Raw genomic sequence first — 239,430 nt, 5'->3', positions numbered from 1 at the left:
GCCACTTTGTGATTAAATATGTAGATTGTGATCTTTTATAAGTGTGCACTTCTTGGTCTGGACTCTGTGTGACAACTTGTTTGTTGGGGTTTTGAGGGTGAAGGCATGGTGGATGGTGGGTGTGATCCTAGGCGGAGAAGCAGCTTTCTTATCAAGATAAAACTGTTTACATAACGTTTTCTTCCTTCCGTTGACACTGTGGAGCAGCTCTCATCAGGGATTTATAGGTACTAAGGCAAACTTAGAATAACTGATTTGTTTTTATTGTAAACATTTATAAAATGTAGGCTATCAATAATGGCAGGTTGTAGACAAATTTGAGTATGAAAGATCCAAATCCCAGTTCAGTTTCTTTATGCTGTCTGAAAATCTGTGATTTGAAAGAATGATGAAATGATGATGCAGAAGGGAATAAAGAAAAAACACACATGGAATAGAATAGAATAGAATAGAAAGCTTTATTGTCATTGTATTAAATACAACGAGATTCACAGTTAACACTTCTGGTCAGTGCTTTAAAACAAATACTTGACAAGATGAGGCAGATAAAACATATAACAGGTAAAACACACACAGTTATAAAGTAAATAAAACAGGTAAAGTAGATGTAATAAATAAATATGAACAGAAGTGTTACACTAGAAGTATAAAATATAAAAATAGATGTAATGTAAACAGAGGTAATTGCACTTGTAAAATAGGTAGGGTAGATGTAATAAATAAAATGTAAACAATGTTGCACTTGAGGCGTATATTGCATCAAGGATATATTGCACAGATAGAGGTATTCACATTCAGTGTATTAATATTGCACAGATTTATTTTTTGTTCTGTGGAACATGGAAATGATACTGAGCTTTCTTTTATTCCAGTTGCCTCTGAAATGATGAAGTCATTTGAGTCTGAGCTCAGAGGCAGTTGCATCACATTGTTTTACAATTCACATTATGGGATTTTGGTATTTAAATGATCTGATAATATCTGTGATACATGATGAAAATTGTAGTATTAACTGAAACATTAAGCAGATTATTATCACAGTTTTTACTTACTTGAAAATGACTTTTAATCACATTTATCTTAATGAATATTTTTTTTAGCTTATGTCTTCCATTTAATAGAGTCAAAGCCAGACTGACAATAAATTCACCTGTTTAAAGAAGCTTTCTGCTCAGTTCATTTTCCTTCTGTAAAAAGTGTAGGTAGTCTTTTGAAATAGTACAAACAAAAAAAGAGTCATTTTTATTTTTACTTATTTTATTTATGTATTCATTCATTCATTCATTCATTTCAAAATTGATTTCGAACATGTAGAATACAAAAAAAGAAAAGAAAAATAAAGAAAAAGAATGATCATACCAACAAGTGGACAGTCAGAAGCAAGTAGTATTTACATACAATGAAAAGCATAAGAAAAGTAAATTGTCAACACTTGATGCCTTGATTTACATATTCGAAAAGGAGTGAGAAGAAGTATAAATTTATTTAATCCCACCCCTTCTCCATAAGTCAACTATTAAATATTAACCAGCTTCCTTATTGAGCCATACATATACTCTTATTAAATTTTCCTAAATTTGTCTAACTATAATTATTATTATTTATAATTATTCTAACTATAATTATTACCTTTAATCTGTGTCATACAGAAATATAAATTAATTATTGATATAATTATCCTTATCAAAATATAAATTTGTTATCAATCCAGAATACCAATTCATTACTTATAATATAACTTAATCACAATACCAATTCATTACTTACATATTTATCTTAACCATATTGACTATTTGTTATATTTTCTTATATGCGCAAATTATTATTTATAATATACAATTTATAATATACAATATTTATTTATTTTTTAAATGTATTTATTTATTTGCACATATATAAAACTGCACAAAATCCAGTCAATGAAAAAACAAACAAGAAATGTGTCAGGAGAGGTCAATAAGCCACAGGCTTATATGCAAAGGAAAAAAACTATAACAAAAAAGGAAGACAGATCTAAACTAACATAATTTTAAAAATACGACAAAAGTTAAACAACAACAAGAAGTACATAAAATGTGCAAAAAATAAATAAACAAAGAGTGGAAAACAATCCAATAAAAACAATGAAAAACATACAAAAAACAGTATAGAAGAAAAGAAAACTTATCAAAAGATAATTAGACATCATTGATTAAATGTGATGATAATTTCCTTTTAAGAATGTTCTGAGGATAACGAGCTCTTGATGATGTTTATTTTGGTGTTCCATATTTGTACACCATGATATCTGCTATATCACGATATCACATGCACATGCACTACAACCTGCAATATATTCATTCATTCATTCATTCATTCTTTGCCTTCCTGGCCCTTTTGCTGATGATCCTCCTGTCTTCGTGCCTCTTTAGTGGAAGACACATAAACTGACCTGCGATCAGCCAAATCCTCCTCAGCTCCTCCAGCTCTAGAGCGCATGCGCATTAAGAGCAGTATGCTGTCATGGCCTCGTTCATGGAGGTATTATTGTGCTGCTGGTATGTTGTTGTTGTTTTCAAGGCTTCTTCCTTCTCATATAACCCCTATTCTTGTAATGAAGCAACCCGTTCAGTCGTGACAGGTATTTCTTTGCTTTAACCCAGCTGAAACACGTGATGTGTCTCTGCTCTGACACTGTGTTGATGTGAGTTAGCCATGCTAATAACTTTAGCAGTGTGATGTTTAATAACTCACGTTAGTTACTAACAAGTCATGTTGAGTTGCATGCTACCTGCTACCTGCTGTTCCAGCTGTTGCTTTTGTAGAAGAATTGTAATTTGCATTTAGTTTAAAGTCGCCTTGTTTTCATCCCAGGTGTTTTCCTTCACAGGGAGAGAAGAATGAAAGCAGCTTTCAGCAGGACTCAGTTACTGATGATCAGCTGTTGACTTCAGGTAAACTAACGGAGCTAGCTCACACTGCACGATCACCTGTGTGTCTTTACTTGCTAACAATTACATATAAGGGCTTACTTAATCGAACATTTACACTAATTACAAGATAACAGAACTTAAATTCATGTCTTAATGTTACTAACTGTGTCTAAACAGCAGCCAGAAACCCAAACAATCAGCTAACTGTTTGGATGTTATTTAGCTTGTTGCTGTTTCTCTGTTTAAGATAAGATCAGATCAGATATTCCTTTATTAGTCCCGCAGTGGTGTTAATGTGCAGTGTACAGCAGCAAAGGGGATAGTGCAAAAAACAAGATGCATCAGCTAACACAGTAAAAAAGAGCTAAACAAAGTGTAACAAAATATGAATCATTTAAATAGAAGGACGTATAAAAATAGGAGCAGTATATACAGTATTGATAATAAACAGACTATTAACAAATTGCACAAGTGGAAAATGATATTGCACAGTGAGAATGAAATGAAATTTCACCTGAAAACATCAGGTTATTGTCAGTTTTTGGTGTGTATGTGATCTACTGGGAGCAGTGCTGGTGCTGGAGTCTGACAGCTGCAGGAAGGAAGGACCTGTGATAGCGCTCCTTCACACACTTTGGGTGGAGCAGCCTGTCGCTGAAGGAGCTCTCCAGTGCTGAGAGGGTGTCCTGCATGTCATTCTCCATCATGGATGACAGCTTAGCCAACAACTCTGTTGTTCCTCCAGGATGAACGACATGAACCTAAGTCCTGTGGGCATGGACCAGCTCAGTGTGCCCTCAGTGAGTGCCAGCCACCTGGGTCTGCCCACCTCCCCCACACACAACACCATTTCCACTGCAGGTATGGAAGACACTACACAGCCAGGCCTGTTAGCTCAAGCTGGGAAAACACACTAGACCTAATACACCATTATAAGACTAAGCATCACATATTCAGTGATTGATCTTTGCAGATTACTGTCATAGATGTCATGTTTAGGTTTGCCCGTTCCAGTTGTCAGAATGAAGCATGTTTGATATGCAGGGAGATAAACTGCTCAACAATATAAGATAGTAATTCTGCATTATATTTTAACATCTCTTGGATCGGATAAGGATCTGTGCAGTAGTCTCAGGCTCCAGCCCTTCTCTCTTTGCTGAATTGAATCTTGGTTTATTATCAGGCATGCCAGTGGCCATCCCCAGCCTGGGTCCTTCCCTGGGTTCCCTTCCCTCTGCCCTCTCGCTGATGCTCCCCATGGGTCCGCTGAGTGACAGAGGAGTGATGTGCGGCCTGCCAGAGAGGAACTACTCTCTGCCGCCGCCTCCATACCCCCACCTGGAGAGCAGCTACTTCCGACACATATTGCCAGGTGGAGTACTGTTTGTGTGAAATATATATCTCATCTATCTGTGTTGAAGTTCTCAAAGCAGTCGGACAGATTCTTGTGGTACGGATGCTTGTTTAATTAGGCTTTATGCCAGATCAGGGGTCAGCAACCTGCGGCTCTTTAGCCCCTCTCCAGTGGCTCCCTCGGGATTTGCAATTTAATTTGGAAATGAATAGCTGTTTTTTTGTTTACATTTTCATTTTTATTCATCATTGTTGTAGGTCTATGGTACGACGGTACGACAGTATTAGGGCCACATTGAGGAAAAAAAAAAATCTGAGATTACGAGAACAAAATCATAATGTTATAAAGTAGTAATTTTACTTATTTTCTTTTTTTCTCGTAAAGTTATGACTTTATTCTCGTAATTTTATGACTTTTTTTCTTGTAAAGATATGACTTTATTCTCGTTATATTACAACTTTTATTCTCGTAAATTTATGACTTTATTCTCGTAATATTACGACTTTTTTTCTTTTAGTTATGACTTTATTCTCGTAGTATTACAACTTTTTTCTCGTAAAGTTATGACTTTTTTCTCGTAATATTACAACTTTTTTCTCGTAAAGTTATGACTTTATCCTCGTTATATTACAAATTTTTTCTCGTAAAGTTATGACTTTATCCTCGTTATATTACAAATTTTTGTCTCGTTAAGTTATGACTTTATTCTCGTAATATTCCGACATTTTTTCTCTTTAAGTTATGATTTTATTCTCAAAATCTCAGATTTTTTCCCCTCAATGTGGCCCTAATACTCCGTAGTACATTTGTACTTTGGCCTTTATATACTATATACTTAGACTATAGGCTGTATTTCTTTCATCACAATTTCTAAATGTTTTGCAGCTCCAGACAGATTTTTTTTTGCCTACATTGGCTCTCTTGATAGTAAAGGTTGCTGACCGCTGTCCCAGATGCTCTAATTTGATTTGAGTTAATGGATCAATCATGCTACTCGGTACTTTCAGTTTCAGCTCTCATCAAGTTCCCTCTTTCTTCCCTGTTGTAGGTATCCTGTCCTATCTGGCAGACCGTCCACCACCTCAATACATTCATCCCAGCAGCCTTAACATGGATGGGACCCTGTCAGTGTCCAGCAACAACCCCTCAGGTCTGGATCCCTACAGTGGCCCCGGAGGCCCACTGGAGCAGGGCCTGGTGCCCATGGACTCCAGACAGGTCAGCGGCCAGGGAGACCTCCACCAGACCGGTGCTCATGAGCTGGACTCAGGATTGGCCATGGAGTCGCGTGTCAGCAGCCCCATGTCCCCTGACCGGATGGGAGAGGAGCTGGCCACCATGGACGGAGTCGTCGTGGTGTCTGACAGCCAGCAGCAGCTCGGAGGGGGACGGCAGCCTCAGCCACACGAGGGACTGAGTGGGGTGGACTCATCTGGCGGGGTGATGCCCCTCCACGGACCCCCTGTTCTCGAACTACCGGTGGTGATGGAGCCGGATCATATGGGGGGCCGGGTGGGGAACGCTGGGGGAGGGGGAGCCGGAGGACTTGGAGAGCAGCTCCACACAAACGGGGAGCTGAACTCGGGCGTCGTCAGCGTGGTGCTCACCGGCTCCATGGCGAGCCAGGGCCAGCTGGAGCCGGTGTCGCTCCACGGACACTCTGGGATGGGGCTGGAGGCGGTGAACGTGTCCCCCATCACCACGGAGGTGTCGCTGGGGCCAGAAAACAACCTGGTGCTGGTCAACTCCACCCTGCAGCTGGAGGATTCTACCTCCAACAAGGAGAACATGGTCACTGCCTTCACCATCTGTGAGTGTGTATTGGTGATAGTCTCTTTTGACATTAAAAAACTGGATACATCAATAGATTTGAAAATCATATTTTCTAGATGTGTATTGGAAATCACATCCAGCTCTAAAGCTTTGGAAAATACTATAATTCAGCAAAAGATATATCATTTAAATAACAACTTGTCGTTGTATAAGCGACTGTCACCTGTAGTAACCTTTGTGCTGTCATCATCTTCCAGGGTGCACACTGTGTGAGCGCTCGTATACCTCAGACTGCCCAGAGCACGGCCCAGTCACCTTCATCCCTGACGCGCCTATTCAAAGCCGGGCTCGCCTCTCGCTGCCGCGTCCACTGTGCCTGCGTATCTCCGTGGCCGACGAACCGCTCGGTAAGAGAATAAATCCACTCAACGTAATGCTAATGCCATTTTTTTGCATATGCTAGTTCATTCATTATTATTTATGGAGACTTTTTAAGGATCACACAATATTTTATGTACACAAACATGTTTATTGGGACACTTTCTGAGAGTCATAACAAAGTAAAAGCACTGTTAGATGTTATTAAGATGCCTTTATATAAAGAAAAGGTTTTAAAAAAGGTAATAAACATTTGGTAGACCATCAATTAGATTACTGTCAAAATGTGCTTACACCCCTCTTAGGAGTTTTTGCACGGGACGTCATTCCTCCAAGGACCTGCTTTGGACCAATGGTGGGCCAGCACTGTAGCAACGTGGACCTCTGTGATTGGCCAGAAAAGGAAACGCCACAAATATGGAAGGTCAGTGCAGTCAGTGGCTTCGGTTGGACCCGTGGGTTCTCACAGTCAGTTCAGAATCATTATAATAGGTAGATGAACCCATTCCTCTATTTCAGATGTACCACAACAATGTGCTGGAATTCTACATCGTGACGACGGACGAGAACGAGTGCAACTGGATGATGTTTGTCCGCAAAGCGAGGTACGACACAGAGCTGAGTAAGATTAAGAAGTGCACTTCAGATTTCTCCATTCAAATTGTCAGTGTTTGTGATCAGCAGTTATTTCAGTCTAGCCAATATGCTAATAAAGAATCCCTATTTGCTGTGTTTCTGTGTGTTTAGGACCCGTGAGGAACAGAACCTGGTGGCGTACCCCGCCAATGGTAAACTGTTCTTCTGTACAACCACAGAGCTCCACCCGGACCAGGAGCTGCTCTTCTATTACAGCAGAGACTACTGCAGGCTGATAGGTGAGATGACAGATGGTTAAACCTATAAAGTATTTTTTTTTATAATTTTAAAGGGTGGGTCCATTTTCTTTTTTCATTTTTTTTTTAGGTTTTTATATCATTCTGTAGCTTCTCAGTGTTGTTCCATATGTATTAAAATCCCAACATTCAAATTTTAGTTGAAGTCGGTATGTTTTAGCATCAAAATGCTATTTTTTGAAGCCCTTCCAAAACTTTTTCCCACATGACCTGACGTAGGTTTCTGCATTATGACACTGCTACATGTACAGTCTATACAGTACACGCAGTAACTTAGATGGCGGTCGGCAAGCTCACCAGCATGGAAGCTAAGCAACGTACTGCTGTGTGGACACCACCTTAGTTCGGACCCGAAATAACACAAACAAGCTAACCGATTGATGCAGCGGTAGACCAGCAACTCCTGAGTTCCCTCGACGTAAAATGACTGTTTTTGTGAATGGAGTCTGGTGGATTTGAAGACAGCGATATAATGGCTTCAGTTCCCTGTCGGAAAGGGCTGTCTGATTGTATGTTAAAACTGTGAAAGTATTCTAAATTATAGTGTACACTTAAACTGATATTGATTTTTTTTTTTTGTAATATGGCTAAAAGTTTTTTTTTTATTCATAACCTTATTGATTAGTTTTCTGTGGTAACCTACATCACTGCTTTTTGAAGCGGCTGAGTGGACGTTTCCATTTGAAAAAAGCGAAACAGAACGCCGATGGACCCGCCCTTTAAAGAAGCCACACAGATCCACTGGTTATCCATCGATTGACCGTTCCACCATCTCTTCTGTCTCCACAGGTGTTCCTCAGGTGCCCGAGGGCCAGATCTGCCAATGTGGCAAAGAGTGCTCCTCCTTCTCTGAGCTCAAGTCTCACCTTGGCAGCCATAACAGTAACCACAGCCATAACCAACCTCCACACAGCCACAGCCCATCGCAGCAGGACCACTCTCAGCAACAGCAGCAACAACCACAGCAGCAGCAGCAGCAGCAGCAGCAACAAGAGCAACAGCAACAGCAACAGCAACACACTCACCAGGAAGAGAAGCTGACCAATGGGACCTCGAGCTCCTCCTCTTCCCCGTGGCCCTGCCACGCCCACGCTGCAGGACAAACAAACAGTGATAACACCAACAGCAGCAGCAACAGGGGCAACAGTAACAGAAACTCTAATAACAATGTTACCTCCAGAGCAAAAGGTCAGGGTCACGTACGGGAGAAGAAATTCAAGTGCAGCATGTGTTCCCGGGCTTTTCTCACGTCCACAAAGCTCAACGTGCACTTCATGGGCCACGTGGGGATGAAACCTCACAAGTGTGAATACTGCAGTAAGGCCTTCAGCGATCCCAGCAACCTCAGGATGCACCTCAAGATCCACACAGGTGTGTACAGAGATAACTGAAGTGTGAAGGGGTTTGATTTTTAAACATCTGTCTTTTCAACAAGTCACATAAAAAGTCAGAATTAGAAAAACTCAACTATACATATATGAGGTTTTTTTTCCCTAGAAAGACGTGTTTGACAAATTGCAACCAAGCGAATGCACCTCAAAAGAAAATTACAAATTAAAAGCAGTATCACAGCACCCTTTAACACGGAGTATAGTGATGCACAGGTTATTAATAACTTACAGGAACATTGCATGAAATAGTCCACCTTCTTTTTCCACTCTCTCTGTCTCTTTCTCAAACACACACACACACACACCAGCCTTGGTGGCGGCATGTCATTTTAACACATTATATGCCACAATGTGCTGTCAAGAGGTCGTGGTCATTTCAAGTATGTCTGTGAGATGACGCACACACACCGCGAGCCATGGTGTTCGAGTCCACTTGTCTCAGACCTCAGTCCTGACATTTATTGTGCTGCTATAATGTATAGAGTTGGCGGTTTGTGGGTCAGGTCGGGTTCAGGTGGTTGATTAATGCATATTTTTGCAGGTCAGGTGGTGTGGAGTGGCTCTCATAACAGGTCGGGTGGGTGCGGGTTATAAAAAAAACAAAAACCTGACCCACGCATGACTAGTTGAGTAGTTCGATACCGCTCTCATATCTGTCCGTTAGATATGAAGCTACAGCTGGCAGGCAGATTTTGTTACCATCGGACACAGCCAGGCTAGCAGTTTTCCCCCGTTTCCAGTCTTTGTGCTAAGCTAAGCTAACCGGCTGCTGGCTGTAGCTTCATATTGAATAGACAGAAATGGGAGCGGTATCAATCTTCTCGTCTAACTCACGGCAAGAAAGTGAATACAAAATATATTCCAGAAAATGTCAAACTTTTGCTTTAAAATATTCTCAACCTCTGAAACTCTTTTTTTTTTTTCCCCCACCAACAGGTCAGAAGAACTACAGATGCACGGTTTGCGAGAAGTTGTTTACCCAGAAATCCCACGTGGCGTCGCACATGCTCATCCACACTGGTGCAGAGAAGCTCAAGTGTGACCTCTGTGACCGAGCATTCATCAGGAAACACGACCTGAAACAACACATGTTCTCTCACACACAGTATGTAACGTATTTATTGCATTCTAGATAAAGCTGTAGAATTAAACAGTTACTTTATGAGTCAGCAGACTAACGCTGAATCCACACCAGGCAGCGAAGTGCGGCTCGCTGTAATAAGTACATTTTTCTGCGGCCACGAGGCGTATTCATGTGTTTCAGGCTGGAAGAAATTATTTTGTAACATAGGTCAACATGTAAAAGGAGTCACAGGATCTGTTTACTGATTGGCTGTGGGTCCTCTCTGTCCGCACTCTGCCCTCTAAAAGCTCAACTTTTCTCGACTTTTGTTTGGCCACACTTCGCCATAGAATCAAACGGCTGCAGGTCGCTGAACTTGGAAGCAGCCGCCACAGCTTTTCATAGACGTTGCATGGCAGTTTGCATGGTGTGAATTTGGCGTAAAAGATTATGGTCTGTTTTGCAGTGATTGTAGTAATTTTTTTTTTTTTCTGTACTCCGGTCTCTTTTGCAAAAGATCTCAATGAGATTACCTGATGAATTAAAGATCATATAACGTGCGTATTGTCTTCTTTCCCTTTTCCACCACAGTGAGCGGCGGATCCAGTGCCCGAAGTGCAACAAACATTTCCTCAAGACCAACCACCTGAAGAAGCACATGAACTCTCACGAGGGCCGGAGAGACTTTGTCTGTGAGAAATGCCACAAAGCTTTCCTCACCAAATACCACCTCACCCGTCACCTCAAGATCTGCAAGGGGCCCAAGACGGAGAGAGCGTCGCGGAAGGAGCAGGAATTAGATGAGGAAGAAGATGAAGAGGATGAGGAAGAGGAGGAGGATGATAACGGTAGGGGAGGAGGAGGAGAGAGACTCGTTGACTCAGCCAGCACTGAAGACTGTGGTTTAGATGTTGGAGGATATAACTCTGAGAAGTCCCTGTCGCCCTCTCATTGACAACACTGTGCCTTTTAATATGTCTTGTTTATTTATATACTTTATTACAATAATAATTGTTACCTCTATTTTTTTTTTTTTTGCCAAATATCAGTTGCAACACCTTACATAATTAGTACATTTTAGTTGCCACATTTTACATAATCCGAATTGTACAATCATGTTTGGTCTCACACAAGCTTCTCAGTGCTGCTAAAATCATCTTTGTCATATTATAAGACAACTGATAAAGATCTGACTGTATTTCTACAAAGCTCTCTCTCTCTCTTTACATTTAACTCAGGCCTGTCTAATATTGGTTAATGGGATTCATATAAGCTGTCTTTCATTCAATGTTATTCATTATTCTGTTTCTTTTTTTGACTCGCACAATAACATGAGATGAAGAGCTGATATTGATTTGTAGTTGCGCAATAGTGTCGGTTAACATTTCTAATGCCATCTTCTTGCGTTTTCATTCTGATATGTCACTGCTAAATGGCCCGAGCCAGTCTTTATTTATTAAAAGCAGCATTTTGTATTCTTCTTTTTTATTTAAAAATCCTGTATGAATGGAGGAGAATCTGTTGAAAGCAGGAATCTGGGCATTAATGTGATATTCCTCATTGTGTGAGTAATGTTATAGTTCCATATTATGTGTTGCATAATGTTTTAATAAATAAACATTTACAGCTATTTCATGTTGTTGGACTGCAGGTCATTGCTTACCCACCTACATTCAACACATGATCATCCAGTCTCACTTGGATGTAATTTGTGACACAATCGGGATGGTGTGCTTCTTTTCCAATCCAATTTAAAGTGGCTTTACTGGCATGAAAGTTTCCAAAACAATGTTGCAAAAGCATCAAAATACAAAACACAAATACACAATAATATTAATATTAACACAAAATTACAATTGTTATATATTAATGATATTTATACAGTATTATAATTGCATAATATATATATATAAATATTATAATAATAATATTTAAAATTTCCTTTGTGCACAAATTAATCCCTAAAAGTATTTTCTCTCTCTAAATATATATATAACATTAAATAATTACACTAAATATTGTGTATTTGTCATGATAGTATTGCTTATGGCCAATCATTGCCACTACTATACTGCCCTCTCGTGGTGTCCACGCGTAACTACACTTCTGTGTGCGTTGAAAGTTTTATTTTGAAATAATTTACCGGAAATGTGAGTATGCTTTTGACTAATTTATCAGTTCCTCTCTGCCACCACTAGAGGGCAGCAAACACTCATATATATATACATTATTCATGTTAAACAACTGGTAAATAAAACAATGTTTAATTAATTAATGCACCTATAAGCTGATTTGCCAACCGCCAATCAACACCAAAGAAGAAGCAGCAGAAGAAGGATACCGGATGTACGTCATGTAGCTTCCGGTTAAAATACAAAAACATGCAGCGCCGCGGTTGTCATTCACTGTAGCGTGGTATGATGATGAATAATCTATATTTACTACATGTTGTAGTTGTGTTTTGGTTGTATCACTTTTGGTATAAAATTCTGTATTATTAGTTGTTGAAATTTACACTGAAACTATACTTTCTTTCACAAGTTCTGTGTGGTTTATATATGTGAGCAAGCTAACTTTAGCTAACCTGTTAGCTAGCAGGTCGGCTAACTGAGCTCCACTTCTGTAGCTGTAAGTCATGTAGCTACAGATGTCTGCCACATAGTGTTAGGAGAGTGATGTGTTCTGTACCACCTCCTACCTGTTAGCTGTTACTTTTAATCTCTTCTTGAATGTAGCTCACTGCATGCTCTCTCTGTGTCTCTCTCTGTGTCTCTGTGTTTGTCTCTGCTACTTGTCCTCAGCCTGAACAGAACAGAGACAGTCATGTTGACCCCAGGGAAGGACGGGATGCCCAGTATGATAGACAGGGCTCTGAGGATGAGGAGGGAGGAACAGGCTCGTCAGGTGGTCCTGGCCTGGGCTGTCCTCAACGTGTCTCTAGCTGGCATGATTTACACTGAAATGTAAGTTGTTCCCAGCTCAGTAATGTGCTGTCTTCATTCATTCCATTTCCCACTTGTGCAATTCTGTTTATTGTCAATACTGTATATACTACTCCTATTTTTATACATCCTTCTATTTAAATGGTTCATATTTTGTTACACTTTGTTTAGCTCTTTTTTTACTGTTAGCTGATGCATCTTGTTTTTTGCACTATCCCCTTTGCTGCTGTACACTGCAAATTTCACCACTGCGGGACTAATAACGGAATATCTTATCTGATCTTATCTTGCAAACATTAGCAATCATTTGTAATGTACTAATTTACTGTACCATCATCTCCCATCTCTGCTCTGTGTGTGTGTGTTTTTTACTGTTTTGTTAGGTCAGGGAAATTGCTGAGCCGATACTACAACATCACCTACTGGCCTATCTGGTACATTGGTGAGTTCCCTCTACTCTCATTTATTTAAAGATGTCTACTGGAGTTAAGAAATGCCTTCAATTAAGCGGTGTTATGAAGACCCTGTATGCTAAATGTGTCCTTCTCTTCTGTTGTCATTTACAGAACTGGTGCTGGCCTCTCTATTTAGCCTCAATGCCCTTTTTGACTTCTGGAAATATTTCAAATACACAATGGCTCCCTCCACCATTGCTGTATCCCCTGAGCAGCATCACCTCCTGGGTCTGAGAAACACGGGTGCGGCTATGTCTTTTTTACTTGCTGAATTAGTATTTTTCACTCTCCTTTTGTTTTATGTTGTATGTAAACACACTTAGGTCCTTTAGTTTTGAATATGGTACTTATTAAGTATGCTGGTTGTTGTCTGTCCCCTTGCAGGTATTCAGGCCTCTCCGCCCCAAAAGCCAGAAAAAAAGGAGACCCCAGTTCCAGCCCAGTCGTCTCCGCTGCAGGGCCAGAGCGTGCTGAGTTTCAGCCCCTCACGGCCGGCCACCACCAGCCCCAAGTTCTCCCCCAGCTGTGTACCCGGGTACAGCCCTCCTCTCGGCAGCCCATCCACTCCAAACAGTGCGGGGGGGCCCTTTTCCCCCTCAGTGGCCTTTGGAAAGGTACGTCCATCACATCATAGTTATCTGGCCTAGCCTGGAGATGTGTGCTGGGTCAATGTAATGGATGAATTACCTCAAACATGATTCTCCATCTTTACATAGAGAGCATTATGTTCTTCCTTTCTCAGGTGTTGAGCTACAGTCCCTCCCCTGGCTCCTCTCCCTACCCCAGCAGCATCGGACCAGCAGAAGGCTCCAGCTTGAGAGCTCGATACCGCACGTCCCCCTCCGTGTTCAACTCCCCTGGAAGCAAAGAGGACTACATGGAGGATCTGAAAAGCCTGGAGAGGTTCCTCCGCACAGAGGAGGAGAGGAGTCACCGCAGCCAGCTAGGTACAGTATGCCAGTGTTGGAGGAAATCCATTGCTAATATAAACTTTATTCACCCAGAGTCACTGGCATATCTCAGACAGGCAGATGTTTGTATTCACAAGCTTTTGCCAATCAATTCTTTTGATGATTTAGTAGTTGTTATCTCAATCTGAGTTAATGTGATCATAGAATGATATCATATTGAACTGGTACTCACTGTAGGGAGTCCAGAGTCTGTGTCTCCGAGCCACAGCCCAACGTTTTGGAACTACAACCGCTCAGTGGGAGATTACGCCCAGAGCCTGAGGAAGTTCCTGTACCAGCCCGCCTGCCGCTCTCAGGCGCCATCTGCCCACAAGGATGAGACGGACCTGGGCTCCAAACAGGCTGCAGAGGAGGTCTGTCTTTGTTTTTGTGCCATAATACAGAAACAAATTATATTGTTTTTCAAAATGAGACGTGTGAGTCTGTCGGTGTCGGAGTAGAATGTGATTATTGGCATGTTTCCCTTCCTGTAATGTAGGTGTGGGCCAGAATCACAACCAGTCGCCCGGTAGTGGACCGCATCGATAGCTGGACAGCCAAGCTTAGAAATGTGAGTGTTCAAACATAATTACAGAATTACATATTCAAAAAACTTTGTTATGAAAAAAATTAATGCATGATTTTTGTTCCACCTAAATTTGAATTTAGTAAGAAAATAAATCCATTTGTGTCTTTTGCAGTGGATCAGTGACACCATCTTGGTCTCCCTGGTCAAGGAGACAGACTCTATCAACAGTCAGCTCAGGAGGATGGGCTGCCCTGAGCTCCAGATAGGAGGTAAACTATAGCTATTTTCATTGTGTCGATTAATCTGATGATTATTTTCTCATTTAATCGATTAGTTGTTTGATCCATAAAATGTCAGAAAATGGTGAAAAATGTCGATCAGGTTTTCCCAAAGCCCAAGATGACGTCCTCAAATGTCTTGTTTTGTCCACAACTCAAACATTCAGTTTACTGTCACAGAGGAGTAAAGAAACCAGAAAATATTCACATTTAAGAAGCTGGAATCAGAGAATTTTGACTTATTTTTTCTCAAAAATTACTCAGACTGATTAATTGTTCATCAAAATAGTTTTTGATTAACTTAATAGTTGACAACTAATCGATTAATCGTTTCAGCTCTAAGATAAATCATCTGAGAACATGAGTCATTGGAAATGTGCTCTGTCCTCACACTGCTGATGGGTCAATGGAAAGTGCCAGTCACACAGGACTAAATGATATAAACTTTTGTCATAGAAATGTTATATTAATATGCCATTGGAGGAAAATGTTACATGTTAAAAATACATTTTTATAAATTTAGAAAAGCTGCTTATTGCTCAGCCATAGTGAGAACTGTACCTTTTAGAAACATATGGGTTTTATATGTTTTATTGCACAAAAAAATAATGAACTACAGCACTCGGCTATCTAAATGAACATGCAAAATATTTTCATGTTACAGCAGAGCTGATTTTTTGGGGGGGATTTTCTTGACCTTCTCAAAAATGTAAATGAATGAGCCGACAAGTACAATGCTCAGCAAGAAAGCGGTTTGTTTAGGGAAGTGTGTAACGCACATTTCCAATTCAATGCAAAAAAGCTCTTCTGAAATTTGGAAATGACTTTAGTCGTTACTGTGTTTGATGTATTGCTTTAGTGATTTTGGAGTTTCACTAGTTTTCACTCTTTCCTCCACCAGAGGCCAGCATAAGCAGCCTGAAACAGGCAGCAGTGATGAAAGCCTCGTCCATCCCCACTATGAACTCTATTGTTCAGTATCTGGACATCACTCCCAACCAGGAGTATCTAGTGGACCGCGTGAAGGGTAGGTTCAACAATGCTGTGTGCGTGTGTGTGTGCTCCTGACACTTGATGTACGCTCAATGTGATGGTGTGTGAGTGTAAGGGGGGAAAAATCTAATTTCATGGTGGTATAGTGGAAGACATTTTTTATTCATGTGTATTTTTCCTGTGCTTTGTGTATTGTGTTCTGTCAGAGCTGGCCCACAGCGGCTGCATGAGCTCATTTCGCTGGAATGGCGGTGGTGATCTGAAGAACAGGAAGTGGGACACAGACCTCCCCACGGACTGTGCTGTGAGTCTACACACATAAAAAAATTGTGAAATATGCACATCACAAGTGAAGCATGATGATGTTTGATGTCCTCTAATGCCTTGTTTTGTCCAAAGATATTCAGATATTTCTGGGGCTGAATAGTTAGACGTTTTGAAGCTTCATTCATAACATTGACACTCAAATTCTAAATCAACATTCGAATGCTGCGCAGCTTTCTTTTTTTTTGTTGTTGCAAGTATTCATTCCGTTTAAACCTGGTATTTGTGCACAGTTGCTGATAAAGATCAGGCTACACTAATATGATTAGTATCATACTATTTGTAGAATAAGATTCCAGTGGTGGCTGCGTGGGATTGTTTACGACTCATGTGATCCAAACATTTCCAAAAACTCCAGAGCGTGGTAAAGTTCAAAAGTCAACATTTATTGGAAAAAAAAAAATACATATAATCATTTCCAAAATTCACATGTTTTTATTTAACAAAATATTTGGCTTTAATCCATATTTGTTGGCGTTTAGCCTTTCAAAAACAACATTTTCACTGCGGACAAAAAATTATTTTCTCTACCGCTTGCTATGTGCACACAAAGGGAGGCACACTGACAAGTTATATTCATTAAAGAAAGTTTAATAAAAGACTAACTCATTCAATCAGATGAATCACTTTATTCAAATTGAGGATTTTTTGTTCAAGGATTATTATTTTTTTCAGGGTGATGACGTAATAACATGAAAATTAAAATTTCATAGTCGCAACAGAGTTACATTCTCGTCATCGAAAGGTTTTAATTTTTCTTGTATGGATAAGACAGGTCCTAATACAAATATCAGTAAGAGATCAGGCTCCTCAGGTTGGGACTAGTTAGTGCAACAACTTGTTTCACTTTTCAAATACATGCAAATGTGTCAGTTTACAGACAGCTTAATAATACAGTATATATGCAGTAGCAGTTTGGGTGTCTTTCCTCATCAGTGGTGGATCACCAGCCAAATACCTAAATACTTTGTGTGTCCCTCTAGATCCTCATGCATATGTTTTGTACGTACTTGGACTCCAGACTGCCCCCACATCCAAAGTACCCAGACGGGAAGACTTTCACTTCGCAGCACTTCAGCCACACCCCAGACAAACCTGGTAAGTACACACACACACACACACACACACACACACACACACACACACACACACACACACACACACACACACACACACACACACTGGCCAAATAGGAAGGAAGAATATTAAAATTCTTGAAACACAGCATCTACTTTCTATCTTTACTTCACGTCTTCATGCTGTTTCTGTTCTTGTGTCCCTCTGTCTGTTAACTCTCGTAGATGTTACCAAGGAGAGCCTCTTCTGCGTCCACCAAAGCAGCACCACTCCCCCTCACTACCAGCTCATCTACCAGGGACACATCTACAGTCTACCCAAGGTGACAGCAAAAACAACCAGTCTTCTCACTCTTTTTCTTTTTTTCAAAAATAATTTCTCTATTTTTATTTTTCAGGCTCTTACAAAACAGTTAGTGCTTTTATTTTGCCCTTCAAATCCCAAAAGAAGTCAGTTTTCTAAGTTGAAATATTTATAGATCTCCCTCAAACATAAGATCTAATCATCCTTAAGGTTTGAACTTGTCAAATGCTTATAAAATGCAGAATAATAAATACAAAGCACATAAAAATAACAATGTAGCACACATTTCCAACAACAGGAAATTATATTCTACATCAGTACATTTGTGAAATAAATCTGGTTTTCAGCGTTCTGTAAGCTTTTCAGTATTTGTGTTCTTACAGCATCTTGTGGTTGAGATCCACTGTTAGAATTTAATGATTTTTGGCCAAAGATAAAACTGAACACTGTTTTTCTGACCTTTACTGAAAGAATTTAAACTTGTTTTGTCCATTTTATTGTTCGCTTGTAAGCGGGTCCCACCTCATGTTTTGAATGTTCCTCTCGATCAAGAGTTCATTTTTAATTAGAGAATTTTACCTTTTGACAGCTGCATTGGACTTGGTCTTGTTATACACTGAGAAAGCATAGAGTGCTCTGTATCTAGGAGCCTTCATCACACCGGTAATCCCCACATATGTTACAAATATCCCTGAGAAACGCCAAGACACTCAGGGCACCAGAACAGACTTCTCATTCATAAACAAATCAGGATGTCTTCCTCTTCTGTAACGCTTTGACTGCAATAACACCAAACCATCTTGACCTCTATTACAGGGCAGGAACAACCTGTTCCACACAATCCTCATGTTCCTCTATGTCATCAAGACTAAGGAGTCAGGGATGCTGGGGTGAGTGCTTCTACCTCTGCTACTAAAATCCTGTTAAAGGCCGGCTGGATCGTATAGTACATGCCATTTCAAGAGTATAATGAAATATTGATTAATTTTCAACAGAAAGGTCATACACCAAAGCGCAGATTGCATTTTGATTTAAAATGATCGGTTTGACCTTGGCTTGTCTTCTGTAGGATTATTAAATTGCTTATCATATTTTCTTCAGGAGAGTAAATCTGGGCCTCTCCGGTGTGAACATCTTGTGGATATTTGAGAACTGATGCGTCATCATTTACCAAGCAACAAAAAGCTGCAAGTGGATTTTTTGCCCCCACAATGCTGTGCGGCTACACTGGTTGGAATACCAACTTAAGGACTGCTCTTTCAGGGGCACACCGGAAAAGCAGCACTTCACTTTGAAAGACAATAAATGCATATTTTTGGACATTTTCTCATTTTTTAGTGTACAAATTGGTAACATTCTGTATTGTCATTTTAAGGACACATTTCTGTTGCACCACAGCGTGCTTATTGATACACTGCAGAGCTGTATTTTTTAACATTGTTTGGGTTTCTGGTTTTGTATTTTGAGAATGTGCCAGCATGGCAGCCTTGTAAATAATATACCTCAGATTCATCTGGTGAAATGTAAAGGGCTCAGCATGAATGTAAATATAGTGTGTGTGGACTTGACTTTTGTTTTCTCAAAGCTTCAATAACCTGTTGCAACTAGTATGCTGTTTTCTTCCTGTAGTCGAATGATTATCTACCGTAGTAGGGATGATCCTGACATGCTTGAAGTCACTTGCAGAAATTGGACTTGTGAAAACGGAAGCAATACACAAAAAGTTCATGTATTGCTGTATTCTGTAGTAGCGAACTTTCCAATAGTACTAGGGTGCAATGCAACACACAACTATGTACAGTGTTAATTCTTTTGATATGCGATGGAGAACAAATGAAAAGCCTTTGAATCACCAAAGTCTTTTTTTCTGAATATAATGTCTTTTACAGAAGCCATTTGTTAAATGTCAAACCTTCTACATGTTTGCTTGTTTTCAATAATGCCATTTTGCATTTGTCTCAAGACTTGAAAATAAAATTGAGATATTGAAAAAAAACAGTTGAAGTGTGTCAGTTATTTTTTGACTATGAAAAGCATCCACTAGGTGGCAGTACAGTTCATTTTTTAAGATTTGACCTTACTCCTGGTCTCTTTTCTTATATGACATACTGCATGATATCCACAGTGCAGCACTGTAATGTGATGCAGTATCATGGGCAGCAACGTCCAGTGAATGACTTGAGGCTGGATAACAATGCTGACTGAGAATTTCAAGTATTATTAAAATCATTTTGTGTCAACATTGGTTGAGGACAAATTGTTTTTGTTGGGAAATTCCTTCATAATGTAATATTACATGTGATTAACTGCACCCCGGTGATGGTAAATCTCACACAGAAAAAATTGAAAATGACTGATTTAAAAAAAACATTTATAAATGTTATACTGTGAGCAGACAGCATTATCTGGCTTTGTTTTGTAGTTTAGTGTCGTCCTCTTTTATGACAAACTTAATTTCCCATAATGCAGTTCACAGTGTAGCTTTTTCTGGTGGGCAATGTAGTCACTTTATCCTTTAGGACTCATTTTCAGCTAAATAAAATGCACGTTTGTTTGTTTTTTTTAAACAATATTTTTATTGAATTTTACATATAGACATATATATATATACATACATACAGACAGACTAACAATATTAATAATTAAATTATACAATGAAATGTTTAGTCAGAATTTCAAAGAAAGAGAGACATGACATTTCATGTATTTCACTTATCTAACAAAGAAAAAAATAAAAGATAAGACACAATAAATAAATACCTCAAAGAAGAAGGACAAAAAAAAAAAAAACAACACACAACAATTTCATAAAATGCTTATGTTAATGGTTTTATTGTTTTTCCCCATGTTGACTAACGTTTTGTAAAATGTCAGATATGTGCCTATTATTGGCATTAGAGGTGGCCTATGGGGGGAAATTGAGATATAGTCACTTTATCGATTAGGACTCATTTTCAGCTAAATAAACTGGACATGTTTTTTGTTTTTTTTAAACAATATTTTTATTGAATTTTACATATAGACATATATACATATATACATATACAGACAGACTAACAATATTAATAATTAAATTATACACTGAAATGTTTAGTCAGAATTTCAAAGAAAGAGAGACATGACATTTCATGTATTTCACTTATCTAACAAAGAAAACAAAGAAAATAAAAGATGAGACTAAATAAATAAATAATTAAATAATAAATAAATATTTTATTAAATTATTTAATTTTATTAATAATTTTAATTTAATTTTATTAATTATTTTATTTTATTATTAAATATTTTATTAAGTTATTTTATTAAATTACTAAATAATAAATAAATAAATACAAAAGAAGAAGAACAAAAAAAAAACAATTTCAACAACAACACTCAGCATAAAATGCACATATTAATTGTTTTACTGTTTTTCCCCATGTTGACTAACGTTTTGTAAAATGTCAGATGTGCCTATCATTGGCATTAGAGGTGGCCTACGGGGGGAAATGAGATTACTTATATAAACTACAAGGACCATCATGCATTTGGGCACAGTCGCTCCTCCGCTCACATCCGCTTGACTTGCTATTTGTGTTGGAAAAAGGGACTTTGTGAAACTGCAGCGAGATGTCAGTCCAGGTTGTGGCAGCGAAAATGGCAGAGGTCGAACTCAAAGACGTCCCCACCGGCAAAGACTTACCGGCGGGTTCCCCGGTGACACCACCGACCTCGGAGGGCAAGAGCCTCCTCGCCCGGACCGACCCACACGAGGCCGGGTCCTCCTCCGCCGCCGCGTCCCCGACAGCGGAGCTGTCCTCCGGGGCTAAAGCCGGGCAGGACGGCAGCAGCCTGGGTCTGCTCACCCCCAACCCCGCCAAGATGCCGCAGGCGTCGGCTATGAAGCGGACGGACCCACAGCAGAATGGCGGAGAGGCTTTCGTCAACCGGGACGGGACCGTGGCCGAGGCTCCGCGGATGAAAAAGGCGAGTGAGAACAACGTTTTCTCTCCATAGCGACGGTGTTACCGGACCAACCGCTATGAGCAGCGAGCTGCTGGGAGAGCTGGCATTGTGTGTGACGATGCTAACAAGCTAGCTGCTTCATGTAATGATGGTCCTCGATGCTAATAACACTGTGGAGGGTGTAATAAGCGCTAAACACTGTTTTTAAAACAGGTTTACTCATTTAGTTTAGGCTGACATAGCTAGATCTTTAGGATATGAACTCAGTAGCTGGATAAAAGTACCACACTGCTCTCACAAGTTTTGAGATTGAGTGTTGATAGTTTACAAACATAGCTCACACTTTGGTTGCTTTGTGGATGTGGCTATAACCATAACCTTAACATAACCATAACCTCACATCTAATACAGAATATGATGCATAAGCTGTGTCACTTGACTGGAAGCTTAAGTTGCTGCTAGTTTGCTTTAATAATTACCATTTGTGCTTGGTCAACAAGAAAAATGACAATTTAGTAACTTCCACTGTAATGGGACCCTGTTGCAGCACTGTGTCAGCACATTATATATAGCTGTTTTCAGTAGTTATCTTATTTGGCAAACATTTTTGAAGTAGCTTAAATACAGTAAAGTAAAGGCTGGCATAGCTAGATCTTTAGGATATGAACTCAGTAGCTGGATAAAAGTACCCACACTGCTCTCACAAGTTTTGTGAGTATTGCTAGTTTAAAAACACACAGCTCACATTGTTGTTGCTTTGTGGATGTGGCTATACCCATAACCTCATTAAAATACAGAATATGACAGTGTCAGTCACTTGACTGGAAGTTTAAGTTGCTGTCTTTGCTAGTTTGCTTTAATAATTACCATTTGTGCTTGGTCAACAAGAAAAACTTCCACTCTAATGGGACCTTGTTGCAGCACTGTGTCAGCACATTATATATAGATATATGTATAGCTGTTTTCAGTAGTTATCTTATTTGGCAAACAATTTTGAAGTAACTTAGATACAGTAAAGTAGAATAAACTATATTGGTGCTGCTGTGTGTCTCAAGGTGACTTTAACTTGTTGCACCTGCTTGGTAACCATAACCTTACATGAAATACAGAATATAGCAAAAATAAGCAGTGTCAGTCTCTTGACTTGAAGCTTAAGTTGATGATATGATGTATATGTATAGCTGTTTTCAGTAGTTATCTTATTTGGCAAAGAATTTGAAGTAACTTAATGATTTAGAAGCAGTAAAGTAGAATAAGCTCTATTGGTGCTGGTGTGTGTCCCAAGGTGACAGACTGCTTTAACTTGTTGCATCTGCTAGGTAGCTCATGATCTTTGCTTCTTGCTTGACCTCAGGTTAGTATATTGAATTCACAGCTCACTGCTTAAAATAAATGCCATGGTAATCTTGCTGTTGTTGATGCAGTGCCACCCAAGGTGTGTGATCCAACTCAGACATAACAGTAGTCAGTAATCTCTGACCCCAGAGCACTTCAGTCACCTAGTTTTCTCGTGCCTGATTTAGCCTTTAGAGCACCTACACTTCAGTGAAGGGAGTTCCTGCCCTTGTGGCTTAATTCAGAGGTCAGACTGACTTAGCATGTCTTTTCCTTGGCGAGCAAGGATCCAAGAACTGCTTGGCTCTGGTTGTGACCCTAAATGCATCTTATCTTTTTTGTATCTCACAAAGTCTTGATTAGAACAGAAGTGGAGATATGAAGGGCAAAGTTCAAGGAATGAAGAATTTTGATAAGGAGTCATTTGAGGAAGCTTCCAGCTCTAACCCTTTGATCGGCGTTATTATTAATAGTTGATAGTAATTTATTGCCTGTGGTTTAATCACTTTATCAGTGATGGTCAGATTCATCAATTTATTTTAGATTAGATATGTGGTCTTAACAAAGAAAAGGTTTTGAAATGGGCTTTACTCCGTGTGTTGGCCAGTTTGTGCTCCCCTTGTGACATCAATGCAGAATACTTGTTTAGTGTGTTTTCACTATGAACCTCTTGACCAAAAGTTTTGGTGATTGTCAGGGTGAAGTCTATAGGGACAGAACAAGTCGATACACTTGTATCGAGTACACTTTCCACCCACACCCTCTACTACCCATTCACAATGATCCTACCCCGTTAGGCAACCCCTAAGGGAACCCCAGTAGAAGACCCATAGGAGGGGAGCCGGGTAGTACAGTGTGAGAATGGATTGCACATCGACAGCAGCTCAGAGCAGATTGCTTTATGTACCTCCGACTGTCACATCGAGCGGGCATATGGAAGTAAAGCAGCAGTCAGGAACACTGGGCCCACAGGCTGATCCACATTTGGAGGACAGAAAACCAGATGTACCGGACAGCAACAGCCACATCTGGATTATTGAGGAGACCCATTTCGCAGACAGGAACATGGTACAAAAAGTTAATTTCCAAAATGCTATTTTTTCATTTTATTTAGTAAAAAATATCGGTATGGATCAGTAGTTTGTCTTGAAATAAAGAAACTAGTTTCTGGGTAGTGTTATTGACAAAATGTACTTGTACTTATTACTTAAACATTCCTTAAAGTCGCATCAAAGTTGTTTTATATCTGTACTTTTTAAGGCTCTCTAAGGCTAAATGTACTTTAACAAATGCAAAGTATTTTATGTTGCAATAAAACTTGTTGTTATAGTAGGGCTGCAGCTAGCACTTACTTATATCAAGTATTCTACCGATTATTCTATCCATTAATTAAGTAATCAGATAAAAACACTTTGGCTTTATTAAGGAGCAAAAGTACCAGTAAGATGGAACAACTAATTGCTTTCCTTTTTAGAAAAATCTACATTTTTATTGCTTAAATTGAATAGAATATTATCTGTGAGGGCGTAGGGGGTTAAAGGAATCCTTGATGCAAAGAATATCCATCGATTATTTTTAGTATTCAAGCAACTTGAAGTTTAAGCTGGAGGCTCTATCGTTTTTATTTTGGGCAATGTAGTCACTCTGTTTATATTTAATAAGAACAGTGATCATTTTTATGTTAAATTAATAATGATAGTGACGTGTAGGATATTCTCTCTGTGTCCATTTTAATTTAAAGAGATCATGTTAATGTAAAGAGAAACTGTACAACAGGGATCATTTTAACCTGAATTTTTAGGGTCAAAGGTTGTTGTTGTGTATTTTTAATTCATGTAATGCAGAGATCAGTAAGCCTGAGTAATGCATAATAGATGCTCTAAATACATTGGGGCGGATATCCGTCCATTATATTAATTTAAAGACTCTGTTGTCACTGCATTTGTTTGATCAACCTCTTTAGTGTATATCCACTGGGACAGAAGGTTGCCTCGAACCTATTTATAGATCACAAGGCATAGTGGGTCTTATGGCACACTCGCTGCATTATATATATACGACCACAGCCTGGCCTTGCGCATCTGCTGAATTCTGCTTGTTCAGTGCAGTAAAGGGTAAGTGAAGCAGTGGAGCTGATGTAAGTATGCAGACAGCAGTGCTGACTGACGGACTGACTGGATGACTGGCTATCTTTTAATCCATGCCTTTATCATGTCACCACATAAGGGGATTAAAAGGCCAGCTCTATGCTGTAGGTGGGTCCAGATGTAAGCTTTTTGAATCCAGAGATGAATTTCATTGTAACACACATGGCTTGGCACGAACATGCCCAGCTTCTGGTAAGTCCATGGTGGTACCTCCAGATGGGAAGCGAAGTAAACTGGCAGGGAGCTCTGCAGACAGCAGGCCTAGTTGCTAGCATGGCTACAGTTTGTGGCTATTAGCTAAGGCTGCGGCAAGCCTTGTTTTAATCTCATATCAGGCCAATAGAGTCACCTGCCTGAATGGCCGTACTGAGGCCTTTTTTGAAGAAGAGGGTTTACCTCCTGGTGGGCATACTAACCAAACCCAATACTTTTTCACCTTCTAAGCCATCATAGTTCTGACTTAAACAATTCTCCCCTGACCTTTGACATTTGGCAAGGACTGAACTAAACTTCCTAACATGTTTTAGGAAAGCATGCACAGCGATATTTTTGAATGACCAGGGAACAGTGTGTTCATAAGGTCATCTCTCTCCGTAATGTTATGTCACCCACTAAGCTGGTGTTCCTGGTAATGCTCACTGATAAACAGGCTTGCAGTGACCTGTGGCTGTGCCACCCTCTCCAGTCTGATTCTGCATTTGCATCAATTCCACCTACTCTGGTTTAGTGGCCCATTGGAAGCCTTTTTGGGAACATAGTATGTATTGCATTTGGTGTTGCTCAAATGTAATCCCTAAGAATTTGTATTGATGCCATTTTCTTTAAACTTTTGTTGTCTGAGCCAGCTGGTCATGTTGTTTCACTACAGTGATTTCATTGTGGTGGGATAGGGCGGCAAGCAAGTATAACTTGTTGAACCCATTGTAGCTAAAGGTAAATGGTTAATGAAGAAATTAATAAACCTAATAGAAGGTCATAGGGTTTAGTTAGGACTTTAGTCAGTTTGTTCATTAGTTCCTTTCATATTCTCATGACTATACAAAGTTATCTAGTAAAAGATAAGACGTCACGGTACTGTGGATTGTCAGCATTTTCTTCTTCATCCAAGATCATTGAGCATCTTCAACTGCCTTTGACTAAAGAAGAACATGTCACTTTCTTTCCCCTGTGCGCTCTCATTTGTGAGTCACCTCTATGACTGAGCTGGTCTGTATGTGTCGGTGTCTTTTGTTGGAGTAAAAATGTAGTCATAGCCTAATCTCACTTTTGTCTTTATGTAGTGGTTTTGAGAATATCTACTTCTGAAAACAGTCCCCTCTTGGACTGTACACCAACTTCTGTAACTTTTGGCCTTTATAGTAATCAACAGTGTGATTGACTGTATTTTGTTTACATCAGAACAGAGACCAACAGAAAGGTGCAGACTTTTTAACATTGCAGCTAGGAAGATGGTCATGTTTGTGAGAGGTTGACTGTTATACTTGAAAAGATCTGTTTCCCCCGTCCACACATTACAACACAAGTGTAAAATTTATACATTTTAGCTTCAGAGGTGCAAAATGCCATTTTAATGTGGATGGAATGCCAATAGATAAAAACGGCATAAAACCCCCCCACATCTCGAGTCACAGTGAGTATACCAGCATTTGCCAGCTGCGCTGTCTCTGGCAGCGAGATAAAAACAGCCAAATGTGATTTCATTTGGAGTATACTGCTAGCCTTAGACACTTTACCACATTAGACAGTTAGAGAGTGTCTTTTAAGGCGAACAAACACACATGCACGCATCCTTTTGCTGCGTGTTGACACGGGGAATGTGGAGCCCTGGTGTGAAGTCTGAGAAATGCCCTGAGAGAGAGCGAAGGAGAGAAAGGGAGCATTGGATCCAAATCCAGCTGTCCCTCAGTCTTCCACCCCTATTTCCATGGATGTTAAGCTCAAAGGAAAAACGAACTACCCAGTTTCTGTGTGGCTGTTAGATTGTCCTAATCCAATCCCAAACTCTGACCCCATACTTGTGGAGATCACAGGGTTTTGCTGAAAGCATTGCAGTTGCCACATCCATATCCACTTCTGTTCTTGGAAAAACTGTCAGTAGGTTTCTCACTATCATGTCACCTTTCTAAACAATTTAATGTTGATGGAGGGGTTATTTAATGACTTCCAGCACACACTAGAGAGGAAATAGATGTAGAAATTGTTTAACACATTTGAGAGTGGTATGAGCATTGACCCACTTAAACTTCTCCTCCTCAAATATAATAGTTATAAATTGAATGTGCCCTTATCTTTCAAATGGATTTATATAAAACACTGGTTTTAATTTCAACTTAAATAACAGAATTTCTATCATATTTATATAAAACTACACGGCCAGCTGGAAGAGGGCCTATCTTCTTTAAGAGTATATTGTTTTGGTAACTGAGTGACAGGAGTTTGCCTTGCTATTTCTGTGCAGCCCTGTAATAGATTAAACACTGCTGTCTTGGTTATTGTGCTGACAGGAGCTTTCATTGGCTGTTGGAGGACAGCAAGTAAGTTTGACCACTGTCAAGAGGTCACTGCCGGGGTCGCCGGGGAAGCAGGGAGGATGAGGGACAGATCGTGACCCGGCGGATGTGAATAGCGCAACAGAGATGGGAGAGAGAGGATGTAGTGTAGAGTCTCAGCCAGGCCTGCATATTAAGCACTTCTTAATGATATTGCATGCTTGGTTTACAGCTGAGAAATGGGGGTGGGGATTGGATAGAGGTTTTTACATGTTTACTGGAGTGCATACCTTGAATGTTAATGATTTATCGATGATCAGTTAGTCTCTGGTAAGAAATGGATCAATCAAAGATACAAGTTGGCTTCAGTATTTACGTATCCTCCGGACATCAGCTCTAGAGTCATGAACAATCATGGATTATATTGTGGCTGATGATGGATTTAAGAAATTGCAGAAAATTTGCATCCCTATTACATACATTAAAGGCTGTAGCTACTGGATTATAGATGGGTAGGTGGCATAATGTGTAGGGAGAAATATGAATAAGTCAGGGTGTTTGTGTATTACATTAGCTATTAATGTATATGTATATTATTTAGTGCCATATTGTTCTTATTGTTAAATTCCTCATTCTATACAGTAGATGCTCTCAAGGAGTATAGTATTTTTTTTAATTTATCTATACAATGGATGTGTTCTTGTTCATTTTGCTGCTGTGACATTTTAATTTGTGTGGGATCAGTAATGTTAACCTAATTTTTTTTTTTTTAAATATATGGGCTTTAGCACCTGAACTCCCAAATGATTCACAATATCTCGCGGATAATCAGTGGGTGGGCAGTGTTGTTTTAACTATGTAGGAAAACAACTGTAAACTTAAAGGAATAGAGAGTTGTAAGTCTGGACTACTGTGAATCTCTACCAGGCAGCAGAACAAGAAATGTGTCTTAAAATAAATTCTTATAGGAAGTCAGTGGTGTCGTTGTGTAATTTGTTATGTCTTAGCTGCCTCTGCCACTCATGGAAGAGGGTGTATATTTGGCCAGCTTTGCCCTCAGTGCACTTAGCCATGGTTTGTCGTGGTTTTTAATGACCTATGAGTGAAATCCTGATTTATCTGATCTTTCTTTGGTACTCTCACTCTCCTCTTCCTCGAATTACCATGTCACAACACTTTTATTTTTGCATCTTCTCCTCTCTGTTTCTGCCGGACTTGTTTGCCCTGTGTTACTTTCACAATAATGTGTGTACCCTTCATAAAGTGGGTTGACAGTCTACTTGAAATAAACCAATACTCATCACTTACTCATCTGTCTGAGTTGCAAACTACACCCGCCCCAGGACGCCACTTCCTCCGTTGTTTTTATTGTTTGGTTTTTGAGCCCCTGTCTAGCTTTCTCTCTCTCATTGTGTTCATGCGCTGTGCGGCCTGTAAATCTCAGCACCACACAGCAAAGGCATGTGTGAGATCACACCTCCCTAACCATTTTCATCCACGCCACAGTGGCCGACTCAGGAAATGGACTGTTGGCACTTTACACCAGTTTGAGTTTCTCTCACCCCCAGGGTGCCACATAGTGATCTCTTCATCACTGTCCAGACGGGATGCTCTAGCAGTTACATTGCTGTAGGGCTGCATGATTGGATATGAGATCACAATTTTCTCTTGATGTCACAATTCTTGGGAACAAAATATTTTTTTAAATGGCAAATATTTCTTCCAGTCACATTTGTCAGCCTCCAAACACCTCAACACCTTTCTGACACAGTATCAACACACGGGTATACCTATATTAATGAAAACCTTGTTACCATGGCTCCACCACCCGATCACTACTGCGCAGACTCTTGCTCCAAATTATTTCATGTATCTGGGATATTTTGTCTTTACTTCTGTACAGTGGGAGGAAGTGGAGACGCGTTGTCCATTTTTCGATACAGTCAATGGCATGAACACACACGTATGGCTAATCTGTGTCGGGGTGCCAATGAGCGTGTTCAGCTGTGCCTTTGCGGAGATGTAAAGTCAAACCAATATCAAGCAAAACTATTCTATTAGCTTTAATTAATTCTATTAAAATAAACCCATGTTCAAATGTTAATGCATTTTTCCTAAATGTCAGAGAAATTTGTCTTTTGGCCAGTAGCTCTTGTGCTGATCAAATCACACCTTTTGTGACATTTCAAAACAATATTTAATTAGCGTTACCTTGACATTAAGATGGTGTACTCTACCTGCTTGCTCCTGTGTATTAATTCTGCCAGTTTCTGCCACTACACTGCATGCACCTATATTATGTCGGCTGTCTTACTTGACTTTCCAATGGCAGGAAGAACTGAGCACCCAGTGCTGTGCTTGACATGCCAAAATCAATTTCCACACTCACTATATTGTATATTAACACCTGTCCCAAGGCAGAGAATAGCGTAGCTTTGCTCTGGTTTTATGCTGGTGTTATTGGCAGTGCCGATATCTGTGCTTCCCTGTTCCTGAGTGTACCACCACCCACACATGTGCATCTGTGACTCCCCGGTTGACATTCATTTCCTGCCTCGTCATCGCAGCTTGCTATCACTTAGCGTGTACAGCTCATTGAGTTACACCATCAAAAAGCTTTTTACAAGGCTCAGGTTCTTACTGTAGGACAGAGAAGTAAACAGAACGATTGGGAAAGGAGGAGAGCGCTCACTTTTCCTGGAACCTGTGTGTCCACACGAAGCCAGCATGGTGTGAAATTTTAAACCCGTTGGTTTAGGTACTGTTGAATAAGTGAGAGAGCACCAACCCAGTCGGTGTGTGTGTGCTCACTAACCCACAGTGTTGAGTTTACATGAGGATCAGTAGACAGTTTTGGACATTAACACTGAACTGGCTATGCAGCATGACGAGGAATGCAGCTCCATATTCGAGCATTGCATGTGAACAAAGGGCCAACATTGTGTTCAAAAAGTGCTGCCTCACAAAAGGGCCCTCACAAAGCCTGAAATGAACCCCTACACACCCATCCGTCTGCCCTGCTTCCTATTAGTCAGGCCAAACCACCAACCCCTGGCATACAGAGAAGATAGCTGTTTAGGCCTGAAACAGCCTAGGGCTGGGAAATGGATATATACGATCAGCCTTATATGTATTTCTATCCAACAAACATGGGGCAACATTATCATTCATTTGGAGTTGTGTTTCTGGCCACTCAATGAATGTAAGTCCAATAGTCACTCTCCTTTCAGCTCTTCTTTGGTATCCACCAACTCATGAGGGAAATATTGGCTCTTTTTAGCAGTCTCAGGCCCAGACGCACCAAACCGACATCAGAGAACTAGCGCCAACAAAGGCCGCCCGTTGCGTTGTCTCACCTTGCCTGTGTCTTTGTCAAAAAGTTGCACTCGAACACACCTCAAAGACTACAGCCGACGGCCAACTACCATGTACGTCCTGCGCCTGCATAAGATGAAATAACTCTCCAAACCAGCAGGCGGCGGTAGTCAGTATTCGTCATTCAAAAAGGGAAGACCGAGGATGGCGGATATACAAGCCGTTGTTATGATACATAGATGAAACAAAACAGTTTCTCCTTCCGTGTCTCTCCTCCTCCTCCTCCTGCACTGAGTCGCTTAAGCTGAACCGCCAATCAGAATGATTTCTCATCAATGGGCTCTGCCACCGATTCAACATGCTGAATCTGCCAAAAAAACTCCAATGCGGGCAGACTAGAGCTAACGGTGCAGGACAAACTGCAAAAACTAGGGCGGCAGACCCTCAACAACGACCCGACATTGGCTGACGGCCGACCGTCAGCTTGGTGTGTCAGTGCCTTTAGATGCTCCACTATCTTCACTAGCTAACTTTGTCTGGTGTTTGGTGCTGGGCAAGTAGCATACAGAGGGTTTAGCAGACTTTTTTTGTTGACAACCTGCTGCTGCTGGAACTGATGCTGATGAGAGCAATTTATAGTGAATCAAAACGGTAAAGTTGCGGGCAGCAAAACAAAAAAAAGAGGCTAAAACGTCCCGTAGAGCTGAGGGGAGAGTTGGGTGATAATTATCACATCGCTTTCACATTACATAGTTATTTAATCTGTAGTTGAAATGAAAATATATATGAATAAGAGCAGCTTTAAACAACTTCCATTTCCTCACATTCCACAGTTTAGTTTTTTGCTAGCATCTAGAGCTTTTGTCAAGAGGATAACAAAAAATCCAAATCCAGACTAATAACTGATTAAGAATTGCTTCACACTCCTAATTAAACATAGATCATTGACCCCATAATGGGTTTATTCAAAAATAGACCAGCATCACCCCCGTCTGTTTGCCTTTGATGTAATTATACCTTCCCCAGAAGGAGAGAGGGCTATTTTTGGCAATTCAAGAGGAGGGGAGAAAAAACGCAAACATGAAGTTACAGAAAACGGACCATATCATTTTTTAGACTTTTACTGCTGTTAAATCTAAAGATATTTGGTTCTGCTTTCAAGCTTATGGGAGGTTTCATTTAGCTTAATGACTGACATTAACAATCCATTTGTTGTTCAATTCAGTGAAAGGGTTTTACTCCTCAGACCGGGACTGGTTAAAAAAATGTGACCAATATGATGAAAAGCCTGCACTGATGGAGATGGATGTTTGCATGGGTAAATAGATGAGTGGATGGATATGTATACATGCAGTAGATACGGCTTGCTGTTTAATTCACGTAAAAGCCTCGGCATTGTTGATCCACCACTAGATCATCATCTACTGTATGCTGTAATTAGTTTTCTCTCAGATTTGAGAGCCATCGGAAACAATAGCATTTTAAGTGATCTGATCGATAGTAATGCTGATCACTGTGCTGTTGGTGTCATTGGATGCGATCACTAAGCCTTGGGGCTCCAAACTGTACCCTAGTTTGGTCTACATAGGCAACAAGACCCTGTTACACAACTGAAGTGTGCTTTTCTGTGTATATGAGAGAGGGAGATATAGCCCAGATTAGACGAGGATAATAAAATAATTAGTTGCCTTTTTAGAGGAAAACCATATACCTGTAGCCAACCTAGTCACATAATATCTCAAATTGAACATTTTGAAAACAGAAACTTGAGGATGTCCTTGAATGACATGTGAAGCATGCAGTCTTGGCACTCTTCCTCCACTCAGTGGCAGATAAGAAGGGAAAGGCATGTGAAGGAGAAGTTACAGGAAGCCCAGAGTGTGTTGGCTGCTCTCCTCTCCCCCTCTCTGTTAAGAAGCAGGTATATAGGGTTTAATCTGTCACTAAGCCCCATCATTCATTGCCTGTTCTCCCCTAGTATCAGTGTCCCTGGCTTCAACAGAGACTATCAGACCATATCAGAGGACAAGGATTGTTCTAGTGGGCAGTGCTCAGTGTAGACGGTCCTGCATACTTTCCATAGTTTATAGCAGCACTGCGATTATTCAGGGCCTTAGCAGTCAGTTTGACCCATCCAAAGGGAAGCTAGCGTAATTGGAAATCCCAGTTTTTTGGCGTCAAATTATGATTCTTATCTACAGTTCTTAGCATTTAGACTGTTCAGTTGTGAATGAGAGTTAAAAAATGTTCAGCCACGCTCAGCGGTATGGCTTTAGGTGTGGCAGTGTCGGTCAGTCCACCATTTTGGTCGCAAAATATCTCAACAACTATTAGATGGATTGCAATGTAATATTGTACAGACATTCATGTTCCCCTCAGGATGAATCGCTTGGTGATGCCTTTCCATTGTGCCATCGTCAAGTCAAAACTTTGATATATCTGATACTTTGGTTTATGACCACATAGTACATGCAAAACTAAAGTCATTCCCATCAGCCTCAGTTGTACTTTGTGTTTAGTGCTAAATAACTATTTTTAGCATGACAGCGCGCTAAAATAAGATAGTATAGTGAACATATTAAACATTATCACTACTAAACATCAGCATATTAGCATTATTGTGAGCATGTTAGCATGGCATAACTGTAGACTCTTAGTTTTGTTTGTTGCTTGTATTTATGTAGCACAACGTCATTTATTGCACTCAATAAGGGGACACATTATAATATATGAATTGTCTAAATGCAATTGGTGCAGAATTGTTTGGTTTATGATTCAGATTTTTTGACTTTTTTAGAATTTTCTATTAATTAATTAATATTATTAATATGTTTATTTGACAGGTACCGCGTATAATAAGCATCAATTTCAATATAGCTAAAAGTACGTCTGCAACTAATGATTATTTTCATTGTCAATTAATCTGTCGATTATTTTCTTGATTAATCAATTAGTCGTTTGGTCTATAAAATGTCAGAAAATTGGGGAAAATGTCGATCAGTGTTTCCCAAAGCCCAAGATGACGTCTTCAAATGTCTTGTTTTGTCCACAACTCAACGATATTCAGTTTATTGTCATAGAGGAGTAGAGAAACCAAAAAAAATATTCACATTCACAATTTGTCTTCAAAAAAATTACTCAAACTGGTAAATCAATTATCAAAATAGTTGCAGATTAATTTAATAGTGGACAACTAATTGATTAATCATTGTAGCTCTAGCTTAAAGCTAATATTCATCCCCAGTCCCCAGGCAGGTGAACAATAATACAAACCACATATACATTCAATTTGACTTATTAAGCAAGATTGCAATTGTAACGCAACAAATTGTGCAGCTTTACTCTTCCCATAACATCAATTTGTTAAACATGATCTCCAGTCTGTCAAGCAGCAGGTACTTTTGCTGTTTGCCCTTCATCGGCATAATGCATCTGTGTGTTCTTCTTTCACATTGTATATACTGACACCGGCTGTATGTAGGGTCAGAGTGAAAGAGCAGTGGATGGCTTCCTCTGGTGCTGGTGCTGGTGCCGTGGCTGCACTGACTGTAGTGAAGCCCCGTGTTGGCACGGAGCCTCTGGCGATATATGTGTTGTGTGTGTGTGTGGGCACGTGTTAGGCCACTGGTAATTGCGTGTGGGCTCGGTAACTGCCAAGTGTATGCATGGTAATGGGTGTGTGTGACTCGGTAGTGTGTGTATGAGAGCACTTGTCTGTGTATATAAATCAGCAGCACCCATTCTTACATCACAGCCACCCTCAAGGCTGCGCTGTGATACGCACACTAATGCACACCACCTCACACTAGCTGCTTCCTCCTTCCTTCTATTGGTCAGAGGGGTCTGAAAGTCTTCACTATTGGATGAGTGGATGGTGATTGAGCCATGACTGGAGCAGCCACCTTCTCTTTCAGGATTTTCTTGTACTCACACTCTTGAGCTCTACCTTTTTCATTTCCTGTCCCTCTTTCAGCCTCACTGTGCACACAGACATGCTAGCAGCCTGTTGTATCTCATATGTTGCATAAAAGCACTTTGTGGGACACACCGCCATATTGACCTTATAGTATGGAAATGGTGTGTCAAGGTCGTAACAGCTGGCTCCCCTCTCACATCTCCCATCTGTACACATGAACATTACACAGAGACATACACTGACGGGCATACATTAGTAATCTGTGCATGCACTTGTGAAGATGTATGTGTTTATCTTTTAGTATGTGTTTCTTGTCTGTGCTGCTCTGTGCTAGCCCGAGCACCTCTCTGCTTTTACTTGCCTGTCCGTCTGCGTGGCTGCCAGAGCTTAACAACTCCACAGTTCTTTCACTAATAGCCAGGCCTCTCTGCCAGAGTTGTACGCCTGTTTTTGTGTCTGTCCAACAAAGTGTCTGGTCTTTCCTGTGATCTGACTTGAGGACATGGTCTCTGCTGCTGGCTTTTTCCAGGAGCAATTGTTTCCACCCAAAATCTGAAATCTTAACAAACTCTTTCTCAATGCTGTGCCACTGCTGGAGAAATTATTTTTTTCTCTCGCTGCTGTTGCTTCTAATTTCAATCTGACAGAGCAGCTTCTCATTAGCTGACTACTGCTTGCATGTGTTTGTAATGTGTTAGACAGTAACTTGACTCAGGAAGTGGGCATTACTCAGACAAAAGGTGAACACAGGGGTGATAAACATGCCCATTGCTGGCCTGTTTGGTTTAATGGACTGTGCTGAAACTGCAGAGAACTGTTGAATAATAACCTACTGCACAACAGTAGAGGAATATTGAAACTGAAATCGTAGTCGTGATTCTCTGTCTGTCCAGCATGTGGATGAATGCATTGAAGAAATTGAATATATGCAATTTCTTGTAGATTTATGCATTTATATTCCTCATGATGGCGGTTACTATTCAAAGCAGTGCTCAGTTGAATGATCAGGAAAATAAAGCGCTACCTAAAGTGAATGCAGTGAAATACTAAAAGCATACATTTTTGATGGATTTCAGGTGCCATAATTCATGCAGATGATCTCATGTTGTTTCATGAATATCACTGGTATTAATGAAATGAACACTGCTTCCCCCCTACTGTTTCCTATGATGGTAACACATTAAAGAGTAGGGGTTTCGATTCATTCATACGATTCATCTACTACATCAATGTATCTATTTATATTCCTACGATCCAACCACATCGACGGTTCTCGTCAAGTTGTCCTTCATGGGGGACATATATCGATCTAAAATCGATTTGCAAGGTAAATAATCTATTGTATCGAAACTAAGAATTTGCAACTAGTATTTAAGATCAAAAAACGTTATATGAATATATTTTTTAGCACTTTTAATAGTAAAGATAGGTTAAACGTTACTCCGGTTATCTCCCTGTGTATGACATCATCGACATGCGTCACCAGGGCCAATCTCAGAAAGACGACAACAAAACTAAGCATGGCTGACAGCAGGGAAGAGCCAGACTAGTGAGAGATTTTCAAGCTTTTGTTTGAGGTCCAGCGTGTGGAAACATTTTGGCTTTTGCAGAAAGGGAGATGTCCTTGATAAATCGCTCGATGTTTGCAGAATATGCAAAGGCCAGCTAAAATACAACGGCAACACAACCAGTCTTACGACGCACCTACTGAGACGGCCATATTATTGCTCTACCGTTTATATTGGAAATGAGAACAGAAGCAGCAGGTTAAACCACTGTTCATTTAACTTGAATAGAAGTTGGTTTATTTTATTTTTTGGTAAATATTGCACTGCCTTGTATCCTGAGAACTGAAGCAACGGGTCCTGAACTTGCATTTTTTATTATTTTCAAATTAAAGGTGTATGTATTTGCTATTAATCAGTGTTTACTTGTTTATATCCATAATGAATTTATCCCTGATTCCCTTACAAGAAAGACTTTTAAGGAATCCTGACCTACACTGTCCAGTATCCAGATATTTATTTCACAGTCACACTGATTGAATTTTTGGCAAAAAAAACCCATTTACTGAATAGATTTCAAGTCATTGAATCGTATCATATCGTATTGCTCTAGATGAGCAAAAAGTCAAACTTATCGGAACCATGGAAAGTGATACGTATCGTTGTAAAAACGTATTGTTACATCCCTATTAAAGAGGTTGAAACCACTGCTCATACAGCTTGATAAACATTTCTAAGTTCTAAAACAATAAATCAAAATTTGCTGCTCTTGTGTCTAACTGAAGACCGTAGTCATACAGGGGCAGCATGGCCTCGGGTGGGACCGACTGTCCTGTACTCAACAGTAATGGATTGTCAGCCAATGTGGTCAACAGCAGTGTGCTCTGTCAAGACCAGGAAACCTGTCAGCTCTGACATGGTGAGCTGTTGCACCAGATAACAATGTCACAACAAATTGTTACGGTGTTTGGAAGCTGACCTGTATTTTGACCCTGCTGTGAAAGGGTGGCAATCAAAAATAAAAGATAAAAAAAAGTCCTTTTTTGTTTTTTGCCACACCAGTCTGAGGCAGTGTACAGTACAGGCTGTACTTTTTTCATCCTCGGACATTGATGTAGTGCGAGTTGAATCAGAGGGCGCTGTATCCCGGGCTAGCTGGGATTGTGTTTGATCTAGCTTTCAATTAGGGAGGCAGGGAAGTTGTGAATAGGGTGAGACTGTGTGTGTGTAGTGGTGGTAGAAAGACAAAGGGAGAAAGACAGAAGAAGAAAAACATAGGCACCCTTCTGTCTGCTACAGTCTATTTTAGTTTTTCTTGTACACAAGCGCAATAGTAATCCAGGAATAGCAGTTGAAAGCATAGAGAAACACATCCACAGTCAACAACTCTTTTGATGTGTCATCCAACGGCTTCCTAAAATCATGCACATAATAAACTGTGGTTCACTCTTCAGTTTGTCAAGTTGTATGAGGACGAGTGTTGTGGCTGTAGGAAAGAAGGAAAGGAGAAAGGAGAAGAGCGCCAAATGACTAAAATGAAGGGAGAAGAAAGTACGAACAAGTGCACGTCCTCCACAGAGTGCTGTGCGTGGGAGATCTGAAAAACAAGACATCCGTTGCTTTGTCCAGTAGCCTCTCATACCGTATAGGCATAAAGACGGCTAAACAAAAGGAACCCCGCTGCTTTAAGAGCCACGGCCAAATGCACAGGTAACAAGAGATGTCACAACAATATGCTTTTCCATCAATGTATCTTGACTGCTCTTTGCTGCCAATGGATCCTTTGTACTACCCTTCTGATAATGGGATGACACATTGCTATTTATTTGTTCCCCAGGGGTAAACACTTTGCTGTGACTGCCAACAAGCCTCTGTGTGAGTGTGTGTGTTTATAGCACGTGTGAACAAGAGTTTCATTTCAACACTCTATATTGATCGTACACAAAATACATGCATGCCATGTTTTTGTAAAAGGGTTGCCAAGTCATTAGTGCCTAATAAAAGCAACGTGTTGCATTATGGGAAATGTAGGATCCAGTGTTTTTGGAACTTGACAGTCAGGATATTTCATATCGCTTCTGCCCATGTGAGTCTTTATGGAAGAGCAATACTAAATTGCTGGAATACCCCTTTCAACACATAAAATTAACAAGGTTTTTAAAGGCCCTTACCCTCTCTTAGAGACTTTTATAGAAATAAGTCCCGTTTTAATTGATTTTAATATTAGATGTATAGTATTTTATGTGCGTTGTCATTTTGTTCTTACACTTCTTGGCATACAGGCCTATTATTTGTTTTACTTCTCTTTCAGAAGACTTTGTGGAGTTGTTTTAGGTATGCTTTTTCCCCCTCTAGATTACTCCCAGATTTGGGGCAGCCTGGCAGAAGCACTTTTAGGATTTGGCTTTGAGGATATTTCCAGACATTTGTTTATATTGCGTTAAGCCGTGACTTAACAGGAGACGTTCCTCTTTTCCTCTCCCTGCAGTCTTTTTTTTTTTATGCCATCACTCACTCTTCCAGACCTTTTGGCAGACGACATCCAAACATAAAGCTATTAAAAGCCCATTGGCACTTTGATTTGAGAGTACCCCTCCTTGCACTTAGCCTGTCTCATCTCCTGTGCCTGTGGGTTGTCCTTTTAACTTTGTTTAGTCATCATCAGCTTTTCTACAGCTATCATCACATGGACACTTTGGCCTGATACCCAGCCAGGCACTATGGAAAAAGCCAAATGCAGGCCATATATAATGGTGAAAGTTGGCTGTGGCTGCAAAGTTTGTCCACCAGGAACTTTGACGGTTGTCTTATTTAGGGATGCCATTATATCAGAATTTTAGTAGTTGATACCAGTGAAAATCCACGATTCTCGATACCAATTCAATACCACGTTAAAAAAGTAAAACAATAAATACCATCACTTTAACATACACACCTTTATTCCCATTTGTAACTGCTTTTTGTTAGGAAGTTAAACAGGTCATAATTCCTTCTTTATTATCTATTTTTATACCGCTGTGAAAACATCTTCAAACTATTTAAGTTTCTCGCCAAAAACAACATTTTACAAGATTACATGTGAACACATCATGATAGCGTTAGAATTTTCCTTTGCCTCATTTTTACTGAATAGAGCCTGAACACATCATAATGTATGTAACATAATGGCACCTCTCATTAACGTTAGCTGTTAGTTCCTTGGGGGACTGTGCTGCTGCTGCTTACCGGCTGCTAGCGTTAACTAGCTCTCCTCCTGCCGATTTAGACACAGATCTGTTGTTTGCAATTTGGCAGTATCAGGGAAAAATAGGGTGCATTCTCTGGACGCAGCGATAGTGAGTTTACTACGTCACAAACACATGTTCTATCGTTCCCGGCACGATGATACCAGAAAAACAAGTATTGTCACATTTTCCAAATTTTGACATCGACTTGGTACCGAAGTATCGTTTCTCGTGACCTTATTACTGGTCATGTTGTCTTCTAAAATCGTTATTGACCTGAATCTACAAACTTTGTTAACCCTTTTTTGAGGACTTCGCTTCCACTCCTTTATATCTGGATGGAAAGCCTACTGCCTGACTGAGCTGCCTGTTGCCAACACAATCATCCTCCCATTACCGATACAGACTTTGTGTCTGTCTGGTAATATGAGATTTCCTGGTCAGTGCTAGCTTCCCAGAACGGAGCAGGTGTTGACACAACACTTACCGTACTGTAGTAGCAATTCAAGTTTTCAGTTAACATTGAATTGAGAGACATTGAAATGGGTCACTGGTACATTGGGTTTTTCGTTTTGGTCCAATGCACCCGACTGTCCGATTCAGTCTTGATAAAGGGCTCGTGTATCTTATTCAGCACATTTCTTCTCCCAGATCAGATTTAAGAAAAATCTGGTGCATTGGTATCACTAAAACATACTTGAATATTAATGTGATGCCAAAGATGTGGCTGGTATTTCCTTGTAATGATTATCACAAGATTGATCTGTTTTAGGTAATTAATTAGTTGTTAGACGATAGTTGACTAAGAGAATTTAGTCCTGTAGATAAAGAGTATTTTTTTTATTGCTATGTAGCAATTATATCTTTTTTTATTATTATTTAGTTTTAAAAATTAATGGTTGTCCCCTGTGAAATAAATATAAAGTAAAAGTAAACTTAAGAATGCAAAATGTCCAAGCTTATTCACACCATTTGTAGTTTTGAAAATCAATGCCAAGAGAATATTTATAGGCACCCAAATTCATTGGCCATTCTCTGCTACTCTGCTCTGTGGTCATAAGGTCCAACTTGCTGAAAAATCAGGCTGAGATTTCTGTCAAGAATAATAATCAATACAGAAAATACACAAACCAGAATGATAATAGGTTTTTGTTTTTTAATCCCCAGTCCTGGCACATATACCCATTCAGTGCGTGTTCTTTGGCTGGAGCTCAGGTTGTGTTGCCAGCGACGGAGGATGGGTTCCCCCAGAGGGGAGCAGCAGTGAGGAGGTATAAACAGCCAGTTTCCCAATGGGCCTGATGGAGAACACTTCCTTCCCTTCTCTCCCTTCTCTCCCTTTGGGTTTCCTCACAAAGGACCGTGCAACAGGTCTCTGCTGGCCCAGCCCAGTTTGCCTCTAGTGCATCTCTCTTCCTCGATTCAGATTCAGGTAGACTGAAAGATGTTGACAGAAGTGTTAAGTCACCAAATGATAGGATCTAAAATGTCTACGGGGAGACGCTGTCCTGCAACTAATTCAAAACTCATTTTCGGAACCACGAAGCCGAGAAACATAAATCCTTAGTAGGATGGAGGTCATAGCCCCCTTAGGTCCTGTAATACCTGCTCCATGTTAAAATGTTAATAGCTTTTAAAATGTGTCAAGGTGCTTAACTAACTCCTCAAAATGTCTTTGTAGTGTGATTAATAGTGCTATGAATATCAGCGTCCTAACAACCTTACTTTACATAGCATCATCTCATGACCTTGCAGAAAGCTTGTACAGTTGTTGTACAGACAAGTGGACAACAACACAATGTGCTCTATTTTCTTCTGGTGGATGCCCTTGTTCCTAAATATTTACACTGCCATTATGGAAGGATCACAGCCGCTAGCAGAGTTTTCTCAATCAAGGAAATGCGCACACAATCAGATGGCTCCATTTCACTGCACATGGGCTCTCAGTGTCTGACGAATGTTGTGGCAGCTCTTCGAGGTGGAGGTCTAGAAAACAGTAGACAGCTGTCTTAAGTTGATTGTGATTTTGTGTCATTTAGGGCAGTAATTCTGGACGTCTTGCCGCTTGAAAGGCTTCCTTGAGGTGCTAAAAATGCAGAGGTGTGTGGGAGTGTTTTGAAATTATGATTATGGTGAGAGACAGGGCTTGTCTTCTTTTGTACTCATTATATTGACACTCTACTTCCTCACTCGCTCTTCTCCGCTGTCCTCGGTTCACCGGAGACGTTCCTCTCTCATTCCTGTTACGCTATGACACACTGCATACAAATATCTGTTTATCAGTGCCATTTGAGGTCTGTTTATATAATGACATTTGGCACCAGATGGAAGAGCTGACAAATGAGTACCCTGTGAAATGGGAGGGATCGCTGTTTTTTCAGCCCCTGCTTTGTATAGTCATGCAACCACAGCCTCAAGCTTGGATGAAGTTAATAGAAATGAGCACAAAGCGCAATGTAAACAAAGAAATGAATCAGAAACATGTAAGCCAGAGGAAACATGCAACCAAACTCATGACCTTGTAGACCAGTTTAAGGTGATGCTGGATTGTGGGGAGCTAAACAATTCAAGGCATTGTACAAATTATTTCAGTCTGTGCGCATCGCAGCAAATGAAGCCAAAGCGAGCTGGCCATTTTGCCTTAATGAAACATCATCACATTTCAATTTTCTTTCTAGTACATTACCGTGTCATAAGAGCTTGTCAGCACCAAACTCCTCTGAGTGATTCTCTAACCCCTCTGCTTTCTGTCTCCTTATGGTTTCTCAACTCGGCAAACATGGCAATCTGTGAACGAGCCACACAGTTACTGTCCGCCCAGAAGCTGTAAGCCTGTAGAATATTCATGTAGGTTAATGATAAAGGTTGATTTCAAACAGCCTGATAAGGTCATCCAATGTATGTGCAGTTTTGTGAGGTAAGCATTCTAATAATAAGTGTCATAACTGGCTGCTAAAATGATCTTTTGGATTTGGCGAGGCCATTGGCCACTGAACAAAGAAACACAAATGAAATCAAAAGAATTTGTTTCAAAGTTGGATGTATTCCTTATAATTTGCATTTTGGTTGCAAGACAATTTTGCAACCAAAGGCCCGCAGTGACATGTTTCCATGTGCAGGGCTTGAGAGAGGACCTCAGACCCAGCTGACGGCTCGAGAGGCCCAGTGTTGGGTTGCTGCAGGGGTCTTCATCCCATGACCCCATTGTGTTTGAATAGCATCAGGTTCCTTCTGGCACAGGTGTGGAAACATACAGAAGATTAATTTCTTCTGGTATGGATCAACTGTGTAAGCACAGGAAAAGCTCATGTACAGTGATATGAATACGTTTTGTTATAGTTGTGGAGTCACGTGCTGTATTTTGAGAAACCAAAATGTTCATTTCTTCTGTAGAAACTTGAAGGAGGGAATTCATGTGTGGACACCCTGCAGACAATGCAGCTGTGAAGACATTGCTGTATGTCTTTAGCATCGCATACCAGCTTGTATCCCTACAGGTACAGCTGAGTACATACACATGCAGCGTAGAGTCGCAACAAATTTCAGCATCACCAAAGCCTTCTTTATATGTAAAACATGTGGCTGATGGCATGAATTTCAGGGGAAGGAGCTTGTTGTTTTCCAACAAGAATCATAACTGGAGGAAAAAACAAAGAAAGGATATAATGATGATTAGTGCACATTTAATTAGTAACTCATTCCCTATTATCCTATAAAGGGCTGCAGCTAAAATCACATTGCCCTGAGTCCAAGGCAATGTTTTCAAATTGCTTGTTTTGCCCGACCAACAGTCCAAAACCAAAAGATATTCAATGTTCTCTCATAGAAGATGAAGAAAACCAGCAAAAAATATAAATTTGCTTTTATGCCCAACCCTAACCCCAACAGGACCGCGCACTGGTCATATTACTAGTCACTTCAAAGGTGTGGGTATGTGCCAGATTTTGGGCATGTAGGCATGCTCATTCAAGCCTCCCTGGTTAAAACACAAGCCAAAGAAATGTGTGTGATGTCAGGTTCATTTAGTTACAAATGTGTTTTGATAGAGTCGGCTCATCAGCCAGTGACATCACAGATGACGTCAAACTGGAGCTCTGCTGCAGTCGAGGGTCCGTTAACTTCGTGATATTAGAGGTACTGTTTGACTATTTAAGACGTCATTCCCTGCTGACGTTTGGCCAAAACCTCAAATTAATCTTCCAAGGTTTTACCTCTGGAATTTATTTTGCTTGCAAAGATTTGGAAACATTTTAGTTAAACATTCATTTTTTGTCCTCTTGGAGTCATGCCAAAGGCTTATTGAGTACAGCTGAAATGCAGAGGGAGCTTGGCATTTTGCACTTAATTTGTGCATTTTTCTTATGAAGAAAACTGTTATTAGTGATTTTACCAAGCTGCTTTGTAGAAGAGAAAGGTGACTTACATTGACCTCCTATTTAGAACATAAAAACGTTTAGCTTTTAACCTGAAATTGGCCTGTTGATGTTGATTTCTCACCTTGGCATATTTACGTGTCTTTCTTTAACACCCCACCACTGCTGATTTTCAGGTAGATCTGAAGTAATATTCTTACAAAAGGCTGCGTGCCACCTCTTTTCCGTACAAGACTCAAGTTTCATACACAAACACCTCCCTACCTGTAACAAAATCAAATCCACCCACCTTGCATTGTTTTTGCAACAGCGTCTGTTAATATTTTGTTCTGTCTGCGTCTTAGTGAGGTTACGGTCTGTGCAAGCAGAGAGAACTTTATTTTGTGCCATATGTTGTCGTAGTGTTACTGAAGCGTTTGCATCCCGGTGAATTGTGAATTGGGAGTTTGTGATTGAATTGGGCTGTAAAGGAAATGAGAGTGTGTAACCTGATGGGTCTCAAGACGACGGAGAGGAGAAGAGAATCTTATCACATCAAGGTAATGCTTAGGATTCATGGTGGGGCCACTCAGGGCATGAATACACTGAAGGCTGTTAGTAATTTTAGTATAATATAAATGGCTGATGTTTTTTCAATTTTTACCAAAAGATGCATCAATTTGTTAAAGGAAGTAGATCTGTCAAAACGTCCTGTTTGTTCATCTGCTGTTAGTTGCTCTTCACACAGAAACATCTTTTAAAGAATTTATTCTATAGGAAAACACAGTGGTAATAATTATAAAATATGTCGTCTTAGAAGTTACAATTGGTGACAAACAGCATTATTAAACACTTAAAAATGACCTCATGTCTGCGTACAACTACATTTATTTCTGATGATTTTAGTCGAGGATGTTGCCAGTTCAGCAGGATGAGCTGCCTCTCCACTACATGGCTGTGGTGAAACCGTACAGTATCGCATGTCATCACATTTGCTGCTACAGTACATCTGTGCCTGTTTGTTTTCTTTGTCTCTCACCCAGAGGGGTTTCTGTTGTTTCATCGGGCCGTCCCAGACGCTCTCCCTGCCCTGTGCCACAAACCCAGCAGCGTTCAGCTAGCTTGTTGTTCAGCTAGAGATCCCCTGCCCTGTCCTGAAACATGACTGCTTACCACAGAGTTGGAGCAAACCATGCCCTTCCGGGGGGGCAAAAGAGCCCATGCTGGTGATGGCAGGGGCCAGGATTTAGATTATCTAGTATTTTATGGTGGTATTTATATCACTGTATAGTATCATGAGTTAGATAAGCAGATGGAACACACAGCTGGTGTGTGTTTGTGTGTGGTAGTGATCTCTGAAGGCAGATATGCATTTGCTTTTGCATGGGTGCTGCTTTAGGGCATTTCGTTAGAGTTAAAAGGATATGAATGAAATGAAATACATTTCTCCTCTAGCTTGGCAGCATCATGATCCTTTCATTTAAATGAGAAATTGTTTTATTTTTCAAAGACCGATATGAGGGTGGTATCGATCTTGTCACCCAACTCGTCATCTAATTCTCGGCAAGAAAGCAAATAGGCATATTTCCTTATTAAGCTTGAGTGTTTAACAAATTAAGCCACTTAGTTCCATTCTTGACCTCATTTCCTTGAGGAATCTCATAGTGTAGAGTTTTTTTTTCACCCAATATAAATTAGTTTGAGATGTCCTCCGAATCAGGGGGGAGTCTGCCAAGTTTTTCAGCAACATGTTCATTTTTAAAAAGATTTTCTTTGGCTTTTTTTACCTTTTATTGGACAGGACGGAGTGATCGACAGGAAAGGGGGTGAGCGAGGGGACGACAAAGGGCTGCGTGTTGGATTCGAACGCCGGCCGCTGCGATAAGGGCTCGGCCTTGGTACACTTCAGCAACATTTTCAATGAAAACACAGGAAAAGGAAATGCAATTGCCAGTGTGTGGCAAAAGAGCACCATGTGTGAAACTGATTTTGTAATAGTTGCCTAGCAACATTGGGAACTATTATGTGCATTGTGCACATTCATTTGTAAAGGACAGCGTCAAAAACAAGTGTGAACATGCTGTCCAAGTCATCCTTGCCAGCCATCACAGTCCACCTCAGTGGGATTGCCTACACCTGGCTTCACTCCCAGTATCCCACATCCCCTCTGCTACTGTGTTTTCTCATCAGTAGAAAATTAAGTTTGAGCAACTCAACAACAACTTGGTTCCCTGCAGTCTAATATAATTGTGAAACACGCATACACACACACAGATGAGTGGAAGGTAGCAGTCTTGGGTGAGCTCCCATGTGTCCTAGACAGTATTGGGTTAACATTCATTATTCACATGTCATTAGGTTCCCTATCAGTCACCATTCATAATGTAAAGGAGTGTACTGCGAGGTTAGAGAGAAGGTGGAAGATTGTAAATGTCACAAAAGGGGAAAATGGTGGCGGGAAAGAGACTTGACAGAGAGGAAAAAAAAGTCTAGTTTGCATCAAAGGAAATCAAACCCAGTTGTGCTGTAAATATTAGGAGATTCTTGGTTGTCATAAAGACATAAAGACCCAGCTGCTCTCTTAATTTTAGACAGATTGAATGAACTCCACTTTTCCAATAAAGCAGCCAGTGTTGCTGGGTCATTTAGACCTAATCGGCGTACTAGTACAGGAGCAGAGTGTTTCTGTCTCCTATTAGTTGTCCTCAGTGGCTTTCTTACATAAGACATAATAAACCTCTCTATGATGCAGCTCTGTCATGTCAGGTTACTACTGTATGAAGTTGTGTTTGTAATGTTAGCCCAGGTCACCTAGTAGTTACCTTTTTTTTAAAAATCATATCAGCATGTGGCTGTTCATAATGCAACACACTTCATTCATAGATACAGAGAGACTCGGAGCAGGGTAGTAAGCTGCAGGAACAGCTGACCAGCATTTGGCTGGCGGGTTACTGTAAGCGGCTATGGATAAGAACATCAGCTCATTCACTGCCTTGAAATAAATCGTTAAGTCTCATTGCTGCATTAAATAGAGATTTTATTGACAAGATTTTATGGCCTGTTATAGGTGAAAGGATGGTTAATAATAACAGAAATCTGCACCATGATTTGTACTTGCATCTGTTGCTCGTTCACGCTATAATGTGTAATATGAATAATTCAGAAGATTTAGTTTTTGCTTGCCAAGGACCAGCTGCAGAATACAAATCAAATCCTTATCATAAGTATGGATTTGCATGTAATATGTGTACAGAGCAGTACTTTGAGAAAGGCCCAAAGAGTGAGAGCAATAAGCAAACCACTGTTTAATTTTCTCTGGCAGTACCCCCTGTTCTGAGGCCTGAGCTAACCTGTCATAATCTTGTTGGCCCAAAACAATGTGTCATAAGCCCCTGTATCCGCTCCTCCTGAGCTCCCAAAAATGACCCCCAATCCTTCACTGTAACTCTGAGCTCCTAAAGCCCCTCATCTAACCTCCATCCGATAAACCTGAAGAGACCAATAGCCGTATTATAGCCCGTTATGGGGGTCAGGGTTATTAGCACCATCAGCTGCACTCCGACATTAGTTTAGAAGTTGTCTTTCCAAGGAGCATCACTTTATTCTTCTTCATCTTCTAACTTATATGTAGTAAAAGTTAATTAGTGTCTTTGTGTGTTTTGTATCATTAGCAAGGACTCTGGTATGGAGGACGGAACCTGCCAAAATCAGAAATATATAAATAAATGACTCGATGAATGAATAAATATGCCATTAAATTTACCAAAAATAATATTAAAAATAAATGTAGTCATTAATTAATTGATAATGTGACATAAATCGATATTCTGTTTTAATTTGCTTCTTTATTGATTTACTCTTCTGTTTAATTTTCCCTTTTATTTATTTATGTTTTTTTTTTTTAAGTAATTTTGTATCTATTTAGTTATTTTTGCTAGCATATAGTCATGCACCCTGACCCCATGAGGACACAAGTTGAGTGATAGCCCCTCATTTGCATAATGAGGGAGAAATACATAAAGAGATGTATAAAGAAATAATACACATACGTTTTGGAAAATAAAGTAGGGGTGAAATCCAATGGAAAATAAAAATAAATAAATACATAAACAAATAAAATGGAAAATTAAACTCAAGACTAAATAAATAAGGGAATTATTACAAAGGTAGATATAAAAAGAAGCAAATTGAAACAGAAATTTCAATTTATGTCATATCTTATGAATTTATTAATGACTTCATTTATTTGTAAAATTACTTTTGGTACATTTCATGGCATGTTTATTTATCGAGTCACTTATTTATTTATTATTATTCATTTCTGATTTTAGGAAGCTGGAAGCTTTTGGATAGAAAGTCGTTTAGATAACAAGTTTTTTTTGTGCTCCAATTTGTGCTCCAATTTAATAATTCCAGTCCCACCCTAGATTTTGAGCTGTGAATTTTGTATTCAGTTTTCCCCTCACTTTTTCAATACGCGTGTCCCGATATTCCACATCATAACCATCTTGGGTCAGCAAAGGCTAAGTTCAGCTTTGGTTTTCAGGGACCCCAATCTCTTGGAACAATCAACAATTAAACAAGAATACAGAGGTAGGAGAGAGGGAGGGAAAAAGAAAGGATGGGGAAACAATTCATCGCATTGTGTTTGCTGGCACATGGTTGGACCAGTTTGGGCTGGATTGCGGGAAAGCGGAAGCTAAAAAGAGGAGGAGGAGGAAGAGGTAGCCCTATGAAATGATCAGACCTTGAAAGACAAGACCCCTCAATGCACAAGGCCTTGAATCAGACAGGCATCATATTCACAACTTCATCGCACACCCCCACACATATGTGGCAATGTTGAAGAAGAAAAAGAATGGGGAAAGCACTGAGCCCTGTGTGAAAAAGGTAAGGACAGAACGGAAGCAGACGATGGATTAGTTTGGCTTTACAGTGGGCTGTAGTACTGTAAAGTGATGCCCTAACGTCAGTTTCTGGAGGTTCAGAATATCGGGTCCTGGACGGAGCTGAAATAGCTGAAAAAACTCAATAGCCAACAGTTGGCTGATATTGGAAGTAAAAGTAAGCTAACAGTGTACTTGGATTTGAACAATCTCAGTGTCAGGAAATTGTTTCCCGGCTTGTCTCTATGTGATATGGTTGATTGTGTTGTTCTCCGAGAGCTATAATGTTTCCTTTATGGACCAAACATGCCTGTTTGGAAAGGTGTTGTTGATCCAGACTGAATTATAGCCATGGGGCACTACTTTAGAAAAAGAAATCACTGAACTGGGAGAAAAAGCAATATACAGAAATTAAGTCATCAACAGTATAAACCTTTTTCCCGTGTGTCGACGTAAGACCTCTGGTTATGTTGACTCACTATTCTTTGTGATTGAACAGCAGCTCTACCCTGTGTCATTTGCTGAATGTCTAGCACATTGTTAATATGAATGAGCAATGGTGGAATGTAACTAAGTACATTTACTCGTGTACTGTACTTAAGTACAAATTTAAGGTAATTGTACTTTACTTGGGTCTTTTCTTTTTGTGGTACTTTCTACCTCTACTCCCCTGCATTTCAGAGGGAAATATTTTACTTTTTACTCCAGTTCAATTATTTGACAGCTTTAGTTATTTGTAGTTGCTTTACAAATCAAGATTGTTATAAATTAAACTACCCAAAAGTTTATATAATTGCAGCTGAAATGATTAATCAAGTGACAGAAAATTATTGTTGTAATTGTTGTAATAATTTTAAAGTATTTCTTTTATCATTTTTAGTTTTTTATTATTGCTTGGACAAAATAAACCTTATAGAGATGTCACTTTGGGCTCTGAGAAAATGTGATCTCAGTATTTTCAGAATTTTTACAAACCAAACAATCAATTGATTAATGGAAAAATAATCAGCAGATTAATCCATAATGAAAATAATCATTAGTTCTACTAAAACGGTAAGATCCTGCTTTTACATTAGTGCATGAGTAATAATAATCTGATGATATAATATATGTAAGGGATAATGTACAGTGAGCAGGTGAAGGGGTTCACAAAATAAAGTCTGCTCGCTGTGTATGGAGATCAGAACTGCGTCCATATAGTCTACTATAAAGAAATAACAGACCATAGAATGCCGTAATTGACCAATCAGAATTGAGTATTCAACAACGCTGTGTAATAAAATAGTTTAATGATCAAAGGGGCCATTTGTCTGCATTGATTACTTTTTCTTTTAATACTTTTAAATACATTTCTAGGTCATACTTGCATATTTGGTCCACCACTGTGAATGAGTGAATGAAGACACCCACCCACCCACCCACACACAGAGCTCCCTGGTATGACGTACATACACACAGAGAGAATGTGTTTGAATGTCAGACATTTTTGTAATTTTATAATTCAACAACTTTTCTCAGTCAGAGATGAAAAAACAATGTTTTCATGCTTCGCAGCACACACCCCCACTAGCATGTTTGTTCTTTGTTCTTGCATGTTTTTATGGTAGGAATAAGTCAGCTATTCCTACTCTAATATTATCAGTACATGGATTATGATGCACCAAGCTATTGACTCTGTAATAATGGAAAGATTAACAAAGCGATAGAATCATGGTCAGTTTGTGGCCTGACTACAGTTAATAGCCAGACACCTCCCATCTATTTCACAGACCCAGAATGAACTGTTGTACCTTGTGTCGGCTGTGTGGCCTTGTCGCCGCTTGATAATAGCGCCATTGTCTCCATTATCTATTAAAGACAGAGTGAACTCAAACCTTCCAGTGCACTTGTTCTGTCTCTTCTTTTTTTATCAGCCTTTTTTTTTTATCTTGTATCTCTAAAAACATGTCATAGTTCTTCTGCTGGCCTTGCATAAACCCAACATGACCTGACTTTGAAAGAAATGGAGCCATTAAAGACACAGTCCAAGTTTCCTCTTAATGGTTGGCTATTGAATTTCAAGTGTCCTCACATTACGACTAATGCATTTGTGTGCTTATAAAAAAACTGTATTATGTGTACGAAACTTGGTGGTCATTGCCAAGAGGATACCTTATGTGTGTCCACTTGTAAAATCTGTATCGACTTCTGATCTCTGTCCCCTCCTGCTCCCTATCCACCAGCAGATCCAGTTTGCGGACCAGAAACAGGAGTTCAACAAGCGTCCCTCCAAGATCGGCCGGCGCTCCCTGTCCCGCTCCATCTCCCAGTCCTCCACAGACAGCTACAGTTCAGGTAGACACACAAACACACTCTCTTCCTGTTGCTCAATCTCAATTGCCCCACTAGTGGATATGACAGGTTTTCCATTACGTTTTTTTATGACACCAAAGATAATAGAAAGTGTTTCACCTGGAAGAGTAGTTGCCTGATTGTACTTTCTGCCCAGCTCACCGGTGTCCTTGTCTCTCCGCCTCTCACCCTCATACTCTGACACTGGGGGCTCCGTGTGTTGGAGGATTAGCTGCTGGTGGTCTGCTGGAGAGGGGAGAGAGAGCGAGTGGTGCGAGAGGAATGTGTAAATGAGTTTGTGTGCAGCATATATAGTTTGTGGGGTATGCTTTATTTGTTCATTTACAACAGCGGGAGGTGAACGAAGGTCAAATAATGTAGGTAAACAAGGGAAAGTGCTCAAGCCTGTCCGATGAATGTGAAGCTACAGCCGGGACATGGTTAGCATAGTTTAGCATTAAGACTGGAAACGGAGGGAAACGGCTTCTCTGCCTCTCTCCCAAGGTAACAAAATGTGTCTACCAGCACCTCTAGAGCTCACCAATTAAACATTAATAAACATTTGTTTGTTTAATCCGTACAAAACCCGATGTGTAAAAATCGCAACGTGTGGTTTTACAGGAGGTTTAAGTGCTGAGCTATTTCTTTGTCGGGCGCAGTGACTTCCTGAAGCCTTGTCGACACCATGAGGTTGCCAGGCAATCGGTGGCTGAATACAGGACAGCGAATAAGAGTATTGCATTTCCAAAAACGTCAAATTATTCCTTCAACGTAAGACAAATGCCAGAGAAAAATTCTGTCTTTAGTATTGAGAAATAGTCGGACAGCATCAAGATGAGAGCACTTAGTCTGATATGAATAATCCTGTTCTCCTTTTCTGCCCTTCCCTGCTCTCTCTTAACCTTTTGCCCACTCCTCTTGTCATCACCACTCAAAGAGCCTTCAAAGTTGAAGCGGCTTATGCAGCGTACATTTTCTAAAACTCTGCTTTTAGAGATCCTGCTGTGTGTCGGTCAGGGTCATTCGCAGACCATCTTCTAATGACACCATTAACATGATGAATTAATCTGTGTTGCTTGGACGGCGTCACGTCTAGTGACAGAATATGATGGACAAACAGATGGACAGCAGATGGACAAATGGACTTTCAGTCAGTATTAGTGGATGGCCATAATGGAGCCCTTCAGGTCAGGGGTGCTAAACATTTCTAGTAATGAGTACTCTTGATGAGAAAGGATGAAACATTTTGGTCCTGTGGCTTCCCCCTGGCACATTGCAGGCTGTCACATGTTTTTGTAGGCAAGTATCACCAATCAGTGTCAGCTGTGAAAATGACCTTGTTTCTTTCTTGCAGGAAATGAAAAACCAGGCTAAAAATCTATGTTTTTAAATCACTTCACACATATAGGGTTTTTCTATCGGAGGTGAGGTAGTCATGCCGAGCCATAGTCACAAACCACAGTCACTTGCGGCCCCTTTCAGCTCACTGTGGCTGTTTTAATATTTCTTCCCGCAATATTTAAAACTGATCTGCTGACCAAACACGGCAAATATGTCCATAACTGGTTGATTACACCGGTTTTTGTTGCACCACTAATGAAGTTCCTCTAACTTGGTGACAAACAACGTTGCATTTTCTATAATTTCTTCACAATAAAAGCATCCCGCTGTTGTGCCAGTGCTGTTTCAAAATTGGCACACTCAATGTAGGGTCCCTTTCCGAGGTGAGATTTGGATTTGTTCCAATTCCTCGTAACACACATCTGTTCTTTATGTTCTCCTTTCTTCCTTCTTTCTCTACACTTTTCTCTGCTTCTCTCCTCTCACCTCAGCTCTTATTCACCCCCCCTCTTGCGGCCAGATCAGGACTCATTAAAACTCTCGACCTCCCAAGAACCCTCGTCTCCAGCCTGAGGCTGTCGGATCATGACTAAAGTGATGATCCGCATTTTTTAATGATTTGAGAAGCTCATTTTTGCCAGTGCTGTTGGATTCTTATCTTAACATCTCAATTCTTAACAGCAGCGATTGTAAATTGAGTGAAATGTGTCTGCCAATATTAAGGTTATTTCCAGAAACTTGTGCAGCCCTATTATCTTCCCTTCTGAACCCTCTGTCTTATGCTCTTTCTTTTTTTCTCCCCCTCTCCCTGCTGATTCCCTGTCTTCTCCCATAATTCCCTCACCAGAGTGCCTCTTATTTCTCTGATGGTTCCCACAGTGCAGAGGACACACTGAACACACTTGTAGTACTTTTCCCAAGGCCCCTTTGGTATAGATTTAGTTTAATAAGGGTTCCTTTTCAGTTGGTGGTCCAAGTCTGTAAAAGCATAGCAGACAGATTTATGAATCACCTTGTAATAACTTCAACAACATGCCAGTGTTTTGGAAGGAAAAATAAGAAATATGTGTTTGCGTTAATTGTTGTTGTTATGAAAACAACCAAAATCATTGTCACGTCATCACATTACACTTAAAGGGAATGTTTGTAACTTCTTACACGTATAAATCATTGCGGGTTGGTGTCCCATGCGTGCTTGCGTATGGCTTAGCTGTTCAGACAAGACTCCAACACAAACTACACAGAAGCACCAAAACCGCAAAGTTCTATCTAGTGAAGCCCGTCTTGCAAAACAGTGTTGGCCGCGGTCGGAGGACGCGGGGGAGACCGTAGCTTTGGTCTCCAGGGCCGGAGTCTCTGCTGTACTCTGCTCCTCTGCCTGCCTTCACTCACACACCATGCTTGTTCTAGCTCTTTCGCTCCACTCTCACATGCATACGTGCACACTCCACACTCCACACTGCAGAAGAGTTAGTTTAGCTCTGAGAATATCTAGTGAATGTACAGTGGACGTTTGTGCAGAAATAACTGCTGCAGCTCCTCCAGACCAACAGAGGTTTTCCGTGTCTTGTGAAGTGACGGGGCTCCGCAGAGAGAAACGTTATCGTCTCCGACCAAAACTCCGGTGTCTCCCCTGTTCCCTCCGGCCGCGGTCGGGAGGCTGAGGCAGGAAAAGCCAACACTAGGATCAGCACTGATTCATGGAGAGACCTTCATCTGGTCAGCTAACATTACTGCCAAGCAGCTGAAATATAGAGTGATATTGTGGTTTTAGCTGACGTGTGTCGCCTCACTGTTTTGAGCGACGCTCAACCACTTTTAGACATCAAGGTCTGTTTACATGTCTTGGGGAGTACTACTGCATGTGTGAAAACATTGTATAAAGTCTTATGTGGCTCCAGGAGCTGCATAAAGTCTGATAAATGTCCTCAAGTGATGTCACTCTGTTGGGGCTGAACATCATATTTATGGTAATTCTGTAGCCGGCTGCTCATCTCTGCTTGATGCTAGTGGCTAAAGGCTACATTAGTCGCTACTAGCATAACGCACCCAAATATCTGACCTGAACTCTGGGTGGTCAAATTGCATTGTGGGTACTAGTGTAGTGTTTTTTTTTTAACTGTCCATTGAGATTGCAACAATGTTATAGGTATGCAATGCTAAATCCATGGAGTACTCTTTTAATGCACAACTATTTTTTTTTATATATAATATGATATGTCTTAAGCCTTGTTTATACTCCCAAGTACACAGACAGCTGTGGACACTAAGCATGCGTAGTCGTTCTGTTTAAGGCTCAGTCCCACATGCGCAAAATTAACATTCACCTCCTGTTCACTTGAACATGCATTTGCATTTATATAGCCCCTCTCTAGTCTTCCGAACACTCAAAGCGCTTTACACTACATGTCAGCATTCACCCATTCACACGCACATTCATACACTGATGGCAGAGGCTGCCATGCAAGGTGCCAACCTGCTCATCAGGATCTAACCTGAATACTCATTCACACACCAATGGCACAATCTGGGGTTAAGTGTCTTGCTCAAGGACACAAACACTCAACATGGACTGGAGGAGCCGGGGATCCAACCACTGACCTTCCGCTCTACCCTCTGAGCCACAGCCGACACTTCCATTCTATACGATCATCAGGTGATGGTCACTTGTCTGCATTCACACATGATGAGATCCTTCCGCTTGGAGGACACATTCCACATATGTACAGTAGATCGCTACGCTAGCGTTTATAGCGTAGTGGCCGCACGGACAAGTCTGCACGGTCACAACAAATTTGCTGTACGCGGACGTCCGCACAGAGCCTTACACGTACACGCTCGGATGGCTACATTTACATTACACGGACCGTCGCGTAACTTCGGCTTAAGTAGGCTACTGGCTGATACTTTAAAAATGGGACCAAGTATTAGGTTTGAGTTGTGGGATAGGTTAAGTATATTATTCTTTTTAGCTCTCGGAGGTATCTAAAATCCTTCTGTGTGAATGTAGAAGATTTTTTTTCTTCACCAGCACACACTGTCTTTGGCTTTGTCCCAGTATCCTTTGCAAGTATCAGTACATCCACCCTCATGACCCCTAAGATCTCCTCGGCCCACCCTTTCCTCCTGTCAGTACGGATGGGAGATTTCAAAAGAAAATGGTAGACTCATGGATTATTACCTCCTTTTTATTTTTTAAAGCCTTTCCTCTCCTGGCACAGTACAGCATGTTCTTTTAACTTCAGTATTGTTACAGTGCTGGCGAGGTACTCAGTGTTATCTGGTACCGGTCCATGGTCATTTTGAAAGGGCGGTAGGAGGAGTGATGTTGGCACCGTGTACCTGCTCTACACAAGAGGGGACTGCACCTGCGTCGTGAGTCAGCCTGAAGCACAGGAAGCACACAGTGCTGGTGCCAGACACGGAAGCATCTCATTACTAAGTATGCTGCTGCACTGTGGCCACTACTGTCTATATCTCCCAGAGGTGCTTTGATACCTCTCTATGACAGGTTTCTGTTAAAACACATTTGTACTGTGTTTACTCTCTACTGCAGTCTTATGTTGGAAGAGACTGGAGATTTTGCAGAGGAGTTTGCAGACTGCTTTATAATCAATTAAAGTGCAGAAGCTGTGGCTTACCAAAGTCAAATTGCTGGGTTGGGAAAAATACAGGCTTTATTCACAGTGAAGAAACCAAAGGCACATTGTGTTTGTTGTGCACTTTGAAACCTCGAAAGCTCTTTGACTTATTGTTGCATACAAATTCATTTGCCTTGCCTTATTCAAAGTGCTTTACATAAAACATGAAGGCATTAAGATATAAAAGAAACACAAGGCAATATAAAAAAAAGACACACAAATAGGATTTAAAAGGATTAAAAAGGAAGATTAAAATAAGATAAAATACAATAAGACAGATTAAACAGTAGAATAAATATTACATAGCAAGATATGAAATAAAGTTTAAGAAGAGAAAAGTTTTAAGCTCTGATTTAAAAGAACTGAGAGTTAGAGCAGACTTCAAATTTTCTGGGAGTTTGTTCCAGATATGTGGTGCATACAAACTGAAAACTGCTTCTCCACATTTAGTTTTGACTCTGGGGACAGTAAGCATACCTGTTCTGGACGGTTCATAACAGAGCACCAGATCAGATATGTATTTTGGCCTTAAACCAATGCTTCATGTACGTGGTGTTTTAAATTCAATTCTTTTACACATAGGAAGCCAGTGAAAAGATCAGAGAACTGCAGCTACGTGATCCACTCTCCTGCTCTTAGTGAGGAATCCTCCATGTCCAATAAGAGAAAGAAGAGGCATATTGGGGGTAGTAGAAGTGGGGCAAGGACCCTCTCCGTCGTAGGCATCTTCTCTCCTGTCTGCACTGACGTCAGACTTGCTTCGTGTTGATGATTTGGGATGCAGCTTAGTGGCATCTATTGAGTCACATCCAGTTCCTTAATCTCTCATCTTAGTTTGTTAGCGATGTCCCTACAGTAAAATGGGAAGAGGGGGGGAGTCTCATCAGCCCGAGCAGAGCAGAGCGAGGTCTTCTCTCCTTTTGTTGTCTTTGTGATCAGCGTGAATGGTGTTACAAAATGTGCTTGGTGGAGGCAGACGACGTGGCGGTGACCGGTGGGGCTGAATGTAATGCCAGCGTTAACCGGCGCTGCCATTGTATCAGTGAGTCCCAAAAGGGGAGAGGGGAGAGTGAAGGGAGGAGGATTTAAGCGACTGATCCATAAGCTGGTTGTCAACACTGTAAACATTAAGGCTGTGATGTTTTGTCTTTGTGGCGCTGAGGCTGCCTCGTGTCTGGGTGTATCATTGTAGGCCTGGCCAATGAGTGTCGCAGACTGAACCAAAAATGCTCCATCGGTACTTCAACTGCCCCGAACAGATGCCTGCAGCCCCAGATTAGACCGCAGGTTTTGCTGAGGCATGTGTTGTTGAGTCCTAATAGTCTGCTGAACCCGTTGATCCCTCTGTTGACAGCAGTCCACCAACAACAAAATAACTGGGCAGTTTTGTCCAGACAGTTTATCAGTTCTATGAAATCCTGCTTTAGCACTCAAGTCTGAGACTTATTTGCCTTTTTGTCTGTGGGATGAAACCGTTCATAACACTCCATGTCCAAATGTACGAGTAATCATCTCCACCTCTGCCTCATGGAGATTTATTAAAGGTTCAAACCTGTTTTCCTGCTGTAATGTTGAGGTTGCCAATGTGGACAGCCAAGGGCGGGCATAAACACAGACGTGTCGTGGAGGTCAGGAGACTTCTCCATTGCGAATATCCTTGTCTCGAGTACGAACAATCTTCTGTAACAAATTATAAAACAGTCATTTCGTCAATTCTGATAGCTCATGGGCAAAGGGCAGTCCAGGTCACGATTCTGTCAGTAGTCTAAGTTACTGTTTCTGTCGTGTTAACATTGTGGGTAGCAGAGGCAGTTCAAAGTAGATGATCACAACCTAGACGTGTCATGTTGTAGATTGAGACGAGTAGGAAGAAAAGTAGGAAAAAGTGACAAAAACATGCACATACTCATATTGCAACAAGACTTTTCTGTCAATATTGTATCTTTTATGTGTGTATGTGACATTGACAATACCGTTGTCTATGTTTGTTTCTTTTTTAGCGGCGTCATACACGGACAGCTCCGACGATGAGACGTCTCCTCGGGACAAACAGCAGAAGAACTCCAAGGGCAACGGAGACTTCTGCATCAAAAACCTCAAACAGGCCGACTTTGGCCGCAGAGAGATCGAGATCGCAGAGCAAGGTAAACCAAACGACTCCGTCGTCACCGCTCACTTTAAAAAAAAGGTTGAACTTTAGTCGGTAGACAAGTTCCCATCCAAATGTAGCGCAAAATTTAACCTTAACAGCAGTAATACAAACGTGGGGGCATACTAGATTCAAAGAGTGTTTTTATGTGTGAGCGTGTGTGTGTGTGTGTGTGTGTGGGGCGCTGCCTCCGCCACACTGCTAGGTGGCCATATGTCCCCTGCCACTGCAAGTGTGAACACCATTTAAGAACCAACACATTAACACACATTATTCACATGATCATCCTCTAATTACTTCACAGAACATACAGAGAGCCTCAGCTGAAACGCTGCAGGCTATACACACACGCACACACACCATTAGCATCAGTAACTCCTTCATCTGGATGAGTCGATGGATTAGTGATGAAGTATTAGAAGGATTAAATGATGGGAATTCCTCAACCATCCAGCTGATTATCCACTTATCTGTTGGTTTGTGGCGTCTCTTTCAGAGATGCCAGCCCTGATGGCTTTGAGGAAGCGAGCCCAGGGGGAGAAACCCCTCGCTGGAGCCAAGGTGGTGGGCTGCACCCACATCACCGCCCAGACTGCTGTGAGTAGGAATACAAAACACACACACAGCTTGCAGCAGCTACAACCAAAAAGTTCAACTTGACCCTCTTCTCCTCAGGTGCTGATGGAGACTCTGTCAGCTTTGGGGGCTCAGTGCAGATGGGCAGCCTGCAACATCTACTCCACCCAGAATGAAGTGGCAGCTGCCCTGGCAGAGGGAGGTGAGTTCCTGCCCTTTTCTTCTCCCCTGTCTTTCACTCCTTAAAATATACAGATGCTCTTTATCTGTCTGCCATGTATAAAACGCTTCCTGTCTCTTTCTAGGTTTCAGTGTATTTGCATGGAAGGGTGAGTCAGAGGACGACTTCTGGTGGTGCATCGATCGCTGTGTCAACGTGGAAGGCTGGCAACCCAACATGGTAGCACACCTACATTCTAAATAAAGCTCACTTAAGCATCTTTTCTTTTTTATTTCCATCCTGCAGTCCCTGACGGCGGTGCTGCTATTTTCACCAGACGGCTAGATCTTTTTAAATACAATGAATTTATTTTTACACTGGGTAGAAGTACAGAAATAAGTTATTAAAAATCTATTCATGGACTTGTGGTTAAACCGATTTCCTTCTTTTGAATGTTTAAGAAAAAACACTTGACCCAATTAAGAATGTGCTAACTGACCCTGCAAATGATCTACAAGTTTGAGTTTCAATCAGGTATTAATAAGGTTCTTTCTTTCTTTGTCTGTGTTTTGCTGTCTTTGTCACTTTAACCTTTGTATTTTTCCTCAATCGCTCTCTCTCTCTCTCTCTCTCTTCCACTTTCCTCGTCTTCGTCTCCTATTATCTGTCAGATCTTGGATGACGGAGGAGACCTGACTCACTGGATCTATAAAAAATACCCCAACATGTTCAAGAAGATCAAGGGCATTGTAGAGGAGAGTGTTACCGGTGTGCACAGGTGGGACTCGCTACATGCACACATCTTTCCCTTTGTCGTTGTCTTAAGCAATGTTTTTGGTAAAATATTGAATTGCCTCCTGTAAAACAGGTTCTCTGTATTTTAAATGAGAATGTACAAGTACGTTTTTACACTAAACTCGCACTAAAACACAGACATACACACTCGGATCGTTTCTGGTGTGGTAACGTCGCCATCTAGTGGTGAAAATGTTCCTACCATTAACAGTGCACCATGACTACACAATTGAGGCATTGCTGTGTGTATAAGAGTAGAATGTTAAATAGTCATTTAATGATAAAATAATGAATAAATTAATATGATAAACTTAAGCCTGTCTTAAAATGTAATCCCTGTAGGTTGTACCAGCTGTCCAAAGCAGGAAAGCTTTGTGTTCCGGCCATGAATGTCAACGACTCCGTGACAAAGCAGAAGTTTGACAACCTCTACTGCTGCAGGGAGTCCATCTTAGACGGGTATGAAACTGTCTCCCGTTTAACCTTATTAGGGATTATAAAACAGAACATGTTTGTTGCTTGAGCGTTTAGTGCTGTAGGGCGATTAACACCCACCTCCCCTCTGCTGCTCCAAACAGTCTGAGTAAATACTAGGCTGCCAGTGAAATAATTCTGTTTCTGTCCTCAGCCTGAAGAGGACCACTGATGTCATGTTTGGAGGCAAACAGGTGGTGGTGTGTGGATACGGAGAGGTAAGGCGGACATATTCATACAGGCTCGTACACAATGCTTGTTCACTGAGAGACCTATGTGTTATGTCTACATGTCAGGTGTAATTACATCACAGCTATTATAAATCCACTTGTGAAAATTGAGAGATTTAGCTGTAGGTTAGAAGACAAGTAAGATGATTGTTTCCCTGTATTTTCCCATGTTTTTGTATCTAATTGTGTTTTTGTGCCTGACTAATAGGGACAATTTCTGAAATTGGTCCAGTATTGAGGGAGAGCGCTGTATACGAACGATGGTTGCAATATGGTGCTATTTGGGCAAGCTGGCACCGACATTTACATCCACTAAAATGTTTGTTTTTGCCATGACGGGCTCTGATTTGTTGTTATTATAAATGTCTGACATTATGGAAAGAGTCTCGCTCAAGGAGAAGTCAACGGATATTCAGATTCAACAATGAGACTTCTCCTTGAGCAGGACTTGGACATAATAACAAATAGACCGGATCAAGTGAAAGGTAAGAAAAAAGTTTCATTTCTCTGTATGGTCCTTTCCATAATGTTGTCAGACACTTATAATAACAATCTGAGCCTGTCAGTGGCAAAAACAAGCACTTTTAGCGGACGTCACATTATATTGACGCTGCGTAATTGCTCGTTCCACGGCTGCCGTTTACAGCGTTCTCCCTCAATACTGGACCAATTTCAAAAATTGTTGCCCCCATTAGTCACTTAGACACAAAAACATGGGGAAAAAGGGTCCAGGTTGAAAAATACCAAACTTACCCTTTGAGGCATCAAAGCAAGTAGGGACAGGGATTTTGCAAAATGTCATCACACAATTTAGTATTCCAAAGGTTGTCTTGAAGCAACTTAATTAATGTAGCGCAGATCACTAGAGAGCTTTGTGCATGCAGAAAATCCTCCCTGACTGGAGCAGAGGCTAGCTGCTGTTGACAGCCTCTGCCAGAACTCATTTATCATATTTTGATTAAATGTTCAGTATTAAAGATGACTAGGGCACATGGTTTGCTAGCCTTTTATCGGGGGAATAAAAAATATTTTTTTGTATTTTTAAAAGGAAGATAAAAACAAATGATATAATAACTGGTAAGATACCACCTACGATTAGCCAACTGCACAGGACACAACCTTAGTCAGCAGTGACGCCTGAACACCACCTGCTGCTGTGTTCGAGAGTGCTTTAAAACCAGCAAAGCAAGCAGGGAAGTCACAATAGCTAAAAAAAAATTATGGTTAAATGGTTGAAACCTACTTTTGTACTGATTATAATATCCCATGTCTATCATCCTCAGGTGGGAAAAGGCTGCTGTGCCGCCCTCAAAGCAATGGGCTCCATCGTCTACGTCACAGAGATCGACCCCATCTGTGCCTTGCAGGCCTGGTAAGACTCGGCTTGTTGAGCTTCTTACGGCTCCCCGCTGGGGTCGACGCATCATCGATCACATTAGTCTTATGCTCTTTATCTCTTTCTCCCGACACAGCATGGACGGCTTCAGGCTGGTGAAACTGAACGAAGTCATCAGACAAGTGGACATCGTCATCACCTGCACAGGTCGGGGTCCAGCCACTGTCTCTCTCTGTATTTCTCTCATTCACTTTTGGCTGGCGAAGTTGAAGGGCATAAGGAACTTGTGTCAGTGTTCATTCAGGATGACTGGACACGTTTTCAGTCGTTGTCATCAGTGTCTAACAGCCACTAATCAAGTTCTCAGCTCAGCAGCCAGGGAGTTGTCCCGAACACTTAATTGGAGCAGAGAATTACTTGTCTCTCTGCTTCATTACCTAATGCTGCTGGCAGGCCTGGAGCAGAGGGCTCTCTTAAGGGTGACTGCAATTGAACAGAAAGGATAATAAGGTAGAAGGGGGCGCATGGCATTTGTGAAAGATTTTCCTAATAAAGTTACAAAGTGGTGTAAAATAAATAAAACAGGACAAGCATTAGCTCTAATAAGGTACTGGTAATATTGGTAGCTAGGTCAATTTAGTAGAGCCCTCGCAGCAAAATTCAGAAAGCTGTAGTGAAATACGGAAGAAATTAGTTATCGGTTGATTTAAAAAGTAATGAACATCTTCCTCTCTGCTGCTGAAAAACCATGCATGAAATTATTCATATCCTTTGCAGCTATATTCAAGTCATCCTTCAGCGTGCTCCCCGTTTACAAAACTGTAACTTTACCTATACATCTATCTTAAAGATGCACTACACAGACAGGTCGAGCACTCCAAACTAAATCACATTTTCAGACTTAATTAACTATGCTAAATGGTGAGATAAGACGTCATTAAAACCTAATTTTACAGAAATGGATATAGGATTTTAAACCGTCTCGAGTCCCTTTTCAACATGTCATTTAATTAAAACTTCAAATACACTACTCTCTTTCTTTGTGTATCTTTTATGTCTATTTTATAGGGCTGTCAATTGATTAAAATATTTAATTGCAATTAATCATTTTTCGATCTGTTCAAAATGTACCTTACAGGGAGATTTGTTAAGTATTTAATACTCTTATCAACATGGGAGTGGACAAATATGCTGCTTTATGGAAATATATGTATATATGTATTATTGGAAATCAATTAACAACACAAAACAATGACAGATATTGTCCAGAAACCCTCACAGGTACTGCATTTAGCATAAACAATTTGCTCAAATCATAACATGGCAAACTGCAGCCCAACAGGCAACAATAGCTGTCAGTGTGTCAGTGTGCTGACTTGACTGTGACTTGCCCCAAACTGCATGTGATTATCATAAAGTGGGAGATCAGAGGTCAAGGGACCCCTGGCCATGACTGTTTTTCCTCGCCAAAATTTAGACGAGCTAGTATGTAGACATGGTTGGTACCAATGGATTCTTTAGGTTTTTCTAGTTTCTTATAATACCAGTATCTTCACTCTAGCTCTAAAACTGAGGCCAGTACAACATAAAAATCGCAAGTCGTGTTGATGCGCTAAAGAAATTAGTGGCGTTATAACTGTGTTAACACGTTATTATCACGTTAACTTTAACACCCCTAATATTTTACATTTTTGCTTTCTCACTGTTTTAACCTCTTGCTCTTTGTGCATTTGTCCTCGTCTTTCTTCCTCCTCTTCATCATCTCTCTCCCTCCCTCCATCAGGCAATAAGAACGTGGTGGTGAGAGAATACCTTGACCGCATGAAGAACGGCTGCATCGTCTGCAACATGGGACACTCCAACACCGAGATCGATGTGGTCAGTTACCAACTTGTATTGACTTTTGAAGTAACAAGAATAATAATAAAGAGTATACCAAGAGACATGATGGAAGATCAAACCATAATCGAGAGTCAGCAATACAGAAACAAAAGGAAAGCAGTTCTTGATAACATGTGACGGACAGTAAAATGCTGTAGTGGTCAGAATGAGGTCAGTAGACTTCAGCAAACGATGATCCATAACAATACGTCTAAAACTTAATTAAACTTTTTTTCCTCTGGGCGGTGTGGCTGATAAATCTGTTTTTAAGTATTAACATAATTTACTACTATGTTTTACCACTTTGGTCTTTCACAATCCCTTAATGAAGGTTATGATCCCACTGCTTTGTGTCATTGTTAGAACAGCTTAGTTCTGCAGTAAACAAGACGTTTAGGCTTTTTACTCCTGTGCTTATGCAGAGTGTCTTACAGCGAGTGCAGCATTAAAATACAATAAAATCATAATAGCAACCATTAATATAGATTCACCTGACCATAAAATGGTGAGACAGAAGCGCTAGAAGCGCTTTTTTTTTCAAGCAGACAGTAAATCGTGGAAGTAGTTCAGACACTAGAGGAAGTTGTGACTCACTTCTTAAAGGTCCTATCCTGGAAAAGACCGAGCACACTGAGTCAACTTCTGGCCCGTTATGATAGATGTGTGACAGCTCAGCCCGACAGAAATAAGAAATGTAAGAAGACGAATGGAAAAAAGTAATCGCAAAAACAAATAATCACTCATGGTGTTGTGCTCATCCTGTAGGCAAGCCTGCGGACTCCTGAACTGACCTGGGAGAGAGTGCGCTCTCAGGTGGACCACGTCATCTGGCCCGACGGCAAGAGGATAGTGCTGCTGGCTGAGGTACACACACTGGCACACACTCTTACTCAGAGGATTTTGAAAGAACACATCAGTAGAGGAACTTTAAATTCCTCTTTGAGGAACCTTTAAATTCCTCTTTGGATGTTTGTTATTATTTAGTTTCACCGATATGATGGGACTCAGATTTCATCAACAAATTGAGTTGTAGAAAACGAATGAGGGATCATACAGACGCATACGTACACAGAAAGCCGGCATATGCACATTGCAGGTTGTGTATGTGTGTGTGTGTGTGTGTGTGTGTGTGCGTGTGTTACAAGCCGTGACAGAATGAGAGCAGTCTGTCACGGCCAGACAGACAACCTGCCAGCCCATCCATGTCTGTCTCTGCTGCTGTTTGATCTCCAGCAGGTTTCAGCCACATCAGTAATTGCGACTCCTCCGTCACCACTCTCTGTTCCATCAGTTCTGATCCAAAATAGAGTTTGTGTTCCAAAAAATATAATTTATTTAAATGAGTAATACATCATCTTAATATCATCATTCAGTATCTCTGAAATAAAGACCATTTTAGATTTTGTTTAAAGTTTAAAAAGATACTTTTTTCCGTCCTCTTTGTTTCATAACTTAGTTTTACAATGTAATACTATACACGCATACATTTATTCATACAAATTCATGATCTGTGCTTGGCTGTATTGCTAAACCAGAGAGAGAGAGAAACGGGCCACGAAGACCAGTTTTGTCAGATGAGACAGTCTCGGCTGTGGAGGCTCTTTGTGTACAGTACTGAGGGGTCAAAACAGCCCAATAAAGAAACTAAAGCTTCTTCTCCAATTAAAAACACACAATGTTAAAAGAGCATGGGAGCATTAAGGCTAATTAAAGGTTTGATTAGTCATGTGATTTTTAGCGTGCACTGGACATTAAAACCTCATTAACGGTTTTAATTCTGCTTTTTTATCTCGCAACAACAATACAACCTTTCTCTGTTCCCCCTCCCTCCTTGCTGCGGTGTTTCAGTTTTACATACCAACTACCTCATTTTCTGCAACACTTGGGATCTCACAAATTATCTCTCTGCAATGCAGCATCTCAGACGCAGCAGCAACAGTTCAGTATTTTGGGTAAACAAATCATCTTTCTTAATACATGTTGCACAGCAGTAACTGTCAGAGAGAGGAGAGAGAAAACAAACAGTCGCTTATGAGATTTTAAAAGCAGGAACTTATTAGTATGGGATCTGAAATAGGTTTCTCTTTTCTAACACATACATCATCTCAGCCAGACTGCACATCCTGACACTTTGTTCTCTCAACTGCAAAGTTAAGAACCCGTGTGCTTTTCCCCTGCGTACTCTAACCTTGTACTGCTTTGTCTTCCTCCACAGGGACGTCTGCTGAACCTCAGCTGTTCCACTGTGCCCACCTTCGTGCTCTCCATCACCGCCACCACCCAGGTAAAACGGCAGATCAGTTTCTGTCTCATTCACATTGTTGTACACAATTTAGATTTGTATTTTTACTAGGACTGTCATGAGATTTAAAATATTTAATTGTGATTAATCGCATTATTGTCCATTGTTAATAGCGATTAATCGCACATATTTTCTATGTTATAGACTGGAATTTTAATTCCTGTTTAAGTTTTGACCAATTTGTTGCTACTAGGGCTGTCAATCAATTAAAATATTTAATCACGATTAATCGGACATTTTTAATCTTTTCAAAATGATTTGTCAAGTATTTAATACTCTTATCAACATGGGAGTGGACAAATATGCTGCTTTATGCAAATGTATGTATATATTTATTATTGGAAATCAATTAACAACACAAAACAATGACAAATATTGTCCAGAAACCCTCACAGGTACTGCATTTAGCATAAGAAATATGCTCAAATCATAACATGGTAAACTGAAGCCCCAACAGACAGCAACAGCAGCTGTCAGTGTGTCAGTGTGCTGACTTGACTATGACTTGCCCCAAACTGCATGTGATTATCATAAAGTGGGCATGTCTGTAAAGGGGAGACTCGTGGGTACCCATAGAACCCATTTACATTCACATTTCAGAGGTCAGAGGTCAAAGCACCCCTTTGAAAATGGCCTTGTCAGTTTTTCCCAAAATTGAGTGTAAGTTTGGAGCGTTATTTAACCTCCTTCGCGACAAGCTAGTATGACATGGTACCACTGGATTTCTTGGGTTTTCTTGTTTCATATGATACCAAACTGAGCCTGCTACAACTTAAAAATCGCAAATTGCGTTTATGCATTAAAGAAATTAGTGGCGTTAAATTTGACAGCCCTAATATTTTACATTTTGTACTTTGCTCTCACTTTATTTCTGTTTATCACTAATAAAGATGTCTATGCAAGAAGTTGTTTTTGTGTGTGTGTGAGTAACTCTTGTGTGTCTCTGCCCAGGCGCTGGCTCTGATAGAGCTGTACAATGCCCCAGAGGGACGCTACAAACAGGACGTTTACCTGCTGCCCAAGAAGATGGGTAAGATTTTTGTCAGTTCAGAATTGAAGGGAATAAAACTTGAACAAAGACTGCTGAATGCAAGAATAAAAAAATACATAAAATAGAAGTATAAATGCCCATCAAACACAGCCAGATACCAGGCCAGGGAGATGCAAAATAACCTTGTTTGGTACTTAAGTAGCCACCAAGCAGGAAGTGATTACAGAGAGTTTGGTTCTTGCCCCGGCAGAGAGCCAGCAGGCATATTGCATTTATCTCAATAGACAACACCGTCTCATCTGTTCAGTCCAGAGTCGTCTCCCTTATCATTCACAGTAGAATGAATCCTGTGTGTATGTGTGCGTGTGCACAGCCTGCAGCATGTCTGCAGCGTGTGCCCGTCACATTTGTAAGCGTTCCCTCGGCGGGTTAGAGCAGAGCACATGCATAGTAAAGAAACAACAGGGAGCCAAATGTAGGTCACCCTGTCAGTGACGGCTGCTGCTACCACGGCACACACTGACAGAAAGGATGATGGAGAGAAAGAAGGAAGCAATGAAAGGAAAAGCTGAGATGAGGAAAGAAATGAAGGAAGGAAAGACACAAAAGAAGGATGAGGAGAGGAAAGCAGATGAGGAGGAAGATGGAAGAAGGAAAAGAGAAATTGAGAGACGATAAATCCCTGAAGCCTCCCACTTCCTTTTCTCATTTGAATGATTAATCAACCACAGATGCCTGATGAATGTTAACATGTCCCTCCTCTCTCTTGCCCTCCAGATGAATATGTGGCCAGCCTACATCTTCCTACATTTGACGCACATCTCACAGAGCTGAGTGATGAGCAGGCCAAGTATCTGGGCTTGAACAAGAACGGCCCCTTCAAGCCAAACTACTATAGGTAAGGAAACAACTTCAACACACACCTGTAGTATGATAGTATAAGGGAAGAAACTATCCGTGTTTCCATTCACATATTTTGATGTGCTTTTTGAAGTAACGCATTAGAAAATCTGTATGTCCATACTGGTATCGGAACTGGTAGTAAATGTAATTCTTGCCACTTCAAAAATGCTTGAGGTGGTTTTTGCCTTTTTCAAAAAAGAGTTGATGCGCTAAATGGATTATGGAAACGCCTTTGACCAATAAGTTCTGACGTAGCGAACATGTAATTCACAAGACTGATCAACTGTTTCCGCTGTCTGCGTCTTCTCGGATATTTCCATAACGCGCTAATGCTTGTCTGAGTCTCCGGACATCATGAACCATGGTCACTATTAGCTGACATGAAAGAACAATTAATACTTGCCCAATTCAAACAAATTCCCAAAGACCCCGAATTTATTTGAATTTATTTCCGTTTCGCAACCTCTACTTCTTTACATTACATTCATTACAGCCTTGCGTAGCCTAAAGCGCCAACTTCTGATGAAACTACGCTGTAGCTGAGTTTATTTGCTCCAATCCAGTTGATGGAAATGCACCTTTTTGCAACATTTAATTTCAGTTTGTTTAAAATTTGCTTGACAATTGAATGGAACCACGGCTACTGTAACGTTTGAGTCTTGCACATACAGGGTTGGGATTTTTTTTCAGGTAGTAGCAACACCTTTTTATATCTACAGCAACTATCATACTCACTGCTTTCTCTTTTTTCTCCTTAAGGTATTAAACCAGGGTCGGGGTTGGACTGAAGAAATACAAATACTCCATGAATGGCACAGACTCATAGAGGGAGAGGAGGAGGAGGAGGAGGAGGAGGAGAACAGGAGGAATGACGGACAGACAGAACAGTGAACACACCGGCTTTATATTCGGGGGGGGGGGTAGGGGAGGAGCTCTGACTGAGCCTGAGGGGGAGGGGGGGGGGTCGTGGCTTTCCCTGCGCTTATGGCAGCCGTTTTATTTATTCACACTCTGATATCATTAACTCTAAATCTGGAGCTGCTCCTGCCATTCGCCATTAGCTAGCTCCCCGACGTCTTCTCCTGGAAGATGTTTTACTTCCCTTCTTCTCGTCATTTCAACACCATTATTTCTTTCTCTTTAGATGCTCATTTGTGTGTCGAGTTGTATGTAAATCCTCCATCCTCCCTTCCCATTGCCAGATCTTTTATTGTTTAACTATTAAAGATGAAATTATTGTTGCTAAAAAGATATATACTATAGAAAAAAAAACTTGATTTAAAAAAACAAACAAAAAAACAATCTGTATGAATGAAGATGACCGTTGAAAATTTAGCGACGGACACTTTTTCCTGTCCTTTTTTGTTGTTGTCTTTTCTTTTCTACCTGTGATTCTGTTTTTCTCTTGTGTAATATTGCGAGGGCGGGGTTAGGTGGGATCTCAGGGTCCAATCATATCATGTCTTTTATTTGATCGTTTCATTGAGATTCACCGTTGTGTCTGTTTTTAAACATTTTTTTATGCGTTCTGTCCCTTCTGATCAGCCTGTAGTTTGTCACAACTCCTTTCTTAGTATGACTGGACGGTGGCCGGCTCTTCCCACCTGTCACTCAAAGCCACAGTGAAACCATCTCATTGGCTGCTTCTTTCTCGGCTTCCAGCTGCTCACGCGGCGCCAGTGTTGAAGTAATGAAAAGTATTTCAAGCTTGTGAGAGCTAACCTTTTTCATTTTGTCTCTTCCTTTTTACCACGAATGACTATACTGTATTAGAAGCATGGCAGGCTGTCAGATCATTACAAGGGGTATACTGTATATTTAGATATTTATATTGAAATTTAAGAATTTTCTATCTTTTTCTCTCCTGCGCCATCCTTACTTTTGAAAAGAAATCAACATATGTCATAAAAAATAAGCAATTAAATGTTCTAATGATAAGTGTAATAAATGTACTTAAACCTTCACTTTGAATACTGTGACAGAAAATATTTACAGAGATACCAAATGAGCAGCGAGTCGCTACCTGGCCGGTACTTAAACAGATATCTTCAATCAGGTCCTCATTGGAAAGTATGGTGCTGTTAAGATTTACTGTACTTACCATACACACCACAACTCTTTGGTACTCACAGATGCAGTCAATGGGTTCAGTTTAAACAATACAATCTGGGATCTGATTTCCATTATGATTTATACTCTTTCCATCCAAGAAGCACATTTACCTTTCTCTGCAAATTCATGTGCATTTGCCTGTAAAGGGATTTTTCACCTTTTTTTTTTTTTATAAAGATCTCCAAACTTGGCGTGCTATCCCTGATATATTTTAGTTCCTTCTCCCCCCCCACCCTGAAAGGCTTATATTCTACCGGTACAATGAGCTGCACAGTCATCATCCTCGGCAGCTCGTCCCCAGCTGACCTGACGGTGGAAATTAGAAAGTCCTGACAGTCATTTCACCTGACAGCCAAGTGCACCCCGCCGCTACTCCGGCTCTGCACCTGAACCAATCGGGTTCTCTGCTAACCTGCTGTGAGACGCTGCCAGCTCTACTCTCTCTGAGAGGGATCAAATGCTTAAACACACAAATACGGTAGCTCATTATCCAGGTCTGAGAATGTCCTGTACTGTATATGGAAAATTAATTTAATCAGTTTACAGATTTTGAACAGGAGGAAATAGCACAAAAATCTTTGTTTACCTGTTGAATACTTTGGCTCATTCAAAATACGAATATGCACAATTCATGCAATTTATGTCGTGACATTATGAGTAATATCATTACATGATATTTAATACCAACCAAAGTATTTAAAGGAATGTTTTTGAAATTTTGGGAAATATCCTTGAACATGTAAACCATTCTAATGTTTGTATGAGAAATATGCTGCTGGGAGCCATTAGCCAGTTAGCATATGTTAGCATAAAGATAACAAAATCCAACTAACGGCACCTTTAAATTAGGGTTTTTGTATTAATTAAACAAAACTGACATGTTAATCAGTGAGCTTTAAAGGTGCTTGTAGGTGGACTTTGTTACTTCAGGGTAGCTGTTTCCATCTGCTTCCAGTCTCTATGCTAAGCTAAGCTAACTAGCAGCTTGCCCCAGCTACAAATTTAGCGTACAGACATGAGTGGGATTGATCTTCCCATGTACGTCTCGACAAGAAACTGTATTTCTCAAAATGTCAAACTATTCCTTTTAAATTTGGTAAAAGCAAATTAAAGTCTAAAGAAATAGACATGTTAAAGGTGCGTAGGAGCCTCTCAGACAAACCTAGCATACGCCCATATGCCGCCATGTAATGACAAGATCCTACACTGTGTCACGGCCCACACAACCTCAATGTCACTTTGTTCCCTGCCAATGTTTGTGCATTTTCTCCGTCTCCTTGTGCTGTTGAGAATCCCCTCTTAAAGTAGTGTGACCTCTTGTCAGTGTAGCTCTTGAACCTGTCGTCTTGAGTCTTATTTTTCCCTTTTTTGTAAGTGTGAATGTGCGTTAAAGAGTATGTTACCTCTTGAGAGAAAGCTGATTATAGATGATGACGTGTGTGTGTGTGTGTGCGTGTAAATGTCTTTCTGTGTCTGTACGCATCCTCTTTTTGTTGGCCATGGTTGCTTCGTTAAACCGCTGCCTCAGGATCCTAGCCTGTGCGTAAGGGAGAGAAACCATTTTTTGTTTTGTCAGCCGTGAGCTGACCAACAGACGGGTGGGCAGGGGAAGACACCAGCATCGTATATGTATATACATACTATATACAGATACGACAACCTTTAAAAGTATAGGACGGTAAAAGAAGAATCCACTCCTGTATTTATTGTTGTAAATCCTCATTCAGTGCAAACTGGCAAAATTCTCAAACATGTTTTAAGTTGTCTAATAAAGAAGAAAAACAACCTTGTTTAAATATTGCAAGTGATAATGGTAGATGATGAGCAATAATTTAAAACATTCTGTAATCTTAATGAATAAAGATGTAAAAATTGTAACCACTTTGTGTGCGTCTCCTTGATTTGACTCCTTTGCGACACATAATCAGGCACTTAATGCAGGCATTTGATGTGTGTTGTTCCGGTCTCTTGTCATATTTCTCAGTATAGTTGTGTTGATGTGACGTGTGTCAGGGGGGAAGGGGAGCCCATGTGTGCAGCTGCTGAGGTCTGTCACAGCCACAGTGATCTCATCTGAGCCAGCAGCGAACAGACAGGGACATCTCTGGCATCAACAGCTGGCTGTGATCCTTTATTTATTCTGGACACACAAATCAACATCACAGGATTAAATTTACAACAAACCAAACTAGGATTCAAAGATTTCCAAATGTCAGCAGCACTGATTCTCTCAACTTCTGTTTCTTCCCCTTAAAAAATGTTCTGAACAAAGTTTGACAAGAAATAACTTGGCAGAAACATATTTTGAGATTTAAATAAAGTTGTCGAAAAGCTAATTTCCTCGTTCAAAGCCAGATCCAATTTAGTCAATCTTATCTGTAGACTTTTAAACACTGGATTTTAGGGGAATATTTTGTATTTTTTACAAAGAGAATTCCTGCAAAAGCTTCACTACGATATCATTTTTAAAAGGGCACTCCAAAAATACACAAGATCAGTTTCCTCATGTCAAACTTCTGAGCCTGTGAATATAATTGTACAATGTCATCTGTGGATCTGGAGGAAATAACCCTGATGATGTCACCAGGGTTATTTCAGCTTGAAGAATACTAATTATAATGGAAAGCTTGCACCAGAAACTCGGGGGCATGGAGTTCAAAGGCTGTGGGCATTATGGGAATCGTATCCCAGCGTTTTTGGAGCTTTACCAGACTAAATGTCAGGATATCTTGGACGCTGGCACTTTGATTTTGACTCCCAAACTTTTTAAAAGTGCACTACTAAATTACTGGAATACTTCTTTAAAGTTAAAAATATATATATAAATATATGTGTGCCACTTTTTTTCATGTAATAATAGTTAGGAAATGGTATTATCTTTCTTGCAAAATCCCTTTATCTTCTTAAAAAGCGGTATTGTTAATGGTTACCTCAAAATCACCAACAAACTGCAGAAATAAAATTTTTAACAATCTGATCTTCTCTATGAAATGCAACTTTTCTCCCTTATTGATGTGCTGTTGTATTGGTTTACACTTTTTAATTATTATCCAAAGTATCTATGGATTATAGCTTTGTCAGGCTTGAGTCTAAATTGATTCAACCCGCTGTGAATAATTATTTAATTATGAACTTGTCCCCCCGCCGTCCTGCCATGTGGTCACGTTCATGAAGCAGAAGCTCAAGCCTACATTGAACTGTGCAATCCAATCATGTCACCTTAAGTGGTTTTTCACAGTAAAGGGGGGTTTGTGTGTGTGTTGGTTGGTAGTTGAGTGTTTGGCAACCTACGTACCAACCCCCACCTCCACATATCAATAATTCACTTGCTCCTCTGAAGGGAGGGTGACGGGAGGTGAAGAGCCTGCAGGGGGGCCCTGCACCGCCACCTCCACCTCCACCTCCTCCTCCATCTAGCTTTTAAACTGGAGGAGTCACACAAATTAAGAGGCAGACACATGAACTGATCTGGACCCCTGACAGCAGATTGTATTACTTGACGTTTTATTACCAAGGAGAAAATGTTGTTTAATGTTAATTCAGTTTGACACAGTTGGTGGGAAACATCATCCATCAGACAAAGCTGGTAGATTTTGGTTGTTGGTGTTTATCTACCATTTACCAAACTACAATATGCTGCCCTGACAAGCCAAAACACAGTAACTATAATATTACCTTTTTGAAAATTTGGAAGTGCTACAAAACATTTAAAAACTAAACCACAGTAACTGAAAAAATTATTTTTAGTAGTATCAGTAAGTGTCATCTCAGCCTCTGACTGCTGGAGGTCACGTGGTTAAGAGACCTTTTTATAACATATTCAAATGTATTAAATTACAGATTTATTACCAGACGCCACAGCATGTGGCTGGTATTGTTTTCACTTTGTGAGTCTGTCTGTGTGTCATCATGGCCAAATGTGGTCCTATTGGACAGCTACTGTAGCAGGAACTACCACAGAAGTGGTTTTGCCAGGTGTTTATGTGTCTGTATATGAACAGATTTTTTCAACGCAATAGCGTCACAATCGTGTAAGATGAAGTCACGAAACTTGTGAGTCGTGTGGAGTTGATATCAAAATTAAGGCCGAGTTCAAAGGTGGGTGTAGTCTGAGCAAGGGCACCATAGGGGGTAGAAAGTGGGGAAGGGGCCATTGGCCACCTACTTTACGACCCTGGCCCGATTTGGTGTCGTGGCCGGTGTGATCTCATCACAAGACGGTCTCTAGTTTTAGTTTGTAGCAACATTGACATGCAAATAATTCATTACATTTTCATACAACGTTTAAGTTTTAAAACTTTTTATTTTAGTTTATTTTTATTAAATAAAAGCCTGTTTTTCTGCATTTTCAGCAATAGCCATTCAATGTATTTGCATTCTGTAATTAACTCTCTGTATTTATCTCTTCAAGTGGCGGAGTCCGCCATTCAAGTTGCCTTCACAAATAGAAGGGATTCACAGGAAACGATGCATGTACTCCAGCTTTTGTAAGTTTAAAGGTCCCATATCGTGCTCATTTTCGGGTTCATACTTGTATTTTGTGTTTCTACTGGAACATGTTAACATGCTTCAATGTTAAAAAAAACATTATTTTCCTCATACTGTCTGCCTGAATATACCTGTATTTACACTCTGTCTGAAACGCTCCGTTTTAGTGCATTTCAACGTAATTGCAATGGAATTGCGTTGCTAGGCAACAGTTTGGGTCCATGTTTACTTCCTGTCAGCTGATGTTATTTACATACGCTGAAACAGTAAAACAACTGTGACACATTAAAATGTTTACGTTTCAAACTGTGTAATGGTCTAAATATTGTATATTTGTGACATCACAAATGGACAGAAATCCTAACAGCTTGTTTCAAACGAACAATTTCTGAATACGGGCTGTGTGTATTTCTCCATATATTGAGCGTTTTGATAGTTTAACAGTATTTATATAGCACTTAAACCTGCTTTTATAATGTAAAAGACATGAAAATCTCACTTTTTAAAATATGGGACCTTTAATATTAACATATTTACAGATCTTGAATGCACCTCCAGTGAAAATCAGGAATTAAAATGTTTGTGTGCTAGTCATGTTTACTTTTCGTCTATGCTTTCATAGTCCTATACACCTGTATATATCTTTCTAACCATTTTGCTATGAGGATGTTGATGTGTATTATACCTTTAGCATCTGACATCATTACCTCTCTACCTTAGTGCACTGACCCTGTGTAACACCACCTCGGTTCCTCTCCTGTGGTCAGCTGATGCTCCTCTCTGCTGTTGACTCTCTCTAACCCCGCCCTCTCGTGGCGCACAGGGACAGCGAACCAAACAGACAGCAGCAGGAGGAGGAGGAGGAGATCCTCAACTTGGGCTCAGGAGGAGCCGGTGCTGCTCCTGGCGCGGTGCAGTCACACACAGCTCTCCACCGGACCGGTATGCTCTATCCGCGGAAGGAGAAGTGATCCGCACCGCGCAGACCGAGCAAGATGCAGGCGGAGGACATGGAGGTACCTATCATTAATAACCTTAACGATAACGGAGACAGACAGAGGCCGAAAGGGAAAGATGTGTTCAAGGATCAGCAGAAGGAGTCGGAGGTAAATTTGGAGAGGCGTTTGTGGACAGTCTGTTACTACCGATTATGGTTTAGTAGGAGGCACTGTGTGTGAGTGTCTGTCCATGTGTGTGTGTGTTGTTGCTGGGGAGCTTTCAGACCAGCTCAATGTCCTCTCCATGCAATGAGTCCATGTCTGAATGTCCTCTCCATGCACTGAGTCCATGTCCATGTCTGAATGTCCTCTCCATGCACTGAGTCCATGTCTGAATGTCCATGTCTGAATGTCCTCTCCCTGCAGTGAGTCCATGTCTCAATGTCCATGTCTGAATGTCCTCTCCATGCACTGAGTCCATGTCTCAATGTCCTCTCCCTGCAGTGAGTCCATGTCTCAATGTCCATGTCTGAATGTCCTCTCCATGCACTGAGTCCATGTCTGAATGTCCATGTCTGAATGTCCTCTCCCTGCAGTGAGTCCATGTCTGAATGTCCTCTCCATGCACTGAGTCCATGTCTGAATGTCCATGTCTGAATGTCCTCTCCCTGCAGTGAGTCCATGTCTGAATGTCCTCTCCATGCACTGAGTCCATGTCTGAATGTCCATGTCTGAATGTCCTCTCCCTGCAGTGAGTCCATGTCTGAATGTCCATGTCTGAATGTCCTCTCCCTGCAGTGAGTCCATGTCTGAATGTCCTCTCCCTGCAGTGAGTCCATGTCTCAATGTCCATGTCTGAATGTCCTCTCCCTGCAGTGAGTCCATGTCTGAATGTCCATGTCTGAATGTCCTCTCCCTGCAGTGAGTCCATGTCTGAATGTCCTCTCCATGCACTGAGTCCATGTCTGAATGTCCTCTCCATGCACTGAGTCCATGTCTGAATGTCCATGTCTGAATGTCCTCTCCCTGCAGTGAGTCCATGTCTGAATGTCCTCTCCATGCACTGAGTCCATGTCTGAATGTCCTCTCCCTGCAGTGAGTCCATGTCTGAATGTCCATGTCTGAATGTCCTCTCCCTGCAGTGAGTCCATGTCTGAATGTCCTCTCCCTGCAGTGAGTCCATGTCTTAGCTGGACAGCATGCAGGCAGGCAGACACCGAGGTGTTATTTTGGCAACCGTCTCCTATAAATAACCCAGCAGTGATCCTACAGTGGTGCTCAACGTGGAGATTGCAGGTGGTGAAATGGGACTGACTGCTGCTGTCAGGGCCACCACTACCAAAACACAGCTGAATATTACTGTCATTTACTATTTATGGGGTTTGATCCTCTTGTAGGTGATTATTCCATGGATTATAATATATCCTTATCCCTCCTAGTTGACATTGACCTTCAGTTCATTGATTTGTTGACTAAAATGAAATACATTTTGATAGTCAGTCATTAAGTTACCTACTACTAATAAACATTTGCAGGTTAAGGCTTTACAGAATAGTTATCACATATCATTATAGATGGGGTTGTGACCAATTTAAGACTTGACTTTGACTTCTAGTAACCATGCTGGTAACATGTGATGGACATTGATGTTGTATTTTTAAGAGCATGATTTGTTTATTATACTGTACTGTACTTGGATTTAAGGCAGCAACTAACAATTTATTATGGATTAATCTGTTAACAATCTTCTCCATTCATCACTTAATCATTTTCTCCATAACACGATAGAAAATAGTGAATAATGCCCATTATATTTTCTCCGAGCCCGACGTGACTTATTTATATTGCTCATTTTACGTGACCAGCAGTCCAAAGCCCAAATTTAAAATCATATTATGACAAAGAAACCAGCAAATCCTCACATTTGAGAATCTGGAACCATCAATTGTTTGTCATTTTTGCTTGAAAAATGACAGAAATTACCAAAATGTGAAAAAAATACGAAATTGATCAATAATAAAACTAGTTGTGAGTTGCAACCATACAAGATTTCCTTTTATCCAATCCTAGAGGCTGAGACGTACCAGCTTACAACCAGACTTGATGTGATTTGATGTGTTTGGAGCCAGTATCTGAAATATGGCCCAGTGAGTCTCCTCTGCTTCTCTGAACATGAAGGCTGCATGGCTCATGTTCAGTCTGATGATGACTGTTTTTAGTGCCGTGCAGCTATTATTCATCTCCTCATGAAAAAATTAGAAGATGTGTTTCCATTGCTGGGCTGCTCAGCCCAGATCCATCAGAGAAGTTAAGCAGTCAGAGCTGATGTCCAGTCACCACTGACGCGTGTGTTGTTGTTTGAGCACATTGAATGGTTTTGAGGGAATTGGAGCATATTCATCCCACAGCCGTTGGATTCTGGGTCGAGGGGTTGTGATGGTTTGGTTTGGGTTGAATGACATGGACGTTGAAAGCACTCAACGTCAAAGCCATATGCTGATGCCGATACTCCCTGGCTACTGCACTGGGCTCCTATGTCTGTCCGTTAACCTCAAATCTGATTCACTCATGAATGTAAATCGTCCGTCGTTTGTGCCGGGTAGAGCAGTCGTCTCTCGTCTATGTGGCATATGTTGGTAGGAGTGGGGGTGGCCCGTGCCTTGACATTGTGCCCAGTGTTTGTGTGGGAGCACAGAAGCGGGTGCCAGTTTGGAGCGAGGACGGCGTTATCAGCTGGCGACAGAGAGAGGGGAGAGAGACTGGGAGGAGGGACAGTGATGGGGACTGGATGAGAAAATGAAGGAGAGAGAGAGGATGAGCAGCAGAAGCACAGAGAGAGACAGGCAGGGTTTTCCTGCGTTGATGCTCATGGGAATGAAAGAAACGAGCGGTCACTTCAGTTTCAGGGACAAGTCGAGTCCCTCTGTGCCGACAGTGGGCCCTTCACCAGATGGATGCTGGATGAGGCTGCTTGTTTGATTCATTAATTAAAGTAATTGACGTCAACGATAATGTTGAAGTCATTTATAAAGCAAAATTGTCAAACATTCTCTAGTTCCTGCTGCAGGATTTGTTGCTTTTTGCTGTTTTATATAGTTACTAGTTGAATATCTTTGGGTTGTGATCTGCTGATTTGACAAAATGAGCAATTTGAAGTTGCAATTTTCACAATTATCTGACATATAATAGAATAAATGCTTCATCTATTAATCCAAAAAACAGGATTTCTTTTAGAACAATATGAATTTTGGTTAAAAGACTTAAAGGGTTACTCCAGGTATTGAGTTGATCTATCATAACTTTTAGTCCGTAATATGGGGGTCGAGCTTAAAAAATACTAGATCCTACATTTCCCATAATGCAACCATTAGTATCTTTTCATTCGACCCCTCTGTCTGGTAAATGTCCATGTCTTTCAAACTCTACACACCCAGTTTGTAATGTAGACTTTCTCCAAGTCCAAGCCAAGATAACCCTGATGACATCACCAGTGTTATTTTGTTAAGCTGGTGATGTCATCATTGTTTGTCATTTTGTTTAGGTTGAAAATGATTGAAAAATAATGGTATTATAGAAACAATATGGATGGATAAGAGCTGTGTTCAATGTGTTTAAGTTTGATGGTCTGTTGGTTGGACAAAACAGGAAATCTGAAGACGTCCCCATTTGGGCTCTGGGAAATTGTGATGGGCGTTTACTGTTGGGTAGTTTAATTTATAAGAAAAGCCTCATATTTTATAAGCTCTTGCCATGAAAAGAAAAGACTTGAGTACCTCAAAGGTGTATTTAAGTACAGGGCTCAGAGGGTAGAGCAGGTTGTCCACCAATCGGAAGGTCGGTGATACGATCCCCGGCTCAAGGTCACATGTCGATGTGTCCTTGAGCAAGACACTTAGCCCCAAATTGTGTAAATGAGTATTTCGATTAGATCAATGTTGGCATCTTAGCAGCCTCTGCCATCAGTGTATGTGTGTGAATGCTGACATGTAGTGTAAAGCGCTTTGAGTGGTCGGAAGACTAGAAAAGCGCTATATAAATGCAAGTCCATTTACCATTTACCTGAGTAAATGTACTTAGTTACATTCCATCAGGCAGGTAAATGTATGCTCACCTGTAAAAGTACTTGTGAGACAACTCCCTGATGGTAAATAGAATTTTCCAGCATTTGTTTGGTGTCTTGTGACAATTTTCAAACCCCTGCAGATACAGTAACTGACAGGTGGGACTATCACACTGTATACAGAACACCTCACTAAAAAAAAAGGAAATGTAAGCCGGACGTCCTGTTTAAAGGACGCTATCAATTTTCTATAGATTACAGAACAGACGGGCTCTGATTTTGCCTCTCATGTGTTTTTATGACTTGTTTTTAAAGACGAGCAGTGGATGAATGTTGCCGTTGGAATAGCCGCCTGCAGCACAGATGATATCACACAACTGTAATAATAGCAATTGCATATCTGAGGTCGGTCCTCCATTTGAAGCCACAGTGGCAGATGATAAAAGTGGGTCTTTTCTAGAGCTTGCTGATTGGCATTGATTACACAGTATCAGAGGATTTAACCTTGTATATGTATGTATGTTATAAATGGACTAATGATTTTAAATGAATGATTTGACAGCTGGTACTGAGACTGGTGTCCCTACAGTAATTGGCCTCTTGCAGCTGGATCAATATTAAGCAGTTATGTACATTCCATAAACAACATGACATAATGGTGATGTTTATGTGTAGTGTAGGAAGCTGAAGGGACGGAAGAGGAGACTAAATATCATAAGTTTAAGCGACAATATGGTGCTTTTAACTGCAAGCCCATCCTATTCTTCCGTCCTCTAAATGTACCAGGAGTATTTCAAGTTGGACGCCTCCAAAATAAAACGCCACTTCAGTTGATTTCATGCTGGTTTTCAGAACTTGTTGTAAAAGTGAGGCAGCACCTGGTCACAAACACCCACAGGCTTCCCTCACTTGCACTCGAGAGTTGTGGGTAATTTTGTTGAATCATCTGTGCGCTCCCAAGTGGTTCTCATTTCCTGGTTTACAAGTGCAGTAATGACATCAAATCTCATTGCTTCGGCTCGCTGTCATAAACAAACCGAAGGCTGACTGACGGCCTGTATATTTCAGCTGGTGCTGCCTTGGATGCTGCAGGTATTTATAGGAGACGGTTTCACGACAGCGCGCACGGTTGTTTAACCCGGATAGCTGACTCAGAGCACATCCTTATTTACTGTCCTGGCCCCGGGGCACTTTTCACAGGGTTAAACATATCTAACACTCGTAGCTTGGAGCCTCCCAGTGCTGCCGGGAGGGATTTTTTTTAAATTCTCATTAACATAAAATTAATCTTTAATCGTCCCTTTAGGGGAATTTCATCAGTTCACATCCTATACCCAAAAAGATAAAGAGATAAAAACCAAGACTGTTCCAGTCACCCGGCTAATTCTCTTACTACTATTAAGCTTCTATTTGTCTCGGTCATTACTCATAAGAAGGTTACACTCAAGGTTCTTAACTCTCTGAGACCCACGATCCCGACCGACTTTACCGTCTTTAAGAGGCTGTAGCAGGTTTTAGAGCTAGAGTGAGGATACTGGTATCCTATGAAACTAGAAGACCTTGCCAGGTTAGAGGGAGGGAGGCTAAATAACGCTCCAAAGTTAGGCTACATTTTGGTGAGGAAAAATTGGCATGGCCATTTTCAAAGGGGTTTCTTGACCTCTCACCTCAAAATATGTGAATGAAAATGGGTTCTATGGGTACCCACGAGTCTCCCCTTTACAGACATGTCCACTTTATGATAATCACATGCAGTTTGAGGCAAAAATTAAGTTTTTTGAATGCAGTATAAATGTGTTATTTTCGCCTATTCTAAAAACGTTGTGTTTGAATATTTCTGCATACTGGGGCATAAATTGGGTATCACTGTAAAGCTGAGACTCTTGTGTATCCAATGAGTCCAATTGTATTCATGTGTGATGATTTTAATCCCCATAGTAGCCATTTCATACAGTGTGACTATTTTTTATACCTTACTGTATAAAATGACCTGTGGTGACCTCTAGGATAATCACAGCCTCATGAAACTTTATAACCACAAACTAGAGACCTAGAGCATTCAGAGGATGGATGGCTTTCCTAGCTAGATTGACAATAAGGGGGTTTTCTAAGCTGTTTCCAGAACAGAAGTGCTCGCCATCCAATCACCGAAAAATGAAATTCTTGCAGAAATCTCCAAATGTCAAAAGTTTTTGACACCAAATCACAACATGGCTTTTTCTATGGTGTTCCTCAAGGTCTTGGTGTCTTAATGTGGTATTTTGGAGGGATTGTTGATCATTTTTTATCAATTCTCGAGTGGTAAAAAATTGTTAAATTTAGCACAACATTTTTGTAACAAATGGTATCAACCCAAAAATTGCTGCAATCACTTATGATACATAAGTGAGTATGGGGATGACCATCATATACTTCCATCATAATGTTTTATGCTCTTATACACATTTACAATTTATTTTAATTAATTAATTAATTCATGTTTATTTCTGATGCATGACTAGAACTACTTGACACACAGTGCTGAGCTGCATCTCAAATTAATCTTCAGGTTCCCAGCTTTCAGATGATGTACACCACTTACTATGTGACATCTATTGTTGACCTGCTATCTCCCCCTTAAGACCCCCTGTACCCCTCTAAAGAAGACAAAAACAGGTTTATGTGGGTCTCATTGTATGCTTCTCTATTTTGGAGGGAATAATTCTTATACAGCGTTAAGAATCTGGGCCTCTGAAGCTCTAAAGTTCTGCACTAAATGTGTGTGTGTGTGTGTGTGTGCATGGATCACATGCTCTTCATTCAAAATCCTGCAGATACCACTTTGTCATCAAGCTAAAAACAAGGCGTGTCTTTTTTGAGAGTTGATATTCTGGATAAACAATGTTGCAGCAAACATTTTTGCGATTGCACGTAGGCGGTGAGTGTGTTCATAGAAACGTGATGTGTGCAGTGTGTCTCGTGCTGATCACAGGTTTAAACTAAAGTCAGAGCCAAGAGAGACCTTGACTGCATACAGGAGCTAATCTGCTCTGAAACAAGGGGCCATGTTGACTCCTCTCTCCTCACTCCTTCCTCACTGCAGTTTACTGCACAACCTGAGCATCTGGATCTTTGTTATGGAGAGCATCCTTTTACTGTTCAATCAGTCTGATCAAAGCTGTAGCTGTGTGTGTGTGGACATATAGAGCACCTGTAATTGTGAGTGAGATCTGAGAGGAAAAAAATGTAAATGCCTAATCAACGCCGCCTGGATATCCAGCAGCCAATCAAAACTCCAAATGTACACATGATGAAACCAAACTGTGAACGAGCCTGAAGAGTGTGCGTGGGCGAATGTGTGGAGTTGAAGTGTGTGACCACAAATGGAGTAGTGTTTCAGTAGGTGTTGCAAATTGTGAATAGCCTGCAGTATGTTTGACGTGTGTGCGTGGGAGTCGGGACATCTGTGATTTAGCTGAGCTCAGTGTCATACTATAATGTATACATGCTCATGTGTGTTTTGTTCTTCACAGAGCTCCATGGAGTCTCCCAACCTGGAGTTTGAGTACGGAGACACAGACGCACTGACTGCTGAGCTTTCAGGTAAGACTGACCAGCTACTAAACACCAAATGATTAGAAAATCAATCGTGATGTCCCTGATAACTGCAACAAAAGCTTGCACCACATTTACTTCTCTCATACAGTAGTCGCTGCATTCAATGTACTTACTCTTTGTTAGAATGATACGATTTGATTTGGTTAAATAATAAATGTATGTAGTCTCAGAAGAAGTGATTGTGCTTTCATGTCTGCTTAAAACAAAAATTTGTTTTCCCATGCTGGGTTTATGTCATTTTTTTAGTCATGTTAGCAACAGGGCTGTAGTGATGGCAATGTTGATCCACCACTTTAGTCCAGACTGAAATATCTCAACAACTATTGGATGGATTGTCATGAATTTTTGCAGAGATATCCATGGTAACCTGGAGGATGAATCCCATTGACTTTGATGATCCCTTGACTTTTCCTCTTGCTCCACCGTCAGGTTGAAATGTTTCCAAAAGTTTATGACCAAATATCTGCAAAACTAATGACATTTCCGTCAGCCTAGCAAATGTTGGCATGCTAACATGCTAAAATATAATTTAAAAATTATACCGGCATAGGACAGCATGAAACTTCCGGGTCTGAAAAGTGAAGCAAATGCAGAAGTGCCTTAAACTTGCATTCTTTCTAATAGCCAGCAGGGGGCGACTCCTCTGGTTGTAAAAAGAAGTCTGATTGTATAGAAGTCTATGAGAAAATGAGCATACTTCTCACTTTGTTTATAAGTAAACATTGAAAACATGAGTTTATGGTCTCAATCGCTAGTTTCAAGTCTTCTTCAATACAGCATGATGTTCATTTAGTAAAGTATGGTCCCATTTAGAGTCAGATAGACCATAAAGCAGGGGATGCTTTAGAGGGTGGCTACCTTGTGATTGACAGGTCGCTACCACGGCGTTGTCCGGTCTGGGTGTTTTCCGTGTTTTTGTCATAGAACTTTAACCCTTTCACAGTGTGCTTTTAGCTCATGAAAGTTAATTGTAACATTTTGGTTGCCTAAAAATGTCTTATTCAGCATTCGCTTGTTCCCTCTCAACCCTCAACCCTCTCGTGTCACTTCTGGTTGCAAAAAAAAAACAAGATCGCGACAGCCAAAAACCACGATTGTGACGGCCAAAATGCCGAACTCGAGGCCTCAAAATGGTCCACAAACCAACGGGTGATTACGTCCACTTGTTATATACAGTATACGGCATAGGATCAGCACTTTAGTATTGTTTTTGTGAACATGTAGCTCATTGCACAACAGCGCTCATACAGTCTCACAGAGCCGTAGCAGGGCTGTAGACTCCTTTGAGCATAAATCTGGTTTGTCATGTGCCTTCATGTACACATCTGGCCCGGTTACTCGCTTGAATCTGTCCCGTTTGCACTTTCCATAGCTTTTATCCGATTCTCTTCTCATGTCAAACTGAGTCAGACTTAACAGCTAAATTTATGAATGGTTGACACAAGATTTCTTTCACAGCATTCCCGCAGTAACACCGCTGGTTCTACTTAGCATACAGACTACAATGTGCTATTGATTGGAAAAATATAATGCTGCATCTGCATTCCTCAGGTTTTCTTCAGCTGTTTTATGTTACAGTGTTATTCACTAAAACAAGACAATGAGCTGACACATGGCTGAAGGCACAGAACAAAATCTTCTTTTCCAGACATTGGACACATTGTATGACTAATGTTATGCGTAATCATAAGAACTATGATTATACAGTCAGAACTACCGAATTGTTCCAGCATCTGTGTATCTGGTAACAGCTCGTGCGTGACTTGGAGCTTGAATTATAAACGCCCGAAGACGCATAAATGACAGAAGAAGTGAAATCAACGATGCTGATAGATGTTTCTGATTGTACTTCAGTACAATAGTTTATTTCAAGTGTATAATTCAGACTGAAAATGATTGTTCTCCCGGTAGATTGCGAGCGGCAGCTGAGCGTTAGTCACATTGGCAAACACATAAACAGACAGACAGTCACAGCGGCTTTTCTAGCGACGGCTCCTCGGGGTCGAGGAGCGACGACTGCTCTCAGAACAGGAGGAGAAGCATGGCGACGTGACGAGTCGTTAGACTGTGCATGAAACACATGAGATCACCACTGAGGAGACAGGAGCTTGTCTGTTTTGGTTATGTAAGGTAGCGCGGTTTACCTGCAGGAGTGTACCTGTCTCCTGTTTCTAGTCTGTTCTGTTTAGGGCTGCAACTAACCATTTGTTTCATTACCGATTCATCTGTTTTATTAAAACGTCCAAAAATTGTGGAAAAAATCAACAGCAACTCCTCTCTTTGGAGAAGCTGTGACCAGAGAATGATTAGTTTTTGCTTGAAAATGATTTAGATTTATTGACCAATCTCTAATTCTGTTGCATCGTCTTCTGTCCACAGAGCTCTACAGTTACACAGAGGAGCCAGAGTTTGCCCTGAACAGAGACTACTTTGAGGAGGACTTCAGGAGCCATGGTACTGTGTCCATGTGTGAGTGTGAGATTATTAAGTCTATTAAATGGATAAGCTTTGCACATCCCTTAATGTGTTTAGATCACCTGTAGGGCAGGTGTGTCATGTGAAGAGTAAAAACTGAGTTGTCTGCAGTGTGTTTGAGGCACAAAATGGTGTCACAGATGCCCTCACTGATATGGCAACAGCAAAGTAGGGTCTTGGCAAACAGCCAGTCGTGTTGTTCATCACAGAGACATCGAGGTCTCCTCCAGCATCGTGACTTGCTGTTGACTGACAGAACGGGACGGAGTCCTTTTGTGTAGCTCTGAATGTCCCTGTTGGCCCCGGCTTAGTGCTCGAGTCCATAAGTGAGCTGGTGAAGGTTAACTAAACGAAATGTTCTCGACACCGTACACACATGATCAAATGTGTGTTGAAGGGAATTGCAAGTGAAATGAATAAATAAGGGTTGTCAATCGAAATGTTTAATCGCGATTAATCGCAAATTAATTGCACATTTTTTCTTATCTGTTGGAAATGTACCTTAAAGGGAGATTTGTCAAGAATTTAATACACTTATCAACATGGGAGTGGACAAATATGTTGCTTTATGCAAATGTATGTATATATTTATTATTGGAAATCAATTAACAACATAAAACAATGACAAATATTGTCCAGAAACAAACAATCATGTCCTGAAATCATAACATGGCCAACTTCAGCCCAACAGACAACAACAGCTGTCAGTGTGTCAGTGTGCTGACTTGACTATGTCTTGCCCCAAACTGCATGTGATTATCATAAAGTAGTCATGTCTGTAAAGGGGAGACTCGTGGGTACTTATAGAACCCATTTTCATTCACATGTCTTGAGGTCAGAGGTCAAGGGACCCCTTTGAAAATGGCCATGGCAGTTTATCCTCGCCAAGATTTAGCGTAAGTTTGGAGCGTTATTTAGTCTCCTTCCTGACAAGCTAGTATGACATGGTAGGTACCAATGGATTCATTGGGATTTTCTAGTTTCATATGATGCCAGTTTCTTCATTCTAACTTTAAAACTGAGCCCAATCCTGAAATCGCGAGTAGCGTTAATGCATTGAAGAAATTTGTGGCATTAAAACGAATTTGCTTTAACGTGTTATTATCGCGTTAACTTTGACGGCCCTAGGATAGAAGGGTAAAGTAAAGTATATTCCCATTACAGCGTTCAGCGTTGGTCGGTTCCATAACATTCGGACTTCAGCTTATATATTTCTATCATTTTTCCTTCCACTGAAAAATTCCCATAAAGTCAAATTGTTTTCCCAGGATTACAAAATTGTCCCTGTGATCATGAAACCGTTTCACCGCTCCAGTGCATTTCTGGACTTCACACTAAAAGCTGTAACAGGAGGTCAGTTCAGCTCAGTTTTCTCACCTCTGAAGTGCAACACAAGCCAGCGTTGCTCTTCGGTGTGCTGCTGTGTTTTTTTTTTTTAAACCGACCTGTGTGAGGCGAGGGTGACCAGGCACATCAAAGCTCCGCTCCTTTAAGCTGTTCAAAGAATGAATATCCCCACAGATGCACATGGGAGGACCTATCCTAACCATGTGATTTAATATTTGGTTACCAAGAACAAAGCAGCTTTTCCAACATGAGTTACTGCCAGACAAGAGATTATGCTGCAACACAATTTTTCTTTACCGGATATTTCTTGCATAGAAATGATTTGATTCTTAGTGAAATATTCCAATAAAAAGAGAGAATAAAGAATCTTAATTTCTTGTAATTGTCCCCCACATGGTGCATTTGTTTGCAACGGAGGCACCACAAATATCACTTTGAGAATGAGCAAGAAGCCATAAAGGTCTCAAGTCGCTGTGGCGTCTTTCCTTTCGGTCTAGGAAAAGAGCGAGACGTGCTTCATCCTCTTCATCTGTCACCTCCTCTCCGAGCTGAACGGTAATGAATAGCAGGATTAGATGAGAGCTCCTCCGGCTGCTGTTTTACGGAGATAGAGCACAGAGCTGCCTCTCTGCATTACGGCCTTTTCATTAGCGTGTGTGTTCAGACAGTGAGTGCTGTATGTTGTCAGAGGGTGGTTCTCCTCTTTGACTTGTGCTCTTTGTGTTTGTGTGTATATATATAACAGGACCACTGACAGTGTGCTCATCAGTGTTTTCCACCATAAATTCCCATTCAGTCACTCACCTAAATCACTGTGATTATCACGACACGTCTAATTTAAGCTCTTCCCTGAAGAAAAAGGAAGCTTTTTTAGGGACAGTGCTGAAATTAGAAAGCGTTTTTTGTTTTCCTGACTTGAGTAGACGGGGCGCTAGTCAGAGTATCTTAAGTAGAAGAAGCACTGAGCTCCGACGATCATGATGATGTTACGCTGCTTTAATGCCTATTACTGTCTGCGTAATCAAATGAAGAGTCTAAGAATAGAAGACTTACACTGTTAAAAAAAAATAGGCTTGAATCGTTGCCAGAGCAGGCCTGCATTTCAATTACTTGTAGTAGTAGCAGACTTTTTGTGTATATATGCTGATGCAGTGGGCCTTTTAACATAATGTTAAAAACTAATGACAGTCAGACACATCAAAGCAGCAGTCAGTCTCTATATTCACACATACAACATGATTACTGGGAATATCCAGATCAAGGTAAACGTTTGAAATGATTTGCAGTCACCCGATTTCTCGAACACACTGAGTTTGAATAATTTAATAGTGTACAGTATGTGAGATATGGGGGAGGAAGGCAGCAGATATGAGAAGCACAACATGACATGGAGAAAGTAAAGTACGCTCTGTTAAAGGAACAGATTGTAACTTTTAGGAGGATCTATTGGCAGAAATTCTACAGTAGAACGGACAAACCAAACACTGTTCATTTTTCCTGCTGGGGCCGGAGTCGATATTGCCGCCGCTCTCTCTCTCTCTTGCTTCACCACTCACTTCCCACATACACACACACACTGCCTCTGCTCCAAATGACCTACGCTACTCTTACAACAACTGGCTCTATAAAGGGCCATTCACGTTTTCACGTCGGCCACCGTAGTTCTCTTACACACAGGAGAGGCTTCAGTTCACCGCTAGATACTGCCAGATCCTACACACTGTTCCTTTAAGCCACAATCACACAAAGCAGATCTGCTGGTTACATTTTGTGCAACCAGACTGCTATAAAATAACCACAGATGTTGTTTTGATTAATGATTCTACACAGTTTCTTCTGCACATCAACAGGCGTATTTCCCAAACTGTCAGTGCGTCATGACGCGGATAATAATGCTCTAATAATAATAATAATAATAATGCGTTCTTTCTGATTCCACCCTGTGCCCAAGTGCGCCACAGGTGCGCCAAAGGGAGCCTGGCCCACGAAATTATAAAAAGTGGCACACTCCCAGCGCACTTGGCAAGGTGCACTGGCTGCACCGCTGGGTTCATGACTCACGAGCCTGCGGTGTCCTCTTGTGCGCTCAGAGCAGCAGTAACCATAAAGAGGTTAATAAAAAACAAACGCTCTGTGCAGAGAAAGTACTGACAGCTGCTGATTCTGAGGACAAGACGGGATGAACTATGAAGCATCATTAATAGCCTAACATGTTAAATAAAACAGCACACATTAAATGGTAATCAGCCCATTTTGCCCGATTCAGCAGCAGCTGAGCTTGTTGCAGGTTTAAAAACCCTCCGTCATATGTTATCAGTTTGACATTTGTTTTTCTCTGTGTGAGAAAATAGACTTGTGGTGTAAGAGCGTGAGTCTCACAGTCGACGTGTGAAGTGTTGGCAGCCCCCCTGACTCTCATAACTCTTTAGAACTCTCCATTTGTGCTACTGTTAGATTAGCATCTGTTTAGAGTTTAGCTACACGGCTCTGGGGAATCAAACCGTTCTCTCTTTGTCCTTGTGTTTCGTGTCCATCTCTACACTGTTAATAAAGGAAGAATGACAAAAATGACACACTGTGGAAACATGTTATAGTAGCCTACACTGAATTGTCTAATCCAGAGGAAGAAGATACTGAAAAAAGGGCTTCTGAAAATCACCTTGCTCGCTGTGTCGTCGTGTCCTTCCTGCAGCTCGAGGCAAGAGGTGGATCGAGCTGACGGTGGAGGAGCAGAGGACATATGTGATGAGGCTGCTGGACGCGCTGGAGGTGACGGACAGAGACAAGAGGCTGAAGGTGGCCAGGGCAATCCTCTACTTGGCTCAAGGTGCGTAGACCCAATACTGTACAACCAGCAGTAGGCATTTTGGCTCTGCTCTATCCTAGTGTCCTAGTAAGCCATGAAGTGTGACAGTGATTCAGCATGCACCGATACCAGAACGAAATGGAATTCAGCCATTATTGCTTTTATTTTGTCCACCTGTGCTTTTTCTACTGTCTATGTACCGTGCTTAACAGTTACTTTATGGCTGTAAACTGCTACACTTTTTACATTAACATAAATTAGCTTCTAAGGGTGCTTTCAAAAGCCAACATTTAGTCTGTTTTAATCAACCCTGGTGCGGTTCGTTTGGGCAGATGTGAACGCAGTAATCACGGTCTCGGACTGTTTCCAAGGGAACCAAAACGCAGGCTGCCTGTGTGGGCATTTGTTGACATGGACACAGGTAAACGACAGGTTAACACGAGTGGGAGAAGACTGACCTGGAATTTCTGCAGAAGTCCGATGTTTGCTTGACACCTGGTCCGAAGAGAACGTCCAGAATATTCTAAATAAAGTCCACAGAAATAGTGAATTTTATAAAAGCTTTGGAGATAAACTGAAGGAGAAGGGTTTTGTGCGCACAGGAGCTCAGTGCAGAGTCAAAGTGAAAAAACTACAACAGCAATACATCAAAGTCTGCGATTCCCTGCACAGTGAGATGGAAAAGATAAATTCTCTCCTTCGTACGCACCCTTCAGCAAATACATTTGAACAAGCCTTTAGGTTTATGCTCTGCACGTGATAATAGACGGTCCTTGCTCCTAATGTCAGCACAATGTATTTCATATATAGTATAATGTATGATTTATACAGTGTCAAACACCTGTTTTGTGAGAGAGTATATGATATATAAATCACCTGAAAAACCCAGAAGTGAAGTGCAAACAAATTGGAAACATGAAAAATGGGCACACAAAACAATCTAACACACCTCTTGTGTCCTGTTTTTCCCTCCAAACCTTTTTTCCCCAGGAGTGTTTGACGAGTGCGACACAGAGGTGGACGTGCTCCACTGGTCCAGACACAATGTCTTTCTGCTCTACGACATGGGCATCTTCACGGCGCTGCTGGAGCTGCTCAGCATGGAGATAGAGTGAGTAGGACACAGCGAATATGCTGGGGATGCTGTATATGAGCAGGGTTCACTGCCTGCCACTGGGTCTGCCACTCAGAAATTTTATCTGCCACTTTTGAAATCTCTGCGCTAACTGAAGGAATAACATTTTAGGTGTGATGTCATTCAATGTTCTATGTATTTTACATAAAAAACATTATACGCACGGTAAATTCCAGTGTTTGAATTACACCGTAGCTTCCGGGGGAGCCCTGTTTTTCAGGTTCCTAAATCTGGCAACTAGGAATCGATTCTCTATTCCCTTCTCCAGCGTTTTCCTTGCCTGCCAAAGTGGCAGAGTGGCCGGATGATTTCAGACCCTGTATATGAGCCTCTTCTTTGACACAAACAACAATGTCATAATGTCACTTTCACCTTGGATTTGCTTGATAAGATTACAGACTTGCTGCCGCTCATGTATTTACAATAGAGGGTAAATCATGAAGGGCAAGCAAACCAGAGGAATAGGCAGGGCACACCTTGCCCTTCAAAGTGCAAAACCGTTCTTATCTTTTTTTAAATGTGTTTCCCCCCCTTGGGCGAAGGCCTGCAGCAATAAAGGAATGTATTGTAGTCATGTTACTGAAAGGTCACAGGTTCAAGCCCTGAAAGAGTCAATGTTTCTCTCTCGCTTACAAGATCAGAATTCTCTTAGTATCCTCCCATGATTGAAGCTCTCGTCCTTCAGCACATCCACTTGTTCCCTCCCAAGGTTTATGGGGATAGAAAGACATTGAGAGAGAGGGGGTGGTGGGTGGACTGGAATGCAGGAATACAGTAAACACACCGTCTGTGATCCGCACTTCAAACCCTCCGTTGAGGACACGGTGCAGCACTGGCTCCTTCAAGTCGGCTTTGTTGCTGCCGGTGTCGGCTTCAGTTGGGATCCGGCGCTTCTTTGTTGTTACATAAGCTGCTCTGAGGCATCGTGGTGCAGTCTGGCCTATCAACACGCTGCACAGCGAAGCAGTGTAAGCAAACCAATCAGGCAAACAAACACATGGTGCTGCTTATACAAAAAGCATGAAGAGGGTATGAGTCTGTTTTTGAGTATGTATGCTTAAAAACTGGGTCATTATCATCATATTTTGGTCATTTTGAATGTGTATGCATAAACTGGCTCTTCTTTTTTTCAAATAAACCACTAAAATGCAGTTATTTACTTGTGTGTTTTGCGCGTGCAGTAACAACCAGGCGTGCAGCAGTGCGGTGAGGAAGCCTGCCATCTCTCTTGCAGACAGCACAGAGCTCAGGTAAGACCACATGACTCACAGCCTACTCCACATTCCTCTCACTTCACATAAGATGGAAAGCCAATAAGCACAAACATATCTTCCAGTTCTTCAATTTTATGACTCCCGCCCTGCTCTTATTCCTCAAAATTTCCCAATTCACTTCAATACTTCTCATTCTTACCTTTCTGTCGTCTGCACAAGGGCACGTTTACACACACACACACACACACACACACACACACACACACCTATTCAGCAAAATTTAATTATATTCTTTGTCCCTTTCCCCCTCATTCACTTTCTGCTTCTGCTTAATGGAATTGATTTTTTTAACAAAATAGGCTGAACATCCCTCCGCACACACACACACCCACACACACATATGCACACTCGTATGTTCCCACGTACACAGAGCTCCGTCTGTGCATTCCCCAGTCGCACACTAACAAATAATTACAGGCTTGAGGAGAAGATTTGCTCCTAATTGCTGCCACAAAATTGAAAACCATTATAGATATTTTGAACTGAGAGGCCTTGTTGAGCGAACAAAGCGTTTAATGCATAAAACACCGCCTGACTTACATCAGGTAATTGTGAATGGACGGTGCATTATTATCCTGTCAGAGAATACAAATTGTGTCTTCTCATGCTTGTATGCACAAGCAGGTTGCAAACAATCCTCCTCTGCTTCTTGCACTCCCCTCTCATTATTACTCATCATTTCATCCATCATGGTATTGTCTCTTGTACTTGTAGACCTTTCAGGCCATTATTATTATTGTTCAAGGCACCAGTTAAATACCTACCACACACACACACACCCACCCACGTATGGACAAGCTGAGAACTGTATGTTTTTCTTTTCTTTGCAGAGTGCTACTGAGCATCATGTACCTGATGGTGGAGACCATTAGAGTTCAAACGGAGGAGGACAGACCTGAGTGGAAAGCAGCAAGAGAAGCCTTCAAGAATGAGCTAGGTGTGTGTGTGTGTGTGTGTGTGTGTGTGTGTGTGTGTGTGTGTGTGTGTGTACATTCCTTTGATCTGACTTTGCACACAACCCCGTTTTTGTGCAATACAGACTACTGCTTTCATATAGCCATTCATATATCCAGACTTTGACCTTTAACCCCTCAGGTTCACCTCTGTACAACGGAGAGCCCTTTGCCCTGCTCCTCTTCACCATGGTGACCAAGTTCTGCAGCATGAACGCCCCACACTTCCCCATGAAGAAAGTACTACTGCTGCTCTGGAAGACAATACTGGTTAGTATCTTAGAACCGTTCAAACGTTGACACATATCTATTTCTGCATCTGTGTTTGTGTGCATGTGTTAGTATGTTCGTGTTTGCGGGCTTGTCGCGAAAGAGGCTAAATAACGCTCCAAAAAAAAAAAAACTGGCCAGGAAAAACTGGCAACTTGACCTCTGACCTCAAGATATGTTAATGAAAACGGGTTCTATGGGTACCCACGAGTCTCCCCTTTACAGAGATGCCCACTTTATGATAATCACATGCAGTTTGGGGCAAGTCATAGTCAAGTCAGCGCACTGACACACTGACAGCTGTTGTTGCCTGTTGAGCTGCAGTTTGCCATGTTATGATTTGAGCATATTTTTTATGCTAAATGACAAATATTGTCCAGAAATCCTCACAGGTGCTGTACCTGTGAGGATTTCTGGACAATATTTGTCATTGTTTTGTGTTGTTAATTCAATTCCATTAATAAATATTTACATACATTGGCATAAATCAGCATATATGCCCACTGCCGTGTTGATAAGAGTGTTAAATACTTGACAAATCTCCCTCTAAGGTGCATTTTGAATGCGATTAATTTACCATTAATCGCAATTAACTATGGACAATAATGCGATTAATCGTGATTCAATATTTGAATCGATTGACAGCCCTAATATATAGCATTGTATATGTACCCTTTTACACATTTTCCATTGCATTACAATCACCTATCCATATAATAATTTTGAATTTTGAATGTCTTTTACATAATGAATTGCAGTCTGGTGAACACATCCACCTGCATTCTGTTCCTCCTGACTCTCCTTGATTCTCTGCACATAAGCCCTGTGAATCACCGCATTTCCGTCTCCATTCCTATCTTCTAGTTCACCCAGGGGGGTTTCGAGGAGCTCCAGGAGATGAAGGTGCGAGGCCGAGAGCGTCTGAACCTGGCCCCACTGCCGGAGGACAGCATCAAGGTGGTCCGGGCTATGAGAGCAGCCTCGCCCCCGGCCTCTGCCATGGAGCTCATCGAACAGCAGCAGCAGCAGAAGAGAGGCCGCCGCAGCCGCAGGGTACAGACCCCCCACCCCACATCCACACTTACACCACACACATTCACAGCTTATCAGAAGTGTTTGCTAATTTCAGTCACACATTATATTTACTCCCTTACTAACATGACATTGTAAATGCTACCGAAGACTAATTTCTCCATTATTTGCCTTTCTTTGTTGTTGAACAGCTTCATCTGTTTCTAAAGTGATCCCGTAGACTTCCTCCTGTAACTCATCCTCTAACTGTTTTCTGGGTCAGGCTTTCCATAAGTTCCGTAGTGCCGACATCCCTGGTTCTCTGTTGTAAGTCAGCGATGCCAGAGATGTTATTGGTGCTGGGACGTCTCTGTTTTTCGTAGACCTTTGACTGGACAGGCTCTCTCTCTATCTAACTGCCCTCTGGTTTCTCATTGCCCCTCTTCCTTGTGTCCCCACAGAGTGCCTTTGTTGATAGCTTGGAAGGAGACAGTCCCTTTCCCAAGAAGCAGGTCTTTACCCACAAATTCCCTCTTTTCCTTCTGCATTTTCTCTCTGCATTGAGCTGGACTTTTTGCACCCTTCTCCCACATCCTCGCCACCTTTTCTTTCTCTGCTTTCTGCCCTCCTTTTTCTTTCTTTGTCTTTTCTCCTTCTCTTCCTCCTCCTCCTCCTCCTCATCATTTAACCTCATCCAATCATATCAGGATGCACTGAAACTGGGAAAGCAATATTTAATATTGCACACTGACAAATTTTGAATTATTCTAGCAAAGGAAGTTGAATTACACTGCGTAGGGAGCATGCTGTCTAGACAGACAATCCAAACTATTCAACAGAATTATAGTGTTTAATGAAAGAAACCCAAAGTTGAATGCTCCAAGTGGTTTCTGTGCAATCCTCCGCCTCATTTCCAATACTTAAAGGACTAGTTTGACATTTGGGAAATACATTTATTTACATTTTTGCTGAGAGTTAGATGAGAATATAGATACCGCTTTCATGTCTGAATGCTAAATATGAGGCTACAGCAAGCAAACAGTCAGCTTAGCTTAGCATAAAGACTGAAAACAGAGGGAAACAGCTAGCCTGGCCTTGTCCAAACCTCTAAAGCTTACTTGTTAGCACATTATATTGCGTTTGTTAAAACCGCACAAATACTGAAGCGTAAATACAACAGTCTTTAACTTTACTGGCTGTTAAGTGCTGGAACTGGTTCTTGGCCGGGGCAGTGACTTCCTGAAGTCTCCGCTGGTTGCCTGGCAACGCCACGGTGACGACAGACGTGAGATTGGTGTCTATCTTCTCATCTAACGTTCTCGAGAAGAAAGCGTAAAAAATGCTTTTCCCAAAATGTCAAACTATTCCTTTAATTTAATCATTGCCACCTGCATGTTTTCTTCCATTTTTTTTTCACCTTTCATTTAATCGCTCTTATTTTGATCCTCCCTTTACTTCTGCTTATCCTCCTTTAATGCTTATCTTTTGATCTCTCAACCTTACATGCCTATTTTCTCAACTCCACTCCACACCTCCATCGTCCTAATGCCCTCAAATCTTCCGTCTGTTTTCCTCTTATTCCTTTCTTTTGCTCCTTATGTCTCCTCTTTTTCTTGCCTCTCTCCTCCTGCTTCCTCCCTGCTTCCTCCCACTCTCCTTCCTCCCTTCCTTCCTGTGCTTATTCCACCATTTTCATCTCCTCCTTCCTCACCATCCACTAAAAACTCATACTGTCCCCTCCTTCTTCCACTCACCCTATTTCTTTCTCCTCTTCCTCCTCTCTCCTCCTCCTCCTCTCCTCCTCCTCCACTGTGGCCTGCTCAGTCCGGGGGGGGTGGGGAGGTTGGGTTTGAGAGACAGGGCTGACTTGCTGGCTGTTGTCATTGGCGCTGGAGCGGTCACTATCCACTGTCCCGTAAAGTCACTTCAGACATCTACTGTAGCAGCATCTCCCCTGTAGTCTTCATCACATCGCTACCAGGTTTGGCCGCAAAAAAATCACCTTGCACTGTAGCCTCTGGACTAGGGGTCAATGTCCTTAAAATGCATTCATTGAGGAGGTGAATTGAGATGGTCATAAACTTACTTTCTCTTCTGCAGGTGTTGTAGTTGGGTTTCAGTTGACCTCTCTCTTACATGGATGGCATTGAAAGCGGTTGTCCCCTAACCCTGATAGAAAAAAACAAACACTCCAGTAGCATTCCCACATAGCAGAGAATGGCTTCTCCATAGAGAATGGCTCACAACACAGTTTCACCTCCTCCTTCCTCCCTTCCTCCCCACCATACACTCACTATACTCCTCACTGACTGTAGTCCAGCATTAGTTCTGCCACTGGCACACCATACATCCACTGCACTATTTCAACTAATGTCCAGAACGCTGACTCATGCCTGATGCTTGCACTATTGTCATTCATCGAAGAGAATATGTTTGAACTGCGATACTTTGTGTGTGTACATGTATGTGTGTTTCGCACTTTAACTGATTTGGGTTTGTTGGTAGATAAGAGCTCAATATGAAATCTTAGCCATATTATGTGCATTTTCCCTGTATCTTTTGAAGTGCGGATGTGTGGTAAGTTCAATCTGAAATGTTGCTTGCGGTTGCTGTGGTTGCCTTTGGACAGAGCCAGGCTAGCCTAGCTGTTAATGCTAAGCTAAGCTAACCATCTCCTGGCTGTAGCTTCATATTTAATTGGTAAAGACGCGTTCCCAATCTGGGGTCTGTGACCCCTTAAGGGGGACGCCAAAGATCACATGGGGGGAGCCAGGATTTGTCTGCTCTGAGTTTGTAAAAAATTGATTTACACATGTATATCTAAAATTATGATAACACATTAATAACACAACTATTTAAATGATATATATATTTTTGCTACCTAGTAGGCTGCATTCTGTTTAAACCCGGTATTTCTACACAGTTGCAGATAAAGTTGAGGCTACATTAATATTATTAGTATTATTGTAGAATTAGATTCCAGCTGCGTAGGATTGTTTCCGACTCATGTGATCCAAACTTTTCTAATAACTCTAGAGTGCTGTAACGTCCAAAAGTCAACATTTATTAAAAAAAAACAAATAGCTGAAATCATTTCCAAAATGCACATGTTTTTATCTAACAAAATATTCTGCTTCAATCCATATTTGTTGGCGTTTAGCCTTTCAAAAACAACATTTTCACTCTGGTCAAAAACCTGTTTTCTCTCCCGCCTACAGCAAAAAAAGGTAGGCATGCACCTGTATTTACGGGGCGGTCTAGCAGCAATCTAACACCATAAATTACATTTATCAAACCACAATAACAAAAAATCTATTTTTGGCTCTAATACTATTATAGTAATTTAATTAACTCATTAAAAAAAAAAGATAATTTTATTTATTTGCATTCTCTTGGCGAATCCGTTAAGACGACATTACTTTATTTATGTTGAGAAAACTGACAAGTTCTATTCATTAAAGAGAGTTGAGTGGGTGGTGTTGGTGGTGGGGGGGCTCAGCTTAGCTGCAAGGAGGGGGGGGGGCTTCAGGAAAAATAGGTTGGGAGCCACTGCTTTAGGATACATTCACGCTGCAAAGCTTCATGCTTAATCTTGATCAATTCCCTAAATGGGGATTAAATGTTAGTATTTATTAGGCTGCATCTGATATATCAGGAATAACTCTGTCAGCAGCTTTGTCTGCAAGAAGCTCACCTGGGTCGTTCTCTTAAGACGGTTCACACTGAGGTTGTACTGTCATTAAAAACACATCCTTGTTTCCTACCTGAGGGAATAAAAATCGTATTTGTTCCGCTTAGACTATAGCTGCAGTTTGATTGTAGCCTGCTGTGTCTGTGTACTCTGCATTATTCCTGCGGATGTCTTCATATAGTCAGTGGAAGATATCAAACCCTGCTGTATAATGCATTGCAAAATAAACTGGAATAATGCAAACTAGATGTAGACACCAGTATATTGGCCAAACTCAACATGAAATCAGTAGTCGCCCTTAATTTAACCTCTTCAAAATAAAGGACGTGACTTTTTATAGTACGATATTATCAGGATAGTGAAGTTTTTGCTCTTTAGGTAGGTTGTAAGTTGTTAAAATATTTTGATTCCACACTATTTGACAACATCACACAGTATGCATTCTGTATCAGCTCATCCCAACTGTTTACAATGAGCCCAAACTTTGTGACATATTTGTTATTTTTGAAAATAAAGTGGGTTTGAACTATGTTTGAGTGTGCTTGTTAAGGGGTTAAAGGTAATTTATACGCGATCAGGTAAAGTTTATGTGCAGATTTGGGTCCCTCTTTTTTTTTGTTGCAATTTTACCGCTGAAAAGAATATTACATTGTAAATATGGGATGGGCTAATTGCTCTTGCCATAAGCAGTCCTCCCAGTGCAGTTGACCGCCTGTCCTCTCTCTCTCTCCCAGCCCCTGGTCAAGCAGGACAGCCTGGACACGTACAACGAGCGGGACCCCTTCAAGAACGACGACGCCCGGGATGAGGAGGAGGACCCCGAGGACACGGACAGCGGCATCGAGGGCGAGGTGGACCCCTTGGACCGCGATGTCATCATCCAGCCCCCGCCTCCGCCGCCTCCCCTCAGACCCCCCACAGAAAGGGTCAACTTCCCCAAGGGCCTTCCCTGGGCCCCCAAAGTCAGGTTAATTGCACCATAATTTCATAATCATCTTATTTCTGAAGTAGACAGCCATTAACTGTAAAATACTGGTGAAAAGTATTTGGACTTGTATGCCTTTTCTCAAAGTTTGAAAAAGTGCTTTTAAAGTGCCCTCTTACAGGCTTACCTCGGGATTAATGATTATGTCCACACAAAGCCAGAAAGGAAGTGTTAACACAAATCCTGCACACATTAAAAACAGCTTAAGTGAGACCTTTCTATAATAAATAATGCTGATACTCATTAATGTAGCTGCTAGAAATGATCCCTGCCAGATTTTTTTATTAGTTTGTTGCAAAGCACTTAGCTCTTATTCCACTGAGTAAACCCTCTAAATGATGGATGGCCTCGTGCCATTTTGACCACTACAGAGTAGAGAAAACTTCCCACACACAGCCAGGACTTAACACCATTTGGCTTGCAGCTGGTGTCAGTTTCCCACCCTGAATTTTGTGCCACCATTTGAGTCAAGTTAAAACAAAATTAGCAAATCCTTCTCACAGTTCTCCCTCCTCGCCATCGTCCATACGCTCTCCATCTGTGTATTCCTGACAGTAGTAGCGGGCGGTGTCTTCCCGGGGTGCTGCCTCTGCTTTGGGGACATGAATAATGCATCTGAGAGAGGACACAAATGCTTTATAGCAGTCTACTCATCACGCGTTCATTATCAGAAAATGTACATCCTGTCTATCTTTTCATGAACCTTATCATTAAGTGTGTGTGTATCTCTAAGTCTTTGGATCAGAGTGGTGCAACATCCAGCGCTGATTAAGTGTTGATCAGTAGGAGGCTCTCAGAGAGCAGCAGCACACAGTGTGACTGATGAGATTTGAGGAAGCTAATGCAGTGTGCTGTTGCTCTGTTTGTGGGGGTGGTGCGCACACATGTGAGTGCTCCCTTGAAAAATGCCTGTTTGTTTGCTTGTTCATATGCAGAACTGTGGCAGCAGGTGTTCTCAAATGAATCCAAAATCTGTGTGTGTGTGTGTGTGTGTGTGTGTACAGGGAGAAAGACATTGAACACTTCCTTGAGACCAGTAGAAACAAGTTCATCGGTTTCACTCTGGGAAAGTAGGTATTTCATTTGAGACAATAAAATAAACGTTGTCTTCTTTTGGTCTGGTGTAACTGTGTATTGTTTTGTAGTGACACAGACACCCTGGTGGGCTTACCCAGACCCATCCATGAGAGCGTCAAGACTCTTAAGCAGGTGAGTGGGGAAATCACTGCCTCATGTATCATCTCACTCACTCTTTATTCCACTCTTCGGAGTGTTTTCTTAATCAATACTCCCTTTCTGCTAAATTCCCCCGACATTGAAATCCCACTTAAAAATCCATATACCTCCCATCATTTAACAAACTGAAAGTGTAGATACACAGAGGAATGCCCCTCTGGGTGTCACTTAGCAATGCTAATTAACACTTCTTCTAACGCCTTTTATATACACGTGTTATATTTTGATGGTTTTCTTGTCTCCTCCAGCACAAATATGTGTCCATCGCTGAAGTCCAGATCAAAAAGGAGGACGAGTTGCAACAATGTCCAATGACTCTGGTCAGTATTGTCACCGTAAACTATCATTTTCCCAATCATGACACATGGATAGATGAACCGAATAATTAATGTGGTGTGTATTTAATCAAGATAGATACAAGGCTGTGCTATTGGTTCCTGAAATGTGAGAGTTTTGTGGATGTTTTCTGCACAAGATTTGATGTGTGTGTTGTGTTGTATAGGGCGAGGAGGATGTGGAGGAGACGCCAACAGAGATGCTGTACCTGGGCATGCTTCCTAACCTCTCCCAGTATGTGGTGAGTGGCTCATAATGTATGCTTTTTTTTTTTTATAGTCACTCGCCACCACTTTTTACACCATGGATTCACACCATCTTGCTACCAAATGTGTTTTTGTTTGGCTTAGAAGAAAGCCTTTAGAAGCACTGTAAACAGACAGAATCTGTGTTGTACAGTTGGTACGGTCTCTGTCAAAAAAGGAAAATGAATTATTAATATTGAGGTGTAAGGAAGTGTTGAAAAGTTTGGAGTATCAATAGCCCATCTGCAGTGATGCACATACAGTATATTGTAGCTAGACAATTATGTGAACACAGTCATTATCAAGCATTCTTATTCAGCAATCTAAGATCACCCAAAGCCCATTTTACCTGTTACACAACAAAATATAGATTTTGAGATTTTGGGTCTAATATTGTGCATTGTTACCTGTGTCAGATCGCCCTCCTGAAGCTGCTGCTGGCTGCAGCTCCGACCTCCAAAGCCAAAACCGATTCCATTAACATCTTGGCTGATGTGCTGCCTGAGGAGATGCCGTAAGTAGTAGAAAGATTTATGTAGTTTTACTATTTGAATCTTTTCCCAATGGTGCTGTTTTTTTATGCTTTTGCACACATCTAGAGCCACATTCATATAAGGCAGCTGAAGATAAACGATACATGAATGGTGTCTACTGTCACCACCATTTACAGCTGCACATAACTCCTGCAAGAGATTTAGAGATAATCAGGCTGATTTTCTATGATTTTTTTATTCACCAGTTTCTGCAAGAAATTTTTTTTTGTCATTTTTGGGCTAATGTAATAGGATTGGAAAAAGCACTTAGTCTGGGTTTGTTTTTTGGTCTGCAGTGTGGCCTAGTTTTAGACTACCAACCAGAGAGCTGAAAAACAGCTCCTCTGTTGTCATCGACAGACTTATCAGAATATCGGTTTGTTTTCGAAGCAGAGCGAACAGCCTGTCTCTTAATAGTTCTGTTTTTCTTGTACTGAGACAAAGCTGTATTCTAATTAGAGACCTGAAGGCCTTACAGTTTGTGTGTGTGTGTGTGTGTGTCCTCCAGTATCACCGTCCTTCAGAGCATGAAGCTGGGAATTGACGTGAACCGTCACAAGGAAATCATCGTCAAGGCCATCTCTGCTCTGCTGCTGCTGCTCCTCAAACACCTCAAACTCAACCATATTTATCAGGTTATACACACACACACACACACACACAAACACACATCCAATCCTCCCTCCTACAGGCACCTCAAATTACCATCTCTCCTTTTACATTATTCTTCTCTTTCTCCATCTCGCCTTCCCCCAGCACACACATATCCATGCACCTCCCCCCCATGCTACCGTCACTACCCTCCATCTGATTATCCGGTCAAGCGTTCCATTACTTTCCTCCTTTCATCCCCCACCTTTGGACCTCCATCCCTCCCTCACAGCCCTCCTGCATCAGCCTGATAGACTCCCATCTCAATGGAGACAGAAAAGGGATTGAAAGAGAGCACCTGCTCTCTTTTTAATAGAAGATTTGGCCCCGTTTCAAGTGCTTGTATCTTGTTTTATTTATCAGTTGTACTTCGGTTCGGTGGGATGGGGACAGGGATATTTTCTGTTGCTAGGAAGGGACATTCCTCCACACTCTGTGGGGTTATAGTGGCAGCGCCCTCTGCTGCCACAAAACAAGATCACACTCAGCACATCAGCAGAATGCAGCTGCAGTGAGAAATCAAATCGATTAGTCTTGTCAATTATTTGACAACCGCACAAACACTGTATGATAAGAATTGTTTTGAGGATATATTTACTACATAACAAAATCAATTGTTACATAAAGAAACAAGTCAAAATATAGCACATTTTAAACAACCACAGTCAATGAAATACTGAAATATGATTCAGCCACAGAATCTTCTCAGATGAGGTGACGGATTTGTACAGCTGCTGCATGTGAATAGAAACCCCGGTTCCTGACCTTCTCCCCACACAGGAAACTCATCAATGATACAGGATTATCGGCTACAGGATTATTTTTTTTCTCCTCTATTCTTTCTTCAGATATGGATTTCCCCCTTCTGGGATTTGTCCCATCAGCATCATAATCAGAAATGTCATTTCAAATTCAATTAATTCAAATGAAGTATAGTTCAATTTTTCCCAACTGCCGGACTCTAACTATTCCACACTGCCACCTCCTATTTTCCTGCAGTTCGAGATTGTCTCCCAGCACCTGGTGTTTGCCAACTGTATCCCACTCATCCTCAAGTTCTTCAATCAGAACATCATGTCCTATATCAGTGCCAAAAACAGGTAGGATCCTCGTCTCTTACCGTCACAAAAAAGCACTGCACTTCTTGTGTCGCTGTCTAACAAAAGACAAGCTCGGTTTGGTGCAACAGACACAGGACATTTGTATAATTGTGCCTCCATTTCCAGTAACTCATGTTGGAAATGGCTGCCACTTAAGAACTATTACTGTACCTTTAAAAAATGTGCTCAAGGGTTGTGTTTGAGGACCTGCCGGTAAGACAGGTAAACAGGTGTTACGGGCATGACTGCAATCTTGCATGAATCAGCAGGCTTCCAGGAGGTGGCACAGATGGCATCACAGCAGCAATGCAATGACAGGAGATTCAGGTGTGACAGAAAAAATAAACAAACAGGAGTGTTGCTCAGCAGGTGAAAGGACCAGGCCAGTCTGTTTTATCTCAGGTGCAATACTGTAGAAAAGTACTCTGGACTGTATAAACTTTGAGCACACATACATTGACCCTATCAGAGCTTTTGCAGCCCAAAATGATGTTCTAAAAGTCAAGGAGACTGGACAGATTCAAGTGATGTTACAGGGTATAACATGATGGGTAGATTTGGAAAGTGATCAGTGTGTTTTCATTGCAGTATATGTGTGTTGGACTTCCCTCACTGTGTGGTCCATGAGATGCCTGAGCTCACAGCTGAGAGCCTGGTGAGTCAAATACACTGTCAGCCCGACACCTGATTGATCCTCACCGGAGGAAGGTCAGGGTTTCCAAGTGTTATCATGACCTTTGTGTGTGTGCGTTTGTGTCTTTTAGGAAGCAGGAGACACCAACCAGTTCTGTTGGAGAAACCTGTTTTCTTGTATCAATCTGCTGAGAATATTAAACAAGCTGACCAAGTGGAAACACTCCAGGACCATGGTGAGTAATTCTGAATCCAAATCCATCCGCACAGAAAAGTCAGTCCATGTCCATTTTCATTGGTATATTACACAATGAAGGTCTTCGTGGATGGGCATTTTGTTTGCAGCATGCCAGGTAAACCACAGCATGATCAAACATGCTCCTCCAGTCACTTGTATTCTCTTCTCAGATGCTGGTGGTGTTCAAGTCTGCCCCCATCCTGAAGAGAGCTCTGAAGGTGAAGCAGGCCATGATGCAGCTCTACGTCCTCAAGCTGCTTAAGATCCAGACCAAGTACCTGGGCCGCCAGTGGAGGAAGAGCAACATGAAGACCATGTCAGCCATTTACCAGAAGGTCCGCCACAGGCTCAATGACGACTGGGCCTACGGAAATGGTAAATTGTCTGCGGAACAAGATCCATGAAGTGTTAACTACTAATAAATCTGACAGCACACCGGGGGCCCGGCTGCACTTTGCTCTTTCAGAGGCTGTAGCGGGCTCAGTTTTGGGAATATCCAGTCAGTTGCTTGCTCTATCCAGTGGGTCGTTCGCTCTAACCAGTCGGTTGCTCGTTCTATCCAGTCGGTCACTTGTTCTATCCAGTCGGTCGTTCGCTCTATCCAGTAGGTCACATGCTCTATCCAGTCGGTCAGTCGGTCGTTCGCTCTATCCAGTAGGTCACATGCTCTATCCAGTCGGTCGGTCGCTCTATCCAGTTGGTCGCACGCTCTATCCAATGGGTCGTTTGCTCTATCTAGTAGGTCACTCGCTCTATCCAGTGAGTTGTTTGCTCTATCCAGTGGGACGTTTGCTCTATCCAGTCGGTCACATGCTCTATCCAGTCCGTCATATGCTCTATCCAGTAGGGTGTTCGCTCTATCGTGTGGGTCACTCGCTCTATCCAGTGGGTCGCTCGCTCTATCCAGTCGGTCGCTCGCTCTATCCAGTGGGTCGCTCGCTCTATTCAGTAGGTCGCTCGCTCTATCCAGTGGGTCGTTTGCTCTATCCAGTGGGTCGTTTGCTCTATCCAGTGGGTCGTTCGCTCTATCCAGTCGGTCACATGCTCTATCCAGTGGGTCGTTTGCTCTATCCAGTCGGTCACATGCTGTATCCAGTGGGTCGTTCAGCAAAGGGGAATAAACAGGAAAATACTGTTTTTTTAGCATTATACTAACAATTTAAAGAGCGAGGAAAAGCTGGTTCCTTTTAGTACCTGTATTCTTCTTATTTTCCATCCCATTTCTACCCTTTTTTCAAACAGCATTTCAGTTAGTACAGACAGGATGCTCTTCTTTGTTACAGCCCTAATTCATAATTTATGGTGTAGAATATCATCAAAAAATTATCAGGTGCAGCTTTAATAAAATAAGACAGTATTCTGTCATTCTCTTGGACCCACAACTGAGTTGGCCTTTCAGATCTTCATAAATGAAACGGTCACGGAGATAATGAGTCCCAGCAGCCCTCCACTACCCCTCACACACAGCTGATTAATAGAACAGAGACTGCAGTATAAAGAATACATTCTCCCAAGGCTCTTTGAACATGACATTTAATACAGGTTAATGAATTCATATTGTATAATTAATGGTAGATGTGTACATCTTTGTTGATGTACCCGTCTGTATGTATGTACTGTGTGCGTGTGCGTGTGTGAAATATAATGCTCCAACAGCCATTGGCGAACAGCCTGGATTGTGTTGCCATAGCAACAGAGAAAGGGAGACTACTCAGGGTCACCGTCCCTCGCGGGAGAGCAAGTGATCTGTCACCATGAGTGTTAGAGAGAAAGATGGATAGAAGGGAAAAAGAGGGAGAGAAGAGGATAGGAAATGGAAGAAAATATAAAGAGGGTAAAAAAGATCAATACAGGCACACGTATTGTGTCATCACTAAGAAAAAGGATGTTAGATTTAAGGGGAAAAGCCTAAGTATGAACATTCAAACATATAATAAAAGAAGGGTTCTTGATATTAATTAAACATCCCCCTCCTCTCTCCTCTCTTCCCAGATATCGACGCACGCCCCTGGGACTTCCAGGCAGAGGAGTGCGCCCTGCGGGAGAGCATCGAGAAGTTCAACAGCCGTCGCTACGACAAGAACAAGAACGGAGACTTCGCGCCCGTGGACAACTGCCTGCAGAGCGTGCTGGGCCAGCGCGTGGAGCTGCCCGAGGACTTCCACTACAGCTACGAGATGTGGCTGGAGAGAGAGGTCTTCTCCCAGCCCATCCAGTGGGAGGGGCTGCTGCAGAATCCGTGATGGAGGGAGGAGAGAGAGCAGGGGTGGGGGGGTCAATGTGGCGGTGGAGAGGTCACAAACAACGCTGTCGGAATGGTTTTAGGGTTTATTCTTACTGCAAAAATGGGAGTCGGAGTAGAGGAAGCAGGAATGGGGGTTCTACTTGACATCAGTGATGGAGGGATGGGGGAGGGTGGAGAGAAAGAAGCTGGAGATGGAGAAACCACCTCCCAGTCTATCCAGTGATGGGAGAAGATGGAAGATGAAGGGCGAACGAATGGAGCTCGGCACAAATAGATGCCACACCACACACACGCACACACCTGACCCTAACATGTGCCTATGACTACTGTGAACGCACACGGACGTGACAGGCAAAGAACAGAGGTAGCAGTTAATAAGAAGCCGCTGTAGCAGGAGACTGTCAGTTATACTGCCCCCCCAAAAAAAATCTTCACACCCCCTTTTTAAAATGTTGGTGCTTTTTTGACTCCTTAGTGATGCTTTCCTATTTATTTGTATCAATGTGTGTCGTTAAACATTTTATGATAAATACTTTTTTTTATTAAGATGTAAAATTTATATGATTTTTAATCAGTTCATGTCTTTTTATTTTTACACAAAGCCTACTGTAAGTATTGGGTTGTAGATTGTGGGTGAAGGATTTTTAGGAAACTGTATTTTCTAGGAAAAAAAGGCCTTTTGGAAGCAAATCACAGGGTCATTTTGATAATCCAAATGTAGACATGAGAGATTTCCACTAATGGCATAGTGATCTCACATAAAATGTCACCAAAAAAAATAAATATATACCAGCTGTAAGTGTATGGGTTTGTTTGTAAATGTAAAAGAAGAGTGTAGAGGATGGTTTGAAGTAAGAAACTATATCCTATCTTTACCTTGTATAGAATCCTTGCTATTCCTGGTATCTTAAACTTTGGTACCTTTTTGAATTTTAAATCTAGAAATCACATAACCTAATCTGTAATCACTGATTTCATCCAGGATTTGTTCATGTTCACATATGGAACTGGAAACCTGTTGTGGTTCCATAGAAAAGCTCAGAGAGGTCGATGTGCGCAGCTCTTTCTTTACTGTCTGGTTGATTAACCAGATCTGCCAAAACAACCATCTAAGTCTTCATCCTTGAAGTCTTTTCTCTTTTAAAATCTAAAATACTGTTTGAAAACACTCCTGATAAAGCATAAATCACCTTTTTGAGGTTAGTTTTCGAGTGTGGATTGGGCTCATTGTTGCCCCTTGTGGCCGTTTGTGGATAAAAGCCACTTCCCTGAGCCTTTCTATGGAACGATCCTGGGCTAACCGAACCTCAGCAATGATCAGAATAATTAACAATTATGACTCCCTGCTTCAACCCGCTGACTCCCCCTCTATCTGCCCGACCAACAGCACAATACGTAAACCACTGAGCTCCTTGGTGGTGGCCTTGGTGAGCACTTTGCCCACCTCTTGCTTGGAAGAACACAGCTGTCACAAAAAGGGTGCTGTTTTTACTTATTCATCTTCACTGTATCTTAACCGTTCCTTCACATCCAGCTACCTAAGTGGGGGCTCCAGAGTCGAGAGCTCTGGATTGTTTCCTGGAAATGAAGCACAGAAATAAGCACAGAAGAACAAAAAGCATGGTCACCCTTCTTTCATATAATTCTCGCCTCGGTTCAGATTGTTATCTGCTTACCTCGAGGGGGTCGAGAGCTGTCATCTATTAGCTCTGCATAGAACAATAATGTTGACACTCAGTCTTGTGCTTCTGTGTGGAAATGTGCATGGCCACTGCTTTGTTTTGAGTACCTGGTCACATTTAAATACAGATTTTGGAATGGCTTTTTTGTCTGACGTTTCCAGCACAATTAGAAGTGTACTTTTTTCCTCTCAAAGTCAAAATGTTTTATGTTTCAAGGGTGTTTTTTGTCTTCTTCAGGAAGGAGAAATCTTTAAAAATAATATTGTATACTTTATAGATTCTCAGGTTTACGGAGATAATATATTGCAAAAGTTTTAAAGCTTCCTTGCCATCATCTAGCTCACTACCTGTAGTGATGAATACACATTTATCATCACATCCTCATATGAAAATAACAACCTGAAGCACTAAACATTTACTGCACAGGCTGTACATTTTCACTATACACAATAACTCATCGTGAGTTTGTATTTATGTCAGCGACATTTCAAGTTCAGATGTATTTTTTGTATCTTGTGCCAAATTTGAGTGCCATTTTCTATTTTTATTTCATCGTCGTTGCCTCCATGATCATGTGTAAGGTTTTCCATTCAAGTCGCCACTGAAAGGTTTGCAATACAAAAATGTTATTTTCTACCTGAAAAACTGTACAATCAATGAAAAATAGCTGTTTCTTGTATCTGGTACAGTATTTCACCAGAAGTGTTTCGCATTGTATGGGTGTTACTATATGTGTTTTTGTTACACACATTTCCATATCTGTATAGTCTAGAGAAATACTCAATACTGAATTTGTTCAGGGGTATGTGCAATTACAGATCCATAGAGGCATTATTCAATGGAATGACAAAGAACAATATCAGAGTTGCTTATTAAACAATATTGAACAGTTGTGATTGTTTTGTGAAGTAATTGTTCATTAGCTGAGGGAGTACAGAGGGTGGGGAGCTGGTTCACACACAAAGCTGTGCATACACACACACACACCAACACTGAAGGTCAAACTGACCACACACTCGCATCGCATCACACTTTTCCTGGGGCCAATGTTCCAACAGTTCGGGTACAGCTGTTGTGGATGGGGATGTGAGCATATCCCCCTTTGTGATTGGCTGGTGGTGTAATGATGTCAACCTTCACCCTGATGGAGTCAAGATAACCAGGAGATATTAAAATAGTTGGGGGTTTTGTTCAGTTTTTGTCTATTTCATTGGTAATTATGCTTATTTTTTGGAATCACAGGTTTGTCAAATGACAAAAAGTGTGCAATGAAATAACTGCATAAACTTGCCACTAGTATTCCTGGATTTATTTTAGTTAGCTACTAAGTGTAGCATGTAATGCACCCTGACTGTCGCTGCTACATAAAAGCAGAGTTAGGGCCAGAAAAATTGGGATATTTTCTGAGTGAAATGAAACTGTGTCGGAGCACCACGACCAGTAAAGCAGGAGATACAGCTGAGAAAAGTGAGTCCAGGCAAGAGACAAGACAAAGATTGCATTGATATTTAAACACCAATTCAAAGAAATACATATGTGTCTGAGAAACATGGGTCTATCTGTTAGCATTTAGTACAGTAAATATACAGACAAAGACAGTCTGAACGCATGTACATTTATAGCTTAGTCTTTTTTTAAATATAGTTTAATTTTCATTTTCAGTGTTTTATACAGTGCAGTACAATAACGCTTGTTTTGCCTAAGTATTGTGCTGCAATTTCAGGCCCAGCGCTGCTTTGCCGTGGAACTCCCCCATCCAAACCTGTCCCTCTGTGTTTGTGAATGCCCCGTCTCCCACCAACCTGGAACACAACCAGTTAGGACATCATAATCTCACATTTGATATAATTGTAAGTCTTGGGTCTGAATATTGAAATGTTGGGGTTCAAGTGGCTAATATGTAAAACACTGTAAGTGGGAAATGTCATGTTAAAGTGATTGCTTTGGGAATGCTGCTTTATTGTGGTTATAACAGAGGGCTAACCCGAACCACTGCACATCAATTAGACCACATCCCTACAGGATAATCATTTAGAAACTCCTAAAGGACATGGCTCTTTTCCAAAAACATTAATGGCACAGTAAGCACCAAATTGGATTGCCGTTTACCTGTTATTGTGAAAGTGACCTTTGTAAGTAGAGCCATCAGGGAAGGTATATGTTCCTGTGCCGTGGTACATGTTGTCTTTGAATTCTCCTTCATATAGTGCTCCAGAGGGATGCTGCAGGGTGCCTCTACCGTGCATCTGTGTGAGAAAGAGAGAGAGAGAGCGAGCACATATGACTAACCACAGAGGAAAATACAACCATACAGTCTTTAATAACAGACACCAGAAGAAGTAAATACATACTTTGTCTTCAAGCCACTCTCCAGTGTATATGATGCCACCTGCTGAGGTGTGTTTACCGGTACCGCTCCTCATCATCACCCCTGATGCACAACTGCTGCACTTCCCCTCTGTGGAGAATAGAGGAGAAGTTGACACAGATGGTAACTGTGATGTAAAAGTGTAAAGTTGCATCATCACTCACCATATCTGTCTTCATTTGGGAAAATGTAGGACACCTTTATAGGTCCTTCCCCTGTAAACAAATATATATTACCTGAAGCACCTCATCTGTCAGCAACATGTGCAGGTATGAAACTTATATATTTTAAATAAAAATAAAATAAAAAAAATATTATTTACCTTGACTTTGTAAAGAATTCCTTCGATTTTTGTCTGAAAGTGAAGATGATACAACATTAGACAGCAGATAGTAGAGACAGAAGGAGTTGTGTGTGTGTGTGTGTGTGTGTGTGTGTGTGTGTGTGTGTGTGCGCTGCTGGGTGTTAGAAGATCACAATCACACCCCACCAGACATCAGAGACAGCTTCCTCCAGCTGGCAGATGGTCGTCAGAACCGACAGGAAACGCTGTGTACCGTTACCGGCCAATTCACTGAATGTGAAAAGTCCTATTTGTTCAGTAAATCACCCTAAAAACAAGCGGTCAGCTCTGTGTAGCAGCCAGCTCTACGCAAACTCTAGTTGCCATGGTTACTAGTGATGTGTTGGTAGCGAACGAGCTGGTTCAAAGAGCCGACTCTTTTAAGTTAACGATAAGAGCCGGCTCCCGTCTGAGAGCCGTTTTTTTCTTTTTTCTTTAATTAATTCAAGGCAGAATGATAGGATGATATTCTCTGCGCCACAGCCACTCCATGCACTGACTTTGACTGAATGTTGTGTTAATGACGTCCGTGCGACCAATCAGGTGATGACAGACAATGATCATACCATCAAGCAGGGAGAGGCGGGGGTGCACGGCACGCTGACGGTCTACAGGTACAGAGCAGAAGGAAGAGGAGGAGAGAAAAAGAGGAGTGTGGTGCGCGAATAGCAGACAAGATGAGTGACAGTCGGAAACTAAGCAGCATGTAAAGTTATGGTATTCTGGAAATTATAAGGTTTAGTATAATTAAATTGAATAATTTAAGTGATATATGTGCACACATACTAATTATAGGTCAAAACATCGCTACATTTGCAGAAGTGGTAAAATGAAGAGTCGTTGGGAGCCGAAAGAGCCGGCTCTTCTTGGTGAGCTGAGCCAAATGATCTGGCTCACTATAAAGAGCCGTAATTCCCATCCCTAATGGTTACAAGATTTGGTGCAGACCTTAACTACTTTACGGTAGCTTACAAAAGTGTTGTTTTTTTTCATAAAAATGTAGTTTAACTCAATATATGTCGCCTTTAATTTAGTCCAACAACCTACAGATATTGGTTAAAAAAAAATCTTTTTTTTTAAATTAGCAATTTTCCATGGACTAGTTCCTCGAAACGTCACTTCCGGTTATTATCAGAAACAACCTCTGACCTCTGAGTTTGGACCAATGAGAGAGCTTCAGGCTACCGGTGGTTGAACAGCTGCTCAGGTTTGTCCACACTAGTTACGAAAGTTACGTTTTTCAAGTACGTTTTATACTTTATGACTTTATGATATATTTCTTACATTACATTACATACATTCGTACGCATTTAAACCTCTCGACTTGACTTACAAAGTGCGACAGCTTCTCTCTGCTAACTCGGTAAATCATGAATGAGGGTGCTAGCTGTTAGCTTGTTAGCTAGCAGAAGCTTGACACAATACCACGTTTCTGCCGATGCCAGCTATGTCATGTGCTTTTATAACTTGCAAACTAAACACGTTGTCAGCCAGACAGGCAGGGGATGGAGTTAAGTGGATCTTCGCCCTGGTTGGGTCGTTAGTTCTCCGTTTGATTGCATAATTGTAGCCACCAGCGCTGTGTGTGTCAGCCACCATCACATTGCTCGCACTTGAACTGAGTTGCCACAGTGAGCCACCACACAGCCAAGAGCGACTCTGTGCACTGCAGTAGATGTAAAGTAGCTGCCTGCCCTGCAACTAGCAGCTCTCTCTACTCTATCCAGGATTATTGTACACTTCCAGGGCTGAGAAGATTCATTCAAAGTATGCATTTGATGTCTCTCTTCACAGGTTGGTTGCTGCTATGAGAGGACACTCATTGTAGGTGGGTATACTGTGGGATAACAGCTGTGTTGGTGGTGATGCTTTGAAGATAGACTGCTTGAAATGTATTATTTATATGAAACTGTTCATGTGTGTTTTCACAGAGAAATGAGTGCAAGGAGAAGAGGCGGGAAGCCAAACAGAGGAGGGGGGAAGTTTAACAAGCCTGGAGGTAGAGGTGGAGGTGGTGGTGGTGGTGGCGGAGGCGGAGGTGGAGGTGGAGGTAGGAAAGGAGGAGCTGGTGGCTGGGATGACGATGATGATTTCAGCGTGGATTTTGGACCCCCTCGTCCCAGCAGGTATGCATTTATAATGAAAGAATGATCAGATTTATCACAGTGTGCTCATTTCCTGCCGATTTCCTCTTTTAACCTCATTTCTCCTGTTCCCCTCTCTCTCTCTGTTTACCTGGCTTTGCCTCCAGACCTGCCAAAGTACGAGGCGGTGCCAGCGGGCGTGGTGGTGGTGGTGGTGGTGGTGGCAGCAGGGATGGAGGTCGAGGAAGGGATGGAGGCCGAGGAAGGGATGGAGGTCGAGGAAGGGGAGGTAGAGATCGAGACAGGGACAGCAGAGGCGGTGGGAAAAGCAGCGGCAAGCCTCTCCCAAGGTCCCTTGCGAGGCCACGAACGAGCCCAAAGCCAAGTGACGGCATCAGACCAGAGATGAGCACCATGCCCTTGCAGAAGCTCTTCATGACTAATGAAAACCAAGAGCAACTCAAGGAGCTTCTGCGGAATCTGCAGGCCCAGGACTTTGATGCGCCATATGAGTGAGTCTATTCTACTAAATATACATAAAATATGCTACATCCCTTTATCTGTTTAAATAGACCCATTGGAATGCCAGAAAATGTTTCAATTAAGTGATGTTTTTCCACATGAACTCATTATCCTCTTTGCCTCAGTGAATCTGATTCAGATTATACGGGGGGAGAAGAGAATGAGGAGGAATTTGATGAGCTGGACCACCGCGACGAAGGCCAGTTTTGGGCCACTAATGATGAGCCTTTGGAGAAGGCAGAGAGCCCAGCATATGAGACAGAGTCTGATGATGAACGGCCCACCCCTGAACCTGTCATCTCCTTATTTGCCATAGGAAAACTCTGCAGGTGAAGCACAGTTTGTTTATTTTGGAGTTGACAGTTGTCAATTGTCCCTGTCGGAAACCTAAAAAAAAATAATGTTGGATGAATATTTCCCTTATCTTCCTACCCTTTGTTTTTCTCATCTTATCTTTTTGTAGGTATGGGTTTGACAGGGAGCGCGGCAAGAGGGCATTGGAGTCTGGTGGAGGGGATTTCGGGGCCACTTTGGAACAGCTCCTCCAGCAGGTTTTCAGTGAGCGCTACGGCCAGAAAGCAGTTTCCCCCGATGGCCTTAAAGGGGTTCCTATGGATGAGTGTTTGAGCCAGAGGCAGGAGGAAGCTCTGGCCTTAGCTGCCATTTTTGGTGAGCGCTTCAGCGAGCGCATTGCCAATACAGTCTGGTCAGTAACCCTGGACCTCTTATTCCTCTCAGACAATGCAGTCAAGAATGGTAGTCAAGCTGGGAGTCGAGGTGGTGGAGGAGGAGTCGTTAACATCCGAGATGTCTGCCGATTCTTTATGAAAGGGCAAGGCTGCCGGTTTGGGAACAAATGCAAATTTAAGCATGAGCTCCCCACCAAAGGGAGATCTGGGGCTGGTTCCCCCGACCTGAACGGCCCGAGCCAGCCGGGCTTCAGCAGCTTTTCTCCACCCGAGTATGAACTAGAGGTCCGATTCCCCAAAGGAAACCGTTACCCTTTTCAGGCACCAATAGTTGCCTTCAGCACCACCGACCAGTCTTTCGGGGCTGCAGGGAGGCTCAGCGTGACTGAAAGATTGTTCGGAGAAGCGCTGGCCGCAGCAGAGGACAACGAGCCTGTTGTTTACACTCTGATCACCCTATGTGAAAATGAAACTACCATGAATGAACTGCTAGCTGTCAGTCATCACAAATACAGCACACCACCGCCCGTTGTTGTGCTTCCTCCACCCCCTCTTGCTGTGGCAAAGAGTAAGAGTGTGAGGAGCAATGCTTCTGAGGAAAGCAGGAGTAGTAATACCAATAGTAGCAATCATACCAACAGCAGAAGGACTGCTCCACCTACCAACCAGAGACCCACAGATCGTGAGTCAACAAGATGAATTACTATATATTATTTATTGTCCAAATAGAACACTGTATTTGTGTGTGTATACGAGCTGAAATCCCACCTCTGTGTTTAAAGTGAAAGAGATGGGAGAGGCAGAGGAGCTGGATGAGGACGACGAGGATGAGGCTGTTCCAGTCGAGACTGAGAGCTACGTCAATCTGAGGAAGAAGATGGTGACTAAGCACAACCTGAAGATAGACAACCTACTGAAAGAAAACGGCAAGCTGTGCCGAGAGTTTAAGAAGAAACAGGTAAAAAAAAAAGAAGACGGATCTTTACCTTTTATTTTATTTCACATCCTCTCCGACACGATGCTTGTATTTTAATGGATTGCTGTGCTTCTGTCCCTCCAGTCATCCGGGCGTTTCAGGTCCATGTTGGAGCAGAGGAGGAAACTGCCGGCTTGGAATGAAAAAGAAAACATCCTTGACGTGTTAGATCGGTGCCAGGTGCTGGTTATCAGCGGGATGACTGGGTGGGTCACACAGTGCAGTGTTAAGTGTTGGTATTCACAAAGGCTCAAATTGGCTAAATGCTATTTATACATATGTGATTTGGTTATAGACGACGGTGTATGGAAAATTTGAAGTGTTTTTTTATGTTTACGCTTTTATTGTGACTGGTGCTACATTCTGGTCCTCAGTACTTTCCTATTATGTGATTATCAAGACTGAATCCACATTTTATACACTCTCTTGATGTAAAGATTTTAAAAATATGACTTTACAGTACTTTAATAACTCTGACACTTTCTTTCCATGTTGTGTTGTTTAATTGCACAGCCATTCTATTCTTTCCCTTTTCTCAAATCTGCTAGATATAAAGATGCTCGGCCTATTCATACCTCTCTGTGTCAGATATGATTCTGTTTAATGTTTGTTTCCTGTTACTGCTCTGCAGGTGTGGTAAGACCACTCAGATCCCTCAGTTCATTCTGGACGCCTCGTTGGACGGTCCAGCGGACCAGGTGGCCAATATCATCTGTACTCAGCCACGCCGCATCTCTGCCATCTCCGTGGCCCAGAGAGTGGCACAGGAGCGTGCAGAGAATCTGGGCAACTCAGTGGGCTACCAGATCCGCTTGGAGACAGTTAGGGTACGGGCACATTTGACATGTACATGTGTGTAGTATCAGCTTATAGTCACTGGGTCCAAAGGACTTCATCATATGCAACATATTCTGAGTCCTATCCTGAGTATATGTAGTCCAGCTTTATATCCTCTCTTATGTTGCTCTCTGCTCTCCTCTGTCAGACGTCTGCCACCAGACTGCTGTACTGCACCACCGGCGTGTTACTGAGGAGACTGGAGGGCGAGGCAGACCTCACAGGCGTCACACACGTCATTGTGGATGAGGTGCACGAGCGAACGGAGGAGAGGTGAGATTATGCAGATCACTCACATATGGTACAGAACGTGTGCACCTTCTTCAGGCATTTTGAGCCGTCACTAAATAGCTTTTGTAATTCAGTCAAGCACAGACGTTACCTTCTCAAACAGGCAAGTCATATTTACTCCTTTTTAACTTAGTCACTGTCCGTCTCTATTTCATCTTCTCTTTGTCAGCGACTTCCTGCTGTTGGTATTAAAAGACCTGCTGATGCAGAGGCCAGACCTGAAGATCATTCTAATGAGTGCCACGCTTAATGCCAACCTCTTCTCTGAGTATTATTACGACTGTCCCACTATCCACATACCAGGTAACTAACTAGCCACTTGGTGGTATCTATTTTAGACATGACACACATGTTACATGTTCACATCCTCATTCCGTAGGTTGTTTCTCTCCCCACTCAGTGAATTTCTCTCATTTCAGGGCGTACTTTTCCTGTCGACCAGTTTTTCCTCGAAGATGCCCTCGATAAAACTCGGTAAGTACATCCGCCTTCTCTCCAACAAATATTTAACCAAACTCAGCTTGTGAATACGTTTACTTTTTTTCCCCAGCTATGTCATCGAGGACGGCAGCCCTTACATGCGCTCAGGGAAACAGAATTCGTCTTCCACAGGTGGACGAGGAAACAGAGGAGATCAAAGGGACGTGGTGGACGACCTGGGTGATGACATGTGGAACTTCATGTCTTTCTCTAAGAAGGACTTTGTCAAAGACTCCATCCCAGACCAGCAGCTCAGCCTGCAGGATCTCACGGTCAGGTTCAAAGGTGAGTTTTAAGAACAAGTATCATACACTGAGCTGATCTCTTGTATGGGTTCTTAAACTTTTTTTTATCGAAACAATCTGTCGTTGCCTGTTAATGCATACATGTTACATTTTGTTTTGCTGTTTATTCAGATACTAAGAAGTCTGTGCTGAAGACTATTGCTGCTATGGACCTGGATAAGATCAACATGGACCTGGTGGAGAGCCTGCTGGAGTGGATTGTAGATGGAAAACACAACTACCCTGAAGGTAAGAATCACCCGTGTATACTCAGTCGAGTCGAGGTGAATTCAAGACTGTTTGAAAGTTTCAGTGTGAACTTTGATTATGTTGGTGTAACCTTTTGGTTTCTGTATCCAGGTGCAGTGCTCGTGTTTATGCCAGGCCTGGCTGAGATCAAGACGCTCTACGAGCAGCTCATGTCCAACAGAATGTTCAACAACAGGAGGGGGACCAGGTCTGTGTCTAAAGTCACTTCCTGTTATTGTTAGCATCCATGTTCATTTCTTTTTTTCTCCTTTCTGGGGCAATCCTGAATTTCTTGACGCTTTTTAAAACCAAAAACTGTAAACATATGATCCTTGTCTACAGATTGTACCTTTTAATAAATAGCTGTAATTAACACATACAATAGTGAAATACCAAGCTCACAATAAAATGGAAAGAAAACTTGTCCCAGTCACAGGACATTTTTGGCTATGCTTGAAATCTAAACAGACGCTACAGTAACTAATGTGGATGTACTTTACCCTCATTAGGTGTGTGGTGTACCCGCTCCACTCAACCTTGTCCAATGAGGAGCAGCAGGCAGTTTTCAGCCGGCCCCCAGAGGGTGTCACAAAGATTATCATCTCCACCAACATCGCCGAGACCTCGGTAACCATTGACGACGTGGTGTATGTCATCGACTCTGGCAAGATGAAGGAGAAAAGGTAACCTGTGAAGTGAACAGATGTTATGTTGATTCTTTGGATAAACTGTATGTCAATTTGTGATTTCTATAGAACAATGGTTGTTAATTGTACCACATTTTTGTTGCCACACACAATCAAACAAACAGTAGTTTTATAATTTGCTTACGTATCTGATTTGACGTGGATAGAGTGTTGCACGACTTATTTTAAAATCTACATTTCTCATTTCTTCTTGACTCTATTTTCAGGTACGATGCGACTAAAAGCATGGAGAGCCTGGAGGACTCGTGGGTTTCTCGGGCCAACGCTCTGCAGAGGAGGGGTCGAGCAGGTCGCGTGGCCTCGGGGGTCTGCTTCCACCTCTTCACCAGCCACTGCTTCGAACACCAGCTGGCTGAGCAACAGCTGCCTGAGATCCAGAGAGTGCCTCTAGAGCAGCTCTGCCTCCGGTAGATCCATCTGTTTGCTCTTTGCACAATGCCAACCTGCTTTTTTTGTGTCTGTAAATGCAAACAATAGAGGTTTATGTATTGACCTGATTATTGGGATTTATGCTTAGAAATAGAGGGGAAAAAGAGAGGGTCTTCTCTTCAGACAGCTGTAGCATCGTGTCAGATTTTAGGATATGCAAAACAATATCTCCCCATGCTAGTATTTACCATTTCCCCCTCTCTCCGACAGAATCAAGATCCTGGACGTGTTTGCCGAGCGGATGCTGGAGTCCGTCTTCTCTCGGCTCATCGAGCCCCCAGCTATGGGAAGCTTGGACGCAGCCAAGCAGCGCCTGCGGGACCTTGGAGCTCTAACTGCAGATGAGAAACTGACCCCGCTGGGCTACCACCTGGCCTGCCTGCCCGTCGACGTGAGAATCGGGAAACTCATGCTGTTCGGTGCCATCTTTCGCTGCCTCGACCCAGCACTCACCATCGCTGCCAGTTTGGCCTTCAAATCACCATTTGTAAGAAAACGGCTTGCTACTGTTGAGAGACCATATGTGTCACTCTCTAGCTTCACAATGCTGATTTAGTATCCTTAACCAGTTTTTTATTTTTTGAACAGAGAAGAACCCACTTAATGATTATTAGTAATCAAAAGTGTCTTATTCTGTCTGTTTTCCAGGTGTCTCCATGGGATAAGCGGGAAGAAGCCAATGAAAAGAAACAGGCCTTTGCCTTGGCCAGTAGTGACCATCTAGCTTTGTTACAGGCATACAAGGTACTGATCACGGTTTTAATAGATTTTATTTCAGTTTTGACTTTTCAATTTCATTTTAGTTTAAGTTAATTTTCAGAGTGTGTTTGCTAGATTTAGATAGATTTAAGTTTCAGCTTTTCAGAAAGTTTTAGTTTTTATATATTTAGTTTTACAGTAGTTTTGTTTTTGTTAGGGCCCGATATAATGTAATGCTAAATATACAGTACATACATAATATATTGAGAACTGTGGAGGAATGGTCATGGTGTTTAATGTTAATTCCTCGCTCTACTTTAGTGAAGAAATTACGGCATAGCGCCATCTCCTGGAATGTTAAGTCCGTACAATTAGTGTGGTTCAGTGTCAAGAGAGTTGATTGAAATTCATGCTGACTCCTTTTTTCAGTAATGATATATTATAGCTAAAAAACTGAAATTAATTTATGTTCATTTTTATTTTATTTTAAATATTTTTTTTTACCAGGCAATATAGTTTCTGTTTAGTTTTATTTTTTCATAAAGAATTTAGTTTTTATTTAGTTTCAGTTTACTAAAAATATTTTTTGCTGCTTATTTTCATTTTAGTTTCAGTTTTACTTTACCATAATAACCCTGGTACTGATTGGACTTATCTTTGTGGTAAAATTACGCAAAACCAGCATTTATATGTAGAAATGTTGAAGTTTCAAATGATAGATGTGATGGATATTCCTTCTCTTGCAGGGATGGTGCTGTGCTGCAAAGAATGGCCACCAGGCCGGCTACCTTTACTGCAGGGAGAACTTCCTGTCTTCGCGAGGCTTACAGGTGAGGCAGAAGTGACCTAATCCATTCTCTTCTACAAATTTCCTCGCTGTGGGACTAATAAAGGATTATCTTATCTTATCTTTTAAAATTGTGTAAAAAAAAAAAGGTGAGAAAAATTCCCCCAAATCATACATTTCTTAAAAAATATCTGTTGCGTCAACTGTGCAGGAGATCGCCAGTCTGAAGAGGCAGTTTGCTGAGCTGCTGTCTGACATTGGCTTCATCAAGGAAGGACTGAGGGCCAGGACTATAGAGCGCATGAGCTCTAAAGGCACCGATGGTGTTCTAGAGGCCACCGGCCCCGAGGTAACACACACACACACACACACACACACACACACACACACACACATGCATCATAGTGCTGGAGGTGTTTTTATTTTGTTGTTCAAATACACGTTAATATATCAGTTGTATAATATTTAGTGTTTAGTACCTCTATCTGACTCATTTTATAGAGAATTTATTTCAATAGTATCAGCTGCATATGTCACTTGGAATTTACTTATCTCAGTCTGCTTTTAAGCACACAGATACCCAACGATCTAACCTCTGATATTAATGATAAACCTCATTCCTTTCCAGGCTAACTTGAACTCGGAAAACATCCGGCTGATGTCCGCCATGCTTTGTGCCGCCCTCTACCCCAACGTGGTCCAGGTCTATATTCATTCTCTCTGTCATCAGAATAAGAAACTGAAGCCAGTGTATAATCATTTTAAAACTGTCCCATGCCTGTTATCTCTACTTGGATTCACACTCCTGTGTTTGACCTTTTTGTTCCAGGTACGATCTCCTCAGGGGAATTACAAGATGACCAGCAAAGGAGCGATGAAGATGCAGCCCAAAGCCAACGAGCTCCGCTTCATGACCAAGGACGACGGCTGCGTCCACGTGCACCCGTCGTCCGTCAACTATACAGTGAGATGAAAGAGAAAAGATGTGGCTTTGTATTCAACAGCTAGTTGGAGCGACAAGCCCCCTGACCCTCTCCTTTGTGCTCCAGGTTCGCCATTACAACAGCCCCTACCTGGTTTACCACGAGAAGGTGAAGACGAGCCGCATCTTCATCAGGGACTGCAGCATGGTGTCTGTCTACTCGCTCGTGCTGTTTGGAGGCGGGCAGGTCAACATGGAGCTGCACAAGGGAGAGTTTGTCATCTCCCTCGACGATGGATGGATCCGATTCGCTGCCGCTTCTCATCAGGTCAGAGATAAGAGATAACAGAGTTTTAATGGTCCCATATCATGCTCATTTTCAGGTTCATACTTGTATTTTATGTTTCTACTAGAACATGTTTACATGCTGTAACGTAAAAACAACAACTTTATTTTCCTCGTACTGTCTGCCTGAATATACCTGTATTTACCCTCTGTCTGAAACGCTCTGTTTTAGTGCATTTCAACGGAATTGCGTTGCTAGGCAACAGCTTGGGTCCGTGTTTACTTCCTGTCAGCTGATGTTATTTACATCCACTGCAACAGGAAATAAACTGGGACACATTTAGAATGTTTGTTTAAAACTGTGTAATGGTCTAAATATTGTATATTTGTGACATCACAAATGAACAGAAATCCTAACGGCCTTTTTCAAACGCACAATTTCTGAATACGGGCTGTGTGTGTATTTCTCTATATATTGAGCGTTTTGATAGACAGTATTTATATAGCACTTAAACCTGCTTTATAATATAAAAGACATGAAAATCTCACTTTTTACAATTTGGGACCTTTAATTAGTTTAGAATCACAAGCACAAAGCTGTTTGGAATATCTTTGCACATCCCCTAAAAGTGTCTTTGCAGATGTTTTTTAGTTTGAAATTTAGTAACACTGTGATATTTCGAGGATAAATAAGCATGGCCCAAACCTGTGTGTGAGGAATAACGTTGTAAAAGCTGTCTGTGTAACTTGTTTAATATGCTTAAAAGATTTAAAAGGCTTTTACGAGGACTCCAAAGACAGCAATGCACTACAATCATAGTAATAAGCATAATAATAATCAAAATTACATTCTTTGTGTGCTGCTATGATTTCTGTATTCATAGTGATGACCAGAAAGGTAAAGTTGAAAAAAATGTGTGTGTGTGTGTGTTATCCAGGTGGCTGAGCTGGTGAAGGAGCTGCGTTGGGAGTTGGACCAGCTGCTGGAGGACAAAATCCGGAACCCGAGCATGGACCTGTGCAGCTGCCCCCGCGGCTCCCGCATCATCCACATGATAGTCCACCTCGTCTCTACGCAGTAGCTCTGCTACTTAACGCCCCCTTTCGACCCTTTTTTTGTCACCCTCAAGGGCTTAAATGCATGGAGCTCTGCAGTAAAATAATGTTTGTCTGCTCCTGCATCACTGCCACAAAGTGATTTTGATAATGTCATGGGGGTCAACAACCCAGAAACTGGTTCAAATTTGTATTGTATCTATCACAGACAGATCAACAGGGCAGATGCTGTACTTGAAGGGAGGTCCTCGGGTTGAAGTGCTGCTGTCACCACCTGACACTTTATCATAAGTATCAGTTTACATGAAAGACAAAGCTATTGTGTTGCTGCACTGGAGGCTTTTTAAACCAAATTCTGCCTTCAGAGAAAAAGATACGTCACTATGCAGGTGATCCACAAAAAAGCACTTCTCACTATTTTTCACGAATCTTATTTTGACGCTTAAATTCAACAACAGAAGAGGTCTTGTTTCTTGATGCCATATTACTACTGTATGTGCAGTAAATTGGCACACGGTTGGTTGTTGAATTTGGTGTCATTTAATTTGTATACAGTGCATTTTTTATTTTGGGTTGTGCGTGTCTCGCTCACAACTGAGAAGTTTCTTGGGTCCATATTGGATTTTCTTACACTCAAAGTGACTGCATACTTGCTATGGTTGTTAATATTTATTTGTATTGCATGATTGAGAGATCCGAGAGCTTCTGCATGGTATTCGGCTGTTTTTACATTCACTGAATGTATTTCAATGTTACAGTGATGTCAAAAACTACACTTTCACATTGTGAATGCAAGGGCTTTTTAAATCAGGAGAATTTGGTGAGAATTGCCAAAGAATTTGAAAGCTTACTGTCTTAACAAGTGTTGAATTCCACTGCACTAAAAATTAAAAAAAAGCAAAAATACTAGCTTGTTGTTGGCTTTTATTTGAATTGTAACGTTAAATTCTTGCCTTTTGCGCTCATCTCTTAAGTTTTGTGTTGTATTTGAGGGCTAACTACGTCTTGGGTGCAACAAAAGAATTTACAGGCTTGGAGGGGCCAACCCCTTCATTCAGTCTGATCTGTCTCTACGACAACAGAACATAAACAAATGGGGTATCGCTGTCCCAGCTGGAGCCATTCAGTTGCCACTTACAACAGTGCCAAGTCCAGAACTGGTAAGGTGTACATGTATATTTTTAATTTGTGACAATTTTAAGTGCTAAAGCTTGAATTTTATGTACTGCATGGATCTATTAATTATAGCATCCTTTTGTGTATACTTCTCATTTTACAGATGGGTAAATAATCCCATCATTTTGGAAGTGACCTTGACATCTTTCATCATGGTAAAGTATACTACCTGTTTTCCTCTGAGAGCTACTTTGACAAAATGAAAGTGGCCGAGAGCTACTCACATTTTATATTATTAGTAACATTTATTCACATTCCTCAGCTCCACCCAACCCAGCTGAATAAACTTATTTTTGTGATGATTTAGAACATGTTGATATCCAACACTCACATTTTGTATCAAAACATCTTAAATTCAGCAGCATGTGCATGTTTTTTTTCTGTATGCATTTCTTTACATTTTCAATGTGTCAAGCTCACATTATTAAATTCATATCAGATTAATGTCATAGAAAACAAAACAATGTTACTTATTTTACTTGTCCTTATTTTCTGTCTGTCCACATATCACTGTATCACATCACTCCTCTTCACCATCTATAGTTCACATGCATAACAGTTAGTGAGATGACTGGCACTGCATGGAGTCAACAAGAGAGGTGTATGCTGGAGTGTATCCACTTAGGTTCACTCTTATGAAGTCATTTAAATGTTCATCTGTCAGTCTGGTTCTGAACTTACATTTACAAACCACTTGTATTTTATTTTTACAGCCCACCAAATCCAGGAAATCAAAGTCACAAAGTTCTAGGCCCACAAAGAAGACTGGGAGTCCAAAAACACCCCAAAATCGGTCCGCCAGTGCCAAACCCACCAAGACAGAGGTGGACATCCTCGGCCCAGCAGCCATGGAGAACGTCTACTACATTTCTCACAACGCAGTGGACTGTCTGAAGTTCAGAGGATTTGGGTGGCCAAATGCAGATAAAAAGAAGAAGGGAGCAAAACGGAAGAAGTAATAGTAAATTATAATTTTTGCCAAACCTAATTGAATTTCTCATCTTTTAAGTTGAATTGAGTTACATTTAAATGCTTTGCTAATGGCGCCATCTGGTGGACACATTTGTAGGGACGCAGCCCAAGTATACCAAGTTTTGACTGCTGGAACCAGGGCAATGCCACAATATGGATATGTTTTGTTGTTCTTCCACAAATCCATACAGCAGTGCAAATTTGTGCCAGTAAAACTTAACTTCATTCATGAGACAAAGACTTTAAGATTCATAAACAGCAACTTTATTGTAAGCTGAATGATTCAGAATTGCACCAATGTCAAAATTTGGCAGTTATTGATACACTGGAAGCTTATGAAGGAAAATCTTTATGGAATACAACAGAAGAGAGCAATTTCACACTCTATTAATATTCACTTTAGAGAACATAATTATATACCTATTGTGAAGATAATGAATGTAATGTGCAAGTTAAAACACCACAGTGCATCCTAGAAAAGGCCAGCCAACAGTGCCATGATACTGGACTTAAAGTGATCCCACTAGTCAGTTGTAATATTCTTTAAATCCAGCCTTTGCGCAATTTATATTATAAAAATAGGCCACAATGAGAACATGCCTATAAAACTAAGGGAAGAAATGCTATTCCAGGCACTGTTAATACTCTCATACATATTTTACATGATAAATCCTTTTAGCAAATGTACACTCATTGTACCACAACCCTGTAAAATAAATAGTTTCTCTCCAGATTGCTTCTGTTCTTGCTTGCGACATGGTCCCGTTTCCTCACTCTGGGGGCTTCTTCTTGGCCTCCACGTCTTTCTTAAAGGCGTCGAATTTCTTGGCTATGTTGGGAACCTACAGAGGAAAAAGCAGTACTGTCAAATACAATCTGATAAACATATACAGTTGCCAGTTTATTAGGTACACCTTGCTAAAACTAATGCAGTCTAATACAACAGTCCTGCGATAAATCCCATACCTACATGAAGGTAAGTAAGTAAAGCTTTATTTATATAGCACCTTTTAAACACACCGTTAAAGTGCTTCACACACAAATGAAACATCAAACAATGAAAAAACAAGAATAAAATTTCAATATGACACAGAAACAATGAGAAACAGATCAAACAAAAACAGACAAACACACATATGGATGAGGCTTATAGAAAGGCTTGCCTATAGAGATGGGTTTTTAGTGGTGGGAGAGAGGAGGATGATGGCTAAACTGTCAGACATGATGGAGAATGACTCCCACCCCATGCAGGACACCATCTCAGCACTAGAGAGCTCCTTCAGCGACAGGCTGCTCCACCCAAAGTGTGTGAAGGAGCGCTATCGCAGGTCTTCCTTCCTGCAGCTGTCAGACTCCACAACCAGCACTGCTCCCAGTAGATCACTTACACACCAAAAACTGACAATAACCTGATGTTTTCAGGTGGAATGTCATTTCATTCTCACTGTGCAATATCATTTTCCACTTGTGCAATTTTGTTAATAGTCTGTTTATTGTCAATACTGTATATACTGCTCCTATTTCTATACTTCCTTCCATTTAAATGGTTCATATTTTGTTACACTTTGTTTAGCTCTTTTTTTACTGTGTTTTTTGCACTATCCCCTTTGCTGCTGTACACTGCAAATTAACCCTACTGCGGGACTAATAAAGGAATATCTTGTCTTATCTTAAAACTAATGCAGTCTAATACAACAGTTCTGTGATAAATCCTATACCTACTTGAAGGTTATAATGGTTGATTGTTTTAACTTTCTCCAGAAACTTTAAACTTTCTCCAGAACAGTTTCAACAAAAACTCAACATGATAACCTTCATGAAGGGAGGATTCATTGCAGGACTGCATTAATTGAAGGTGTACCAAATGTACATGACGTCATTGGGGGAATGAAACTCCTGCAGTACCCGGATGACAGTCTGGACACACTCGGGTTTGTTTGACGCAGGGAAAGCAGATAACTCGTTGAATTCAACATATGTTGATCTGAACTTTAGTAAATAACAAACTTACCTCGTAGTTTTGAGCAAGGTACATCCCCACAACGTTTCCCAAGGTAAACCCAGCCTGGAAGACAAACAACACATGTCCTTTAAGGCCAAAGCATCTGACTTATGAAGAGATATTCAACTAACTCCGTCAAGAGTTTTGACAGCAAGTGATGCTAACACGTTAGCTCGGCTAGTTTAGCATCTTAGCATCCTGATAAACTTCAATGTCATGAATGATAACGTCAATTCAACTCACCAGGAACTGCAGCATGGTGGTGTAACGGAGGACTGGCAACAGCAGACTAGTTTACTGACAAGAAGTGAGGCAGTAAGTTAAAGGTTAGACGGACCAAGCCACCCAGTCTACTCGGCTAATGAAGCTACCTTGTCATCAACAACACGAATACGCATGCGCGAGAATATGAAACTCGCGATATTCCAGAGCACAAGTTCTGTAGTCTTTTCCTCAGCCTACGCTATAGCTGCTCCCCATTAGAGAACTACAACTCCCAACACCATACAAAATCTATCTTCTATCTTGTGGGTGTTGTTGCAATGGTGGTGTCGGTAGTGGGACATTGAATGACTTTGGCTCCATCACGAAAATAGCTCGGTTTTATTAATTTTTATTCATAAACCTTGAGCATGGAGGCTCTTATTCCAGTCATAAACAAGCTGCAGGATGTCTTCAACACAGTGGGATCAGACATCATCCAGCTGCCTCAGATAGCAGTGGTGGGGACTCAGGTAAAATACTGTGACTGGGTGCATGTTGTTTGGTTCATGCTAGCTAGATAATGATTTATTGTAATGCATGCACAGTTAAATATAACATTAATAGAGGAAATGTTGCAATATGTAGAGCAATAATAAATATTCAGATACCAGAATGAATTGAGGCTACACAAAGACATGTGTGGACCCAGACAGCTCTGCTATAAACCCACTGCACCTTGAGATGGACTGCTGCAGTGTCTGCACTGGCTGTGGCAGTGATTTCTATTTTGATCTTCAGTGCTATTTTAGGAGCCTCATTCACTGTTAGCCAAAACCAGGTCATTCATTGCTTGAGGAAAAGACAGGTGTTGGCTGTATAGCCCTGATCCAGCATGGTTCTATATCAGAACATACACTGGACATGGTGTGTTAAATCAGAAAGTAAATAGATAGATAGATAGATAGATAGATAGATAAATAGTAACTTTATTGATCCAGAGGGAAATTCAAGTTTCCAGCATCACAGTTCCATAGTGCAAAACATGTTAGTAAAAAGGCAGTAAAAAAAGTTAGTAGTGGAAAGTACAAAAAAATATACCAGATATGAAAATACAAGGAGAAGAAGAAAAAATGTTAAAACTGAATATAGTACAGGGTAACAGCTGTGATACACGACTATTAAAAAAAGTGAATATAGTGCAGAAGAGACTGTTAAAAATGAGTATATGAAATAAATTCATGTATTCCTTGGTTCACCCCTCCTCTAACTCATGTCTCTATGTGTGTTTTGTGTCTCCAGAGCAGTGGTAAGAGCTCAGTGCTGGAGAGCTTGGTGGGCAGGGACCTGCTGCCCCGTGGGACTGGTATCGTAACTAGGCGACCTCTCATCCTCCAGCTGGTCCATGTAGAACCTGGAGATGCAAGGAAAAATGATGACGGTGGTAAGCACCAAAAAATCCCTCTAATTTCAGCAGTGTTTCAGTCCACTGACCACCACTAATGAGTCCACTGTTGTATTTGGATTTTGCTTCAGTCATTTGTATTCTGTGTCTGGATTCTTGCATATAAATCACCATAATTTTCCATTTTTTTCAGGCTAATAAACACAAATTTGGGGAACAGGTCCAGTGTGAAAAAAAGTCATATAATTGCCTAGTGCTCAGTAAACATGCACCAGTTTTAAAGTTCTGTCTCTGTCACTGTGTTTCTAACCATTTGTAGATGCCAGGGAGTGAAAAAAAAGCACAGTGCCTTCACAAAGGTGCATTGTACAGGTGTCTTCACATTCAATAGACTGGATTAGCCTCTTAGTTCTTCTCCCTCCTCCTCAAAGCCACACCTGTAATTCCAGCTGCTTAATTCACCAGACCAGTAACTGTCGTCAGGCGTCGGCCCTTATGTTAGCCGTGGTAGTTAATCCTAATAGTTGTCTTGGCAGTTGTAGTAGGCAACACCTGTGTTTTCATCCTTTGAGAATGCTACTCTACAACTGTGACCCATACTGTTTTATTATGTGTCACAGGCAGAGAAGGGGACGAGTGGGGCAAGTTTCTGCACACAAAAAATCAGGTACGAATTTTATGATTCAAAATATTTAATTAATACTCTTGGCCCACTGCTTGTCTTTATGTTCATTCTTTATTTATTATTTTTTTCCAGATCTACACAGATTTTGAAGAAATCAGGCAAGAAATCGAAAATGAAACAGCGCGAATATCGGGGAATAATAAGGTGAGACATGGATGGACAAACAAAAGAATACCAGTATAGTGTTTTAGGTTGGAATTTATTAGAAGATCTCAAATAATACAAACATACTCAAAGCTACGTATATAAATTATTGCTGCAAGCAGCGATGATCGGGCCCTCACACCTTTGCGCTCGTTGGGGCTACTGTCGGGGCTACTGTCGGGATGCCGCTTGACATAGCCGTGCATTTCCGTGAACATTGGACACTGTGCGCATGCCTTGGGCGGTATTTCCTCTGTTGAATGCGTGGTGCCACTTCCTTTGTGCAAGAAAGCATGCGCTAAACATGAATTATGTTGCTGTACATCAAGGTCAGACCACACAATGTAAGTTTCATGTAAATGGGGTGATGTTTGTCACATAATGCTGACCACCTGTTGCCAGTAGGTGGTGCTATGACTGAGTCAATATTGGCATGTAGATGTCTTCAGGCCTGGACTGTGTGTATCCAGCATGTGATACTTTGAGGAGACTGGAGAATGTATGCCCAAACTTCCTGTTTTATGGCAAAAGGCGCTTTTTCACCCGCCACACCACAGCAACGTCGTTCCACAAAACTTTTCATCATAAAGATCTTTAGATTGTTCTGACCAAACTTGAAGTCCTTCTGATTAAATCTGTAGGAGGAGTTTGTTAAAGTACAGCACCTGTAAAAGGCTAAAAATAGCCTAAAATGGAGCATTAAATTCAAAATGTCTGACTTCCGGTTGGGTTTATGGTATACCTCCAAGAGGCTTTTTGTACGTCTCCACATGTTTCACCTGCCTACCAAATTTCATACATGTAGGTGAAACGTACCGTGAGGGCGACTGTTTTCTAATTTTGCAGGGAGTGCTATTGAGCCATTCCACAAAATCTAAGCCCCTAAAATATCAAATTTTTCACCAGCTCTGATATGTGTGCCTAGTTTGATTAGTTTTTGAGCATCTTAAGCCCCTCTTAAAAGTGATTCATTTGCATAAATAATAAACACTTCAGTTTCAAGAGGGCCTTCGTGGCCTGACCGCTGGTCGGTGCTCAGGCCTTCATAAACCAAACTTTAAGGGCAACTCATTACTAACTACTGCAGCAGCAAACAATGGGAGGTTGGTACATGAGAAATGTATTCCTTCTTTCTTTTGCCTGTTAGAAAACTAGGTGCACATTCTGGGCTAGCTGCAGGCGAACCAAGGATTAGTGACTAACACATAATATGTACAGAGAATTAAAATAATCCAGACGCAATTGAGATGAAAGCATACAAAACTTTTTTTCACCCAAAAATTCGAGAACATGAGTTAAGGCTTGACTTTGGAGATAGCCCTGAGCTGAGGAAACTGGCTTTCACAGCAGAGCTTATACAGTATGTTTATCAAATGTGAGACCACAGTGGAAAATCACACCAACATTGTTTTTGGCATGTAGCTTAGGGCTACTGGGGCCCAAAGGGTATGGAGATGCTTCTAGAAAGCTGAAAGGAGGGCAAATGTAAGAAAGACTTGCTCTCATATAGCTTTGTAAAAGTTTGGCTTATTTACATTACTATGGTTCTGTGAGTAGCATGAGGGAGTGTCTCGCATTGGGAACGCCCTCTGTGTGACCTCATCAGGAGTGACAGTGATAATAGAGATCCCCCCCCCCTATAAATTAAGCTTACAATACACCAACAGTAATTAAAAAAACTATTTTCGCTACCAGCAAAAGTTTCACCTCATATCTCAACTGTCTCTTTGGGACCGAGCTTAACTTAAGCGCAAACTTGGTCAGTACTTGAGTATTGTGGAGTATTGTGGAGAGCACCCCAAACAGAGTATCAATACCATAGACTGTATATTAAGATGGATGACGCGTCTCCACTTCCTCCCACTGTGCAGAAGTGAAGCCAAAATATCCCGGATGCGGGAGCTGACATCTAGAGATTTTGACGTCATTTGGAGCCACGCAGTAGTGATCCGGCGGTGGAGCCGCGGTATGGAGGTCCCGCCCACACACCCGACTACTTCACTCAGAGCAGCTGTCAATCACAGCTGTCAATCATGACGTCTCAGCCCCTTTTTAGAGTATTAATAATAATTAAAACCAAGCTTATCAGAAAAATGAACACTTGAACATACATCAGCGTGATAAGAACTACATAAAATGACAGAAACCATCTTTGGGACAATGTATTTGACGTGTACTTTAACTTTATAGTTTGGCCCATGTCCCATCCACTAACATGGAGGGGTTTATGACCTATACTGCAGCCAGCCACCAGGGGGCGATCCAGATGTTTGGGCTTCACTTTTGGGGAACTGTTATGTCGTCCATCTTTATATACATTCTATGATCAATACTCTCTGATGGCAATACCTCCTCAAGTAGCGAGCTAAGGTGAGCCGCTTCCCCCTGCTAGTGATACAGAGTGGTGATACTCCTAATGTGCTAGCCACAGCAGACACCTAGCCTCAGTTTGTGCCTCTTATGTATTGGCGTTACATTTGAGTCAGAGAGCTAAGCATCAATTTCTCAGAAAAATGAATACATGGCAATTTTTGAAAAACCCAGAAGGTTGTTTAACACTTATGGCTCTTCTGAAGGTACGTCCAGAATCCTCAAAGGCTCTACTAATCATCTGGATCAAACAAATATTCTGTCCACTTCATGATAACATTTATTTTTAACTAGTTTCTCATGTTGCAACTTCTTATCCTAATCCAAACAGAGATGGAGCCGGTGGCTACCTGGATAGGAAACAGAGCTTATGAAACGGTTTAAAAGTGTTTCTAATTGTGCAGCGGGCAGATTTGTTTTCCATCCAGATGTTTAGAAGTGGATTGTGGAAATGCCTTTAGAACAGCCGTAAGTCTCGTTAAACAATCTGGGTTTTTCAAACATTGCTTGGTATTTATTTTTCAGAGATCCAGATACTCACCTCTCTGTTTCAAATGTAACGCTAATACATGAGAGGCACAAACAGGGGCTGTAGCAGTGTCAAAAATATCACCATGATGAGAGCCTATGATATTGTTATCATCACAATTGACAGCAAGTAAGAGGAAAAAAACTAAGATTGTAGTCTGCCGAACAGCATCTTGAACATGCTCTGTGAAACAGTGCTGAGCTGTTAAATACACAGTACACGTCTATTCTTTTCTTGTCCCTCTGCAGGGGATCAGCGATGATCCCATTCATCTGAAGATATTTTCTCCAAACGTTGTCAACCTCACGCTGGTGGATCTGCCTGGAATCACTAAGGTAACGCATGCTGTGCTCCCTACTTCCTACATCCCAAGACAAAGCTTTGATCATCTCGTAGCCCTGGGGAAATTTGTTATACAACACTTCCTTTATTTAAAAGATGCAAATGTTGAGTAAAAAAACACACAATTTACAAGATATGCCTGATCACTGGTGTTAATTTCTCTATCTGGTCGATGCTTTTGTGTATTAGATATTTGTAACTCGTTCTTGATGCTTCTATTAAACCACGTGTGCTGTCGAAGCCCAAGTATATGCAGACTTTGATTCGGGCCTCATTAGTTCCTCCCCTCTGGTTGAACATGTGTTAATTTGAGAAATCCCTCCGCTGTAGTTTCTAATGAATCAACTTTAGATTTACTGTGTACTTTCTTTTAATTGGCATTGTCCCCTCCAGGTGCCCGTTGGTGATCAGCCTAAGGACATCGAGCTTCAGATAAAGGATCTAATCGTGAAGCACATCTCCAACCCCAACTGCATCATCCTGGCTGTCACCGCGGCTAACACAGACATGGCCACCTCGGAGGCGCTCAAGGTGGCCCGGGAGGTCGACCCCGACGGTAAGAAAACCTGGAAGGAAGAAATTATCCAAAACCCACTATCATAATCTCATTTCTTTTAATGTAAATCGAGCTTTATTTGCCACCCTTTCACCACTAAAACAGTACATGGTGAAAAGATGACTAATATTAATTATAATAATGACCTTTGTTAATGAATGTGACTCACCAGGCAGGAGGACACTGGCCGTGGTGACCAAGCTGGACCTGATGGACGCCGGCACTGATGCCATGGACGTACTGATGGGCAGAGTCATTCCTGTCAAACTGGGCCTCATTGGAGTAGTCAACAGGTCTGAAAAACTATGAATATACTACAACTAATAATGATAATAACCCATCACATCATAAAAGAGATGAGTGTGTAATGATAGAGATGAGAGGCTCAATAGTGATGAGTGTGCTATTAAACATATTTAATGCTGCTATGTCAATATCTATGTTTGTGATTACAGTGATAAAGGAATACATTGTGGGATTTAAACTGCTAGCTTTACATCCATTATCATTCAGTTCAGTTGAATGATCATCAATAACTATTTCATGTTCAAAGACAAGCTACAGTATCATGATATACAGTACATTAGGCAGCATAAGATATGATATATTGATAGACATAAGATTGTCTTCCATATTTCCTGACATACATTTTGAATATCCTTTATCGCCCAGACTAATTATTGGTGTTTTATTGTATTTAAACGTTTAGGAGTCAGCTGGACATCAACAATAAGAAGTCAGTAACCGATGCCATTCGAGACGAACACGCTTTCCTGCAGAAGAAATATCCATCTCTCGCCACCAGAAACGGAACCAAATACCTGGCCAGAACACTTAACAGGTAAACGTCAACTACACGTCGAAGCCTCGTGTCTCTATCGCTGTAAACCCTTTTAAGATCCCTGTCGACACGTCAACAGTTGCTTATTTTGCAGAAGGGTTGCAAAACGAAACAAAAAAAAGTCAAATAAAAAGAATGAAAAGCTTTGAAAATAGACAAAAGCATTTTTACCATGTTTGTGCTTCTGTAGATTTGTTTCAGTATTACTTAGACTTTTAATATTAAACTCCAAAGAGTTGTCTATTTAGACTAGGATCAGGACTGCAATCAAAAGTTATCAAGAATAGTGTTAACTGTTTTTTTCTGGATCATTTTTAGGTAAATAAATGTGCAATACAGTGAATGGTTCTTCAGCCTATTAGTGGGTTGAATGCCTCCATTGTGGCTTAGTTCATTTCACTTTGCTACATGTAGGTAGTTTTCCTTCTTTGCACCAGATACCACAGCTTGTCCTTATCATAGTTAATCACGATTAATCACACATTTTTACCTGTTCAAAATGTACCTTAAAGGGAGATTTGTCAAGTATTTAATACTCTTATCAACATGGGAGTGGGAAAATGTGCTTGCTTTATGCAAATGTATGTATATATTTATTATTGGAAATCAATTAACAACACAAAACAATGACAGATATTGTCCAGAAACCCTCACAGGTACTGCATTTAGCATAAAACAATATGCTCAAATCATAACATGGCAAACTGCAGCCCAACAGGCAACAACAGCTGTCAGTGTGTCAGTGTGCTGACTTGACTATGACTTGCCCCAAACTGCATGTGATTATCATAAAGTGGACATATCTGTAAAGGCGAGACTCGTGGGTACCCATAGAACCCATTTACATTCACATAGTTGGAGGTCAGAGGTCAAAGGACCTCTTTGAAAATGGCCATGACAGTTTTTCCTCACCAAAATTTAGCACAAGTTTGGAGCTTTATATAGCCTCCTTCCTGACAAGCTAGTATGACATGGATGGTACTAATGGATTCCTTGGGGTTTCTAGTTTCATATGATGCCAGTATCTTCACTGTAGCTTTAAAACTGAGCTACAACCTAAAAATCGCAAGTTGCGTTAATGCGTTAAAGAAATTAATTAATTTGCGTTAACGTGTTATTATCACATCAACTTTGACAGCCCTATGAAATATATAATTCTTTATTTTTCTAAGACAGTGTGTGTGAGTGTAAAAAGAATAAGATGCGACACATATGTAGTTATGAATGTAACCAGGACACATTAAGTTATATCAGCATGTCAGAAGCAGCCCTGTTATTAAATTATTAATACCAGCCATCAGAGAAATTGTCTTTTATTTAGACAATAGATGTTTAGCATTACAAATCACAACTCAGAATATAATTTGCCATATCTGCACAAAACCTGAACCGTCTGCCCTTTACCTCCATAATGTCAGGTTACTGATGCATCACATCCGAGACTGCCTCCCTGAGCTGAAGACACGGATCAACGTCCTGGCATCCCAGTACCAGTCCCTGCTCGGCAGCTACGGCGAACCCGTGGAAGACCAAAGTGCCACCTTGCTCCAGCTCATCACCAAGTTCGCCACAGAGTACTGCAACACCATAGAGGGCACGGCCAAATACATCGAGACGGCCGAGCTGTGAGTACCGGTGCCTCTCCTCCGCTCGGCCACAGGGTGATGCTGTTGATCCAGCGTAGTGGAAATGAGCAAAACAACTGCATTGGTTTCATCATTTAATATGATACAACTTGTAAGTTGAGGCACGCACAGCCTCTGTGGAGCAAGAGCTGACAGGAGAGTAGGCCACGGGGTTCACATCACAGCTAATATCCCCCCGCTGCTATTTTTCAGGTGCGGTGGAGCCAGAATTTGTTACATATTCCATGAGACTTTTGGCAGAACATTGGAGTCTGTGGATCCTCTGGGAGGACTCAGCACCATTGACATCCTAACAGCCATAAGGAACGCAACAGTGAGTGCTGCTGCATTATTATCCCATAAATGTGACCTCATTAGGGGCATCGTTAGTTCAGTGAGCTATCGTAAAGCAACAGAGACACAACTTTTTTTGTGAGTCTGTTCTGATGCTTTTGTTGCTCACTAAACACAAGTTGCTCCGGCTCTAACTATTGCTAACCTGCAGTTCCCTCCTCCCCACTACGCCAGGGCCCGCGTCCGTCCCTGTTTGTGCCCGAGGTTTCCTTCGAGCTGTTGGTGAAGAAGCAGGTGAAACGCCTGGAGGAGCCCAGTCTGCGCTGCGTGGAGCTGGTCCACGAGGAGATGCAGAGGATCATCCAGCACTGCAGCAACTACAGCACACAGGTAATCAGCTGTGCTCACATCTCCACCGGTATTGATCTTTCTCACTCACTCACTCACACTCACATAGTCATAATGTTTTGTCCTGCAGGAGCTGCAGAGGTTCCCTAAGCTGCATGAGGCCATTGTGGAAGTGGTCACCTCCCTCCTGAGGAAGAGACTGCCGATCACCAATGAGATGGTACCATCACATTCTTATTTTTCTTTTTTTTTGCATTTGTGCTGTCATCGCCTGCAGTCCTTATCTCTCAGATTGCTGTGTTTAATGAGAAGCTGAATCAAAACATTGCTTGATAACTGAAGTTGTCCTCTCTTCTTCTTCTTCTTCTTCTTCTCACAGGTGCATAACTTGGTTGCAATAGAGCTGGCCTACATCAACACCAAACATCCAGACTTTGCAGATGCCTGCGGGGTCATGAATAACAATATAGAGGTCTGTACTCATAATAATATTCTTACATGCATACATTTTTCTGGCAGAATAAAGAGAGCAAACCTGCCGTTGCTTATCTGTAGGCCTGAGATTACATGTCAATATTTTTAGGTATATAAAAGGTATTAAATGTCATTGAAACAGATTGTATGGAAGCAAATAAAAGCAATATTTTTAATCTAAAAAGCAACTGAATACCTATTTTAACAACTAATATTGAAATTGAAATGCAACTGAAATTCTAGCATTGAAATTATTAACTTGCATTAATGTTGGTTAATTTCTCTCCTTTGTACTTAATTTCAAGTTTTGCAATTTCAAAAACCTGATTTCAAGTATTTTTGTTTGGTTCATAAATTTAATTAAAGAATGCGTTGGTGTCCAATATAAAAAAGATTTATTCAAGTTGCTCAAATTCAGTCATTTTCAGATCTAAAATTCAAGTCAACAAAATTCACTGTGAAGAATTCAAACATAAACATCCAGGTTATTAAAGTTACTTCTTCCTCTTGTATTAAAACCAGATTACACACTTGGATCATGTGACTGACAGAATGTAACCTGATAGGACAGAGGCTTGATTTATTGTCCTTTGTAGCCTGATTGTTCACATTGTAATATTTCATCTCATATTTCGTCGTCTGAATTTCACCTATCCAATTTGAGCAACCATTTTAATCTTTTTACCTGACTGGAATTGTAAGATCAGAAATCGATCAACTGAATTTGAGCAACTTAAACTTACAGTTTTTATACCTCCGTGACAGCCGTGGCTGGAGGTAATTTCTTCAAATTAGGCACAAACGTCCACTTGGACTCAAGGATAAACTGATTAGATTTCTGTTGTCAAAGGTCAAGGTCACTGTGACCTCACGCCCATCCCATTCTCGTGAAATCTCTGGAACGCCTTGAGTGAATTTCTTCAAAATTGGCACAAATGTCCACTTGGATTCAAGGATGACCTGATTGGATTTTGGTTGTCAAAAGGTCAAGGTCAATGTGACCTCATAAAACATGTTTTTGGCCATAACTCAAGAATTCATATCCTAATTATTACAATTTCACACAAATGTCTCATAGGATAAAATGATTGGTTGGCGGAGACATATAACCGCGAGGCGGGAATTCTAATTTTCAAATATTTGACTCTTGAATTTACCTTATGGAATTTTGGAATTGAAATTGGAATTCAAACCACACACTGTAAATTCAAGTAATTACTATTTCAATACTAGGAATTATTCAATAGTGAATCAAATTCACAATTCAGTTTCTTGTAAGATTTAAATTATTATAGCCTTTCTTTGCTTCCATACAAATCATTTTTAGTAATTAAGTTTTTGTTATTTAGGAGATCATTAGTCTGTTATCAAAGTCTGCTGGAAAAATTGCAGGTGGGATTTGTATATTTTACACAGAAAATAATGAACACTGTGACATAAGATGTATTTTTAATAAGCACAATAGTCAGTAGAACTTAAAACATTTCTTTAAGAAGTAGGATAACTTCTTTCATTAGGAGCTTTTCAGTGATTTATCTTCCATACTTTCCTAGGATGTAATTAAACCATAATTTGTACCAACTTGTGTTCTTTGTAGGAGCAAAGGAGAATCCGGATGAGAGAGCTGCCCGCTGCAGTGCCCAGGGATAAGGTAAAAGAAACAACCTTATTTTAAATAGAATAACAGTTCTAATATTTGGTTGCAGCGTCCCGAGTCGTATAAAGGGGACTTGTGCCGTGTTAATCACTCGTAGCACTACAGGATGAGGATCTGTGAACCGAATGCCTCGGATAGTTTCCATCGAGGAATTTTATCCCACATCTCCTCTCAGAAAGTCTCCTCTCCTCCCCTCCAATCACTTTCCACTGCCAACCTCCTTTCCTCTGTCTTTCCACATTTCTTCTCAGTACTTTTTTTTTCTCTCTCTCCATTCCTGCTCTCATATTCCTGCTAGTCTGTTGGCAAAGGCCCGGCTGGCCCAACTGGGGTATCTGGCGAGCCTTCTGCGTCTGGAGCAGACATGGACGGTGCCAAGGTGGGCACGTACGCAGCTCGGCTGCAGGGCTGCTGGTTGGGCATGGATGGATGGCTGGATGGATGGCTGGATGGATGGATGGATGGATGGATGGATGGATGGATGAGCATGGGCTGCTGGCATGCACTCTGATCTGTCTGCTGATGCCATGCTCTTGTTGTGCTCTCCCTCAGCCTGTACTAACAACCGTTGTGTTTCCTGCAGAGTCTGTGTCCCCAAAGTCAGTCCACCTGTCTCAAAGAAAATGCCTTCCTCTCCCTCTGTTTCCTTTTTCCAACCTCTGAACAATTTGGTTACCCTGTTTTTGTACTTAGTTTCGTAATTATGTGATAGCCTGTTTGTCATTCTCCTAAAATATGCACAGACCAATGTTGTTTTTAGCCCTGCTTGCAGCATGGCTCTAGGGATGCCAGTCAGTTGGTTGCTCCGTCACTTTTGTCCAGACTGAAATAGCTCAACATTGAATGGATTGCCATGAAAATGTCTACAGACATTGGTGGTCCCCAGAGGACAAAACCTACTTGCTTTGTGTTTTTTTTGTGAAATGTCTCCAACAATTGGATTGGATTTTCCATAAAATTTGGAACAGCCATTCTCAGGATGTGTTGTTATAACTCTTCATCCTCTGCCATTATCAGGTGAAATTTATCATTTATGCCACACCTGTAAAACCATCAGCCTCAGCTATACTTTGTATTAAATGTTAAACAGCAAATGTTAGCCTGGTAATGTGCTAAACTAAGATTGTTAACAGGATAAACATTGTACCTGCTTTACATTACAGCATTTTAGAACGGTCATTGTGAGAATGTAAGCATGCTGATGTTAGCATTTAGCTCAATGCAGTAAAAAAAAATCTGTTTAACTGCTGAATTAATAGTTCAGTTCACTTCCTTTCTCTTGTCTTCCCAATTTCATCTCCAAATCAAAGGCATTTATTTCTGTCAGTGTACGATTCTCAATGAATGAGCGTTTAGCTTCAAGTTCCTATAATCTATGTGTGTGTACCTGCCTGTTTGACTTGTGTTTGCACTGTTGCATATGAACCGGTCAAGGTTAATTATGCTACACACCCTAACCATCCTTTCCCTGTGAACCCTAATGACAAGAGCAAGGTGTTGTTCTAATCATATGGTGTCCTGGGTGGTGTGATGACCGTTCATCTTCATGTTTCTTGTGTTGCTGGCTCCTCAGGGCCCGGCAGCAGGAGCCCAGGCTGAGCAGGACGGCACAGGGAACTGGAGGGGGATGCTGAAGAAAGGCGAGGAAGGTCCCGGCTCCGGACCTGGAAGCCCCCTTAGAGGAATTGTCAACCTGCTCGATGTGGTAACTAAACACAAGCATGTCAACACGCCCCGTTATGGAGATCTCAGTTATTTAGCGGTGAACGATTGATTATCATCATCAATTGAACATCATCTCCCCTTTTCCCTCAAGCCTGTGCCGGTTGCCAGGAAGCTGTCATCACGTGAGCAGCGGGACTGCGAGGTCATCGAGCGCCTCATCAAGTCTTACTTCCTCATCGTTCGCAAGAACATCCAGGACAGGTAGGTCGGCTAGCTTCTCTTTAAAGTCTGGTGATTTTCTATATTTTATATTGTCAACTCAGGCTGTCAAAGTTAACGCGATAACGCAAAGTCGTTTTAATGCAACTCATTTCTTTAACGCAACGTGCGATTTTTAGGTTGTAGCTGGCTGGGTTATGAAGCTAGAGTGAAGAAACTGGCATCATATGAAACTAGAAAACCTACTCCATTGGTACCATGTCGTGTACCAATGTCATACTCGTTGCCATTACTAAAGGAGGCTAAATAACGCTCCAAACTTGCGCTACATTTTGGTGAGGAAAAACTGGCATGGCTGTCATCACGTGAGCAGCGGGATGACAGCCATTCCCTTGACCTCTGACCTCAAGAGATGTGAATGTGAATGGGTTCTATGGGTACCCATGAGTCTCCCCTTTACTGACATGCCCACTTTATGATAATCACATGCAGTTTGGGGTAAGTAATAGTCAAGTCAGCACACTGACACACTGACAGCTGTTGTTGCCTGCTTTAGTTTGCCATGTTATGATTTAAGCATATTTTTTATGCTAAATACAGTACCTGTGAGGGTTTCTGGATATTTGTCTTGTTTTGTGTTGTTAATTAGTCTCCAGTAATAATACATATATTTGCATAAAGGAAGCATATTTGCCCACTCCCATGTTGAGTATTAAATACTTCTCTTTTTAAGGTACATTTTGAACATTTAGAATCACTATTAACTATGGACAATCATGCGATTAATTGCGATTCAATATTTTAATCGATTGACAGCCCTATTGTCAACGTAACCCATGAAAAGACAGATCCAAAACCAACAAATAATTGACTAACAAGTATTGTCTGTGTAGCTAAAGCCTCATATAGCTTAAACACACCAATGTGCCACACTGTACCCCCAATCCTGATGTAAAGCAGGCAAACACACAGAAACCTGTCTGACCACCAGCTGGCAGTAACGCATCTGGTCTAGCTTCTGTCTTACCTGCAGAAGAAGAAGAACACAACCACCATGTTTGCTGTGGAACATGTGCCGTGAGTTCGTGAGTTAGCAATATCTATCATTAGATAAACCCTAGTTTCTATTCTATAATTTAGACAATATTACCGTTAGCAACGTCTTTAATCACCTGCAAGTGATGGCAGCGCCTGGTTCTCAGGTTAGTGTTTGATTTCCACATGCTGTGTGACGACGATGCTGTGTTTTAATTTCTGGGAGACTTAGCTGGCTCAAATGTTTGTTAGTAGATTTGGTGAACATGGGAGAAGTTTACCTTCAGGGCTTTCTGATGAAAGAGTTAATTTTCACCCAAATCACACTTAAAGAAATTATTTGCCCTATTTTGTCAGGTTTACTCATTTCAATTACATGTGCATTTCCATTCAATTGAATCCAGTAATTCTAACATAAACCAACAGGTACCATTCATGTAATTAGATCAAATAAAACTGAGATAGCCTATGAGCATTTATCTCACTATAGCCCATAGAATTGACTTATTTTACTATTTTCTGCAATTACTGTTAATACATTATGTGCACAATCTTTTCTTAAACCAAACTAAGTAGGTTTATTGCTTAAATCTCAGGCGTTTCCTGGCAGACAGCCCTGAGGGCAAACTTCTCCCAGGTGCAGTAGATTTGTTTTGTCACGTCATCAAACATTGCCTACATTTGTTTGTAGGTAATGTAGTTTATTTTGAGTCAATCCCACATACACCCTCCTGCTGCTGCAAATACTCACTAGTGCACCAGATGTATATTAATCCTGGGCTGAAAATAGTCCCCAACAAATGCAGTATTTATTGTACACTGTTTGAGTAATATTTGCTAATAAGTACAGTGCCCAGCTGTTTTAATAAATTTTTGAGCCTTTTTAAAAGATTGAAATCTGAATTTGAGAACTGCCTGTAAATATGAATGTCAGTAGGAACTAGGGATGCACCGATCTGACTTTTTCAGGCCAGATACCAATATGTGGGCTTTGGGTATCGTGCCGATACCAGTGTCTAATTAATAAGCTGTATGCCTCACTGTGTGGAAGTGACTGGGATCATTCTTTTATGTGTAAGGCAACATCAGCCTTTACTTCAATATCGCTTTTCTAACTTTGTAAAACAAAATGTGAAAAATAAATACATAGATGTAAATTGACTGAATTGATATTTATTATTAAAATAATAAATCGTACACCAGTAACCTAGTAAAAAATGAACAAGAATTACAATTTAAGTGTAAACCTTTTTAATGTAGCAACAACTTGGTCAAAACGTAAACAGGAATTCAAATTCCAGTTTATAATGTACATAGTATATAAACAGAATTGAATTGAATAGATTGGCCCCTTTGTCACCGATATCCGATCCAGTACTGGTATCGGTGCATCTCTAGTAGGAACTAGGAACCATTAGAGAAAATATCTAATTGCGATTATTTTGACCGATATTGCAATTGCTATATGATTTGCAATATTACAGGGAATGATATTTTTCTTACATCATTTTGACATACTATACTATGACTTTCTTTATTTTTTCGACATATTATACTATGACTTTTTTTATTTTTTTCGACGTACTATACTAGGACTTTTTAAAAAAAAAGTTCAACATACTATTCTATGACTTTCTTTATTTTTTTCGACATATTATACTATGGCTTTTTTTTATTTTTTCGACACTATAGTATTGCACCATATTGTGATTTCAATAAAAATTCTATTAATTGTGCAGCTCTAGTAGGAACCAACAGGCTTGGGGATAGTAGCCACAGACAGGATAGAGAAGTTTGAAAGTATTGAGAGACAAACGAACACATCGTTTTTGAGATTTGAATGGGATTTATTTACAATAAGGAAACCAGCCTTATCCTTTTATACGTCTCCTTTGAAAATGTTTTCACGCTATGGTTGTAACTTGTAAGCCTAAACCTCGGCCACCATAACAAATACTCATGACAATAACTGTCAGAAACCTTCTTTAATATAATCAATTAATGTGATTTGACTTAATTTGATCCTCTTTTCCATCCTACCAAAGTGGATTTTTTTTCCATATTATAGCCCCCTGGAGCTCAATATACATTTATTGTATTAAATTCCTAGCTCGTACTTCAACAGCTCGATTCTTGGACAGACGCGGCCACCTGTTGGGTCAAACTCGAGCCCCTCCATCTGGGGGACAACACAATCACCAGGCCATCTTGCCTCCTTGTTCTCAACCATCTGTTCGCTCTGTTTCCTCTCTCCCTCGCAGTGTGCCGAAGGCAGTGATGCACTTCCTGGTCAACCATGTGAAGGACAGCCTCCAGAGCGAGCTTGTTGGCCAGCTGTATAAATCTGGCCTCCTCAACGAACTGCTGACTGAATCGGAGGACATGGCCCAGCGGCGCAAGGAGGCCGCTGACATGCTACAGGTAACAAAACTCCCACCTCGTAGGGTGTAGTTCTCCATGATGAATGTTCCTTTATCAGTCATCTCATTCTTTATTTTGTTTTGTCCACAGGCGTTGCAGAAAGCCAGCCAGGTGATCGCTGAGATCAGGGAAACGCATATGTGGTGAAGAATCAACAAAGGGAGCTGAACCTGATCTGTTATCTCCTCATCATGCCTAAAAGACTGACGCTCCATGCACTCATCATGTCTGAACATGAAGGTTGGATTTGCAACCATGAAAATGCACTGTTCTGATGCCTGCTCAAAGTAGGTATCATATTGGCCCACAAGCTACCTGAAAGAAATGTAAGTAAATTGTTTATTTAAAATGCTTCTTGTTGGTGTTTAGAGCACATGAAAATGCACTTGCTAATGTTAAAGTTTTTAGAAACTGCAGTTGCCACCCACGGCTCCTGGAGGAATCGAGAGTGCAGCCAAAGGCAAAGTGCTTCTCATTTTTGACAGACTGTGGTTAACCAGTATGGAAATGGACTTTTGTGTGAAGTGGAAATGAAAGTTTTGATGCTGTTTTGGCAGCTCCACAAAGCATTGTGCTAATGTTTGGGCTCTAGGATATAAAAAAAATCCAAAACATTATTCATCTCCTCATCTGCAACCGTTTCATTTAGGAATAGCTGTCATGTGTCAGAAACCATGAAACCTCAGAAGTCATAGTGTAACAATACAGCACACGAGTTGCAGCCAATGTTAGTCCTCTTGCCTGTGTACATACTCCGTCACTTTAATTTTTTGCACAGTTGTCACCGCACTGTACTGTATAGAAAGTCCGTCATCCTGACACTATATTGCCACCAGAATCTTTATTTATTAATGTGTTATTTAAATGTGTGGATAATGTTGAGCACTATTGTACGGTAAGTCGTTTAAAATTATGTTTACATATCACTGCCTACATGTGGAAGTTATGGCGCACTGTGGTTCTCTGTGTACGGTTCCCAGAACAATAAATACAGGTATTTTATTGCCGGTTAAATGTTTTGGATTCATTTATTTTGAAGCTGTTTAAACTGACGAGTGTGAGGATTGGTAGAAAGTAAGAGAAAAATATCCACTAGTTTCAAACTTAAACAGATACTAAAAAACTCAAAAGCACAAGTTTTGTTTTTATTGTTTAAGCGTACATTAATGTCATTGAAATCAATACTGCTGCCCCATTTCAGATGCTTCCTTGGAGAACTCCTGCTGATGTTTGCGTCTATCTCCTGCCCTTGCCCTTGCCTCTTCCTTTGGCGCTGTGGAATCAAACAAAAACAAGGATTTTTTTTATCAAGTTATATTTTCTTAATGCTGAAGTTGGTAGCTTTGAGCAAATATGATAAAAGGTTATTCTTATGAAACAGTTACTATTTCCTGACAAGAGACAGATAAGTTCATGTGTCCTCCTAAAGCCATATGCCAGATTCCACCACGCCGAAGGAAAACAACCAATCAGAGCCGATCTGTTTCTAAAGCACCTGCTTGCGAAACTCGTGAACTCTGATCAAACATGAATCAAGATTCTGTTACTGTAATGTCTATTTCTCGCCTCAGATGTTTTCAGAAACATATTTTAGTGTACTGTTGAGCTGTAAAATGAGAACGTTTGCTCCAGCCCGTGACAACATGGCTGTCAGGTCACAAACTTTCTAAAACTAAATTTGTTGAAAAATAAAAAAACATACTATAGTTTTTTTCCCGACATATTATGCTATGAGTTTTATTTTTTCAACATACTATGCATTCTTTTTTTTCGACATACTATACAAAGACTTAACATTTTTTGACATACTATGCTGTGACTTTTTTATTTTTCGACATACTATGACTTAAAAATATTTTTGACGTACTTTACTATTACTTTTTTTCTACATACTATACTCTGCCTTTTTTTTATTTTTCAGATACTATACTATGACTTTTATTTTTCAACATACTAAACTATGACTTATTTTCGACAAACTATACTATTACTTTTTGTTTTCTTTTACTTACTATTCTATGAGTTATTTTTTCGACATACTCTACTATGACTTTTTTTCGACATACTATACTTTTACTTTTTACGACGTACAATTACTTATTTTTTTCGACATTCTATACTATTACTTTTTATTTTTTTCGACGTACCATTACTTATTTTTTCCGACATACTATACTGACTTATTTTTTCGACATACTATGACTTATTTTTCGACATACTATATACTATGACCTTTTTTCAACATACTATATTATGAGTTATTTTTTCGACATACTGTACTAGGACTTATTTTTTCGAATATCAATTTTGAATAGAATCTAATTTTTTAGGACTTTGACATATTATACTATTTTATTTTACACACTATACTGTGGCTTTTTTATGACTATTTTCGATATACAATGGCTTTTGTGACTTTTTTCGACACTATACGATAGCTTTTTTTCAACATGCTATACTATGGCTTTTTGTATTACTATATTATTTTTTTAAGACTTTTTTCGATATACTATTCTATGACTTTTCATGGCATTTTTGGGCTATGGCTTTTTCATGACTTTGACATGCTATACTATGGCTTTTTGATATACTATGTCCTTTTTATGACTTAATATATTATGACATTTTATGGCATTCTTGGCAAAGTATACTATGATTTTTTGTGGCATGCTATAGAATGACATTGACATGACATTTGACCCTTCAACACACGGAAAGCAAAACTACATATCAACCAAGAGGCACACACTCCTCATTAACAGTTACTCACAACTTCTGCTGCTCATTGATTCTGGACTGGAGTACATTGATCTGAAAGTCAAACCACATTCATTTTAGATAGACACCCTCAGGACAGCCTTGCAATAAAAAGCATAGTACATATCGGTTCAGCTTTCGTATTCTGCGGCTTTTTCATGGCTGTAGGCTGTGTACCATCAATTTGCAATATTTGTCATTATCTTTTTATCCCATGATCTAAATTAACATAGTAGATAAATCAAATATATTGTAGGTAGTCTGTGGCTTTTAAGCCACATCATTTATTAAATGTTTCTATTTCATAAGCAAAGACCTTAAAGGAATAGTAAGACATTTTGTGATATATATTCATTTTCTTTCCAAGAGTTAGAAAAGAACATTTATACAACTCTCATGTCAGTGCGGTTTAGTTTAGTTTATTTGAGAGGAGGGACAGTGCAAATTAATAAATACACATGGTTTAAAAAAATGCCAGAATTAGCCAAAAGTCTATTTTTAAGTGTTGAGTAAGGCTTCCTAAAATACACAACAGAAACAAGAACAGGGCATGCAGTTTAAAGGTTGGAAAAAGACACACAATTGTTGAAATCAGTAGAAGCAGTAGTGAGGAGTTAAGTGCTGACATGTGTATGTATTAATCATCCATTGTTTTAATTGGTTACTTTAAGATCTAAAAGTGTTTAGTTGTATGAAAATAAATATATCTAGCTGGTGCCAAGACAGTAAACAGGGAGAAATGGCTAGCCTCACTCTGTCCAATGGTAATGAAATCTGCCAACCAGCACCTCTAAAATACTCACATGTTAACATATTAGATTTCTTTGGACAGAGCCAAGCTAGCCGTATCCAATCTTTGCTTAGCTGCAGCCATTTAGCATACAGGCATGAGTCGTATCGATCTTCACAGATGTTATAAAAGTGATCCTTTAAAAATATGTCTTTACTTTCCTAACCAGGTTGATTTCATTTTTACACCGATACTGTTGTTAATGGGTACGTTCTTCCAGCAATTGGCACATGAACACCCCGAGGCAAAGTACTTACTTCATATTTCTGTTTCTTCAGTTTTTCGCTGAGGTCAAACTTCTCAGCCTCCAGCGTCATCAGCACCTGCCACAGCTCACTGGCCTTCTCCCTTTGGAGCAAATACAAAGAGTATGTCAGTAACAGAAAACTAAAAGGCCATATCAAAACTGTAAAACTCTAAGATACAAAGAATGGCAAGTAGATGGGAGTTTATTCGCAAACAAATCACCTGCATCAGACCGTAAATGTGGATATTAGCTTGTCAACAGAACTGTGAACCATGACTACCAGTAAAAACATAGCATCCTTACTTCACTTTGTCCTCACTGAGATGGTCGATGTTGAGAGCCTTCCTTCTGTCTGCCAGGATCTTCTTTTTCTTCTCTCTCTCCGTCTGCTTCTTCGCTCCCTTCTTTCCGTCCTAGGGAGAATCAATCCATGTGGATGTGTTGAAAGAATACAGGAAATAAAGAATAAAAGAAAAAAATATCAAAGAGGCCAAAGTCTGAATCTCTGATCCTATGTCCTATTAATTCAAGTGTTATATGTAAGATCACTATAACAGTCTGTCTCCTGTCATTTATCTTGATTATTGGATGGTTATTTATTGTCATTAATTCTGAGAAACAGTTTTCCTGTGCATATCTGCATGATGACTGACCCTCTGTTGGACACCAGCATACTGATGAGTCATGTTTGTCAGAGCCTTCTTCTTCTTGGCGTCATCGTCCATCCTCTTACGTGCATCCTCTTGCTCCCTCCTCTCCTTTTCTTCCTGTGGTACAGATTGCACATGATGGTTACAGGAGAAAGAAAAACATACCACCTTTTCTCTCATGGCATCGTTTATATACAAATTTGTGTGTGTATGTGTGTATGTATACATACACATGTATTTATATACATGCATCAAATGATGCCATGAGAATGAACCAAAACAGTGACGTTAAAGTTGCGAGACAGGAAACCGAAACACTGAGCTAAAATATGCTGTAAAGATCAGTAGAGTTGGGTGATAAGTAGCTGTAGGTGCATCACTATAAGATAAGATAAGATAAGATGAACCTTTATTAATCCCCGGAGGGAAATTCAGGTGTCAAAGCAGCAACATCAGCAAACAGAGTGAAACACAGGAGAGGTAAAGGTATACAACAATTATAAAAACAATAATAGAGCTATAAAAGATACAGAGTGAATGGGTGAACATAGTGTGTACAGTCCGTCAATAAATAAATGTAGAATGTGCAATAAATAAATAAATGTAATATGTGCAGTCAATAAAGTGGTATATAGGATGTATAGTGTAAAGTGAGTGTAAAGTGCACCAGTGGTTAGAGTCCAAGATGGTTGTAGATAGTGCATGTTTAAAGTTCTTAAAGTCCTCATAGTTCTCATATGGGGGTCAGCCTTGGTTGTGGAGCCTGATGGCTACCAGCATGAAGGACTGACCCAGGCGCTTTGTGTTGTGCCGGGGAGGGATGAGTAATAAGCGTAGTATAAGCGACTGCCCTCACATTAAACATAGTTATTAGATCCATTGTTATTATAAACATGTTTATTATAGCAGCTTTAAAAGGAAAAATATAACACTGAATTATTTGCAACAGAAAACATGAAGAAAATAGTCCCCCAAAGGCAAAGACTTCAAGTTGATCAAAATCTGTCATCTGAGTTGAAATTAAATTGCACAAGGTAATCGTGTAATATGACATTGGCAAACTGCATAGAGTACACTCCTACTGTAAAGCACCAGGGGCCAGTATTCATATATGTCAAAGCAGAAATGGTAAAGATAGATCAAAAACAAGTAAAGGGTATTGGCTTTCTGTTGTTTAGGAGTTTATATTCGTTAGAGAAGATTCCCCAGCAGGATACAGACATGCCCGACACCCTAATTGTATTTAGGAAGCAAGGTGAAACTACAGAGTGTCAACTATTTGTTATAATAGGACACTCTTCATTATATATGATGATGACAACTAGAGGGGACTCACAGCAACACGAGCCTGCCTCTTCTTCTCCTGCTCAGCACGGATCCTCAGCTGTTCGGCCCTCTCGGTACGACGCTTCTCCTGCTCATCCATGCCCACAAACACACACACAAACACAAACACACACTGTAATTGTTTGCTGGGTGGTGCGTCATTCCAGCGATCTGGCAACGCTTTCCAGGAAGACTTACGATCCTGTTAACGAGAGTGATGAGGTCCTGCTCGTCCTTCTTCCTCTGAACGAAGTGGGCCTCGATCAGAGACTGCAGCTCGGTCAGATCCTTCTCCTGACGCTTCCTGTGGATGTCCTGCATTTACAGACACACAATGTTTGTATTGACACACTTATGAGGACCGTCAGTGACCTTCACCTGTATTTCCACTGAGCAAAAGTCCTAAACAAAGTACTGACCCTAAACTACTGCAGCATTTGGACATTTGATCCTTATAATGTAGAGTCTAGATTATATGAACCAAATGTCTAGATTCTAGACAAACTCAAACATTCATGCACACAGACACACTTGCAGATACACATACAGTACATAGACAAAAAACACCTCCACAGACAAATCATTACAAGTAATTGCGTCTATATTACTGTTACTTAAAATGGAATCAATCACTTACATCAAAGTCGACTTTGTCTCCCTCCGGTATCTTTGGCACAGTCAGAGCTGGAGCAAATGCCCTAAAAGAACATATGTAGGTTAGAATAAGAATAGCTTTAAATGAACAGTATATCACAAGTTGGTTGATGTATACAGATTCAAATTCACATGACAAAAAGACTTACTTTGGTTTGGGTTTGGAGTCCTCTATTACAATAAAAAAAGGGAAAATCACAGTTACTATCACACTCATTTATATTTTTGGTTATTGGATTATGTTTCAACCTAAAATATGATTCTTAACAAGACTTATTTGTAATTTAAAATGCACAACTGATTTGTCAAACTGTTTGATTGTCAGTAGATAAAATGACAGTGCTCACACGCTGACAAAAGTGTACTAGAAGTACTTGAACAAGAAATACTGTTGAATTCTGTTCATACCACTCATTCAATAATCCCTTTTCTGTTACAAAAAGACTTATGAACTGTCTGTATCCATTTCATGCATGACGTCCAATAGAGTACAATGAGCAGCGTTTGTACCAGAATGTGAAGCAGCAGCCTGAAATTGAGTATACTAAGTATACTTCTTCACAGTCTCCCAAAAGTTAAAGTACAACAGATCCTGTATTGTGGCAGCTAGCCTGTGTTGGACAGTGCAGTTCTCAAGTGGACAACTGAAGACACTGGGCAATCATGTTAAACTACAGTAACAATCACTAACAAATCAGCAGTAAGTTGCAGTACCATCATCAGCAGCTGGAGGCTCTAGAGCAAAGGACATAAGGACAGGACATGTTAGAACATCAGCTGGCAGTAGGGATGCACCGATACCACTTTTTTTCAGGCCGAGTACAAGTACAAGTACTTAAATTTGGGTACTTGCCGAAACCGAGTACCGATACGAGTACTTCTCTGTGCCAAAAGACCCTCGTTAACAGCCAGCTGGCGGGTGTGAGCAACACACGGCAGGCTGGAGAGTCCCGCATACGAGGCAGTGCGCCGTGACCGGCTCTAGGTCGACTTGGAAAGGCTTGGGGTGAAGGTGCCTCCCAGGGCCATGGCCAAAGTGTCACCGGGGCGGACTGTCCTCGGCCCACGTAAAAGGCGCCGGGGGTCTGCGGCGATGTCTGCAACCCACCCAACCCGTCTTGAAACACCAAGACCAAGGAGTCTAACGGACGCGCGAGTCAGAGGGTGCAAGCAAAACCCCGTGGCGCAATGAAAGTGAGGGCCGGCACGCGCCGGCTGAGGTGGGATCCCGGCCCCACGGGGTCGGACGCACCACTGGCCCATCTCGCCCGCACCGTCGGGGTGGTGGAGCGTGTGCGATAGGACCCGAAAGATGGTGACGAGAGGTTAACGTCACGCTGGCGTAAAATGGTATTGGTGCCGTTGTATCGGAGCCGTTTTGCGAGTACGAGTACATGAGCACAGTATCGGACCCGATACCTGATACTGGTATCGGTACATCCCTAGCTGGCAGAATACAAATACATTTACTTTATTATTGTTCTCTCATTCAGATATCTACTTTATACATATATTGATATGAAAAACTTTCTTGCCTGTCAGAGGGAGAAATAGAAAGTCTCAACAGTTTCTCTAAGCCTTGTCATACTGAGTTGGTGTAAGTACTCTAGGGGATTCAAGCCATGAAAGCTTTGTTTATTTTCACACAATGCAGCCATATCTTTTATAAAAGTGTTATCAGAATCAATATCAAGGCATGAGGAAACATATTACACCACATATGAATTCATCCGTAACTGGGAATTGAAAAAAGATTGAAAGTTACTGTTACTATTTCCCACAAATATCTCAGCACTAAGGTTTTTTTGCCCCGACTAAAGGACTGTAAAACCTGCTGGGATGCACAAACCAGAGTAGTGTAGTGTTATTTAGTCACACCATGCATGGAAGTCTGAACTATGCTTTACCTTCTTCTGCAGGCTCTACGTGAAAGTAAAGTGAAGAGGCAGTTGATCAGTGGCATTGATTATAATGAATGCAAGAATAGCTCATCAGTAAATGTCCAGGACATGAATTAGCTACAATAAATGAACGTTATCTTGGAGAATGATTCAGCCAAATGATACTGAAATTAAAGAATATAAGTTTGTTCCATATAAGAGATGTCACATTTCAAAACAAAGGTATGCTTTATACAATATATTTATTGGAGCTGGACTATCGAACACTTAAGCAATTGAAATATGATTATTATATATATTATATTAGAATAGTAGAAACAGTAGAAAACAAGTCATTACCTTCTGCCGTAGGAGTTTCTAAGGTGGTGTGAAATAATGAAAATATGATTAGATATTACACGCTGTCATGCAACAATTATCCAAGGAAATGCTGGACATTATATAGTATATCTTTTCTTTGCAATCATAAAATAAACAAGACACGCAGTATAATGTGATTAAAAATTAATGACATGTTTCAACATTTTAGAAAACTGTCACATTAAATGAAATGTTTAAATCTCTAAAATGTCAATATTCTGTCAGCAAATACTTGAAAAGAGCTACGATCGCAACAATAATCAGCGCTCATTTTTACTTGCATGCAAACAGTAATTTTGTCTGAGCAGATGTCACAATTTTCACAAATTAATTTTGGAATTAATTCATCAAATACCGACTCAGCAGGCGGCTCCTTGGCAGCCTAATATAGCAGCGATTAGTGAATATTTAACATAAAAAAGCTAATATTGATACAGGTAAATGAACAAGAATTGAATTTCTACTGCAATATGCAGGTGGCATACGTCTTTACTGAGTCGGTGTGTTATTAATATAAAATGGGCAAAACCCATGCTATGAGCAGTACTACACATACAACTCTGATAATATCAAGTGAAACATTCAATCTTAGCCTTTTTCTATATAAATATTATGTTGTATAAAAACACAGATGGAATTATAACGGTGCTTAATAATATCTAAAGAGGAGAATTACCTTCTTCAGGTGCCGCTGCTTCAACTTCGACTACTGTATAACAAGAACATAACAAGAATTATTGAAGCCGATTCTGTTATTATTGGCCAAAACACCTGACAAAAGACGACATGGTACTTCTCACACACTGCACTGCAATAATATGCCAGAAGTGTGTAGTGAAGTATGGGTTAAATATTTACTGACAAAAAGTCATACAAAATCTTCTTGTTTCAGTGTCTCCATGACCGAGTGAACAAAATATGGATTAGTGGATCAATGACACTCTGGTAAATAGCTTGAGGCTGGGATTTGGTCAAACTCTGAGCACTGTGATATCGTCTCTTGGGATGCACTGAAACCGACGCTGATGGCTGACATTCTGACCAAAGCTAAAAATGAGCTGGGATCACAAACTGAGCCTGTGAGCTGGAACAGGTCGGAAATCAATTCACACAACAGAACAAAGGGAACAATGTAATCAACATCTCTGTTCACTTTGTTTCATTTAAATGATGTTTCTCCAATGCTAATCAGTGGTGGTAGAAGTACTCTTATTATTTACTTAAAAAGGGACTCTATGTAAGGATCAGAAATTGCTTGTTAACAGCGACACCTGTGGCCGTTAAGTCAACGAAAGTCAGCGTCCTGTTGCTCGCGCTCGCTCTACTTAGACATGAACGAGCATCGGTCAAAACAGTGAGGCGACACACGTCAGCTAAAAGCACAATATCACTCTATATTTCACCTGCTTGGCAGTAATGTTAGCTGACCAGACGAAGGTCTCTCCATGAATCAATGCTGATACTGTGTTGTCCTGCTTCAGTCTTCTGCAGTGTGTAGTGTGCCGCATGCACGAGAGAGGTGGAGCGAGTGAGAACGAGCGCGGTGTGTGAGTGAAGGCAAGCAGGCAGAGGAGCAGAACAGCATCGACTCCGGCCCTGGAGACCAAAGCTACGATCTCTCCTGTGTCTTCTAGCCGCGGTCGAGGGGCTGGAGCAGGAAGAGTTGACACTGTTTTGCAAGACTGGCTTTAATAGATATAACTTTGCGGTTTTGGTGCTTCTGTGTAGTTTGTGCTGGAACAGCGTATCCACACGCGAGCGCGCACGGGACACCGACCGGATTTATACATGTAAGAAGTTACAAACAGTACCTTTAAGTATAAGTACCAATATAGCAGTAAAGTAAAAGTCCAAAAGTATTATCAGCTAAATGTACCAAGATCAATCTGAGGGGTCGGGAGATGATTAACCGTGTAGTTCAAAGGGAAAACAAAGCAAATTCTGCTACACAAATTATATTCATTTTTTGGACTTTAATCTTTGCTTTTTGTGCAAAATGATGGATAATTTGACCTATTTGGACCTTCAACAGTTATTTAATTAAACTATCTGAGAAGTTTACAGGGGAAATATCTCTTTTGTGGAGCTGCTAGCAACTCAGACACAAACCAATGTGACCCTGACATCTTTAAAAGGAATAGTGCGACATTTTGGGAAATTCATTTATTCTCAATCTTGTCAAAAGTTAGATGATACGATCGATACCACTTTCTTGTCTGTATGGTAAATATGAAGCTACAGCCATCAGTTGGTTAGCTTAGCACAATGACAGGAAACAAGGGGAAACAGCCTAGCTGGAAACCAATTTGTCGCTTTTGAAATTAATGTTTTGTATGGATTAAAAAAAGCAAGACATAATTTGTTAATTAGAGACGCTGGTCGGTGGATTTTGTTACCTTCGGACAGAGCCGTACTAACCGTCTCCCGCTGCTTCCAGTCTTTGTGCCAAGCTAAGGTAAGCAGTATTTGGTTGTAGCTTCATATTTAAAGTGGTATCAATCTTCTCATCTTCCTTTAAGAGTGCATTGTTAATAACTATAACTGCCAAATACATGTAATGGAGTTAAAAGTCAAATGTTTCCCTCTGAAATGTAGAAAAGTAAAAGCATAAAGTAATATTAAAATGGAAATACTCAAACACTAAATACTTAGTTACTTTCCACCACTGATGCTCAACATTATTATTTTACATGGAAATATCACAATGCTCATTTGACCGAATACTGGCATGCATTAAAATATAAAAAATGACATGCAATATATGTATATTAAATATATAAATTATATAATATGTGTATATCAAATACAAGCTAGATATGAGCTACGGTTACATGTGAAGCTGACAGAACAGTGTTGACATTCAAACAGAAAAACCTACTAACTCACTACGTTATGGAAAACCTGTCGGCCTCCATCAGAAGTCAAACCACAGAATACGACTCTTTTTGGTCACCACTTATTAACTCCTCGTAGCCCTGACCCTGGATACATACTTACCCTAACCACACACCACACCTCACGTACACCACCACAATATATCTTACATTTGCCGAACTCAATCAACTTAGCCTCCCGCACCTTCACTGTAATGTTTAATGTCATAAACTGTTTTGCTGTCCTGTCTTAATGTCTGTACGTTCTGTCACATGCACCATTGTTTAACTCTTTGTTTTGTTATATTACACCAATAAAAAAAAATTAAAACACACTCAACCAGCTTGCTATGGCTTGACAGCAGACACTTAACAGCAGCAGACACACCGGAAACAAGACGGTACACACATGAAGCCGTGCAGAAGCCTTTACCTTGCTCTTGCTGGCTTTCTTCCTCTGAGCAGACATAATAAGGTCAGATACGTCTCGCAACAGAAGCTTGAAAGTGGCATTTTGCTTTGAAAAACACGGTGAATGCTCTCAAATTTGTTGCTTACCTTCCTGCCTGAAAAAAGGAAAGAAGTGAAGGATGTGAACTTTTGGAGCGATTGGTTGAAATCAGCTCAGATCTGTCTTTGGATTTAATTTAAAACACTGGAGACGCTACTAAAACGCAATCAAGGTACTCACGGTATCTCCTCGACTACTACTTCTCCGGACATCTTGGATTCCAATTACCTGCATCGAAGAGGAAAGCAGACACATCAAGAATCACCACTTCAATTCACCGCACAGAGGACAAGATGCATTTTTAATGAATTTCCTTGTTTTGAGATAATAATGGAGTTTTAATGCAGCTCACACACACACACACACACACACACACACACACACACACACACACACACACACACACACACACACACACACACACACACACACACACACACACACACACACACACACACACACACACACACACACACACACACACACACACACACACACACACAATTCTCTTGGGCTCAATATAATTTGGGCTGGTTTTTGTATTTTGATGTTTTTCTTGCTGTGATTTGTATTGTTGTTTTGTCCTCTTGATATTTTCCTCTTTGTCTTATCGACTGTAATGTTTTTACAAGCCCCTGAGATTTCTTTTCCTCGGACAGATGGTTTGTATCTCTCGTCTTTTCTTCTCCTTTCAATGCTTTTATCACTTGTGCAAACAACCAAACCAAAACCTACTAAACACACACACAAAAAAAACCTTGGCGACATGCTGAGAGATTGGAGCAATTGTAGAATTTGAAATGATTCCACCGTGGGCACTGAAAGCAGAGGCGCAGGGCTTTAAACAGCTCCAGGCCTAATCCTCAGCCATTTCCTCTTGGCAATGATCAAGGCTGCAGGCAGCCGACTAGAGTCTGAACAGCACTGAAACTACCAGGGCTGCACGAGTCCTTCAGGGACCAGCTCGCGCATCTGAAGCTACGCGTATCATATTGGCTCAGATATGTACACTCGTAAACAATTTTCCAGGTGCTCAAAAGGCTTCGAAGTGGTCCGCTGCAAGAAATGTCCATCACAAAAAGTATGATTTAGTCTGATATTCATGAGTAACAGCTTATTATTCTTTTAAAAGCAAAACAATTTCAAAAACCCTCTAGACACACGTACTTAAAGGGCATTCCACCAATTTTACACATTAAGACCAGTTTACTTGTCACGAGGAGTCCTACTCGACCTATAAAAACAGTTGTATAACGTCCTCTGTGGCTCTGGAGGAGTTTTCTAAGGTCGAAAAAAATAACGCTGATGATGTCTAATGAGAGAACCCATTGACATGCATTATGGGGAATGCAGGAACCAGCATTTTTGGGACTAAAAGTCAGGATATCTCTGCTTCTGACCAGTCTTGAAATTGTGGGAAGTTCGCAGGAAGTCACTACTCCCGCCCAGGAAATAGTCCGGCACATAAACCCCCGTAAAACCACCACTTGTCGTTTTTACGCTTCGATTTTTGCACGGATTAAACAAGCAAGACATAACATGTTTATCAGGGAGCTGGTAGGTGATATTTGTTACCTTTAGACAGAGCCAGGCTAGTTGTTTCTGCCTGTTTTCAGTCTCTATGCTAAGCTAACCACTAATTCCTGGCCATACCTTCATATTCAACAGACAGAGACAAGAGTGGTATCAATTCTCTCGTCAAACTCTCCGCAAGAAAGCAAATAAGCGTATTTCCCTAAAGTGTCAAACTGTTCCTTTAATCTGCTTCTCACAAGTCTGCCAACTTAATTAAAGTGCAATGCCAAGTCACTGGAGTACCCCTTAAATAACAAAAAGTGACACATAATATCAAGAAAATTAAAGAAATACTGTAAGTTCATATGCATTACATACATATATCTGTCCGAGAAGAACTTCCTTATATTAAAAAAGCATTGGTGTGTTTGGGGGTCAAGGTCAAAGTCACAGGGATGGATTGAATAAGGCTTTGGTAATCTCGAGTCCCCTATTAAACATATATATCGGTTACATGTCAGAACAACCCTTGGACTATGTTTTTTTCCACAGGCTTATAAATCAGCAGATCATAAAAACCGGTGTCAGTAGGCTGAGCAGAGGGGGGAGAGCGAGGGTCTATTTTTAAGAATAATAAAGTGTGCTTTGGAACAGGTGTGGAGCTACTCCTCCAGACAATGGGTTTGGCTCACCTCATCGTACTCACAGTAAATCAATGAGCTGGGATGCGCATCCAGACGGGCTATTTTTGTCGTTGCGGTTTGGTCAGCTGCTGGTTGGGGAACATTTTTTTTAACATCTCACGAGTCTGTCCTGCTTCTTAAATATATTCCTCATCATAAACAAGTTCATCCCACATTTAATAATAGTGACTTATTTGAGATATATCTATATCTATATCTATATAGATATATAGATATAGATATGTGATGCTGGATCGTAGAAAATTAGCTCCACATCCCCAGCTCCTCCCTCCTCCTCCTCCTCCTCCTCCTGCCTGGTTATGGTCCTGTTCTTTCTTTCCAAGTCGTTTCAAAGGGCCAGCTGCACATTCAATCTCTACATGCCATATTCACACCTTCACTGTATATGGTTACTGTCCAAAGTCATGCTTCTGTTTAAATTCTGTTACATATCAGCTCAAATTCAAACACTGTGGAGCCTGGAGTCCCTGTGTGGCTGTTACTTGGGTCATCAGATTGAGCAGCTGACGTCAAAAGGACGGGGAAAGTGAGGAGAAAGATAGACAAGGGGAAACCGAAGAATACCATCTGTTTGAAGAAAAGCACTGACTGGAAACCAGAAAGAATTCACAGTGTATGAGGGTTGTCATGGCTGGGGTATTAAACGTGTGTTTGCATTAACGCATGCGGTCAGTCCCCGTCTGGCTGTAACTGTGAAATAACACACAGTCTGACAGCGGCAGGAATGTTGCGGGCGCTGGTTTTGGCATTAGGCAGCATTAAGTCAAAGCCCAAAGCATGCTACCGATACAGCAGTCTCAGGAGCGGGCTTAGCACCTTCTTCACCAGCATACGCACCGTGCTCAGATCAGAACACATCAAAGGAAAGTCATCATAAAATCTTTAAAGAGTCTACTTGGCCAACGTCTGAGGCAATTCAATTCAGCATTCATGACTGTGTAGGAGTAGCAGCTAGTTGTTAGATCATGCTGAGAAGGTTTATGTATTTGTTTCTCAAATATATTGACTCTTCAGTTCCATTAACAAAATATGAACTGTACTTCAATGCCAATTCAAACACATTTTCATTGACCATTTTGCTGTCATGCACCCAGAGGTCACGCTCAGATCTTACCTCCTGTATATCCCTGAGGAAGAGATGGGATTGGCAGCAAATACAGGTCTGATTCTTTCACATCCAGACAGAGTCAAGTTCAATCATCCTCCCCTCCCAACCAAGAAAGCACACTTAATACAGCCATGTCCATCATGTGACCACATATCTCCTCTATGACTGGCTAAGGCTGTCACTTCTATTGTTGGAGGCAGAAGATGAGTTACACCTGTGGAGGATTGCTGCTTTCAAGTGCTCCTCGTAATCTGCAACGGTCGAGGCCAGATATTGGAAATACAACTTGTTCCAGCCCAGTGTTATTTGGCAGGAGATAAAAAACAGATCTTGAGAAGCATTTCTGGATCATTGCTGTTTCTTTTGAGAATCGACACAGCACAGAGCTGCCTTGAGCTTAATTCAGAGTAGATACAGTAGAAGAGGCATGCAACACAGTTTAACAAAAATGAATGCCCGCCTTTTACCATCAACCCTCAACCATACCTTGATTATGATGACATCATTCATTCAAGCTTATTGCAATATTTCTGACAGCACTTGAAGGCAGCAGGACTTGACTCTGTCCTTTTAAATGTATGGTTGATATTACACATAGATATCACACATAGATATCACACATAGATATTACACATAGATATCACACATAGATATTACACATAGATATCACACATAGATATTACACATAGATATTACACATAGATATCACACATAGATATTACACATAGATATTACACATAGATATCACACATAGATATTACACATAGATATCACACATAGATATTACACATAGATATCACACATAGATATTACACATAGATATCACACATAGATATTACACATAGATATTACACATAGATATTACACATAGATATTACACATAGATATCACATGACATGTTATATGCTACTAACCAAAACAAAGTTAGCTGACACTAACAAAGTTAGTTAGCCAGCTAGTTAGTTAACTTGGACAGATGATGCGCAACCAGAAAATTACACAATTCTACAATTTTACATAAAGCACTATTTCTCATACATACATACCTCAGTTTAATGCTCAGTTCTGCTGTCAGAGTAGTTTTTGAGCCATGATGTCATCCTCCCTGAACAACACACACTAGAAGATAAACTCATTTGATCTGATAAACCAGCAGCTAGACGTCATGTTTACCTGGAGAACCACTCCTCGTTAAATCTGCTTTATTTCACCAGTAGTTTGGTTTATAACAACATCCCGCAGGCTGGTGCGCACCGACGGGTTTAATCTCCAGTTCTTCCTCAAAAGACAGACTTTCACTTCATTGCTGTAGAAGATAATCCACGTTGTTCATGTTGATTACCTGGCGTCTTCCTACAACCAGCCTGCAGCCAACGACTACCTGGCAAACAGGTGATTAGCCACAACCAGCACCACCTGGTATCCTTGTTCTTCTTCTACCATATTAGAGGTGCATTACTGCCACCATCTGGACTGGAGGGTGGAACAGGAGATTGTACAGAAACAAAATAAAAAATAAATAAAAATAATAATAATGAGGAAAACTCTAGATTCGTTTAACTAAATCAGTTTCTCTTAAAAACTGAATAATTCCACAGTATATGTTATCTGCTGTATTCCCCAATAGACCTGACAATGACAAGTCCTGATGTTTTGTCTTCCTTAGTGACTGTAAAAGGTGATTCCTCTGGAAACTGTAATTCCTGCAGTGTATCAGTACATGTTTGACAGTTTCTGGTTGGTTACAATAATGTGCATTTCCCAGTTGGGTGCTTGCCTATTCTATATAATGTATGGTTAAGAACTGTATGCATAGTATTGTTTCCCCACCCTCAATGGAGGCACTAACATTGCCAGTATCGTCCTCTTGAGCCAAACACCATTAAAAATATTCTATCAGTCATAGACCTTAATTTGTAGAATGATGATAAATAACCAAAGTATTATAGAATTATAAAATTATATTAATTTCTAAATTACTCAGTACCACTAAAACCACACCCTTTCCCCCCCAATGCCAGCAGGTGGGGCTCTGCCAGTGTGTTTATCGTAACTAAGTATATTTACTCAAGTACTGTACTTTAGTACACATTTGAGGTACGTGCACTTTACTAGATTATTTCCAGTTTGTATTACTTTATACTTCCACTCCACTACAAATATTGTATTTTTACTTCATTTCATTTATCTGACAGATTTAGTTACTTTTCAGATGACCTTTTTTCATCCCCTTACTGTCCAGTGACAACACTATATCTCCAGATGTGTTGATTTTTACTTTATGTGATAAGAAAATTGTCCTTCTTCCTAAAATAAATAATATATTTAAAAAGCAGCTTGTATCAGCAAACGGCTGTTTTTCTGACCCCATGAAAAGTAAACTTTTTAGAGCTACGTGGTTCTCACAGGACAGTGATGCTACAAACATGTGATTTTATAGAACATGATGTATTGGTGTAGATTAAACCAGTGGTTTTCAATGTGGGGGACCCCAGGGGTCCTTGAGGAGGAGTAAAATGGGTAAACATTTATTTTCACTATAAATCTATCCATAAGTAACATGATGACAGACTGTATGACTATTTAGGTTTTCATACACTTTCCGTAGTAAAACATCTAAAAGCAAAAATCCTATCAAATGGGGGACCCTAAGAACAAATCGTATCAAATGGGGAACTAATTTGTGTCAGTTCAGAGTTCCTTGGCATGAAAAAGTTTGTGAACCATTGGATTAAACTACCCAACAGATTATAAAGTAGTTAAAATTGGCACAACCTTATACATATCTACAGCAGTAAAACGAGCAGTAATATTAATCCAGAAACATCATATACAATAGTAAAACCCTGACGGGGAACATTTTACTGCACAATGAGTACTTTTACTTCTCTAAATCTGAATACTTCTTCCACCACTGGTGCTTTCAGTTATACTAGCACAAGGAAAAATTGGAAATGTGGTAACAAAAGGGAAATGTTGTGCAGGGAAAACATAGGAAAATGAAGGAGTGAAAAAGAAAACAAAATGGCATAGTGAAAGATAAATAGAAGATACAAATAAACTGTTTTTATGTATTATCATCAACTGATTGGAGGTTAAAGGAAAATTATAAAACTTTTTTGTTCACCTTTTACAACATTTTGTCAGTATCATGGCTCAAGACAACTGCTTCAACACCCTGTGCCGCTACAATGGGTAAATACAGTATACAATGTGGTCCATAGCAGAATAATGGAGACATGGAAGGAAACTTAACAATGTGGAATACCTCAATGTCTTTATTGCTGTTGTTGAGTGAAGCGTACAATGTTTAAAACATTCATCCAGTTGGAAACGGCCCACTTGTATGACATTGGGAGTGTTTAAGAGAGGCTACAGATAGTGTGTTTTGCATAGGCTTCGCACTACACAAACAAGTGTCTGGTTAAACATGGAAGAACTTTAAAAAAACATAAAATGGACACAAGGTTGTAAAAAAAAAAAAGCATTATGAAACCACTGTATTAAAAAAAAAACATAAATGTCACATTAAATCACGCTTAAAAAATATTTTGGTCAAGCTCCCCTGCTCTTTTTAGGAGCCGTGGAATGTGATTGTCAGACTATTGAGCAGTGACATTGATCAATTTAATGCCCCGGCAAACCGTTTATTATGTTATCAAAGCTTGTGCCGCGCAAAGACTATGAAAGGGAATGTGCTACTTAAGACCACGTCAGTGAAAAATAAACATGAAAATCACAAGTCTTAATATCATACTGAGTTGCTTTGAGGTTATCATGTACTGTGTACCTCAGCTGTCATAAATGTTTTTGTTGCAATCATAAGGCCAGAAGACGTACATAGTGGTAAATATCCTTGTATTGTACTAGTATCTTGCTATATGCTTAGGCACCCTGACTTTACTTTGTATGCCCTCAATTAGGAAAATGATCGCTGAGCATAAGAGTGTGCATAGAGGCAATAAAGAAGTTAGTAGTTAGTAGAAGTTAAGGTAGATTTTGCTGGTTTGCCGATTTCCTACATTGTAAAACCTACAGCGAAGGCACCTTGTGCACCTGCTTTTTTAAGGAGGAATGTCTGAAGATTTTAAAGTGATCAAACAGGTACAAAAGCTACAAAAACAGCTAGAAATAGAAAAAGGACAAAACACATTAAAACATAAATAAAATGACATGAAGGATAATAAAAGTCATAATGGCCTTCTGAATATTCAACACTCCTATCACCACCGAAATTAACTGCCTGTTGGTGAATAGTTTCTGGATACAAAAAGAAGCAAAAATACCTTTCGTTATGAGTATAAAGATGTTATATAAGATACAGTATGATATTCAAAACATCACATGTGCTAACATATATTACTCAGACCATTGCTGCACTATTGGTAAGACATAATAAAAGTGAAATCCGCTAAATTCTAGAAGTGCTTATAATTCTATCCTGAACTGGTGAACGTTGAATAAAATAGCAATGTGTGAAGCTTTTGCTTTAAATATAAATTAAAAAAGAGATGGAAAAAGTACTGTATGAGGGAGAGAACTGATTTCACCCATCTCTTTGGAATGTGGAAACTTTTAACTCTTCTACTCCGTCTCTATCAAAACTGTCGGCATGGAATACAACAGATAAATCTAAATTTAATTTGTTTTTTTTCTTCCTGGCAGGATTTGTATAAAGTAATTAGAAATAGTAATTACAAATGTCCAAATTTCACAGCATTTTGTTTCTTTTAGAAAGCAAAAAAATCATTGTGCAAAGGCACTATACGTGGCAACCGTACAAAAAAAATATGATGCAGTTTCGGTACAGTGCTCTGGACAGCGTCTCTCCTGTCCCTCCGTTTTTTCTTGGGGTCCCTCTTGGGAGTGTGATCATTATTTGGTTCTTAAGACAAAGTCAAAGGAAGAGTCTTGGATTGTCGTGGTCCCCAGCTGCAGTGGCTCCTTCAAGACATTAGTGTCCCATACCTGGTGAGAGACAGAAGACGAGTCCATCAGCAGTCTGCAGACAGGTGTGGGTTAATAACTCTGACTTTGTGACACAGAGGGTCAAACCAAGCAACAAACACCACATGCAGTTATTTGCAGTCAATGCGCAGTTCAAAGGCCACTTGATGCTTGCTTTAAAGGTACAGTATGTAGGAATTGGTGGAATCTAGTGGTGTGGTTGCAAATTGCAACCACCCGAGAACCCACTTTGCCTCGCGTCGGCACCATAATAACACTACTTTAGCAGCAACGGTAGTCAGACGGCAGCTGGCGGTACCACAGTTTTGCACTCTAAGGCTCATGTTACCGCAGTTTCACAAGCATGTCGGAGAAATACGGTGACCTTTAAGCAACGTAAAAACGGGAAAGGCTCTCTCTAGAGTCAGGGTTTGGTTTGTACATTCTGGGCTACTGTAGAAACATGGTGGACTCCGTGAAGAGGACCCGCTCCCTATGTAGATATGAAGGGCTCATTCTAAGCTAACGAAAACACTATAAGTCTTAGTTTCAGGTGATTATACACTAATGAAAACATTGTTATGGATATTATATTCCAATTCTGCCAATAAATCCCCCTAAATCCTACACACTGGCCTTAATAAAACTTCAACTGTATCAAACTTAATAGAAAAGACCCTCAGCGCTTCTCAATTATTTTTAAACAAGGAAATATTTTACTGCTTTTGTTTCTGGGTCAAAATTCTTAAAATTGCTATTCTATTAGAAAGACAACAACTTTGAGAGGTGTATTTTTGTGGTGTTAGTGTTTGATTGACAGATCTACAAGGTGGTGTTGGTCGCTGCTTGCTTGCCCCACTTTAGCTTCACCCAGACTCCACTCAAAACTTGCTCAAATTTAGATTTGCTGTCTCTAAGACACGTAAACCCCAAATCAGACTTGTAAATATCCATTGGGTGACATCACAGTCACTATAGCCACATGCTTTTATCCATGCTAGCAGCCTGGCAATGTCGGTCTATCTGTCAACCATTTTACAAACTGCTATAATTTATTTTGAATCAAGAGGCCAACCAATTCTCACTTGAAAGTGATCGCTCTAAATTCATTAAAGCCAGAGATTTAAATTTCCAAAATGGCGAACATTATTTTATAAGCTCTCTATTAGAGCCAAGCATGTGGAGAGTGTGAGGCTGCTAACTCGCATGTGGTCCACTGTGGTGTCAAATGTCTGTAAGGTCGCAAGAAATACACATTCTATACAAGGCCTCTGTCATCCTCTGAGTCACACTGTGATGGTGTGCTAATCTCCAACATACCAGCTATTAATGTGACAAACCCGCCTGGCGGGAACACTCTAACACGAGAGGCAGGACCGGTCTGAGCGGCACAAGCGGACGTGCACACCAGTGGAAAAGCTGAGTGGCGTCGAGATGGCTGCTGAGTGGGTTTACAGAGGTGAAATTGACGTGTATTTATGTGTGTGATGCTGTGCGCTTCAACAGCCAACACATTACGAAGACATGTTCAGATTCCCTCAAGGCCAAAAGCCCTCTTCTGCCCGCTGGGAGAACAAAGGCACTCCGATCGGATTTTAAAATAGCAAGCAATGTCTTAGTGGCATCCTAAAACGCTGTGGTGCTAAAGGCCAAACGGCAAACTGAAAAGGACTGCAGGGGAGGCTATGATAGGGGTCAGTTATTGGTTTTGTGACACATGGTGTCGTATAAATCAAAGAGCCGTTGACAAGATGACACACTTAACGAGAAGGTCGCGCCTCTAGTCGCTGAAAAAAAATAACATCTTGCAAAAGTGCTGGGACATTTATCCCAATAAATAAACACAATTGGAAATGATTCTCTGGTGGGAAGCCAGTGAGGGATCATGTTGCTTTTCGCTGCACTGATGGGTTGAGACTAGGGGTGGACGATATATCGAATATACTTGATGTATTGCGGCTTGTTCTACGTGGTATGTAGTAAATGACTACATCGCGAACATCGAGTACAAATATTAACGGTGACGTCAATTTTTTCAGCCGCCCTCCCTCTCACAGACACACTCTCCTGGGCGAGTGAGTGTGGTTTTATGAGCATGGCTGTGCGTATGCGGTGTGTGTTTTTGTATCTGGGAGGGAAGCAGGGAACAGGGAAAGAGTCCGCAGAAGAAGTGAAGCGTGTTTATACGTGCTGAGGTCGGAAAAGGTGAGAGAAAACGCCAGCCTCCACCTCGAAAACGAGGGTCAAACTAGCCCAGTATGTGCAGTATGTGTATATACCAGGCAGTACAGTAAGAGCCTGTAAGAACTGGCTTCAAAATAAAAGTGATCTTCCGGTGAATGTGATAAAAACATTTTCACATAAATTCAATAAGTCAGTCAGTCAATAATAAATAAAGTAATAAACTTAAATATATACTTTATATAAATAATATAATAATAATAAATAACAGAATAAATATAAAATAATAAATAAATTAAATGATAATTTTAACTTCTTCAAACTGTATTTCAGAGAAAAATTGAAGTTCTATTGAGTGAATAATTAGTCAAACTTAATAAGAATACATTTCCAAAGACTAGAGTGTTCAGATTAATTTGCTAGAATAATAACGCTGGTATGATCATATGCATCAAAGTGTTAAATCTAACAGATATGTTATTTTAGAGAAAATATGAAGATAGTGAGATATACATCACGATATAACCTAAAAATATTGAGATATTACTTATAAGCCATATATCGGTGGGATCTTGTTCTTCAATCTGACGGTCTTGCTTCCCTTTAAACTTAGCTGGTGTATTGTCAGCAAGCAGGCTGCCTCCATGCTTATAAAAGCACGTTGTTACTTTCTGGTTAAAACCTCGCAACTCATTTTGGTCATTTCCATGTTTTTACTACTTTCTATGTGTTGAGAAAACCCCCTAACTTTTGGTTTCTAAAACCAATTTGAAAAATAAAAAATGGCCAAGCTAAGAACAAGGCGGCATGTCAGAGGTTCTGAAAAGTTCATCCATGTCAACATGCCTGCCCAACAGTGTGTTTTTTCTTGCACACACAGTCACAAGCTCTGCAGTTAAAAGCTCACACTATCTGGCGCTGTGTAAAAAACTCACCGTTGGCGACTGATTTGGTCTCCCCTCTGCCTGCCACCTGCAAGACATAAAGATGGGAAGGTAACACAGCAGCAAAGATGGCAGAGAAAGTTAGCAGAGCCTCCAGTCAATGCAGTGAAACACTTCTGATCTACACTTCCACCTATACAGAGCCTTCAATCTATCCAGATCTCCCTCACCGCTCGTTATCCTGCTCATCTTACCTTCCCTGACATCACATCATACCAATGGTTAGCTAATGACAAGGTCCCTAACCGCTACCTTTCCTGTCCAGGGCCCTCTTTACGTCAGTGCAGACCACCGCCTGGTGCCCTCCAACCCAGCTACTCACTGTGGCGGACCACAGCCTCCGGTCTGCACTGCAGCTGCTGGCTGCAGGAACACACTACTACTAGGGTAGGAAGGAAGGAAGGAAGGAAGGAGGGAAGGTTTATCCTAAAGTAAGTGGGTAGGTAGGACATCTTTGTCTTTTTTAAATATGTGTGCTTCACTTCTACTAAGCACCTCTACAAACACAGCTTTATCTATGTATATAAATACAGATAAGACAATTTATTCATGTCATCTTTAGTCAGACTTGTTTGAAAATGAGAGGTGATAAAAGTGATTCAATAATGTCAAACTGCCATCGAAGCAACTCAGCAAGGCGTCACACTTGTAAAGAACGCTGTAAACAGTTCCTCCATTAGGGCAATATAAAGTCAAGTGAAGTTGAACTGAGAGCAGTGATTTGTGGCTGTCAGAAGAAGGAGCGGTGATGTGATACGGCCATTTGTGAAAAGCATTCAGCCCTCAGTTGGACAACAGGCGCACTGTTAAAGTTTTTTTTTCTTTTACGACGCACTGAACTGTAATCTTCTGGATTTTGTTGAGTCGGCTTTAACAAGTTATGGGTGTTAATGGAGTCAGCGGCGTAATGCTTTTAAAATTGGCTTTTACTGTGGCTTCGCTGATACGTTCTCTTTGTTCCTTTTATTCTACAGCACTTAGAACATTTGGCAAACGTGCTTCACGAGTTTCACTCCTAAATGTGCATTTTTGGAAAGCAATTATTGCTCAATATTTACAAAATGCAGATAATTACATCCTCTAAAGTGTTGCGAGCTTGTGTGTGAAGGGACTTGAATAATAGTCAGGGAGAGAGTATGCCAAAACGACACATTTGTCAATAGGGGGGTGATGCTTTCAATATATAAACTATTAACCTCTGGACAATCTGACGGCCCACCGACTCAGTCTTAAAGCTGGAGCGACGATACTGATACATATGAACATATGACATATAACATATGAAACTAAACCTAAGGAATAGATTTCTCATGTTAGCTTGTCGGGGAAGAACGCTAAATAACGCTCTAAAGTTACGCTAAATTATGGCGAGGAAAAACTGGCATTTTCAAAGGGGTCCCTTGACCTCTGACCTCTAGATATGTAAATGAAAACTCTGAGATGAACAGAGTGAAAACTGTGTCTTATTAGATAAAACAAACTGCACAATTTGCAATGAAAAAAGGTAATAAATCATAATATATCTTATCACAAGACTCGCGAAATGTTTAAAATCACAATAAGATCGTATCGTGACTTAAGTATCGTGATAATATCATATCGTGGAGCCTCTGGTGATTCCCACCCCTATTTTTCAAATCATAAATACCTAACCGTGGGGCGAAACTCTTAGATATTATCATTATGATCAAATTAAGCAGTAGCGTCCAACCACAGCAGAACAGAGCACAGCTTTGCCAACAACACAGAGCAAAAAATAAAGTGTGACAGCGTGACAGCAGAGTGTGAGGTCATTCTGTGACAAGCGCTTTGAAGAAACGTGGAACAATTAACCCTTTTACCTCTCCAGGCTTATTCCAGATTTAACGGTGAGGTCAACTAGCTATGAGAGTTCTTTAAAACAAAAACAAACACAAGTGATTGTTACTCCCATTGCTGCGACACCAGGGTCAAAATCACGAGATTATTTGAATACACCATCTCTTTAACAAAACGTTCTCATGATTGACATCTGGAAAAACTATGAAAACCCCACGGGAAATCCTTTCAAGACCACAAACCAATTTGGCGTAGTTAAAACTTCATCTGGATGCTCACTTTGATTTTCCCCAATGGTTGAGACCCGGTGCTCTGAGCGCCGTACAAATTCCTCATCGTGATACTGAGATTATACTTTTATAATTTGAAATGAATAACAGCTACCTTGGTCGGAGAGGCACCTTTGTTTTCCCATAGACTCCTCTTGTTGGTGACATCAACAGGCTTCAGGTCCTGTCAGAGAGAGACAGAAAGCGAGAGACTAAAGATAAAGCATCATATCAGTGGTGTTCAGAGTGCCCGGCATTTGTAGGTCAATTTGAAAATAGTTGTCATTTTGCGGGCAGAGTATCTGAGACGTAGAGGAGAAGGAATGACAGAGGAGGACAGAGAGCTTGAGGAACGAGAGCAAAGGTTGACACGACACCGTCGAGCAGAGAGGTGCTTGTCTGGAGGAAGTGGAAAATAGCACTCTCGCTGTGAGTCTGAGGCGATTCTCTTTCAAGACGCCCCATCGCAATGTAAAGTAAAATTCAGGGACGAGAAGCTTTGGCAAAGGAGTTCCAGTTTTTGGACACTATACTTGTATTCAAAGTTTCCTTTCATATCCTCAGTCTCTCCTGCTGTGTGTTACCTATTTGAGCACGAGCCATAATCCCAGACACGGAAAGCTCTAACATAAATATTTGGGTGAAATATGAGTGAAGAGAGGCATGATACGCTGGCATGGAGCCATAAAACATGAGCAGGACAGGGAAAAAGAAAACCCACTCTGCTAGCAAAGCTTATGATAAGCCTAAGATAAAATGCTTAAGTGACACTGTATAGCAAACTGATGCCAAGTCTACAATACCCACATACACTGTATATGTGTATTATGACAGATGTGAGAGTGGACTGTATAACAAGCTCAGACAACTTCATGGGTTATATTCTTTGTGGCCACCAGGTGGTGCCAGACAGATATTATCTCAACCTGACACTGCAGCATTTGAAAATGATTATAAAAACATCTACTGTATGACCAGCAGTAATTATGACATAACTATATAATTATACTAATAACAATACCGCAGGGCTGATATAAGAGTGAGAGTACTGTAGTTTATTATGAGTGTTTGCTGGAATTAATGCAGCTCAGATGTTAAAGGATCACTGTTTCCATGCACAACTGACTACTGACTCCTCAAGGCAAATAATAATAATGATAATAATAATAATAATTATAATAGTGAGCTTTTAAAAAGTAAATGTTGCATTAATGGGTCAAGTTCTGTCTCTACTCCAACTACAAGTTCTCTGTAACATTTAACATTCATGATTAAATAAGATAATATTAATAATTAAAAAACACCGTAAGTATTATTTCTAAGATTAACACAACAAAACTCAAATAGTAATCTGATTGTTCAGGACTGCGTGGGTGTGATTTGATCAGATGTGACATCACATTGTTCCAACGCCCACTTCCAGAAGAGCACAGAAAATACATAAGGGTGTGTGTCCATACAGCGTTTTTCTCTGGCAGGAAAGTGCTGGCCGGACACTGGGATGAAGCGCTCTCCAGCACTGCTGAGTGTGGCTTTTGTCTCTATGACAACAATATCCTGCTAGTCTAACCGCTGTCGTATGATAGACTAGCATCAGCCCTTTACTTTCTGTTTTCTGTTTGGGCTACTATCTATTTGTTTTACATTAATTTTTTAACCACGAGCACCGACCGGAGGCAGCTTATCCTCATATACTTAGGATGGATGAGCTTGTCACTGCTCAATCTGACAGCCCTAGAGCAAGGAGGATGTGGGTGCATGACATGATCCCAGACTGTATATTAAGATGTTACAGCTCCCCAAAAGTGAAGCCAAAACATCTCGATCGCCCCCTGGTGGCTGGCTGCAGTATAGGTCATTAATCCCACCCCCCTCCATGTTAGTGGATGGACATGGGCCAAACTAAAAAGTCAAAATCAAATACATTTTCCCAAAGATAGTTTCTGTCATTCTAGTTCTTATCATGCTGATGTATGTTCAAGTGTTTATTTTTCTGATAACTTTGGCTTTAATTAGTTATTTGATGCTATAAAAAGAGGGTGAGACGTCATGATTGACAGCTGCTCTGAGTGGAGTAGTTGCGCAGCCGGACGCTCGGGAACTGTGTGATAGGAGATGTAACTTTCACTTTTAAAACTGTCACAAGTCTGCGTAATAGAATATGTGTCAAGTAAATGTAGTTATAGAGATATTATGGTTAGTTGTTGTGTCTTTTTTAGCCAAACAGCTACCGTGGTGCTAACGTAGCAGCTAGGTGGCTCAAGCTAGCAAGCTGCGGCCGTGTTCGGCTCGTGATTGGGTCTCCCGTATCCGGGAGAGTTTGGCTTCACTTTTTCTACAGTGGGAGGAAGTGTAGACGCGTCGTCCATCTATATATATACTGTCTACACACGATCCGTTGGACTCGGTTACCAGAGTTACCAGTCGGAGGGCTCTGAAAACAGACGCTGGATGCAGCGCATTTTATCTAGGAGGCCGCAAACGCTCTCTCCTCATTGGGAACAATTGAAAAAGAGGCGGTCAGAAAAAACGTTATACGGTAACTCAGCCTAAATCTCTCATGTGAAATAACTAAAACTGTTCTCAGTTGGGCGGAAAATTGTGTGTTCATGTCAGATCCCATCGCTCATAGCTGGAAGGTGATTACGATTTTTTTAGGGGGACTTTAAAGTAGACGTTTAGATCCTGAGATTTAAAGGAAAACATCTTTGATAAGTTAATACATATTGATACAAATCTACACATTTATATAAGTAACACAGGTCAGTCAACACAGCTGCATCTGCTATGTAGTTGTTTTATATACTGTAGGGCCCTGAGCTACACACTACATGTACTGTACTTCCTACCAGCAGCGACAGGGGTTGCTACGGCGACGACCTACCGTTGGCCTTCCTCCTGACGTTTTGCCGCTCTCCGGGGTTTTATTCAGCCAGTCGTTAATGCGACCCGCCACGCCTGTCTTCATCACAGCTGCTTCCTGTTTAGATAGGGTCAAAGGTCAGCTAAGCCTGGTCGTCATCGGCAACAAGGCCGAGCAGGAAGTGCCAGTGAATTGGACTCTTTCCTCTCTCTCTCTCTCTCTCTCTCTGCTCCAGTCACACAAAGAGTTTCATCAGCTTCCTCACATCCTCCACCACCTCGTCTTTTACCTTGAACGGGCTCCCGCCACTTCCAGGTGAGCCGAACGCGTTGCCTTTCTCCCACATGCTCTTGATGTTTCGAATGCTATCGGTGACCATGGGAAGATCCGTCGCTCCAGAGCGAGGGGAGCGAGACTCCTTGTTCTCTCTCTGCTGAGACAAAGTGGTGGGTTTAAATTGGTGAATAGTAAGCATGGCTGTTCTGATCAAAGCTCAGATACATGTCTTTAAAAATATAACAACAACTGAGCTTGCTAATAATAAGTATAGTGACAAATTCCTCCGTACAGTGTACAGGATGGGTACTTTTGGGCAACTTTAGGGCCCAGAGATTTTTTTTGCATACCAAGACAGGAATCAGATCAGGAAATTGATTTATGGCAGTTCTATATGTAACTGAATTCAGGAGTCTGAATTCATAGATTTGTTGCAGTCTTTTTGCTCAAATCTGATTTCAACTGTCTTTTACACACGATGTTGACGCCACATCCAGGATGACCTTAGCCCTGTTATCTGGCTGGGACATCAGCTTTATTTAGTTTTCTATTGTCATTTTAACTGGGAACCATGCAATAACTTTTTGTAAGATAATAAAAGAAGAAGAAAAATAAAGAAATATTTTTTTTAGACATGGAAGATGCACACAGACTGAGTAAGTTGGCCACTTTCTTGGATAAAAGGAAAAGGTCTTTTGTGAGGATAAACTTAAATTAGGCTCGTAGCCTTTCATTTTTTTATCTTCTGCTATTTGGTTTAAAATATATTTGAAATGTGCACATAAATATATGTCTTTTTTTATTTTTACTTTTTAAAAAAATTTTCCCTTTATTTGGGATCACATTACAACAGTCATCTTTTGCTTTACTTTTACAGAATGATCTTATTTTTTTTTACAAAATTGAACACAAAATTGGAACATGGGGTGTTTTTCTTTTGAGATAAAGAAAAAATAAAGAAATAAAATAAATACACAAATTTAAACAAAAAAAGGGCGTTTATTTTCCACTTCTCCCAAATGTATTCAAATTGAGTTTCCTGAAGTCTTGTGGAGAAGGGGATTCTTTCCATTAATGATATCATACCAGTCTTGTATAGATGAGGTGTCTGGTTTAAGCCATTTCTTTGTAATTGCTTTTCTAGCAGCTACACTCAGTCTTCCAAATAAGGATTTAGTTTTAATATTTGTGGAGAGTGGAAGCCCAAAAATGAGTTAATCCCAATTAAAATAATTTTTATCCCAAATATAGTCACTAATTCAGTATACATCTTACTCCAAACAGTATGTACTTTTGGACAGGCCCAAAACATGTGGTAAATATATGTCATTTTTAAGTATATAGGAGCACATGTAATATGTTATAACTGATGTTTTGGTTTGTGTTTGTGCAGGAAGTCTGTTATATTGTTTATGTTTGATATACAGCTGTGTCTAATCCCAAGTGGGATATTTTTGCCATTTTACAGTCAAAGAAGTGCTAACCTGAGCAGCTGAGGTGTACTGCTCCAGCCTGTTGTCTATCTTGGACACCACGGGAGAAAACGCCGCCTTCACTGTGCTGCAGGGCAGAAGCAAATGGTTAGCATAAAAAGCATGGGACCACTTTTGGATGTTATACACGGTGTGGTCAACCATCTTTACTGCCTTGAGAAAGACACTTGCAAAAACCCCAAGTGGGAAATAAACTCTGGGTTGCATTTTTTTCTATTCAGCAAAACAGGACTGCAAGGCTTACATGCTCCACTAAAAGCTTTGTAAGTGGGAAAAAAACGTTTGTTTTTACCTCTTCTGTGCCGACTTGTTCAGGAACTCTGCCCTCTCTCCAATCTGTTGACAAAGGTCAGGAGAGCTCTAGGTTATTAAATATTGCAGTGATGTTCCACACATGCATATATCGCTGCAACACATATTCCTTCACCCTGCAGTAGCCTTAAACAGATGTTAAAGCTAAACGTCTTTTTGATTTCCATGCTTCTATTGTGTCTTTATTGTTAATATGAGTAGTTTCAGTGTGAAACACATCCCTGACATGAGTTTAGAAGTCAATATGGAGACACACGCGTGATCTACACCAGACGGTGGATATCTCATTTTGTCTGTTTTTCTTCATATGCTCAATAAGCTAGATTCTCCTGACCAGCAACACACAATGTAAGTGATTGTTCCCTCTGTGTGCAATATGCTCTGAAAGACATGCACACACACACACACACAGAAAAAACACAGCAAGTTGTTTTCCTATCTGCTGTTGGACTGTGGGAATCTCAGAGGATTGTTTATGATATACGGAAAAAAAAGAGGGGGCAATGCATGCGTTCCTTAGACGCTCACAAAAAAAACTCTTTAAACGGACAAAAGAAGAAACTGCAGAAAAAGCTCCTCCCTCCCTCCCTCCCCCCTGTGAAAAAAGGACCTTGCGCTCGGCTGCTACCGAATGTGGGAGTTCCCAAAATACTCCCCGACAGGAAATTCCCCATTCTCAGACGCGTTTTAAAGAGCCGTAGCCATCCGAACGCAGTTACAGTAATCCTGTTAACCCTAATCGCTTTCCTGCATCCCAGCAGCCTGTCCTTCATTCTGTCCCTCTGTCCTTCCCTCACAGAGAACACTGTACTTTATCTACAGTACGGAGCACGGAGCAGAGTTATGCTGGTTTGCTGCTGATAACATGTGGGCGAGCTCCCGGGACTGTGTGTTCCACTGGGAGGTGATTTGCTAATAGAGGGGCATGTTTCACTATGTTTTAGTGGAGCAGGAGCCATGATATGGCAGATGTCGGGCAAAAAACACACAACGGTAAAAGACGTTGAAGAAAACAACGTATGTTCTCAGTGGCATGCATGCAATATTGAAACAGACTGTTGGTACTGTAAGTGTAAGAGAACTGCAAGAGCTGGGTTGGAAGACAATATACAATGCAACTGTATTATGCTGTCGTAATACAGTGTCACATAAACAAAACAAAAGTATTACATGCAAAGCAATGACTCATGCACAACACAGTGTGTAGTGTATGACAAGTAAACCAGCCCACAGACACACACACACACACAAGAACACAGCTGTACCTACAGTGAACATCACCACAAAGTAAAGCCGTGTCTGTGAGGCGAGTGCAGCAGGGTGGAGAATTACAGTTGAACATTATTTACAAAAACTGAGCACAAACAAACAAACAAAGTACTGGATTCCAGTACGATCAGAGCTCACACAACTGTGTGTAGAAATGTGTTTATTCACCCATAAACAGTTTACAATAATCAAATTCTGATAACGAGCAACTTTATCAATTACTCTTCCATAACATACTTAAAAAGGCTAAATCGTCCATGCTGGCATTTTACCAGCCTGTTCTCATTCCCAGGGCGTCAAATACAGATGTCGTTTGATACCGCCGCACAAGGCACTCTTTAGCACCTGTATGACCAGGCTTTCCATTAACTACAATGTAAAAACATCCCCGGCAACAGTAAACGCTCTGAGAACGTGTGCCAGTTTCATTTTCACTTATCAAGCGTAGTCGTTTTAAGCCCAACCATGTAGTTTTCTCCTATACCTAACTTAGTGGTTTTGTTACCGGAACTTTAGTATCGGCTCATACCAATACCGGTGTGTTAAAAATTACTGACATTTTGCTAGCTCTGGCTAACGTTACACTCTCCGCTAGCACCTGCTCAGTCGGTGCTGCGCATTGGCAACTCTCAACAGAGATGAGATAGAAGCGAGATGACTCACTCGTACCTTCCGTCATCGATTTCGGACGCAGCTATCGTTTTTTTCTGGAGAAAATTATGGAAGTGGCGAACAAGTGAGCCAACAAGTGAGCCAACACAAGTGAGCAAGGCCACAGGAAGCGCGCTGGTCTTGGAAACAAATTTTACATAGTGGCCAAACGGTGGAATTACAACTTTCAGGTCTATCGCCATTGGGCCCAAAAATACTTTTTCCCATAGGATTACATTGGGGAAGAGACGTCTGTAAATCAGCAGATAATTTTTTTTTGGTTAAATCAACTCCCCAGTACGAACACTTGAATAGCCCTTAGTTAAATCATCAAATCAGAGTTATTTCCCTTCCTCCGTTCATGTGAATGAGCCGCAGACCGAGGGCTTCAAGGAAACACACTCTATGGGCCACATGGATGTGGAAGATCCGGGTTAATTTATACTCGGAAGTCAAGCTTTTTTTGCTTCATGTGCCACCGCGCAACTCTCATAGGAATGAACAGGGCTCCGCCTCCAACACTGTATCCAGTTCTCTTTATACACCCATGGTAGCGAGAGACACGTGTTGTTGTTATTCCTGTGTAGCGTAAATGAGCTGATAAATGATATGATGACGTGATATTGGATCGGTGCATATCCACGCTGGCATTTCCGATATTGGTATCGGTATCGGAACAACTCTACTTGCGGGTAATCACGAAAAATTTAAATGAACCCCCAACCCTAGTATGGAGGCTACTTGTTATTCTTCAAATGCATTTTGTGCATACGGTAGCCTTTAAACATTTGAGTTCTATCCAACTCTGTTGCCTACAAACATTTCAAACCACCGCACCGTTGAGTACTATCCAGTTATACAACCTCAGTTAACACCATACAGACCGTGTTAAGGTTTCAGAAAGTAACTTCTGCAGCATAAGAATTTTTGCTTTGGCCTGTTTTCAGCCTTGAGTCTGGAGTCTCACCGGGACGGGCCAGATGGATATTACTGCTAACTGTCACTAATTAGATTTTCTCCACTGGCTGAAAATCCCCCTCGATTTTCAGCGTGTGGGAGTTGGCTTTTGGCAACACTGGAAACATTTATTCACATTTGAGTTGATTAAACGTTCCTTCGCCGTGACAAACATTTATCTTTGGGTGAGGAGGGGAGGTGGGGGGGGCACGCTCTGGGTTCAATTCGGGCGGCTTTTTTCTTAGCGTGTTGTTTCTTGTGACAAACAGGTTGTGGACATGTTAAGACATCGAGACTTGCCAGCAGCTGACTTTTTTCACGTTTCTCTTCCTCTTTCTATTCGGAACACCTTCATCTCAGTCAGATAACACTTCATGCAGAGAGTTAAACGAGGTGAGGGTCATCTGGCACTTAATCTCTCCAAATACTTTGAATGTTTAGCCTGAGCTTTGCTGCGCAGCCGGATGAGTGGGATTTGCTGGTTTTGGAGAACCATTATATTGACTCCATTATGCTGACAACTGTACTGGACGGGATGCAAATACAGACAGAAAAAAGAAAAAAACACAGGCAATGTGTTTTTATAGTTCCCATTGTTTAAAGTATTGGAATGAAATATCTGTGTTTATGAATAACTGACTGATTAATTGACCTCGCTAAAGCCCTTCCTCGAGCAGCGATTGTCTAATCATAGCTTAGCAACTGTAACTAGGCATGGACGGGCCTGTCAAGCTTTAGAATTCACCACAGCTGTGCAGGAGGCTGTTGTTAGAGCAATATTCAGCTCTAAATAGTTTGGAGTTTCGTGTCTTTTTTTGGATCAAACACCGTGTTTGTCTGCTTTAACATGAACTGCAATCATTAGCATGTCTGGCTAACTAGCTTACAGCCTACAGTAGTAACAGAATGCTACTTCCAAAGCCAAAAAGCATTTAATTAGTTAACTACGTTAGCTTGTAGGGCAACACAAGTCTAGGATAGTTCACGACAAACACATCTACTGTGTAGTATTTCCCCAGCGTGTGGAAGCTGGTCCTGGATGCTACTAGAATCAGAGCGTAGGGTTTAACGTTAGCAGCACTGTCCTGATCTTTATTTGATGTGGGGTAGTTTAGCAGTCAAACAGGGTTACATCTAAACTAAATAACAGTCTGATCTTACATTTTTTCCTTCCCTAACTTATAATACTAGGACTAACTAGCTCTGAAATGCAATACAGGAACAACGTTTCTTTGTTGTCATGTCTTCTACACAGATCATCACCTGAGAATGCTTTTTTCTGCCTGGAACATGCAGCTTTAACCTTTTATCTTTTAGTATGATATCATGTTGCCATGGAGACTAAATTGTCTGAAATGAATGACCCACATTACTATTTTATATGTTACTTATGTTTATATTTAAACCCTATATGTTAACTGCACTATTTTGTGCCTTAGGTTATCATTTTGCTTTTACTTTACTTCCCCTTTTATTTATACATATTTTATAAGCATAGTTGAAGGAAAATTAGATTTTCATTGCCAATGATGCTTTGCTGGAATTGACAAATGACAAATAAAGAACCTTGACCCAATGTTTGAAGAATTACTAAGAATTTTGAGTGCTAAATCTGCCATCGTTATCATTATGAACTGCACAAGTGTCGCGCAAGGACTAAATATATCCTGTATATAGCAACAATAACTACGGGGGATAGCGAACGGTCAATTGGCAAATAAAACTGCACAGACACTCTCCTGCTGGACGCAGGGCAGAGGTGGGGGGGGGGTAATAATGGCGGACTGACCTTCAGAGAGGAGCCTCGAGGGCTGACACACTTGAAGGGTCTGCCCTCCCCGTCCAGGGTGTCTTCCACCTTCTGTCTCTTCTCAGCTGCCTCCGCTCTCCTCCTTTCAATCTCCTCCTTCATCTTCCTCTTTTCCTCCTGAGAAAAGACAGATGTGTTTAGAGTCGGGGCTGTTCAGCAGATATCCGTGTCATTTTTTTTTTGGGGGGGTATTTTGCAGCATGTTTGGAGTTGGAACAAGGACAGGGAACTTTCTGTTAATTTAATTGGAGCACATGTAGGTGGCGCTCTGTCCTCTGCCAGCCCAGCCATGCAGGATATTGCTGCTCATGCTAACATTTCTCTTGTATTTACTCTAAACAAAACACTGTTGCTGCTGGAAACCTAAAAGCATGCTTCCTGTGCACAAGTGGATTTTTCCCTGGGAACGAACTAACAGACCGGGAGTGTTTGGAGCAGCGAATGCGAAACCTTTCAAGAACAGCTGCATGATTTTCACATGGTTTATGGATTACTTTATTGAATAACATAAACCGCCAACATGATAGACAACAAACAATCAGGAATGCAGCCGAGCCAGACAATAGATATGTGCCATTTTCTAATTGACTTACTTACTTTATCTAATGAGGCAGGTCAGGAACAAATTCAATTACTTAGAGCAAATTCTTATTTACAGTGATTGCCCGCCTCAGAAAAAAAGCCATTTTGGAAAGCTTGAGACATGCAGACTATCAACAGTTTTTTTTTTAAACAATTAATGTATGAACCATTTGTACTGTATTCAGAAGAGGGCTGGTGCTTGGCAGTGTATCAGCCCTCTCCAGCAGCCTTGTCTTGGTTAATTAGTCTCTCTGTATCTCTGGGCCATCTTTTAATTACAAACCAAAAGGCCTCATTAACATCACACAAGAGGAGAAGAACGGGGGCAGATAGCGAGAGACGGGCCGCCACATTCAGAGCCAAGATCAACAAAGAAGAACTGTCAGGGTAATAGCGAGAATGCAGGGCCTCAGAGCGAGCGGATGAAAGGGGGAAAATGGACGACATGGAGTGATTGAATGCAGATGTGAACACATAGGAAGGAGGTGGTTATCACATTTGAGATGCATAATGATGAGGAGGAAGAAGGAATGACATGCGCGAGTTACGAGTTAGGGACCTCTATAGCTTGAGTCGTGATAACGGTGTATAGTATGGCGAGATAACGTCACCGCGGCACTAGTATGAGTGTGATGCATGGGTTACAGCTCACACAGGTGTATGGGCTAAATAAACATGAAAGTGTTGGTGGTGTGAAAAACAAGGAAAGACCATGTGGGTTGTGAACTTTACAGATATAACTTCAAGAAAATAAGAGGATCATTATAGTTTACATTTCCTAACACAAAAAAAGTAAGGAGAATTTAAATTTCAGTTTGACTTCAACAAATCCTCAAGAAGTGTTTGGATAAAAGGGAGAATAGAAACATAGGTAGATAAAGATAAAAGGTTCCTCTCTCTTCCTCCCTTACCTCCTCCTTGGCTTTTCTCTCTGCATCCTCCTGCTTCTTCTGCCTCTCCTCCTCATCCAGCACCTTCTTCCTGTCCTCCCTCTTCCTCTTCAGCTCCTCCAGCTCGACCTCGGCCCCCTGCTGCTTCTGCCTCATCCTCTCGAACTCCTCGCTCTCCGCGTCGTCGCGGCGGCGCTTCAGCTCCTCCAGCTTGCGCTCTGCCTCCAGACGGGCGTCGTCGTCGTCCTGGTCGTCACTCGCGGACACCTCGGGGGAGCGCACGCTGCCGCGACTGCGACAGACAACAGAAACGCGGGTCAGAGCACACATGCAGGTCACAACGGAAACAAAGACTGTGGAAGTAGGACGCAAAGCCGGTTGACATTCAGGTTTAACACTTGACATTTGATACAAGCTGAATATTTAAACACACTTGAAGGATTTGTCTCTTCCATGGACAAGCAAACACACACAGACACAAAAACAAACGTGCACACATACAAATACCTACAATCACCTTTGCAAAGATAATGTTACAGCACATCTCCAGTTTCTTCCAGTGTTTCACGCTGGGAACTAACCCATGTCTAAAACACACAAACAGCTTGTTTGCTTGAAATTCTGATTCAGACATGCTTTTCATTTATTCCTCAGATGCCTTAGGCAATACTTCCAACCATGCTTTTATACCAGCCTGAGCGACAAACACTACAGCAACATCAATAAGTTCCTGTCTGATTAGACTGCCCCTGTTCACCATATGTAAACACTGTGAAGTGTGACAGCCAATATGAAGATTTCTCCTCCATCCTTTATAAGAATAAGATCCAGACTGCAATAGTATAAGTCAGTAAATGCAGGACTATATATTGTTTTATTTTATGCTATCAATCATTCTTTCTCTTATAGGAATGTGTGTCTTTTCCTCACGCTTCTGGATATCTTATTTTGGAAAGCAACAGTGAGCTTCGCTTGTTGTGTAGCTTGAGCTTCTCAACTAACCTTCGTGTCAAGTGTTATTTGACACATCTCAGCTGTCAAATGTAGACAGGCACTGACTGCTCTTTAGATTTCCACATTTATTTTCTTATTCTTTTACAGACTTTTTTTTATGGCACTCCTGTGACTCCATATAAAAAACATCCAGATTGATGCATTCCCAGTAATTAGGAGAACAGATGAAGAATGAGATGAAATTTTGATTAATTCATTAATATTTTAGGAATACTGCACAGACTAATCACATTGAGGTAATTATTATTATTATTATTTTCAGCACACATTCTTAACTGGCAACAAATTGGGATATGATCTTTGTTGACAATGGTGTTTCTTGACTAATTCATGAGACCTGGCCATCCCCAATCTGGCCTCAGTGGAAACCCGTAGGTCATGTGATGTGTGTTGTTGTGTCTGCGTACCTGAGGGTCCTCTCAGGTTTCCTGTGCTGGTTGGGAGCCGCCTCCTCCTCCTCATGCAGCCCTCCGTTCTGCCTCCTCTGCTCTTCCCTGGCCCCGCCTCTCTCATTCACCTGCACAAAAACAACCACGGGGGTCAGTGAGCGACCACGCTATTGGTGGGTGGGTAGGCCGAATGGGCGGAGTCTGGTGCATGACATCACGGGATGTCGAACGAGAACGAGAGCACACCCCAAAACAAAATAAACACAGAACATCACATGACACAGCGTCCACTCCAGAATTACTACTGAGACAGGATTATCTAACGTGTGATCACTATGGGAGTGTCTCCGGCTGTATGTTTTCTATCTCTGACCATCAAAAACATCATTTGAGTTTTAGAAATTATAATCATTATGTGTCCGAGTCCAATATGTACACTGCCAGTCAAGCTTTTAAAGCACCATCTATTATCAACCTGTAGCACAGAGGGTACATTTGTCTTACTGCTGATGCTATCTAGCACAGTCTATGCATTTTTAACATAGCAAAGGCTGAGCTGGTGGGCCTTTTCAGCACTCTCTTTACGGCATGGAAGCCTGCCCATTCCTGCCCATTAATATATATTTACTGTAATTAGGTCTTTACAACAATCTGAAATTTAGCGGGCACATGTCGGCTCAAAAACAGAAAAAAAAGTCATACTATTATTACTCGGAGGAATAAAAAATGCCACAAGAATTATTTATCTATTTTAACAGGGAAAATGCCAAGAAAAACATGAAGTGTCTTTGAGCACCGTTGTTTACACGACCAAAGGCAACTTGAAACTGAGGATTGCTTTTGAAAAAAGAGGTCAAATACACCTAATGCAGACTGACTACAAAATGAAATGAATAGTTCATAAGGGTGTTTTTTTTTTTTATGTAAGAGAAGGCTGAAAACTTTATAATAACCAACAGTTAATAAACGGTAAATTGATAGTTAATTAAAGCTGAAGTAGGCGAGATTGGAGCAAATATGATTTCAAAAAAGTTGTTTTTATAAAACAGTCGCTATATTGTGACAGTAGTGCATGAAAACTGTCCTTTGGTGCTCCTAACGGCATCTGCAAGATTTCACAGACCGGAGGAAAACAAGCAGTAAGAGCTGACCTGGGATCTGCTGTCTATGAAAGCTGGATGTCAATCACTCGCGAACTCCGACCAAACGGTCAAACTAGGCAGCGCTGATCAAATATGAATCAATATTATGTTACGTTAATGCCTATTTCTCTCCTCAAATGTTTTCAGAATCATCTTGTAGTGCACGGTTTAGCTGTGAAATGAGAAAGTTTGTGACCCGGCAGCCATGTTGAAACCTCTTGAAGGTCACATGACCGGAGCATAGCCAATAGGAACGCTCTCTCTCTGAAATGACCTGTGATTGGTCAAAGTCTCCCGTCACGGGCTAGATCTTTTTAAAGCCTGAAAACAGAGCCATGAGGAGGTGCAGAAGTCTAGTTATCTCTCAGAACACTTGAATTACAATATGCTGAAAGGTTATTATAAAATTTTTGCCCAATGATGCCAAAAATATACTGCCTACTGCAGCTTTAATTAACTATTAATTTAGCATTTATTAATAAGGGTCACAAGAAATCAAGGTGGAAAGTGTTAACTATGTAGAGAAGAGTTTGGGAGGTACGGCTTATGGGCTGCGTGATAAATTGGAAGCCTTTATTGATGCATTAAAACACAGTTCACAGGTTTGCTCGGACTTTAAAAACATATTCGTGCACAAGTTTGGGATTTGTAATGTTTGTTTTCTAATATTTAGGGGTTCTAAAATGAAAAAATAAATCCTAGCCTGGTCTGAAACATTTGACTGGAAGTATACACATGATATGATGGCTCAATGATCCCCTTGCAGTGAACACACTTATTATTTTAAATTACATTCTGTTCCTCTGCTGCAGTGAGTTTTGGAGTGGAGTCAGTGTAATAAGTGTTGCTGCTCTCATAGCTGAGGTGGAAGACATGCAGCAAAAAACACTGTGACCACTAAAACGTGGGCTCAGTTACCGCCAGTTTGCAAACGGTGCAAGCCACACTGTGACGACACGGGGAGTCTGGGTAATTTCAGCGTCTGGCTCCGACATAAAGTCAACAGAGATAGGCTTATTAAGAGAACTTTTTGTGGTTGATTCTGGAAAGATTTCTGTTTACACATCTCCTTTAAAGATGCGTCGAGACACTGAAGTTACCCAGAGAGACTTTTCTGTGCTGTGCATCACACCTCTACTGTAAAGCTTACCACATGAATGGTACCTCATTATCCTCTGACTGCAGTATCTCAGAGACCTCATTGTCCTCTTCAGAGTCATTTCTGAAAGTCAGAGACTTGTTCTCTGATGAATAATCTACATAATCATCCTCAGGTACCTCCTCAGCCTCCTCTGATGCTACCGCAGCTTCCTCGGCCTCTGAATTGGTTGACTTTGCCTGGTTTGAAATCTCCCTGACTACTGAGTGTGTTTCTTCTTCGGCGAGCTCCTATGAAAAAGGTTTATAGCAGTTCTTTGAAGGACAGATCAATGATTGCCTCAAGGATGCGCATTAAGAAGTCAATAAATCGATGACCATACCTTGTTTTGCATTTTAGGCTCTTCAGTTGATTCCTACAGAAACAAGCATCACATTTGCAGGGACTGTCAGCTACAAAAAAACACATAATAAATGACTAAAATAAAGTATGAACAGGTGACTCACCTGTTCTCTCATGAAAGACCTTCTAGGTTTGTCCTCCATCACCTCCACTTTCTGCTCCTCCTCTTCATCTACACCCTCATCTGCCTCCTCTCCGCCCCCAGGAGAAGCCTCTTCTTCCTCCCTCGGCTCCTCTCGCCCCTTCTCCTCCCTCTTTGAGCCGTACGTCTTCTCTTCTTCGTCCTCGTTGTCACGGTTACGACCCCTACGCCAGGAGGATGGCCTCTCCTCTTCTTCGTTGTTTTTCTCCATGGCGACACCGTCGTTGCCCTCCGCCTCGGTGGGGTCCAGCTCCTTTTGTCTATCCAGCGCCTCCTGCATGCGTCTCAGCCGTCGCTCCTCGCGTTTGGCCATGCGATCCAGCAGGGCTTGGTCCTCGTCGTCTCCGCCGCCGCCTCCTCCTCCACAAGAGCTGCTCACGGAGACTGTCTCTGTCACACTGGGAGGAGAGAGAGAAGACAAACATTTCACTGTGTTGTCTTTTGTTAATCAGGAAGTAGCCCTGAGGTCAGAGCAGCAGACGTCAGCTGTTAAACTGAGTGCACAATATTATCTCCTGTCACCACGGAGATGCCGTCGATCAAGGCCTATAACCTTGAACAGTTTCATAATTTAGCGGCAAGAAACTTGTTGTATTGTTAATTCTGAACAGTTGTCGAGTTTGGATGTGAGTAGCTAACGTGCAGTTGATACTGAATGAGCATAAGCTTGGTGTTTTGACAAGGACTAAACTAAACTAGGGCTGTCAAAGTTAACGCGATAATAACGTGTTAACGTGAATTCGTTTTAACGCCATTAATTTCTTTAACGCATTAATTGCAATTTTAGGATGTGGCTCAGTTTTAAAGCTAGAATGAAGACACTGCATCATATGAAACTAGAAAACCTAATGAATCCATTGGTACCAACCATGTCATACACCAAAATAACGTACATTTTGGTGAGGAAAAACTAGCATGGCCATTTTCAAAGGTGTTCCTTGACCTCTGACTTCAAGACATGTGAATGAAAATGGGTTCTATCTCCCCTTTACAGACATGCCCACTATATGATAATCACATACAGTTTTGGGGAAAGTCATAGTAAAGTCAGCACACTGACAGCTGTTTCCCATATGAGGGTTACTAGACAATATTTGTCATTGTTTTGTGTTGTTAATTGATTTCCAATAATAAATATATACATACATTTGCATAAAGCAAGCATATTTGTCCACTCCCATGTTGACAAGAGTATTAAATACTTGACTCCCTTTAAGATACACTTTGAACAGATAAAAAACGTGCAATTAATTTGCGATTAATTAAATTAAATACATTAATTGATTGACAGCCCTAGACAAAACAAAACAGTCAAATAACTGTGCTAAATAGACTCACATGGGATTAGATCTCTGACACGGCACACAATAGAAATGACCGAAATGACAATATTCCCAAAACCCAACAAAAGCATATGCCCAGTAAACTTTCAGGGGTTTTTTTTGGGACCTGATCGACTGCATGACTGTGACTTACACTGGCCACTGATACACAAAAAGGTGCTGAAAGAGCATGAATTCTAAAGCAAACCTTCTCTGGGTTGCAAAAAAAAGACTAAATTGAATCCTGTGACAGGAAATCAAAGTTTATAGAGAGTGGCCGCCACATCAGCCAGCCCTTTAGCCAGTACTGTATGTGGAGAATGCTGACAACTGGCTGTATTGACAGGTCTTCACCACAGATATTCTTAAAAATAAACTATTGGTTAGGCCTTAAAATAAACAGAAAATCAGTGAGATACTCTTGGATTCCAGGTCGCCAGTTAAATTTTTATCCTTGACTCAATGTAATTACTCTAATTCATCCTCTAGGGAACATGAAAGTCTGTACAAAAGTCCATGGCAATCCATCAAATAGTTGTTGTTTTATTTAAGTCTGGACCAAAGTGGTGGACTGACTACATGGCTAAAAACTATGTATTTATTATCTCTTTCAATCCACCAAATACCAACTGTACATCCATCCACCTCACTCCAAGTAGCATGACTCATAATATTCTGACCTAAAAGTCTGGCAAACATTATCCTTGCATCGACACAATTGACAATGACTATTCAACACCAGGTCCCGTCTCAGCATCCTCTGCACAATCCCCTTGTTGTTCGACCAGCCCAGGATGTATCTCTGAGCTCATAGAGAGGAAACATTCATGTCCACAAAGCGGCGTCTGTGTTGCGAGATGCCAGAGCAACCCACCACTTCCACTGCAGCCCAGACGATTGATCTCATAGCCTCAAAAATACGTACGGCATTAGAAACGCACATTTAGCCCCTTTGTTCCGATGGCAGTCTTTGTGATGGATAGGTGTGAGATCATGAGTCGGTTGTCGTGGTGACAGCTGGGACTGGGTGGAAAGTGATGTGCAATTCTTGCATTGGTTGACTGAAATGTATTAAAGGACGCAAAAAGAATGAATGGTTTTGAAAAAGCCACTTCATAGATTTCCATCATACAACACCTGACAATGTTACAATAATTATGTCAGCTTAGCCGCCACCATAACTCGACACAGCAGGCTTTGGATTTCTCCACATGTTGAAGTGGTGTACATGGGGCTCCTATAAAAGCAATACTCCCAATCTAAAGATTTAGCGTCTTTTTTTAACCGTTCGAAAACCCAAAACACAAGAGCAAAAGTGTAAAGATGGGATTAAACAGTATGTTATCTGCTCTAACGTAATATGCTACTGTTAGCATGTCTGGCTAACCAACGTACTACATACAGTAGTAACCGAGTGTTACTTTCAATGCTATTGGGGTTAAAAAAAAGTCCAGTGCAGGACAACTATATCCATTGTGCAGTTGTTCCTATCATATTTTAGGGGTTTTAATGTTAGCATCTGTCCTGCTCTCCATTTGAGGCAGTTTGAACTTCTGTAACTCCGGGTTTCCGCCGGGCCTAAGATGACTCCCCGCAAGGCCTAAGCATAGAAGATTTAAAAAATAATAAATGTATATTTAAAGGGGAACACCACCTAAATCAAGAATTCCAATATGTTATTTTCATGGTCTAGGAAAGTTCAATCGGTATTTGTGAATATGAGCTGCTCTCTCTCAAAGCCAGAAACCAGAGATGTCAGAGGGTATAAAGTCTGGAGCTGCCTCATAGACAACGAATGGGAGACTGATTTCTTGGACCCACAGAATGTTTGTTTTATTTTTATACCCAAATTAGCTTTATTTTATTGTGGTGTTGTCAGTTGTGAAACGGAAAATGTTCCTATATACTCAAAACATTTCCCTGGGTGCTCTCAGTGTTATCTTGAACATCTCTCCCAATTCATTGTCTATGGAGCAGCTCCACACTTTATACCCTATGACATCACAAGGTTGACTTTTAGCACTCTAGTTTTTGGATTTGGGAGTCGTTCATGTATACTAATATTTTTTGTCTTACACCATAGGAATAACATGTATAGATTTTGAAAATGGGCGTAGTTACCCGTTTAGATGATTTTTAAACTAAAATGTCTTTTAAATAACAAACTCTTTTAACCCCCCATCCTACCGACTGGGGTCCCAAAAATGAAAACACACAAAATATTATGTTCGAACAAAATAACAGTCTGACTTACTCTTTTAGCACAATATCACATGTAGCCATCAAATCTTTCTCATATTAAAAAGACTCAGAAACATTTACAAGATGACACAAAAAGTCACCTGGACTGTTTTCATCATTCATTTGACTATCTTATTATTAATTTAGGCATTATATCTACTATATTATGTTCAATGTAAGTATGTGTGTATGTGTATGTATATATGTATGTGTGTGTATATATGTAGATATTTTTATGTATGCGCATGCATATATATATATATATATATATATTATCATCATTATTATTTTTACTTTTGTTTGTTTTGAGGATGGGAACTAAATATGGACATTGAAAAGATGCCTAAATCCATGGACTGTTCTCTAAGACCTAAGACATTTATGGCTGTGGTGTGTGTCTGAACAGATGACTGTACTGTATGATTGAACTTGATAAAAGGAAATAAAAAGAAGCAGTTGTTATATCAGCTAGCAAAGCCGACACCTTCCTGCTTGAAATTATACGGCCAATTTTGTCTGCCTCTATCTGAAATCAAGGACACGCTGTTTCAAAATTGAGCATTAGTTTGGAACGGTCAATCTACCGTTGTGAACTACATATGTGCTGTGCAAGAACGAAAAGCCTGACATAGAAGCAGCAGCAGCTGAGAGCTCAGCCAACGGTCAATTGTTTTATGTAAGAATAAAAGAACTGACCGTTCCCACTTCCCAGAAGTCTTCACCAATATACTGTGTTCTTTTTACAGCAGAGGTTGTGAAATAGTTTTGGTGACATTCTTCTGAGTTGTCCTGACATTTTTTCCACACAGAAAAGGGATTTTAACTGGGTAGGATGGTATTACAGTGACAGTTTTTTCTCCCTCGTTCCTTGTTGCCTCTTCAGCTTAAATTGGGAACTACATGTAAGCAGTCTGCTGCTGACTAGATATTAGTCACAGACAGAACCTGGTGTTGCTATACCTGTGGCTGTTGGTGATGACCAGGCTGTCTGGCTGTCCGCTGGGCTCCTCGGACTCCCGGCCCTTCATCCTCTCCTGGCGCGCCCTGCGCCTCCTCTCGCGGGCCGCCTCCTCCTCATCATCATCATTCTTCGCCAACCTGAGGGAGACAAAAGAAGAGAGAGAGGAACAGTGAGGACACAAAGAGAGACTTTCTTTTTTATTTCAGCTTCAACTTTTCAACCCTTCACCTCCTTCTCCCCCCTTCACTCAATTTAGCTTCACTATTAGAAACTTCAGAGTGAACGATTCTCTAAATTGGACTGTAATCGTCAGGGTGACCAAACCTGCTGGATTTGTCCAGAGCTTGTTTTTTTCTTCTCTCCTATCAAGCTGACCTGTCAACTGTGCAACAACCAATACTTCTTATCGTGGCTGCAGTTTTCACAAGGTGATAAAAACTCAGTCTAGAGACATGGCTTGGCTGAGGATAAGAGCGGGCCAGAGAAACAGGGCTTCTGGGCTCACGGCTTATACTGGTCTGGTCAGTGTTGGAGCACAGTACAGTAAACTGCAGAGGTGTGTGTGCGTATGAGTGTGTTTATGCGCTCCAAAACAACCACTAGCTGTAAAAGTTTATATTTCTAGAAGGAATTTAATACCATATTAAATCTAGAAATCACATTTTTCTTGGGTGAACAAGTTGAAAAAAATCTCATGTGTCAAAACAAATAAGACATAAGTGGAGTGAGTTTTGTTTTAAAGATATTGTCTCTTGTTTTAATAAAATTCTAGCCACAACCGCAGTTTTGCGGAGACACAAGAAAGTAAACAAATGTATTCAATAAAAAAATCAAAGTATTTCTTTTAACTCGGAAGGTGCTGAAATCAGCACCTTCTGAGTTAAAAGGAATACTTAGATTTTTTTATGAAATACATTTGTTTGCTTTCTTGCATTGTGTTAGAAGATTGGTACCACTCTCTATGTCTATACGCTAAATATGAAGCCACAGAGAGTTAGCTTGGTTTAGCACTAAGACTGGAAGCATAGACTGTATGTAAGAAGTATATGTAATCATTGTGATGTCACCCATTGGTTTGTGAACTGCCGTTTTGAAGCCTTGAGTCAGAGCATTTTAGCTGTCGCCATCTTGGTTTCTGGCCGTCACCATCTTGTTTTTTTGCAACCAGAAGAGACATGAGAGGATGGAGCTAAGTACAACCGAACGCTGAATATCATAATTAACTTTCGTGAACCGAAAACACACTGTGAAAGGGTAAAAGTTGTAAGACAAATACGCGGACAACTCCCAGACCGGAGCACGCCGTGGTAGCGACCTGTCAATCACAAGGTAGCCCCGCCCTAAATCATACCCTGCTTTATCATCTGTTTCACTCTAAATGGGACCATCATTTACTAAATCTTTAAACCTCATCAATTAACACATTTTGTCTTGTATGTTTAATTCGTACATTTAGAACTTTTCCCCGGTTGCCAGTCGTTATGCTAAGCTAAGCTAACAGCTGCTGGCTGTAGCTGTGTATTTAACGGACAGATATGAGAGTGGTATCAAAAAGAGAGTAAAAATGTTTATTTTCAAAAATGTTGACTTTTTCCTTAAAGAGAAGTAAGCAAATAGAGATAAAAAAAAAAAAAAATTAAAAATAGGTAGAGGGAGCTTTAAGTTAATGCTTCTTGTTTTAATACATTTTTGTCACAAGCTCAGTTTTGCTGACCATACAACAAAAATATTTTCCCAGTTTATGTCTTAACCTAAGAATGCGTGCATGTTAATAATTAGAAGAAAATGTCCCCCTTTAATGTTTTGGACAGTATGAAACACAGTTCCCCCCCTTTTGGTGATGTACTTTTCTTAATGCTATGCATAACTGGTCAAGCATACAGTACATGAAGCAAGGTCACGCCAGGTCATGTTTAAAATATCATAGATAAAAATCTTTTTTTTTTGCATTGGACACTAAGAACTAAGAACTTCTTCTTCCTAGTCTCTCTCCATCTTGCCCTGCCATTAACAGGGAAAAAAATCCATTGTAAAAACAAGCCGCCCACATCCTTAATAGAGCGAAATCGAAAGCAGACATGCAGTGGATTATGCATGTCCTTATTAAACGCAGTGGTTTAAGTTAAGGGTGCGGCTGCATACAATCATCAACGCGACTCCTTTGTTCGCGATCGAGTTGGCTAGTGAGCTTCTGTATATTTATGTGCTTAAATGTGATTGAGAGCAACGAGTTGAGGCCTTTTCTCTGGAGCCGGTTCAAAGTCACACAGTCAATTCAGAATATCTCACTGAAGTAGAAGTAGACAAGGTTAGGGAAGAGGGCTACACCCAAAAAGTAAAGTATATTTGATACTGTATTATAAATTAAAGCATCATAAATTGAGGATATCTAACAGTTAGACAGGGAAATACTACCAGAGGCTTTTATTGGTTCGCCAACTGCTGCGTTTCTGGCCACCTGACATCTATGAACTCAACTCCATGCTTGATCTGTGCTGCCCCGGCTGACCTTTACACTCCCACTGCTAACCACATGCCTAGCTACCTGACATCACAGCCATGCTTTGAGGTCAGCCAGCGAAGCGTGCTATTGCATGTTAATTGCAACATGTGTGGTGAGCCGAGCTAAAGCTGCTCGGGTTTATGTGAGGTTTTACAGCTTGTGAACAACAGTTTTTCCTTCTTCCTTTCCTTCCCCTCGGCCGTTCTTTTCCGCCTCCCGTTTCTCTCTCTCAGATGAGGGATGTTGTCATAACAGTACAGATGAATCTGTCAACGCCCAAGATGGACCTACGGGACGGTGTCATCAGTGACGTCAGGCAATGATTTACACATGTGTGTGCTCGATTCTGATAATTCAGCATCTTTTAAGCTGCAGTCGGCAACTTTGAGCAAATACGATAAAAAGTTATTTTTCATAAAACAGTCACTATATCCTGACAATAGTGCATGAGACGGATAATCTGTAAAATTAAATCATGTCCTCTGTGTCCTCCTAGTGCTCCTAATGACATTTGCAAGATTTCACTGTGCGTGAAGGAAAACAACCAATCAGAGCCAAGCTTTCACTAAAGCAGCTGCCAATCACTGCTTGTGAAACTTGGGAACTTGATCAAACTGTCAAACTAGGCAGCGCTGATCAACTAGGAATCAAGATTCTGTTAATCTAATGCATATTTCTTGCCTCAAATGTTTTCAGAAACATATTTTAGAAAGTTTGTGACCAGTCTACCATGATGAAAACAGTTGAGCCAAAACCAAGCTCCGCCCACCGGCTGGAGCAAACTTTCTTATTTTACAGCTAAACCGTGCACTACAAGATGTTTCTGAAAACATTTGAGGCGAGAAATATGCATTACAGTAACAGAATATTGATTCATATTTGATCAGCGCTGCCTAGTTTGACTGTTTGATCGGAGTTTCTGAGTGATTGATCGCCGGCTCATAGACGATAGCTGGACTGCAGACTCCAGCTCGGCTCTGATTGGTTGTTTTCCTCTGGTCTGTGAAATCTTGCAGATGCTGTTAGGAGCACTGGAGGACACAGAGGCACATGATTTTTTAAAGATTACCGGTCTCATGCACTACTGGCAGGATATAGTGACCGTTTTATAAAAATATTTCTTTTAATCATATTTGCTCCATTCTACCCACTCTAGCTTTAAGGGTAAAAGACTGCTCTAATCAAGATTCGTTATATTCTATTCAACCTTAAAGCGAGCCTAACACCAGCCACTGTGGCCACCAATTACAATGGCAATATACAGTATAAAGGTAAATGCTAAAATGTAGCACAAGTAGAGGAGAGTCAGAATAATACCTATCTCATGTTTGCATGAGCTACTGGTCATACCGGACCAAGTAAAGCAGCAGCAAACAAACCCCTGGGAGTATTGAAGTGAGAAGTTTTGTGTTGCTTAAGAATTCAACTTTTCATTTTTTAAGAGTAAAAATGTGTAATTTCTTCTTTCAAAAGTTAAATAGCCTCGCTTTAAATAATCCCTCCCACACTAATCTTAGTTTTTATTACATTCATATTCCGTAAACTTCAACTGAGCTCCCCTGCAGGAGAAAGTACATTAACTCTTATTTAAAATGCCAGTGTGATATGTTGTTTCTGTGAAAAAGAGGGAAAAAAAAGAAGTTGCGAAACAACCGCCTTAACTCCCGAAGGACTGCGCCATCCCAGAAACAGCACCAAAATGTCATGAGAAAGAGAAAAAGACAACAGCTAAAAATGGAACAAAAGAGCGCTCGGTGGCGGCGACGAAGACAACGACAATCTCAGGGTTAAAGATTCCTCAGTAGGAGAGGAGAACAAACTCTCTAAAAGCTGAATTAGCATTCCTGTCAATCACAGCCTTGGCTAGAGACGCGTACACAACCAAAGCCCTGATTTAATATCCCTTTCCTTACCTAGGCCCCAAACTCTATCAGCATACTGACACAGAAATATGGAGAGAGGTGGAAGCGGGGATAGGGAAAGAAAAAAAAAAAAGGGGAGGAAAAGAAAGAAATGGAGAGTGAGGATAAAGAGGAGAAGTGGGAAATGAAAAAAGCGGGAAAGGAAAGGGCGTGCACGATAATGGAAAAAGGAGTAATCTACAGATTTAATCATACACGACATCTTTTCCTGCACAGACTGATGTGCGGCCACAGTTATAAACTTCAGGTATGTCAGAATATAGTACGCAACAGATGCCCTTTTCTTGGGTGGCCTAGTACAGCATGTAAGGAAAGCACACTATTGTCTGACAGCTAATATGCACTTAGTTTTTAATGTAGCAGCTTCATGTTACAGCTGAAAAGGTCTTGTCACACATGTGCATAAATTCCTCATTTAGTTTTTTTGCACAGTGAAGCTGATTTAAGCAGGATTCTGCATTCACAAAAGTAACTGTCTGCATGGACAGCACAGGCACACAAAACATCGCCATCAGCGAGCCTATTAGGGAGAAATATGTCCAAATATTTTCTTTACAGCGAAATATCTCAGAAATGTCAGTGAAAACAATTTGGGAAAAGCCCATGAGAAAAGACTTCTTCACCCCTCCTCGAGAGGAGAGGCACGGAGGGAAGGGAGGGAGAAAAAGTAGGAGAGGAAGATCGAAAAAAGAAAAGCTGCTGTGAACAAAAGGGGAGGGGAGAGGAGTAAGGGATGGTGAGGGAGAGAGGGAGAGAGAGAGAGGGAGAGAGGGTGGGGGAGAGAGGGAGAGAGGGTGGGGGCTCTGCTTACGCTGTCAGAAATGCTGACCCATTCCCACGCTGGCCTCTCTGGACTATTTCCCTTCCTACTGCCGGCCCAAAGAACCACAACGTACCCCGTCTGTCTCTCTTCCCCACCCTGCGCTCTGCTGGGCCGCCTCCAAGAATACACAACGCTAGAATTCCCCTAGACTGCATTTATTCACACTCTTGGATGAATGAGGCAGTATAGCGTACGCGTAAAACATAAATATAACATTTAACACTGCTTGTGGGGAGTAAAAGAGTAAGATTAGGTTTCAGCAACAATAACTTAACATCCTTTCCAAGCTGATGTGGCGAGTTAGAAGTTGACATACGTGGCTCAACCTCTCCCTCCCTATCTCTATCTCTATGGCTTTATCTGTTTCTCTTTCTCTCTCTCTCTTCCTGACAGAACCAACAGGTTTACGATGCAGGACCGGGTCATGTTTGGAACGGTCCATTCACCGCAGGGCGGGGAATGTTTGGCACGGCTCATTCACGGAGGATGGGTGTTATTTCCTCGGCCCTTCCTGGTCTCTCAGGGGGAGGGGTACAGCACAGATGTAGAGAATGAAGAGGAGGAGGAAGAAGAGGATGGTGGAGAGAGAGAGAGAATTGGAGCGGGAGAAGCGAAAGAGGAGATGGAGAATAAGAGTGATCGAGTGAGGGGAGGAAGGATGAAGAAGGATGTGGATTTGAAAATTTAAGTGGAAGAGCAAGATCAAAAGAGAGAAGATGAGAAGTAGGAAGATGTGAAAGTGAGAGGAGAAGGAGGAGGAGGCTTGGGAGAGAGCGAGAAGAAAGTGGAGAAGAATAAGGAGGGCGAAGGGGTTGAAAATGAAAGTGGAAGAAGATGAGGAGAAGGACGAGGCAGAAGGGGGAGGATGAGAGGGAAGGAAGCAGGAGAAGGAGAAGAAAGACGGCGACACCCAGGGGAGAAGAAGAAGAGGATGGATGGGATGCATACGGGATGAGAGGAGGAGATGGGAGCATGACAAGAAGGAGGGAGGAAGAGGAGGAGGAGGAGACACGGGGAAATGGCAGATGTCAAAAATAGACACTTCCTAAAAAGGACATCAAAGAAGAAATGCAAAGTCTTGCAAAAATCAACATTGTATACTTGGCAAAGTCTTCCATAAATTACATTAAACATTAAAGGAATGTTTCGTCATTTCATGTTTATTCGCTATCTTGCAGGGAGTTAGATGAGAACACTGATACCACTCTGTCTTGTGCAATAAACATGAAGCTGCAGCCAAGAGACGGTTAGCTTAGCTTAGCGTAAAGACTGAGAGGAGGGGATTTCAACTGCACAAAAAGTTGTGGTTTTACTGGGGGTTATATGGAGGACTCATTTTCTTTGGCTGGGTGCAGTGACTAGAGTGGCATTTATCTTCTTACCTAATGCCGGGTACACACTACATGAGAATCAAGCCCATTTTGGACCCAATTCCCCCCTCCCGACAATCGTCAGCCGTTTTTTTGATGGTTCTAAATATTTCTTTCCAGATGTTCCTGTGGTGTGAGGTATGTTAAGAGTGTTTTTTACAACCCCCGATCGGCTCGGAAGTCCATCCTGGCCGCACCCATCTCAAATCGTAAGATGGACCACAGAAATGGAGGACCAACTCATGACTTCACCCATCCATCCTTCGTGAATTTTCATCACAAAGTAGTGCAAAAACGTCGCTAATTATTCCTGATTGTTGACCGCCATGTTTGTTTACACTTAAGTCACGTTTTAACGTGAGAGATTTTGCAAGATTTCAGTTTTTTGTAGTCGGGACTCTTAGCTTTAACTTTAACTCTAAGCAAGACAGCAAATAAAAATATTTCCCAAATTGTCGAACTGTTCCTTTAACTGTCCGGCATTCAACAGTGATGACTCACCATTGCGGTCGTGCAGAATGTCTATCTATGAGCAAAGTGTAAATACTCGGTTAAGGAGAAATGAACTGCTCCAGCTGTGGGGACTAACAACTGCTCTTTTTTTGTAAACTATGTGCACTATCACTGTTACAAAAGAAGACTGTTTCTAGCCGAAGCAGATAGCCTTTGGTCACTGATCGACTGGGAAAATTCCACATCCGTGTGCTCACTTCGGAGAAGATGAAAAAAAAAAAAAAAAAAAGCAATCGAGACATTCCTGTGTGTTTCATTGAACAGAAACGTACTATGGCGCTGATGAGCAGGGGAGCTGAAGAGCACGAGAGAGTGTGAGAAAACCTTGGTAGAGCAGAAAACCATGTGTGTGTGTGTGTGGCTTTACTGAATAGAACTAGATGTGAATTGAAGCTCATTGCGCACTTCTATGTCAACAATCATTTTCTTACATCTATAACTGAGGCTGATGTAAGACAGAACAGGGAAGGCTTGGCTGTTCTCCCTCCACAAACACACACACACACACACAAACACACACACACACACACAGAAAAGTGAATGGAGCTTGTCAAACCTTCATCACCTGATTCTGATCCAAACATACCAACACACATGCACGCTAAAGCGAACATTAGCACTGAATGCATACACACACTAACATGCAGATGCATGATAGAGCCCTTACACAGACTATGGGACACACACACACTCTCACTCACACACACACACAGACAATCTCACTGTCCCAGCATGTAGGAAACAGCCAATGGAGACCTGGCCAGTAAACACTTATAATAGCCAGGAATTTGGCATTCCTAGCAGCCGTTATTATATGGCCCCACACTCTCCCTGCGTCTCTCCGTCTTCCCTCAGCGTGCTCGGTGATGGTTGAATGGAAGCAGGCCAATGAGACAACATGTGGTTTCGACTAGTTCCAACCAAGAGGGGCATGTAAATATTGATTGTTTCAATATATTGGCAGAAATGGAAAACAATGTAGAGATGTAATCTTTTATCAATAACAGCAGCGGCGTGTCGCCTGCCAGTTGAAATTATTGCTGCTCGGACCGAATAAACAAGTCATGAACAAACTCCCGCCGAGTTGAAAATGTAAATGTCGAAGGCGCTTACAACTCTCGCTCTTTTTCAGTCTTGGTCCATTTGTCTTTCAGTCAGTCAGTCCTCATCTCCTCCCTCTGAAGGCTCTTCTTAGTCTACGTTTTCTGCCAAATTCCATCTTCTCCGTGAAACATAAACACTCCGAAACTGCATAAATAATTCTAGCAGCAGGGGGTTTATAGGAGTTTTAAGCCATGAAACATAACAACGGCATTAACCTTCACTTCAATCTGCGGTTTAGAGTGCATCTGGGGAAATGAAGCGTAAAATAAAGTCTAAAAGAAATTAAAAAAAAACGGAAAGATGCCAAAAGGGAGAACACTTTATAACTGTTACACAAAATCAAAATGTACAGGATCTTTACCCCCTGTTACGAAGGCTCTAGATAAAGTCGCTATGAAAGTATGAGTAATTTTTCATATTTGTTTTAAAGGGTCACTTAAATTTGATCATTAAAGCTGCATTAAGCAATATTTTATTATTAAAGGTGCACTGTGTAGGATTCGATGGCATCTGGCAGTGCGGTTGCAGACTGGACCGCTCCCTATGTAGATATAAACGGCTCATTCTAAGCTAACGAAAACAAATCGATTCTTATTTTCAGGTGATTACACACTAAAGAAAACACATTATAATACTATTAATGTTATATTCCCTTTCTGCCAATAGATCCCCCTAAATGCTACACACTGTTTGCTAACTTTGTTGCCATATAAACTTTACAAGGTGATAATACTGTATGTCCATGTTGTGATTTTAGCTCCTTCCACTGCCCAGAATATGCAGCTTTAAAGATTTGTGACCAAGATACTGTAAGTACTACTATGCACTTGGGACACTGTTTTTAAAGTACCACAAACATACAGTATATTTGGCATTTCTGTACTGCTATTTCTTGTTACTTATTGGCTGATATGTACGCTGATACTATATATCTCTGATAAGTTATTGAGCAGCCATAAAGATTCTTCTGTTGAGCTTTATTCACTACACAAAATAAACACGTAGAAGAGTAAAAGGACCCTTGTTGGTCTCCCTGTAATAACCCTGTGGAAATAACCTCGGTGCGATCCATACAGCACACACAAGCTGGCAGACACTTTATTTTCAATGTCTGGATGAATGACTTAACCCTGCATTTTATCACCCAGTATATCTCCTTCACTATTGTGGATGCCATGCTCTGTTTTGCAGACTTTCCTTTATACAAGAATTGCTATTTTACCTTGAGCAAAGGGCCTTGTTCATCACTGAGGTAAAATGCTGCACACATATTCTTTGTGTCATAGAAAGATTATCAGAGTGAAGCATCTATGCATTCAGCGGTGATGAGCTTGTTTTTCATCAGCGATGGAGCAACTCGCTCTGACAAAAAAAATCTCTTCTCACAGACACATCAAACAGGCGAGTGACCTTGGCCAGTATCTGCATCCACATCAACCTCATCCTTAATTGGCAGCAAACACGAAGAGACGTTTGTGAAAAGGCTTCTATAAAATGCCTCCTTGGCACGCTATGTATCAAATTCTCCCAATAAAACCCCCTTTTTTACTAGTTTTGATTACTGCACTTGCCGCGTTACCGCTCAATCAATTTGCCGAAATGAACTTTAGCTTAATCAATTCCTTCCATTGAATCAAAGGGAGTTCACAAGGCCACGGTATATGGGAGAGAAAATTGGAAAAAGGGGGAGGAGGGGCATGATTGAACATTCTCACTTAAAGGTCACCTCATTGCTTATCAGATTTCTTATCAACCTTTTTTTTTTTTTCCTTCTAGCCTGGGATGGGGAAGCCAATATTTGCTGAGCGATGTTTTTAAAGAGCTAGAGGAGGGTCTAAGCCATTAAAGCTGGCTCCCTCTTGTTCCAACTTGGCATTAACATCAGAGGAGGTGCGCTTGCACATTGACAACCAGAGCCTCATTACAAAACGCTGGCTGCTCCCTCAGATACACACAACCTAAGAATCGTCAGTGACAGCTAAGTTCTGTGGCCGCAACTACAAATGAATCCATTGTAGAGGAATTATTTTTTTAAACACTCTCTCGCTTTTTCGAGAGAATTAGTCGGTAAAATCCTGGAGTGCTAATCTGCGGACGTGAATGACAGACAACCAAATGCGTCTTACCGCTCGGCCTCCAGGCGCATCTCCTCCCGCTTCTGTCTCCTCAGCTCCCGGCGCCGCTCAAAGTCCATTTCCTCCATGATTGTGCCCTGAGGGATGACATCATCGAACACAGACATGTTCATCGACTCAATTTCAGGAAGTACAGAGAGGAAAGAAAGACATTCATTTAAGTATCCTGAGAGGGCAAAAATACTTGTTCACCAGTCAAACAAAGCCTCAGTTTTATGATATCTGGATATCATAGTACTGTAATCCTTAACGGTCCCACATCATGCTCATTTTCAGGTTGTATTTTGTGTTTCTACTAGAACATGTTTACATGCTGTAATGTTAAAAAAAAACTTTATTTTCCTCATACTGTCTGTCTGAACATACCTGTATTCACCCTCTGTCTGAAACGCTTCGTTTTAGTGCATTCCAATGGAACTGCAACGGAATTGCGTTGCTAAGCAACAGATTGGGTCCATGTTTACTTCCTGTCAGCTCATGAACCAGCATTAACTTTTTCAGCAATTTGAGCTACAGTAGCTCTTCTATTGGATCGGACAACACGGGCCAGCCTTCGCTCCCCACGTGCATCAATGAGCCTGAGGTCTGACCCTGTCGCCGGTTCACCGGTTTTCCTTCCTTGTACTACTTTTGGTAGGTCCTGACCACTGCAGACCGGGAACATATCACAAGAGCTGCCGTTCTGGAGATGCTCTGACCCAGTCGTCTACCCGTCAGTATTTGTCCCTTGTCAAAGTCGCTCACATCCTTACGCTTGCCAATTTTTTCTGCTTCCAACACAAAGGTCAAAGTTCAAAATGTTCAATTGCTGTCTAATATATCCCCCCCACTGCCAGGTGCCATTGTAACGAGATAGTTAGTGTCCACTTCCCCTGTCAGTTGTCTTAATGTTATGGCTGATCGGTGTACACTGCAACAAATATAATAATCTGGGACACATTTAGAATGTTTAAAACTGTGTAATGGTCTAAATATTGTGTATTTGTGACATCACAAATGGACAGAAATCCTGACATCTTGTTTCACACGCACAATTTCTGAATACTGGCTGTGTGTCTTTCTCTCTATATTGAGCGTTTTGATACTTTGACAGTATTTATATAGCACTTAAATCTGCTTTATAATATAAAAGACACAAAAATTTCACTTTTTACAATATGGGACCTTTAAGATTTTCATGAATTTGAACCCCTGATTTTGACACTGGATTCAAATTGCCTTCACTCGCACACACAGGGCATTCACAGGAAACGAGCCGTGCATGTAACTCAGAGTTACCGTTATCAGCAGCTGTATTGTTTTACTGCTAATGCAAATGGAACATCCTACTGCTGCTGCTGTTTCACATTAAAAGCATTTAAGAGGCGAAACATTGGGTGGCTTTTATTGTGAAGCAGCCACAGCAAAAACACAATGCATTTGTCACCGCCGGGGTTAGCGCTAACAGCGGTCGTTCATCAGAACTGTCACTTCAGGGATGTTTTCATCAGCATTTTTTAATTTTTGCAAGGAGCAAGTATAGCTGAGTCGCTGCTCAGCGAGTGTTTGCTGTCGTATTAAACATGCTGTAAACACTGTTGTCGACAAATCAACCAGGAATGAGATCTTAAGGATTACAAGTGCTGACCAGAAGTGTGTAGCCATATATTTGTGCATAAAAAGCCTCAGTCTTGGGTGACAACTGCCTGGCTGAAACCTATGCCAACAAACTTTGGTGGAAAACAGCAGAAAATGAAGAGCAGAGACACAGGAGAGAGAAGCCAACACAGGATGTTAACTCAATCAGTTCAGAGCAACTCTCACTAAAAATACCCCACGAGGGTACGAGACAGTGAAGACCGAGACCACCCAGGAGCTGCTGAGCCTCCCATCATACATCTACGGTCCCGGCTAAAACCACCAGCAACGTCCTCTATATATGCAGGAGCAGAGTAAACAGACGCTAGCTGAGCACAAAGGTGCATGACAATTCCCGAAAGTCTTATTTAAACACTTTATCCTTTGTTGGTGATAGTAGGAAAAGCGACTGTGGCAGAAAATAAGATGCTTTAAAGTGCAGTATTTGGAGAAACAAAAGGAATAACTTTGACCATCATACCTTGAATTAGCCTTCAAACAATGTGTTTTCCTTCACACCATGCCAGCTTTACACAATGCTCTCTTCAAACAGAGATACAACGTCTAGTAATAGTCTCCCACAGTCCGGCCTCAGCTGACAGAAAAGGCAAAAATGCCTGTTTCCTTCCCCTCCCTGCTAGTTGTCCCTCCCTCCATCCCTCAGTGACCTCCTTCCTTCTTTCCCTCAGCCCTCCCTCACTCCCTCCCTTCTCCATCCTGTTTCTCCTTCTCTCCCTATCTAACTTTTCCTGTATTGTTTACCCACATACATGTCAGAGCTTGGCTAAACTCTGTTCTAAGACAGCTTCCTGTGTGTTAGAAGCATTTCTTTCATCTGCAGCTGCATACAGGAGGGGTCAAAGAGAGCCTCTTTATACATCACGGACATCTGTACATGAGTATGTATGCGCACAAGCATGTAGGTGCAGCGTTTGTGTGCATGCATTCATACTAATGAGCATGCACAGATGGACAGGAAATACACGGACAGCTAAAAGAAACCATGACTCTGAGGGATCCTCCTCACCCTCCCCATCGCATCTCTCCCCCCTTGTGAGCCTGTACAGTAAACACAGCCTCGTCTCCCCCGCTATTACGCCGTAAAAACCTCTGTGACTCGGGAGGAGGGAGAGATATTTTAAATACCGCAAAAATTCACTCTCTATGTTTAGATGCACGCTTAATGTCATTTGTGAAACGAGGAGGGCGGTTGGGGGCAACTGGCATGTGGGGCTATTCATACCACCGTAATTAAGACGAAATGAGAGCAATAACGAAAACCGACAAGGCCTCCAAACATCACCAGTCTAATCACATCCTTCCTAGAACCAGCGACGCCGAGGGAGGCGAAGCTATTAGCAACGCGAGCACGGCGGCATATAAATTTGGAGTTATTGTTGCAAATAATGCGTGATTTATGCGGCTGAGAAGATTATCATTTGGTGTTCAGTTTTGTAAAAAAAAAAGTGAGTTATGGGACATTTAAAAACATGTCATGTTACAAGAAAAAAATTAATAAAAGTAGTGAACAAAATGATCACAGAGTGGACAATACATAAAACATTTTACATGATTAATAAACCTGAGATGATTATATATTTCTCAAGCTGATATGTGATGTATGAATAGGGCCGTTCAATGAATGCGAGACTGAATGCAGAGTGCACAGTCACATTGTCTTGCCTCCACATGGGAGAGCACACCAGGCGTAGGGCAGAAGAGGAAGCCTGTGGCTCGCAGACAAGGCCCTCAGTAAGACGTAGAAATGGAACTGTTGTGTATATCACTGGAAGGACCACCCACACTTTGCAAAAGCTAACAGAGGCAGAACGAGAGAAAGACAGCATTCCATAAAGTTGAGCAACCTGGAGTCACAAGTTTGTGACATTTTCAGACATTTTACTAGTTCAGCTTGTCGTAGCCTGTCCACTGTAAAAACCTCGTCTTCCTCCCTTCGCTGCATCTGTCCATTTATTCCGCTATTTGTCTCGAAAAACCTGCATCACTCCATCCATTCCGCCCTCCCTTTCTTATTCTGTCTCTCTCTTTTCCTCCCCCTCTTTCTCTTTCCCTGTCTGCCCCAACCTTCTACAATGGCTATAATGACACATTTACCAGTCAAATTACTACCTGTCGAGACTGCCAGACCCTGGCACAGAACCCAATGTCTAAGTGCCAGCCTCTTAAAAAGCCTTAAAAGCCAAGTTGATATTATCCTGACAGCCACTGGGATTACACCACCTTATAATGCCTCTATCTTCTCACGAAGTCTCGAGTTAAAAGCAACAAAACAATGGGCCCCTATCGGCCAAATGAGGCACAAAGTAGATCAAGCAACAGTCTGGGAGTAAGGCTGAGGAATAACTATGGGCCAGCAGCACGTCTATTTTTGGCTTTGGTGAAATGTTCCTAACGCTGGCTTTCTGTGAGAAGAGAAGACTGCAGCTTTTCGGTCAGATTTGTTACTGTTATACTCAGGGCAGCTATCCGCTCACAACCTTTAGACAAACACATTAATCTCCACATTGTGGCTATGGAGCTATGCGAGGAATGCTCCTATTTAACCTCTGATTTTAGCAGAGGGGACTTGAAAGAGCCCTCTAAATTACTCATTCACATGCCAGTTACAGACAACTCCTCCTTTGGATCTTTTTGTGAGCGCAGTGAGTGTTTTGGTTGTTGAATAAAGGGAATTAATGTGAAGATAAACAAGTAAAAACTAGCTACGAGCTCGCCAGCTGTGAGACTGGCAAATAAAGGAACAATGGGGACTTGTTGCAGCTGGTGGTTACGAGGCTTAGTCACAAAACACATACAGTTTTAGGTTAAAAAGTGAGTAAGAAAACCCTGCTATATACTAGAACCAAACAGGTTGAGCATGAAGCTTTAATAATAAAAACAGATATTTTACATGTATCCTCTATTGACTAGCAACATGATCCCATGGGTCATGTTGCTAGTCAATAGAGGAATAATTGTTGACAATTGTTAAAGGTACAGTATGTAGGTTGGCTGCATCTAGTGGTGTGGTTGCAGATTGCAACCAACTGAGCACCCCTCATCTCACTCACTTTCAAAGACTGCAGTAATGTGAGTTGCTGAGTGCAAAATCGTGGTAATGGTTCGCTCAGAGGCCATCCTTGCTATAATAACACTACTTTAGGAGCTACGGAAGTCAGACGGCAGCTGGCGGTACCAGTTTTGCACTCTGCGGCTCACGTTATTGCAATTTCACAAGCGTGTCAGAGAAATAGGGTGGCCTTCAGGTAACGTAAAAACGCGAAAGGCTCTCTCTAGTGCCAGTGTTTGTTTTTTTCCGTTCTGAGTTACTGTGGAAACATGGTGGACTTTGTGAAGACTCAATGTAGATATGAAGGGCTCATTCTAAGCTAACAAAAACACAACAACTCTTAGTTTCAGGTGATTATACATTAATTAAAACATAGTTATGAATATTATATTCCATTTCTGATAATAGATTCCCCGAAATATTAAAGCACGTTGAGTGGTTGGAAGACTAGAAAAGCGCTATATAAATTAACAAGTCCATTTACCATTTAACAGAACAAGTCTAAGAGTCTACAGCCATGCTAGCATCTCTGTGAGGCTTCGCCTGTAGGCTAAATGCTAACATCATTAAGCTAATATGCTCACAATAACAATGCTAACATGCTAATGTTTGGCAGGTATAACGTTTACCATGTTTACAATCTTATTTTAGCATGTTAGCATGCTAATATTTGCTAATTAGCACTAAAAAAAAGTGCAGCTAAGGCTGATGGGAATGTCAATAGTTTTCCAGGTATTCGGTCATAAACTAAAGTATTGGAAATTGAAATTCTGGTTTAAATACCTTTTGATTTTCATCTAAATGAAAAGTGAAAGAATAGGGCCATATAACAGTGTCAACGCAAACCACAGTCTGCAGTTACCATATCTGTCCAGATACACTAAAAACATAAAAGCAAACACTGTCAAGGTACATGTACTGAGGAGAGGAGAGGTGAGGAGAGGAGAGGAGAGGAGAGGAGAGGAGAGGAGAGGAGAGGAGAGGAGAGGAGAGGAGAGGAGAGGAGCTATGGAGTCACAGCTGTGCAGGTGTCCAGGTGAAGAGAGGTATTCCAGTAATCTGGAATGTGAAGGCAACGCTGGCACAAAGCCTGATCTTTCCAGTCTTTGCATCAATGGGAGGAAATATTCTGTCCACCTGCTACAGAGGTTGGTATGTTAGAGAACTCATGAACCACTTCTACCCTTTTACAAGCCACGTGCCCTTTGTTTTTTGCTCTCACTGTTGTAAAATGATACCCAACTACATAAAAACAAATACTGTCATATATTATTGAGATAATAATGCATAGGCTATACATCATGGGATATTGTGGAGGATATGGCCCCTTAACTGTGAAAAGAGAGCAGCAGGATTTCAGTATTTTGACATCAGCTGTCTTCACCTATCAACATTTAGTCAGCCAGAGTAAAAATCTAGGGTTTGTAGCCGAAAGTTGAAGAAGACGGAAATACAATCGTCTCCTCATTCTGACGAACGTGAGGCTTTTATTGTGACAGCTTCTCTTCAAATACTGTCATGGGTCTGTCAGACATGCTTCGCGTGATTCACCTCTCTCTCACAACGGAAATGTCTGTCACTGCTAATAGTCAGCTTAGTTTAAAGGCGCTCTGTGGAGTATGAACTCAAACTTTATTTCAATCGTCACATACATACATGTACATACATGAAATTTGACTTCTGCATTTATCCCATCCTAAGCATTTAGGAGCACTGGGAGGGTTGTGAAGCACCCTGGGAGCAACTTGGGATTCAGTGTCTCGCTCAAGGAGCCAAGGATTGAACCGCAAACCTTATGATTAAAGGACGACCAGCTTGGTGACAAACTTGGCTTTAAAGCCAAGTTTTCTTGAAAACTAACATTACATGGATATATAATGAGACCTGGATATGGCGCCGCCGTACAGTCTTGCTCCCAATTTCTTCCAGTGGCCACTCGCGGTATTGCAATGAAAAATCCCATACAGCCCAAAAAGCATTTTCCTCATAGACCACTGTTGTAAAAGAGACATCTGTAAAACTGTTGACATGTACCCTCAAACTCCAAACAAGGTTGATTCTGACTCTTTCTATTGTGAATTGTTGATCCATGGTTTTATATCTGTAAAATCTTCCTCAAGCCGAAAAATGCAATTTAAACATCTGCGACGTCATCACAACGTAAAGTCTATGGGCTGAGCAGAAACTTGTGGGCAGGGCCAGTGGGAGAAACACTACTGCACATATTCAATGGGCCGCATACCCCGGAAAACTTAGAAAAAAACTATTAGGCCTTTTCTGGCGTATGTGCCAGGAGAGCTATTCTCATTGGACTGAATAGGCGAATAGGGTCAGGTATCCAGTTTTTATTGTTAGAGCTGTCAAAGTTTACGCGATAATAACGCATTAACGTAACTTGCGATTTTTAGGTTGTAGCGGGCTCAGTTTTTTAAGCTAGAGTGAAAATACTGGTATCACAAGAAACTAGAAAACCTAAATCCTAATCCATTGGTACCAACCATGTCGCTAAATTTTGGAAAAACTGGCATTGTCATTTTCAAAGGGGTCCCTTGACCTCTGACCTCCAGATATGTGAATGTAAATGGGTTTTATGGGTACCCACGAGTCTCCCCTTTACAGACATGCCCACTTTATGATAATCACATGCAGTTTGGGGGCAAGTCATAGTCAAGTCAGCACACTGACACACTGACAGATGACAGACTTCTTCTATCCTGGCTATAGTGTTCCTTATTGCTCCACAGCACCACTAGTGGTCAAAAACTTGCCTTTAATGTTGAGAACAGTTTGTTTCACCAAAGAACAGCCATGCTGCACCTCCCACTGAAAGGTATAGCATTGCACTAAAGCACATCATTAAAGAACACATACTGGGAAAGACTTGTCAAGTCTGTGTACGTGGGAGTTAAATGACACTAACACTGACATGCTCCTCTATTTGCATGTAGCTAAGACAAACTACTGTAAATGTATCCATTCATGAGAGTATCGGATGCTTACTTGACAGGAGATGAACACACTTACAGTTAAACAAGAAAGGCAGAGGTCTATTGGTTGGCGCTAAGCTAAGATATATCGGTAAGTAGAATGATCATTTTATGATTGTTTTATCACACAGATAAAGCTTCTGCAGTAAAACGGGGAGGAAGAGAGAAATAAAGAGAGAGAGATACTGCATGCCTGTAGGTAGTGCACACTAACAGCTGTTTTGGCTGAGGCTCTGGGGACAGTTTGAGTTGGGTAAATCTAACGTTTTCTGCAGGGGTAAGGAGTCTCCTGAGATTAGTCTGACAGGGCGGTTAAAATATGTTCAGCCTGTGTGTGAGGCTGCGTGTGCATCACGATAAACAGTATTCAACAAACAGGAATTACATTTATAAATGTGTTTTGTGTGTATTTATGTAAATGGAAAGTGTGCAGATGTGCACAGAGGAAGTGCATATGAATGATTGCATGCTTCTTTTTGTGTGTGTCCACTTTAAATGAGTGTGAGAATGTAAATGTATGTTTTTACAAGTGTAATACTGAAGAATACATATGGCCACTGCGAGTACAGTATGTGTGTGTGTTTATGGTACGGTAAATGTGTGTACATGTGTGATATCCATCACCACCTACAGTGCTGTGTTTGGAAAGCTGGCCCTGTGGTTGTGGTTCTCTGCGCTATGTGTCTCCTCTCACACGTCCAGAACCTCGGCAGCATTAACACGTTTACAGTCCCAGGATGCTCAGCGGCTGTGGATGAGCATTCATAAATTCACTGGAGGTTTTCTTGGTGCACCGAGGCCAAGATTTTCTCCCTTTCTTTCCGTCTCTGCTCGTCCTTCTCTCAGCTTCATCTGTCATCTAGAATCTCTTTCTCTGCCTGACTTTTAGAGCCTGACCGATACATAGTTGGGCTGTTATTATTGACTGATACTGTGTATTAGTATATAGGGCTATAACTTTTTATCTGAACTTTGAATTGCTTGTTTGGGAAATGATTAATATTCAATCTGTAATGACCTTTTCTTGTTTATAAGCAGGGTGTAATCCAGCCAGAAGCTAGCTTCTGACCCACTGCAGTAAACTAGGGCTATTATTGCTCTTTTTGCTGACGCAAAAGCGAGACCGAGCAGATAATAATGGCAGTAGCGTGAGGAAGTATTTTAGATTTGACACTACATGTGGTAAAATCGTGGATAAAGACAAGGCTGTTTTTTGGCTATGTAAACGACAGCTGCCTCACAGTAACACTAGCTTATCATGTTAGCGTGTTGCGTTAGCTTGTCACTCAAGTGAGGCGGCCGAGGCCACGTGAATGAACGGAAGCAACGTAGTTTAGGTTTAGGCTAAGTGGGTGGTGTTTAAAGGTCTTACTGATAACATTTTTATGTAGACAAATTAAAAAAAAAATATATATTTTTTTCCTTAAATTTTTTTTTGTAGGATTGTGAATTAATCATTTTTAAAATTTTGGCGGGTCTAAAATGAATGTTTTGTTTATCTCTGTGTAAGATATGTGACGTTAGGTTCCCACTTCTAACAAGGCTTGTGAGCCAATATTAAAACGACGTTGGTATCACATGGTATCTCTGGGTCGTCAGGTAGTGCAAAAAAAACAAAACCCGGATAAATGGCTGAGATTGACAGTATGTTCATTATATTATCTAGTTTTATAGGTCTTCTTTTCTATTTTTGTATCATAAAGTAATTCTACGTTGTTCATAGCTGTTGATGACACTATTTCATATTTAATTTCCAGTTTACTGTTTCAAATTCACTGTTATATTTAGTTGTTAGTGTTTAAAGGTGCAGTGTGTGGGATCTGGCAGCATCTAAATGTGAGGTTGCAGATTGCAACCAACTGAAACTTTTCCCGTGTGCCAAGCGTGTAGGAGAACTACGGTAGCCGATGCGAAAAAGTGAAAACTGTGAATGGTCCTATCTAGAGTCAGTGTTTGGTTTGTCCGTTCTGGGCTACTGTAGAAACATGGCGGCCGGCTCCGTGAAGAGGACCCGCTACGTATGTAGATATAAACGGCTCATTCTAAGCTAACAAAAACACAAATATTCTTATTTTCAGGTGATTATACAATAAAGAAAACATACTTATTAATATTCCCTTTCTGCCAATAGATCCCCCTAAATGTTACATACTGTTCCTTTAAGTGTTGTTACTTTAAAATGTCCCACTCAGTACATATTTCTATAACCAAATAATGTCTCAAATTTGAATCTCAAATATTAATATCAGCCTCAAAAATCCAGTATCGGTCGCCTGCCCGTGCAGTTTTTATTTTCTTTTACTCTCACCCCTTTCTCACTGTTTCTATCTCCTCTTGGACCACAAAGCAGCAGCTTAGCCAACAGCTGCAGACTATGTGTTCAGCTACAATATGAGGAGACGCAGGGTTGGTTGGCTATGAATTAAGTTTAGTAATTGGTTTACCCATATCCAAGCGGCCAAGCTTCTTTTCTGTATTTCTCTGTGTCTGCATTTCATGCCACAGGGCGAATATCAACCACAATAGCGTCTGTTGTCAAAGCCGAGGTCTTCAGCTGCGACTATATATTCGAGGCAACGTACGAGGTGGCCAACTGCATCAGACCTCAGCTCAATCTCAATACCATCTGCTTTCCACTCGCACTCTATCTCCTCCAAAACAAATTTCTGAAAGTGTGGCTTCGGGCTCGAATGAGGAAAAAACTTCACTGAGCATGAGCAGACGGTATTCATGGGCAAACCTGAGAAGCTAATGCCACTGTGGCAAGTGAAAATGCGGCGCAGTAACGTGCTGATGGTTTCTGAGGGTTGGGGCAAGAAATGGGCTGGAGTCCCTGAATGCCTGGGATGCATTGTCATTAGTGACTTCAGACGCAATCCTCACTTAAATCTCCTCCTACAATCTCCTCTGTGCTGACTCGAGCTTTCAGATAGACGACGAACCAGCAGCAAGGGGAAATTTCACATCAGTGTAGTTTGAAGATGTAAAGTTTCCATTTGGTGAAGAAAAAAAAAAAGGAGACTCCTGCATTCCCAGACAATGGTTCACATTCCATAACACCTCTCTGTGCCCTGTGAATCATACACACTGAGACAGACTGAGGTTATCTGTTCACACACACTCACACACACTGCCAAGAAAATCCCAATGGGATACCTTGGATGCATTATATTTTACAGGGTGTTATTAATTTATGACTAAATAAGGAACAACCAAAGGCAAATTGAGCAAACTGAGGTTTTCAGGGTCTTTAAAGGATAACTTTTGGACCTCATTGTTATTGGAATAAGACTGAACTCACCAAGTTAAATGCAGAGGCCTGGGAAGGTGTTTCTTCTTTCAAAAGGTACATAGTCTCACTTAAAGCCCCCCTCCAGTGTATTTTGACATTTCTATGATATTTCATATTTATTTGAGTTATTTCCTCAAAGATAAAAAAAAGAAGGTTGTTGCTAAAACGTGAATATGAAGTATGAATAGAAGCTGCAAGTCATTTGTCATCCTCCAAGCCAAATCTGTTTATCTGTCTGTCAGTTTATCTTTCTAGTTCGGTGTAGTTAGCTAGCCCAACTTGTTGTTTTCATTTTGTTTTTTTGTTTCCTCCACCTTAGTTTAGTGTGTTGTTTATGGCATTTGTGTGTGCCGAGAACGGGTGAAATCAACGCAGTGGATTACATGAAATCCTAACGGCAGAATTAGTACAACCCACCGACTGTCTCTCTCTCTCACTCGCTTTCTTCTTTACCGCCTCCTCCATAAATTAACGTAAAGCAGCCGATGCCGTTTTGGAGGTCTGGCCGGAGGACGAGAGCGCACAACTTTCAGCACAAAAAAAAGAGAAGAGAAAAACACCCGTTAGAGAAATAAACGAATCACAGAGCAGCCTGGTGCGGCGTCGGCGTCGGGAGCTGAGGCGAGAGCGGTGCTGGAACTGGTCGCCGGTAAATTCATTTAAACTGGGTTGGAAAGCGATGCAATCTGGTTGCCGTGGTAATGAATTACGTCTGACTATTAACCACGCCCAGATTCTCTGTTTGAGAAAGAACGTTATTCAAAAAACAGGAAGTAAAACCGGCTGGAGGGGGGCTTTAAAGGTTAACTCGAGTTTTATTTTTGTGGTTTTGGGCACCATTGTTATTGGAATAAGATTGCACTCACCAAGTTAAATGCAGAGATCTGGGAAGGTGTTTCTTCTTTCAAAAAGGTACACAGTCTCACTTTAAAGACCAACTTCCTGGTTCAACTTTGACCCATTGTACTTACCATAGTTGTGCACGCACAGTTTTTTCCTGTGCAATGTGCGATTATTACCAACACATTGGCCATGCTTTCAGTTTTGACAGCATGTTGTGATATGCTCATGATAATAAATAGCATTTGTTTCAATTCTCCTTCAAACTGACAAATCTCTTTTGGAAAGGAAGCGGCAGTTTGATACTTTCTAAACACTTTGTGTTGCCCTGATTATAACAAATTATGTAGCATTCTTCAACTGTGTGTTGGATTTTCCGCTGTCAGCCAGATAACCTCGCTAAACTTTGAGCGCACTGTCATCTGTCGTATATATATATTTAGACTATGACTCACTGTTCTTTTAATATTTTCTCCTCTCACGGTCCCACACATGGATTGGGAGTTTCGTGCCGCTCATCACACTTTAGATCTGAAGGTATCATGACCTTTTTCCTTCGGCAGAGAGACAGCTGAAAACACCTGAGCTTCACCAGCCGGCGTTCCCCTTCAGGTTGAGGGTGTGTTTATGTGTCTTTAAATCTCACGCCTGAAGCTAAGTCACACTTAAATTGCAATAAAAACATTACCCCAACATGCCATATCCATCATCTGAACCTCAGAGCTTTTCAACAGCAGGTTCTAGCACACAGATGCGAACATACCGTCTTTATTCTCATTTTTGAGGAGATCTAACTAAATCCAGCTTCAGCAGGTTTTCAAAAATCTGACTCTTTAAAGTTAACCACAGAAATGAGATGATAAATTCTTATTTGTCAGCTGCTGATCCAATTTACCAAATTAAATAACTGCCCGAGAGGACTTGATGTAGCAGTTGGCCAAAAAAGAAGGGTTATAAAACATTGTCCTTCTTTTAAATGTTGGTTTTAAGAGGGACGTTTGCATTAGAAGTTGGATTCCTGCTGCCCAAATCATAAATAATACTGTAAAAAGGCAACTTCTTTGTGAAACAGCAGCCAGAGCCAGCACAATTCTTCTCCAGGCTTTGACTTTTAAAAGGCTTGTGTCCCTTTTAAAAGTGCACTTTCAGATGCTGCACCCACAATCAGGCCGAATTGGAGAAAAAGGCATTCCAAAAAGTACAAATCCCACACAAAATAGGGATGTTTGTACGGCATCAAAAGGCTACTGCTCCCTGGCCGTGCTCCATATGACCAAATATGGAAAGAAAAAATGCTGCCTTTTCCCGTAACCAAACTGGGAAAAAAAAAAAAAAAAAAGGGGGAAGGTTCTCTTGCATGCTGTGTGCACAGCGAGATAGAGCTCTCACACTCACTACACAGTGGCCACAGAGTTGGCTCCCTCTCAAAACAGCAAGACTGATGCTGATGTCGGACCTGCCGTGACATCTCAGCGAACACTGTTGGGCACACACACACACACACAAACACGCTGCACGACTGAGGAGTCATGAAAGAGAAGCACACCGATCCTTTCACAACGCTGACATTTCATTTTTAGACACACACAAAAGCTTTCTTCACTTTCACATATGAGCTCTACTCCGGAGTCTCAGCAGTGCACTTCGAACCGGAGCCCACTGGAAGGGAACATTCCTCTCGGTGAAAAAGCAGCCGTCTCAAACGCCACAGTCCTCCGCTTAAGTTAGAAACGGTTTGTTTATCTGTTCCCCCCCCTCTTGCTATATGGAGAGGCTCTGACATTCTTCTGCCACTGCAAAAAAAATGTCTATGTGGGTATGTCATTTCACAAGAAACTTATAAAATTATCTGGGACATTTTTTAGAGCGTGTATTCCATCTTAAAGGAACAGTTCAACATTTTTCGGGAATATGTTTATTCACTTCCGTGACAAACGTTAGATGAGGAGATCAGTATCACTCTCATTCTTGCACATAGAATATAAAGCTTAGCTAGCATAAAGACTGAAAACAATGGGAAACAGTTAGCCTGGCCCTGTCTGATTGCTTAATCAGTACTACAACTGAAATGTAAAAATTATTTTTTTGTATTTCTTAACTGATACAACCTACATACTAGGGTTGGGCGATTGGACGAATATCGTCTACCAGCTATTTGCTGTACATAGCTGGTTGTTTTTTTTGGGCTATTTTTGGGCAATGTTTGCCATTTTATTTTGTTGAATTAATGGTCTCGAAATGGATTGTTGGAAAGACTATCCAAGACGGTTTTGGTGAGTTTTATTATGTTTCTGTTGAGTTTGAATGAAGTTTGTTTTACGATTCTCCCACACACACACACACACCTGCGCTAATATATTGGCAATCGGTGGTTGTTGGGCTAACGATGGCCGGTTGGAAAATTTGAACATATCGCCCAACCCTACTACCTACCCACACATACACACAAAACACAGAGTAAAATAGATGGAACAATTAAAACTATGTGGGGTGACGGAGAACAGACTGTAAGAATGTAACATTTTTCAAGAAAATAATATTTTTACAATTTTAAAAGAAGAGTTAGCCATATTGAGAAATATACTTCTAGCTGACAGTTACAGTAGACGACAAGATTAATACGACCGTCTGTACGTTAGGTGCTAAAGCTAGCAGGTGATTAGCTTAGCTTAAAGACTGGAAGCAGGGGGAAACAGCTAGCATGGCTCTGTGAGACGGTAAAAAAGTCACCTAGCTTAATTAGTTTGCTTAATTTGTACAAAAACAAAAAATAAAATGTATGATTTTACAAGGGTTAGTCTTACGACTTCACGTTGTGTCAATCATGTTTACACACCGGCTCCGAAACTTTCGTCCGTCATTAAAGTTTTTGGATCAGGTACAATTTTCTGCATTTTTCGCATCTGTCAAAAGGCAAAAGAGGGTTGTTTGACCACTCGGAGCCACCGTCCGTGCAACCGGCATCATCCAAAAATGGCATAATAAACATTAACTCCGTCTCCCGGCACAAAGCACTTTACGATAAAGAAATAGAAGAATACAGAGATGCGGAATTGAAAGATAGATTGTGGCAAGTGATTGCAGAACAGCTTGTAAATCGGGGATGGTCGCAAAACAAAGGATGTACAAAGGATTATGACAGAAGTGATTGTGCTCTAGGCAGCTAAACGCTAGCTTCCTGCTAATGTCATTCATTCATTAACCTCGTGTTGGACTAGCACTATCCATCGCACGCACGGAATTAATTCAGTTTTGTCTCGTATTGCAAATTTTCGCAACTAATAGAATAATAAAACACATCAGAAAGTCACATAAGATGAAATGAACATCTTTTGTGTTGCTGCACAGCAACGAACAAAGTGAAAAACAAGTCATTCCGGCTCTTTCTTCTCCTGCTTTCTCAGGAACCGGGTGGTTTTTAGATTTCAGCGCTGCAGCCCTCTTATGTAAGCACCTCATTGAAAAAATACATCAGATATTCTGGTGCAAATATTCACAATGTCAGATAATCTCAATAAATATGCAGCCCCGCCACTTGACATGCGATATTAACAGTCTGTTGTGTAATTCCACAAGGACGTTACAGTGTGAAACCTTCATCTTTTTGTCACTCAGGACCAAACGCGATGTCAGAACGTACATGCTAAGAAGCGCCAAGAAAGCCTGTATGGAAACCACACTACAATAGTATCAAACAAACCAGGGCTAATGAATAAATACATGCAATTTTTCCACATCATTATCCTGTCATAACAAACCACAGTTATGATGAATAGACAAGGACAACATCATCAAGTCTCTCAGTACCTTCGGGCGCACTGTGACTTTTAAGTCTATTAAATGGGATTGTAAATAAATAATGACAGACAGATGCTCTATGAGGCCAATGACAAAGGAGGTGATGGTGATCGCAATGCACTGAAAAAGAAACCCATCTTAACAGGTCATTTAATGGTCTTGGAAACCTCTTGCACTGTTGGCAGAGTTTTTCTCATTTCAAGCACTGCACACAAGAACACGTGACTTGTCGTGACTCCATTCCTCATCCTTCTCTCGTGTCCATTTCCGAAAGAAAAGCAGCCTCCTCTTGTTCCTTTAGGACAGCCCGTCTTGACACCTGCCTTCTGTCAGAGTATATGAGGCCCGGGAAGGAGTCTGTGTCTCCTCAACAGGACATTAATCTGCTACTAGTGAGCTGACCAGGGAGACTAGTGGAACCAGAGTGCTGATATATGGTGGGTTTTAGTCTAAGCACTGCTACTGCCGACACTGCAGCTACAGAACAGTTTATCCAGCTGATGGCAATAAAGCAGAGTCGGACGGAAAAGGATAAAAACAGGACGGAACAGAGCTGAATGACCTCTGCTGCGCTTAAAATCCTTGCTTTCTGTCAGATCTGTGAGCAAAAGTTGAGCTCGTATAACCAGAAACTGAAAGATCACAGTTTCAATCATTGCAAAAAAAGCCGGCGTGTCTGGCTATAAGGCCCCCAGGCTAGATCCCGAACTTGTACTTTTTTTAATAAGTGTAAGTCACTCGGGATATGCACCAAAGCTCAATAACTAAAATATAAAAGTATACGTGATTAGCATGATCCACAGCAGCCCCACAGCCTCTGGTCTACGGGCAATAACATGACATGCTGGAAACATTAAGTGGAACATAAAAATGTATTTCTCATAAAGCCTGAGAGGTTCCTGATGTGTTTCTCTACGGCAAAAAAAAAATGGATCGGCTGAACATTTGTGACACGCTTCCTATAAAAAGCCACGTTTCTGTCGTGGTGGAAGTGTGGCTCTCCGAGGCCGGAGAGAAATTACACTTTGGTGAGAGAGGGAGAGAAAACCGGTGGGATGAAAAAGAAAAAAAAAAGGCGGAGTGATTTATGTGGCTGGCTCAAACCACACTGAGAAAGAACGTCTTCCCATCATACCTTACATGGAAACATACATGAGGTTAGAGTGAGGCTAAAAAGCATGATGCAATGCCCCCACATACTGAGAGCCTGTTGAAAACATGACAGCTGAGTGCAAAACCCTGACACGAGTTTGCCTTTTTTGCGCATGCATCGCAGGAATACACAAAGAAAATCACTTTAGCGGAGGGCATATTTATTTAAATCCCTCCGAAATGTCATAAATCTTTATCTTTTTGTGCCTTGTTTTAACACACAAGTCAGTAAATCACGGCAGCGGAATGCCAATTTTTTTGAAGTGTGCTGCGAGGCTTTTCAAGGGTATTACATGACAAGGTATTTTTCAAAATAAGGGGCTGCATTCCTGGAGAGAGATAGGAGGAGATTAAGGAGCGGGTTGGGTTGTGGGTGGGGTGGCGGTGGCGGGCGAGCGAGATGACCTGACCGAGAGGGTCTATTACTCACGGTGGATGTGGAGTGATCCCCTGACAATGCCTTCAGTTCAGTTTAACTGGTGGAAATCTGAGGGTTTCTTCAGACGAGACACTTGTAAAATACACACTAGTCAGAAAAAGGAATGATAATAGAGAGCCTTTCAGTACAGACAGCCGGGGATGTTTTGTTTTAATCCTATGACTCTCTCTCTCTCTCTCTCTCTGGGTATTCATGCGGCCCTGACATGCTCTCAGAGAGTTGATGCCGGGCCAAGCCATTTAATGATGTGCTGGGACTCTTAAGCCAGGTGTGGAAACTACAAGATGTCTCTGATCAGTGTACTCGGCAGACAGTTGATAAATGGGCTTCAGTGGCCATATGACACTGAAGATAAGATACATTCAACAAGTTAAAGCGACGTTGCACACCTGCGTCTATCACTGTTAGGCTACCTTAAAGGTATTTTAAACAAACAGTCGGTGTTTCTCTCCAAAATGTGTTATGTTTCTACTTAAACCTTTATTAGGATTTATTGATTTTATGGCCACTTGACTGCAACGTGTTAGCAAACAGCTAGCCATTTACACATCCAGCAGATTTCCAAATGTAACTCCGATATTCACTCTTCTGTTAGCTCTGTTTTTGTCTCCACCAACTGCTAAATGCTAACAGTCTCTTTGCCGTTTGCTGCTGGGCAGGTAACGAAAACAGCCGCCTGCTCCGACCGAAAATAAAGCCGATGAGAGTGATGAAACTGAATCAAAACAGTAAACTATCAGCCCGCAAGACCAAAACAATGAGCCGAAAGACGCTAAAAGGGTGCAAAATTTCCTTTAGGTTTCTCACTTTGAGCAGCACTTTTCACGTTTCACATAGTCATGTGATCCATTCTGCATATAACAAATATTGAAAAGTGCAGCTTTAAGGCCTAACGACCATGTTGAAAGCATTTCCATTAATTCTGATAAAACTAATTAAAGAAAAAAATATTCTCAACATCGGCTAACAGTCGTAGCATTCCCTGTCTTTTCAGCATTACTACCTTTTTCACCATCACCAACTGTTGAACTGCGTGAAACCTTTGCATCCTGTTTGTATCCTTCCTTGAGTTTTATCTCTTGCATGCACTCCACACTTTAGCATTAATCTACCACCCTCTACAGTCAGCAGGAATTGGTTTTGCATTGCATTAATAACAAAAAGTTCAATAGTACTTTTAGGTCTGTCTAAGAGATTCAATTCAATACTTCATGAATTTTACAGTAATACTTCTCTCCAAGTGTACGCTGGTACATATCGAGTGTGCAACCGGCACAGTGAGGAAAACACTGCAGTTGTAGGAAGAAGAAGAAGTACTGTAATAGAAAAAGGCAGAGCATAGCTCTTGACAAAGGACTGCAGAAGTCAGCATAAAATTCAGTGGAGTAAACCGGTCCTAATCCCAGTCCACATACACCGGTTGACAGATGTGACGCCAGGAACTAGAAATGTGGAGCTATTTCACTGAGACGAAGATTAAATCCCAACAGATATCGTACCCCTGTGGAAAATGTGGCATTTTTTTTTTCTATCTTTCAGCGGCCCCGTAGTATCAAATTTTACGGTATTAAAGCATTAGCATTGCTTTTGAATCAGCGGATACACATTCTCTAAGTGACAGAGAGCTCACCTCTCCTTCCAAAAAATACATTCCACTCTCCTCATACCTCAAATCCTTTCAGGGCTCTACAGGGCTAACGTTCACTAGCTTTACCAGATCTCATTTTCGTGCATGGCTGTGCTGGCTGTTATTATTAGCGTGGCAGCCGGCCAGCTTGGATGGGTGCGCATCTACTATCCCCCCCGCCCCTCTTGAGGTGAAAGGCCCAAACCAGGGTTTTTAATCTGTAGGCATACAGCAGGTAATGTATATGTCACCTTATACTCTTGCACTCTCTGCAGGTGTGTTTGTACTGTGCTCATTGTTTCTGTCAGTCTATGGGCAGAAGTGGCCACCAGTGCAAACACTAGATATCTTCATATCTGCAGTGTACAGTGGCAGAGCAGCTATTGTCAGCAGAGCGTCTTGAACTGTGTCCTTCAGGAGAGTTACCCCCGTCTGTCTCCATTTCTTCTCTTTCTGTGGTTATGTGACTTTGGAATCCATTGCCAGAAATTCCAGGAAACCCTAGAGCTTCATGAGACATAACAAAGCTCTCTCTCTTCCTCCGTCTTTGTCTCTTTCATTGAAGATTACACTATGTTTCTCTGTCTGCCTTTTTTTGCAGGCCTGGGAGCTCTGCAGCTCATTCTCCCTGGGAGCTGAAAAGTAATTTTATTCGGCGGCTGATTGACTCATATCATACCATTTTTAAATGGTGTAGTTTCTTACTTTTAATGCCTGCGCTAATTCTAGACCACAGACTATTTAGACCGTGGAAGACGTAATCATTGAATGCCATTAGCATGATGTGGCATTTACCACCAAATTGAGGATAAAATTCAGCTTTAGAGGTTAATATATGTGCGGTACTTAAGCCTCCTAATTCCTAAATTTATTAGAATAACACATATCTCAGACAACCATGAAATTGTAAATAATTGAGCGGTGCTCTTAGGAGGCTTCTCTGGTTGCTCCGTCGAAGTTGCTGCAAGCTTTTTTTCTTAGCTGATGGCAAAACTGGAAATGAGATTTGGTTCACAAAGCAGAGCTAAATGGGAATAAATCCCAAAACCACAGCCCCCCCCTGGCTATAATCTGTCCATGGGGGGGTTCACTCATCTCCTCGCAGCTCGAAAATTGTCTCCTCCATCTGGATCACCTCTGCTCTCAAACACATAGATGCATGTCTGCTGAACCCACTCACACATGCACCTACAGACATACCTATTCACCCACCACCCACCACCCACCTTGTGTTTATGTTCAGAGCCTTGAGTGACTGGTATTTCATTTCGGCCTGCCCGGAGCCCTCTTGCACAGTTTGGCTTGGCCGGTGTACCATTACTGGTCATTAAGTCTAACCTGAACTAATAGGGGCCCATTTTCCAAGGTGGTCTCCCAGGTGGCTGTCACAGAAGTGAGTGGCACTGCGGGGCTCTGCAGGGCTCGACACAGGCTCACAGAGACTCGTGAAAAATCTGCCGGGACGCAGGCCAGACTCCATCATACACGGGACGCAGACTCTTTGATAACAAGAACCCATTGTTCCGGGGGCGGGAGGGGGGGGGGCGTCTGGGTGTTTTGTTTCTCGTTAAGGCAGGTTTAACGAGGCCAGACAGCACGGGCACCCCATCCCTCTTATGCACTAGAATGTGTACCGTCTTCAACATCTGATCTAATGAACCATCAACAATCTAACTAAAACCATTTGCTCAAACCATATCATTCCAAAATCATCATTATCATTATCTTGGTCTCTGCTTTAGCTTAGCTTAGCAATAATACACCAATACATATAACCAGCCCAGCTGTAAGTAGAGCTCGACCAGGCAGCAACCTCTAGGTCTGAAAAGTGAAGTCAATGAGGAAGTGCCTTAAACCTGCATTCTTTCTAACAGGAGGGCGACTCCTCTGGTTGCAAAAAGAAGTCTGATTGTATAGAAGTCTATGAAAAAATGAGCCTACTTCTCACTTGATTTATTACCTCAGTAAACATTGTAAACATGAGTTTATGGTCTCAATCACTAGTTTCAAGTCTTCTTCAATACAGCATGAAGTTCAGTAAATTAAGGTCCCATTTCGAGTCAAATAGACCATAAAGCAGGGGATGCTTTAGTGTGTGGCTAGCTTGTGATTGACAGGTCGCTACCACGGCGTTGTCCGGTCTAGGAGTAGTTTGTGATTTCGTATTACAACTTTAACCCTTTAACAGTGTGTTTTGAGTTTGTGAAACTTAATTGTAACATTTTGCTCACCTAAAATTGTCTTATTCAGCGTTAAGTTGTAGCTCCACCCACTAGTGTCACTTCTGGTTGCAAAGAACCAAGATGGCGACGGCCAAAATACCGAACTCGAGGCTTCAAAACAACAGTCCACAAAGCAATGGAGATAATTATCAAACATGTTTATGTTCTGTATTTATGAAATATAACACTATAGATATATCAGATTTTTTTAAACTCTCAATTTTGATATCGTTATTGGCCTGAAAAATCCTGTATCAGTATTGTAATAAGTTTCACGTTTGCTCCTAAATATCATAACTAGCAATAAATCCCAAAATTTGTTGTGGCACATCCACTTCGTCACACACCACCAAATGATTCCTACAAGTGATACGACTTCATACAAACATGTCACTTAGCGTTCATTGCTAATACAAGAAAGCTTACCGCTACATTCTCTTTATGTAATGCCATATATGTAGTAAAGGGCGCTGGATGACTTGTGACTTTAATAATGTATAAAACTAAAAGTGTTTTCATCTGCCATAATCCTAAACACCATAAAATAATAATCAAGTGGTGGATATCTCATTTTAACATTAAACTGTTCACATGTTTTAGCTGTGCCCTCCTTCATGCGACATGTGTCACCATTAATCAGAAGAGAAGGAGCCATTAGTCTAAATACGAGGGGTAATTAATCCACGCTCACACTCCATTAGACGTCATGCTCAATTTGCGCAGAGAGCTGTGTACTGGGTAAATAAGCATTGACGTCGGGACCCGCAGCTATTATCCCCGACTGTCGAGGTGCTAACGTGCATCTCCAAGAAAGCTTTCATGGAAACACACACACAGTTCAAGTGGATATTACAATTTAAATTGAAAGAAGAATGACATTACGGTTGTCTATATTAAATAATTGTATTCATGTGTTTTATTTTACGTGGGAAATTTGTGAACTCTGCTGTCTGATCAGAGGATAATCGTACGCATATGTATCTCAGTCATAAAATATGGAACTGGACTCTGGGCATTAAAGCCAAACTGTAAGCCTCCAACAAGGTTCAACTGCAGTAGGGCATACAGTATGAATCAGCCCTTAGTTTAATAAGTACCATTTGGCTGTCACCTCGGCGGCCGTAGAGCTGCTCTATTACAGTAAAGCCCCTCCAGTACAGAGCCGGGGTTATTCAATAAAACCCTGACTGAGTGTTTCTCCCAATCACCACTGGCAGCGCTCTGATGAGGTAAAGAGCTCTCCTATGCCAGCCTCTGTCCCTGCGGAGGACTGTCTGATTAAAATGGTTTTCTGAGGCCATATTTTTGTTCTCCTTGTCCCCTTGCCAGACCTGAGTTTGAGCACAGAGAGAAAAATTGACAAATTACCTAATGCATACTGAAATGAATCCACAAAAACAGATCTAATCTATAAAGATCTCCGATAGGTAGACAGATGAGAGCGTTGGATTTCTACTTTTTTTTTAGAGAAATGGCTAGTATCGTTGTCTCAAAGACACAAATATAGACACATATACCCTACATTTATTACCGGTGTTAAGGGAGGAAAGGCTTTGCATCAGCCGTTCTGCGCTTTTGATCTTCAGCCGTAATCACTTTCACCCCCCCTCACTTATCTCACCCCCCTCCCGACAGGGCAGTGACATGTGAAGTGGAAAGAAATGGCAACAGCCGGAGTGGCCCACTAGAGCCGGCTTTCTTACTCTCCCGTCCTCTTGCCTTGCGCGTAATGCATTCCTGAGCAATCCTCGGAGGCTCGTATGTAAATGCCTGAGTATGCTTCTGATTAGGAGGCACAAAGAGTACACTCTATAAATGCACTCTTAAACAATTACCGCTGCTCCCGACTGCAGCCCCGACACAGACCTCAGACTGTGCTGCTGCCTGACTGGCTTATTCAGGTGGGAAAGATGGATGCGGACCATTTCCAACAATGTGCCTTGCTATTAAGACACATGTGCAGAGTCTGATTTTAGATACCACGTCGAGAAAGTTTTGAGAAACACCATGAATTAATGACTTTTTATTTACTGCTGAAACAAGTCAATTAAATGAGTACCTGACCAAAAGAAAATTAGTCACCCACACTCCAATAAACGGCTTCAAGCTGCTATAATCAATATATACACGCATATGTTGCACCCGGTTTAAAAGAGTTAATAATGGATCAAATAACTGTGTTTTGTTAAATGTGTTGCTCTTAGCGATGAGCCCACAGATCATAACTCTGCAGCGGAGTGTTTCAGCATCTTTCAGCTCTTTGTTTTGGTTATCCGGGCTGCAACTTTACCGTTTTAGTTCACTCTCACCGCTCTCATCGTTTTCATTTTTAGATGGTAACTTTTACCAATGAAGGAAATTCTGATAAACCCACTGTACATTACCTGGCCAGCAGACTGACAAAGCTAGTGACCTACCGAATGAACATAGTGAAGAGTGAGAAACATAGTTTAAGAGGTGGTGGAGACCAAACACAGAGCATAAAGAAGAATCCATATGGATGATAATGTTGCTCTTTTTGTCAACACGATTGCCATATCAACTAAAGTGGTGATAATATGTCAGTGATGAGTTTGCAGTAGGGATGCACCAATCCGACTTTTTCAGTCCCGATATCGATACTGATACCTGGGCTTTGGGTATCGAACGATACCGAGTACCAATCCGATTCCACTGTGGAATGGACTGGAATCATTCTTCTATGTTTAAGGCAACATCAAATTAACAGGAATTCAATGTAAAACCTTTTTGATTCAGCAACAAATTGGTCAAAACTTAAACAGGAAATACATTTCCAGTATATAATGTATATAATATATAACCATAGAATTTAAATGAATAGATCGTCCCCATTGTCACCGATATCCGATCCAGCTACCTGAGTATTGGCCCGATATTGTTATCGGTGCATCACAAAAAAATGGTAGATTTGATGGTGAAAATAATCATTAGTCGCATCCCTAAATATATAAATAAGTTGTTGTGAGACCATGACACCGTTGTATCCTCTTTAGATTTGACACAAAGACTTAAAATAAATGTTTAAATACTCAGAGCTCGGTTAGGAATAAACGATATTCTCAACTTTGAAGCTCTTCCAAAGAAACAGAATTACAGTAGAAGTCTGACTCATGTGAATACCCATGTAAGGACACAGTGATTGTTTTATGTGTATGAGGTAAGTCCTCACTTCCATCATTACCACATACGAGCCCGATCTCGCCTCTCGCCAGTTCTCACTCCCATGATGGCGGGCGTCCAATGTGGACTCTCTCCGAGCTGTCCTTCACATTCGCCATACACACTTCAGCACACGCAGCGCCGCGATAGCCGCAGGCATAAATCCAGCAGGCCTATAACTGACCCGCACACTGCCCTGTCTGTTTTCCCCCCGTGCGACTCATAGAGCGGTTAACCTCGCTAACTGTGTAAACACATGACCTCACTGGTCATGTGTTTACCCTCAATGGTATTTTTCACACGCCGCTGGGATTTACATCACCTTATTACCTCCACGTTCCCCTTAATTCCCCATTACCCCGAAAATGTGGGACTTTCAAAAGGTGATTTGACGGGCTCTTGATTAGCCATGTTTGTTTAGTTTTGAGACGCTATGGGATGGAAGACGAGAGGCTGAGAGGAGAAGGGAGGAGGAGGGGGAGGAGGAGGTGAGGAGAGGACAGGGAGGAAGGAATGGAAAGCTGGCGGAGAGAAGAAGTAGGGTGAAGTGAGAATGAACGTTATAGTAATCATTTCTTTTTGGGAGAAAAGAGCCGAGGTAGAATAGATTGGTGTTAAAGGAGAGGAGCGAGGCGAAGGGAAAGTTAATGTAGCTGTTAGGAGAGAGACAAGTAAGGTGGTTTCTGTGCCACAGGGACACACTGTGCACGTCTGAGGTCCCGGTGGGAGGACGCTGAAGGAAAACACAAGGCCAATCAGCTAACAGAGACATTTCCTGTGCTTGTTTTATCAGATGAAGAAGAAGCCCAAAGGCTAAATGTCCCTCTTAACAACATTGTACACTCCTCCGAATAACCCGCTTTGGGGAACGGAGGGGAGAACATGCATCTTTGTAGGATGACATCAGAAGCGCCGCTTAGGAGCACTGACCTCACTCTCACACAATCAATCATCCACAAAAAACCTTATGAAATGTAGACCACGTGAGTACGAGAGGAGGTTTTACCTTTTAAGATATGAAGCAAGGGCCTGCCTCATGAATTCAATCATCACCCAGTAAAAAAAATACAGATTTAGTTAGAGGGGAAAAAATACAATAGTCGTTTTTTATAGCTATGAAACTTCTGGCGGAGCTTGGCATCTGGCAACAAGCAGATGGCGGGCCAATATGCCAATTACCAACACCGACATGCCATGCTGCCTATTAGGCAATCTGGCCTTGAGTGATAGCACTTTAAAGTCAGAAAACGACACGAGCGAGAGGCTGATCTAACAAACCCTCTTCATCAGAGTGTGACTAAAGCCCAGAGGAATTCAAGCACAGGTCTTTCATGCCCACATGACTGCTTCAGTCAGGAGAATCAAAGTTTGGGAAATAGTTTGGAAAGAAAGGAAGTACAGATACCGATCCTGGGAGGAAGAATCATTATGAAATTCTTTGGAGGCATATTGAATCTGTGTCTTTTTGTAATTGTCATTTGATTAAATAAGACTTCATTTGGGTTGAATCTATTATAAGCCGAGGTGTGGGTCAACTAGAGGAGGTAATGGGGGTGGGTGTGGGGGTGTGGGGGGTGAGAGTAAGCATTCTCCATCACCCAAGAGACTAATTGCGCAGTGAACAAATGCCAGAACATCCAAGAGTACCGTGGATATTTCCCCCTCCAGAACTGTTCCATGTCAGCTTGGCTGCATAATGAGAAATGAGTTTTTTTTCGTTTTTTAAAGTGGCAAAAATTTTAAAATTTATATCACAAACATCTGCAAAACTCTTACGGCATATTTTCCAGGAACCTAAATAAACATCCTCTAAGGTTTCATGCCCGCGTGTGACTTCACAAGCAATTAAGAAGGGCCACCGCTTTTCTGCCTGTACCACTTGTCGACCGTCGCTTACCCGTCGAAAGAGTTAAGAGTTCTTTTCCAACTCGAGATCTGCCCCGTCCGTCCAAGCTCACCATATTATACAACTTAGTGTGCGGTTCTGGATGCGGCGCATTCAAATTACATGCTATCGAATTCAAAGGCGAGGGGAGGGAGGGTGGGGGGAACAGAACGAGTACGCCGTGGGGCTCCGGTCCAGGGCCGGAGTCCCATGAGCGCTAGCTGCACGTCAATCACAATCACTTCGTAAGAGCTGAACCCTGTCCTACTCTTGTTGTTGTCCAGAAGACACAAACCTTTCACTAACTTTATACGAGGTGGACGCTGATGACAAGGAACAGCAGAGATAAAACAGAGAGCACTCATTCATTGCTTGTGGTTCTGCACGGCACAGTGGGGGCAGCATCTCGATCTAAAAAACATATTCTTGGAACAAACAAATCTGCATAAAATTAAGCCAAAGACGGGAACACAGGAAACGTGCTTGACATAGTTTCACTGGTGTGAGAAGGAACCAGAAAATAGCTCTGGCACCTGCTGTGCAGAAACAATGTATGTTTGGACTGACGTGTCAGCATGCCATCACTGGAAACCGAACCACATTTGGGAAAACCGACACACAGAACACAGCATAGGTAAACATCCATTTCAAAAAAGAACAGTACGGTCTGATCATTTTGTGTTAGAAAATCGCGTCTGCCAGTTTTCCATTCTATTCAAATTCAGTTTGCCACTTGGTTGGCTGCCTTAGCTCCGTGGTGGTAAGAAACTATTGCCTTGCAAGGAAACTCTGGATTCTTGCTTTGGAACTTGATACTGTGGTGGATTTTGAGTATCTAGGATCAAACTATAACAACGCGCCCACATATACTGCATGCATGTTAACACACAGGGATAGATCCATGAATGCCCCATGCTTTAGCACATGTTGATTACGTTGAGAATAATTACCTGATCCGACATTTAACTTTAATCAAGTGTACGAGAGGAGGGAGGGAGAAGGAGAGGGAGCCAGCGTACAGTAACTAGAAGCCCTCACCGCACTGTGCAGTCCAGAGCCAGACTCCGGAAATGCATGGCAGTGTTCCCTACATCCTGCCCGCCCAGCCCTAACCCTGGCCCTGGCTCTCGCCCCACACTGCCAAACCCCTGTTATCACTCTGTGCAATTACCTCCAGATTCTTCTGCACTCATATCATATTGTGCCAATTATAAAATCCCCTTCTAAGTACAACTACAAAGCACTACATGTGTTTTAGTGTAAAGCCTGCAGTTTGCTGTCTGTGTTTCTGACCAAAAATAGCTATGTGAGAGCATATATATATATAAATAAATATGTGTGTGAACATGCATGCAAAAACTGAAATGCAAAACTCCTAGTGGAGTGATTCCCATTGGGGGTGCTTGTATCCCAGGAGATAGCTGTTATGGAGTACTTGGAAAAATAGAGTGGCTCAAATAATTTGTGATTGAGAGAGAGTGTGAAAAGTAGTTAGCAAGCGAGCAGAGAAGTTTGCTAAATGTGATGGATAAAAGGTGAAAGAGTAAGCTAAAAGTAATGGATTTAAACAGTTGAAATAGTTAGCTAAAAGTGTTGGATAAACGGCTGAACTAGATACATAAAAGTAATGGATACAAAGTTGAAATATTTAGCTTAAAGTAATGGATAAATGGTGAAAAAGCTGAAAGTAGTGGAAAATAGTTGAAGTAGCTAAACGTAATGGATTAACAGTTGAAATAGTTATCTAAAAGTCACGGATAAACAGTTTATATAGTTAGCTTACAGTAATGGATAAACAGATGAAATAGTTGGCTTAAAGTCACGGATAAACAGTTTATATAGTTAGCTTAAAGTAATAGATAAATGGTTGAAATAGATAACTGAAAGTATTGGTGAAATGGTGAAAAAGCCAAAAGTAGTGAAAAAAGGGTTGAAGTAGTTGAAAGTGATGGATAAATGGCTGAAATACCCAGCTTATTTGTATAACGAATGTAAACATGACCAAAACCAACCTAAACTATTCCACTTTTCAAATTGAAGCTCAATAGAGTGCTCCAGGGATGACGTAGTTTTGTAGGTCCACCAGGAAGTTAGCATCACTCTGGTTCCCTCGACAAAAAGCCAATGAGATTTTTTCATTGGGTTTTGGATTATTGCAGAAAATAAGCTCTGTGGCAAACAAACATTTATGATACTTACAAGTTTTGTTTTGTTCAGCAAGACAATTTTCACGAATGAACACCACCTCTATGATTTTTTAAGCAATCGGCAGAAGTAAAAGGCTAACGTCGGGCTATAAACGAACTACACCACGGTCACATGAGCGCGAGTCGGTGTGATGACGTTTAGTAATCTCATTTAGACACTTGTTAGCAACTGACTTTTTTAAGACACAAAGGCTTCAAAGTTCACGAGTTGGGTATTTATTGACGTACTTTTATGTCGTAGAACAAAACGTTTAAAACCTCTTCAGCTCGTGTTAACCACAGACCTTATTCCAGGCATCTAACCAAAAACACATTCAAATAAACCCATTGACTTCAAGACGAGGGAACCGGAAGTGCTAAAATGCTAACTCATTTCCTTGTTTAACTCATTCCTGTAGCACTCTGTTGTATGAAGAAGTTGTTATGCATGTTATTTTATATAATACAGTGTTAAACAACATCCAGTTTGAAATCAATTCAAATGAACGTGACGGGTTGTGTCTACTTTAGTTCCTCTTACAGGGCTGTGGGGGTACATTAGAGAAAAAATGTTGGGAACCACTCTACCGGAGGACTGTTATGCATTGCATTCCAGAGGCTATTCCAATCACCTGTCACCAGATCGGGCCTGCACCTTATAAGGAGCGGAGGGCACTCTCCTCCACGTGTTTTCCAAACACTGCACAACTTATCAGATACAGTTTCATGGACAATTACTATGCCGTCTCTGGCCCCGAGAGCATTAAAAAAAAAAGACCTACAGATCTACCTATCTGCAGCTCCCTCCCTCCCCTCCCTCCCCCCATTTTCCATGCTTCCATTTCACAGATACTATGTAATAAAGCCGAGATCAAACGACTTGCTGGCCAAGTCATGTACAATGAGAGGTTGCCTTTTGCCTCAGGGGTGGTGGTGGTGATGGTTGTGGGATCGCAAAAGAATGTGATACCTCGAAACGATGAGAAGTGGATTCATCTGCTAGTGAGCAACAGGCCCCGTGGCTTTTGTCTGCAAGAGATGCTGGATGTGTTCAAAGCTCACAGGACAACTTTCCTTCTGTATCTCCAGCATGATCTTACGGTCAGATTTGATCTTTGAAGGTTGCATGTGGTATGCTGGTAGCCCATATGGGGGCCCATCCTTGCCTATGGCCAACTTTGTACACCTTCCACATGTCACATTTCAGCAGATTTATCCACATTGTGCAGGTATGGGGTCAAGAACACAGCTTTCTTTAAGAGGTTTGGAGGATTGACGCTATGCTTAACTCGTGTTAAATAGCAGTCCACTTTCGTGTTTCGGTACAGTTGGCTTTCACACCTGATGCGAACCGTACCCGTGTGCACATGATTCGTACTCCAGACCACCTTTTCTAGCGGACTCGAGTACGGATCGACGAACCGTGCCCCAGTACGGTACGGAGCGTTCGCACTAATCAAACTATCTGGACTTAGGGCCCGGGTTCCTGATGTGAAAGCACCCTCAGAACACTTGAATTACAATATGCTGAAAGGTTATTATGGATTTTTTGTGCCCAATGATGCCAAATACATTCTGCCTACTGAGGCTTTAAAAACTTTGTATGTGAGATAAAAAAAAGAACCTTCAAACCAACTCTAAAAGAAATGGGAGCCGGTGCAAGGTATAGCTAAAACATGATTAATGTTCTCTAGTCTTTATTAAAAGTCTGGCAGAAGAGTTCTGAACTAGCTGAAGTTTTCCTATCAGCTTTTTTTGGAAGGAAGGCCAGTGAAGAGGGCATTACAATAGTCCTACCTGCTAGTAATGAAAGCAGGAATCAAGCAGGAGGATGCTATGAATATTATTAACAACCACAAATATGTGATGGCTGCTGAGGCGATGATAAACTTGAGGTTTGGAGACACCCCCACAGGACTTAGTGCGCATTACAGGAGTGGACATATGCTTTTTTCTTTGTGTTGTTAACAAAACATTTACATGGCTGCTCGGCTCCATAGAAAAGTTTATTATAGCTCACAATCATGAGTTTACTTTGCCTTTTAGTGAACTAGTGGGCGCACAAAGAGGGAGCGGCTCTTTGTGCGTAAAGATCTCCTGAAAAGTCTCCACAGCAGCAGCAGAACCATGCGCACTGAGCCACAATGGGATAAATAATGCCGTTTCATTCGCTAAAGCACCAGCGCGTCATACACTTTTATTCCTAATCGCGTCTATGAAGCTGTTAAGAGTTGAGTTTAAAGTTGTTTTTGTGCCCTTACCTGTGGATCTGAACGGGACAAAGTAGAGCTGTTGAGTCGAGGTTGAGGAGAGGAGAGGGATCCAGTCTGCAGTCGGTCCTCCACTATTACACTCAATGATAAAAACCCCTTCAAGCTCCTCCCTTTAAGACACAACCGCACATCTATACTCTTGGCCGAGTTGTCTGCTCTTAAAAACACGTTAAAGTACCGCTCAGACTGCTCTCACACAAAAAGCATTCACATACAAAGAGTCCGAACTAGTGAAAAGTGTCAACTCTTAGTGAGGAACTTAGTGCAGAAGTCCTGATACTGCGAGAGGGAGTTTATAGGCAGAAAGTGCCCTTTTTGGTTCTCCTTCAGGGGGCCTCTGAAAGAAAATCATCTGTCAAGAGCGATCATATGAAATGTTAATCTTTGGGACAAAAAGGAGGGCTAGTGTGCTCACAGGCCTGGAAGCTTCCATGTTAACAGCAAACGCTTTTAATGTGGTGGGGACTAGTGATTACCAGTTCTTGCATCGCATAAATTACAATCTCGGAGATTTATCTCATTACAAAGAAATGCAAATTACATCTACAAACCTACAAAACCTGGACAGTAAACCCCAAACTATCTGGATTGATAGATACAACTAGAGGTTATTAGGAAACTAATCATTTTAGTAGTAATTTGGGTGAATTGACGCTTTAAATAGCCCCACAACACAATACTACCCCAAATAATTCATATACATCACCCCAAATATGCCAACTGTGTTGTTGACAACATTTTGATCATATTAAAGTTATGATTTTCTAACTCTGAAAATCCTGTCTATGTATTCTAACTAAAATAACTTATGGTAGGCTATAATAAAATGAGTTTTCATTGTTACTTGTTATTTACATAATGATCAGCTACGTGCTGTATATGGAAACAAACCCATGTGTGCAATAATGCCACTACAGCAAATACTGTGAAAATTTCAGCAGCAAAACTTAAAGGTGCAGTGTGTAGGATTTGGAGTATGTAGTAGTATGTATGTGTGTATGAATAAGTTGGTCATATTTGTTAAAAAGGGTCCCTTAATTTGGTTATTAAAGCTGCACTAAGCAATATTCTTTATTTTTATTATTTATTAAAGGTGCAGTGTGTAGGATTTGGTGTATATAGTAGTATGTAGGTGTGTATGAATAAGTTGGTCATATTTGTTTAAAAGGGTCCCTTAATTTGATTATTAAAGCTGCACTAAGCAATATATATATATTTTTTATTATTTATTAAACATGCAGTGTGTAGGATTTGGTGAAACCTAGCGGTGAGGTTGCAGATTACAACCAACTGAAACTTCTCCTGTGTGCCAAGGGTGTAGGAGAACTACGGTGGCTGACGCGAAAATGGGAACAGCGAATGTCCCTGTCTAGAGCCGGTGTTTGGTTTGTCCGTTGTGGGCTACTGTAGAAACATGGCGGCCGGCTCCGTGAAAAGGATCCGCTTGTTATCAGTCTTCGTAACAGCTCATTCAAAAGCCACGAAAACACTGATTATATATGAAAGAAAACATACTTACACATATTATATTCCATTTCTGCCAATAGATCCCCCTAAATGCTACACACTCCTTAAATATCCCTGAAATAATACATTAGGAGGTATTTTTGACTTTCCAGAATAAACGGATTTCTTACAGTAAAATAAAAAATGTTCGAGACAAATTGTGAGAGTTCGTACCCTGTTTTTCTTAACGAGTCTTTAACAAGTCTGCAGCCATGCTAGTCGCTCTGTGAGGCTGTACTTAGCTAAATGCTAACGTGAGCATGCTCACAATGACAATACTAACATGCTGATGTTTAGCAGGTAATGTTCACCATGTTTACCATACTAGTTTAGCGTATTATCATGCTAACACTTGCTGATTAGCATTAAACACATAGCAGAGCCGAGGCTGACGGGAATCTCATCAGTTTTTCACCTTCAATCGGACATAAAATGAATTGTCGAGACGAGCTAGCGTGGCTAAAAAAGAGGAAGAACATTTGTCATTTCCAACCATCTGGATTGGAAATACAGCTGCAACATGAGAACAGTTTAAAAATATATTTCTTTTATTGTGGAACAGACAGAATATGTCTTCATCCAAATGGTTAGAAGAATCTTTAAAGATTCTGGAAATACCCTCAGGGTAGCGGTAAACGTTGTTAAACAAGTGGATGAAGCGGAAAATCAGATGCTAGCTCTGTAACTCAAATGTAATACGAATGGTAATATTTATTGTCAAATTAAACTCTAAAAATACTGGAATCAGCCTGCTAAACATTCACCATTGTAGGTTTTTAATTATACAATGGTTGCTGAAACCCCCAAATAGAATAAAAGGATATCATACATCAAGCACCGAGGCTAAAAGTGTGGTGTCATGTTTGGTTCTCCCCACCGAATGCAGCCCTGCAATATGTGACCTTCTGTCTGTCAGCAATTTTCGTAAGGATGCAGGTTAGGAGGTGACAAACACAATAGCTGCAGTGTTCTTCTTTCTACTATGAAACAGCAGCAGCACGGGGACACTGCCCCGCTTTGTCTTCCCCTTTAAAACAATGATGCTCACAACAAAGAATGAACTTACAGTAAGAGCATTAGGCCACTGGTGCAGAAATGAGCACCATATGTGCTGCTGCTCTTTTGCATGTGTTTCTTTAAGATAAAGTGAAATAAATGCGGTCTGTTGATTGCGTGCAAATGCAATTGTGTGTGTGAGACATAACGAGAGACAATGCGAATGCAGAGAGAGGAGAGACAAAGACAGAGTGTAGGGGGGGTTAGAGGGCCATCCTTATCTTCAATCCTTTGAAAAATGATGCATTTTAAGATAAACCTGTCATCCCTCATCTCACAGGTTTTTTCAGGCTTGCCTTCAGTTTGCACACAAAATCTTGGCCCCTTACCCTGCTGCAAAATCACTTCATGGCATAATTCGATTGCCAAAAATGATGCTCTGTGCTGAGGCATGTTTGTAGTTAAGTGTAATGCCCTTATACACAGGGCCGATGCTCACTTGTTATATTTACATCATGAGCTCAGGTGTTTACCTCGGCCACACACTTCAGTTTATGCTCGGCCTCCTCAGGGCTGTGGCCTTGCGTGAGTTTTTCGATTGGAAAAAAGGACAACAACAGAATGGACACAAGCGCCACTAGAGGTAGCAGTGAACATATGGATAATTGTGCATATTCATCTGCTCACAAACCAAAGAGAGAACATTACGGCTTTTTGCTTTCTGTGAGCTGTTTGTAGCTGCTGTCAAGGATGAACAGATCTTTGGAGCCCCCAGGCCAGAAAGATCCCAACTGCCAAATCTACCTGACATATATACCTTCACCATGTTACATCAGATGAAGCACCTCAGAACCAATTATAAAAGGTTTTAACAAAACCTTTGACATTTTCCCATTTCATCATATTGTTTTAAATCGAGATGAAAGACTGTGTTGCCGTCTTGCGCGAAACTGATGTTAGAGGTGAAGATGGGATTTGCCTTCAAAGTTGTATTCAGTTGTAGAAAAGTGTTGGGAGTTAATGATGAAAGTCCCAAATGTTATTCTGCAACCGAATCAGCGTGGCTTAATGAAACAAAAGTTTCCTTAACAACAATGAAAACCAGGACATTTAGGGATGCTGCAGCTTTAAATATAATCAGGATGTCTGTTTAATAATGCAATGTCAGACATCAACTTAAAATGGATTAAAACATGCTGCAGCCTTTCTCTCACTGTGTATGTATGACGGATGATTGGTATCTAGGATGTCTCAGCTGGTGGATGTGCATACCAAATACCTGCAGCATCCTGGGTAAAGCCCAGGACTTTTATCATTCTCATCTGTCTCCGGTTCCTTCCTGTATCCCTCCTACTGTGTATCGTCAAAGACAAAAATGCCAACAAAGGGTAGACACCTGCACTAGCAAACATCTGGATTATTTCCCTATAGTGTGTGGTTCATGTTTGTCTTAATACTGACTACTGGTCCGCCACATTCCATGGACAAACAATAAAATTATCATGAGAAAATCAGACTGATGTGTCCATCTGTTGCACCACTTTTCCACTAAAGATATGAAACGCCGGTCATAGTAAAGTGTAGATTAGGTAACCCGATATTATGCAAAAGCAAAAATGCAAGAGATCCGCCTGTCCACCAGAGGATAGCGTGTCAGTGTCACGTTTTGCCACGCCGGGGTGTGAATATTACAGGCATGTAGGAAGGTGCAGCACTAGCAGGGGGGCAACAAAAACACTCACTTAGGCTTAGGCAACAAAACCACTTAGTTAGGTCTAAGCAACAAAACCACTCACTTAGGTTTAGGCAGCAAAACCACTCACTTAGGTTTAGGCAGCAAAACCACTTAATGAGGTTTAGGCAACAAAACCACTCACTTAGGTTGAGGCAGCAAAACCACTCACTTAGGCTTAAGCAACAAAACCACTCACTCAGGTCTAGGCAAAAAAAACACTCACTTAGGTTTAGGCAGCAAAACCACTCACTTAGGCTTAAGCAACAAAACCACTCACTTAGGTTTAAGAAATAAAACCGCTTAGGTTTAGGCAACAAAACCACTTAGTTAGGTTTAGGCAACAACACCACTCACTTCGGTTTAGGAAACAAAACCCCTCATTTAGGTTTAGGCAACAAAACCACTTAGTTAGGTTTAGGCAACAAAACCACTCACTTTGGTTTAGGAAACAAAACCCCTCATTTAGGTTTAGGCAACAAAACCACTTAGTTAGGTTTAGGCAATAAAACCGCTTAATTAGATTTAGGAAAAGCATCATGGTTGGCCTTAAAATAAGTTCTGTAAACTAAATAAAATACATATGGAAACAATGTAACATATGTACGGAAAACACGTCACAAACATAACTAAAACACATCACAAATGTAGCTTACAAAACAAATCACCAGTCTTGGACACTGGGCTCCTGGTTAAAAGTCCTGTGTTTATTTGACCCATCCACGTCCCCTCCCACCCGCCATAAGCGGTCTTTCTCACTTTTTATTTTACGTCACAAGCTCTGAGCGTAGCATATTCACGCTGATGCATTGACATTGCAGTCAGTACAGTTTACATGGCGTACAATTGACACGCCTGAAGCAAAAACAGCGTTCTTATTATACACTTTGGCCTTGCGCATTATCGTGCCATTCACACGCCTTTTCGTGCGACCGGGCTGGGATTAGGCTGTTAAAATGCATAGAGATTGTGCGGCATGAGAATGACATCATCCGTGACAAGCCTCGGCCTATATACTGTCTTTATGACAATAATGTGTGTATAATGCACATCATTTTAATATATGACAACATTAGATGAAGGTGGCTTACATACGTGGATCACTGAAAGAGTAACTGTTACATATGAAATTCGAGCCTCTACTGTTAATGTTCACGATGACCTCGGCTTTGAATCCTTTCCCTGAACTACGCCCTCTGACCCCCTTCCACGCCTAATTTCCATTATGTAAAATGATTTATAATGATCAATTACACGTAGCGTGCAGGAGGGCTCAGGCAGGGATTAAAGGCCTTGCTGCGACACACCTGGCTCAACTCTTTCACATGTTCAGGGGCCCCGGGACGGGTCCCTGGGGGCCTCCGTCACACCAGCCATAAGCCTAACTAAAGCAAACACAGAAAACCCTCGTTTGTTGACTTTCTAAGAAATGTTGAATCTAGTCAGGAAAATGTGAGGGCTTTGTCAAAAAAGTGTCTTGATACATTTTTGTGAAGAATGTGGTTTAAAGGTAAAAACTCTTTCATTTTTATGACATCAAAGTAGCTCTGAACTGAATTCCCAAAGCATAACGCTGCACACATTAAACTTTATGAAGAGGAATTTATGTTTTTACGTCATTACTCTAGAGAAGATAAAAGTCACCTCTTTTTTTTAAAAGATACCATCAATGGAAAAGAGATTTCTAGCTTCTGACTTTCTGCATTCTTGAGCGTCTATAACCTAAACCCATTGCGAGAGCTTTTCAAACACACCGAGTGTACAAAGAAAACACAATAAAACAAGAACATTTGCCCACAGATGAGCTAACAGAGCTGGGTCGCCTCTTTCAGTCCCTCTGGTAACTTCTCTCACCAGACTGTAATAGTTGCCAAGCGCTCTCATGACCAAAAATCCACCGCTGGCATCCACCAAATTTCCACAAATGGGACTTTGCCATATTGTTAGAGGCTATTTTCCTACCATATCATTGTAAGTCATTACTTCAGTGTTTGTTTGTCATTATAAGAAGAATATTCTGTCCTGAATGTATTTACTTTTTATGAAAAAACAGCAATTGCAACTAGTATGCTGCTGGAAAACATCTGAGATTTCTTATGTACTAAAACATAGCATCCCATGTGAAGAAGAAAAGGGTGTATGTAGAAACCTGGCTCTGATACGCAGTAAAGAAATAGGGGTGAGTAAGAGAGAGAGAGGATGTCACTGAGGTTATTAAGTGGGCACCTCCCATCACAGATGTTTAACCGAATCACTCCCATGACACCTCCGCGAGGCTCCTCTGAATCCCAGCACCGCCACATCAACAAACATAAAAAGATAAAAATCTGGATCAGGACGGATCTCACCGCTAAGACTTTGGTTGATACATGAGAGGGAATTCAACGCCTATCAAAGACATTTCATGTTCGACTGTACAGTAATATTAGCAATTTATGGTAATACGAGGGTTCTTATGGCTTATTTCTTGCTTGTTTCAGTCTAAGCTGCACTGACACACATAAGACAGCAGCAGACAATAAAGCTTTGAAATCATTTCTGCTCGGGAGTCAAAGCCGGGGCAAATATAACATTGTGTGGGATGTTTGATATTGCCACGGAAACCCCATCTGTGTCCAATCACAACAAGGCCATCTGTTCAGCATAATAAAAAGCGAAATGACATGAGGAAGAGTATCAGGAAACTGTATTTTTGTCGTATGTATATTTTATATACGCTGCACATGTGGACATGTAGTTCTGCCGCCCGCAATCACAACATGTGTTTCCCAACAATGCACTGAAACTCTACCTGATCCCTCAGTGTAAGTTGCTCTGAATAAGAATATAATGTACAGACATCATTAATCCCTCCAATACTGGCTTTATTATTACACACATTACTCTGTATTGTGTGTCTGTGGGCCAGTTTACTTTAACCACCCAGTGGGCTGAAGTGTTGCCAAAGTACAGTCATTCCTTCAACCCTTTTTTTTCATGCATCAGTAAAGAATGAATGGATGAATAAAGGGATGATGCTTGGACAGCCCCTGGTGGAGATTATGATAAAGTGAACATTGTAACTATGAGCCAGATCCATTATTTGTTATGGTGTCAGCAGTCTGACCTATACTGCCACCAACAGTTCAGAATGTAAAGTAGATATAATCCCATGTAAAAGACAGCTCTGTGTAATAATAAGCTCTGTGACACTGAAGATCTTTGAAGACTTTTTCTCTCTCTCTCTCTAGGTTTTAAAGAATATCTATCTGTCTATATATATTTTAAATAAATGTTTTATAATGTTCTGAAGCAGCAGCAAAGAGTCCCAGGGCATACTCGCTGTAGTTACACACTGCACTGTGAGCTGCTACCTAGAGAGGACTGTAGCCTACATACTGTTTGCAGGTTTCTACTCTTTAACTGTAAGTTTCCCTCTCGTGTGTGTGTGTCCAGTCAACTAAGAGCGCGGGGAGGTCACTTAGAGGTGAAGGATCACTAAAAACATATAGACATGGCACAAAAGGAATGTCCTAGTTCTTCTTTTAGAGCTAACTGTGAGGGCAGTTCTATAAAAGGTGCGTTCATTTTTTTCCCCCAAAAACATCCCATCTCATAGGGAAAGAATGCCATAAAAAGTAAAAGAAGCTACTCGGATAGTCAGACAGTAGTCGTGCCGAGCCAAGCCACGAACAGCCGCGAGCACAGAAGTCGCTCTGGCACGGAGTGTTTTATAACCCATAATAAAAAAGTCTGAGTTTAGTCGTCATTAGGGGTATAAGAAAATATCAATAATATCAAGTATCCCAATATTATGTTTTATGATACTGTAAAATTTGCAAAGAGATGCGCCCTCTTAGTGTATTTGCCATCTCACAGTAGTGCTATGATGTTGGATGTTACAGGGACTGTAATTAATGCAAATACAGATCCCACTGTTCTGACTGCATAAATAAGTACACTTTTTTATACTCAGATCTTATACATATGGTGGTGTGTTCTTTATACTATGACAGTTTTCCTAAAATTAGATTTAAAGAAATCGCCATGTATCGCCTTGCTTACAGTTTTGCAATATATGACGTTTAACGATCATCATTATCATCAATTTGCATCAAAAATCATACTCCTTCTCGGAGTCGTTACTCAGTCAAATCCGAACGCGCAGACATGATGCACATATTTTTAGACTCACTCAGAGTGTGACTGCACTTCCAGAGGATATCATATCCTCTATGTCCAATCATGAATACACATAAATCCATAAATCTGCTTAGAAATCACTTATGCTTCTTATAAATCTAGAACTTGCCTGAGAGTCGTATGTTTTCTTCAGTATAAAAGTATTCCAGTGATAGTTGTCAGTACATCCATGGGTTCACTACATACAGGACTACAGTGGAAACAGCTAATCTGAAAAACATGTAATGCTGCCGATTTGCCAAAATGTAGACAAATATAGGCTATAAAAAACACAGTTATTAAGTTGTAGCCAACAGCTAAATAATGACTCCACTGCACAGTCAAAATCCTGTTACATTCCCCAAAACCATCACATTATGGGAACTGTAGTTCCAAAATTTAGACGGGGTCGTTGGTTGGGGATCAAGTAATCTGTGTGAAGTCACAGGACCCACACTACAAGGATACCAGAATAAAAATATAGACAATACATGTTGGTTTATGCATAGACACATAGGTCCCCATGTAAATTCTATGTGCACACATGTATACATAAAAAAAAAAAGTAAAAGCAATAGTAGGATGGGTTGGCTTCCATAAATTACTCGATAGATACTAGTAGCCATTACGAAAAACAAGTTAAAGACAACTCAATTTAAGAGCCTCTGGACGTAGTTTTCTCTATTTACATGCAGATCGAAGTAGTTTTTGACCAACGCCACCACCTTTACATGATTTTGCAATCTTTTGGATGGCACAGAAATAAAGTTTGTATATGGCACTTTTGTGTCCTCAAACATGTGTCCTTTCATAACCCTTTCACAATTGTTTGTATCTAAAAAAGACCAGCCTATCTCTACCGATGTACTCTATGCTTAAAGGTGCTAAATGCGAGATTGGGAGCACTTCCATTGCCTCCGCACGGCTCTCAACATGGCGAAGGCTGAGCCAGCGGCTCCGTTGCTCCTAACGGCATCTGAAAGATTTCACAGAAAGGAGGAAAACAAGCAGTAAGAGCTGATCTGAAGTCTGCTATCCATCTGCTGTTTATGAGAGCTGGCTGACAATCACTCGCGAATTCCGACCAAACGGTCAAACTAGGCAGCGCTGATCAAATATGAATCAATATTTTGTTACGTTAATGCCTATGCCTAATGCCTAATGTTTTCAGAATCATCTTGTAGTGCACGGTTTAGCTGTAAAATGATAAAGTTTTGACGCCGTCGCCATTGTGAAATCTGGTGAAGGAACGCCAAGTACCGGTCACATGACCGGAGCACAGCCAATATGAATGCTCTCTCAATGAAATGACCTGTGATTGGTCAAAGTCTCCCGTCACAGGCTAGATTTTTTAAAGCCTGAAAACAGAGCCATGAGGAGGAGCAGAAGTCTAGTTTTCTCTCAGAACACTTGAATTACAACATGCTGAAAGGTTATTATGGAATTTTTGCCCAATGATGCCAAAAATATACTGCCTACTGCCACTTTAAAGGCACGTGCAGCTATGTCAACAAAGCAAAGAGAAACTCGGATTACAACACACACAGAGGTAGAGCGACTTCATTCTCTGCTCAGGTAGACATTACTCCACTATATCTTTACATAGCAAATAGTTGTTTGGTGCTATATTAATGCTCTGGATATCATATAGAGCACCTTTAATACTATATTATAAACTCATGATGGAGTTGGAAACCTTTTGGGTAATTGTACAATATTCTAAATCTGTATTGTTGGGAAGCTATGTTATTGGGGAGAGAGGGAGAAGTACTGATTGTATAACCTGTGCCAACCTTGACCCACATGCAATATAACTCATTTACTGTAGTACCTCATTTCACATCATCATCCAATTGCACTGAGACAGTCTTGGGAACT

General features: G+C 41.1%; 11 protein-coding genes across 44 annotated transcripts; 7 read left to right on the top strand and 4 right to left on the bottom strand.

The window, feature by feature from the left end:
• Positions 1-2,443: 2,443 nt before the first annotated feature.
• On the top strand, positions 2,444-11,396 carry prdm4 (PR domain containing 4). Of its 4 annotated transcripts, none has more exons than XM_074625396.1 (12): positions 2,444-2,537; positions 2,870-2,933; positions 3,658-3,773; positions 4,096-4,284; positions 5,315-6,076; positions 6,297-6,446; positions 6,723-6,841; positions 6,937-7,022; positions 7,165-7,292; positions 8,100-8,681; positions 9,638-9,806; positions 10,356-11,396. In XM_074625396.1, exons 3-12 carry the CDS (start codon positions 3,659-3,661, stop codon positions 10,717-10,719), a joined length of 2,664 nt encoding a protein of 887 aa, XP_074481497.1. In that variant the 5' UTR covers positions 2,444-2,537; positions 2,870-2,933; position 3,658; the 3' UTR covers positions 10,720-11,396. The 4 variants fall into 4 exon arrangements, with proteins under 4 accessions (XP_074481497.1, XP_074481499.1, XP_074481500.1 ...); XM_074625398.1 differs by having other exon boundaries at positions 2,451-2,520; XM_074625399.1 differs by lacking the exon at positions 2,444-2,537 and adding an exon at positions 2,563-2,620.
• A 668-nt stretch (positions 11,397-12,064) lies between these two features.
• tmem209 (transmembrane protein 209) lies at positions 12,065-19,611 on the top strand. Its single transcript, XM_074625407.1, has 15 exons — positions 12,065-12,179; positions 12,566-12,727; positions 13,090-13,148; positions 13,273-13,404; positions 13,546-13,775; positions 13,904-14,108; positions 14,310-14,485; positions 14,611-14,682; positions 14,813-14,909; positions 15,820-15,945; positions 16,118-16,215; positions 17,219-17,333; positions 17,537-17,634; positions 18,432-18,505; positions 18,717-19,611. The coding sequence occupies exons 2-15, from the start codon at positions 12,588-12,590 to the stop codon at positions 18,769-18,771; spliced, it is 1,677 nt and encodes a 558-aa protein (XP_074481508.1). The 5' UTR covers positions 12,065-12,179; positions 12,566-12,587; the 3' UTR covers positions 18,772-19,611.
• Positions 19,612-21,144: 1,533 nt separating this feature from the next.
• On the top strand, positions 21,145-71,829 carry ahcyl2b (adenosylhomocysteinase like 2b). 10 transcript variants are annotated; one of them, XR_012592804.1, is made up of 18 exons: positions 21,146-21,581; positions 50,952-51,063; positions 58,043-58,186; positions 58,688-58,788; positions 58,867-58,969; positions 59,073-59,167; positions 59,599-59,705; positions 60,065-60,181; positions 60,351-60,414; positions 61,710-61,798; positions 61,899-61,969; positions 63,546-63,640; positions 64,409-64,507; positions 65,859-65,927; positions 66,897-66,975; positions 67,714-67,834; positions 68,599-70,643; positions 70,766-71,829. XR_012592804.1 is itself a non-coding variant. In XM_074626404.1 (17 exons), exons 1-17 carry the CDS (start codon positions 21,225-21,227, stop codon positions 68,603-68,605), a joined length of 1,830 nt encoding a protein of 609 aa, XP_074482505.1. In that variant the 5' UTR covers positions 21,146-21,224; the 3' UTR covers positions 68,606-71,829. The 10 variants fall into 10 exon arrangements, 6 of the variants coding, with proteins under 6 accessions (XP_074482507.1, XP_074482505.1, XP_074482508.1 ...); XR_012592803.1 differs by having other exon boundaries at positions 70,759-71,829; XR_012592805.1 differs by having other exon boundaries at positions 21,148-21,581; positions 50,955-51,063; positions 70,759-71,829.
• Positions 71,830-75,293: 3,464 nt separating this feature from the next.
• On the top strand, positions 75,294-108,769 carry strip2 (striatin interacting protein 2). Of its 6 annotated transcripts, none has more exons than XM_074626402.1 (22): positions 75,294-75,455; positions 82,950-83,019; positions 85,414-85,503; positions 89,549-89,683; positions 90,653-90,773; positions 91,979-92,047; positions 92,902-93,008; positions 93,167-93,294; positions 94,159-94,347; positions 94,767-94,817; positions 98,731-98,963; positions 99,986-100,051; positions 100,127-100,190; positions 100,466-100,537; positions 100,720-100,794; positions 101,215-101,312; positions 101,840-101,966; positions 102,982-103,082; positions 103,671-103,737; positions 103,847-103,951; positions 104,124-104,328; positions 105,946-108,769. In XM_074626402.1, exons 1-22 carry the CDS (start codon positions 75,435-75,437, stop codon positions 106,194-106,196), a joined length of 2,445 nt encoding a protein of 814 aa, XP_074482503.1. In that variant the 5' UTR covers positions 75,294-75,434; the 3' UTR covers positions 106,197-108,769. The 6 variants fall into 6 exon arrangements, with proteins under 6 accessions (XP_074482503.1, XP_074482500.1, XP_074482499.1 ...); XM_074626399.1 differs by having other exon boundaries at positions 75,294-75,545; positions 85,414-85,488; XM_074626398.1 differs by having other exon boundaries at positions 75,294-75,545.
• A 605-nt stretch (positions 108,770-109,374) lies between these two features.
• On the bottom strand, positions 109,375-110,653 carry morn2 (MORN repeat containing 2). Its single transcript, XM_074626410.1, has 5 exons — positions 110,571-110,653; positions 110,413-110,463; positions 110,232-110,338; positions 109,990-110,126; positions 109,375-109,682 (listed from the first exon to the last, which is right to left on the bottom strand). Exons 3-5 carry the CDS (start codon positions 110,304-110,306, stop codon positions 109,580-109,582), a joined length of 315 nt encoding a protein of 104 aa, XP_074482511.1. The 5' UTR covers positions 110,307-110,338; positions 110,413-110,463; positions 110,571-110,653; the 3' UTR covers positions 109,375-109,579.
• A 1,055-nt stretch (positions 110,654-111,708) lies between these two features.
• Positions 111,709-122,794, top strand: dhx57 (DEAH (Asp-Glu-Ala-Asp/His) box polypeptide 57). Of its 3 annotated transcripts, none has more exons than XM_074626380.1 (25): positions 111,709-111,798; positions 112,386-112,419; positions 112,523-112,717; positions 112,843-113,187; positions 113,323-113,526; positions 113,661-114,568; positions 114,669-114,844; positions 114,947-115,068; positions 115,494-115,689; positions 115,848-115,972; positions 116,160-116,293; positions 116,410-116,464; positions 116,541-116,755; positions 116,887-117,003; positions 117,115-117,211; positions 117,513-117,686; positions 117,917-118,117; positions 118,350-118,626; positions 118,788-118,883; positions 119,585-119,668; positions 119,837-119,974; positions 120,254-120,328; positions 120,455-120,589; positions 120,675-120,875; positions 121,771-122,794. In XM_074626380.1, exons 3-25 carry the CDS (start codon positions 112,527-112,529, stop codon positions 121,912-121,914), a joined length of 4,410 nt encoding a protein of 1,469 aa, XP_074482481.1. In that variant the 5' UTR covers positions 111,709-111,798; positions 112,386-112,419; positions 112,523-112,526; the 3' UTR covers positions 121,915-122,794. The 3 variants fall into 3 exon arrangements, with proteins under 3 accessions (XP_074482481.1, XP_074482480.1, XP_074482479.1); XM_074626379.1 differs by lacking the exon at positions 111,709-111,798 and adding an exon at positions 111,811-112,268; XM_074626378.1 differs by lacking the exons at positions 111,709-111,798; positions 112,386-112,419 and adding an exon at positions 111,811-112,385.
• A 148-nt stretch (positions 122,795-122,942) lies between these two features.
• Positions 122,943-124,052, top strand: smkr1 (small lysine rich protein 1). Its single transcript, XM_074626396.1, has 3 exons — positions 122,943-123,048; positions 123,168-123,219; positions 123,778-124,052. The coding sequence occupies exons 2-3, from the start codon at positions 123,217-123,219 to the stop codon at positions 124,021-124,023; spliced, it is 249 nt and encodes an 82-aa protein (XP_074482497.1). The 5' UTR covers positions 122,943-123,048; positions 123,168-123,216; the 3' UTR covers positions 124,024-124,052.
• Positions 124,053-124,277: 225 nt separating this feature from the next.
• Positions 124,278-126,441, bottom strand: stmp1 (short transmembrane mitochondrial protein 1). The gene is made up of 3 exons (XM_074626397.1): positions 126,282-126,441; positions 126,048-126,101; positions 124,278-124,878 (listed from the first exon to the last, which is right to left on the bottom strand). The coding sequence occupies exons 1-3, from the start codon at positions 126,294-126,296 to the stop codon at positions 124,807-124,809; spliced, it is 141 nt and encodes a 46-aa protein (XP_074482498.1). The 5' UTR covers positions 126,297-126,441; the 3' UTR covers positions 124,278-124,806.
• A 46-nt stretch (positions 126,442-126,487) lies between these two features.
• Positions 126,488-143,863, top strand: LOC141762312 (dynamin-1-like protein). Of its 2 annotated transcripts, XM_074626382.1 has the most exons (19): positions 126,488-126,772; positions 127,542-127,683; positions 128,265-128,311; positions 128,402-128,473; positions 131,621-131,707; positions 132,108-132,270; positions 132,443-132,563; positions 132,980-133,111; positions 134,530-134,736; positions 134,950-135,070; positions 135,265-135,420; positions 135,509-135,598; positions 135,758-135,850; positions 137,450-137,503; positions 137,808-137,888; positions 139,083-139,214; positions 139,326-139,435; positions 142,690-142,849; positions 142,940-143,863. In XM_074626382.1, the coding sequence occupies exons 1-19, from the start codon at positions 126,671-126,673 to the stop codon at positions 142,994-142,996; spliced, it is 2,127 nt and encodes a 708-aa protein (XP_074482483.1). In that variant the 5' UTR covers positions 126,488-126,670; the 3' UTR covers positions 142,997-143,863. The 2 variants fall into 2 exon arrangements, with proteins under 2 accessions (XP_074482483.1, XP_074482484.1); XM_074626383.1 differs by lacking the exon at positions 137,808-137,888.
• Positions 143,702-155,130, bottom strand: tnnt2e (troponin T2e, cardiac). Its single transcript, XM_074626450.1, has 16 exons — positions 155,099-155,130; positions 154,966-154,973; positions 154,841-154,864; positions 152,211-152,243; positions 151,514-151,531; positions 151,181-151,195; positions 149,988-150,008; positions 149,423-149,444; positions 149,257-149,317; positions 148,818-148,934; positions 148,630-148,707; positions 147,297-147,410; positions 146,947-147,056; positions 146,654-146,744; positions 145,620-145,660; positions 143,702-144,122 (listed from the first exon to the last, which is right to left on the bottom strand). The coding sequence occupies exons 1-16, from the start codon at positions 155,128-155,130 to the stop codon at positions 144,086-144,088; spliced, it is 822 nt and encodes a 273-aa protein (XP_074482551.1). The 3' UTR covers positions 143,702-144,085.
• Positions 155,131-161,505: 6,375 nt separating this feature from the next.
• cald1a (caldesmon 1a) lies at positions 161,506-229,435 on the bottom strand. Of its 14 annotated transcripts, none has more exons than XR_012592790.1 (17): positions 229,146-229,373; positions 198,581-198,666; positions 188,219-188,356; positions 183,658-184,093; positions 183,534-183,566; positions 183,331-183,441; positions 180,929-181,038; positions 179,529-179,799; positions 178,015-178,152; positions 173,329-173,372; positions 173,028-173,103; positions 171,557-171,700; positions 171,289-171,384; positions 168,520-168,588; positions 168,159-168,210; positions 166,309-166,345; positions 161,506-163,213 (listed from the first exon to the last, which is right to left on the bottom strand). XR_012592790.1 is itself a non-coding variant. In XM_074626385.1 (16 exons), the coding sequence occupies exons 2-16, from the start codon at positions 198,655-198,657 to the stop codon at positions 163,200-163,202; spliced, it is 1,794 nt and encodes a 597-aa protein (XP_074482486.1). In that variant the 5' UTR covers positions 198,658-198,666; positions 229,146-229,369; the 3' UTR covers positions 161,506-163,199. The 14 variants fall into 14 exon arrangements, 7 of the variants coding, with proteins under 7 accessions (XP_074482486.1, XP_074482489.1, XP_074482488.1 ...); XR_012592791.1 differs by having other exon boundaries at positions 171,557-171,697; positions 229,146-229,366; XR_012592793.1 differs by lacking the exon at positions 183,331-183,441 and having other exon boundaries at positions 171,557-171,697; positions 229,146-229,353.
• Positions 229,436-239,430: the final 9,995 nt, after the last annotated feature.

Source organism: Sebastes fasciatus, chromosome 23, assembly GCF_043250625.1.
Source record: "Sebastes fasciatus isolate fSebFas1 chromosome 23, fSebFas1.pri, whole genome shotgun sequence".
Taxonomy (NCBI): domain Eukaryota; kingdom Metazoa; phylum Chordata; class Actinopteri; order Perciformes; family Sebastidae; genus Sebastes; species Sebastes fasciatus.
This window is presented reverse-complemented; position numbering and strand designations above follow the sequence as displayed.

Bases quoted from the DNA above. Each gene is read 5' to 3' on its own strand.
- prdm4 (XM_074625396.1), top strand. From the start codon at position 3,659: ATGAACGACATGAACCTAAGTCCTGTGGGCATGGACCAGCTCAGTGTG. The intron at 6,077-6,296 runs GTGAGTGTGTAT...ATCATCTTCCAG, and splicing joins GGTCACTGCCTTCACCATCT to GGTGCACACTGTGTGAGCGC. The intron at 7,293-8,099 runs GTGAGATGACAG...CTGTCTCCACAG, and splicing joins AGACTACTGCAGGCTGATAG to GTGTTCCTCAGGTGCCCGAG.
- tmem209 (XM_074625407.1), top strand. From the start codon at position 12,588: ATGTTGACCCCAGGGAAGGACGGGATGCCCAGTATGATAGACAGGGCT. The intron at 16,216-17,218 runs GTGAGTCTACAC...GTGTCCCTCTAG, and splicing joins ACCTCCCCACGGACTGTGCT to ATCCTCATGCATATGTTTTG. The intron at 17,635-18,431 runs GTGACAGCAAAA...CCTCTATTACAG, and splicing joins ACATCTACAGTCTACCCAAG to GGCAGGAACAACCTGTTCCA.
- ahcyl2b (XM_074626404.1), top strand. From the start codon at position 21,225: ATGTCAGTCCAGGTTGTGGCAGCGAAAATGGCAGAGGTCGAACTCAAA. The intron at 63,641-64,408 runs GTCAGTTACCAA...CTCATCCTGTAG, and splicing joins CCAACACCGAGATCGATGTG to GCAAGCCTGCGGACTCCTGA. The intron at 65,928-66,896 runs GTAAAACGGCAG...GTCTCTGCCCAG, and splicing joins CCATCACCGCCACCACCCAG to GCGCTGGCTCTGATAGAGCT.
- strip2 (XM_074626398.1), top strand. From the start codon at position 75,435: ATGCAGGCGGAGGACATGGAGGTACCTATCATTAATAACCTTAACGAT. The intron at 94,348-94,766 runs GTACAGACCCCC...GTGTCCCCACAG, and splicing joins GAGGCCGCCGCAGCCGCAGG to AGTGCCTTTGTTGATAGCTT. The intron at 103,083-103,670 runs GTAGGATCCTCG...TTTTCATTGCAG, and splicing joins TATATCAGTGCCAAAAACAG to TATATGTGTGTTGGACTTCC.
- morn2 (XM_074626410.1), bottom strand. From the start codon at position 110,306: ATGATGAGGAGCGGTACCGGTAAACACACCTCAGCAGGTGGCATCATA. The intron at 110,127-110,231 runs GTATGTATTTAC...TTTCTCACACAG, and splicing joins GAGAGTGGCTTGAAGACAAA to ATGCACGGTAGAGGCACCCT. The intron at 109,683-109,989 runs GTAAACGGCAAT...GTTGTGTTCCAG, and splicing joins GGTCACTTTCACAATAACAG to GTTGGTGGGAGACGGGGCAT.
- dhx57 (XM_074626380.1), top strand. From the start codon at position 112,527: ATGAGTGCAAGGAGAAGAGGCGGGAAGCCAAACAGAGGAGGGGGGAAG. The intron at 113,188-113,322 runs GTGAGTCTATTC...TCTTTGCCTCAG, and splicing joins GACTTTGATGCGCCATATGA to TGAATCTGATTCAGATTATA. The intron at 117,004-117,114 runs GTAAGAATCACC...TTCTGTATCCAG, and splicing joins AAAACACAACTACCCTGAAG to GTGCAGTGCTCGTGTTTATG.
- stmp1 (XM_074626397.1), bottom strand. The intron at 124,879-126,047 runs GTAAGTTTGTTA...TTTCCTCTGTAG, and splicing joins ACCTTGCTCAAAACTACGAG to GTTCCCAACATAGCCAAGAA.
- LOC141762312 (XM_074626382.1), top strand. From the start codon at position 126,671: ATGGAGGCTCTTATTCCAGTCATAAACAAGCTGCAGGATGTCTTCAAC. The intron at 133,112-134,529 runs GTAAACGTCAAC...CCATAATGTCAG, and splicing joins CTGGCCAGAACACTTAACAG to GTTACTGATGCATCACATCC. The intron at 135,421-135,508 runs GTAATCAGCTGT...TTTGTCCTGCAG, and splicing joins GCAGCAACTACAGCACACAG to GAGCTGCAGAGGTTCCCTAA.
- tnnt2e (XM_074626450.1), bottom strand. From the start codon at position 155,130: ATGTCCGGAGAAGTAGTAGTCGAGGAGATACC. The intron at 146,745-146,946 runs GTAAGGATGCTA...TTTGCTCCAAAG, and splicing joins CTCAGTGAGGACAAAGTGAA to GGAGAAGGCCAGTGAGCTGT. The intron at 145,661-146,653 runs GTAAGTACTTTG...TTTGACTTTCAG, and splicing joins TGAAGAAACAGAAATATGAA to ATCAATGTACTCCAGTCCAG.
- cald1a (XM_074626385.1), bottom strand. From the start codon at position 198,657: ATGGAGGAAATGGACTTTGAGCGGCGCCGGGAGCTGAGGAGACAGAAG. The intron at 181,039-183,330 runs GTACCTGAGGAT...GTTTTTGTGCAG, and splicing joins CATCAGAGGAGGCTGAGGAG to GTGAATGAGAGAGGCGGGGC. The intron at 168,589-171,288 runs GTAGGTCGTCGC...TCTCTCTGACAG, and splicing joins CGTCAGGAGGAAGGCCAACG to GACCTGAAGCCTGTTGATGT.